The sequence below is a fragment of the Agelaius tricolor genome, unplaced genomic scaffold (assembly GCF_023055355.1).
Source record: "Agelaius tricolor isolate 1412-34295 unplaced genomic scaffold, bAgeTri1.0.p SCAF_17, whole genome shotgun sequence".
In the NCBI taxonomy this organism is placed as follows: Eukaryota; Metazoa; Chordata; class Aves; order Passeriformes; family Icteridae; genus Agelaius; species Agelaius tricolor.
The window spans coordinates 1,626,263-1,914,620 of NW_027269277.1; the positions used below are offsets into that span (position 1 = coordinate 1,626,263).

The 288,358-nt window shown below is 42.1% G+C and overlaps 1 protein-coding gene and 4 long non-coding RNA genes across 8 annotated transcripts in view; 2 read left to right on the plus strand and 3 right to left on the minus strand.

The window, feature by feature from the left end:
* LOC139597147 (uncharacterized) overlaps nucleotides 1-1,570 on the minus strand; it is a 24,436-nt gene extending 22,866 nt beyond the window's left edge. For both annotated transcript variants that reach the window (XR_011681529.1, XR_011681528.1), the window contains exon 1: nucleotides 1-1,570. This exon is cut by the window's left edge and continues 3,512 nt beyond it. This is a non-coding gene — a long non-coding RNA (uncharacterized lncRNA).
* Nucleotides 1,571-9,830: 8,260 nt separating this feature from the next.
* Nucleotides 9,831-14,223, minus strand: LOC139597508 (uncharacterized). The gene is made up of 4 exons (XR_011681619.1): nucleotides 13,341-14,223; nucleotides 13,064-13,142; nucleotides 11,564-11,606; nucleotides 9,831-10,058 (listed from the first exon to the last, which is right to left on the minus strand). It is a non-coding gene; the product is annotated as an uncharacterized lncRNA (long non-coding RNA).
* Nucleotides 14,224-36,836: 22,613 nt separating this feature from the next.
* On the minus strand, nucleotides 36,837-208,964 carry DIAPH2 (diaphanous related formin 2). 3 transcript variants are annotated; one of them, XM_071442163.1, is made up of 28 exons: nucleotides 208,644-208,894; nucleotides 193,177-193,209; nucleotides 190,773-190,949; nucleotides 189,824-189,928; nucleotides 186,274-186,294; nucleotides 182,047-182,186; nucleotides 181,592-181,666; nucleotides 181,441-181,510; nucleotides 180,328-180,464; nucleotides 179,444-179,555; nucleotides 177,047-177,157; nucleotides 175,764-175,882; nucleotides 174,715-174,831; nucleotides 174,053-174,171; nucleotides 173,700-173,764; nucleotides 172,977-173,081; nucleotides 170,692-171,336; nucleotides 167,905-168,019; nucleotides 148,423-148,524; nucleotides 146,908-147,002; nucleotides 145,019-145,120; nucleotides 138,480-138,719; nucleotides 133,914-134,043; nucleotides 122,459-122,584; nucleotides 106,493-106,656; nucleotides 97,841-97,976; nucleotides 87,483-87,578; nucleotides 36,837-41,413 (listed from the first exon to the last, which is right to left on the minus strand). In XM_071442163.1, the coding sequence occupies exons 1-28, from the start codon at nucleotides 208,758-208,760 to the stop codon at nucleotides 41,349-41,351; spliced, it is 3,639 nt and encodes a 1,212-aa protein (XP_071298264.1). In that variant the 5' UTR covers nucleotides 208,761-208,894; the 3' UTR covers nucleotides 36,837-41,348. The 3 variants fall into 3 exon arrangements, with proteins under 3 accessions (XP_071298264.1, XP_071298266.1, XP_071298265.1); XM_071442165.1 differs by lacking the exon at nucleotides 193,177-193,209 and having other exon boundaries at nucleotides 208,644-208,964; XM_071442164.1 differs by lacking the exon at nucleotides 186,274-186,294.
* On the plus strand, nucleotides 43,883-60,168 carry LOC139597148 (uncharacterized). Its single transcript, XR_011681530.1, has 3 exons — nucleotides 43,883-44,091; nucleotides 56,080-56,215; nucleotides 59,696-60,168. It is a non-coding gene; the product is annotated as an uncharacterized lncRNA (long non-coding RNA).
* On the plus strand, nucleotides 208,964-210,280 carry LOC139597150 (uncharacterized). The gene is made up of 2 exons (XR_011681531.1): nucleotides 208,964-209,284; nucleotides 209,395-210,280. It is a non-coding gene; the product is annotated as an uncharacterized lncRNA (long non-coding RNA).
* The last annotated feature ends 78,078 nt before the right edge of the window (nucleotides 210,281-288,358 follow it).

Sequence of the window (288,358 nt, forward strand, 5' to 3'; positions counted from 1 at the left end):
GTCGGCAGCAAAAGCAAGACTGAAGTGCAAGGGCAGGGCAGCCTTGTCTCTGAGGGCTCTGGGAGCGGGGACTCTGCTCCTCTTCCATTCCAGGCTCCTCCGAGCCCAGCCCGGGGAGGATCCTGTGAGATGGGAGCTGTGGGGGTGACCTTGGCTGCTGCTTGAGGAGAATGTTCGAGAATGGCTGTGCCAGAATAGTGCTGGAAGAGCTCTCAGATGTGACATCTTATTTTTCATACCCGTGCTGCTGCTTCTGTGTGTTTCTAAACCTGACCTCCAGATTTATCCCCTTAAGAATTTCTGAAATAATGGCATTCCATTAAGAATAATAATTGCTAAAAGTTTCCATGGTTTGTTTTGCCTCCTTAAAAACTACTTACAAAAGTGAAATTTTATCCTTTATCTCACCTCTACCTTTGGTTTTTTCTGCTCTTTAGAAATCAACAATCTGCTAATAATAGATACTTCACACAAGATGTGTTAAGTGGTGTTTTATAAATGATGTTTCATAGCAATGGATTACTCACAACACTCCAGCCATCTAAATTACAATATGTGTTACAAAGAAATGGAAAATCACATTTTTGCAATTATTATAAAGTTTGCATTTAACTTTTTGTCTATTTATCATTCTATTTCCATTTTCAGTTAGTAGAACCTTCACTATCTGTACAATCAGAATAAACCTTTACCTGCTTCAGAAAAAAAAAAAAAAATTGTCGGCTTTAGGTCTATCATAAGATTTTCATGGCTTCAAGCAACCACCCTCATGCAGAGAAAAGTGAAAGGATAATTACCACATTTTTTAAAGGTTTCTGCCTATGATAAGTTAGTTTTATTTGTCATTTGGGAAAAAACAAATATGGGAAAAACCAAATTTGGGAAAAAAACCCCAAATTTTTGAAACAAAATTTGGTTTATTTTTTTTTTCCTCTCCTAGCTAACTGTTCTTACCTGTTTTCAGCACTTCTCTTTGTGCTGGTCAGCCTCTGACCAGGAGATGTGAGAAGCACTCAAGGACAGATGTGTTTGTGCTCTTGCTGTGGGGAGATTCTGCCCCCAGCCTGCCTGGCCTGGCTGAGCCTTTCTGTGCCAGCCCAGAGCAGAGCTGTGGGCTCAGCATTGTCACATCCTGCCAACATCTGCATTGTCACTGTGTGCCCAACATCTGCATTGTCACTGTGTGCCCAACATCTGCATTGTCACTGCCTCCCAACATCTGCATTGCCACTATGTGCCCAACATCTGCACTGTCACTGCCAGCCAACATCTGCACTGTCACTGTGTGCCCAACATCTGCACTGTCACTGTGTGCCCAACATCTGCACTGTCACTGCCTGCCAACATCTGCACTGTCACTGTGTGCCCAACATCTGCACTGTCACTGTGTGCCCAACATCTGCACTGTCACTGCCTGTCCAACATCTGCATTGTCACTGTGTGCCCAACATCTGCACTGTCACTGTGTGCCCAACATCTGCACTGTCACTGCCTGTCCAACATCTGCACTGTCACTGTGTGCCCATCTGCATTGTCACTGTGTGCCCAACATCTGCACTGTCACTGTGTGCCCAACATCTGCATTGTCACTGCCTGCCAACATCTGCATTGTCACTGCCTGTCCACATCTGCATTGTCACTGCCTCCCAACATCTGCACTGTCACTGTGTGCCCAACATCTGCACTGTCACTATGTGCCCAACATCTGCATTGTCACTGCCTGCCAACATCTGCATTGTCACTGCCAGCCAACATCTGCACTGTCACTGTGTGCCCAACATCTGCATTGTCACTGCCTCCCCAACATCTGCACTGTCACTGCCTCCCAACATCTGCATTGTCACTGCCTCCCCAACATCTGTGCCATGGCAAGAGGCTTCCTGGAAATGAATTAGTCGTGAGGCAGTTTTTATATCCCCATATAAAGCAAATATGGAATAAATCAAATTATTGTTTAATATGCCTGATTATCCTGTAACGCCTCTCCAGTCCCATGGCACACGTCCTGTAGGGGCCCTGCTTTGCTCCTGTGAACATGTCATGGATCTCTTCATGAAGAGAGATGGCACAACAAGTTCCTGCCAGAGCCAGAATCCAGGGGAAAAAAATGAGTTATAATATAGATTCCTGCTCTAAAGACTGTGTTAGCAGAGACATAACTCATTTTGAAAAGGGTGCAGTAATTAGAACTTCCTTTCCCTGAAAACAGGGAATAATTCCTTTTTCTGATTAATATTTATCTGAGAATCCCTGAGGTGGAGCCTCCTGAGCTCAGCTGCTCCCACCCCTGCTCAGAGCAGGCTCCACTCAAGGGCCTTGGGCCAGTCTGGTTTTTACTTTCTCCAAGAATTCCCTTTCTCAGCCTGTCCCAAACCTATTGCACCACCTTAAGTACCAGAAAGGTGATTTGCCCATATTTAAATCAGATTTTCTGCATCATGGTTTGTGCCCACTGCTGCTCATCCTGTCACTGGGCACCACTGACATCTGACTGTGGGTTTTTAAAGGAACTTAATTCTAATTATTGTTTATATAAAACAAAACCTGTGAAAAAAATATTTTCAGTTCTGAAAAAATACAGAAGGTACTGCTTAATCCAAAGTGTCTTTTTACCACGGAATCCCTGCTCTTGGTGGGACAGTGCACTTTCCCAATGTGACAAAGCACCTTTCAGCCATAAATTTAGCAGTAGAAAGGACTTTCGAAAACCAAAAGAAATTACAAAGATTATTAAGTAATTATATAATTACTTATTTCTATAATTAATTATATATATTATATAATTATATAATTATATAATATTATCTAATTAATTATATATAAAATATATATTATATAATTATTGTTATATAATTATATATATTATATAATTATGTTATTATATAATGTAATTATATTATATATTATATACTTATAATTATATAAGTATATAACTATATATTATATTATATAGTAATTATATAATTACAAAAATTATCTTTAAGCAATTTAACAGTGATTTTTGGGTGCAGGAAAAAAATGGGATGTAATCCAAAAGGTTTTGTGGGCTAAGATGCCTGAGATGAGCAATTTTCTGTCCAAGGGCACAGCCTCAGCCATGAGCCCTGGATGAAGGGTGTCACTGCTGGCCCACTCAGCCTGCATGCTCTGCTGCACCCACACAGGCACTCTGTCACAGACATCTTTCATGAAAAATCCTTTCTTAGGATTTTTCCTTGTGAGAAGCTGCAGTTTGAGCAACCAGAAGTAACCAATGGTGTTATCTGCTGCTGTGGAATGCAACAGGCAGACCCATGATTGTAAATGTTCAGATTTCCTGGCCACTCATGGCAGAGCTGGCTCTTGCTCTGTCTGAGACACAGATCTTTGTTATTCATTTTTGTCTATTCTTAGCTTAGCTAGCTTCTGAAGAAACCTTTTCCTTTCTATTGCCTTTTAGTATAGTCTTAATGTAACATATATCATAAAATAATAAATCAAGCCTTCTGATCATAAAGTCAACATTCTCGTCTCTTCTTCATCCTGAAACCCCTCGTGACCACGGTCACAGCACTCAGCACAAGGCTCAGTTTCTCTGCTTTTCCCAAGTCTGAGAGGAGGAACCTGCTAAGTGCCCACACCACATTCACCTCCCGTGCAGGACAAAGTCAGGCAGGCTCTCAGAGCCCCTGCCCTGCAAACCCCCTGGCAGGAAATGAAACCCTTGGTGCAGCCAGCTCTGCTGCAGCCTGAGAGCATCCTCGCAGCTCAGGGGAGGAGATTTCACCCCTGCACACCCTGCCAGGCTCCAAGGGCTCCAGAGCTCACCAGGGGGAACTCGGTGCCATGGGCTCTGCTGTAAAATCGGGTTCCTGCACGGCACTCCTGGGCTCTTGCATTCCAAAGATGATTTTCACTTGCTTCTTGCTACTCTCCAGGAAACAAGCAGCTCCATATGACTCATCATTTTGTGGGAGTTCAATGCCAAGGCTGCTTGCACACAAAAGAAAATCACATAATTATACTAAATTTTGTAAATCAAAAACTTCTTTGTAATTGCCTTAAGATTATTTCGTATTCCGTTCTCAGAAGATGCTTCCCTGTGTAGCCATTTAGAAGGAACATTTATTACAAAAGTTAATTACAGTTTCTTAAAGAATTAAATAGGCTTTTTTGATCTTTTGGGGGTTTTTGGTTCCAAAGAATATCTCGGTTACACACATGTCTGAGTTTTGGGGTTATGTGTCAGTTTTGCCCAGATTTTTGACAATCTGATTAAGGAAATGTCATTTAGTTTTCCTGTACACATCTCTAATCAGTAAAACATATTTTATTGAAGTATGTTGGGCAAAAAATGCCAAACACTGCATCACTGCTGTTCTTAACAGTCCCTGAACTAATTTTAACTTCAGGAAAATACTTTAAAATTAAAAAGGAAGGGGAAAAATACAGGAACATTTTAAATAACATACTATTTCAACATACAGATGAAAACAGCCAGGAATTTCAAAACATCACTTAACTGGAAGAAAGAAGGGCTGGGAAGAAAATTGATTAAAAAAATTCAAGTTTTTCCAGATTCTGCCATGTTTTTGTGGGGCTTCTTGGAGTCCAACACTGCCAATCCAGCAACCAGCAGCTATTTCTGATGTGTTGTTTCCTAACTTAAACACAGTCTGTCACTTGAGTCTCTAGAGAAAGTTATTGTCTAGAAAAACTGAACTGGTAAAGGGGGGAAAAGAGCAGAGAAATCCCTTCTAATTACTGCTATATCCATCTGGGGACTGAGCAGAAGCATCAAAAATCTCTCCTTATTTCTTCCAATAGAGTAGAACCAAAGGAAAGTCTCAGTTTGAACCCAGCTCTGCCTGGGTCCTGTTTACCAAAAGGAATTTCTGGGCTCCAGGCAAGTGGGGAGAGGCAATAAAGGACTTATAATTTAATAACCAGTCACAGAGTTCTGTTTAGGCAATTCTAATGCTTCAGAAAATTGGATTTGGATGAGGTCTCTGCACCTTAATTTGCTCTCCCTTTGCATTTCCTGCAAAGGGCTGCTCCATAACCCACAGCTCCCAGGTGTTTTATTGCCTTTGTGACAGCAGAGCCCTGCTGCTGTTCACCTGGACAGGCACAAATTCTGTGCTCTGACACTGCCCGGGGTTTTCTCCCACCTTTGGCCCTCCCTGCCTTCCTCTGAGTGCTCTGCAAAGCAGCTCCTCCTCTTCCTCAGCTTCGCCCTTGCCTCTGCATCCGGGAGCAGAGCACAGGGAATTCCCAATGTACCTGGGAGAGAACTCAGGGAATTCCCAATGTACCTGGGAGCAGAGCTCAGGGAATTCCCAATGTACCTGGGAGAGAACTCAGGGAATTCCCAATGTACCCACCTGGGAACAGAGCACAGGGAATTCCCAATGTACCTGGGAGCAGAGCTCAGGGAATTCCCAATGTACCCACCTGGGAACAGAGCTCAGGGAATTCCCAATGTACCTGAGAGAGAGCTCAGGGAATTCCCAATGTACCCACCTGGGAGCAGAGCTCAGGGAATTCCCAGCCCAGTGCTCCTTGAATTCCCAGCCCAATGCCCCTGGAAGCAGAACACAGGGAATTCTCAGCCCAATATCCCTGCAAGCAGAGCTCAGGGAATTCCCAGCCCAATGCCCCTGGAATTCTCATCCCAATGCCCTTGGGAGCAGAGCACAGGGAATTCTCATCCCAATGCTCCTGGAATTCTCAGCCCAATGCCCCTGGAATTCTCAGCCCAATGCCCCTGAATTCTCATCCCAATGCCCCTGGAAGCAGAGCACAGGGAATTCTCAGCCCAATGTACCTGGAATTCTCAGCCCAGTGCCCCTGGAATTCTCAGCCCAATGCCCCTGGAATTCTCAGCCCAATGCCCCTGGGAGCAGAGCACAGGGAATTCTCAGCCCACTGCTCTTTTCCCTCTGCTTTGGGGACAGCTTTGAGCCCTTCCAAAGCCACCTGGCAGGGTCACAGCTCCTGCCTGCAGCCTGGCTGAATTCCAGCCTCACAATTGCATTCCACCTACCCCAAACTCTCCCTTTAGCTCAGAAATGGGACCGTGTGCCATTTTCTGAGCTCTGATGCTTTGCTGATGAACTCCCAGTGAAACTGAAGAGAAAGGCAGGCAGGATTTGGCTCACTGGTCTAAAACCATTACCTACAATGCAGCAATTGTTCAGGAAAGCCAGTGAAACCACCAGCAAAGAGCTGGGCTGGAATTCTGAATCAAAAGCTGCTGCAGGCCCCTTTCCAGACTGCTCTGTGACAGCACTAAAGCTCCTGTTCTGCTTTATTCAGAGTGGAGTGGAATGAAAATGTTTTGATATGGAATCTGGGACCCACAAGCAAACGCCCAACATAAACTTTAGGATAACATTCCCCCTTTCTGGAAACTATTAAGTGGCTCCATTTTTATTTCAGTGGGGAACTAAAGGTTTCCAAAACTTTGTTTTCCAGGAAAAAGAAATGTCAGTCAGTAGCGGAATTTTCTTTCCAGGCCCCAGTGTAAATCTTACTCTTGGCTTAGAGGAGTGACCTGAATCTTCCAGAAGTTCTGGCTTTTCTCTTTATTAACACCTTCCAGCCATGTGAATTTTCATTTGTACTTGAAATACATTTCTAAACATTTGCAGTTCTCTACTTCACGATTAACAAACTGATCATGAAGTCTAAAGGGACATAAACCAGTCAGAAGAACTGACATTTGCAAGATAAAAGCAGTTTAACATGAGTTAAATATGAACTATTAAGCAGTAAGATTTTTGAGACTTTCAAAATCTTTTGGTGTTTAAAATTTAAAGCCAGAACAGAGAAGAATCATTAATAAGAGGAATAAAAGTTGCATCTTGGTGCATTTGGGAAGAGGGGTATAACTATGCATACAAAAACTGGTCTTGAAGAAAGATCATCAGAACACAAATAAAATGAGAAAAAATATGTGAGATAGAGTTAAGAGAGACAGACAAAAGGAAGTTAAAAGGAGGACAGTGAAAGAGGAGGTAAACTGACATAATTTCCTGCTCAGCATTTCAATTATTTTCCTTTAGCTCACAACAGCATCATGAAATCAGCATTTTCTGTTCTCCATGAGCCCCATCCCAGTGAAGTTCCTGGTGTTTGGATTTGCTGCTAAGTTGACAGAGGGATTTTGTCAGTGATCTGCTCTGGTTGCTCGCTGCTTCCCAGTCTGCTGTGCTGTGCATCCTCACTGAACAGATTTGTTTGTGTGCTGTGTGGGAGGAGCAGGGGAGGACACACAGGGGCTGTGGGCACCCTGACCTGCCCTGGGAGCTCTGTGTGAGCCCCATGGCCACACACAGCACCCCAAAAATGCCACCTGTGAGCCCCATGGCCACACACAGCACCCCAAAAATGCCACCTCAGTGTGAGCCCCATGGCCACACACAGCACCCCAAAAATGCCACCTCAGTGTGAGCCCCATGGCCACACACAGCACCCCAAAAATGCCACCTCAGTGTGAGCCCCATGGCCACACACAGCACCCCAAAAATGCCATCTCTGTGTGAGCCCCATGGTCACACACAGCACCCCAAAAATGCCACCTGTGTGTGAGCCCCATGGCCACACACAGCACCCCAAAAATGCCACCTGTGTGTGAGCCCCATGGCCACACACAGCACCCCAAAAACGCCACCTCAGTGTGAGCCCCATGGCCACACACAGCACCCCAAAAATGGCACCTGTGCCCCTGGTGTCAGCCAGGAAAGCCTTGTGGAACACAGGAATGCTGAAATGCTGAGAGCAGGGCTGGTGGGTGGCAGCACAAACTGGGAGCCACAAAATCCTGCCTCGGTTCTTTATTTTGTCTCCCTACCAACTCTCACACCTCGGGGAAAGTCACTTAACTCCACTAAAAGCCCACTAAAAACTTAAAAACTCCACTTAACTCCACTAAAAGCCCACTGTACCTCCAAGGAAGAAAGTCCAAACCAAAATAAACAGGCCTTCCCAAGCAGATCCAGTCTCTGCTGCCCTGAAAACGCAAAAGCAAACAAAAGCTGGATATCTGGGGTGTGATGTGTTTGAACAAATGAACAAAATGCACATTGCAGTCATCTCTGTGTGTGTGTGAATAGTTCTGCTTCTACAGCCAGAGCACAAGGGTGCCAAATTCTGATTTTTTAGGGGCAGGTGATCAGCACGAGGACAATTACAGTGTTCATCAATGTTCACTGAGTGGATACCATGGAAAATTGCACCCACACTCAGCAGTGGGTAAATCATTAGATTGGAATTTAGTAAATCCATTCGATTAGAAGTGAGTGAAACCAAACATTTCCCACCAGGCTGGAACTGAGCACTGTCATTTGAATTTCTCCTGTAGGTTTGGGCAGTCCTCTGGCTGCTGTTCTGTGTGGCAGGACAGACAACAAACCCTGCTTTTGGACACTTTGGGCCTCCTAGAGCAGCCTGGCTCCCTTGCTGCTCATTGATAACATTTGCATCTGCTGCACCTGATTGTCTCTGGTCACTCTCCCCTGTGCTGATGCTTTACCTCTTCCCTTTGAATTACTGCAGATGTTTGCTGATTATGTGCACACTGCCTTTCAAACAAGCTGCAGATTTGCTCCAGAATGCACTGGACATCAGGAGAGGATCTCACTGGCAGCAGGTTTCCCAGCTGATGGAGAGACAGAATGCTCAGAAAGAGGAATTTGCTCTTTGCAGAGGGAGGAGGGCTCTGCTCCTCTGTTTCTCCCTGTGAAACTCACCACATGGGCTGCATGAGGAAAAGCACCATGAATACCAAGCCAGCCCTGAGCTGCAAAGGAATAAAAAATGCATTGGTTCTAGTTAAAATCGATTTTTGCCTTGGAAGTAAGTATTGGATTCACTTTCTGTCTCTCTCCCCAAAACACTTTGGGCAGATGGAAAATATCACTGTAACTGCTGCAGAGTGGAGTGGTAAATAAACAACCAGGCAGCCCAGAAATGCTGTGGGGAGTGTCAGGGAAACTCATTCTCATTGTTTCCCTGCAAAAGGGGGAAAGCCTCTGGAATGAACTCAGAGTTCTTCTGTGGTGATCCAGAAAATGAGGGAGGCTCTCCTCCCTCCCCCAGTTCCAACGAGCTACAATGGAGCAGAGTGGTTTCCAGAACTTTAGAGTCCCCAGGACTGTGGAATTATCAAAATAAAAGAGAAACAATGGAACATGAGCCAATCCATTTATGTTCTGAGCAGAATTTTGAAAAAGTTTTTCATTTTCCTTTTTTAAAAAAACAAGGTCACAAAGGTTTGCATCAAATTACAGAAACAAGGTTTTGTATGCTGAGTAATAACCACAGCAGCTGCTGGATTCTTCATGCCTCTCTTTAAATTAAGATAAAATAAATGCCTGATCTGAGTTTTTTGAGTAATTACAGACTTTAAGTAAAGATACTGATGAGTGTGAATGATTATTGTGCAGCCACAGGGGGCTCAGTGCACAGTCAGAGGTGGGAAAGGAATCCTGCAATGGTTGAAGGTGGAAAAGCCCTGCAAGGTCTTGGTCAGCACAGCCAGTGCCTGTCCCTGAGCCTCTCCAGGGATGGGGACCCTGGGCCAGTGCCTGGGCACCACTTCCAGCACAGAAACCTCTCCTGAGACCCAACCACAAAATCTGCCCTGAGACTTCTGGCCCAGGTGAGGAAAACGTCCCCAGAGCTCGGAGAGGTCCTGGGAGGCCCCAGGGGGTTTTGAGGAGGGCAGGTCTGCTCTGGTGCTGCCAGTTTAGAGCACAGACACCGCATGGAAACACCTGGTGAACATTTCCTGCCAAGCCCCTGAGCTGTGGAACAGCAGCAAAGAACCAAAAGACTCTCAAGGCATTGGAAGTGAGGGGGAAAAGAACCTAAAAGAACCAAAGTGGTGGAGAGTTGTGCACTCACCTCGGACCCAGAGCTTGGAAAGAACCTGGGACTGCCACAGCACAGGGTGACACTGCTGTCACCCCCAGCAGGAATTGCAGCTGTGAGAGCCTTCCCTCTGCAGAATCTGCTGCTTCTCCACCTCCCAGCTGTTTTCTCTGTCACTGTGGGTGTTGCAGGAACTGCACAATCTGGTTTAAAGCATGGTAAAAGTCATTATCTCCCTATTGTAATTCCTATTTTCTTTGGTATTCTCTGTGAGGCTTCTGCAAACCCATGCCCTGCTTGGCTGCAGCACTGTGGAAATCACTGGTATATGCCTTGAAAGATTAACTTGTATTTCCTTGCATTTGCATGCAAATACTGATGAAGTGAGGAGCTCTGCTCAGTTTTGTACATCTGCACTACTACAGGCATTTTTGCATTATGTCACACCACACTTCCACTGTAATCTTTGTTCCCCTTGTTATCTAATCAAGCTGCAGTTAATAACCACAACCAACCCCTCATGTCCTGCTCCCAGTGCTCTCCTGACCCCTCATGTGAAATGCCACATTTTGCATATCTGCACCAAGCTCTCTCATAGCTGAATTCTGAACCTCAGAGCTTCATGCTGTATAAAATGTCATTCTTCAGGCTGGAATACATTCTGATAAAATACAGAGATTTCTCTTCCCCAAAATACATCCTTTTCTCCCAAAACCCACCAAAGTTTGCTGTAAATTATTCCCTTTGTGGTCACACAGCCTCTTTCAACACTCAGAAAAACCCTTGTTCAAACTAAGAATTAACTGTCTGCTCTTCTCTTCTCTCCCTGCATCTCACACCTGTGCACACAAACCCCACAGTCCTCCACACTTCTTTAAAATGAAACTGATTTTTCTCTATTTTGATGTGAGATATTTCAGGAGAATAGTGCCTCCAAGAAAGCTGGCTGAAACTTCTTTCAAAAGATTTGCTTTCTCAAGACTGGATTTTCAGTTGGTGGATTTATATTTTTTTTTTTTTTCAGAATTGCTGGCACAGAAATGATCAGCTTGCCTTGCCTAGTTGAGCATGGTGAATATTGTCTCTTGGATAATTCTCCTGGGAAAAGATACAGGCATAATGAGACTTATTCATGTACATAAAGTATATGCAGTTAATATGGAGCCACAATTACCAGAAATTAAATTCTAAACGCTCCTGTAATAAAAGCACATCTATGAAAGCCTCAGAAAAGGCAGAAAGAGACCTCATAAAGGAAAAGACAGGGATCTAATAATGGGAATAAAGGAGAGCTATTGGGGTATGGGAATTGGGATGCTCAGAAACCAAGGCTTGCACGGTTCTGCCTCAGCCCATTCCGCACCCAGATTTTGTGTCTGCAGCCCCTGAGTGCCCCAAACACCTTCTGGGGCACCTGCAGAGCCCACTAAAGTCCATGTAGAATAAATTCCTAAACTACAGATACATTGAGAGTCTAAAGAAAGTTTTCTCTGGAAAACTTTCCACTTCTAAGAGCAGCACAAGGGGTTAAATATCAGACTGATCATGGTGCTTTCAGAAGCAGCCTGGAGAAGCCAGGGAACTGAAAATCTTCATTTTCCACCCATCTTTTCCCACTTTGTTGCTTTTTAATATTTCTTACCATTACGGAAAGTCTGAGATCTCTGCACCATTTTCATAAGAGAAAGCATTAAAATGAATGTTTTACCTTGAAAGTTCAGTGTGTCTCCACTGGGACTTCTGTTCCTCTGCTAAAGGATGTATTTTAATGTGTTAATAAAATCCAAACAATACAAATGTTTCCTTAATCTAGAACATTTGAAAAGATTATTAGAGAATGTTTTAACAGAGGTTTCCAGTTCTACCTTTCCCTGGCTGAACTAAAATCTAGACTCTAAAAATCTAATTATGAATATCATAATCATAAATTGACATTTCCATCATTTATCATTGAAGAACAAAGAATAAAGGTGGAGGGAAAACCCACACATTTTTCATGTGTCCATGTGTGTTAATGTCTTAATATGTAATATTAGAATATTCCAAGGTTGTGTATTGAGTACAGCTGTTAGAACTTGACTTCAATCAGGCCATAATTGGGGCAAAACATCCTTTTCCAAGTCACTTCCTGTGTCCTAAAAGTGATAAATTATAGAAGAATGGGAAAGCAGAACAAAGACAGGAAAGCTTCAGCAGGAGCTGCCAGCCACCCATTCCTCCACATTTCCATCAGAGCAGCTCATGGAGTGCTGATATGGAATTCAGAGCTGAAGCTCAGATTTAAAAGAGGTCACACACCCCATGACAGATTTCTTGTAGAACAATTTTGATAATTTATTCATCAAGATGGTATCAGCTAGGATATGGCAGTGGGGAAGGGAAGGAGAAACAGGGCAGGATGAGGAGGGATGTGGGAGAGTCAGAATATGGAATATGCTGTGCAGTTGTCAGAACAGGAGGAAAACACTACTAATAAAACAAAATTAGAAATGAGAATTAAAAGTAGATAAAACAGTGTAGTAAAGGAACCTAATACATAATGTCAGGTCTGTATAGTAATTATAGTGTCAAAACCAGGAGTGGAAGCAGAAAGCTCTGCAGTTGGAAAAGTAATACAGAAAATAAAGAATAAAGTGAACTATAACGCTGTGATTGAAGGGTACACAATAATAAGCACAAAATGAAGGAGACCATAACATACATTTAGGACAAAAGCACTTGAGAAAATCTTCAGTGATTCAGAGGCAGGAAAAGGAAAAATGTCATGTCCTTTACATGAAAGTGTTGAATGAAATATCAAATGAGAGGATTATGCAGTAAAAAGATATTTGCAGGAGCTAAAGAAAGATGAGGAATGAAGATAAGTAGTGAGTTGTGTATAAATAAGTGACAAATTAATCGGATTCTATTACAAACCAGGAAACTGAACAATGCTCAGAAGTAAACAGAAATACAGGGTGTAATAATAAACAATAAACAATACAGGGTATTGTTAGCAGAGAGAAAATTCTTAGGGTCACAAAGAATTAAAGAGCTACTAAAAATTAAATATGGTGCCATTGTCTGCGGAAACAACAAGTTAATTACAGACTGACAGAAATGGTGGCATTGTAGTTTTGCTGTACTTCATCTCCCCAGTTAGTAAATTGGGTAAAATAAATTAGTAAAATAAATTCTTGTGGCTTTCAAGAACAACTCCCTGGCTTACCTTCAGTTGGTCATGATGAGTTCAGCTCCCAGGCAGGCTCAAGGTGAGTATGGGGAGCCAGGATTGTGCAGCTTAATTCCTAGAGAAATTGCATCAAAAGTAGTTAAATGTGACTGTTACCCACTCGAGTTCTATGTAAAATTAATCTGTTAAATATCTGTTGAATACAGATTGAAAACTCCTGAGTGGTGTTTAGTTTTCAAGTGGAAAATAAAAGAAGGATGTAAGTTTGAGAAAAAACTTTTTTTTTTTTTCTTTTCAGAAATTGGCCACTTACAACAAAAACCCAATCACTTCTAAGTCCCAGGATGGAAATTGATTCTGCTTCTGTCTGGGTGGGTTTCAACAGCCATCAAGGGAAGACAGAAATGATTCAGCTCCAGTTCCTCGTGCCTCTCTCCCAGCTCTGCTGAGTTCATCACCCCTGACTGGAAGGTCTGGGAAGCAGCAAATGGGGAACTCCAGTTCTGGCACAAATGCTGGAAACGCTTGTGCTGTCACCAATCAAGCCCTGCAGAAACTCCCTGCACCGGGGCACCCAATTAGGAAGGTGCTTAATTGAGTTAGCAGGTAAAGCAAGGGCTGAGGGCAGGAGCAGAGGTCAGAGCTCTGCCAGCCCTGCTGGTGGGCCAGGCTGTCCCCTGAAGTGGCAGCTCACGCCTTTCCTCCTGGCAGGGAATAGAAATCCTCCAGTTCTACTTAAAGGAAATGTTACAATTACCTAGAAAAAGAGAATAGATTCAAATGAAACTTTCTGACAGAAGACCAGTTGGTGCAGCTTTCCTTGGCACAGGCGAGTAAACTCTTCATTAGCAAGGATGTGGTCTCTTTTTCCCCAAAATTAGCCTGCTCCTTATCACCACATCCAGGGAAAACTTTGTGCCTCTGGAGATGCACGGCAGGGAAACCAGGTCCTGACTCCCCAGCAGAGGCTCCAGCAGGGAATCCCTGCTCGATGCAGAGGTGCAGTAAATCTCAGGCAGGATTTTAAGACCAGAAAGGAATTCCTTCATCCTGTGTTTTGCCTTGCCCAGCTGTCCATGCCTGCCTTTGGCAGATCCTTTCATCCCTTGCCCAGCCCCAAAGGGCCTGGTGAGCGGGGTTGTGCTGCAGGTCACACAGGCTAAAGGGAGAGCACCAGACACCACAGCCAGCAGAACTTCTCATTTGATCAGGGGAAAAATTCCCTTCAGGAGGAGGCAGAGGCTAAAGCAGTGTGTCTGCACACTGCCTGCTTGTATTGTGCAGCGGTATTAGCAGAAAACATGAAAGAAACAAAGGCACTTCTGAGCTGCAGGGATTGGGGCGGTGTAATTGCTCAAGGGACTGCTGGAGTCAGTGATCTAAATCACTCAGCACACTGGAGATTCCTGGGGAATTCCAGCCCAGGTGCTTCCACGCTTTTTCTTATTTGAAGTTTTGTACTGATAATGGGAAGGCGCTGTAAAGTTGGAGATGAGAGATGAAATCAGAACTCCTGTAAGAAATCAAAATGTGTAAGCTCTACTCTTTCTCAAAGACATACCTGAGTATCCTCAAATGAAATGAGCACACAACCAAACACAGCCCAGCTCTCTGGACAGTGATGTGAGGGACGGGATGGGCAGCTCTGTTTAGAGAGCAGGGTTTGGAGCACAGGGATCTGATGTCAGTGCGAGTTTGGGGATGATGACAGCTGTGATGGTTCACTCTGCTGGCACCCAGAGCGTCCCTGTGCTGGCAGAAAGAATCAGGGACACTCTGCAGGCAGCAGGTGCCAGGGACAGTGTGGGTAGGGAAAGGAGAAATGTCTCACTTTGCACCGTTATTGAATTTGCCAATCCAGGCTCTGCCTCTCCCGTGGCACGGAGCTTTGCTGCAATCAGAGCCCCGGCCAAAAAGCAGCAGGAACAGAACCAGGGGGAGGCCAGGCTGCTGGGGCTGCACTTCCCTGCACTGAACCTCGGGGGTTTCTGCTGGGGTGGAATGGCCTGCAGGAATGGGGCTGCTCAGCTAAATGGACAATCCTCTGCTCCTCTGGCACCTCAGGGCTCGCCTGCCTTCCCAGCCTCCCAGAGTTTCGTGTCTGGGTGCACAGAAAATGAGAGCACATCAGGGAATGAGCTCCTGGAGTTCCCCTGCAAATATCAGCAATCGTGCATTCTCCACAAAACCAAAGATCCTCCTTGTTTCTGTGCAATCTGCTTTTTCAGTTAAAAAATTCCTCCTCTGGAAACAACCCCAGAAATCCATAACTGATCCTGTGAAATCTGTGCTTGCTGTTAGGAAATTGTTCTCCTATGAACGAGTTCAGTGTTCTCTCACCACTGTATTCACCCAGATATTTTATCTGCATAAAGGACCTAAAATATACTTGGATTGGTTTTTTTCTGAAATTGAAAAATATTTCATTTGCACTGAAACCAATCATCCTAAATAGCAGTGCAAATCAGTCATCCTGAATAACAGTGCAAAATAAGCTTATTTACTATTATATTAAGCAACAATTTTGCACCTTGTTGAGTAGGACTCCAGTTTTCATTTTTCCCTGACAGGTTGAAATTATTTTCTGGGTTGATAGACAAGAACTCACAAGAAGCCCTGTAATTTAAGTCATCTTTTTGGTTCTCCATTAAATATCCAGAATATGCATGTTGCTCTAACCTTTCAATAACTCACAACTCCAGCTGTAACAGGTCTCCAACATTCCCCTAAAATAATAATGACCAATAAGAAGAAAACACACATTGGCATCAAAATCAAAAAGATTGAAGATTCTTCAAAAGAATCCAAGATTCCCCAGACTTCTCAACTTCTAGGCCACCTGAAATCTTTTTCTAGGCTTTCAGAATAATCAAACTGCAAGCAAAGTGACTTTCTCTGTACTTTTTATCCATTTTTATCTATAGTTTTATAATACCTTCTCTGCTTCTTTATAGTAACTGTCAATAGATCTGTGCTCATACAGACATTTTATTGAATTAATGAGATTGTGGGGCTTTGGTGTGGAATGCTTGCAGTAATTAGACTTAATATAAGAACTCTCCCAGCTGATCAGGGGTGTGAAGGGCATCTTGTGATGAGGACCTACCCAAGAGCACCCTGGCAGGGCCTTTAGCTGCACACTCAGGCACCCACAGACATCCAGGAGATCACTCTGGCTCCTCTGCAGCCTGCTTGTGAGCCCCTTGTTGCAAGAAGAGACAGAAATAACTTGCATTTCTTATAAAAATATAAAAAATTATAAAAAATATAAAAATATATAAAAAGTATTAAAAATTCCAAACTTTTCTTTTTCTTTCTAATTTTTTTTTTTTTTTTTTTGCTTACGGTGGCCTTCTCACCCAATTTAGCAAAGAGAATCGATCCAGATGAGACTTTTGGGATCACCACCAAAGAGTCTCCTCATCAGTAAATCCAGAGGACAGCTGGCACTTCATTGCTGCCAAAACCTTGCTGATTTTTACCTGGAACCTGCAGGGTTCAGTTGTGGCTATTGATGAGCTGCTGGATCCTGAGGGGTTGAACGCTCAGGGCAGCACGAGCTGGGCAGCCTTGAGCTGTCCCTTGCCAGTGACACCAAGTGTCATTTATGGTATTAATGTCATTGCAGGGGCCTCTCCCTCTGCAGATCAGTGCTGGAGTTTGGGGAATTGGGCTGCCCAATCAGGTGAAAAGAGGAACATGATTATGGATGCCTGAAATGCTTTGATTGCTTCACTGCCATCAGTCACTCCTGTGCTGGAGTTTGAGATTGCATGGACTAGCTTGAGCAGTGTGAAACCAAATATTTAAACTCTTCCACTAATATTTATAGAAAAAAATGTCATTTTCTTCATAATATTGATTCATTTTCACCTATTTTTACATGTAGCATACGTATCCCCAAAGCATGAAATTCCCAGATCTGTGTTCAGCTGTGGAGGTATCAAAATAGAAATGCTTTTCTTAGATCTCCAGTTGCTACTGACAGTGAGTCCTTTCAGCTACAGGGGAGGACACAGACAGGACTTCCAAAATAAGCTCTGAGTTTCCTCCTCACTGAGATCTGTGATTTTAAAGCACAGGTGAGAGTTCTGCTCAGTAGACTCTAATTTTGGCTTGTGAGATACAGAGATGCAAGCTGTGCTATGAGGCACCTAGTGAACAAAAAACCATCTCTAATGACAATGACAGTTACCCAGAAAAGGCAAATCACTCTCATTTATGCTGGAATGGGTGGATTAAAATGCCCCCAAATTCTGTTTATTTTAATGATGAAACAAGATTTGGAATTTTAAAAAACTAAACAAAACAAAGCAAACAAAAAAAAAAAAAAAAAAACCAAAAACAAAAACACCCAGCCAATCAACTTAAAAAAAAAAAAGGCCAAGCAAAAAAAGCAAATCCAATAAATCTGTCTCCTTGGCTTCCTTTGGAACACAATAATAGCTATTTTTTCACAGAGGTATAGTGTTTACTAAGAAATCTGCTCCTAGGGTAAGCTGTTATTACTTCAGCAGTCTCCAGGCTCCAAAAGGAATGAAAATAGTTTCAAAAATGCAAGGCATCCCTGGAATGGAGGAAAGGCTGATGAATTTGTGCCGCTCACCACCTTGGTGGCTGTTTGCTTCTCATCAGCAGCTGAGGAGGCTCAGCAGCCCCATGGAAGCAGGGCCAGGTGAGGCAGGAGAGGCAAGGCCGGGATGGGAACATCAATTATTCATCTGCAGTAATCTGTGGCCTGGCAAGAGCTGATGGATCCAATCTTGGGAGTGTTTTGTGGTGAGTTAAGGAATCTACAAGGGAAAATTGGCAAAAATATTCGTTCCTGTTGTAGAAATAAGCCAAAGCCCTGCCTGGAAATCCACCCTCTCTGATAAGCTGAGGTCAACAAGCGGTGGTCAGCATCTCCCTAAAGCTGGAAAATGGAATGTTGAAGTCATGGCAAAGGTCAGATTGTGCAGGGGAAGCAGCTGAAGGAATGAAAGGCAGAGGCTCTGATTCACTGCAGGGTCTGGAGCATCCTGCAAGGTCCCAAAAAACGGGAGGGGACAGCACAGGTAAGGTGTGGGGCAAGAAAACAAAGAATGCTCAGTAACAGGAGAACAGAGAGTGTGGGGCAAGAAACCACAGAATGCTCAGTAACAGGAGAACAGAGAGTGTGGGGCAAGAAACCACAGAATGCTCAGTAACAGGAGAACAGAGAGTGTGGGGCAAGAAACCAAAGAATGCCCAGGCAGAAGAGAACAAAGAGCACTTGGTCAAGAAGAACGAGGAGCAAGGACAATTCAGGCAAGGCAGGAGGGGTCTGACACAAGCCCCAGCCCCCCCAGCACAGCAAGGGCAGATTTCTTGGGGCACACTGAGAACAACACCCAGAGCTGCTGCTGTGACTTGAATTGGCCTCAACTGGTTTGAGCTGCAGCAGATCCCTGGAATCAGTTCTGGACATTCCCTGCGTTTCAGCTGAGCAGCAGCTCCAGCTCAGAGCTGAACCTCATCCCATCAGCAGCACAAACACAGCAAAGGCAGCCACTGCAGCTGTATTCTGGCTCTGTGCCTGCAGCCTCACAACTTGGCTACCACAGGAAGATTTTCCTAACAAATGGAATTTGTGCGTTGGTCAATGCACTTGGGAGCAAACAGAATTTCTGCTTCACCCACTGGAGCAGAAAGGAGCAAACCAATCTCAATTTTCTCTTTCTTTTCTGTGTCATAAGGCTAAAAATAGCACAAATACTGTTCATAATAAAAATCTGCATCTATTGATTTTGAGAGTGGTGTGATGGTAACTAAATTTAAAAGTTTCGCTCATAAACACCGACTTGTCAAGTAAAGGAACAAATCTTTTTAAAGAAGAAATTAATCACTCTCATAATTGTAAAGTCTAATAAAATAAAACCTCATTTCACTGTTACTCCAACCCCTTATTACGAGCTACAATTTATACTATATTACAAATCCTCCTAAAGGTAATAAATTTGACACTGAAAAAATTAATATAAAATCTAATTACATTTAATTTGATTGAGTTAGAATGGATTTTTTTTTCCTGTAATCTTGTTTAATTCAAAACATTTGTAAAACACCAAAATTATTAATAAGGCCTAAAACCCCCACATCTAATGTTATAGACTTGAGTAAATGCCCACCTTCCTCTCCACCACAGGAGATGAGAATGGAAATCTCGTGTTCTGGGCCAAATTCTGCCACAGGCAGCCTCTGTCTCTGCTCTGCTGACCTCAGTCTGTGCTCTTGGGATCCACGGTTTTAAAGGCAGACAAGAAATAGGGCAGAGGGAGTGCAGAGTATTTCTACAAGTTGCTATTTCTCTGAAAATGCACAGGAATCTCACTGCTCTCTCTCTGCAAATGAACAAGAATCTCAGTGCTTGTCTCATCACATTTACCCTGAAAGAATTCCTGATTGGAAGGAGTGAAACCTTTTCCTTTTCAGCAGAGGAGTTTATTCTGGCATGAGCCTGGGCCAGGGTTCCACCCATTGCTGGTACCCCTGATCCTGATTTATATGGAACGGGCCAGTCATGCCCATGACAGTCTCACTGCCCAGCTAAGGAGTTAAATCTTCCACCTGATGGAGGAAATCTGCTTTAAACCAGCTCCTCTTGTGTGTTTTTCACGGGGTGTAATTTAAACGAGCTGAAAACCCCGGGTACTCAAAGCTCAACGCTTTCAACGGGAGGAACTTTTTCAATGCTGTTGTTTCTCTCCTTTTCCATGCTGTTTTTCCTCTCCTTTTCCATGCTGTTTTTCCTCCCTTTTCCCCACGAAGCAGGCCCTGGGAGCTCTCTGCTGGTGTCTCTCCCAGCAGGCTCTGCAGAGATGTGCTGCTCCCTTCTTGCCGCGCTTTGCCAATTGCGCCTTCCAGCTCCGCCAGGGGAAGGAACTTTCCCCGTGCCAGAACCTCCTGCACAGGTGCCAGCAGTGGATGAGAGGGCAAAAAATCCCCAGCCCTTGCTGCTGAGCTCCAGGCAGCTTTTCCAGCTGCCAATTCCTCCACCCTGTGTAGGTCTGGGGGTTTGTTTGCTGTGGATGAACGATTGGGTGACGCATCTTGGACGTCTCCAAGATTGGGTGACGCATCTTGGACAGAACTTCCTGAGCAAAGCTCTCCTTCCCTTGCCTTTCTTCCCATCTTTGTGCGCTGCAGAACTGGCTGAAAAACATCCCCACAAGCCAGGAATTAAAAGAAAAGAAAATTTCAAAGAAAATTTCACTCCGAGAGGAGCAGCCGCCACTTACACACCGTGTATAAAAACGACTTCTACGCAGAAAATATTTAGGCAGATTTTTAAAATTAGCACCTTAGGCTTTCTCAAAGATTGATTCACTTCAGTGACTCAGTATATCATGGTTTTCACTGGATTTTTTTTTTCTGTGCTGTGAAATAAGCTTGGTTTATGTAGCAAAAACATTATGATTTCACATTTAGCAGCATAGAAATTGCCTTCTGTTCAAATTCATGCTTCTCTGTAAGGCTCCAATACCTTCCAGTGAGCAGGAGTTTATTATCAGGACACAAAAATCCATTCTGTGAGCAAACTGAGCCTTGCCACCACAAGCTGGGACGAGTTTGTATTGACAAGATGTCAGAACCTAAAGAAATTTTAGGTTTGCATTTGTTGTTTACTGAATCAAATTGTGACAATCAGCAGAGATCATGTCTAAATGATCTGACACAGCTTTGTTCAGTGATTATTAGAATTTTGCAATTTGGATTTATATGTGAGCAACCTCCAGGAAACCCAAGTCTTAAAGTACTTGCAGAAAAAAACCTCAATACATTGCTCAAGGTATTGTTTGTTCTGCATATAAAATTAAATTCTGAATGTGTTAGCAAGGTTATATCACATACTGATTGAATTTATTGGCAAAATGAAAAATTCCAGTTAATATTTACTTTGGGTTAGAATGCAATTCAGTATCAGTTTTGCATTTTGAATAAAATTGATGGAAATCTGAGAGAAATCTCAAAATCTTGACAATGTGGAGCTATTAAAATGTTTCCATATTAATATTCAAGAGATAATTCAATAATATTCAAATAAATCACAAAACCATAAAAAAGCACACAGAAAGCTGGATGAACCAAAATACCTTCTGAAAAGCAAATATTTAAACACTATCAACATTCAAATAAAAATATAAATATCTACAGCATTTGCCTTAGCTTGATTTGGTTAGTTAAAAAAATGAGCATTCCTGTTTTCAGGGAATTGCTTTTTCTGTAAAGGACTTGGCTTTTTAGAAAAAGTTTTGAACAGTTCTGTGCACAAGATTGAAGTTGTGTCCATATATTTGTGGTTACAACTGTGATACATGTATGTAAAATTGTGAATTCTATCATATTCCAGTCAGATATGGAATCTTAACCTATATTATTAAAAATAACTCTGTCCTGAGGTTCCCCTCTTTGGATGACATTTGTATAGTTATTATTTAACATGATTTCAGTTTTAAGAATGGCCTCCAAACATTCTGCTTCACTGTCATGAATGAAAAGAGCCCTAAACCATGTCAGCTGATGCATGCTCAAAAGAAAGTTTGTTCTTTGTAATCTTTCAGACAAAAGGTAAAATTCAAATGGCGTTTTCCAGCAACACAACCCCATTTCAGACTCTGGGAATCCTTCCAGAAAACATGGACCATATCTTCCTGCCCATTAAAAATAACATCCTATTTCCACAGACTTCAGAGGCAGCAGAGTCATTTATTACAAGGGAAGCTAAATATAAAGCTTGTGCTGAACTCCCTTCATTAAATCTGCATCGTGGAGGTAAAGCTGGAGCTTGGGAGCCCAGACCCTGCAGCAGGGTCCCTGTCCCTGTCTGGGGGTCCCTGTCCCTGTCTGGGGGTGCAGAGGGAGCTCCCCCTGCCATTTGTTCCTCTGTGTCACCACTCAGTGATGAGCAGCTCCCTCAGCACCTTCCCACAGGGAGATTTGAGCATCCAGACATTCAAAAACAGATGGGAAGGGGGAGAGGCAAAAGCCTCAGTGTGACCAAAATAGTGATTTTTTTTTTTTTCCTTAGGAGTTTGAAGAGCTCTGAACAATCCCTCTCCAGGTCTGACCTAATGGGCTTGAAATGATCCCCAGCACCAGGCAGGGAAATAAACACATTTTGGGCTGCATGTTGGAATGCACAGCGAGGGGCTGGGACGCTCTGAGGAGAAATATCACAGCCTGAATGAGTTTGCATTTGAGGTTTTATTTATTTGCAATGTAACCTTTACGTATTGCAAACTCTTCTGGAGGTGGCAAGCAGCTCGCTTAAGATGTTTCTTTTAATTGAAAGAAAAAAGCCTTAAACCAAATACCAGCAAAGTGAATTCTCTGATTTATTTGCAATAATGCTCTCACAGCATAGAAGGGCTGTAAAGAATGTGCTGCTCTTCCCAACTCATAATCTTTCACAATATTTAAATGTTGTTTAACAACAAGCAAATAAAAGGAACATTTAATATGAAAGCAGCTACTGAACTGATAAACATGGTTCTGTAATTGAAGAATAATTTAACTGTTCTTTTTATTTGTCCATTTTCTCATCTACAGCACGATGGCATTATGACCATCTTCAGTAGGGTGGGAAATGGGAAAATGCAGCACAAGTGCATGAAAATTAAAATAATTATCATGCACATGCTCTCTCTGCCATTCCTGTACAAACCACATCCATTTTTGCTGTGTGCTGGCATTTATTTAGTGCTGAATTTGCACAAGTGGCCATTGCTAAAGTTCATCCTTTGCAGCATCCAAGCTTACTGATTGCCAGAGAGGTAAATGCAATAGTTTGACAAATCCCCCCAAACTGCTTAAAGAGTCCACTCAGCAGTGCCTGACCATTGCTTCAATGCCAGTTTTGGATGTTTGCAAAAAAAGCACCACGACCAGGGAGTGTCTCACTGCTTCCTCCCAACTGCAATGGCATTCTATTTAAAAAAATTACATCAGCATCCATCTTTAAAGCATCAGTCCCCGGCTTGATCTTTAATTTGATTAGTTTGAAATCCCCAAGGTTTAAACTGAATCCTGTACTTTTGCAAAAACAAAGCACTGCCTGATTGCTGTATTAAACACAGATGCTGCTGACTTGCACAAAGATCCTGAAGTCACATTTTGTTTCCCTTGTTCAAAAAATTAGTGTGATCTTTAAACAGCTGCTTTGTTGAGTCCACAGGTAGCTGCACTTTATTTGGAGAGAAAAAAATTCTATATATAGCATCCATATGTTTCCTTCCTTTCAAAGGCTTGGTGGGAATTAGGTAAGCAAAGAAAAAAATCCTACCTCAAACTGCAATGTATAGGGCAGGCTGTGCTTCTGTAGAGATGCCAGAAGGAATTCTGTGAAGACAAGAATATAAGAATATTGTCAAGTCCAATTGCAGCACGAAGGTGGTAACTGGGGTCAGAAGTCTTTCCATTTACTTGGCATTAAAGCCAACAGCATTTGGCCGAGATTAAATCCTGACACCTGGGGAAGAACCTGCAATATTGGGGCCTTCAGGGGGGAGTTCAGCTTCCCAGGGTGCTCCCAGGTGAGCAGAGAAAATGTAGTAATGAATTGAAGTTAGACTTTTACCTGGTTCACATCTGAATTACAAAAATAACAATAGCTCCTGGACTGTGAACAACAAGCATTTGAAGAAATGGGGTCAGGAATCTCATCATCCTGAGTTAGAGCTCACCTTCTGTGTTTTGCTCAGCACATGCTGCCAGATAGTATTTATTTCATTCTTGCATGAGTACAAAAGGGGCTCCTATCAAATCCCTGCACTTCAACTTTCAGCTCCTACAGCATTTGATTTCATTGCTTGCATTGCTCCTTTGCAATTTTTGCTTGATTTGATTCTTGTATTTGTGCCTTGTCAGAATACTATAAAAATCTCTCCAGTTTGTGATGCGGGCAAGAAACACTTTGATGCCTCTGATGTTCAATCCCAGCTTAATTTGTAAGTGATAAGCTGGAAGGTTTAATCTCAGGGCCCACATGGCACATCTCAGAACCAGATCACGCTTTGGCAGGAGAGGCAGGCTGGGCTTAGCAAAGCCCTGGATTGACAGACTGCAGTGGGTCTGGGGTGCTCCTGGGGAAAGCTGATTCATCTTTTATCATGGTGCAAATATTCATGCTTCACTTATCTCACATGGAAAAACAGCATTTTCAAATCAAAGGATTCTTATGGACAGCTATGAAATCAGATTTTTCCTGGAGTCACTGCTCTGTGTGTAAGGTTTGTTTTTACCTGAGCCAGTGCTCTAAAGAACAGGGACTGTGTCTAGCCAGCTTTTCTGGGTCCCAGAGGTGTGAAAACAGAATAGGGAGAGGTGGGTGCACACTTCCATGTTATATTAATACAACATAACAATATTAATAATTATTAATATATTAAAATATACACAGCGTTAGTAACCTAACACATCCTCACCATCAGCAGGTTCCACTGCAGACAAACTCCTCAGTGCTCTTTGTTGCCTTCACCAGGAGGTCAAGAGAACAGAAATTCTTTAATTGCAGCTCTTCAGACAGATGGGTTCAAAGGCAGGACAGCTGGAAAGGGAGACAGTGCAAGATCTGGTCTGATCAATATAAACCAGAAAGTGCCAGTGTGAAATAACTTTAAAGTTAAGAGAAATGTATTTTAATAGATCTTTTTTCCTGTGTCTTTTGTACAAGGAATGAGGGGTTGTATCAAAAGGGTGTGAGAACTCAGCAGAGTCACAGAGCCTGACTCTCATCTCCGGGCAGGGCTCCCTGGTGCTGCTGGGCAGCCCTGCCACACCAGCCAGGAGCAGGAGAGCTCCCACTCCCCTCTGGGGGCTGCCACCATCCCAGTGCCAGCAGCCTCCACCTGCTCTGATACGGGATTGAAACTGGGGCTGACGCTTGTACAGCATTTTACACCCCAGTTCTAACCTTTGCTCCGGTCCTGTGGCACGTTCAGCACCTCACTCTGCTCTGCAGAGACTGAATTTTATCCTCTTCTTTTTCCTCCCAGCCTTGCCTTCCACTTCCTGCTGGATGAAATGTGATGTTGCCTTGGTGCTGCCTTGAAGCTGTGTCCAGCCACTGCAGAGCTTGCAGGGATTCTGCTCCAGCAGCTGCTCAGCCTGGCACAAAGGCACTCGCTGATGGGATTTTTCACTGCTTCTCACACCACAACAGCTCTGGGGAAGGAGATGGAAAAAAGTTATTCCCATGGAAGGTGAAGCAGTGACTGGCTGGCAGAAGCTGCCTCTGTGGATAATGATCATCTCTGGTATTTCTTCATCATTCCTGGAGAGCACAGCTATCAATCCATGCCTAATCTAGACAATGTATTTCTCCCATAAAGTCCCCATATAGCAGGAAATGACAACTGCAAAAGCTGATTTATCCAAGCTGCTCTGCTAGCTCCTATTCCATGGCAGAACAGATAATATGCTGACAGACAGACAGCTTAAGGCTGAGCTCTCACTTGATCTCATTATGTGCCAACTGATGCAAGTTAGGAACTGAAGTAGTAAATTGCCGTGTAGCAAACAAAACTTTTGTAACAGCTCATAGAAATAGTTTCCAGACAAAGCCAATAAACTTTAATTCTTTTGTTTTCTTGAAAAAGTAGCCTAGACACTGACCTGTGCCACTAGAGCTTCTTGTGGAATAATTCCAATAAAAGCTGCTCTATCACAGAAATATTTGAAAGAACAGCACTTCACTAGTTCTCATGTATGCCTAAATTGAAAGTAATTAGTGATTGATTAGAGCCAATTGCATCTAGGTCAAAATGTTAACTACAGATGTAGCCATTTACCTGAGGAGAGGCTGGAGGGACATTTATTCCTGTTTGTTGTGCTGAGAACAGGCAAGGTGTGACTCCATTGCCCGACAAACAGAGCAGGGCTGGGGTTTCCTGCAGTCACAGCCCAGCCTGGCAGACCTGGGGCTGAGTGCACAGGGGCAGGGCTGAGCCTGGGAACCTGACAGAAGCAGACAAGAAGAGCTCTCTCTTTGAATAATACAGGAGGTTGCCTGTATTTTTAAGTTTTCTCAACATGATACGCACAAAAATGTTTGAGTTTAGATGAGCCTGTTCTGCAGGACTGAATTGACAAGAGCAAATAAAAAAGTAAGAAATCTAATTAGTGTTAATCCTCAAAAATATATAAAATATTAACCTTTTTTTTTTTTTCCTTGTCCATTTCATTGACTTTGAAAGTCTCTCCTTTCTGCTGGCTTCATTTTGACACTTCATTAGCTGCTGGGTCACCACCTTTTGCTCCTCTGAGTGGAGGTTATTTTTCATGCCAACACAGACAGAGGATTCAGACCTGATTTGTGTTGCAGGTAATAAATGGCAATTATCTGCACCTCCTTCTGATGGGAATCACTGTCTCTGTATTGGGGGAACTAAATCTTTGTAACTTTGATGGAAGTGGATTAAAGTATGAGCAGCCCTTGTCTGGTAACTTACTGGGGCAAACACCCAGAGGTCACGCGTTCAATTTGGTGTAATCACTGTCACATTAATGATGAGGATGAAGGAAGATACTGGATACTTAATCAAGCAGATAAGCATAGGGAGTTTTGCCTTAAAGATTTAGTGGAACAATAGACACAGGACTGGGGAATGGACAGGGAGCAAAGCAGGGCCCTGCTGTGGCTGCTCTCCTTTACTCAGAGCAAATGGTAAATTCTTCTTTTTCCTCTGTCCTTTTTCTAGAGATGCTATGACAAAAATCAGGGAAAGAGGAGACCAAGCTCAGCTTCAAGAAATGCAGTTCAATTTCACATTTTTCCCATGGATAACAAATGTGAAAGGTGCCAGATTGGATGCACAAGAGTTTGAAACTCCTGGAATCATGAAAGGGTGGGGTTGGCAGGGACCTTAAAGATACCCTGAATCCTACCCCCCTTCTGTAGCCACAGCCACCTTCCACTGCTCCAGTCCTCTTAAATCCCCACCCAGCCTGGCCTTGAACACTTCCAGCCTATTTCCAGAGCAGACACAGCATTGCCACAGTGCCAGCAGCCTTGTTTGCTCTGACTGTAACAACATCACCAGCAGAAACTAAATCTGTCCTAGCTCATATGCTTAAAATTCAAACTTTTATTTTATCTCCCTTCAAAACCACCGGTGATCATTGGGCTGTCTGCAGCGTGTAAAACTCCACATTTCCCCATCTTCACAAGGATCTCCCACTCAAGGCTGCCTCTGTCTGGGCTGAGAGGCTCAGCACAGGCATCACATCCAGAGCCACTCTGCTGCTGTCCCTGGGATGGATGCAGCACTTCCCAGTGGGCTTTTCCTGGCCATGCTTTACATGCATTATCATGCTCTGCAGGAAACTCAGCAAGCACAGCAGCTTGCCTGAGTAAAAGCACTTGGTTGGTTGGGGCCTCTTGTAATACAGCAGTTCAGCAGTTGAAAGGATTGTCTGTACATTTTGCAGCAAGGAAAAAAAAAAAAAAAAAAAAAAAAGGTGTTGAATAAATATATTCCATGGAGTGGGAAACACAAGCATGAGGCTGGAGTACTCTGAGGAATGCTAACACAGAGCCAGGATAATGCTGCCTCCTGCTTCTGGGAAGATTATTTTCCCAGCCTGAGAAAATGATAGGGCCACAAGTTACATGAAAGGAGCTAGCAGGAAGCAGAAATACATCTTTTTCAGATGTGTATTAAGAGAAAATAGTAATGATTATTTGGACATCTGACAGAGCAATTCAGCTTCAAGATTCTGATTTGAGATATAAAACATCAAACCAGGATTAGGCTCCTAAACTCACAAGGAATTTAGGTTTTAATCTACACCCTCCTCTTCATAACTTTCTACTGACTGATGTGGTTGATATCCCAGTTGGATGAAGTCTGTATTAGACCAAAAGGTCAGGACTTCATTGTCACCAAAATTCCACTCAGACTGATGAACAGAAGGGCCTGAGACACAGTTCTGCCCAGTGCAGTATTTAGAGCAACATTATTTATTTGGTGCATCTGCTTAGAGCCTCTGAAGGCAGTGGGACTGAAACCCCAGGGACAACTGAAGGCACACCATGGAAAGGGACACTGGAGATTTTCTAAACCTCAGGTAATTGTGGGATGAGCCTCAGTGAAACATCCCACTGTGCCACTTCTGTTTGGGCATGCAATTGCTCACCTCCTGCCACGCTGGCTCTGTTTACCTGTGCAGCTTAAACATCTCCTGCCTGCAACATCTGTTAACAGCTGGAGGGGTTTCAACTGCGACCTGAAAAACTCTGATAACAAGACAGAAAGCCTGGCCCAGTGACCCAAAACAAAGGGAGCAATGGATGTAAAAGGGTAATGCTGGGAGAAAGAAGGGAAGTTCTGAATTAACCTGGGATGATTATGTGTTCTGACAGGATGAAGTAGCTCCTGCTCGCCCTGCTAAAGCTACATGGCAGCAGAATGGAACAAAAACAGATGTAGGCTTTGCAAGCAGTGGATAATAGAGTCTCTTCTCTCATACATGAGTAAATAGAGCTGCTGGGATAAATTCTGTCAGCAGCCACTAAAAATACAAGTAATTAGACATATATTTAACATGCTAGATTTAATACATATTCATTTGAGAAGTCCATAAAGCTATAGCATAAAATCCCAGAGGACCATGCATGCTTTCTGTAGGGTGTTTTGTTGGGTTTATCTGCAGGATATATTACCCCTATTACAGCAGCTCCTGGTGCAGCTCTGCTCCATCCACATATCACTGCCATTAGAAGCTGTGGAACAGCTGCAGGAGGAAGGGTTTTGTTTGCTTTAATCTCCCTGTGCTCCTGCTGGTTCCTCCAGCCCATGCCCCTCGTGGCTGGGGGGAACAGCAAACCATAACGCTCCTATTCCTGGGTTCCACTGGGCAGGGAACTCTTGCTTCTCCCACAGGGATCATTCCTGGTCTGCCTTGGATTTCTCACTTTCACTGGAGTCTCCTGGCACCATTAAACAATTTTATATTTCCCTTGTAGCAGCAGCTTCAGTGCACTGTGCAAATACCTCCCAGTGCTGCCCAGCTCCTGCCCTGGCCTCTGACCATCCTCACCCTGGTGGAATGGGATGCAAATGAGGAGCTCTGAAGCACCAGGAGCACAGCCCCAGCCCCTCTCAGAGCGTGGGTTGCTGTTCCACTGCTGCACAGACTCAGCCTGAGAGCAAGGCTCAGACATGCCAGGGCTCAGTGTCTGCATGGAAAAGCCTCTTCTGTGCATTAGAAGTGCCCAGGAGCTTTCCAGGTCTGTACTGTCCTTCCAGACTGAGAATATTCCATCCCCCTTTCAATTTTCTAGTTAATTTTAGTTGTTAGCAACACTCAGTCCCAGGTAAATATGGTAGCAGTAATTGTACCTTCTCATGGGGAGAGAGAAGCTCTGCAGCCTGTAGGATCTTTTCCTGCTCTTCAGGAATTTATTATAACTAATTTTGAACTATGAGGATCTTGTCTGGGTCCTAATTTGAGCCAAGTCTCCTAAAGGACCAGCTTGTTTTATCCAGCTTGGTTTGAACACTTGAGAGAAGGGAAATGATGCTTCACTTGGCTGAGCAGTCCTGTGCTGATATTTCAGGATGATGGTTGAAATTCTGGCCATCACTGGATCCCAGAGAAATGCTGCCTGAGAATGTCATGTTATTGATTGAAAATGTGGATAGTACCATCATGTTTTGAAAGCCACAACAAGGGAAAACAAAAATAATAATTCCCCAAATGCCAGTGTAATAAATAATACACCAGGAATCATTTAAAGAGATTGCAATGTAGCCTCTGCAAATTTCCTCTTGTGACATTCAAGAGATAGAAAGTTGCTTTTTCTGGGATTATTTTTACAAATACATCTACATAAATATTCTCAGTATGTAATACCCTCCCTCTCTCACATCCCTCAAACTGTTTGCTATCATTCTGCTCCAGGACACTTCTGTTAGCAAGGAATTCCTGAAGCTCGCTGGCTCCCTGCAATGGGAATGGCATCCAGGCTTGTGCCCAAGGAACCTGTGATGCAGATGCAAACCTGACAGTTGTCCCATTGGCAGAGCAATCACACTGCTGGCTTAACGGGGGAAGCAGAGCTGTGTTCGTTTGTGTGAGGAGCTCCTTTGGCTCTGCAATTGTTCTCTGCTGCTGCGCCCACCAAGCTCAGCCGGAGGAGCTGAGCCCTGCATTCCAACACAAGCGCATTGTAGTGGGTAAAATGTTAACTTAGGCACACATAAATGTTCCTGAAGTGAGTCTGGGGAGGATGTGTGGCTGACAGGCAGACACAGGGAGGGTTATTTATATAATAAATAAACAGGCAGTGTTGGTGGAGGGTCCCTCCCTTCTGCCGTTCCTTCCCCAGTGCCTTGCCCCACCCTTGGGGTTCCAAAGCCCTACAAGAAGCCACTCAAAAAGAGGGGGGGGCTAAGGCATTAAAACGTTAAGAACCTTTAAATTTCATCCTCTCAATTTCCTAGACAGTGAATGTACAATGACAAATGAGTGAAGTGTTAAAAATGAATGTCCTTGCCCGGCAAGGTAAATGAATATTACTGCCCAGCAAAGCAGGAGCACATGAATGTAGATGGTCCTAAAATATCTGTCAGTGCTGCTGCAACAAACAGAGCTGAAACACTGCAAAAATTAGAAAGTTGATTTCTTTGACAATTCTTAGAGGTCCTGTCTGCCACCAGCCTTAATGTCTGTTGTTATTATGTGGTGTTTCTGTGTGGTGTACAAAATGTCTGGCTTGAAGCAAAATATTGCAGTATGTCAAACAAAACAAATTTAATACCAATCAGCTGCACTAATTGGAATGACAGTGACATTCTGCACTACACTTAGGACTGGAAATACCTTACAGACAAGATCCTGACATTTGACTGAGATTCCCTGCTCAGGCTAACAGCATTGTCTAGAAATGCTGCAATCACAGCCCAGAATTCAAAATGTATTAACACAGTTACAGCATTTGCAAAATATCTCAAGCCTTTGACACAAGAAATTCAGCTTATAGAAGGAACAACTAGCTCTCTCTTCCTCTGTGAAAGAAGGATCTGCTTTTAATTTAATAATGTCAATGCAAAAAAGAAAAAAAGACCAACCACTCTCTTGACTTAAAATGACATGTTTCCTCTGATCCTATATTGAAATTCAGGGTTCGTTAAAAACACAGTTTCAAAAAATTTGGATTTTTTTCCCTTTTTTTTTTTTTTCCTGAGACCAAGCAAGAAGTTCTTTGTGTCAGCCAATCACCACCTGCATGAGGAGCCCTGGCCAGTTCCCACACCCCTGTTCCACCTCTCAGCTCAGGGAGGTGAGCTTGGCACTGGGGTAAAACCATTGTGCAGTTTGCATTGTGCAGTCAGTCTGGGAAGCCTGAATGTGCGCTGGAATTGGGGCAGTGGACACCCTTGTTCACTAAAATAAAAGCCATAAAAGCCAATCAACAAGGAGCAAGAAGGATTGCATGAGAAATAAATGATATTATACCTTATTAGTGCATGAGAATTAACAGCTGACAGTGACAATTAACTGGATTAAAAGCTGCCTTGGGATGGATGGAGGCCACTCCCTTTGCCAGGTAGAACCCAGCTCAGAGGACCAGTTTATGGGGACTCCCAAACACCAGAAAACAGAACTCAGCCTGTGTTAAATAACTGATAAAACAGTGTTTTCAAAAGTCAGGATTCTGGGAATAAAATTCAGTAATTGTTAATGAGCTTGGGGCAATGATCACAGAGTGCAATCCCAAAGCCAGCTCTAGAACAGGCACCTCAGCTGTGGCTGCCATGAAAAACTTCAATTCTGGCTTTCCAGAGGAATCTTGTGCTGAGATTCTCCCAGTGCAGCTCCCTTAAAACTGAGAACTAAAACCAACACACCTGAAATGAGGATGTTTAGAATTCAGATCCCAATCTTTCTGCACTTTTTTTTTTCTTTTCCTAGCAATTAAATAGGATAAAGTTTAATTAAAAACTGTTTTAAAAAAAAGCAACTGCACAGAGCTAGGAACATGAGAAACTTACAGTGATAAAGAAGCTCAGAGTGCTCCTGCCATGTTAGTTCACTGATGACTAAATTGGTTTAAATATTAGCTATAGTTAAAGCTGTGCAAAACAGACTTTGTTTTTCAGAAATTCCACACAGCTTTTCAATTTCATAGGATTCTGCACTGCCTCAGTTATGGGCTCCATTTGCAGTGCCGATGAAGTGGCTTTTTGCATCAAAAATGCAAATATATACACATTTTGGATGCAAAACACTCCTTGCTTGAACACTCTTACGTCTGCTGTGATACTGGCCTGTTTGAGCTCAACAAATTTTTCTGTTCCTGGAACTTCACAGCGCATTATGGGCTCAAACCAGCCCCACTTGGGGATAAAGAAAACATCCTTAAAGTTATGCAAAACATTCATAACAAAATGCAAATACTGTTTACAGTTTTCAGCATCTCAGTATAGCAACTCATATTCTAAATTGCATCCAGCTACCAGCAATGTGGAGAGTTTTTAATCAGCCCCTGTGCTGGGGGTTGCTGCTGCTGTCTTGCAGGAAGGCCGGGCCCAGCTTTAGGCTGAGCCCAGAGATGATTTAGATAAATTCCACTCTGCCAGCTGCAGAATGAGATTCATTCCCTCCTTTCTCAGGAGGTTTTCTGGCAGGGGGCTGCCTCCTCTGGGGGACAGGAAACCAACAGTCAACAGATTGGATTTTAATTCCACCACTGTTCAAATGAACTGGGGCCGGAACAATTATTGCCATCCCAGGCTGCTGGGTGGGCACAGATTGATGCATTTACATTCACCAGGACAAGCAGAACACAAACCTCTGCTCCCCTCAGCCTTGCAGGGAGGGATGCAGCGCTGGTCACTGCTCCCTGACACAGCAGCACAGGTGCCCTCTTTCCCCACACACATTTACCCTGCACTAAGGAAAAATCCTCCTTCAGGGCTCAGTATTCCATTTCCCAGCACGCTGCACCAATAAACCAATGGCACTTCTGGCAGCCCATCCCCTGGTCAATGCTGCCTCCTCAAGAGATGGAGCTGTTTGTCCCCACTGTAACCAGCCCACACTCACCAAAGGATTCTGCAGAGTGGGGAAGAGAAGAACACATTGCAGAGGAGCAGCACAGGGTGAGAATCCAGCAGTGGGAGCCTTGCTCAGGTGGGTAGCTCAGTAAAACCCATTTTTCCAAGCAGCAGAAACAAGTGCAGGATGTTCTAAGAGCACATCCTGGCCCACAGGGCCTGCTCGGGTGAATCCTGCCTGTGGGAGTGAAGTGACTGCCAGGAGAACTGGGAGGATCTGCTCTCCCTGCTTCAGTTTGCTGAATTTTGTGTTGTGGGATCCTGTGAATCCTTCCCCCTCAGGGAAATCCTCAGGGCTTTGCCTTGGAAGAATCTAACCCAGAGTTTTTCCCCACCTAGGTGCACAGAAAGGGCCTCCCCATGAAGCCTTGCACATTGTGTCTTTAGAAAATGCTCCCACCTGCTCTATTGGACATTCCTTGATTCTCCAGTTGGAAAATGCAGGTGTTCACTGGGAACTCCAATTTTCAGCCCCTGGAATGGTGTGGAGAGACACAAACCAACTGAGACAAAGCACACAGTGAAAGGAGAATTGGCTTCACAGGTGGAAAAAATCTGGGCTTCAACAGAAACGTCGTGGTTTAAATCAGCCATCAGATTGTGCCTGATCTTTCACACCTGCTCCTTTCCACACTCAGGCACCTGCAACTGATCCCCCATGAAAGAAATGTGATGAAAATCAAAATGAAAGAAAATGATGACTGTGTTGGTACTGGATTGTAACAAAAATTGCAGGCTCTGCCTTCATTAGGAGCAAACAGGATATTAATGTGGGAAAAGCAGCATACTTTGCATGGAAAACATCTTCATGATCAAAGATCTGTTTTATATAATTTGCTTCCTTGATTATACAAGGAACTCCATGCAGAAATATAGTTTTGCTTTACAGAAGAATTTACATTAAAGGCTTCCCCTGCTCATCTCCTTCAGTTCCCACCTCCCTGATCAATGCACATCTCCTCACTGCAAGTGTTCATCACTCTGGCTCCAGCTGAAAGCCAATAATGGGGAAATTAGTGAGCAACAGCAAAAACCTGAGTACTGAATAATCCCAGCAGTTTGCAGTACCTACAATTAAACCTGGCATAACTTTTCTATCTGATATCTTAATAATATGCATAAATAGGCTTTCTTGAGAGGCCAAAATTTTCCAACAGTCCAACCAGACCAAGACATCAGAGCTGGTGTCAGACAGATGCATTTCTGTTGCCCTCCAGGTTCTCTCTGCTTTGCATTTGGTGTTTTAAATTTTGTGTTTTAAATTTTGCCTCCCAGTGCTAAGCCTGACCCCCAGACTGGAGCCTGTGTGGCTCACAGATAAATGGCTGGAAGCCTGAATCCCTTGCTGAGCCACACAGGGAAACAGATCAAGAGATCTTTTATCTACTGTGTCAGTCCTTTGCCAAACCCAGGAATCTGGAATATTCAGATTTTACAGGGCAAAACACATAGTGAGCTCAAGGCAAACACAACTGAGTGGCAAAAGACAGCACTTCCCTGGTAGAGCCCACTGAAACCCAGAGAAATGAAGTTTGTCCTTTTTAAATTGTTCTTTTGTGTAAAAGGGATTATTCCACCTGTGATTTAATGCTTCTCTAAATGGCCTCTGCTGTACAAGTCAGATTACCAAAATGAAATTATTTAGGAAGAAAATACAATGATAAATGCAAAAAGCCCCCAGAAGCACCTGGAATAGTTTCTGCTGAATTATTTAGAGTTATGCTCTTGTCCCCTCTTGTGAATTGTGTCTACTCCAGTTTATGGCTATCACATTCTGGAAAAACTCCAAGTGCAAAGAGCACTGAGCCCCTCACTTCAGCAGGTATGCAAGCCTTGCAATAAATGCAGAACTATTGCAGGGGCAAAGCAGCTTCTTCTGATTCCAGACATTTAAAAATTAGGCATCTAATTCCACCTTATAGTTGAGAAACATCCTATATTGTAAAGTATTGCATTGGAGAAGCTTGTTTTCTGAGCTTATGGCACTTCCTCAGTGATCTCTGAAGAGAACATTCCACTTTAGGGATGGGGACTTTGGTCTGAATTTTGCAGGGAAAGTTTGCCCTGGATTTTGTCAGTGTTTCCAAAGTGCAGGTTGGATGTCTGGAAGGGGCTGAGGGGGGAGTGAAGCCCTTTGCCCTCCCAGCACCTCGGGGCTGTGCAGCAGCATCACCTCATGGCCCAGGATGGTGGCACTGGAACTTGGGCCTGAGCAGCACCTGGTGCTGGTGCTCAAAGCCAGCAGGGAAATGCCCTGGGCCTGCTCCCTCCCCTCCCTGGGCCACCTCTGCTTTTCTCTCGGAGGCCTTCCTGTGTTTTTGTTTCTTGGTCAAACACCACCTTGCACAAATCACTTTCTGACATGGTTTTGGGTGTGTTTTGTTCTCCCTCGTTGTTTCTTCCTGTCCTTTCTGGCATTATGTGCTATTCCAAGTGCTGCTTTCCAACATTTCCCAATGTGTAAATCAGGAAGCTCCTCGGGTTATTTTTGCCAGCATGACTGAGAGCCCAGACTGACAGGGGATTATCACCACCCCTCTTCCTGCCTTTGTTGATCCCTCCCCATTCAGAAGTCAGATGCTTGTCTCCCACTCTGCCCAACTGGAGAGAGCTCTTTTCTACCAGCGTGGGCTTTAAATACCCCATTGAGCAGGACTGCCATAATAAAGTAATAATCAAGTTTTGCTGTTGTGGATGACTGCAGATTTCTCACTGCCTGTTGTGCAAATATAATGGGGGTGGTTCAAAAGACGCTTCCATTGGGCCTGGGGAAATTCACAGGGACTTGGAGATACCTGGAAATGTTTTCTCCCAAGCAGAACCCGTGCCCGGTTTTGTGAAAAAGTATTTATGAAATAATTTTTAACCACAATGAATTGAACTTTTAAGTTTCACATTATGGGTATTTAAAGGCAGGGAATTAGCTGCTTGCAGGTAATTATGAGAAAACATCAATGTCATAAAGCAACAAATTCTCTATCAGCATGCACAGGCTGCTAAAGAAAGCAAAGACAATTTTACTAAACCCATACATTGATGTTAGCATTATCAAAAAAACCCCACAATTAATAATGCTTCAAGAATCAAAGCTTATATAAAATTTAATATTTGTGTGGGCATTTGCAGAAGGTTTGGGGGAATGTTTTATATATATATATACACACACATCTATATTTATGGTGCCTTTGACCATCCCTGGGCACATCTTTTCCACATATAAAAAGTTACTTAAGGAGAGTTGTATCAACATGGCTGCTCATATTCATTAGGGTTATATCCAATTAGAATTTTGAGTAAAATTCAAATCTCTCCATACTGTAGTGCAGTTCAGTCTGTTCTGGTAACATCATTAACAGTTTTGAAGGGAAGAGTCTGTCAGGTTTCTGTTCTGATAAGACCATTCTGGGAATGAATTAAATAATTTGGAAAACATCAGCAATAGCTGTCTGACTATTTGTCTGCTTAGAAATTCGATACTGAAATCCAGCCTCTTCAAATAAATATGGACCCATGGGATTTGTTAATTGATTCCCTTTTATTGTTATTTTTGTAAAAATTAAATGGTATCACCATGATTTAATTTGGGTTTTTTTAAAATTATATACTTTTTTGGGTTATTTGGTTTCTAAAGACCTCCTTCACTGGAAAAGGCACCTGGTTCCCCAAATTCAAGTCAAATGGAATTAACACCTCAGAGAAAAAAAAAGACAGAAATCCACAAAACGACAGTAGGCTAAAATGGAATGTAATTTCAGCATGACAATTTTATACAGCAAACCCAGGCTTTGAGGTGATGGTACTCAACAGGAAATAATCATGATAATCAAGTAAAACATTGGTGCATCTACCAGAATCATGGTATGTATATCTTTATTACAGTTTTCAGAATACATGGATTAACAATGGCCAGGCTGTGATTTCATCAAATTCCTATTTTAAACATTACATACAAACACAGAGCTGTTTAAAAAATAGAAATGCATGAGTTTTGTCACCTTTTTATTTCTTTTTTTTTTGATCTTTTTTTTTTTTTTTTTTGGCATCAGGAGTCCTATGACTTCCAAAAGGGAAATCAAATGGTGCATGGTAGCAGATTGACTGAAGTGTGATAGGTTATTGTTCACATTCTGTGGCATATGTATCACCTCAAACAGTGCTAAAAGCACTCCAAGGACAAATCCCTCTCCTTGCCCACGCTCCCCGTGGCACCAGAGGGTGCTTGCAGGACTGCAGGATGCACAGGCTCACACAACTCCCTCCCTGGGGCACAAAAAGCAGCACTGGGAGACCTGGAGACACCTGAAGCTGAGGCATTTGGCTGCGTCTGCTTGGATTAATCTCTTTTTTTAAGAATTATTTTTTATTTACATTTCGTGTGCATGCGCGGGCGTGTGCGGGGACACCGCAGGGGGAGAGGTTTCTCACAAGACTTATTTCAAAATGAGTTTAAACTTGCAAATACAGTATGGCACATCAGAGGTGGGCTGGACACTGCTCAGCACTTGTCCTGCCCGACCTTGCAGCACTTGGAAGGCAAACAGCAAAGTAGAACTCAGCCAAGCCTTTGCTGAATGGAAAAAAAAAGCAATTTACACACACAGGGAAGTTTGCTCCCACAGAACTATTACCTGTTTGAAATATTCACCAGCTCGATCATTCTCAGGGCAGGAAGGGCTGAAGTCACCCATCAAAGCAGGGTTTGCCTGAGGGATGTGAAAGCTGAAGGCTGCAAAGTTTCCTTAACAAAAGCTATAGGAGGATTTCCAGAGCCAAACCTAAAACTCAGCCAGATTCTCAGAGTTTGGTGTGTTGTGGGATGAATTTAAAGTAGGTTACTAATGAATTGTGGCTTGGATAGAAACCATGGAAATATTACGGTTTTTTTACAGCATTTGTCTGAGGTAGTACATATACCACACACAAAAATGCAAAAATATACAGATATTCATGATTATTTGCATATTACAGAAGGGAACTGTGGGAACGCTCTTGTATCTCGCTTCTCAAGAAGAACAGATCATTTCAGATCACACTGCTCATATTCAGCTGAAACCAGAACAAGGGACAACGCTCCTGTTTGCCAGTGCCCTCTGAGGCACTGCTCCCCTTTTGGTTTTAGCCAAATAATCAGATTTACACGAACATCAGGGGTGTGCCGGGATGGATCCCCGGGTGCCACACAAACGCACAGGACAGAGCAGGTTGCACTTGTGCTCTCAGCAAACTGCATCAAACTGGAGCAGGAGGAGCCCAGTGCCTCCCACCTCTGAGCTGCACAGCCAGGAGCTCAGCACAGACCTGGAACATTTGTACACGACCGAAACTTTGCATTCCCATGACATTCGGAGGTTGGGTTCGATTCACCGCAAAGGTAAAATTATCTTCCTCTTAAATAAACTAAGAAATGTAAACAGTGTAAGTAACATCATTAAAAAAAAAAAACCAAAAAACCAAAAAACTCTCTCAGAACTTGTAACTGGTAAAATGTGAATGCAAACAGATGTGCTGGTATATTGTTAACGTCATGTCTCAGAGGACAGAGAGTGAAACATAATTAGCAAGAAATTTATGTATGAACCCTCCAGTGATTTTCATTCTGGGATTACTTTGAATACAAATATAATTTAACTGATATATTTCATTTTTTTTTTAAATTAGAAAATAAGGCAAGTGCATTTCTGAAAAAGGTGCTACTCTTCTACACTTCTAGATAAACATGTGACACCTCTGAAAATTAGATCAATAATAAAAACATTAAAAATATCTGCAATTTAATATAGACTGAAAAACTATCAAAAGACAAAGTGACCAGCATCAATTTCAGAAAATATTTTAGACTTCATAAATACGAGCACCCTATATTTACATAAATTATCTTCTAAACTAGTTTTCCTTTGAAAGACACTTTCGTTCTAACAGATATGTCCATTAAATTATATAAATGTTTCAAATATGAAAAAAATAGTAGTAAAATAGAAGCATCAGATGATGTTGTTATTTTGGATTTGCCTTTTTTTCCTAAGATTTGGTTCTTGAAAATCTGTAGCCAGCTTTCACAGAGCTTTCAAAAAAAAAAAAAAACATAACCCATGGAAATGAAAAACTTGTGCACTAATAAGTACTGCTATCGTATAAAGATTCTGTGGAGAGCTTTTGAGTTTTTACATAGAAAGATTATACCAATACTTGTAAATCCCAGCAAAATGCTAATTTCAAAATCTGAATTCTAAGACACTATTGATTTTTATAGACATTATGAACCTAATCCTTTAAACTGGCTTTGTACATTAAGCACATTTTTATAAGTGTAAATTTAATAGTTCCATTTCAAGAAGCAGGGCTTCAGTACAAGGCTGATGTTGACCTTGCACAAAACAGGATAGAAATCTTTAATTCTTTTTAGCTCTTACTGATAAACAAGGAGACAAAATCCTGTTGCATGCTTTTTTTTTTCCTTTTTTTTTTTGTTTTTCCTGAAGAACCAATCAGCTCTTCAGTTTGTTCCTAAAGCCCCCCAACAGTTTAGGGAGAGTATTTAGTTGACAGCAAGCATTTCACTAGGCTTTAGTGGTATTCCTATGTTTAGACCTATGGGCAAACCCCCTGTAGTCTTTGAAAAAAAAAAAAATTACAATTCAATACTAGATTGAAAAGGAGCTGTATCTTTTCTTACAGTGATGCAGTTCATCATTGTGGGAATTTATCCCAAACTAGTCCAATAGTTTCAAGAGGATCTCAGCAGAGAAGCAAAAAGAATCTACTGTACAAAGATGCTTGGCTCAAGCAGTAGTGCAAAGATCCACTGCCCCAGGAGCAAAGGCCCTCCAGAGCAAGGAGTTTGTGCACAGCAACCACTGACACCTCACCTTCCAAACAGCCTTTACAGACACTAAAAAACCCCAATTTCCCCACAATCCCAGGCAATAAAAGCATCCACAATAAAATTTCATCAATCAGTGATAAGCATTAATAATCTGAGAACAAGTGCCAGCTGCTGCAGAGCATCCTGATTCTTTACAAACATCATAGCTCAGCAACTTATGCAGTAGTTCCACTGGAATTCCACCTCAAATCCTCCATCCCCTCCAGGTGGGCAGCGCTCCCTCGGGAGGGGGCAGCTGCCCTGGGGACACAGGGGCCAGGGAGGGAGGATTGGATTTCCCCAGGAGTGCCAGGACAAACAGTGGCAGCTGCTGGCCTGAGGAACTGCAGTGCAAGGGCCTGGCCACAAAGGGCAACGGGAGGAGCTTCCCAAAAATCAGCCTTGGCCACTGCTAGGCAGTGCTCCAGGCAGGAAATGTGTTGGTAGCTGCTGAACTCAGCACTAAAATCCACCAGTGGAGACCCCCCTAGGTATTTTACCTGAGAAACAGAGGAAAAACTCAGAGGCAGTTCTGAAAAACTTCATTGTGTAGCTCGTCTCTAAAAACCTACACACAGGCATTTTAGCATCATCAAAATAGGACAATCACACTTTCCCCCAAATAGCTTTATAAAGAATATATAAGTGCACAATTAGAAAAATCCCTCCTTAGATACAGTTAAAAACATATTCTGCCCTTGATATAATTTTGGAAAAATCCTATGCTCTGTTTGATTTAATTTTTTTTTTCCTTTTTAGCAGTGATAAGTAACTACACCTCATCATATCAGCAGAGGTGTAGATATGTGGTGTATCCCACTGGCAGCTGAATCCACCAGGCTTTACACTGAGATAAGGTTTTCAGCAACCTGACTGGGGCTATGTGTTGCTTTTTTATGGTTACAAAAAAGATTCTGATAATGTAGACCAGCTCATCTCTGAATTTATTAACATACAATTTTATTATTTTTCCTTTCATGTTCAAATCAGAACTGCAAATGGAATCCACAGCTGTACTTTTTCAACAGAAGTGTATTTTCTTACCCATATAAAACATAACCTAGAAATCCCCAACTCCTTTCATGTGAGTTGCCAGCTTAAACAAAAAGGGGTGAAAAAAAAAAAGAAAGAACATAAGAAAATAAGATATATACCCTACTGTTTAACACTGTTTACAGATCTTGGTAGTTGGGGCAATAAGATACAGTATGTGGATTTTTTAGCAACTGCTTTAAAATTACATATTCTTACACCACCTCATTTAATCAATACCAGTATTCCTTTATGATCATTGCCAATTTGGATGATAAACTCTTCCCAAAGCACATCCATTTCATTGTAAATAAAACAATTCATTAATTCTTTGGCATCAGAAGAATCATACAGCTGCAATTGCTCCGTTGTGTCGAGAACGAGACCTTTCCAAAGTCACTCGTTTGTTATCTGCAACAAAAAGAGAGAAAAAAACAAATCACCACAAGATTTGAAACACGGATAATGCAATGTCAAGAGGTTTTCAAACAGCCCTGGAAATCATTCTGAATGATATGTAAATAAGTAACTAGGAGACTGGATCAGAGAAGTTTCACACTGCAGCTGCCAGACTGAGTTCAAGAGTTCTGCAATCAGCAATAAATTACTTTCTTGATCAGAGAAGCTGGGTGATAAAAGCATTGGTAGAATCCTGAAACACGGTCCCCTTGGAAACAGCGCATAATAAATACAATTCTGGGTAAAAATCTTTCAAATTTTAGAAATAATTTATGCAGAGAATCTCTGGAAAAAGACATTTCCAGTTTCATGAGAACACACTGACCAGTGAAAACCTGCTAGATGCTCCAAGCCCAAAAGCCCAAACACCTCTCACTGTAATTTGGCACAGAGTTAAAAATAGACCAGTTAAATCAGCCACTTCCTAAGCATTTCCTGATTGTGCAACGTGAACAACTTTCAGTATAAAATATTACCCAGCAATTATTGCAATGAATAATAAATATGTCTCTATCACAGGAAAACAATCACCAAGTACCAGCCACGCTCCTAAATGCCTTTACAATAAAATTTTAAAGCCATGAATACACACACACACAAAAAGGGGCAGGAGATTAACCCCCACTCAGTGTTCTGCAGGTTTGCATCTTTCTTTTTGACAATGAGTTCCTGCCATAAACATTTTTTCTTTTTTTTTCCTTTTTTTTTGGTGGCTGCTTCCCTTTGACCTTTTCTCCCCTGTCTCACTCAGGTGCTGCTCTGCACCATTTCTGTCCCAAAAGAGGGGCTGGGACTTTTACACAGGTCTGGAATATCATAAAGAGGTTGATGCCTTTTGGGGCTACCTAAAAACAGAATCAAGGGAATAAAAAGCAGTTACATTTATTGAGGGGCCTTCAGGTACATTTGGGGCAGATGAAGCCCTCCAGGGGCTACCCCCAAAAATGGATGGTGGGTCACAGGTTTGCACACTTTGATAAGTTTGGTCCATTTGCATATTGGGGGTTAATGTTCCAATTCCAGCTTCAGCTGATGAAGTCATTGACCCCAAGTTTGCTCCCCCAAACCCATTTTTGTTTCCATCTCAGGCCCTGAGGCACTGAGGTCCTTGGTTCCCAGCCTGGAGAGGAATTGCTGTGTCTGCCCAACGTGGGAGAGCAGCAGCTCCCACTGGACATGGAGTTTAGAGTTACACACTGAAGAGCTGCAGGGTCACAAATACATGAAAAATATAAAAAACTCAAATCCTAAGACATCAAAGTCCCTTCAGAAGCAAAACTCCTGGCAGGCACACTGCAGGCACTCAGCCCTTCCCACAGGCTCAGCTCCCTCTGCCTGCCCGGCCTGTGCCCCTGGCAGTGCCACGCTAGGGCTGGGCACAGAGCCAGGTCCCCAACACCCCTGGGGACACACACACGGTCTGTGAGCTGGGGCTGGGTGAACCTGAGGGACAGGGGACAGGCAGGAGCAGGGAGAGCACCCTGGGATCCAGCAGGGGCTGTGAGCACCTGAGGGGATGGTGCCAAGGGGCTGCAGCCAGGCTCGGCCCAGGGTGTCCAGCTGGCCACAGGCACAGTACAGGGCACAGGTGACCAGCAGGGAACTCCTCCTGACAGGGCACAGGTGACATCAGGAACCTCCTCCTGACAGGGCACAGTGACCAGCAGGAACCTCCTCCTGACAGGGCACAGGTGACCAGCAGGGACCTCCTCCTGACAGGGCACAGGTGACCAGCAGGACAGGGCACAGTGACCAGCAGGAACCTCCTCCTGACAGGGCACAAATGGCCAGCAGGAATCTCCTCCTGACAGGGCACTGACCAGCAGGAACCTCCTCCTGACAGGGCACAGTGACCAGCAGGACAGGGCACAGGTGACCAGCAGGAATCTCCTCCTGGCTCTGAAGGGCACTGCTCCCTGCCCCAGGACAGGCTGGGGGCTCCATGCTCAGACATCTTCCATCCATTCCCCTGCACAAACTCCAGGCTGGGCACAGGTGGCCAAGGTGACCTCCAGAGCCCTCTCCAGGCCAGGCCCTGCTCTAACCCAGCAGAGCCAGACAGGGACAGGCAATTAAAGGAGACAAAGAAGTCATCTCTGTGATCTGTTCCTGGACAGAGAACAGAGGCTGCAAAATCAGCCTCCCCTTCCCTGCTCAGTGCAAGTGTCTGCAGCGCTATGGGGAATTAACGGCTCCTTTAGCAAGATTATTGGTTCTTTTTATAGTTCTGCCTTGCCTCCTTTTCCTAATGAACCTAGCCATGCATAAAGTATTCAAATTACCCTAAGTCAATCTGTTTTGCATGGGAATAAATCTCTGTGCTGGTTGCAGTGTCACTAAGAGCTGGCAATTAAAGCACAGAGGAAGGGAAGTCATCAACTCCCATGTGCTGCTGCTCCTCCAAGAGCAAAGGCTGCACTGATACTGCTCTCCGTGGCCACAGCACACCAGCTTCAACTCCACAGGTTAAAAACAGATTAAGAGAGTATTACAACTGTGGATTTTGATTTATTTTTTTTTTTTTAGATTTTCTCCCTCCATCATGCAATTGCAAAGCTGGGCTGGGACTTCAGGCAAACACAAAACCACCACAAAAGAAAATTGTAAAGGAATATAATTTCCTTCTTCAGGTAATAAGAAAGTATTTTCTTAATACTTTATGTGTTAAGTTAAAACAAAGGGTTTCATATGGTTTCATATCCTGATGCCTTGTGAAACTGGGTTGGGCTGGTATTTCAGTTACTTGAGCAAGAATTTTGAAAAATCATTAAATTTCTATCACTTTCAACATGCACATTCAGTTATCTCCAACATCTGTATTTACCTTTTCAATGTAACAGACTGCATTGAATGCAACACAAAGCAAGTCTGGCCCATAAACATGACTGACTATTCTGGCATAAAATCAACTATAACATCAATAAATGGTAAAACTTTCCTTTTGTAAGGGGGGGGTAGAGAGGGAAAATAAGAGTAAGTTAAAAGTAGATGAAATGAAATAAGAACTCATTGCCCAAAGGCTCAGGTGTACTTTGAAAACATGCAAACATGACTAGAAACCATGATCAGGGGTTCTGTGGGGACCAGCCAGGCCTTCTGGGTAACCCCACAGGGAGAGAATTGGATTTCTCACTTTAATCTTAGAAGCCCATTTCTTTTAAAAGCAGGGTGTACCCACTCTGCTCCCATTACAGACATTATAATCTGTCTCAGAAGTGAACACACAACCTTCAAAGCGGCCTCTCAACCTGCTGGAAGGATCTTAGAGCAGTGAAAGGTAGAACAGTGAAGGATTAAAATGGGAAACAAAGCAGATTTTTATATCACAAAATAATCCCCCTCTTTTAGCTAGCTGGATCAAATGAAAATGAAGTCAATATAAAATTAAATGCTGAGGAATCAAATCAGCAGTTCCTGTTTAGTACCCATAGCCCTGGAATGCAACGGTGACCCTGCAAAAAACAAATGGACTTTGTTATAAAAACAATTCCTTGCTCAAGTCTTCTTGCACTCAGCAGAGCACCAAGATGGGAATAAACCCTGCAAAATCTATTTTTCCTTTCCTTAATGCTCCTTCATTAGCTCTGTTATTAAAAGAGAAGTCTCAATAGCTGCCACAGATTTATTAACTCAGCAGCTTGTTATCAACACAGAACTCGGCTATATGAGGAGAAAAATAAATGGTACTTTGCACAACTGCAGTGCTAAGATTAAGTGACTTTTTCATTTCATTTTCTCCTTATCCACTCTTCCAGGTAGTAACTTTATGCACTCCTAATTACAAACCCTATTTTTTATGAGCAATCAATGCTAGTATTAATAGAGATGTTGTGCAGTCCAATGGACTGGTCATGACACTGAGATATCTGATAATGGAAAGACAGAGTCTATAAAACCATCCCTCAAAGGTACCTGATTGGAATTTGCATCATTCTGCAACAAGGAAAAAAAGTTCTCTTCTATCATTATCTCTCAGCCCTGATATTAAAATTGTAAATGTGTTACAAACTGCTACCTTGGGCTTGGCACCTTGTTTGACTCCTATTTCCCCTCCTAAATCACCTCCCCAAGGTGGGAGAATTGACCTTTCCACAGCTGACAATAATAATAATAATAATAAAAACTGTTCCATGCTCAGAGGAAGGAGGTCCTGGCTTGACTTGCCTTGAAAATGATCACAGCAAGAAGGTAGAACTCTCAGCAGTTAATAAAATATTTAAAATTTCATCTTTTTGAAATAGTTTTGACTATGCAAAAGAGACAGAACTGCGTGCTGTAAGGGAATTTGTATGGCCTGTGCCTTTGGGAATTAATGAAAGCCTTTACATCAAACATTTATTTCTTCATTCATGTAAAATCTTGTTCACTAGGAAATCCTACTGAAACACATCTTGTTTTCATGAGCAACCAAAGGGAAAATACTCCTGCAGTCCCAAGCACTGCAGCAGTGAAACAGGGAAAACAGCAAGACAATTTCCTACAGGTGGGGAATGATGGAAAAATGAGGAAAGGACTCATTTTAGTCGGTTTTAAATGGATAAAGTGTCACAACAGATGGATTCCAAGGATCAAACACCTTATCTGTAATAAGGATGACATTGGCATTTATTCTATAGAAAAAGTTGAAAACCTGAATTTTGTTTTACAAGTATCACTTTTTTTTCTGATCAGGATATCCAAATATTTTCCAGTGTCACTGATTAAAACTGTGACAAGTTAGGTTAAATTCAGTTCACTTGAGCCTGGGCAGCCTCCAGTTTTCTCCTGGAGCTACCCAAGCACAGGGAAAACTGAAGCCAAGCCATCATTTGCTGTAACAGCACATTACCAACTGCTTGAAGGAACAACCCAAGAAAAAAATAATTAATATTAATGTAATTAATAATATTTTCGTTTTAGTTTTAACTTTATTACTGTTGTCTTTATTCTATTATTATTTATTATTATTTTCCTTTATGGACTGCGGGCACCTCCATCGCCTTTAGCATCCCACAATGAGAGGCACATTTTTTTGGCAAATGGAATTTTCCAACATTTTTGGAATTTTTTTGGCAAATGGAATGGGTAGAACCTCAGGCAGGAGCAGAACTGACCCAGAATAAACCAGCAGGGAGATCCATCCCCACCCAGCAGCTCTTTAGCAGCTGAACATTGCCTGGCCTGTCCCTCTGACATTACTGCAGATCCCAGCTGAGAAAAAGGCCAGCAAAGGAAATTAAGAGCATCAAAACTGCTGTTGCTGTCTGGAGCAAAACCCTTTTTGAGAGAAAATGGCTCTCCTAACCTCAATTCTGTCAAGATTCAGTCCATCTCTGTGAGATTTGATTTCAAATTGATCTCTCAGAATGTATGGCCTATAGAGGAAAAAAAAATAGCAATAAGGTAAAAATCAGTTATGGGAGAAATACAGCCCAAATAACACTGCAGAAAAGGGGCTGAAATAGCTCTTTTCAAAAGATCCTTATTGCCAGCAGGTGAAACAAGCAAATAAAACACTTTTCTAGCTGGGTTAAGGGACACTGTACAGTTAATGTGTTTTCTGTTCATCATTAAGTATTTAAACCATTCTTATTTCAACCTAAACATGCCTGGCAAAACCTGACCTTGGCCCATTAAACCATCACAGCAGGGCATCTGACATTCACTTGGATTTGATATTTCTGTAACCAAAAATGAGAACAGACTGAGTGATCCAACATCTCTGTTCCCAGCTTTTTGGGTTTTTTTTTTTGCTAAACAGAATCTCAAATTCTTGACAATCAAAGTTAAATGCCAGCTAAAAAGGTTATTTTAGCATCAGTTTCAAAGAAACCATCGAGATTTCAAACAAACCCTGGAGCTGTAAGGTCAAATTCTATAAATCCTGGTTTATTTTGGTGTAGGTCAAGACTTTCATGTGAAAGCTGAGTGATAACCTGGGTTTATAAATGTTATGATCGAGAAACAGAAACTTACCCTTCGGCCAAAAAGAAAGCAAAATGTTTTTGGTGTTTGCTTTTTTGTTGGTTTGTTTTTTTAAGCCTCCAAATCAAGATAGCACAGCTGAACACATTAATTATAAAGACATCATTTGTTAAAAATGTGTTCCTGGTTACTGGGATATTTACAAATCCATTGATCTGTGAGGCATTGAGGGGGAAGAAAAGGTTTAAGAAGAACTAAGGAGGAAGAAAAAGCACCAAGGAGAGCTGCAGCACTTAAAAGGATGTGTCTGAAGGCTGAATGGTTCCTCCTCAGGAAAAAAGCAGAAACACATCTCCTGAGTTATCTGCAGGAGTCAGGAGTGTCGTGTTCTGCTCAGAAATGCTGCCTTCAAAGCTGTGAAGTCACTGAGGTAACACAGAGCACCTGCATTTGAAGGTTTCCAGATGATTCCGTGCGAGCCATTTCCCATGGAGAAGATACGTGCCTGTTTGGATCCTCTTTAACTTGCTAAATAAATTTGTTAATACCCAGCAGCGCTGTAGCACAGGAGCAGGTCTAAAATACAGAGAGTTAAAGAATTTAAGCCCTGCCACAAAAGAGTTTTACTCCGATTAAAAGGGAACAAAGCCACGTCTAATCTCTGCGCTGCCACTCAGACCCAGCTTGCTGGGCACTGTTAATTGGAGCCTTTGAGTCCAAGGAAAATGCAGAACATCACTAGAAAACCCATTTATTTGTGTCCAGTGTGTTAGACACAAAAATGCTTTAAAAGGGAATAATGTGGGAAGTTCTAATGCTAAATGGCATGTGTGATGACATTTACCAGCTCAGCTCAATCCAGCTGTGACCACGGCCAATCCAGCGTGGCAACCAATGAAAGTCACACTGCTGGAGCCCAGAGTGAGGATATTGGCCATCTGTATCATAATTCCAATGAAGAAATAAATACTTACCCTATTTAGAGCTGAAGCTCAGTGTTTGTAGGATGACAAATGGATTTGTAAACCCTATTTTCAAGTAATCAGTTTAAAGGAAATTTCACTATTGCTTACTCCCGGCCTTAAGATTTCCAAACCACCCGAAAAACAAAGAAAGAACTGGCCCAGTAAGATAAGATTCCTTAAACCTTTAAGTGATCTGTTTAATATTTTAATTTGCCTTTGCTTTCTTTGTTAATAGCACCATTTGGGACGTGCAGTGAAAGCTCTTCCACGAGAGTTGCACTGGAAAGGCCTTAGCAGGAGACAACACATGCCTGCCTCAGGGGTTACAAGACAAATCAATCTATTTTTCTCCTTTCCTCCAAGGGTAATTGGCCTTTAAAATTACAGAGAAAAATAGGCCTTCCTGTCAGCACAATGCAGGCACACATACAGCCATTTTCCATTTCTTTTGCAGCTGGAATTCTCAGCTGAGAGGTAAACTTATAAAGGTGGGAAAATAAAAAGAAGATGAAGAGGAACGATTGCATCAGTTCAAATCCCCTCCAATAACAAGCAGCACTGTGACCAGCATTTGAGGCTGGAATTTACTGAAACCTGCTATGAATAGCTGTCATTTTCCTAGGCAGTATTTTTTTATTCTTGATTATGATAAAATTTTCTTGAATTTTTGTGACAGCCCGTACTGCTGGCATTCATGGAGATTTATCACAGAATTTAGTCAGACTGAGGAGTTATAATTATTGCTTCATCTCCCATAAAATCTCACAAAGTAATACTGATTTTTACCTCATTCTTCTGAAATTGCCTTTTTCAAGGAGCAATCATGGCTGTGAATATCCCTAGAATCCTTCTGCTGTTCTGTACACATAATCACCTGCAGACTCAGTTTCAGCCTTTGAATACTGGTAAATTGTATACAGTGCATTTAAATTGGCTAATAAATTGTTTGATAGCAGTGAAACTCAGATGATAGTCTTCTGACTGTTCTGATTGCTATTAAATCTGCTTTGCAATACATTAATCACATTCCACTTTTAATAAGAGATTGTCACGTGAAAATATTTCCCTGTGCATAAAGATGAGTAATCAGCTAAGCTCCAACTGATACATAAAAACAAGAACAAAGTTGAAAAAAGTCAAAACAACTTAGTGTTTTAAAAACAGAACTGAAATTCCCTGGAAACAGTCCTGAGAGCACTAAACCACTGATGTGACCTCGCTCACTGGGAGTGTGTGTGCAGGTGTAAAGCAATTATTTGATATCTGAATGAACTCAGGTTCCCATTAGAGCCTGAATGCTTCAGTGACCCTATTATTTTCCTTCCAGTGCTCCCAGACCTGATCAACTTAATTACTCTGACTAGTGAAACATTTAGGACATGAACGTGGGATTTGTTTGAAACCAAATGAGACAAATGAAAGTACTTCAGAAAACAATTCCAAGAAAAGAATAAGACAGGTGAGAATCGAGGGTGTCACATCCAGCAAGGTCAAGACTAAGTAGCAGTAACAAAGAGAAAGAGAGAGAGATCCTTGGCAATAAAAATACATTTATTCAGATATTTTTTTCCCTTGAACTCCTCATTTGTAACCTCTCCTGCATAGTGGAAGCATTTAGCTGATGAATCAGAGGGGTAAAACAAGTTGCAGAGAGTAAATTAACTGTCTGCTTCAAGTACTGAAAGAATCCAAATCTCAAACCACAGAGACTGTGATTCTTCCTTCATGGCTACACACACACTTTTAGGAGTTGTCCAAAAGTAAAAGCAGAGCCTTTACTCAAAAATCCCTTCATGTCAGAGAGGACAGATTTGCTCGTGTGAAAGCTGTGTTCCCCTGGTTTAATTGTCCCTACCATTTCTCTGCTAAGGAAAGGCCTGTGACACATGGAAAACCATGTATTCACATTTCAAACAGATCTGTCTGCTGCTAAATCTGCTGTACTCTTCACAATAATGAAATTTGAAATGTCCTATTGCCAGCTCCCCTGTGAACACCTCCATCCTAGAATCTGTACTTGCTCTGGCAGGGAGGTGCAGGACAAGGATACAGACAGGGAGAGGTCCTGGATGTGGAGTGCACAGGGGATCCCAGAGCTCCCATCCCTCATCCCACTGCCCCGTCCCTAAAGAAAGAAATTTCTTTGAAAGAAATAATTACTTAAAATTACTTTCTTTAAAAGAAATAATTAATTAAGTAATTAAAAATAATTACTTTATTCTCCTATTACTTTATTCTCTGTTCTGATTTTTCTGATTCTCTCCATACCCAGACAATGGCAATATTCCCTGTAGCTTGCAAAAGTCAGTCTTTTGTATTTTTTATGCATCAGAAAAATATTCTCTCACTATATAAATATATATATATATAACCCACTCTGCAAGAACTTGTAGGCTACAAGTAAAACGAAATATTTTAAATAATACAATAAAGGCAGAATATCCATAATTATTTTTTTTTGATTAAATAAAATATCAGCATTTTTTATTCATGGCTAGGTTAACATTTACAATTCAGCATTTTGCAATATTTAAATGGAATTGAATATGCTATGAGAAAACTTAGAACTCCATCCCTCCTGTCTGGCTGGCTGGCACAGGCCATGGCTTTCTGTGCCCATCTGCATTTTAGCACAGGACATGGAAGAAAAGCTCCTGTTCCAGCCTGGCAGGATGATCTCACCACCACCTGACACCTCTCTGCACCCCCCAATGAGAACAACTCCAGCCTGAAAGTCACTTTTAATCTCTATTATTTGCATGTGCAGGTTATGTGAATGTGAGACTGTTGCTTATTAAAATAATTCATACAAGAAAGTAATTTGGACTATACATGGCAGGCTCTGAGGTAAAATATAATAACTTTTAAGAACTTAGGAGTCTAATTTCTTTCTTGGCTGAGCATGGACAACTCCATTATGATTCAGCGTGAGAACCCCATGCTCACATAAAGCAGAATTTGACCCTTTCTGTTCATATAAAGAATAAAAATATAGAAGCAGTTAATGCTGGGACAGGGCAGCAAGGTGTCCCTAAATAGCTCAAAAAGTGTTTCTATTGACCAACACTTGTACCTGAGGAGGGTTATTTTATGTGCTGCTCCAAATTCACTCAGGTTTTTTCTCTCCAGATGCAGAAGGACTAAACCAGGCCCCTCCTTCAGCTCCCACACCACGTGGGGATGTAAAGAGTGAATAAATATATTCACATTTTCTGGGGCTGCAGGGGAGGCAGCACCAGCACCTCCAACAGAGGCACCCAGGAGGAGTTTGGGATTCAAATTGTTCTTCAGGCTGGGCTGAAGGATGAGGCAAGGGGAGCTTGGCTGTGTCTGGGCAGCAGAACAGGCTCAGAGCAGGCTCAGGACAGGCTCAGGACAGGCTCAGAACAGGCTCAGAACAGGCTCAGAGCAGGCTCAGGACAGGCTCAGAACAGGCTCAGGACAGGCTCAGAGCAGGCTCAGAACAGGCTCAGGCTCAGAACAGGCTCAGGACAGGCTCAGGACAGGATCAGGCTCAGGACAGGCTCAGGCTCAGGACAGGCTCAGAGCAGGTCACTGCTGAGAGGACACAAAAATGAGCAATTTGGGGACAAGCCCTCCCTCCAGCCTGCCCTGTGCACAGAGCCTGCCTGGCTAACCAGGGTGAGCATTGCTGGCTCAGCTTCCCCACTCTCACATGGAAGAGACTTCAGGATCCCCCATCGCCTCTTCCATGCCCTTAGACTGGAAAAGGATGATTTGTGCCACAAAATAAACATTATTTCTCTTTCCAGTTCTGCTCCCATTTAGAGATCTCATCCAGGGCACAATTCCAAAACTGGTTTTACCATACAGACAAGGAAAGTCTGAATTTGGGTGAAAGGAAAGAGTCAGGACTTTCTCTCTGGGGTGGGAGAGAGTAGGAACTTACACAAATTTTGCTGCTGGATAAAATGATTAGGAAAGTACATCCTCAGTGCCACTAAAATCACATTAATCCATCAGCTGTTTTTGCCCAAAGCTGGTAATGTCCTTTAGAAGGATGTTTTGCTGTACATAAACACTTTTCACTACAAGCTCCTTCTATTTCATCCCAGGGCAGGTTTTTTCACGCTTGGACTGGTTTCATCTTCAGGACTAACAAAGGCAGAGTGTTAACAGTTCACACCTATTGTGACTCACTGCCCACCCTGGCCTTTCTCTTATCCACCTCCCACCCCTTCCTTCCCTGAGCTTTCGCAGAGCCCCCAGTCCATTCTGATTCTGATTGCTTTTAACCCAAACCAGTGCAAACCACGAGCAGCTTGGCCACTGTGCACCAGCAAAGCCCATTTTGCTGAATTAAACGTCTGATCAAAGGGCTTGTTACCTTTTTTGTTTGCATCCTCTTTAAAGAGGTGTTTCAGACAGGGTTTTCTGTAAAACAGGGCTGAGACTTGGCTGCGCTTTGATGATAACTCCTGCTGCTGCCCAAGTGTTTCTTTTGCACTGGATACTCAAGGAAACAATTATAAAAACTTACAGGGAAAAGGAAAAAAAAAAAAGACATTTTTGGTGCTCTTACAAGTGCTTCATCAGCTGTTTATCATGACTGGAAAAAAAAACTAAAAAGAGATCAGCAAACTCCTCCAATTTTCCAGCCTAATATTCCAATAGAAAATAGCAAAAAGCTGAAATAGTAAATAAAAGAGAGCTTGTATTTCAGCTTAACAACTTGACTTGCAATTTTTCAGGCTTTGGATACAGAAAGCCATCTCTAGGGACTTTTCTGTGAGGATGGGGACTTTTTAAAATATGGGGTGGTTTTAATTCTATGAAATTCACAGCTGTGATTTTGGAATTTCCTACTCAGCAGCAGCAGCAAAGCAAACTGTAGATGAAATATTTTCAAAAGGTTTACTACAAAGTTTGTTACAGAGATTTTTTTTTTCCCATAAACTATGCAAATCTGGCTACTTATATTCCAAGAGTTCTACTGACTCAGTTTAAGGCAAATAACTATTTCATAAAACAGCATGCTTGCAGAGGGCTGGAAATGATATCTCACTCCAGAAGGGAAAAATCCAAGGAAGATAAATGCTCTTAAGTATGCAGAGTATTTTCAGATGCCTTTTAATTTTTTTTTTATAAGAATACAGTGAAATACTCTTGGAATGCCAGTAAAAAAGAGTCAAAGAGCTAACTGCAATTTGATTTATTTGGTTTGTTTTGAGTTCTCATTCAAACCCAAGCCTCGTGCACTTCAAGTCCAGCCCAGCATGAGAGAGCCTCAATATCTGCAAAGTCCAGCAGGAAGGATTAGAAAATGTCACAACACCTTCAGGGCATGGCAGATCCTTAAAATAGGGAATGATTCAAGAGTTTGAACAGGAAGGGTCCAGCAGGGTGCCTTCAAAAACTCTGCACCAGGCTGGAAGGTCTGGGAGCCTCCCCTCTTGAAAATATCATCCCTTTTCTGCTGCATTCTCACCACAGCAGCAAACCTGGGCACAGAAGGGACCCTCCACAAGGCACATAAAAACGCCCTGGGTAATTTAAAATAAGTTTATATATATATATGTACATAAATGTATATTTTAGAGGAACGCCAACTTCTTTGACAGGCAAAGTTTCTCTGGAAAAATGATAACCAGCTGATATCCAGCATTTCTGATTTGCCTTTGACATAGGTAATGGCTGCTTGTATGATGCCTGGAAATTCAGCAGCTTTGCAGTAACTCAGTCCAAATGGTCCTGACTCTTATTTCTGGTCACATGTGGGTCTTTGGACTTGGATTAGCAGCTGAAAACAATTATGACTTTGCAGTTTAAAGACAACACTTAAGACACTACTAAATCCAGTAAATTTTAGCATTTTAAACTCATTTTCAGGGCATTTCAAAAATCCCTTCCCTCTGAAATCTGAGTAGAAAGACAAAGGTCTAAAAATGCTCTCAAAACTCAATAAAATTAGTATTAATTGAAGTTCTGATAGACTGACTAAATGAAGAACCAAAACTTTTTTCCTTGAAGAAGCAATGAAATGTGATATTGAACCATTTTCAACACCTTCCCCAAAGCATTTTTCAGGTTTAGGGTAATTATACAGAGCAATACGGCTCCAGCACATTCTACATTTTCTGCAAATACATGATTACACAAGATATTAATTCTTCCTCAGGAAGATTTTTGAGCAGTGCCACAATTTCCCCTTTTCCTTGGGTGTTCCTCGTCCAGGGCCATCCCCTGCAGCCGAGGCAGGGGGATCAGGGGAGGATTTTGTGCTGCTGACAACATTAATTCCATTCTCCCCACCAGACCTCTCAACTTTAATAAGGCATTAACAGCACACTGCAGTAGTTTATGCTCAAATCTCTATGTACATTTACAGCTTATTTTGACTTTGTACACCTCTGAGTTACTTTTTTTGTCAGTTTCTGCTGAGTTTGCTCGTAATAAAATGATTTTTTTTCAAATAATTTCACTTCCAGTGATTTATTTCTGCTTCACAAGATGAAGTACAAAAGGTTCAATCTGCTGCTCAGTGTCCCCTCTTTAGGGAATAATAAGGAAATGTGATATTAAGTTTCAGAATCCTTGCAAAAAACAAAGCAAGGCAGTGGTAACCATGAGGAGGTCACGATCTTTGTGTGAGTGAGGATATTTTGCAGGTTTATCCTAGCTGCACTTTGCCAAGAGCTATCTGCTGAGATCCATGACAGAGAGAGAACTGTCTTGCATATTAAATTGTGTCACCAACGACCCATCAGCTTTCTAAAAAAGAAAAAAATAAAAAAGGGAGGGTCTTCACACCAATTTGGCACTGAGAAAAATAATTTACACCCACCAAGTCCCAATAATACATTTGGAAGCCTGCAAGAAATGCAGAGCATTCTTATTTTTGTAAATAAAACATCAGTTAGCTTAGAGAGCAGTTAAATCCACAGGTACAATCTGATTTTCCCCAAGCTGTTTTACAACAATCCAGCCACTGCAGGAAAGAAAGGGGAATTTATGGAGGAATAAATGGAGAGACAGACAGAGTGTGGTGCTGGATGGAGGGGAGGTGCCAGTGCTGAGAGGGGCAGAGAAGCTGTTCTGAACAAGCAGGAATCCTTCCAAAAGCCCAAATCTTGTCTAAACTATTGCAGCAAAGCAGGATGATCTCTGCATCACCCCAAAATTCCCAAAGCCAGCCCCTGACAAGCAGCAGCAATGTCATTTCCAGCCCTGTTTCCAGTGCAGCACATGAGGATGGGTAAGAGCAGGAGGGTTTCCTCCCCTCCCTGTCTCCCAGTGAAAGATGTCTGGCAGAATTATTTCCTGTTCATCTCAGTGGTGCTGAAAATCTCACTAAGTGTCTTTAAAAAATCCCAGGTCAAATACAGAGTCAGCATTTAAGCAGAGCACTTAGCCCTGGATATGCTGGGTCTAATCCTTGTAGTTTAGCCCCAAATTAGGCTGTCTTTCCTTCTTCCTCCCTGAAATGGCTTTAGCACCCCGCCTGCCTTTATGCAATTAAAAAGCTCCTTGCCTGTAATTGACAGCTGATGGAAGCAGACATTAATTCTTATCCTACAGAACTGATATTTAATCTATGATATTAATGTTGCCCATATTCAGAGAATTCACTAAAATCACGGATTCTTCTGTCTCCAATCCCCTGCCTTTGCAAAATCTACTTTTGATCCAAAACCCCCAAATGAATTCAGGTCATACAGGCTCTGGAAGAAAGGAAGGAAGGAAGAAAACTCAGTCTGTGAAGATGTTTTGTCCTGCTTTTTCTTTCAGGTGAGCTGCAGGCAGATGACTGCTCCTGTGGGCTGCACAGAGGCTCAAGGACTTGGTCCTGCTGGGAAAGGACTCAACAACAAAAAACACAAAAATCACAAAACCCGACTCAAACATTCTTGGGCACAGCCAGGAGGTAAAACAAGAGCCAGCAGCCCAAACCTGCAGCTTTAATTTATTAAAAAACCCCTATTTTGCCCAAGGAATGGGGTGCCCAGGAGCTGGGCAGCTCTGCAGGAAATGAATCCCCAAGTCCTTTCAAGCATTCCTCACACCCCATCAGCTCACCAGCACTTGGCAAGCACATGGAGGCACTCAGAAATAATAACTATTAACATTAGTTATTTTGGGCTTGTCATTAGTATTTACATCCACACTCCTAGCAGCTCGAAATGCCAAGGCTCCTGTTCCAGTGATATTTTTCAAAAAGGAAAGGGCTTTTTTTTTTTTTTTGCCAATTTATCATTTCTAATCTGTTCAAAGCTTAAGCCAGAACTCTTCAGTGAGACTTCTTCATAAATAACTGTACAAAATTAAAATAAATTAACATCTATTATTTGGCTTCATTCTTAAAATAGTTAACATATGCCCACGGGCTACAGCATACACTGAAAAAATAAACCAAAGTTTTAGAGAGGGGATCTTCACCCCTTTCTGAGGACTCAGAAGACACAGAAGAACTAGGATTCCCAAAACTACCAGCAATGGTCTGGAATTTAATAGATGTGAACTATGATTAATAATATTTTCACAACTACAGCAGCCATAATCAGGGAATGATTCAGGGTTTCCAGAAGCCTAAATCAGCTCTCAAGATCATCTTCAGCAGATGATGATCTTCAGCTCTCAAGATTATCATCAAAATCTGCTTCAGCATTCACCCAGAGAGGGAGCTGGGCAAAGGTGGTGAAGAGGGGGGAAAGCAAGAGTAAGACTGGGAAAACTTCGTTCTCCTTGCTTCATTTATTAATTAGATTGCTGATGGGCTCCACCACAAGGCTGACAGGATCTGTAAGCAAGGACATTCCAAGAAAAGCAGCGAGTTTTGACAAATTCTTGAGATGTCACTGATTTGTGAATGTGTGTAAGAGAGGAAACGACGTGTAACTGAGAAAAGTCAGCATGGAAAACAGAAGGAAATTCAGAAGTTAAAAGAAACCAAAGGGGAAAAAAAGCCCATCAGACTGCTTCGTGATGTGGAGGCTTTTTTGGTGTTGTTTTGTTACTTTTTGTGGCCTTATTATAGCAGGGATGGGATCTGCAGGGACTGGAGATTGACAGGTGTCTCTCAAGTGTGCGTGGTCTGAAACATGAAGCACAAGCAACTTTAGCTTTGCTTTTTATGGCATGTGCTAAAATTGGAAACAAAATAAATTACAGGGAAACTTCAAGGCAAGAATAAACTGGTTGGTATCAATTGGCCTGATCATATTCTTGCTTGAGTTGTGGAATAACTTCCAGCCACCACTGAAAACTGCACCTGCCAAGGAAGCCTTTGTTCAGGTAGGATCTTTGCCTTAGGGGTAAAATGGGAAAAAAGCCTTTAAATCAGCAAAGCATTACTAAAACCAGCTCTTATTCTAGAAAGTATAAACAATAATTTTTATAGAAAAACTTGGTATAATCAACAGGAAAACAGAATAAGATGAACTAACTTTCATGATAGCAAACCAGAGTGATTTTGACCTTCTGACTAAATATTTTCCTGTAGCTCCTAAGTAAACTTGTTTGTTATCCACAAAAGGTTTCATTGCCACTTAATGAATGAATGAATTAATGTTATTAGATATAGAATTTAAAACACTTATTCAGACTGAATTCACAACACATCTTTGCTTTCAGCTTTGAAGCTGGACTACAGAAGCTAAAACATGATTTAGATTCAGGAATTCACAGAGAGCTGAATATTGTGTCCTCAAGCTCAGGATAAACACAGAAGGAAGAACAAAATACAGGCAAGAAATGTGATTTATTTTCAAAGGACAGACGGGATGACATATGGGTTCAAAATACTGTAAAGACTCCAAGCCTAAAGCCATAAACACATCCATAATATGTGGAATATATGTCCACTGCTGATGGGTGCATGGATGTACACAAATATATCTGGGAGAAATCCATGGCATTTCGAGGAGCTGATCAGAAATCTGTCACAGCAGGAAAAACCAGGCAGAGAAATTAATTAATAGGGAATAGCAGAACTGAGGAAAACGTTTTCCTGGAGTCTCAGAGAAGCCATGAAATGCTGTGCAGCAGCACATGCCAGGTAAATCCAAACCAGACTGAAGGCACAGAGGATGAGGAGCCTCCTGTGCTGTCCATGCAGAGCAGGCCACGTGTGGGGAATGTTCTGGAACAAGAAAAGCTGTGGGACACTGTGGCTCAGCCCAGACATCCACAAAGCAAGAACACACCACAGACACCTCTGAAACGTTGGCAGCCTCACTGGTTTTTCTTTCAGGGCTGCCTGGGATTGAAGCAATAAGCAATTAATGAAAGCACAGCCGTTTAAAGTCATCACAACAGAGAAAAAGCAGCTCTCAAGGGGCAGTTCCTGCTGAGGCAGTGCCTCAATATCCAAGCCTTACCTTCAACCTGAGCTTTCCTTATCTTAAATTGACCAATTCACCCAGAAACCAACTCTTATTTTCTTCTACACAGCTGGTTTTTGATAGAGCATCATACATGATGCATGCACATGGCTACATGAATTCTGTGCTGGAATCTATGTGAAAATGTGTTCTAAACACTGGAGCAGCAATCCTCACCCAGCTGTGGGGGTAAAAAAATAAAATATTCAAATGCAAAGGAGGATTTATGAATTGAATTTATTTTTTATCTACCAGTAAGCTTAAGTTGAAATATGAATAACTGATTTAACACTGAAATGGTATTCAAATATTTGACTCCAATCCCCTATTGCTTCTAAATTCATTCAGAAGTCAAGATTATTAATTCTTCCTGACAGAAAATCAAGATTTAATGATCATCTGATAACCCTTAGGAATTACAAAGTAAACTGAGATAATAATTCAGACAAAATAAAATGATTTTACATATATAAGGAAAACATCGTGCAGAATATCCATTTAGGCATTTCCTATGGAGCAGTAACTAATTTTTAAGAAAACACAGAGCAAAAAAACTGACTTGGTATGTACAGTAAAGGGTTCAGAAGGTAAAAAGGGCCTTCATTAAAATCTGCAGAGCTTTAACCCTGTGCTTTGATCAAACAGACAAACTGAGCCCCTCCAGCACTCCTCCAAAAAAGCCTGGAATGGGAAAACACATGGAAGGATTTTAACCCGGTGACCTTGTGGAAGCACTGCTGCTCACTCCAAGGCAGCCTCGCTCTCCAGATCAAGGCATCTACTCACCCAGGGCCACCAGGCCAAAACCATGCCCTCAAATAATGTGCTTTGTGCAATCTCACAGAGCAACTGCTTTCAGCCTGGTAAAAATGATATGCAGGAAATGATTTTTAGGTAAATTTTTAGCTTTCAGGTCATGTCTGCAGGGAAGCAACATTAGAACTAACAGTGGTGTGAAAAATGGGGATGCAGAAGCTCTACAGCCTGTGCATTGATTTTTTTTTCTTTTTTTTTTTTTGCCCCAGAGCTCTTTCTGGCAGCAGGAACAGTGTAAAACCAATAACAAGCCAATGACAATCTATTTATACACAGAATCATACAATATTTCAAGTTGGAAGGAACCATCAAGGATCCCCAGGTGTGACTCCTGCTCCTTGCAGAGCACTGAAACCTGCACTGAGCACGGCCCAGGTGCCCTGGGGGCTCAGATTTGGGGCTGTGCCATCCCCTGGAGCCTCCTCCTGTGCCTGACCCCTCTGGGGGAAGCACCTTCCAACCTCACTGCTCATCCTTTATCCCCTGTGCTCTTTACTGACATTTGTACCTCAAACCAGCTGAAACTGGACCTCTGCAATGGGTGGAACGTTGCCTCTCCTGCCTGCAATCACCATCAAACCACAAACCATTCCTTTCCAGCCTTCTGATGTCTCCTTTCTCTTTCTTTAGTATAGAATTTTCATATAATATAATTAATATAATATAGTATAGTATGATATAATATAGTACAGTATAGTATGATATAATATAGTACAATATAGTATGATATAGTATAACATAGTGTATTATGATAATATATTATAATATGATATGATACAGTATGATAATATAATATAATATAATATAATATAATATAATACAATATAATATAATACAATATAATATAATACAATATAATATAATACAATATAATATAATATAATATAATATAATATAATATAATATAATATAATATAATATAATATAATATAATCTATCAGGCTTCTGAAACCTGGAGTCAAGATTCTCATTTCTTCCCTCATCCTGGGGACCCTCAAACACCACCACACATCCATTCTCTGCCATTCTCCCCACATTTACAGAAAATGTTTAATCCCTGGCATTTTCTGCTCTGTATCAGAACAGTTCTGAACTTGCACACAGAGCTCCCATTAAGTGGGCTGCAGAATGCACACTGAGCTAAAGGTGAATGAGTTGTCCTTCATGCTAACTTTATACCACTTCTGGGCTCCTCAAAGATGCCATTTTACCCATAAAATCCATTTCTTTGCTATTTTCAACATAAAACTTAAAAGGTGCCGTGAAAAGTGCTGAATCTCTTCAGTGGCAAAGGAGGAACCTGGGATTTGCAGGAAGTAATTAACTTTCCTTTGCCTTCCAAGCCCTCCCCATCTCGATCCTCCCATTCTGCTTTGTCAGATTGGAAAAGTCTTTGGAGGAGCCACCTCCCCATTAAAGAGAGGCTTGGGGCTCAGAGTGCGGCCAGCTCACGGCACGAGGACGGAAAATGGGCAGGAAACCAGTTCTGGTGCTCAGCCCACCCAGGGGCACAGGCACAGCCTCCTCTGGACACAGCACTGGTGGCACTGCCACCTCGGGGCGGTCACATTGTCACCTTGGAGGGGTCACAGACCTCTCATTGTCACCTCTGAGGGAACACAGCCACCTCAGGGCCACCTCTGGGCGGTCACATTGTCACCTTGGAGGGGTCACAGACCTCTCATTGTCACCTCTGAGAGGGCACAGCCACCTCAGAGCCACCTCTGAGAGAACACAGGCCCATCATTGTCACCTCTGAGGGGTCACAGGCCCATCATTGTCACCTCTGAGGGAACACAGCCACCTCAGGGCCACCTCTGGGCGGTCACATTGTCACCTTGGAGGGGTCACAGCCACCTCTGAGGGGTCATAGACCTCTCACTGTCACCTCTGAGGGAACACAGCCACCTCAGGGCCACCTCTGAGAGAACACAGGCCCATCATTGTCACCTCTGAGGGAACACAGGCCCATCATTATCACCTCTGAGTGGACACAGCCACCTCAGTGCCACCTCTGAGCGGTCACATTGTCACCTTGGAGGGGTCACAGCCACCTCTGAGGGGTCATAGACCTCTCATTGTCACCTTGGAGGGGTCACAGCCACCTCTGAGGGGTCATAGACCTCTCAGTCACCTCTGAGGGGACACAGCCACCTCAGAGCCACCTCTGAGAGATCACAGGCCCATCATTGTCACCTCTGAGGGGACACAGCCACCTCACTGCCACCTCTGAGGGGTCACAGGCCCATCATTGTCACCTCTGAGGGAACACACACCTCTCATTTTCACCTCTGAGAGGGCACAGCCACCTCAAGGCCACCTCTGGGTGGTCACATTGTCACCTCTGAGGGGTCACAGCCACCTCTGAGGGGTCATAGACCTCTCATTGTCACCTCTGAGGGGGCACAGCCACCTCAGAGCCACCTCTGAGGGGTCACAGACCTCTCACTGTCACCTCTGAGGGGTCACAGCCCCATGGGGCTGCCACCCTCCCCAGCCCAGTTTGAAATGCAGAGCTGGCACAGGAGGAGTGACAGATGCTGGCACTTGTGCCATCGATGTCACTGATGTCCCCATGCAGTGAGAGTGACAAATGGTGCCAGCAACGATGCTGTTGTGGTTTTAGATGAACCACACCCCCGAATTTCCCTTTAGATTAATGTTCTCTACAACTTTTATGTTCGACTGGTCCAAAAATCTTCACATCTTGAATATTTTAATTAAAATGACTGCTCTCCTATTTTAACTTTCTACAAAATACACCTGCTCCAAGAGCAAAGGCTGAGCTCAATGTTCACAGAACAGTTCTGCAGATGATGAGGAAAAAATCAAACTTCTTTTCACTGGAAGCCTTTTCCCATCTCAGCAGAGCAGATAAAGTTCTCTGTTTTGGAGATTTAATGAAAACTTTGGATAACTCCAACTCACACCAAGTAATACCTAAAATATAATCCTCAAAAACGTTCCCTGCAAGTTCTTCAATAAATGTAAATTCCTGTTTCAATTCCTTCCCCTCTGCTCCTCCTTCCCTTCCCCTCAGAACATTTAAATCCATCCCCTCACACACAACATCAGCCTGAGGTGCCCATGACCCAAGGCCAACCTCACCTTTCTAAAGCCATTCATAGTTCATGGAAAGTTCTAAATGATGGAATCTTTTCTTGCCAGGAGCTCTGTGACCAAACTGCAGAGTCCTCTATTTCCAGCACTGCGTGCACAGACACATTCTAGATCCATCCATGCAAAAGTGGGTACCTAAAAACTTCCTTTGGGCATAAAAACTTCCTTTGTTCTGCCAGACCTGATCCAGCTGGTAAAAAGCTGATTTTAAATACACATCACTATTAAATGATGCTGAAGTGACTTTTTTCTCCTTCAGAATACAGGCATACCCTTTATGTTTCTAACAGTAAATTATATTTGACATTTAAAAATCAAGTTACCCTAATCTAGAGCTCTACCACAACAACATCGAGAAAGCAATGAATCTTTCCAGAGGAAAAACCCATTTTTCAAAAAATTCAAGATAATTTTAGTCACGAGTAATTGAAAATGTAATTTAGAATTCATTACTTTGCGTGGTTAATTACAGCAGAAGAGTTTCAAAAGATGATGATGATCCAATAAAGTCATAATTTTTTTCTGAAACACGATATCAGAGTAAATAAAATAATAAAATGCAAATTAATATGGCTATTTGGATTATGTTGAAAACATTAAATGCATACCAATGTGCAAGCCAGTCCTGAGGCTGAGGCATCGCACCTGCAATCATCTCCTGGAATTGAGAGACTTGAACAACGTCTCCAAAAGGGTACAGAGCTCTTCTGCCAGGCAGCTCTATATCCTCAATTCAGCATTAGGATAAAATGGTTTTTCTCATGACTGTGCCATTAGTCCCCAGCTCTTCTGACGCCCAGAATGGATTTCCCAGCCTCAACACCTACAGGACACAGCAAAGCCAAGGCTTTGTCTCCATTCCCCATGAATCCTGCACTGTTCTTCCACAGGAAAGCCGAGGCCGTGTGTTTAACCACAACACCTCGTTCAGAAAGAGAATAAAGTTCTTTTGCAGCGACACTCTGCAACCCACCTGCAGCTCCAGAGCAGCAGCACAACCTGTGGCCTCATTCCTTTCTCATCAAGGGCACTTAAGCTAAATCAACTCCTTGCCCGTGTTCTCAGAAAACAAAAGTCTGGGTTTGACCTCAGGGTTCCTGCAGCAGCCCCAGAGCTGGGCTCTTTTCCCTCTGCAGCTCCAGCAGATGGGGAGGTCAGCAGTGGGTGCACGGTTGATGCAATTACAGCTTTCTGAACATTTCTGTCTGGAGATCTTTAGAATAATTCAAGTGCTTTGAGTATAACTGAGTGAAAAAGGAGCTGTCACGCAGGAACCACATCAGAAATTCCCCATGCTGAGGCACGTGGCTGATTTCAAATTGCTACCATTGCACCTGGAGTTAAATTGTCTGTTTTGGTAATAGGGGATGTCTTACTCTGGCCTAAAATATGGATTTTCCTAATAATCCTAATTCTCTAAGGCACAGATCATTTTAAACTCCCAACATCAGTCTCCCAAAGCTGTGGAAAGAGTGAGGGGTGTGTGTGTGTATCCAAAGGGCTTTTTGCTGATAGATTGTCCCTGACAGTGCTCATGAGGACATCACAGACCCCAAATATTGGCCAAATACACACAAATCCCAAATATTGGCCAAATACACACAAATCCCAAATATTGGCCAAACACACAGACCCCAAATATTGGCCAAATACACAGACCCCAAATATTGGCCAAACACACAGACCCCAAATATTGGCCAAACACACAGACCCCAAATATAGGCCAGACACACAAACCCCAAATATTGTCCAAACAAACAAACCCCAAATATTGGCCAAACACACAAACCCCAAATATTGGCCAGACACACAAACCCCAAATATTGGCCAAACACACAAACCCCAAATATTGGCCAGACAAAGAGACCCCAAATATTGGCCAATAAGGTGCAGAGCAAAGGCTGCAAAAGCCAGGATAACACAGAGGTGTCCCAACCCAAAGCAGAGGATCAGAAACTTGTGCTGCCACCAGAGCAGCAGCAGCAGAGCTCTCAGGAGGAGTTTATTAGGATGCCTTCAAGTGCTCAGCTTTATAAAACATAAATATCACGGGCCTGTCCATTTTCATTTGTGCATTTCCCAGCGAGGGATGGCAAAGCCAGGCTGCCCCTGGGTTTTTTTCTCTCTGAGTCACCTTGACTAGAGCAGCAGAGTTCTGCTGGAAGCAGGGGCCATGGAGCAGCCCCAGCACTGCCTCTCAGCACAGCCAAAATGCTCCTGTCCACCTCTCTCCAGCCCCCAAAAGCCTCAAGCCCTTTATTTCAGAAATGCAATTTTCCTTTCATTGTGGTCCCAATCATACCTGCCTTTAAAAGAGCTCTTTCAAGAAGCAGACCGGATTTGAAGCTGCATGGAAAAAACCCCAACTCATGTGTTTCAATTAATTAATTAATTTTGAGGTTAGAAAATAACCTCAACGCTGAAAAATCAAGGCTGCCTTAAAGACAACTCAGTGCCCTTTAGAAAATCTGTTGGAATAAAATGACACACACATCACGAGACCACTGTGGCTTTATCTGCATGGAAATCACTTCCAAACTGAACTTCCTCCAACAGAGTCAGAAATCTGCACTCATTTGCTCTATATTTGGACCATGAATTATGCAACCATAAAAGCTGGACAGGGCCTGCAGAGCCAGGACAAACCCAGCTCCAGATCCTTTGGAAGCACAAAAGATCTCAAGCACAAGTAAAGTGCTTTGGTTGCTGTCATGAACTCTGCTTTACCACTGAAAATGTTATGTGGGGTGTATTCCCTTCACAGATTTACAGACCAATGGAACTACAGCTCTAAAACTCAATTATCGACACCTCTGCACTACCTATGGCAGAGCAAAACCCAGCAAAGCACTGAAATGTTATTTTGGCTATTTCTAAACTTTGGAGAAAGATGTAGAGTGACAAATGAAGGGGAGAATTCACTTAAAATTAACCTTTGTTATTTAGAAAATCTGTTTCGATGATGTTTGTGGGAGATATTGAGAATTTGAGAATTTTGAGAACATGGAGAATTTATGGTCAGAGATGCCAGCAACTATCATTAAATATTCTCAACAAAGCAGCTTCAGCCTTTAGTGGACAAAAATATCTTCTTCAGATACAAATATGTGACTGTACACAGCAGAAAATTAACAGTAAATAAAAATATCTGTGAAGACCAACAGCTCAAATGGCCAACAGTGCTCCCCTGCCAGCCCTGGGATTTGTACAGGGCAATTAAAGGTAGCAGAAGTTAAAGCTGCAGAATTAGAATTAGCAGAGCTATAGTGAGCATGAAAAGGTGTCTGGAGCTGCAAAAATCCTTATTTGCACCTGAGAAAAACTTGTCCTGGGGAGAAACTGGGTTATGCCAAGGAAAGTTTCTTTGAGCCATGTTAGCACCAGAAACAAACCCACAAAACAAAAGTAATTTTCCATTCATCTGCACTAGAAATTATCATGAGTTTTGAGTTGTCTAATTTGATTGTTTTTAATTAATTTACTGTTTCCTAGTTTTTAATATGCATACGATTCAGCAAGAAAAATTGACAACAAAGTATCAAGAGGACATTTAAAAAGTGAAAATATTTTAGATATTTGCATCTTCTGTGAAGGAGAAACTCCATTGCACAGACAAATACTGGCTGCATTTTGTCAACTCTCACATCCTTTGCCTTGTCAATAAAAGAGGTGAAGATAAATTGAAATTTGAAATTGAACAACTATGAGTAAGCCATTATTCAAGAAAGGTCGCTAATTAAAGCTGTGTGAAATTGAACAAAACAGTTTCATGATGATAAAACCATTTTCTTACTTCAGGAGTATCTGTTTTTCCCCTGTGCTGTAAAAATGAATATCTCATTACTTTTATATTCAACTTTTGAAGGGGTTAATTATAGGATAATGATGATTCTTGCCACTTTTAAAGGCAGAAGAAGGTGAAGAAAACCAACTTGGATTAACTGGAAATAAAAAGCTGTTTACCTGCTGACACCCCTCAGCACAATCTCACCCATTTTACAGCAACCTGTCACCTGGAAGCTCACCACGGGAAAAAGAAACATTGAAAAGGTTGCTGTCACCTGCAAAAGCCTTTTGTTAAAATCTGATTTCAGAGGTGGGGTTTGATCCAGGAGCCCAGCAAAGCTCTGACAAGGAGGTATTTAAAATGAAATGTATTTTAAATGAACGCCAATTGACAACTCTTTGAGCCAACAATCACATTCCCATTGCTACAGAAATATTTCCTCTCAATGAGCATTGAGGATTTACCAGTGACATGTCAGAAAAAAGAGAATTTCCATCTCTGCACTGCAAATGGGGCTGGCCCGTTCAGCACACCTGTAATGCACAAATCAGGATTTATCTTGTACCTGTCCCAGGATAGAAACACCTGATTTCATGAAAGAAATTAAAACAGTCAAAAAGAGAAATATTACAACTAGAAGATGCTGCCATTACCTTGCCCACTGTGTAGCCAAATTAGAAATAAACCCAACAGAAGAATGACATTTGGGATGATATTTTCTTGGGGTTTGGTTTATTGTTTTTTGGGGTTTTTTTTAAGGTCACTGCTGTACTCATCTAAGTCTGGCTAAAGCCCACAAATAACCTGAGATGGAGTTAGATTACCAGGGAAATAATAACTTAAATGGAAAATGTCACAAATTGAACATTTCTGCTTAGTGAATTATATGGCCAAAAAGAGAAATAGCAGCTAGAACCTTTTTGTGTAGAAAATGAGGAATAAAGACAAACCGAACTAATATTTAAAGACATAATTATTTTGTAATTTAAACATTTTCTCCAAAGCTTGATGAGAGACAGAGATAAATGGTGAGGTGACACTAAAACTACAGGCAGTATGGATTATCTCAAAAGGAAAATTTACAAGTCAGCTAAAATAAATTTATACACTACAACTACATCTCAACTTTCTCACAGAAATTATGGGACATTTTGGGTTCTTTCTGCATGCAGAGCCAGTCCTGAACTGTCTGCTTTGAGTCAGTATAAAATTTTATAGCTCCATGAAATATTGGTGCCAGCACAGAATTTTTTACACATGTATTTGTCTATACAGAATCCAACACAGATTCACCATGTATAATATCCATACATACACAGAGCTTTTGGTCTCATTTTCTGCACGGCAAAAATGACTTTTTAGGTCTGAAGATTCCCCCTCACAGAGCCCCATGAGTGACTGATAAAAAAGACACGGTGCTTTCTGAATGATGAAATGTTTTGACGTGCACGTTAAAAGTGTTTTACCTCTCACATCTTTAATTTGCACCACAGACAGGTTGTCTAAAATATGTTCTTAAATCCATCAGCCCTGCTCAGGGAGCGTTTTCCTCAGAGGTTTGTCTGCTCCCTCCCTTGCTGTGGGAGCACTGTGTGTGTGACATGCCACGAAGCATTTCCTCATCACTCCTGCTGAAAGCCAACCGCTGCAGCCGGGGCAAGGGCACCCTGACAAACACCACAAGCGTCAGAGTCACTCTCTGGCATTCTGGGCAGACATTGCCACTGAAGAGGCATCCAAAAATCCTAAATAATGAAGCTGAAGTGTAGCAGAGAGGAGATGTGACATATGCTCTCCAGCACAAGGTTCTGTTTCTTTTTGTGCTACCACAAAGCTCCCAACTCTGAGCAAATGAATCAATTATTTCATGCTTGCCACTGTTTCTGCAAGACTACAAACCATGAAGGCTTTCCCTGGATGCCAAACACCCCTTTAATGGGTAAATAATCTGCACAGATGTGGGGCCAGACTGGGCTGGGCTGCCAGGGGTAACAAATTCCCATCCTGGTGTCTGAGCACAGCTGGGCACAGCTGGAATGTGCCTCCTCCCCACACCCTTCCACGCAGGGCTGGGAGAGTGATCTGCTGCAAGGCCAACGCTGCCACTCAATTCTGCCATTTTTACATGGCTTCATGTGAACTTCAGGCTGGGGTTTTGTTGTTATTCTTGTTATTTAGGGTTTGGTTTTTTTTGTTGTCATTTGTTTCCTCTGACTAGGAACCCTAACAGCCCCCTCATCCCAGAAGCAGAGAAGTTTTGGACAGTTCTGTTTATAAATTTCTACAGTTTCTAGAACAATGCATTTTGAGGAGTAAGATAAGTACTGATTCATGAAACAATCAGTGTAACATTTCTAAATAATTCACAACTGGGCAGAGGCAAAACTTCAAATACTAATTTACACCTTCATCTTCCTTTTCAGACCTGGATTTTTTGACTTTTCACCAAGTGGTTGTTGGTTTTTTGTTTTTTTTTTTTTTAAATCTGGTCGTTTGGGAAGCTTAAATACTCAATGGATTGGATGCTGTACTAAAATAAACTTAAATAATGCCTTGTGAATGATTGAGTTCTATAGAATTCTGCAGTTCCTGTGGAGTTCCCACCCAAAGAACAGTGCACTCCTCTTGAAACCATCTCTGCAGACAGCACAAGAACTTTACTGCCATTCACTGGGTCCTGCTTTGATGTTTTTATTGTTGATAGATAATTCTGAGGCTGATTTGCTTTCCAAAGCCACAGGTGATAATCCAGGTGAATTAATTTAGTTTCATATCAAGATGCACTCTGCTGTTGTAACAGCTGTTTGAAACAGCTCACAGGTGAGAAATTCTCTAAGAGCTGAGTACATCAGAACTAATAAAAAGTGAGTGAAAGTAAAGTACATCTCCTAAATTTTGCCCACATAGCTTTGTAAAAGAAACACAGAGCTCTTTCTCCCTGTGAAAGTGAGTGCATTCACAAAACAAAGCATAAACCCAGGTAAAATATGAACAGAACAAGCCCATACTCTCCATATGTTTTAAGAGATATGGCCCCAAATTTTCAGTGTACTTAAGTTTTATTTCTTGGCAAATGCTTACAAAAACCCACCAGAGCCGTGGGGGAACAAGCAAGGCTGTATTTTCAGCTGCACTCCCTTGTAAAAAGGCAGAACTTTTGGGAAAGAAGGCTCTGGGGGGAGCTCAGAGCCCTTTGCAGCCCTAAAGGGGCTCCATGGAGCTGGAGGGGGGGCACCTGTGACAGAGCAGGGAGAGGCAGGAGCAGGGAATGGCTCCAGACTGCCTCAGGGCAGGAATCCCCTCCTGGCTGGGATGCTGGCAGGAAATTCTTCACGGAGAGGCTGCTGAGACAGTGGCTGTGGGTGCCCCAAGAGATGGAGATGCCCCCTCCCCTCCTGGGGGTGTCCAAGGCCAGGTTAAAAAGGGCTTTGAGCACACTGGGCTGATGGGAGGTGGGCCAGGGGGGTTGGGAAGGTTCAGGTGGTTTTGAAGCTCCCTCACAGCCCAAAGCACTCCATAATTCTATGGCTGTGCCTTGAAATATGCAGGCTGCTGTTCCCAATATTGGTGATATATCACAGTACCCAGCCCAGGAAGAAACTCACTTTATGACTGGAGAGCCACTGACTTCAGTATTTGTAATGGTGAATGTGCAAAAAAAAAACTCCTATAAAATATTATTTCCAGTTAAATTACTGTTAGCAAGCTAATAAATCCTTATGAAGATCAGACATTGAGGAGGATCTATGATTATATTTCTGATGGAGGGAAATGGCATGCTTAGGGAGGATGACTCTGTCTGCATCTTGAAGATGTGCAAAAAGAAAGTTTCTCTCTTAATTTATGCTGTTTGAAAGCCCTGAACTAGTTTTTTAAAACTTTATCCTTCAAAGGCATTCTCAATATTCAAAAAGACCTTGCTAATTAACTCCTAAAACTACCTCAAGTCCAACCTGCTTTTCCCGCTCCTCAGAAAAGTTCTAATTACACAGATTAAGCACTGGAATTCCAGCTGTCACCTTCCAATAGCTTTCTCCCTTTTTAAATCAGGTGCTTTTGTGCTGATCCCTGCCTTGCTTTGAGCAGAGCTTTGGACTGGCTGCTTTTACGATGTAGCAGTTGCATGTGACCATTAGAAATGATGTGGCAGCACAGAAGGCACATTTAACCATTTACAGAAGGCACATTTAACCATTTACAGAAGGCACATTTGGCCACTCACAGAAGGCACATTTGGCCACTCACAGAAGGCACATTTAACCATTTACAGAAGGCACATTTAACCATTTACAGAAGGCACATTTGGCCACTCACAGAAGGCACATTTAACCATTTACAGAAGGCACATTTAGCCACTCACAGAGCCTGGAGCTCTCTCCTGACACGTTGTGACACCTGGCAATGAGATTGGGCTCAGCCTGACCCTGAGCCAGGAGCAGCCCCCAGGGGAACGGGCCCTGCCAGCACCAGGGGGTGACACAAGGCCCCAGCCCCTTCAGGGTCAGCTCCAAACCCACTGTGGCAGCAACTGAACATCACCAGAGCAGTGCTGGGAGCTCCTGCACTGGAAATACCCAGGAGAGTTGGGTGGGTGTCCTGGTTCAGGGCAGATTTGGGAGGGGTTTATTCAGCATAAACAGAGCAAGAGGATTGCAGATAAAAACGTCATCTATTCACCCCAGGGCAGTGGGGAAGCAGCCCCTGGTGTGTGGCCCTTTGCCAGCAGAGCTTGGATGAGGTGACCTCGAGGTCCCTTCCAGACCAGACCTTTCCATGGTGTGAGAAGACACAAACCACCCCCATGGGCAGGGCGATGGCACAGGAGGGGAATTCCAAAGGTGCTACCCTCACTTATCAGTAAATCACGGAGCAGAGTGGAAAATCCCCTCAGTCTGAGAAGGTTCCCCCACTCCCTGGGGCCAGGCTCTCCCTCCCAGGGCCAGCAGCTGCTCCTGCCATTTTCCACATCTCCAGCTGGAAGCCCCAGCACCATTCCCTGAACTCCTGAGAGGCAGGAGCAGGCACCTGGTGAAGCATGGAGGTGCTGCCCAGTTTGAAAACAGAATAAAAATAATTACTCATCGTTGCCACTACAACACAATGGCTCACACAGAATTTGCAGTCAAAATCTAAATTACTCCAATTATCTTTTAATCAAGGTCTAATAATATTTACTGCAGTGTGCTCAGCTGGAAGCACTTCCCAAGCTCCAGCTCAGATGAACTGACCAGGGTCTGTGTGCTTAGGAGCTGCAGTAATTTGTCACAAATGTCTCCAAAGCACCCTGAAAGGAAGAACAGACTTCCCAACAAACACAGGGGAGAATCCACACATTTCAGAGCCACAGAAAACTGATCTGTGTGCAGACCCAGACTAACTCAGCAGGGATGCACAAGGGATGCAGAGTCAGGTTAATCCAGGCATTCCCCACCAGCTGATCCTTCCTGCTGCCACTTTCAGTGCTCTCCACCAACTCCCAAAAAAAACAGAACTCTTCAAGTGTTCCATTTATTCCCTTGCTGCCCCACCTGTGACCAAGACAAGCATCCCACCTGAACTTCAGCATCACTCCAAACCAAGGCTTCTCTGAGAAGTTTCCCTCTGCTGAGATGCACAAAGAGCATTTCCTTCAAACACCTGCCACGTGTGATGTCTCCCATCCATCAATTCAAGGGAGGGTTTTGATACTTAAAAAGGAATTTTATAGAAAAGTAGATAGAAAGCAAGAAGAATTCAAAGGAAGAATGGCACGTGGGTTATATCACTTTCAGATGTTTAATCCCTTATTAAACTCTGAGCTTCTGCCTCCAATGTATAAAAAGGAATTTGAAAAGTCCTAACATATCAGAAAATCTGATATTTTCTCCTAATAAATGAGTATGTTTTTACAGACTCTTTTCTAAGTGTGGAATATACTCTGTGCTCACACCAACTATCACCCCTGAAGGCAGGGTAGGTCCTTCAAACCCTGCAAATCAGAGTAATGCTCATGTATGGCCTGGGACAGCACAGTCCCAGCCTCCTGCTCCTCCACCAGCTCTGCTTTTCCAGCTTTACTGGTACAGTTCAGTTCCTGGACAAAAGATTCAGGACCATGAATGCAAAGAGTTCAGCAGTTGAGGGACCACACTGGTTTTGCCAGTAAATAAGCATCACTCAAAAGACAAACCAGTTGTGATTGCAGTTCTGTGTTTCCATGGCTCAATCTGATCTGGTTTTGTTTGGGTCTTTAAATCGATGAAAGGCTGCTGGCACTTGTGATTAAGAGGTCAAGCACTGAATACAAAAGTTTTTAAATCTGCTTTTCCCCCCAAGTAGCACTCAGTGTCCTGAGTTATTCATAGCAGCAGGAGGCTGTGGGTGAGCACTGCCCCGTGGCCAGAAATGCAGGGAAAGGCCTCATTATCACCTAGGCTGGAAGTAAATAAACCCAACGGGAGTTCACTTAATCCAAGCACGTCTATTGCCTCTCAAATTCAATAATTGCCTTCGTTCCCTTCTTCAGAACTATCAATTCCTCTTTGGAAAGACTAAAAAAAAAATTAAACATTGTTTTTTTGGGTGGTTTTTATTTTGTGTCTGTGTTTTGAGGAAAGGGAGCCTCTTTTGTTGTTACACAAAAAAAAAGAAGCAAGAAAGGTACTCCCTTGGACAGAGCCCGTTAAAAATCAGATTATTTCCACAGCATTCTCCTATTATTCACCTGCCAGTAAAATATGTACACTCATTGTCTCTCTCTGAATGCCTATTTTTATCTGACTGAGGCTATATGGTCATTTTTGTACTTATTACTGAGTTACTAAGTTTTTTTTTGCTTCTTTCTTCTTCTAAAGCATGTTTTTCTGTTCTCAAAAACTGGGCCACATGCCTCTGAGGAGAAAGTAGTGCATTATTTCATTCCCACCTTTTCTTCTTTTTTGGCATCTCTGAGGCCTGCTATGCCCAGAAGTGCTTCCACTCAAGCTGGACCATCAAATCAATTATCACAGCAGTCTGCTTCCTAAATATGAATGGCAATGAATGACAACAGGCAAGGCCAACTTTCAGCTTGGATTTGTCATTGGCAATGGAAATTTTTTTGTTTTCTTTCTATAGATGTTTGGTAGAGTGGCAATTTGGCCAAACTCTTCCCCCTGCTGTCTGCAGCTGCATTCTGTGGGTCCCCACGTGGAAAGCTTCCCCTTTGCTGCACCAAAGACAGAGAAAATAAGACACAAGGAACCATTCTCACCATAAAAGTTCTCTTTTCTGCTTATCTTTTACTACAATCATTGCTGGCAATGAAAGAAAGGGAAATCCCAATGACAAACTGTTTCCATTCCTTGATGTTCCCCATTTCAAGGTGCAATTATTTTTAGTGCTGTTGCATCATTCCACAAGAGATCCCCGTGTCCAGCAAAGTGTCAGGGATCCAGCTGGAGTGAGCACAGCCCTGTGACAGCACTGAAAGATTAATTACTGTAGGAAAGGATTGTGGACAATATAGCACAATGCAAACAAACCCAAAAAATTAGAATAAACCAGGAAATCTTACCCTTATTCACAGTCATAGTTTGGAATTCATGTTTTCCCTAATGAAAAAACATTTATTTTGCTAAGAAGAGAAATAAATAAATAAATAAATATTTATATAAATGCTAAATATTATATATTTAAAATAAATTCTTAACGTGATTCTAAAAAAATGTATTTCTAGAGCTCTCCTTCACTGACACTACTCATTCAAAAACCTGCAAAGAATGAAATTTATATTAAAGCCTGGCTTAATTTTTGGAGAAGCGATTATATACTCTGAAAGGGGATTTTAGCCAGGAACTGGGACACAAACCCAGAAACTTTGGGGTGAGAACACTGCAAAGGTTGCATTACTGCCAGTGCACATAATCCCAGTGGTCGTAGAGGAAAGATTGTATTGCCTATTTTAGTAAAAACAATTTCGGCCAAGCAGGCAGCAATTTATTCCTTCCCTCACAGATACACACACAAAAAAAAATAAAAAATGACACAAAACCTCTTGGCTTACATGGCTTTGAGAGGCTCTTGGAGCCGAGTGAGCTCTGCAGGCAGGAAGGGAGGGGTGATGGTTCCACCTAGTGGTACCCACAGGGCCCAGGGCAGCACTGGGACAAACTGGGAACGGCTCCCGGGCCCACGGCTTCTGCTGACATCCCTTGCACACATCACAGCCCTCACTGCTTACAGCTCCATCAAATATTTAAGGGATAAGCTTTCAGTTTGTACAAGTCAGTTATTCGCTAGCTGAACGTTAATTTTCATTATTTTTTCATTCATTTTCAGGGCAAACCAGAATCCAGACAGTGCCATTTTCTCCTTAAACCGTAAGGGCTCTTCCAGGAGCCCCTTCCAACTGATTCATTGGCTAAAACGACAGGATTTCTACAAGGAATTGCCAGAAAATTCTCTGTACGGGATGACATTTGTGGGCCCTTTTGTTGTTTGTGTCTTTTTTAAACAACTGCTCTCATCTGTGGCCCAGAGCAAGCCCTTCCTGGGTCCGACTGCTCGAGCAGCTGAGAGCAGAAAGGGTTTTGCTGCTGGGGGCTTTGATGCTGCCTCAAAAAAGCTCCTTTTATCCAGTGGCCCTGCTCAGCCCCAGCACAGCAACCTGGGCACCAGCACCCTGCTCCTGACTTTTATCTCCCCACCAACAGGGACGGGCTCCAGTAAAGGATGGATTTAAATGCACTTTCCTGTGCGCCTGGAACTGCAGCAGAAAGAGCTCAGCACTTTCCTTCCAATAGAACAACACCCAGAGGTGCCACAGGGCAGATAAATAAGGTTTGGGGGTTTGGGTTTGTCTGGTGAAGTGTGAGCAACTCACTTGTGGACATGTTTCTGAAATTATCTTTTGGAAGTGTATAATATTCTGAAGATGCAAAATGTTAAAAATGCTTGCAGAGTCTTATTTATAACAGAGTGTTCCTAAATATAAAAATATTTCAGATAAATGTGAAGTTATTTCAGAATATACAGGGCAAAGAAAGGGTTTACAGCAACCAAAACCCCAAAACACAGCAATGTGAGCTACAGGCACCATCTCCAAACCATTTCCTGCTGCATGGAAGAAGGAAAGGAAGGCTGGGGAGGTTTCCTTGGGTGCTCCCCACTTCCCATCTGGCAGTTGTGAGTTCTGCTCCACGAGATAAATAACTAGTCAAGAGTGAAGGGCTGAGCTGAGCTGCTCTGCAGCACATCCCCAGGCCTCACTACCTGTCACATAATGTTGGGAGCAGGGTTATGTCTGCAAAGGTTGACAGAGCACAGATTTATCTCTCCAAATCAAACACTGTGTGTTTAGCTAAACTCAGTGAACTTTAACTAATTAGCCCATCATTACAGTAAATTCATATTGAGTAATTTTCAAAAGGCTAAACCCAGAGCCCAGAGTATTTACAGGACTGATAGTAACAGTGAGCTATTGGGAGAGATTTCTTCTTAAAAAAATACCAAATGCAACCTTCTCATGCCAACTGTTTGAGGGAAGCCCTTTCTAAAATAGACATTTAAAAAAATAATGAAAAATATTCATATATCTAAATAGAGATGAGCTCAGCTGGTCAAAGCCAGGTGCTAAAAGCACCAAAGTTAAGGGGTCAATCCCTGCATGGCCATTCACTTAACACCTGGTTTGATGATCCCTGCAGGTCCCTTCCAACTCAGAATATTCTGTGATTTCTATGAGTTACCCATGTACAGAAAAAAGGAGTTGCAAGTGGAAATCAAAAGGCTACATAGTCCCATAAACATCATATTTTTTATTCCTTCTGTATTTTACATCATGTTTTAAATAATGGAAAAAATCCTGGGGAATGGGACAATGAAGTGCAAGATGCAAATGGAGCAGAACTGATCCCAGGGACAGAGCCCGTGCCCGGCCGTGCATTTTGGGGCCATTTTGGTTCATCTTGGGTGCAGCCCTGGCTGGGCCCTGGTGCTGCCCAAGGTGCACCCATGGAGGCCTTTTAGTGCATTTAAATGTCATCACTCAGGGGACAGGGCCAGCCTGACCACAGGCACTCAGGGAGGACCAACGGCTTTTATTCCTCTCTCTCCCACGACAGAATTTCATCCTCCAGCTCAGTCTGAATGGAATTACAGAGCTTTGCAGACCTTGGACAGCACCTCCTGTCCAAGGATCCTGTCCTGGATTAAGCCTTTTTTTACCCAGAGATGGGTTTTAAAAGCTTTTATTCTATTTCCAGTTTTATGTGAAGGGTGAGATAATACAGATGTTATAATGTAGATGTTATGAAGTAGATGTTACAATTCACTCTCCCAAAAGAAAAACAACAACCATCTGTCCCTTCATAGTACAGGAACCCATCACAGTATGAAAGAAAGACGTGTTGTCCCAATGAAATGAAGATAAAAACTTTTTGATAGAAACCACATCAACACCTGCTGCTCCAAAGTTATCATAAAAACCCAATCAGCCCATTTAAATAGATCAATAACCTCTTAAACAGAAAAAAAAATACTCTCAAAAAATTAGTAAGTGGACAACTACAAAAAACCACATCAAAGCTACAAATAGTCCCTAAAATTCCGCACAGATTCACCTCCCACACCTGCCTGCACTGAGCAGCAATTCCTCCAGAGCAGCCTTTGTGCTGCACTGCCCTGCCTGGTCTGTGGATGCTCCATCCCTTCACTCCTGTCCCACCAGAGAGGCTTTGGCACAAATCTAATCCCAGCAAACTGCTAAACCTGCTTTGTAAATGTTCCTCCACTCCTGAAACCCTCCTCCCTCAGTGCCACAGAACTTTCTGATTCTTTTACAACACATTTCAAGAGATTTTCCTGAGAAGTTTAAGGACAGCTCAGAATTGATTGATTCATATCTGTTCACTCAGAATTGATTCGTATCTGTTCCCTTAGATGATGAGCTGCTACTCCTTTCAACCAAATCATGATTGCCTTCAGTGAAGAGAGATCTTTTGGAAATGTATATTCCTTAGCGTCTCTATTATTTCAACAGGAAGTAAATATTCAGAAAACTCCATAAACATAATTCCAGCTTCCTTCTGAGTGGTTATCCATTAGGGGAAAAAAAAAATGAAACTTCTAGTAAATCTCCCTTTAAGGTTTACACTCTGGTAAAGTAGATTTAAAAATAAAATAAGCTTTTGTCAGAAGCATCTTGTAATGAACAGATTTTACAAGGAAAGAAATTGCCAGTCATCTTTGCAATGTCTGACAGGGATGATAATGTATTTTTTCAGGAGTGAATCACCAGATCTAGGAGGTTTTTCTTCTTCTGGTTGGGTGTATTTTTGGTAGGTTTTTCGGTGGTTCGTCTTGTTTTGTTTCTTTTGTAAGGAAATAATTCATTTCCAAATTGTTGATTGCACACCTTGCTGGATTTTAATCAACCCCCAGTGATGATGGAATTTGCTGCCGTTCTCAGACTCAAATTCTGCTCCATGAAGTCATCAGGACCTTTTGGGTCCTCCCTCCATCCCATTCTGCTTTGGACATAGTTTACAGAGCCTAAAGCCAGCTGAACTGACAATGTAACCTGATCACAGCACAGAAAATGCTCTGGCCCTCCAAGCTGAATGATTTCTCCCTCTCCTGAGGGAATACTGGCAATAATGGCTTTTCTTCCTATTATGTTATTTTAGAAACTTGTTCCCTTTAAAATGAAAAAAAATCATCCTCACAATGACTGAACATTTTCCCTATTTCAGTGTGGTATGTCTATTTTAATTTGTAATTTAAATTTGTAGGAAAAATGCAGGAAGGCTGACATTCCACTCCAGTAATATATTCATGGAATTACAGACACATAGACAGCATTGTAAAATTTTATATACTCTCCTTATAATTATTTAAATAGAATCTTCTTCACCAACAGAAGAAATACCCAATGCAACAAGAAATGGAAGAAAAAAAAATACAGAAATCACAGGGAAAATGAGGAGTGAATATAATGGAGATCTAAGGAAGAACTCTAGTATCTCTGTTATTTTTAGACCTCCATCTGGAAGGCACTATACAGTGTGTATATAGTTTTTAAATAACAATATTATGACATTATATACTTCCATGAGAGGGTAAAGGAGATGAGCTAATGCACACACTAATAGATATATTAGTGATAATGTTCTTACAAAATCTTATATCAAAGCCTATTATGTCACTTTCCCCTCCAAAAGAGAAATCAGCTGTGCAACGTGCAGAGATCTTCTACTGAGAAGATCAACAAACCATAGCAAAGGTTCACTTCTGCAGGGTGCTTTGAGCAGGGCTAAATAAAACCAACTCTTTTAAGGCTGGTGTCTGGTTTTTACAGAATTAAAGGCAGTTCTGTGATTTGAAACTAGTTACTCTAAAATACAGGACTATCAGAATTATTATTAATGCCCATCATCAATATCTCACATCTGGTTTTACTCGTCATTAAAAATAACTTCACCCTAATTGCAGCACCCTTTAAAACATAACAGCATTGAGAACTGAAACAACCCAGCAGTGCAAATGTCCTACAATTAACCAGCACGGATGGTGCTCAGGATGTGAGAGCAATTTTGGAGCTCCATACATTACAAATGTACCAGCTCAGCTTTATTATGTTGAGGCAATAATGTGCAATAATGAGATGAACCACCTGTGCTGCAGTTTCAGCTATGCAATGGAGATACTGACAGGAAATTGGGTTTGAAATGATGATTGACCAGGTCTCAATGATGCCTCAGGTTTTGCTTTTACATCTTCAGATTCTGCACTGCTTTAGTGTTTAGGTTTGGGCTTCACATTAGGGGATGGTGAGCAGAGAGCAGGGAGACAAAACAATTCCTGCTCCAGCTGGGCACCAAGGACAAATGATCCAAATCTCAGCCCCAGAGCACAAACCCCGTGGGCTGGAGAGAGAAAAACAAGGATGGGACTGCAGGGGCTAAAGCTGGAATGGGACAATGAACTGCAAGATGCAAATGGAGCAGAACTGATCCCAGGGAGAGACCCCATGCCTGGCCGTGCATTTTGGGGCCATTTTGGTTCATCTTGGGTGCAGCCCTGGCTGGGCTCTGGTGCTGCCCAGGGTGGATCCATGGAGGAGAGGCTTTGAATGAATCCCTGCTTTACTCTGGAGCTGTGCCCAGCCTCTGCTCCAGCTCAGCCTCCCCAAGGCAGCACCAATCCTGCCCTGCAATCCCACCCTGCCTGCACCTGACAAAGTCAGGCAGAGTCAGCCCTGCAGCCTTCTAAACCCACCAGAGTGTGAATAAATGGCCAGAGATGCTTTGTACAAAGATGCAAAAAGAATCTCAGACAAAGCCAGCCAACAACCTGCCAATACACAAATCAGCCCCCTGAAATTGCCTTCTCCCAAATTCCTAGAAGCACAAAAGCAATCCAGTCGAGGATGAGGTGATATCACAAAATCTATACCACAAACTTGGTAACAATTTGCACTTGTAATAAGCCATAAAGACCAAACTCTGTTTTTGGGTAGCACACCTCTCTGAGCACCATAACAGCAGCAGAATTAAGCCCAGGATTCAGGCTGCACTGCCATCCCACACGTGGTGCCCTCCTCTGCAGAGCTGCTCCAAAAGCTCTGCTGGCCTCAAGCTGTCCCTCTGCCACTGCACACCTGGGCTGCATCTTCAACTTATCCTCTTAGAAGGATATGAAACTAAAAACACCAGGAAAATAAAGTTATTTCTTATAAAATGAAAAATGGTGAACCTAAAACATCAGGAAAATAAATTCTTATGATTATGAAACTAAAAAATCAGGAAAATAAAATTACTTGAGGCGACTGCAATGCCGGCCTCTCACAGAATGACACAACTGCCTAAGATGATATCAGTACTCTGTAACTGAGCATTGTTATTTTGGATTTTTTTCTTATTTTCTCCTGCTAATGCCACAAGAAAATGAGAAGTTTCACAGTTGGCTCTGTTACATCATAACCCATAGGGTAAATATTGCCTTTGCAGCAAGGAAACAAATGAAGTTCTCCCAATTCAGATGACAGCCACAGTGAAGGACTCTGGGCCAGGGGCTCCGTGCTGAGGCTGGGGACTCAATCCCACCCCCTGTGCCCTGAACAGGATGGAACAGAAATCCTCCCTGCCTACAAAATAACCATTTGGACCTAATGTCACTCCAATTAATCCCCTCCCAAGTCATAGACTGCAACAGTGATTTTCATCTCTTCCCTTTCCATTCATTATGTATATATATTAAAATATTAAAGCCAATGTGCTTTACCTCAGTAAACAGTACTGTGGGAGAAAATTTTTCAAATAGAAGTGTCTCACAATAATTGCATGATAACACTGTCAGCACTGACAAAGAAAATTCAAATGGCCAAATGCAAATTAAGTTAGCCTTGCATATCGTTCATTACTACTCATGTAGTTGGTAAATGAATGCATGAATATCCTTTCTCTGCATGTAAAAAAGTTCCTCTAACTTCAGCTACTGCATAAAGATGCAGCCAAAACTCAGCTATCAATCTCTGGAAATGGAGGCCTTCCCATCTAGCAGGACATAGCTCATTAAAATAGAACAGCTTTCAGATTCAGTGTGAATTAAAAAATAAATAAATTCAGAATGGTGAGTGACTTCCAACTCGTACAAAATCCTGCTCTGTGACCTTGGCGGTCTCCTCCTGGATCACTCCTTTGATAGGCTGCTTGCTGGGAAGAATTCCTGCTTCTCAGAAAAGCTTTGTTTGTCTAAAAATCTATTTCACAACACAGGATGTTCAAAAAGGCTTTTAGGAGGTTCAGAGGCAGCTGAACCAGAGCAACTCTAAGAGAAAGGAGCTCCACAATAAACACTGAGAGTGACTCCAGGGCTGCTCTGGGTGCCTGCAGGGTCCTGTCACCAGAGAGACACAAACAACTTCAAATGAATAAATATAAATAAATACAAATATGTATGGAAATTAAAATGAAATCCAACACTCAGTTTCAAGGTCTGGAACTTGAAATTGCAACTGGCCCAGTTCTGCAGGTGTCAGAGGTTCTGTGGTAAAGCTGCAGATGAAGAATCCTCAGTGCTCCCATGGAACTCCCTCCCATCATCCCTCATGGACTGTGGGTTTTTACTTCAAAAGGCACAAAAATTTAGAATTTCCTATGTTTGGATCTTAGGGCAATCCAGTGAGTAAAGCAGCACCAGTGCTGGGTTTTAAAAATTCTGAAACTTGAAAAATATTCTGAAACTTCACAGGGAGAACTTTTCCCACTGCACTGAATGCACTCTGAAGCACACTAATAAAGGCAAGGGGTACAGAGCTCTCCTCAGCCTGGGTAAGTAATTAAATGCTTTAGATGAACAGCAAACTGAGGTAATTAGTTACAATTACATAGCACAATAACTTTCTGAAGGACATTTAGCAGAATGCGTACGTGGCTTTGCCACTTGATGGCACATTTTCATTTGTTCAGGAAAAACTCTTGTTTTGGGAAAGAAGAATACATTAAATGGCAAAGAACAACTTAGGGAAAGCAGCACAATGGATCCAAAGCCCAGAGCTCACAGTCCCATTTCTCTGTGTCTGTGGAGCTCCCCAAACATTTACAAACACTTGACGTGCTCTAGGTCAACACGTGAACAGTCCCTGCATGCCAAGAACAGAAAATCAATTTAAGGACAACAAATCAATCTCGAGCCCTTGCTTCAGAGAAGGGAACACACCCACAGAGGTGAGAGCAATTATGCAAATGTGCAGAACTCCTGAATTTCTGTCTTTCTGTCCAGCCAGCCAGTGGTCCTGAGGTGTTTCTGGAGCCCCTTCACCCCTTGCCTGCTCCAGGGAATGTGGTGTGCACCTAAAAGCCTGGAGCATCCAATCTGAGCAGGCTGAATCCTCTTTAGTCCCTTTTTGTCCACTTCTCCTCCATCCTGCTTGCCTGACAACTCACAGAATTCAGGTTTGGCCTGCAAGGGACCTTAAAAATCATTTATTTCCAGCCCCCTGTCATAGGCAGAGACACCTCCCCCTGTCAAGTAAAATCTGCCCGTATCAAAGCTGCTCCTTTCATGCCAGGCCAGAGGAAAAATGTATTATCTAAGTACTCCTTTAATTACAAAAGCCATAAGACAAAATGCAGACACAGTAAAAATAGATTATACCACAAATACCTATTTTTAAACAGCTTTGGGACTGTTTATGGAGCTCTCAGGACTCAGGTAACTTGCTGAGATTCAATTTGAATGGTGCCCATATTTATATTTAGAAGGAAAAGCAAACTTAAATCTACAATAGTGCCATGATAGCAAAATAAGTAAATTTATTTTTGGTGATCTTGTTTAGCTCTTGCTATTACAGATGTGGGAATTTTGAAGCACTTGGATCTTGTGTGAGTCCCATCAGTCCACAGCACCTGACTGTAAGCAAAAATCCTCCCCGACACAACTGCATGGCAAACATGCCTTTAAATACTCAGCTCCTAAAAGCTAAAATGTTTGAGAAGATGGAGAAGTTTAAAATACAAACTGATTTTTAAACTCAGAGCTAAATTTTTATAGCTCATAATGGATATTGCCAACTTGATAACAGGTATTTAATGCTGAGGATCTGTTCCTCTGAAAGACATTTTGTTGAGCACAAATTCAGTGCACCTCCCACCTCCTTGCATCTGAACATTTATGACATTCTCACCAATTCACAGATGCAAGCAGATCAAAACCCAGCTTATTTAGACAACTGTCACATCCAGAATGACTGACAGTGCTTTAGGAAAGCAAATTTGCTTTGACTGAAGGTTTTTATTTGAATGTGGTTCAGGTGAATGAGGACTGTGCACCCACAAACCCAACTAACCCTCCAGATTTTGTTTAATACAATCAGTGCAAAGGTAAAATTAGTTTAGCAAGGTAGACAAGCAGAAGTGAGTCTTTAAGCACAGTTTTATCTCCAAGCAGAAGACACAGGATTCCTAAAACAATAACCTTCTATTAGAATTCTGATGCAATGAAAATTATCCACCTACTTAAACAAACCCATATTTTAAATTAAAATGTCTGAATGCCGTATGAAAATTACCAAAAATCATTAAAAAAATAGGAACAATATTACCACAGCTCCTGTTTGTCTTGCCAAGGTTAAACCAGGAGTGGAAGCCCTTCAGATGGCTCCCATCAGAACCACAAACCAATGCTGAGACTGAACCAGGGAGGTCCAGGGTCTCCTTTCCATGCTCAGGGTGTGCTCTTAGCATGGAAGTAATGACAGGGCAGCAACTGATCCGACTGTGATGCAGGAATTAAAAACAAATCCAAGATGTGTGCTGAGAGAGCAGAGGAAATCCTCAAGAAACACAGAGAGACCTAAGGCAGAACCTTCATGCAGGTCCCTGCATCACTGCATGCCCAGCAGTGAGAGCCACAGAAAGAATGGCCCAGGGCATCAGGGAGGCTGCCAGAGCTTGCATACATGGGAGAGGGCACTGGTTATTAACATTCCTAAAAGAAATTAAATTCCGTGCCAAAAAACTTAGAAACTTAATAAAAAGAGCCTTAGCAGAACAGTTAGCTCTGTGCAGAAATTTGTTTAAGCTAATTTAGAGAAAAAAAATTATTCCTGAATTGGTCTTCTTTTAATAATTTCATAGCCCAGGGCCAGGAGAAAGGGCAGGGATTATTGTGCAGCAGCAGTGCTGGATGCAGATTTTAATGGCTCCCTGTGATAAATGCCACCTAAAACTGCTCTTTATTATCCCAATATTGGCAAACTTGCAAAATGCAAGGGGTATTTTTGGAAGAGGGAGCAACATTTCTAGAAGCTGAAGTCTAGTTATTATTATTCTGTAGGCTCTCTAAGCAAAGCCAGCCCCTGTAAGAGCAATCTCCCTCCCTAAAATCCAGAGGCCAGAAACAATAAAGTGGAGCACTGAGCTCAGGAGAGAGGAACCCCTCAATGGTTTTGTACACTGAGAAATCTACAGCAGAAAGAGCACAAAAGAGCAGAGTGAAATGCAAAACCAGAGGAGGGGGGCAGGAATTTATTATTATTACTTCCATGACCTGCTAACAAAACCATTTTTACCGGAAAAGTCTGGGGTTGTAATGCAACCCATTAAAGTGTAGCTTTTCATTTCCAGGCTTAGCAAACAAACATAATGCAGTGAAACATATTTGAAATGGGTTTTATTTTTCTGAACCTGTCTGTACATTTCACATTTTGATTTTTCCCCTGCAGAAGCACTGCAATGTTGAGCAGTGCCTCTCTTCCCTTCTGCGCCTCTTACCCAGTCTGAATCTGACTGGAAATTAATTTAAAAGGAATTATTTTAAAGGCATGACCATGTGAGCACAAATATTCTACAAAGCACAGCAGCAACCCCTGTAGAAAAGGCAAACTGAAGGGGTGGAATGACACTCCTTGTTGTAAGCCTGTAGTAATTGGAGCTCCATTACCCAAATTAATTAATCCCTCCCAGGTCCAGCCCACTGACCCAAAGCCACAGGGAACACACACAGGGGGGTTTTTTTTTGGCTTTTTTTTTGTTTATTTTGCAAAGCTGTGGGGTTTCAGCTAAACTGATCAAAAATCTAGAAGTGAAACTACAGTTTGTTCCTTCAGAGTTAAATTTCCTTCATGAACCCACTGGAAGAAAACACAACACAAGCTAAATTTCCATGATCTTCAGATTGCAGCCACTGTGAGGGTGTGAAACCTCTCTAGTTTTAATTTTCACCATGAGAAGATGCAAACAGAACGAGCAAGTTTGGAAGAAGACAGATCTAGAGCACACACATGAGAAGGGTACAAAAGTGAACGTGCTGTACTGTTGAGTGGTTTTGGGGGGCATTTCCTTTGTGGGTTTTTTAGGGGTTTGGAAAGGGGTTTTTGCCTTTCTGTAGGGGCCACCTGTTACCAAGGAATTAGCAAAACTACAAAAAGTAAACAAGCAGAAGTTGTTTTTTCTCCTTGCTAAACTCCAACCACAACTGACACAGAAAAATGAGATCTGTGTCCAAACAGGCAGAAAACTTTTAATGGATTTTCCTCTCAGACCATAATGTGTAACCAAGACAAGTCCAACCCCAAAACTTGGCTGGACAAGTCTAACTTTGGAAATAGCAACACCTTTATGAATTTTATGTCCCAAACCCAAACTCCAGAGCAGTTCAGCTCTAACAATGCCCAGAAAACCCCTGCACTGTTCCCTGCCCACAGACAGAATTATTCCATTTGCCAATCACAACCACACAACCCAGCAAGCCCAGAAATCCCCTAATCTTGTCCTTCCAGGCCTTTTATTTCCTTTTTTTCCTCCTTTCACTGAACCAGAGGAGGCATGGAATCAATTGTTTATTCCAATCTCACTGGCTGGAACTCTGCAGGACAGGGTGGCACCAAGGAGGGAACTGTCACTGCTCCTTTTTTGAAGGAGAGATGGGGAAGGTTGTAAATGGTTCCAGGATTTTCATGCTGTAGTTCACTGCTCACATTTTAGCCACATTTTTACTTTGGTGTGTAGACAAGTTATTCACAAAATGTCACGTACGTTTCTAAACCACAGGAGAAAATTTACATGAAAGTTTCAATGGTATATTTAACTGGTAACTAACATTTATTGCATCCTATTCTCCCGAAAATTTTCCTTTATGGCCTTCTTCTCTTACAGAGCACTTACATTTGGCCAGAGTTTGGAGCTGAAGGACCCAGTCCTTTTCTCACAGTGAGTGTTCCAAAGTCCATCAGCTCCTTACATTTAAAAGCCAGGCCCCACTGGAATATCACTTGACTCAATGAAATTCCAAACACAGAAGTCAAAGTAACTACATAAAGCAGAAGATCAGCCAAAGGGATTTTTAATTAGCTCCGTCCCCTGTTTTTACTGAGGAATCCCTGGTTTTGCCCCAGGTTCAATCATCTCCTGTTTCCTCAGCTGCAGCAGATTTTGTGCAATCTCCTCTGGTCCCTGGGAAGCTTTGTTTTGTCACCACTTGGTGACAAATGTCTCCTCAAGCCACAATACAGAGAAACCATCTCTCAAAATGATAATTCTCAAGATAGGGGAAAAACCAAACTTTGATCGAGGATTTCTTTCACGTCTGATCTGAGAGCAGAAACAAGCCCTGAATTAAGAATGATCCTGGAACTGGAGGGGAATTGACTTCAGAGTATGAACAAATCAAGTCACTTATTTGGTTTTTTCATAAGATCATGCATATGGCAAATTAAAAATAATTATGCACTACATTTGCTATTAAAAAGAGCAAAAGAATTTGCCTTTGCTCTTCTGTTCCTCTAAAAAGAATCATCAGCCAACACGAACCTAACCCCAGCTCACTGAGGATCAGGTGGATTAACATGGCTTATTTATGACCCTCTTTTGCCAAACATATCCAACCCAAGCTTTTGATTTTATACCAAATAACTCCAACTGTAGCTTTTTAAAACTGCATTTTTTACTATAAGACATGTTTGAAATGAAAAATTGCAAAGCGCGGTTACCATGAGCTTTGATGAAAAGTGAAAGCAGAGTAAATGCATTTCACAAAGTGTGTGCCACCGGAATATCATAAACAGAAAAGTGAACAAAGGAAACGCTGCCACTGAGTCTCAAATTGTCTCAAAATCAGCTTTGCAGCAAGAAGCAATTGCTCACTAAAGTGGACAGAGTTGAGTCCAACACCATTGTCTTCCTCAGGAAAACGAAGCTCTCTTAATGCATTTTTACTTTTAAGACTCCAAAAACTGGAAGCTCCTACCAGAGCAGAACACACCAAGAGCAGTGCTTGGAAATGATGACCAGCTTGAACACTCAAATCTCATTTGTTAAGGAGCTAACACTCCTCATGGCACCACCTACAAGGCATTAATTATACTTACAGCTGTAAGAACGAAGCACACTCAGCACAGAGATGCTCAAATGCCATCTCAAAGACAATAGGAGCCCTCAGAGCACACACCAACCTGGAGCCTGAGCTGCAGGTTGACAATCTGTGATTGTGCTGGGCTTTCACAGGAGCTCACTGCCCAACAGCAGCCCTGTGAAGAGTGCTGGCAAGTCTTTGCAGCTTTAGATTGCTGTGTTTGTAGCCCTGCTGAAGCTGTCCCGGATTTAGCCCAGAGTTAGCAGAATTTCCCTTACCTTGCGCTCGCGGCGTTCGTTTCCTGCGGTCCCTGAAAGCTGCTCCCGACTGCAGGGCCTCCAGCAGGCTGTCCATCACCCCTGTCTCATCACCCTCTGCAAGCAGGAAAACACAACTCCATCAGTACAGCTGCAAGCAGATTTACAAGGAAAACAGAAGTCCAAGAGTGTCGCTATAGGACACAAAAGAACACAAGCTCACACCGCTGTTCTCAAGGTGAAGAAAAAGGGAAGTTTATTTTCTGACTCCAACATTTATAGATTTCCAAGAGTGACAGTGGATTGGAGGGTGTCAGTGCCACCTCTCCAATGACACTGGACAGACCAACAGTCCATCAACGTTCTCCTTCTCTATAAAAGAATGCAAAACAATGAGTTATTTACAGAAACCGTGTGAGAAAGTTCACTACAAGAACATCAACATCAGAAGGCTTAGGAAATCTTAAAAAATCAGGGTGACACAAGAGTTGTCCTGTTCCCACAATGCTGCCAAAGAAGAGGCAGGCACATCCCAGAGCAAGGCTGCTGGCACATCCCAGGGCAGGGGGCACTGTCTGCTGTGGGTGATGCCCACCAGGCAAAGGTGATGCCAACCCTACTGTTCCTTCAGGAAGAAAATTCCATCAGTGCAAGTGCAAGCAGATGTAGAAGGAAATAGAAGCCCAAATGCTGTCCTGCTTCCATAATGCTGCCAAAGAAGAGAAAGGCACATCTGAGGGGGGCACCTGTGTAAGGCTGCTGGCACATCTCAGGGGCACTGTTTCTGCTGTGGGTGATGCCCACCAGGCAAAGGTGATGCCAACCCTTCTTTCAGCTTGGAGATGTTCCCCTGTGCATTATTGATGCCATGCTCAGCGTGCAGAGGGGCAGCAGCTGCTGCTGGGATAGCTGGAGGCTTTTCTGAAGTGCAACCAGGTCCATTTAATCAATGCATCTGATGGCACTGAACAGCAGAAAGTTCAATATTGCAGCACACAGAAAATATTTTATATGATGCCTCCTGACTTCATGACTCACTAGATCTGTGGAAAAATCATCTATACAATCAATAGCATGGATGGTCTTCAGGTGACATAAGGAGAATGAAGAGGGGATAATCATGCAGTGGAAGTCAGTGGTGTAACATTTCTTAACAGCTGAATTTTATTTCTGCTCAATTTTTTATTTTGCTTTTTCCATATCCAGGCTAACTCGCAGCCTTTAAATTGCTGGACTTTATGGTGCATTATGGAAATCTGGGTGGAAAAATTACTTCTTTTTATATATTTGAGTCTTTACATTCCTTTGCATTTCAGTCTGTTAATAACAGTTGACAGCAGCATTCAGCAGCTTGAGAAATAGAGGTCAAAGAACTGAAAGGTTACAAAACTACTGATGAATGCCTCTTTCTGTTCCCATATCTGTGTTATAACCCGAAACTAAAATATAGGTTAGGCTCAGCAGGTAGGTGGACATTTCATCCACATCTCTCAGACTCCAAACTCATACAAATTTCCCCACCTGGGAAAGGGAAGATCATTACTTTATGCAAAAAAATTACATTATGGTAAAAAACCTCTGACTCACACGAGGTGTGGGAGGTTAGATGCACATTCAGGCTCCCAGATGCTCAAGTTTAAAAGCAGCCTATTAATGAATAAGCTGTTCTGTCCTGTTCTCTGTTACATTCAGATTTATTAGACTCAATCCACACCTGATGTAAGAGCACACCTAAAACAGAACCTGGTTCAAATTTCTACAAGATGATCATTAGAACAACTGCTGGATACCTTTAAATTATACATCCACCTATGTGACACCATTCTCCACACACTACACAACACCCCCAGAGCAAGAGCAAAGGGAGCAGAGCAAGTGCAGGAACCAGCACAGGACTCTGAAATACCAGTTTTAATTACATTCCATCTAAAAGCCTTAAACAACTGAGCTCCTGCAAAACAAACAAGCAAATTAGCTTTTCTCAATTCCCACTCACACCCAAAGCCAGAATTTTCTCTAAACTGTACAACATAATTGTTCTTCTTTGTGCTTTTTATCCTACCCATGCTTATTCATTGATTGTTGGCTCTGTATTAAATTTACCTTCAAAATCAAAGGTCTGTGAATACACTTTGTCCAAATTAATACGCATAAAGTTGGTCTGAAACACTTCATGGCAGTGACTGCACACCCAGAACTAGTTAATATCTAGAATATTTAATGTGTAGAAAAATTACAATATTCTTCGATCTTCATTAAAAGTAAGAGTTGGCAGAGTTTATTAAAAAAGACAAAAATCCTTCAATACTTCATGAATGTTTATGCAGCCTTCCAATTTTTTGCTGAGCGAGCTGCTCTACCTGCTAATTACTGCAACTGCCAAAAGCCAGCCTGGCTTTGGGATGCCAGCATACACAACATAAAACACGTGACTGAGGAAGCTGCAGGACAGAGTGATGAGATTTTTAACTCCTCAAAGTAAAATTCATGCAAGGTCTGATCTCAGCAGTGCATCTTAATCTCAGTCTTCAGGTGGTTAAGTGAGAACTGGACAAAGAATTGCATTTTCAGGGAGTCCTGATTAAAACTGATAAATAAAATTCAACAGAAATTTCAGTCTTTCCCTGCAGTTCTTCACACAGGACCAGCAACCTCCTCCATGTGTCATTTCTATACCACCCACAGCAATTTATAGACACAAATAAAAAACAAAGACAGAAATTGCCAGAAGTTTGAAAACTAAAAACTTATTTCCAACATTCCTGTCAGCAGAAATAAAACACATAATCATTATTTGTCTTTTAGATGTCTTTCATTGTACACAAGGACAGGAGTTTCATCTGGAACAAGTAATTTTCTTCCTCATTGTTTCTGCTCCAAGTTGGCCCCAAGCATTTTAAAAAGAGAAAATGTGTGGAGACATGCAAAAAAAATAATTGGTGATTTCTTTGATTTGCCTTAGCAAAGAGCCAGATTCACTCCAGGTGCTAAAGAGGACTGCAAAAGGATTCCCAGGGATGAATTGATGTGTTCAGCACGAGCCCCATTTGCTTGGATTTGGGTTTGACACCAATTCTGCTCCCTCTGCTCTGGAGCCCCAGTCTCAGGTGTGGTTTTGGGAGTCTCAGAAATGCTTGTGCTCCTGCAGGGCCCAGGGCTTACACCAGAGCTGCTCAGCAGATTTGGGCCACTTTTAATGTATTACAAAGACAAAATAACTTCATTCTTCCATAGAACAATTTATTGCTACTTGCACTGCTGAAGAGACGCGATGTGCAGATTTGGAAGAATTGAATGAATGTGTGAAACTTCCCAGGCCAGCCAGGAGCTCCTCAACAGGGAATGCCCAAGAGCTCCAGTCTGCAGAGGTGACCAAAGAAACAGCACCAAAACCCCAGATCCTGTGGTTCCAGGAGCAGTGGGGCACCAGCTTGATGACAGCAGTGACAGGAGAGAAATCACCACTGGAACAGCCTTTGATGTGACCAGGGGTGGATTCCCAGTGCCTGAGGCAGCACAGTTCCTTCAGCCACTGCAGGGATGCAGGACAAGCTCCTCCCGTGCTCTGGGACCTGGGCAGCCCCAGCAGAGCAACAACAAAAACCCTGCAGGGGCTGGGAGCTCTGAGTGCAGCACAGCCCCCTGAACCCAGCCTGGCCCCTGCTGGGCTCTGCCAGGCACAAATATTGACAGAGAGGACTCTGATGGAAGCTGGGGGGATATTGCAGCAGGTGCCAGCTGCTGGGGTGGCTGGGGGCTGCAGAATCTGCCCCAGAGCCCAGCCCATGGCCCAGCTCCAGGGGATCTGCTTCCCTCAGCCCAGAGCCACAGCTGGGAAGGAGCTGCTGCTCCTGGGGGTTCTGCTGCCCTCCCTTCTTGCTGTCTGCTCTGGTTGCTACAGGACCACCTGTACATATTTACAAACATATTTTGCTGGCACATTTTTATTTTCTAGTATTTTCCAAACGCACTTGCAAAACATCTTGTACCCATTGTTATAAATATCCAGACTGCAAACTGATCTAAGTTAACAAGAAGTGTAGATATTGCACAGCCATTTGGGCAAAGGTTTACAGGAATTTTACAGGAATTTTTTCATAAATTTAGGTCCTCACTGAAAGAGTCCAGTCAAATATCTCATTAGGTAACACATGCTGCCTCCTGCTGCTCCAAAGGGTTTTCAAATTGTGCTTCTATTCACATCTTGCACTACCCTGTTTGGCTCTGAACTTTTATGCACTTTTCAAAGTCTAATGGGTGTCCTGTAGAAACTTTTAAACAAGACTTTTTATTCATAACCAGTACCAGAATTTTTAATTGCAATATATTCACTTAAAAAGGTCAGCTCTCAATGTCTTTGGGAAAGCGTGTTTTTGTGTTCTCCTCATATATTTGCATTTTATTCATTTGCTAAATTCATTTTGCATGCATAATAAATATCTCCAGGAAGCAGTCCTGCTCTGCAGCTTGCAGCAGAGTGCTGTCTCGTGCCTCTTATTTACTTTTTAATTAGAGGAGAACAAGTTAGGACAGTGTGACTGAGAAGTGAACCCCCAGCTCATGTCAGTTTAGAAAACAAGGCAGAGCCTTGCTTACACACCAATTAAGAATACTGTTGATGGTAACCTGACCTCAGGCTCAAATAAATTAATAGAAGAAGAAAAAGAAAGTGCTTTGTTGTAGAGGCAGGCGATTGAAAACAATGTTTGAAATGCACATTTTTAATTTTTTTGGGAGAAAATGTCCCAGTGGTCAAGGTCTGCTGTGGCCACACTGAGATGCCCCCACAGAGCCCCTGGAGCCTCTTCCTGCAAGGACCATGCCTCAAACAGGCTGCAATGTGAATTATCTGGAACAAATAGGAAGAGATTGCCTCTGTGTGGGAAGGAAAAGATCGTGCAGCTCACCAAAAAAAACCCACCCCAAAAATTCCCATGTGATACCTCAGTAATTACACCTGTAAATAAAGTTCTGTGCAGTTCCAAAGCTGCATTTAAGTTACAGTACTGAGGTACTTTTAGTTTCTCTGATGAGCAGATATGCAAGGCAGAACAAATCATCAATGCTCTTACCATTGTTAATTATTTCCTTTTAAAAGCAGTTCTTTATTATTGACCAACTCTAACATATTAGGGGAAAAAGAAGTTTCGGGAACACATTCTGAGGAAAGGGGAGTTCTTAACACATTCTTGATGACTTGTTACTTTCTTTTTTAATTTGATACTGGTGATGGTTTTGACTGGGATAGAGTTGATTTTGCTCCCAGCAGCTGGTGGGGGCTGTGTTTTGGAACTGGAATCTGTTGATAATTCAGGGGGAGTTTTCTTATCACAGAGCAGCCCTTACACAGAGCCAAGGGTGGTTCTGCTCCCCATCCACCCTGATTCCTGAACCAGCCTTACAGTAAGGCTGATCAAGAATTATTTCTGAAATGCTTTTTAACATTGTAAGTTCTACAAAACACCAACTGTTTTACAGCAGTTACATTGAGATAAACAAAATTAAGGCTACTCTCAACATTAAAAACAGTACCTACTTTTTGAAACACAAATAATTTCTCTAAGGAAAAGTTGAATTTGCATAGAAAACTCCCTGAAGTTACCACTTGTTACTGTTCAGTAAACAGTCCCCAAGAAACATACTTTTAAGAGCAAAGAATCCAATTTTCCTTTCTTCCCTGCAATTATCCCAGTCACAGATTTGTCAGTCTAATAATTTTTCCCCCCAATAAACTCAGTCAGAAAGTACCATATGGGCCATCTTCATTATCAAAACCAAATTTTTCCAGAGCAAACCATTTAAAGGTGAGATTAAATTTCAATCTGTAATTTCTTTCTGACTTGCTGTCCATGCTCACATCCATTTGAATTTCTCCTGAGCTGTTTCTGACCCATTTAGCAGCAGTTCAGTAACTCTGACACTCACCCCATTCTCAAGAGCCCTTTAAACTCTGCACAAACAGCTCTTACAAAGTTTTTTAGCAATTCCTGCAGAACTGCTTTGAAGAGGAAAACTCAAACCTGTAGATGCTCACCTTGAAGCATAATGCAAAGCTCAATCTGGTTTTTGTTCTGTGAATATCAGGTTTCAGGAGGTGTGCAGCATATTCAAACAGGCCATCCATGTCAATGTGAAAAATAATGACTTCCCAAAGGAATTTCAACGTTTGGCTCATTGACATCCAGCACCACAAACTAATAATCTTTAAAATGTAAATAAGAGCCAAGATTTACCACTCCAGGTACCCCATGCAATCACCAGCAAATAGAGAAATCCAAAAAGACATTTACAAAATAACATGTAACTCGTAATAAGCTTAGTATGGATTTCTGTTTATGCTAAAGGACGTGGAAGGAAGACAAACCAACCACAAAAGCACAGAATCATCAGAAAACTGCAGCAAAACAACCCCTGGAATGATAACCTGCCCCAGAGTGAAAGCAAACAGCAGCCCAAGGAAACAGAACACACCAGTGTGAATGGAAAACCCATGAAATCTTCTATGGGGGCATTTGGAAAGGGAAAGCAGGAATATCCATCAAGCTCCAGCACAGAACTGCACTGGCATTACCTTCATCTGCATTAGGGGAGAATGGTAATATGTCTTCAAAACAATTAATTCAGCCCTAATTGGGACTGAGAAAGCTCATTCTATCTTTTATCCCAATGCTGGTAGTTAAAAGGTGATTTTAATTGCCATGGTAATCAGATATAATGAAGAGCAAAACTGTTTCTGATTAAATAAGATTTGCATCAGAATTGCAGTCAGACACTTTGCAGCTCCCAGGAAGCTGAATTCTCCCATTCTCCTCTCTCTCTTCAGGCATGCACACAGAGGCAGTGCTGCAGGAATTCTGCAGATGTTGAATCAGATGGGAGTCATGAAAGGCTTCTCCTCCCAGTTCATCTCCCATAAGGAGAAAGAATTGTTCATGATTTGAGCTGTGAAACTCCAGATCTGCAGGTGTGTGCATAAGGCACAGACATTTCTGTGCCTCCCAACCTCACCAGGAAACCTGGACTTTTCAGGTGCTAACCATCTTGATAACTTCTTGAAATATTCATTTTTATAGAGTGGGTTTTTAAAATTTTTTTTACATTCATCTTTAAATATTTTGGAATGTTCAGCAGGTTTTGTATCAGTTTACATGTAGTGTTTATGTGGCAGCTCAGTTACACAAAGAACAAAACCACCAAACTGAGTAAAGTGGTCTTCAAAATACTGCCAAAGTCTGAGTTACTCCATCACCAGGAAATATTCAGAACAACTCTTGATTCTGGCCACACTGTGCTTTTCCACAGTTACACCAAGAAACAGATATTAATTTTCAGTTAATTAATTATAACTGACCTCATCTGTGACCATACAAAAAGTGGTCACTGAATAGTCAGAAAACAGGAAAAATCCTTTTTTATAGAACTGCACAAGAAGCTGTCAAAAAAGGAAGCCAATTGCTGTGACCTCAAAGGCTGCAGCTCTGAGTCAAATTTGACTCTGGGAGATGCAGAGCAAGAGCTGAGAGAGGGTGAGGTTAAAATGAGCCTTTGGGTGAAAATCACCTTGTCCAAGTGACAGCTTGAGAGGACATCTGCCTCCTTCCTCTAAGCCTGCTGTGTCACATTCACTTAGACAAATTTACAAACTGTTTATATAAGCAGCAATGAGCACACAGAAGTAGATGCATCAAGAAAAAATTAGTTATTTGGCAAAAATAGTCAATTGAATATCAATGTCATGGAATCCACTGGGGATGGGGGTTTAGCCCTCCTCCAACCACAGCAGCAGAGCTGTAAGATGTGAAATGGGTGTTTTAAAATACTTACAAATTGGAAAAAAATATTTTAGAAGTATTAAACTAACTTTGTGCCACAGGTTTTCAAACATTAGTTATTTAAACTGCAGGTTCGGTGCATTGGGCCATGTAAAGACATTCATACATTTGCATTTTCATTGAGAGAGGACTACAATGCAAAATGGAACTTTACTTGTATCATTTAATAGGAAAAGACTTCCGTGATGGAAAGCAGAATGCTGTCAGTGTGATTTGTGCCACTGCTGAGAGTGGCACAAACTGCTTGGAAAGGGAAGGGGAAAATGCAGAAAAATGAAGGTGAGTGTAGGATTGATGGGATGGACGGAGACCAGAGATCTCTGGAGCCAGGTCTGGAACTTGGGGTTTATTGCAAAGGGCCTGGGGACAGGGGCCTTTTGGGATTTGGGGTTTATTGCAAAGGGCCTGGGGACAGGGGCCTTTTGGGATTTGGAGTTTATTGCAAAGGGCCTGGGTGCAGGGGCCTTTTGGGATTTGGGGTTTATTGCAAAGGGCCTGGGGACAGGGGCCTTTTGGGATTTGGGGTTTATTGCAAAGGGCCTGGGTGCAGGGGCCTTTTGGGATTTGGGGTTTATTGCAAAGGGCCTGGGGACAGGGGCCTTTTGGGATTTGGGGTTTATTGCAAAGGGCCTGGGGACAGGGCCCTGCTGGGAGCTGCCAGGCACAGCTCAGAGCAGGCCCGAGAGAAGAGGGGGAGAGAGGATGAGAGGGTGAGAGAGTAAAAAGGTAAGAGCAGAAAAGGCAAGAGCTAAGAGACAAGAGAGTGAGGTTCCCGTTACAATACCATAAATCATCTTCTGTGTTGAATATTCTGATTCTCACTAACCAGTCTAGTCCAAGATACAAATCCTATAGCATTTCCATACAGCCTATAAGAATCATTACATTACCACACTGTGTTACATTTTAAACCCTACAAACTCCTCTTTGGGCCCCTTCTGCCAAGCTGGCAGGGTCTGCTCTGCCCCTTGGGCCTGTCTGCAAGCAGAGGGTGTTGTTCCATCAAAAGGGGATCACCTTCAGTGACCACACCATTGTTTTCCAGTTGTTCAGTAACTGAGGGATCTCAAAGCTTGCTTTCATTTCAATCTCACTGACAGTTTCCATATTCTCACAATCTTTTGCCAGGCAATCATATTGACAAGGCTTTCCTGTTCCATCTTCCCCAACAGGTGTGCTCTCAGGGCTGAGCTGGGAAACTGCAGATGTTGGAGCTCCAAAGTGAGAGCTCCAGCCCCTCAGCACAGCCCAGGTCACTGACAAAGCCTCCCATGGGCTCCCCACACTTTTCACCAGCTCACCAAACTCTGCCTGCAGTGTCCTCAGTGGCAGCTCAAATGAAACTCTTGAGCACTCTGGCAGAGGGAGGGTGCTGCAGGGATATTGAGCTGCTTCTCATCCCACTCTCAGAAAAGTGCCTGTCCATGTTACCATGGGCATTTTTGTGGCAGGTGGCAGATATTAAAGAAATATTAATCATATGCTGAATTAATAGATTAGAAAAGTCTCATTAGAAACCTTCCCAAAGAAAAGAAAATGTATTTATACATCCCCCTGTGTTGAAATTTTACATTTTGTTTATAGCTATACTGAAATGAGACTAATCTTTACATGATCTAATAATAAAGTTTGTCATCTATAGACAGGAATTCCTGCTACACAACATTCCAGGCAGCACCAGTGCCAGCTCCAGCAAGGCCAAAGATTACAGGATTTGTGGTGCCACTGCAGCATTTTTCCCTGAGCAGGGCCTGTTAAATGGATAACAAGGACAGGTGTTTTTATTGCTGGGTCAGATTAGCAGATTAACACAAACTCATAGAAACTGAACAAAAAACTGCAAGTGATCTCTTGCCTAAATCCAATTTTACCTCTACTTGCCTTCTGGAGTCAGTTAAGAATAAAGCCTCTATTTCACAACCTTCTGGAAACCTGCACAGCATCAGTATCAAGCCCACCCCATTCCTTCTGCTTTCTTACCTCCCTCTCTGTCACAGAGGTCTCATGTGAAATACAATGTTCTCCCAGCTGACAAGCTCAACACATTGCTTTTTATCGTGCTGAAATGTCACTCTGTACTCAGGCTCCAAGCTCAAGTAGATTTTCCAGCTCCTAATAGGACTACTGGGAGAACATCCATCCTAACACAGACCCCCAAGCCCAAAAAGAAAGACATTAATTGCCACAGTGCCTTGATTATAGAGATGTTTACAGAATGAAATTAACAACAAAGCAAGGAAGACACTTCTTCTTGGAAGTCAATCCATAAGGAAAAAAAAAATCAATTAAGTGCTACAAATGCAAAATAGCCAATAATTCACAGCAACACGCCTGGAAAGGAACATGACACACATTAAGTGGCAGAAATGGGATGACATGACCAGGTAGGCTGAAACAAAACAGAATTTTCCACTTTGAAAAGTGAACCTTTGCCAGCTTTCAGAGCAGCCAGCAGGTATTTCTCATATTGATCAGAAATAGCCTTCAGTTTATTACTCCTGACTTGGTTTTTCAATGCTAATCTCTCAGCTAAAAATGCTGCCTTACCTTTGTTCATATCAATCAGCTGCTGCTTCTTCTTCTGTCTCTCCAGCCTCTCCCGCTCTGCCTTCTCCTTGGCCAGCTTGGCCCTCTTGGTCTTCTCCTCCAATTCTCTTCTTTTGTTGTTTTCTTTTAATGCCTCCTGCATTAGAGGAAAGCAATGTGAGTGTCTGTACACTGAGGAGAACCAAAATAACCTGGTTTGAAATGAAGTAAGAGGAGAAGAAACGAGAGACTTGACCCAACACTTGGAGCACGCTCAGAAATCTTGGAGAGAACATAATGCACCACAGCATTTATACATGTGAGAATTATTGATCAGAGCAATGAGGAACTGAAATAGCTTTGTATTTATGGTAAAGGAAAAAAGGAATTTATTTCCAGCAGCAACATGTTTGTATTTTTCCCTATTAAGACTGCAAGTCTACCTTAAGCCTGTGCCATGCTCTTAGGAGGGATGAGTAGGGAGGAAGCCAAGTGTCCATTGTGATGGAAATTCAACTACAAGTGGCTGAAACTCAGGTGCTAGAATTTAAATGTAACTGATTAAATTTTTTTGTTGATATAGCCAGTCTGGATGTCTAAAACTCAGAAAACAGAGAAGAAGAAATGGAAAATAGCTGAATTTTTAGGTTATGACTAAAAGGTCTCTGAGGTAACAGGTTATCCCTGAGGTCTCTGAGGTAACAGATTATATTTGCTATATAGAGCAAATTAAAAATCCAAGACTCCCAAATGCTTCCAAATACAGAATAATCATTCAAGCAAGGGGCAGCATCCACATTTCAGCCCTGAGTTGCAGAGACTCTGCTGGTACCAGAGCCTCACTCCAAATGGCACCAAGAAACCTGCACCAAGAAACCTGCACCAAGAAAACTGCACCAAGAAAACTGCACCAAGAAAACTGCACCAAGAAAACTGCACCAAGAAAACCTGCACCAAGAAAACTGCACCAAGAAAACTGCACCAGGAACTGCACCAGGAACTGCACCAAGAAAACTGCACCAAGAAACCTGCACCAAGAAACCTGCACCAAGAAAACTGCACCAAGAAAACTGCACCAAGAAAACTGCACCAAGAAAACCTGCACCAAGAAAACCTGCACCAAGAAAACCTGCACCAAGAAAACTGCACCAAGAAAACTGCACCAGGAACTGCACCAGGAACTGCACCAAGAAAACTGCACCAAGAAACCTGCACCAAGAAACCTGCACCAAGAAAACTGCACCAAGAAAACTGCACCAAGAAAACTGCACCAAGAAAACCTGCACCAAGAAAACTGCACCAAGAAAACGGCACCAAGAAAACCTGCACCAAGAAAACCTGCACCAAGAAAACTGCACCAAGACACCTGCACCAAGAAAACCTGCACCAAGAAAACCTGCACCAAGAAAACCTGCACCAAGAAAACCTGCACCAAGAAAACCTGCACCAAGAAAACCTGCACCAAGAAAACCTGCACCAAGAAAACTTGCACCAAGAAAACTGCACCAGGACCTGCACCAGGACCTGCACCAGGACCTGCACTCGCTGCCCCAGCACTGAGCCAGCCACAGCACAAACACCATAAACACCTTTTCTTCCAGAAAAAAAAAGACAACTAAAGGGCAAAGCCAATGTCTTGTCCTTTTTGGTTTTGGACAGTTCTGTCACTGCACATTCAATCCCACCTGACAGAAATTTCATTTTACTGCAGCTTCCCAGGCCGGAATGGGAGGAGATGCCCCCAGTCTTACAGAGAAAGCAAATATGAAATGTCATGGTTGCACTGGTAGCTCAGCAGCCACTGACATTCTGTGATCACATCACAGATTCCATCACATTTTCTACCAGCAGACTGAACTAAACAAGCTCTAAAGTTAAATTTTATCTGGAAAATCTCCTTGAGCCAAACTCTATGAGTTGTATCTGAAGGAAAATTCAGACTGCACTTCATAAAACAGAATGGATACAAAAAACAAAATGCCATTCAAAATAAAGGTTTAATCTTCTTGAAGAACAGCAAGATAAGAAAATATTGATAACTCTGTGTGAGAGCAGCCCTTTTTATCCATCCACCTCCTGGAATGGACTTGCTTGTTACTCCCCTCCATCAGGCAGCTGGACTCTTACCCATTCCATATTTGTTATGTCATTTACTGCTATACTTTTAGTCAGACTTAGATGAAAGCTGGAAATAAATCCTTGGCAAGAACATTCTCCCACCTGCTATCAGAGTCAGCGCAGAAAGCAAAAGAAATCTATTTTCATCTATATTTATAAGCATACTTTATATTTAAATTAATATTGCTAACAAATTTGATCATAGTTTCTCAAAACTGACGGATGATGAATGTAAATAAAGAGAATTCTGATTCAGGTGTACAGTGGTTTCTACAGCATCTGCTGTGCCTGAATTGTATCAATCTTGCAGTTTCATTTCCTACAGTTCTACTGACAAAGGGTTATTTTTCTCTCTCATGGCATGCTTTTATATTCCCCCAGACCTTTTCTCTTCCAAACATTTGAGCTGCAGTGGATTTCTTCTAACATAGAACACTGCTATTCCAGATTAGCAGGGGTTTTTGTCAACTATCAAACACCAGTGATGATCCCCTTTCTGTGTAGTTTTGCAAGCTAAATTACTTCAAAAGGTAAAGATCAGTTTGAAAACAAAAAAAAACAAAAAAAACCCAAAAAAAAAAACAAACAACAAAAAAAAAGTTCTGTAATTGCTTTTAAAAAAGGGAATAAAACCCAGCAGTTTTGATACTGCAATACAGTGACAAAGAACTTACTACTGCTCATAGAGATCTACTGGACAACTAAATTTATTCTCCAATCTCCAATTAAAAGTAAACTAATCTAACAGCTAGAAATCAGAGAAAGAAGCAATCCTCTGGAAAGAATAAAAGCCTTCTCAACAGCTTTAGAGCAGATTTTGAAAAGTACTCATCTAGATGCTGTCTTCTGGAAACATGTAAGTGCATGCAAAAAGGGAAATAATTTTCGAGTGAATCTCAGCAGACAGAAATATTTAAATGCATAAAACCCTTTTATTGATGGGCTTTTCATGACCCTCTGTTATTTTGGTTGGTGCATAAGGGCACGCAGTTTTGCTAATTCAACAGCAAATTAAAAGTTAGAGAAAGTTTGAGTGTGGGTTTGCTTTGTTATAATAAAACCAAAACTGAATTATTGTCTCTGCTAGCAGAGCAAAGAGATTCAGCAAGGAATATTATCCCTTTTTAAGTGAGTTAGTTGAAGGAGCACACAGTTTGATGTTCCCCCTTGTGTTTATTAGGATTCACTGAAGTGCAGCTCTGGTACTCAGCACTGCCAGTTTACAGCTTGGCTTCCTTAAGAAGCAAATAAAAAATTAATGCATCCCTTGCATTCTGCACATATCTTAAGTTTTGACAGACAAACATATTCACACATCGACACGGTTGTAAATAGACTCTCGAAGGTAAATTATTAAAAACAAGAAGAAAGAAAACAAACTGTAATGCACAAATCTCCCTGGATATTAAAGATGCAGCTGGCTACAAAGCGGTCATGCACCAATAATGAGGCTGCCTGTGATCCCTCAGGCCTTCCCAAATTTGCCTTGCAACTGCAAAATATGTCAGCTGAACTTGCAGCAAAATAATCTTCTCCAGCCATAAATCGTTGGGAACGACCAACTCAGATTATCTGGAAATTAATCTACAGAAATTCAGTTAAAATACAGCAGATTGAGCAATAATCAGCGTGTACATGTAAAAGGGAGATCTTTCCTGGGAGTTCCTTGGAGGATAACACATTTAAATACATTGTTATCCCCATGGAAATAATGGAAAAGAGATGGCATTAAAGAAGGACAGGCAAATTGAATTCCTGCTGGGTGGCAGTGAAGCTCTGAGCAGAGGATGGGGTTGGGACAGTGACCCCAGGGACAGAGGGCTTGGCAAGGGGAGCTGGAGCTGCCTGGCCAGGGAGGGACAGGGGATTCTGCTCCAAAAACTGCCCAGGCACAGCAGCTCTGCAGTGGTTACTAAATTTGCAGTGTTTACTCACCAAATTTAACAGTACCAAGGAAAAGCTGCTTGGTATCCCTTAATGACTGCACTGGGTAATAAGGTGGAATCATTATTGAATGGCCCTTGAGTGGACAGGTTTGGGACTGGTTTCCTGCTCCTGTCCATCACTATGTGGAGAGCAGAATAAACACTCACACCTCGTTCAGGTTATTCTTGATAGAGACCCAGAGCTGAAGAACACACACAAAAACCAAGCTGTATCACTGTTTTTACAAAAAACACACCCAGGAAAACAAATGTTGTCTGTTTGGGTACAACCCTAAAAGAGAAACCACAGCCCGGGGCAGACCAATTATTGTTTTGTTCCAAAAGCAATCTTTCTGGATCAAGGAAGAGAAAAATCAGTGTTCTGGCACATCATCATGTGAGCACAAGCCTTCAGACTTTTTAACAAAAATTCTTTCTAAGGTAAGTCTGTAAGAACTGTTCACACAAGAGCCTGAATCCAGTAAAAAAAACCTGAATTACTCTTTTTAACAGCAGAACCTTGAATGTGACATGCTGAAAGGTTTCAAAGTTTCTGGGTAGAAATTTCTGACAGATTTTAAAAGAGGCTCTGAGAATTACACCCAGTGTAGTATATAAGGACAAAATGTAATTAAATAACAAAAGAAAAATGCCTGGCTTGGAAAGACTTTGCAGACTTCCTGCAAGCCATGGTTGGTGGGCTGTGGAAGGAAGCCCTGCAGAGGGTGTAGGCATTATTACCCTGCAAAGAAATAACAAATGTGGGACAAACAACTGCAGGGACCCTCTCCCACAGCTGCAATTCCTTCCCTGAGCTCTCTTACACCTCACACTCCGTGCTCTGACAGGATCAGCAGCTCCTGGGCCTTCCCACACGTGCCAAGCAAGCAAACCTGAACCTGAGGAAGGGAATGAGCTCTAATTGATCCAGCAGCATCACACTAAATGAAGCTGCAATAATGCAGTGATCAATCTGGAATCACAATTAAGACAAATACGGATCCCAATTATCAAATGATCTTAATGGGATATAGGAGCAGACAGAATGATGAGGCTGAGGTGATACCTGTGAAAGGGAGCTCTGGGGGTTTTGCAGAAGCCAGGTCCATTCTAACACAAGAGTTTCCAGAAGGGTCTGAGGGCAGCCTGCACACATCATCTGGGCAGGGGCTCTGCTGGGCACAGCCCCAGGGGCTCACCCAGGGCAGGTAACGAAGGCAGAGCTTCACAAGAGATCCTCAAGCTCTGCCCCAGCCCAAATCCCAAACCAGGCTTTGCTTTCAGAGTGGAATGAGGATTCAAAATCCTCATTTAAATATTACAAACTTCCAAAGATAATGCCTGGAAATAATGACATTTCTCAGTTGGACTCACTGCTACCAGCACTGAATATAAAACAGAAAAAAAAACAACTAAAGAAACCTTTTAAATCCTGTTCCTTTCAAGATTAGGAAATTTAACTTCATGATTTCCTCTGGACCATGTTCTCCAGTATAATTTTTGAAAATATTCCCTAATCAATGGCATCTCTACCCTGAAATATGGCATCCAGTGCTTCTCCCCATCCACAAAGAGCCACCTCAAGAGAGAAACAACAAGGTCAGAACAAAATCCCAACTCCACCTGGGCAGTTATTTCTACCCTTGCCAACACAGTGTACTTGAACTCACTTTAATTTCTTTTATTATTATTATTCATTTTTGCACCTTTTGGGGAGCTTCCAAGAGAAATGCCATCCTTGTGTTTTACACCATGAATAAAGCACTTATCTAGCAGCACTAATCCCTGGTAAATAAACTGAGTTGCTGCTGCTGTGTGAACTCCACCACCTGCATCCTTTCCTAGCCCACCCCTAATGCCTGATTTGTTCAGGATAATGATTAAAACCCATTCTGCTCAGCACTAGCTGGATGTGTACGCTCAGATGAGAGCTCACAAAAGGTTTGTATTTTGGGTTTGGGCAGGGGGGAGGAAGGGTTTGCTGTATATTGCCTGTTAATAAGGACAGTGTTTCACTTTTGGTACCACCTCTTGGGAAATTTCGCTGAAGAAAATACTTCTTGCTCATTATTCTTTATTTTTTCCCAGCTTCCTGCTAGCTGGAAACTGTTATCTTTCAGGCTGCATTAAAGAACTGTTACTTTTTAGGCAGAAGGGATGAAGTGTATTCCCAGACAAATAACCACAGAGAACAATGAATAAATAGAGCCTTTCTTTTAAACCACTCCTGAATTACAAACACAATTTATGAGTTTGAAAGCTGGGAATTTAGCCTGACTATGCACTGTATTTCATGGCAAATCAGATGTTTATTATGTATTTATTTATGTATTGTAGATTCATTGAGTTGTATTACTGCAGCAAATGGCCTGCTGCATTCCAGGGACACTTCAAAAAAGCCACCACAAAAACCACTCCTGAGTCACAGAGCTTGAAACTCCCTTTGTAGCAAGTAATAAACAAACAAATATTAGGGAGAAAGAAGGGTCTTACAGGTCCATTTGTGCTCAGGATGCCGAATGCACTGGGGAAAAGCTCTTTGCCATGAAGGCAACATGACAGATGTTCCTGTCCTGGCTGGGCCAGGGCATCAATCTCACAAAATCCTGGAGCCCAGAGAAGTGGGCACCAATAAAAAGGGTTCAGTTTGCTGATCATTTCATGTGCCTCCTCATTTTGGGGAGATTTTCACTTTGTGGACGCTGCACTGAGGGCACACAGCAGCCATCAATCAACAGCAGCGCTGATACAAAAGGACAATTTCAATTTATTCCACTGCTGTTTTACCAAACCCATCTCTCATTCTGCCACCTGATGAGTTGCTCACATCTGCCTAAACACTGCCTGGAACCGGAATAAACCCTTGTCCTCCAAGTACATTTATAATGGACTTTAAGATTTAATTCCTTATTCAAAAAGCTGCGTTTACACAAATGTGAGGGAAGCAGTCCCCACTGATAAAAGCGTTTACCAGATAAAAAATACCACTCCAAACAAAACAGCCTCTGCATTTCATGCAACTAGACCCCAAAAATCCCTTTTCCAGCTTCAAAAACAAGTTTGTTTTTTAGACTCAAAATTCACCTTTAAGACCATCTGCATTAAAAGAAGCCCACAGAGCAAACAAAATCTAAAACATTTAAAAACTGGGTTTTGAAATGAAAAAGAAAAAAAGGAAATTTTAAGGAAAAAGGAAAAATTTTTAAGAAAAAAGGAAATTTTCCAATCTAGTGCTGAGGTGCATATTTCACCCAACTTCCACGGCACAATCAGCCTGAAAGGAAGTTTATGCTCATTTACAAATGCAGGCGTGACACATTTGGGGGAGGTTTTTAAATCCTCTGCCACCAACACAAACAAACACTGAGAAAGCGACAGCCTGAGAACATTACAGGTCACTTGATACAGAGTGTGAGACAGCCAGTTAAAAAATGGAAAAGAACAAACTGGCATCTTGCTGCAGGCAGCTGATTAATCATTATTTGATAAGAGCCTGATCCTTTTGGGCCTGATGTTGTATCAGGCTGCAGTTGTTCTCAAGGACAATGGAAATTTGTGTTCACTTTCAATGTAATAAAGGACTAAAAATCTAAAAATAATATATCTTCTTCAGAAGAGATCTAAATATTAAAGAAATATCATTATCCAGTGGATCTTTAACTGCAAAGAGGAAAAAAAAAAGAAAACCCACAACAAACCACCCCTTTTTGCTGCTTTCAAATAAATTTGCAGTTGGCTCCAGGAGAATTCACCTTTCTATTTATTCTCCAGCCTTGAACTTGACTCATGTTCCAGTGGCAAAGGGGAATCCTTTGAATTTAATTCCTGTGGTACTGCAGCCACCTGGAGGATTTCACAGCCTCCAAACTGAACTGGCTCATGGCACAGGAAAGGGGAATTATTCAACAGACAGTTCCTGCTCTAGCAAGAACATGAAAGAATGGCAAACAGGGTAAAAATGAGCCATCAATAGTTATAAAATATCTGGAATTCCCCTTCACCCCATCACCAAAACCCCAGAGGAAGCTGATGGGAGCCCTTGGAGGGAGCAGGGAGGGGTGAGGAATGGGAACAGGACAAATTTAACACAGTGCTTGCTCCAGGGAATGGCTGGAGATGTTCTCTACACCAGCCTTGTCTGATTGCTCCTCAGTTCTTATCAGTGCTTATTACTTTTTCAAAGTAAATCCCACAGATTAAAGGAATTTCAACACATTTTTCCTCTGGGAAAACTCCTTGCAAGCATCAAAATGTTGCAGAAAATCTTAATTCTTTTTTGTAAGTTTCTTTGCCCCTAATAAAAAAAAAAAAAAAAAATCCTTCACTGTGAACTTTTAATGTTTGCCCTGATCCATTAAACCTGATTCATCACATTGCTAAAATATTAAAGTTGAAGTAAAATTGGGCTCAACCTTATCCACAGTTGAGTTGTTACCTTACACACTGGAGGCCAATATGTCATGACCAAACCTAAATGATTCTGGAAACCTGCACCCAATTTCCTGCCATGGAACAAAACATTAAATTAAGCATAACAGAAAAAAAAATAGAGATACAAGGAAAGAGTTAAAACTGGGAGGAAAAAACCTGTAAGAAAAATGTCACATAACATTTTGCAGGTATTACTCACCAAGAACAGAGTTCTGAAGTTGCTCAGATCACCAAAGAATTCCTCTATGCTTATTGCTTTGGGATCAAAGGTGAAGTATTCTCCCAAATTTTCATACAATTTTGTCATGTTGTTGTGCATGTTGGACAGTTTTTCATATTGTTCCCGGGCACTCTCAGCAAAGCTGTGAGGTTTTGTTAAGGAAAATGCCTCAAATGCAGCACAAATAAAAGGAATAAAAATAAAAACCCAGCAAATAAAGGAAACAGTACACAAGGAAAGAGCTCTCAGCACAAAGACTACAACTGCAAAATGTGCCTCCAAAAATGACATTTTAAGGAATTAATATTATTAGTAATATTATTCATATTAGCATTTTATGAATTAATATTATTAATGTCTGCAAGTTCATGGCAACACTTCCATCAAATAATCCCTTTCCAAGTGAAGATTTGCCACTGACAGAGAATACAACTTCCTCTATAAAATGTTTAAATGCTGTAGGCCTTTTTATTTGAGGAGATGAACAATTTTATAAAAGGAACTCTATGGAAACGCCCAGTGAAATTCAGTTTGCTGTGAGAATCTGTGGTCTCAGTGCTCCAGTGAAGCCAAGTCCCCCACCTCACACACATATTTTATATATAAAATGTGCATAACCACCAATGACAAACTCACACAGCATGACATCTCATTTTCTTTGCCTTTTATCACAAAATTCTTCTCTGTGGGTTCTCTCCTGCCCAGGCACACAGTGCATGCCTCGGGCTGCCTGTATCAGCTTCACTTTTTGAGGCACAATCACAACTCAGTAATTTCAGCCAACTCACAAAAATGAAATATCCACCCACCCATCCCAGCACACTGACAAACAGCTTTGAGAAATTATTAGTGAGAAAAACACCAAGGAACAACACAAACCTTGTTGGGTTTTTTTTTTCCTTAGGAAGTGTGGAAGCCTGGAAATGAGACTGAGATTGACTTTCATCCCAGCAGCCATCATTAAAAGTTTGACATAATGCTTTTAAACAGAAAAATGTGGTGCTTTTTCTTCCCTATGTGAAAAAACCAGATATAAATATATATATATATATATATATATATATATATATATAATATCTCTAGAATAGAGATATAAATTATAATTATATCAACTATATTATATATATAACTATATATTATATATATAACTGTATTTTATTTTTATATAAAACGATATTCTTATTTTATTTTAAACTATATTTTTATTTATCTATTTTATATATATCTTTATATATTTATATATATTTTAACATATATTTTTATATATTTATATATCTATATATATTTATATATTTACATATATTATATATCATTATATATCTTTATATATTTATATATATTTTATATATATTTTATGTATTTATATATTTTTATATATTATATATATTTTTATATATTTATATATATTATATATATATATTTATATATATTTTATATATATATATAATATATATATAAATATATATTTAAATATATATATACAATTATTTTGGAAATAGGGGAAGGGTGCAAGCTATTAAAGGAAATCTTTCTTTGCCTCAAAGCAAGTGCATTTTAGTCTGCTCTTTTCTTCTGTGGGGTTGTTTGGAGCCCCAAAGTCACAAATCCCTGGGCAAAGCACACGAGCTGCAGGATGAAAGCAGCTCTGCTGATGAGAGAATAAAGGACAGGAGAGGCTCCCAGAGCTACAGAGCCCTGCAGAGTCCATGGCTGCTCCTGCCATGGGAATCCTGCTGGTGGCCAGGGCAGAGCTCTGACCCAGCCTCTCCCCAGAGCCTCCCCTCATTTCTGCTCACACCCCACTGCTGGCGTCCCGGCCTCTGCAGAGCACACAGGGGACACACCCACAGAGAAACCCTAAAAAAAAAACCCATTTCTTTTTGAGATCAGACCAAACCCAAAGGGGTCCTGCAGACACAGCCAGCCAAGTGCAGGGTAAAGCCTGGAAATGCAGGTGGAGGTGCTGCTCTCAGTGGTGCTGCTGAGCACCTAAAGGCTGTCCCTGCACAAGGGAAACAGAGCTGAAAACTCCTTCCATTGGAAAGGGGCCAAATATCCCCCCTGGATGTGCCCCTTTGAATGGAGGGAGAGTACATAAATTAATAAATAAACAAAAATAAACAGTTAAAACTTGGTTCTTAAAAGTATGATTGAAAACTTTATCAATATCAATTTTTCCAAGCAATCCTCTCAACCAAAGCCTCAGTGGCCCAAGAGCAGAGCTGGTAGCTTCTAAAGTTCATTTAGAAACAGAAACTCACTCAGTGATGGATATTAATCTATAAAATTAAGGTTTTGAAACAATATCTGCCCAAACAGTGCCACAGCAGTGGCAACACCTAATTCTCAGTTTATTGAAAACAAGTTTAAGCTGCTTGATTAGAATTTCAAGCTTGGACTGTTGAGCTGTTCATCTCCAGATAAACCTGGTGCAGTTCAGCCTTCAGTGACATTTAACTGCACAAAAGGAAATGAAAGTTTAATGGCAAGAATACATTAAATAGGTAATAATGGCACATTACTGAATTATTGAGCACAGACTAAAAATTTTAGAAAAACAGGAATTGCCTCACAGTCAGCAGATTGCTGTAGTGAGCAGCTCACCAAAAAAAAGAAATACATATAAATGTACAGATTAATTCAGTGGATTCTTTAAAAACAATCTTACATTACGTAATACAAACCCAAAAATGACCGAAAAGTCTGAAAAATAGAAAAATACTTGGACAATTCCAGATTTGCAGCCTATCCTTGGAGACAGAGCTCCCAGCTCTCCACTGATGTTGCACTCACGTAACAAATAACAACAGTAAGCACTAAAAAACCCCAGCAGTGCTGCTGAAAGGGGAGATTTTAAAGCACCACTCTAGAGATAGACACTGTAATTTCAACATTATTATTTTTTATCTATTAAGTACCAAACTGCAAGTGAGAAATATCTTTAACAGATGGCCTGCAAGACAAAGGGGTGGCAGCAAGACAGATGAACAGGGTGAGCCAAGGGAGAATTGAGGATTTCAGCCGTGCTTCATTCTGAAGAAGGCAGAGCTGTAAGGACAATAGTTCCCAGCCATGGAGCATGCAGTATCAACAAAGTTATGCCACACTCTGTGTGCTTCATCTCACCTTCCTACTTCTAACAAATTAGAGGTGGAAAACATCCCCTGGAAATGTGGTGATTGAGGCAATGGAGTGATTGCAGGGGAGCACAGCCAGCTGTGCCAACACTGTGTCATTAAAAGATCCCTGAGGAACACGAGGTGTGTCAGCTTTGTGTAACACCTTCATTCCAACAGATTTCCTGAAGAGAGACTGAAGCTTTGCCAAGCGCTCGTTTAAAAACTCTAAACTTGGTTTCACTCTGCCCACTCCAAACCAAACCAAAAATCCCATATTTTTTTTCCTAGCAAGTTTAAAGGTGCTTGTTCAAGTAGCAGAAAGTACTTTATTCAGAAGCTTGGTTTTTCCCACATTTTCTTGCATGCCATTGCAGAGCAGGATTCTGGCCTGAGGAACCACCAGGCCAAATATCTCTTTTAATTTGTTAGAAGAGAAAGTTTGAGCCAATGGTGCCATCTTTAATGAGGGATGCACAAGAGCTCTCAGTTTCTAATCTCCCAGCTCATTCATAATAGAGCATTCTTTGAATTGAACTGTGGCAATGCAAACACAACTTGTTAGCTGAAGACAGAAATTCAGCTTTAATAGCACTAAGTCATTGCCACTGATAGCTCTATTTTCACCTGCTATCAGGATGTAAACACATGCTAACAATTTCATCACTCACCCCATCCATAATGCATCTCTGTGCCTGCACGGCAGCCAAGGCTTCTGGAGCATACACAGATAATTAGGAATCACAATTATATCCCTAATCTTTTCCTCCTCTTGGAAGCCTTTGCTAAAACAAAACAAAACAAAAAAAAAAACCTGCAGAAATCTTCATTGCAATGCACTTTACCCAAATCAGAACCCAAAGAAGCCAAGAGCCATAGCAGGAGCCCAGCTTGGTCTGTGTACACAAAATCATGTGCTTCTGAAAAGCTGAAAGATTCCCCAATAAAATACCATAAAAAGCTCAGTGTGAGAATTTCGTTCTCATTACAAAGCAAATTACCTCATCATTCAGTGTCTGATAGAACAGCTCAGGGAAAACCCAAACAAAGCAAAGCACAGTGGAGCAGGGATTCTCAGCAAGGAGGGCTCTGCCTCCCCCTTTGTGCCATTAGTACCCGAAATTATCATTAACTATCAGAATTGTGCAACACACTTGCATTCATTGGAAAAAGCCAGGATTTCAGTGGATTTTGTGTTTGTGGGAATGAAGCACAGAAAGGCCACAACCATCCAAGAACAACCCTGGCTCAACCTGCTCCTTCTCCCAAAATCTCAGAATAACAATTAATTCACAGTGATTAAGATGAAATTTCTGACTTGTGTCTAAATGGCCACAAAACTTTCACCTTGGTAAACACTAAAGAATCTGTCAGTGTTTGCTTTCTCCCAGCTCTAAGCAATCAATTCCCAACTTTGCTGCATTCAAACTTCTCTGTGATGAAAAGACAATTTCCATTGATTCCACCACATTGCTATGCACAGGAGAAAGCTTTTGTCAACATCATTTCAATATTACTTTTTTATTTATAATTCTTTTAATGAGGACAGAAAGATCACTGCTCAATTCTCTAAAAGTCCCAGAGGAGGTCTCTGGGCACAAACTGATAAACAAGGGCCTACTTTTAAAATATTCAGTCCAAGGAGCAAAACCCCATAAAACTTAAAACTTGAACTGTTTTATGGTGGGAAAGTTGGCTCCAAGATTTAGGTGGCAAATTGGGAATTTCCCGTGGTAGCAAAAAGAAAACTTTAAAAATAAATAAGAGCACGTGGCTCTCCAAAGGGAACACAAAAGACAAAATTTCTAAAGGCACAGGCTAGAGAGAAGGCAAGATCTTATCTGCATTAAAAAAAAAAAAAAAAAACAAAAAACACTCCAAAGTTAGAGCTAGGCATGAACCTAAATTAACCTGAATCACTTGTGAAAAAGAAAAAGAAAGTTGCTGAACTCAGAAATGTTTTTTCCCATTATTGTAACAGAGAAATAATTCCTGAATTCCATAGTCCCATTTTAAAGAGAGTTTTTAAAAGCTCTACAACCACTGGAACAAACCAAACCTTTCATCCTGGCAAAAGCAACACTTGATCTCCACTGATGCATCACCAGAACTGTGGATTTGCCCTCATATTGCCTGACAACAAAAATCATCTAGTTCTAAATTCTCAGTTGAGATATTCTGATTTAAAACTAATTTCAAACAGTATGAAGAGTGGCATTTGCAGCTTTTTCCAAACTCAAATATCTTTTTTATTTTGTGATGGCAGAACAATTAATCACTATCCCTGCATTAATTAGAAGGAACACAGAACATGATAGTCAAGCGTGTATCAGGCAGAAAATGTTGCCAGAGTAATGGATTTGCAGCATCCCTTCCCTGGAGAACAATTAGATTAAAATCTCTTTAGATGAATAAAAACAAGAAGGAAACAACAAAAATGCAGCTTGTACAAACGAAATGCTGTTGTAAAATTTGTTTTGCATCTTATACTCAAATTAGTTGTGGCTGTTTCAAATAACACAAGTGTTGACAGGCTCCAACAATGTTAAAAATCACTTTTGAGGTATTTCAGCAAAAGCCTGGTGGCCGCTCCTAGAAATATTCTATAGCTCTGGATGCCCCAATCAGGTGCCTTAAACAAAATAATTACAGCTTGGTGTGCCCTGGATCTTTCAGGGAAGCTGCAGCCACATTCCCTCTCTTTGATCAGGCAGCTTTCCCCCCTTCAGCTGCTTCCATTAATGCCTGAGCTGCCACTGCAGCTGCTCTTCACAAGCTTCAATCACATCCCATGGTTACTTCAGCAAGAGAAAGTTTTTGGTAAAGGTTGGGGAAAGAAAAGAGAAATTCCCCCCTGTATTTTTAGGTTTTCTTTAAGGCTGCCATGGCAAGAAAGCCTCAATTTCTTGTTTTGAGAAAGCTGAAAAACTGCTGATTGTATAATGTTTCAAGAGCCCAGATGTTCCAAATCAAGTAGGAAAAGGAATTTTATGTCACCTGAGGAAAAAAAAAGGCAAATTGAGAATTGTTTAGCACAAACAACTGTTGCAATGAAATGTTCACAAACTCAAGCACAGGAGGAAATGAAAGGGAAAGACTACACTAAAATGAATTTATTTTGCAGGTGCTTATGTAAAACCACACATCAGATATGATTTGAGTAAGGTGGTTTATATCCCTTCAATCATCTTTCCTCTCTAGACATGGCCCCACATTTTTGGGCAATTATTAAAATCAACTTACTGGGCAATGATTTGCTAGAAGCTCACCACAAACAGCCTTGGCCCCAGTGACTGGGATTAACCCCAGGAAAAGTCAGGACAGCGAAGGGATCCCTCCAAATTCTCCCTCAGACAACAGGAACTTGAAGAATCCCTTAAAGAACTCTTCTGGCCAGAGAAAAAGCCAAGAGCAGACTCCCAGGCAATGGGGATCTGAAATCAGATTTCCTTTACTCACAGGCAGCTCTGGCTGCTCAGTGAGATCCTTCCCCTCCAGGACACTGCAGCTTTTAAAAGAAAATGTTTCTGTTTGGAAAACAGAGCTGCAGAGGGCACAAAGCAGCCCCATCAACACCAAGAGTTTTGCTAAAGCAGATTCTCAGGACACTTGGATTTTGGTATCTAAAAGCTGCAGCCCCAGACATTTATAGAGTGCACTTCCCCTTCAATTTCTGATTTTAAAATAAGCATACAATAATTAGAGAATGGATTTCTAATGGGTTATCACTCTAATAAAGCACGATCCTTTACAAAAAATATCTTTCAGTGATCTGGACAACTTGGTTTAATGTAAATTTAAGGATGAAAGCCCAGTTTCCCCCAGGCAATGATTCACAGTTGAGGAGCCATTAAATCTCTGGTACATGTACAGAAGTGGAGTTCTGTTTGTGGAGTTTCATTCTATGGAACCTTTGCAGGATTTTCCCCCTGTATGGTTTTCCATGTGCTGCAGATGGCTGTCACAGCCCTGTCCCCAGCCACCCAGCACAGGCTCTCCTTCTCCTCCCCTGTCCCCAGGGCTCTCTGGATCCTCCTCAGCTCAATTCAGGGGCTGTCCCAGGGTGCAGGACAGAACAGAGCTCCCTCCTGGGGCACAGCTCCATTGTATTGGGGATTCGCCCAAAAACCCAACAGGGATCTCTGACCTGAAGTCAGCAATTAAATGCACAAAAGTCCATTCCACGCAATTCACAGAATATATGTTTTGCACTAAATAAAGATTAGAAAAAAATGAGCGACTGCCAGTTCTTGACTGTCCCACAGCTGCACCTCTTGCACATCATTCTGCCTCCCCTTTGTGCCATTTACCAATTTCCCCCTCATTCCCACCACCATGGAATGCAAGACACCTGTGCACTTCTGTTCACAGAATTCTTGCTGCACCCACCATGAAAGAGTCAATATAATCCTGTGTCTGCTCATATCAGGGCTTTCCTTTGTAAAAAGGAATGAAAACCTGAAGGTAGAAATAAACTGTCAAAGAAAATTGATATCGTGCTTTGCATAACACAATTTTCATTTATAATGCTCCCAAGTTCTTGTATTTTCAACTATTAACTTTATGAAAACTCTGCCTTAGTCCAGACCAGTAAAAATAGAAAGGATCATTTTCCAAAGGGATTTGTCTTTTTTTTTTTCTGACATCAAATAGTTGTAAGAGAAATGAACATTGTGCAGTAAAACATGACACATTATTAGGTGCTTTTCAAATTCAATCCAAGCAAAGATTATACCTAAATAATCCTAGAGTTATCACCTGGAACACGGTGAGCATTTTCACTTTGCTTTAAGATGGATCAAAGAGGAAAAAAAAATAAAGAAAAGAAATATTATGTGATAGGAAAGGGAGTGGAAAGCTCTTTAAAAAGCTCTGTTGAGTCTGGCAAGACAAGAGATTTAATTCTTTCTGTACAAGGGGGAAACAAGGAGAGGAAACCCCTCTAAAGAGCAACAGGAAGGTAACAAAAATGAGTCCCCACAGACCCTGAAATGCAGCTGAACTGGTGAAATTCTCCATCTGGGGAAGTTTACAAAAGCTGTTCTCAGACACGACTGAGGGCACACAAACACAAGGTTTCAGATTCAATATTCCTATAAAACCATAGGGTTTTCAGGAAGATGAATCACTAACACCCCTCTGCCATATTTTTTGTCTCTGGGTACTTTTCCTGCCCCAGGCCTGCCCTCAGGTATTTCTGAGAGGTTCCATCACCCTCCCAGCCCAGCAATTTCAGAGTGCCCCGAGTTCCTTCCTATCTGCACCCACACAAGCATCAAACCATGGAATCAAGGCTCTCAAACAACGCCATCCTGCACCACAAAATAAAACCAAATTCAAATTAATTAATTTTACTTTATGATGAACATATTGTTAATACTGCAATTCCTGCTGTGTTGACTTTCTGGATTTTTACCTCATGAAACAGAGCAGACAGTGCACAATTTATCCTGCCTTAAACCACATCCTCCTAGATGCACCAACCCATTACTGTTTTTCTTCATTATAGTGGAGAAAAACCTCTCCAAAGTTTTTCCTCACACTATTAGGTCATGATTCCTAATCCACAACCCTTCCATATTTTGCTTTTTTTGCACGGGAATTATTTCCTGATTTTTTTTATCTGGTAATTTAGCAGATACACTAAATTTTGTTACAGCCTTTCTCTGAAGCAGGCAGATAAAAATGGATTTCCCACCAGCCCCTGAAGACCCTGAATGCTCCCTTATCTTGCTGAACATTTTGTTACCTCTCCTCTTGCTGTGCTCACACCCCTAAGGCAGCCTGGAGTCTGAGGCTGAGCTTGTCTCAAAGCAAATCAACAATTTTCACATTACTGGTCAAGCACTGAAACACTGACTCGCTAATAGCTCCCTCTTGGCTTACACCATGTTTTGTTCATAAAAGAATGGAATATCTCACGATCAATTATGCAGGCCTGGGTAGAATTCTTTTCCCAACAATGAACATAAAGATATTAAAATACATAGATATAATAAAGGGAACAAAGCCAGGTACCGAGCAGAGCACTGTAAAAAACCTCACATTATGATAAAAATAAACATGTGGAATCTTGCCAGATGAGACCTGACCAATTTAAAGTTTTTCAAATTCCATCTTACAGAGCAACATGCAGACTACATCAAATTAAACAATTCACATGAAACACCTCAACAGCACGTCTGCTGCTTGATGGTTTGCAATAAAAACAGACTAACAATTCTGTGGATGCTTAGTGCACCACAGAGGCAGATACGGAATTTCAGTACACCTCATGGAAAATTTCCTATTTGGAGTGATTAAACCCTCACACACACACACACAGAATCACCCACATCCATCCCAGGGTCCTCACCATGGCTCATTAGAGCTGAGAAAAAGGGGCTGTAAAACAAAGCTTTGAGATGCTGCTGTGGTGCTGTGGTTCAAGATAAACCCGGCGCTCCTCACAGCCCACAAGGAGCCCCTGTGATTCCAGCCTGGCTTTTAAGAGTTCCAGATTGAACAGGAGACAGCCTGCCAGCCCTTTCCACCAGGACTTCTCACATCCCTCTTAGAATTTACTCAGGATAAACAAAGCAGAGGGCAGAAAAATGCTAAAAGACCTGAATTCCTCAGCCACCTCCCAGCACAGAAATGTTCATGCTCTCCTGCCTCTCTCCTGCCTCTCAGCAGGGAAACTGGGCTTGACCAAGCAGAAGGAGATTAAAGTTGTTTTTCCACAAGGTTAAACTCATCTTTAATTGGGAAATATCTAATTCTACCAGGGTTACAGCTTAGTAACCATGCATTCTCAAAGCACAAGAGGGAATGAAGGAAAAGCATTTCCCTTTAAATGGCCAGCGTAAAAACCTGCACAGCAGTTCTGAAATTAGGTTTGTAATGGGATCATGACAAATGGATTGATTTTTTTCCCCCCACTAATTTAGAAGGATGATCATTTGAGACAATAATTAGCAACATTGCCATTTAGTGTATTAAATAACAAACCAAACAGCTGGTTTCAGCCCTGACCAGAAAAGGAGAGCCATCCTATTAGAACAGCAAAATAATTTGCCTTTTTGCAGCACTATATTTTTCTAAGTTAACTTTGCCCAAAGACTCGCAGCATTCACCTGCTGCACATCCCAGCAAACACAAGGGGCAATGAGCTGCAGGTCTGGAATATTTATCTGCAGCAGAATCAGAACATTGAACCTCCCCTTAACTCAATTATATCCATTGATTTTCATGACAAACATCCAGTCACACCAAACGTGACACCAGACATGCAAATATTTTAAAGCGCTTTTAGTGGGGGCATTATATTTTCTTTTTATTCCAGGGTGAAAAATCAGGTAAAGGAAAGGATTAATAAATGCCACAGAGGACATTTCTCAGTGGAAATCAAATTGAATGACAACAGTTCTATCAGAACTGTCAGTGAACAACAGGCTCTCCAAATAAATAAACCAATAAACAAATTCCAGCTTCTGGGATTGTTTGTGTGAGTGTAGCTGGGCTGCTCAGGGCTGACATTTCACAATGTGTTGCTGATGTTGTTCCCTCCAACTGCAAGAGGCCCTGGCCATATTTCTGACACACTAATTATCTTATTTTTAAACTTTTACCTATAAAAAGGCAGCTCTGCACACACAGATCATTTTGTGTGCTGGGGAGACACACTCCCCAAAGACTGAGTAAAGAACTAAAGTACATTTGAGCTCAACAACATCAAATACTGGTGGCTTTTTCCCCTAAAGCTTAATAATGCCAATTGAATATAAGTAACTAAATATAGCCCAAATTGCTTGTAATCTGATTTTTAACTTGGCTGGGTCAGCTCTCCAATAGGATTCAAACTGCTGAGATGCCACGAGCTTAAACAATTAGCAATGCAAAAAAAAAAAAAAAAACAACAGAGGAGGAAAACTCTGCTTATTCACCAATGTCCTGAATTCCCCAAAAAAGCCTCTAGTTTGGGAAAGAAAAGCAGATTATTTGTACAAACGAATGCTTCCTATCTGCTATCAGCGTGCTTTCAGCAGGGGGATTTTCTGGCAGGGCTGATGAAGGCCCTGGATGCATTTCTCAGACTCACAAGCACCAGCAGCTCCATCAGGGGTGCCTTGGCTGCTCTGGCAGCCCCATCTGAATAGCAGGAGAGTGCTCAGAGATGAAAGGTTTTTAAATGTAACCTCTCAGAAGACGAGGCACTCTCAGTTTCCTTCTCCAAAGTGCATTTTAGGGATTCTTCACTTGCATTTGGGGCAATACAAAATAATGCAAATCTGGGCCACGCAGACTGGGGCTGTCAAACAGCCCAGCAAATCACTGGGATCTCAAATCTAATACTCAAATCACACATTTTGCTGCCTTAAAGCTCCAAGAACACAGAACAGAGCATCCTAGATGCAAAATTTAACATACACCACCCATGGAATACTTTCTACCTTGCTCATATTAACCAACTTGCATAAAACCATACAGAACAGGTGATGCAAGGTGGATATTCTGAAGAACATTTGATTAACTTATTACCAATAAATTCAAATTGACACAAGCAAAAAACCTGGTATTCCTGGCACTTAAATAAATTCAGGCTCTGCTTCAAAAACTTCCTTGAAACTTGAACAATTTATGTACTCAAATTAATTGCAAAGCAGATGTACAGCATTATAAGCTTGCAATTATTGCTTAAAACGTTTTCCATTTAAACATAAAACTCATAAAACTGAAGATTCAACAGTAAATAAATCATTACTTTCCGGTGCTGTGCCTTCAACAGGCACTGCCAAGTCTTTTTCTTCCACTTAGTATTGTAATTTAGAAGAAAATAGTTGTTTTCTGTATGAAGCTAACAGAAAGTTAAATTATTCCCAAGTTTATTTTTTAAGAAATAATTTTTCGTACTTAAATGCAAACAACAACAGCTCCCACAAGAGAATTATCAGCTGATTTTAATCTGAACGTTCCCAGTGCACCAAAGTCCCCAGCCTTGTCCCCAGATCATTTCTGTACAGCTGAAGTGCATCCAGAAGGGAAATGAACCCCTCGTGTTTCACTGTGAGGCTGCAGTGGTTGTTAGACAGCACTGGGAGCATAAATGCACATCAAGAGAGGATCCATGCCTGTCAGGAAGGCAGCTCTTTTATTCCAGAAAAAGGATTCTCTTCTAATGAATGGTGTTCCTTACTAGAAATTAAAATTAGTTCACAAATTGCTGCTGTTCCATTTAATGATAAGATGAATGCACAGTGCTTTGAATTTTTTTTATCTGCAGTAATTTTTGCTCTTTCATTCATCATTCCCTTAATTTTGCAAACTCTTTAAAAAAAAAAAGCTTTGAATTCCTCACATGTGTGCAATCAGTCAGAAAAGCCACGTGGCAGCACTGACTGCTCTGGGAGGCAAAAGATGTCAATGACTTGAGGCACATGAATGTCTCTGACTGGGGTAAATGATCAGCTGCAAAGCACAAAAGCCACACAAGGTCTCCAGTTAAGGCTCATGCAGGACACACTGGAGGAATGAATTCATGTCAGGTGTTTCATAAAACACACACAGCCAAAGTTATTCCTGTGCAGGGAGCAGGATAGCAAAAAGCAGGAACAAATATGTGCCCTTGGAAGAGCATTCCAAGCTCCTGTATACAGCAGGAGCCAGATATATTATATATTTTTTCTAGAGGAATTAATTATTTTCTAGAGGAACAAACTTTAGTTTGAGTGTTGCAAGGGAGAAAGAAGTGATATTTATTATTCATGTATTTATAGCTCTAAATCAATATTAATGTTAACTCAGTACAACTTTCCATTTGTTCCCTCTGAAATTGCTTTTCAATTCACTTGTTTTTAATCTTTGTTAATAACATTTCCATTTGAACTCCATGAATGTAAACACTTTTCTCAATCCCCAACTAGACACCCATGTTTTAGCATCACTGAAATCTCTGTATACACTTACAGCACACAAATATAAAATTCAGACTTCTGCACTTTGGAAAAATCTTCAATTAGAGGCACAAACACTGAAATAAAACCAGGAGTGAAAGCCAGATTTGGCATAGTCTGTAATTACTTTTCTAAACTGTTGAATCAGGCTCCCCAGTGCTGCATGCAGCAGGGCTAATTATAAAAGGAACCTCTCCCATTTAAAGCTGAATTATTTACAAATTGACCTTCAGGTAAAATGCAATTCCAGTCACGGATCAGATCATGGAAAAGTTGTTTCAGAAATCACACCTAAGTTATTTAATATAGCAAGAAATTCACAGAAGGACTATTTGAATCCCTTTATTTTCTTCAGCCACACTGCACTGAGATGAATAACTGTATGTGCTAAATAAAAACCTGATTAAACAAAGAGAAAAATTATCTTGCTTAGAAACTGAGCAAGAAAAAACCCCAAAATGAAAATGCAGGTAGAATTTCTATTCATCTTCTTGTCAGTCACAGCACCAAAAGCTTATTTGTTAAAAAAGTTAGAAAAAACTAAAATGACTTAAATTGTTTGACAGAATTTGCTTCTCTATTTTGACTATTAATTTAATTATTACAAATTCATATTATGAATGGTATTTTTCTTGTCACTGGCCTCCTACATGAATCTCCAGGCAGTATCTATCACTCTCACATCCTCTGAAGCAAGTCTCATGCACAACTCCTGGTAAATAGCTTTGTTTATGACAGGAATGAGAAACTGTGCCTTGAATATTGTAATTGCTGCATCCCAAAACTCTACTGAGACATCTCAGATTTTCTCAAACACTCAGGGAGATGCTCAGCCTGAGATTCTGTAACTTTTCAATCTCGGGATGTGCCATCACCAACAAATCTCCAGGCAGCTGGGGAATCAAAGAAATACAGGCTGCAGACCAGGGTGTCACTTTTACACCCTCCAGAATGATTCTCCAATCTAATAAAAAGATGGGAGTGTAGAAAGCTTTAAGGCATTCAGTGATAAGCAGAAACAAAGTGGATCCCTCGATCCAAGGGGAGATGACTTTTGCAATAAAAGCACGGCACTTATCAGGTCATCTGTTCATTATGCAAAATACAAATCCCCACGGGGAGGCAGCCCCTGGCTCCAGCCTTATCTCTGCTCCAAGCCCCCAGTGCTGAGAAAAGCAGGGAGGAACCAACCTGGAGAAATCTACCTGTAATCAACAAAACCCTGGAAAAATTCACTTTCAAACGTTCCAGAGGCTCCTCCCAACACAAAGAAGCATTTGTACTTTTTCTTTTTTTTTTTTACATTTTTGCATTGTCAGACAATGCGGAAATGTAAAGACAAGACAAACTTTTTCTTCTCTAAGAAATGCAGGAGATAAGCTGCAGAGAGAAAAATGTGAACCATTATCTACTTGGCTCTTTTTCCTCACCAAACCATCAGAGTGATGCTAATCGTGGCTGTAAGTAAACACACAGGCAGAAAAACAAAAATAAAACTGAACAATCGTTTCTGCAACCTGAAAAGCAGAGCTGTCCAACTTACCAAGAAAAAACAGTGGTAAAGGTGCATTTCATAAATTGGTTTGATTTATGAACAAAAGTGGGGCCAAGGTGACAGAATTCAGCCTCTGCTGGGGTGACAAGGCACAGAACAATTACAGGGCAATATTGGAAGATTTTCTGATGTGAATGAAGCTCGGGGAAATAATAATGAGCTTTGTTTAATAGCAGAACTGATAGAAGTGATTACCAGCAGCAAGTTCCTGAACCTGGCACACGGGACAAGGTGCAAGGGAAGATGGAAGGAATCAGAAACAATTTCCACTTAGCCAGGAGTTGTCTCCCTTGAGCTGCTCTGCAGCAGCCTTGTCAGAACCTTGAAACAAATCCATCCAGAGGAGATGTTAAATACCTGCTTGTGAAATTCTGTCACTGACTCCACTCAGATGGCAAATCCTGCAAAAAACTGACTTGGCCCAGGCACAGCAGAGGGGACAAAGCTTCATGGCAGCCACCAACCAAAGGTGCTGAGCAGCTGTGGATGGATCCCAACACCAATCCCCTCCTTTTCCTTCCTCTGAAAACCCCAAACCCCCCAGTTCTGCTGCAGCAAGAAAGGAGAGAGCTCACAGGAACACCTGAGCTTCTGGCAATGCACAAAATGCCCTGGGCTTGGCCCCACACTCCAAATGCTCCCAATATTTCCACACTGAGCTGGGATTTGAGCACAATAAAAACCTGGGAATTTTTTTTTTTTAAGAGCTTTTTCTCAGTCTTTGTTGCATTTTTGTGAGCTTCTTGTATCTTCAGCAGACCTGTTCCTTTAAAGTTTTGAACAAACTGAAAGCTGGATATACAAAAACAAGCTAGACAGACATCATATTAAAGTCCCCCCTAGATTTTACTTAAAGAATCCACAGTCTCTATTCTCTACAGAAATTAAAGGAAATAACACTTCAAAGTGAAAACAAACAAATATTCCTCTAAAATGTTAAAAATGTAACTTAAAAGCATTAACAAAATTAATACTCTGCCCTTCAAAAAACACCACATCTGGAGCTAAAATAATAAATATATCAACTTTACTGCTGGTATTTTTCTAAAATTGAATAAATAATTCTTTTCAGACAAAAAACATCCCCATACTGAGCCTATGGCTGCTCAGTGTAACTCCTTCTTTCAGGAAAGCTGTCTGGGCACCCCTGGAAAATCTGATTATTGATGCTTCCAGCTCTCCTCAGCTCTCTGCTTGCTTACATTCACCACACCCACTGATGCTTTTTCTCTGCTCTGGAAGAACTGCATGAAAAGAGAATTTAAACCTATTTTGGAGCGCTGCAAGTGCCCAAGCAGAGGATGAGAATGCTCAGATCACCAGGGGCACGTGCCAAAGGATATGCTCATCTTCTCCACAAACTTGTCGTGCTCGTCCTGGCTTTTGGGGAAGTTCTCAATGTCCTTCTCCAGGCGCTGGATCTGCTGGTTCATGGAATCCAGGTTGCTCTTCAGAGTCTGGGCTGAAACTGAAGGCAAGAGAAGAGTTTATAAAGCCATTCCAGGAAGGGGATCAGAAGAGGAAAAAAACAATGGCAGTATAAATAATCTGAAAGAGAAGGGTTCCATTAAGTAGATTCATATTTTTCTGAATTACAGCTCATAAAAAAATCCTTCCCTTCATAAAAATAAATTGAAAATATCTACTGTAATATACCAGATCATCATATTTAACATTGAAATGTCACCACTTAATTCTACCATTAGTTCAAATTATTCCATTTCTATTTAAATTTATGGTAAAATTTCCAATATTTCTAATATTATTATTTCTAATATTCTTTTAAATCTAATTCAAAGATTAAAAACTAACTAGAGTTCAAAGAGATTTCATCTTCTTAATGCATGTACTTGGTTAAATGAATGATCTTATTAAGGCACATTTCTGTTACAGGAATGATTTAAAGAATAGGCATGGGGGAAAAAAATTAAATATTTTTTCTTATATTGAAGTTGCTCTGATTTCTGGAGCCCAGAGCTGTGTTAACAGCAAAGGTAGGTCTGAATAATAAAAGCTGCTGATAATCAAAAGGAAGTGAAGGACTCAGAGTACAGCACACTAATTAAAAAAAAAGAGGGGACTGTAAAGAACTCCTGCTTGCTGTGTGACAAGCTATTCTAATGAAAAGCACTGTGCTGCCAGTTTGGATTAAACAGCCCCTAATTGATGCATCCTGGGAGCAAAAAATGACAGCAGCATGGTGGAGGTGAAGCAACCCACGCCACACAGGAACCCCAGAGCTGATGAAAAGGGACAGAGCCTCAGCAGGGAAACCCCTGGTGCAGCAGGAGAATTAAAACAACCTGAACTGGAAATATTGACTTTTCTGGCATCAGCCATGAGCCCATTTGTCAGGCAGGTTTGATCCCAAAGGACAAATGGCCAAGTTCCTGCTCTTCAGTCAGAGCAGCCCAAGGCTCTCTGCCATCCTTTGGCTCCTCTTGCACAGCTCAAAACTCAGCGCCCTTAGGAAAAAGCAGAGAATCCCAAGACCCCTTTGCCCCAGTGCAGCCAAGAAAATCAAATTACTCCTTTTATTTTTTTAAGGAGTTTTTATTATCTTTTGCTGGAAAGCAGTTTGCCCAAAAGTTCCACTAAGTATTTTCTAAAGAGCCATTTATTTTTCTATTTTCTTGTCATTAAAAAAAAAAAGAAGATGCTGTGGATTCATGAGATTAAAGAGCAGAAGGAAACTGAGTCACGATGGCCTGAAAAACAGCACATAGGAAATAAAAATCTGGTAAATAAGGGAACTGTTCCCAGAGGAAAATCAATTTTCTATTCTTTCCAAGTGAGGACTCACATCAGCTGTAACACTGATTCCACCAGCATGTTCAAATGCATATGGCACCAACAGAGCTCTCTTTATAGCAGCCATTATCTTGATTTTATTTTCAATTTTATCCATTTTATACTGGGTACCAAAGGAACTACTAATCATGTAATCCTGGAATTATAGTGGAAGTTTTTAAAGCTGAATTCAGCTGGGGTGGGAATCTATATTGACCACAGAATCCTTGTAGTTTTTTAATTCACATTTGAGAGTTAACCCTGAAATCAACCACTAAAACACTCAGAATAACACAAATTATCAAAGCTTTTAGGTTCTGCTTGCATTAGTTTAATCATTGGATATTATGATCAAAGCACCCATTTTTGCTCGAACTGAAGAACTTGAATTACTGTAATATTTTTATGGGCTGTCGTGGAGCTGCAGAGGGGGACAAACAGCACTGAAGGAAAATGCTGGAAGTGAAAAATAAATGAGGAGGATGCAAATGGTCATTCTGTTCATAGAATAGCAGCTGGTAAGGAAATAGGCAACATAACACAGAGTTTAACTGCTAGCAGCAATTTAGAAATATTTAAATGCACGACCACGTAGCAAGAGTAAAAGTTTATTTTTGTCTGGAATTCAGAAGTGCCAAGAAATTCAGCAAGCAATGACAAATAAGTGTTGAACTTTGTGATTGAGATGGATGGAAAGTGTTTTCACTTCTGTAAAACGAAGTTCAGAAAGGCCCAGATCAGGAACATACTGGCTTTGAAAGCAGGGAGGGACTCTATCCAAACAAGAAGGCTGCATCCTAAAGCTGTGCTTCCCATAATTAACTTCTATACTCACACTCAATTAACTAAAAAATGTTATAGAATATGCAATTATGCTCACTTTTTCCTCCCCCCCCATGCCCAGGCAAATGTACAAGTTTCTGTTCAAGTAATTTATGCAGTTGTTGTTCTGCAAGACAAATTTCAAGAGATGACAGAACAGGGAACATACATATATATAGACTATAATAAAATATCTGCATTTCCTCCCATAAACCCTTTTATTAGAGATTTACTACTTCAGTAATGTGCAAAGGAATCAACATGAATACCTTCTACTTTCAGGGAAATTCATGTAAATTTCTTCAAACTCTCGCAAGGTTTTAATTTATGAAAGCATAAATTCTCCTTGCAGCACAAAGCCATTTCCTTGAAACCATTTCAAGCTGCACACCCTGAACAGCCTGTCCCTGCCCTCCCCAAAGACAGAGCCTTCTTCACCTTCCCTTTGCCCATCATGGAAAATCTGGCATTTCATGGAACTGGCCTCAAAATGGACACGAAAGGCAGCATTTGGCCTTCAGCAGCAAGGGCTCTTGCTGACAAAGCCTCTCTGGAGCAGCCATTCCAACGTTATTCCACTTAATGTTGCAGCAAGAGAGAACAACCAACTACATCCAATACATAAATAACTGATGCCAAAGCAGGAACATGAGGCAAGTACAGAAAATGAGGAAAACATGAAGAAAAAATACCCCAGCAGCAAAAGTCACCAGCAAAAATACTCTGTGTGTGAGCCCCAAACACTCAATGGTGAGCAGACCCCAGAAAAAAGGGAAGCAATCTAAAGGATGCCTGGCCATTGATTTCCTTGTATTAGCAAGGATAAAAAGTTGGTTGTTTTCATTTCCAAATGAAAAGAAATCAGCAGCAGTAAGAACCACCTCACCCACCCCCACAGGACAGTCAGGACTCCCACCCAGGGAAAAGCAGCATCCAAGAAATGGGAAAACTGGAGAATTCCAAAGTCAGACTGATTTGCTGACACAGGGAACAGTGAGGACAGAGGAGAAATGAGCTCAGGAAGGAATGATGTGGATTCTTGGACAGCAGGTTCAGAAAGAAGTCAAAAGTAAGAGGCAGGGATGGAATTTTTGAAGTCTCTGAACATGTGCAGATGGAGGGGAAACAGCCTGGAGGAACTGCAGGGTTCTCCCCAGCCAGCCTGTCTAAAAACCCACACAAACCCCAAAACCTATATATGGATCAATCCTCAAGGCCAAAGAGAGGAAAAAAGCAGCAAAATTCCTCAGTTTGTGCCAAATTGTGTCAGTCTGGCTCTCAGTTCAGCCCTAAGAAAAGGTTGGCTTGCAGACAGCACCTGCAGCTCGAGGGTGGAAAGAAATGCAGGACCTTGAATGCGTGGACCTCAGACCCTGGAGATAAAAGGATTTATGAGACAAAGAAAAAAGCCAAGAGCAGAAGTTAAACCTGTGTTTCAACTCCCTACAGAGTCACTGTAACATGCAGAGCACACAGGAACAAGGCAAAGGATGTGTGACAATGCCTTGTCCAGATGATTCCTGTCAGGGGCAGAGCAATACAATACAACACAGAGCACTCACATCCATCAAACCAATATTGTCTCTGCACAAATACTGAGTGCAGCTCACTTCATCATGCATCATTAAATCTTGGACTGATTAAGAGATTATTTTGCATATTATTATTTAATTATAGTAGAAAATCACAGCCACTGCAGAGATGGCACAATATTATTCTGACATGGAAGGCAATAATTTCCTTCACCTTGTTATTTTCCTTATATTAATTGCTCCTCTGGAAAAAACCCCTCCAACCAATCCTATGCACTTATTGTGGAGAAAGCATTGCACAGTCTGCACGCTAAGGAAGGCTTAGTGAGTGTCTGCTGGAGCAGCTCAGGCCCAGCAAAGTGCTCCCAGCAGTTAATCTCATGTTGATGGGGAGCACGAGCTGGTCCCTGCAGCCAAGCTAAGCATTTTGTATTTACATTAATACAGCAACAGGAGCAAAGGTCAGACTAATCCCTTCTAAAATAAGATGGCATCAGACTGAGAGTCCTCCCCACAACAAGGGGTGAAATGATACATTTTGATTAGGTGCAGTGCCTCTTGCATGAGAAATTTAAATGGTCTCTGATCATGATGCAGAGCTGGGATGGCCATGTCCACAGCTGGGAAACACTCTGAAGTGAAAGCCAACATCAATTACTTCAGTAAGCAAAGGCAGGTCTGTACCAAGCAAATTAACTGGTGGATTTTTAAGTCTAGACAGCATTTGCACCATAACTACATTGTAAGCATACTAATGACTATTTATTTCTTATTGCCTGAGGGCAGATGGAAAGAGACTTTCACAAAGGAGTGAGAGGCAGTTTGGAGGGAAATGGGTGAGCAAGTTCATAATCTGCAGGAATTACAAGCATTGATTACTCAATTCATACCAAGCAAGTTTCTGTTTGTTAGGACAATAAATGTTTAAACACCTCAGGGTCAAAGGGGAAGAACAGCTCCCCCCTCACCCAGCCAGAGGAGCTGCCATCCTCCTCTTCCAAAATCTGGGAAAGCTTTCTGACACAGAGTCCTGGTGCTTAACAACCAACCCACCCTGCAGAACAGACTTGCTCCCTGGCACAATCTTCCCTGCACTTCTGCAGCTTTAGGAGCAGGTCTGCCCAAATGGAGATGGTTTTTTTTGTATCCTATTACTGGGATTTGATCTGAGGAAGCCCCAAAGCAGAATTTTTAACAGACAGATTTCACTCATTGGCACTTCTGATTTGCAGGCTGAGGTTTCCCCGCCCAGCAGAGGCTCTGCCTGCTCCCAGCCCTGCAGGGGAAGGGCAGAAGGCAGGGGCACAGCATTGCTCACCTGTCCAGGCTGTGCTCACCTGTCCAGGCTGTGTTCCAACCTCTCCAGGCTGTGCTCCACCTGTCCAAGCTGTGCTCCACCTTTCCAGGCTGTGCTCACCTGTCCAGGCTGTGTTCCAACCTCTCCAGGCTGTGCTCCACCTGTCCAAGCTGTGCTCACCTGTCCAGGCTGTGCTCCACCTTTCCAGCCTCTGCTCCACCTGTCCAGCCCCTGCTCCACCTTGTCACTTTTCCTGGCTCTGCTCCACCTTTCCAGCCTGTTTTCCACCTTTCCAACCTCTGTTTTCCACCTTTCCAGCCTGTTTGCCACCTTTCCAGCCTCTGCTCCACCTTGTCACCTTTCCTGGCTCTGCTCCACCTTTCCAGCCTCTGCTCTACCTTTCCAACCTGTTTTCCACCTTTCCAGTCTCCTCTGCTCCACCTTTCCAGCCCCTGCTCCACCTTTCCAGGCTGCTACAGGAGCTTCCCTGCCCTGGCCAAGCTGTGCTCTGCTGTCCCTGTCCTGCCCACCTGCAGGAGAGCTGAACACAATTTCCATGTAAAAGGCCTTTGTAACAAGCCCCATAACTCCTGGTTTGGAGTTTAATGAGAGATTCAGGCTCAGGCACTCTGCGTGTGCCACCCTCCTGCTCTGCCCTTGTCAGGAGCAGCTTTTCCCCCAAGCTTCCACGTTTACCTCACTAACCAAACAATGCCATAGAATAGAAGCTCTTTAGTTGAACTGCCTTTTCATATCACAGCTACAAATCTTTTAGGAAACAGATGCCCCAATTTTAGAAGAACAACCAGGAGCACTGGAGCTGCTGGGAGGGGAGAGCTCTGCAGTCAGCAGTGTGGGATCTCACCTCCAGAAACCCACCCCACTTCCATGTTGACTTAATTACAGATGTCTTTCAAGATCTCAGAAGTTGAGTTTATTTTTAAAAGAGAGCTCATAATTACAAAATCAGTATGTATTAAATGAGCATGCTGAAGCAGAGCTGCTGGCAGGGGTGTAAGGCAAACTGCAAATGAAGCAGAGGAGACGAGGAAACACAGAGTGAGGGAGGAGGCACAGAGAGGGAGCAGAGCTGCTGTCACACAACCTGCTCCTGACAGAACAACTCTCAGAGATCGTGGGCAAATTCATCCTGGCCTTCCTGACTGCCTGAGCCATGTCCAGAGGGGCTGGAGCCTTCCTCAGAGCCACCAAAGTGCAAATTCCACCACAGAGAAGCAGGAGAAGAAAGAACAAAGTGCCATTTTTGCAGCTTTTGCCTCTCTCTGGAGGCTTGTATTAAGGAATTCTAAATGGATTACACAACTTAAGACATTTAAAGCAATCTTCACTTCTGAATTGGTTTAACTACAGCCAGAAATTCTTAAATGCTTTAATTTCTTTAATAAGCAACAGCCCATGAGAGTCATTTGGGCCGTTCTTTCATTTTGCCCTTGATACTTACACTTCAGGGAGAGGAGCAGAGCCTTGAAATGCAAGCCATAGAGAAAGCTGCTTAATGGAGATTCCAAATTATAACTGCAAAATGTAGCTCCAGAACAACCACAGCTCTCTGCAGCATTTATTACACACAGACTGCAACTAAAACATCCTCAAAGCCTTCCCAGACTGGGAGAACTCCCTGAGCCATCCTGCAGAGTGTGAGGCAATCCAGAATCTCAGCCAGGCTCCAAAAGGATCCCTTGGAGAAATTCCTGCTCACAACTACAACACAAGGAGCACCTGTGAGGATTCTGCTCTCCACCACTCATGGGCCAGATTGGGCAAACTCTGCTTCAGCAATTTAAACTGTGCTTCAAAGGTGGAAATGCTGCAATTTAAACTGTGCTTTAAAGGTGGAAATGCTGCAACTTAAACTGTGCTTTAAAGGTGGAAATGCTGCAATTTAAACTGTGCTTCAAAGGTGGAAATGCTGCAGTTTAAACTGTGCTTCAAAGGTGGAAATGCTGCAACTTAAACTGTGCTTTAAAGGTGGAAATGCTGCAATTTAAACTGTGCTTTAAAGGTGGAAATGCTGCAGATCTCTCTGCTAAAACCCAGGTTTTTTTCTGCTGCACCAAACTATAAAACTTTTGTCTGACAGAAAAACGGCTGCTGCTTATGAGCATGTTTTAAATTGCTGTACTTCAAAGTGACAGTGGCACAGGATGTTTTAAAATATTTCCCCCATTCTAAAATGATGCCATTAAATCACAGTGAAGTATCTGTATAAAATCTCAAAATTAATACTTTATTACAGTATTTGTAATAAAGAGTACACACACATTTGCATTCCCCAGTGTTTCCATTGCTAATGGCCTTTCTTGAGAGATGCCTGCACCATCAGAACCAGATGCTTGCAAATTAATGAAATAAATTCCTATGTCCAGGTGAGTGACAAATCAGTGCTGGTGATATTGGCATTTTCCAGGCCACTGCACAGACCTCATTCACCCCCACAAGGCACCTTCCACTTCATTTTACTTTCAACACCACTTTCAAAGAACTATCAGGGGGTACACCTTGATGTCAGGCAAAGAACTCAGCGTGTTAAGTGCTCAAAAAACCCCTCATTATTACTGAAAGGGACTAAAACATACAGATATTTATATTATATATATCCCACTTTCCCCTAGTTAATCTCAATTTGCTGTGGCTCTGCACAGCCCAAGGAACCAAGCAGGAAAAGCTACACCAGAAATGTGATATCCAACAGATAAAGACAGAGCTGTGGCTTCTTTTTGTTTTATTATTTACAGGCACAATGGTTAAATCACAAACTGGGATGTAAAACTACTCCTCAATATCTAAAATTAAGTTGCTGTTATAAAACATATGGCTGACTTATTTTAATCATCTTCATTTTGTGTGTCACCTATTTCACTTTTATGATTTCTGAGAGGCTTGACACTCAGGTGAGCCTTAACTTGAAAAATATATTTATTTTCTGAGTGATTAAAAGTATACTTTTAACCACACAGCTGTCTAGAAACATCTGACTTGCAAGGTACCTCTTGGTTTTTGCTTGGAAATTTGACTGAAGCCCAAAATGGGATGGGAATGTTTCAGGTCTTTAATAAAAAGCTGAGGTTATAAAGTTATAAAAGCAAATACCATGAAAAGCAGCAAGAGGGATAACAAGTGAAGTGAAGGAGGCAGAACTGTGCCAACAGGAATGGGCCTGGTTCCAAAGGACAGGGGGAAAAGAAAGAAAGGGGGAAAAGAAAGAAAGGGGAAAAAAAGAAAGGGGGAAAAAAAAAAAAAGGGAAAAAAAAAAGAAAGGGGGAAAAAAAAGAAAGGGGAAAAAAAGAAAGGGGAAAAAAAAAAAGAAAGGGGGAAAAGGAAATCACTGCCATCCAACAATGCACTGCATCACAGCCTTGTGAGTTTTGATTGGTTTTCCTTTCACAATCTGCTTCCAGGAAGAAGAAATGCTTTCCCAGTGATCTCTGGATAGTTAATCACTTTGACCTTTGCTTGTATTTTCCAGAATAAAACTGTTTCCTAATTTATTTTTACTTTTCATAAAGCTGCAGGTTGATCTTCCATCTTTAAAAAGATCAACTATTTTATTATACCTAATATCAGATTATTGAAGATTTTAGTACATGCCTGGGGAGTTCATCTAATCCCATTGACCTTTTCATATTAAAATCCAGTTTTATGCTTTATCTGCTCTTTGTTAAAAAGTAAAAGAAGAAATCAGCTGTTGTTCAGATGCTGGTTCTTTATTCTTAGATGAAAATTAAGCTGAACAGGATATTTTTTTTTTCCTTGACATGGCAGTGGGAATTTGCAGCCAAGATTGAAAAGAAGTTGCAGGTGCCAAGTGCAGCACTTGGAAGGTTCTGCAGAGCCCAGAGCACGAGGCTGCCTCCTGATCAAAAAGGAGCAATCTCAAGCAATGACACTCACCTGCCCAGCTCGTGTTTCTTTATTTAAAATTCACGCAGAGATAAAATTTGCTGGTAGATTTCTTCCTATTTTATGAATAACTGATGCCAGCATCTTCATATCCAGCCAATTTATTCCAAAAGAGGCTTCCCCACAGGAAAAATAAACCCAAAACCACTGGTTTATAAAACACCACACAATAAATAGGGAGTGCAAATCTCCTCCATGCAAAGCACCTCAAATTCCTGCACAGGAAAAGCCCCACAGAGTGTGACAGAGCAGGTGAACATTGCCATTACCCACCCCAGCAGCACCATGGGGAGCAGCTGAAGCAACTTGCACAAATCCCATTTATTCTGCCAAAAATCTGCCTTGCTCCAGGAAGCAAAGAAGGGCTGGAAGAGAAGTTTTGGTCATCAAAAATGAACAGCAATTTATGCTCTGCTAGAAGTCAGTGCTGTTTGTAGGAAATGCAACTTTTATCTTACAGAATGAAACACATTTAACTGCAATAAAATCTTTTTTACATGTATTCTAAGCATCAGAATTACTAGAGGCTTTGCTCCCATTAATATGCTTTCTGTGTTTAGGATGCTACAGCTTAACTAAACTTTTCTGACTCTTCCAGTTTAATTCCTCAAGTCAACTTACAGAACATCAGAGGCTTGGAATCAAACTGTAAAAATCTCAAAGCTGCAAGGTCAAGTGTCACCCACAGAAGAAAATTCATAAAAGATCATCAAAAGTGCCTGGTAAACCAGAAGACTTTACAAAGAAAGGAAGAAAAAGATGAAAAGTCACCTCGAGAAAAGAATTATCAAGTGGGAGAAAACATTTTTGGAATTTAGATAAGATGCCAAACTGTTACTTGCATAAATAACTTAATTAATATGTTAGTCCACAGAATCACAGAATGTCCTGAGCTGGAAAGGACTCACAAGGACCTCTGAGCCCTGCACAGACACCCCAAAAATCCCAGAGCAGGGACTCAGGCCAATGAGACATCCTGCAGCAAAGTGAGGCAGGGACACATTTAACCCACACAAATAAAACACAGGTTTTATACAGGGAAAAAAAAAAAAAAAAAAAAAAAAAAAACCATGGAAAAGTGGATGCAAAGTTTGAGAAACAGGAAAAAAAAAAGATGAAGACAGAGACACAGAAGTGTGAAGAAGTGTGAAGCGAAGCCATGGCAAAGCTGATGGATGAACTGCACCCAGGTCCTGGGGGACACAGGAGCACAGACTGAGAGCAACTGAGGCCTAATGAATAAAGCAGGATAAATTAATTAACATCCAGCAGCAAATGACTGCACTGAGCAGAGACCTTGACTGATGGCCTGGAGGAAAGGAGACACAAATGTCCAGGAGAAAACCTGGACAGGGCTGGTGCAAATGTGCGTCCAACTCCTCCTCACCTCTGTTTTTCTTCATATTCTTGTGCTCACCCAGGTACCTGTATTTGTATTTATGGATCTCCTGATGAAATGGAGCAATTAAAAGTTTGTGTTATCTTCATCTGCTTTCTGTTTTTCAGCAGAAAACTCAGCAATGAGGGTGCCAAGCAGCACAGCCTGTGCCACGTGAGAACTCAGGTACCACATCCCAGCCTGCAGTGCTGACTGACCAAAAATAATCATTAATTGTGGCCTGTGCAGCACAACTCAACTGGATCTCTTCATGTGCAGCCTGGGGTTTTTCCAGAGCATGCCATTTATTTGTATAGATAACAAATATGCATATTTATTATATATATTTTATAGTATGTCTACTTTACATATATAATTTTTTGTATTTATGTATTTAATGTATAAATATATATATTTATTTACATAAATAGCATAGCTGCTTATGTGTTATTCTCTCTCAGGTGTGGAAATGAGGAACTCTGTGTGTGAAGGCTCCTTGCACACCCAGAGCTCACTCTCCAGAGGTTTGGATGGGACACTCAGCACCATCCCTGCACTGCTGGCACAGCTCCTGAGCTGTGCTTTTTCAACCACCTCACTACAATTCATTAATACAATTTATAATGCATTTAATAAATTTAATAATAAATGCATCATACAATTTATAATACAATTGGTAATACATTTAATAAATTTAATAATAAATGCATCATACAATTTATAATACAATATATAACACAATTTATTAATTGTATTATTTTAATACAATTTTTAAAAGTTAATACTTTTTTTTTAAATACAATTTTATTTTTTTAAATTTTAATCGTATTATAAATTGTATTATTTTCACAGCCTACTACAGAAGGAGAGGAGTTGCTTTATTACTGTTTTTCCTTTTTTTTTTTTTCCTCAGCTCAATAAATACCAGAAAAGCACAATCCACGTGGATTATCAATGCTTACAGGTTACATAATCCCACAACCCCAAATGAAATGCTGGAGGTATTTCATGTCAAAGCAAACAACTGCTATCTTCAGGTGCTTGGGCTGCTGCTTACCTTTGCTTGCACTCTCAACGTGCTGCAGCTCATCTGGGAATTTCAGGATGTCCCTGTAATTCTCCTCACAGATTTCTGCCAGGAAATGCAACAGGGTGGTTTTCTGATCTGATGATTTTGTATCTCGAATCTAAAATGTGAACAAAGGAGAAAGCAAAAAATTAAAAAAAAAAAAATTCTTAAAACATTTCAATAAAGTGAATAATGCAGATTTCAACTCATTAGCAAAAAGTCACCTACGTGGTTGCCTGCAAATAAACACATTATTTTAAAAGTGGAATTTCTTCAATTTGTCATAATTTAGGACTGGAAGGAATCTGTCCTATGATGTATTTTAAGAAAAAATGATTAATTTTGATGAGAAGAAGATCTGAGATAAAGTTCTGAGATTTCAGCATTGCCAGTTCAGAATCCCCCAGATAAAAAATAGCTGTGTACAGAGATTAAAGAGAACTGAAATTAGAGCATTCCTTCAATGCCAAATCTCTGCAGGAATCCCTGAGATGCTGCATGGCTGGACACCATGCTAACAGTCAGAATTTGCATTTGGACCAGTCAAACTAAAGTAACTCCTTGTTGTAAATCCACAATTTTTCCTTGGAGCAAAATCGAAGCCATGCTGCGTTGGGCTAAAGACTCGGAGACCAATTCTATAGAGATACACAAAATAAATGCACCCTGCCTTCCCAGAACACACAATAACAAAACAGCAAAGGTAATCCTGACTGCACTGAAGGAAATGCAATGCAGCCAGCTGTATTCATGAAAAGCTGCAGGAAAACTGTGCACAATGGGAAGTAACAGGTAAATGCATATTTTTGCTGTTCTTTTGGCTGCAGAGGCATTTGTAGTGGCCTGAAGCAAATCAGTAATCTTAGAAGTGATAAATCTCTGTTCTCTGCAACATCACAATAAGAGTCATCATTAGCACCTTGAAGTAAAGGTAAACATCTAAATAAATACCTAAATATTCATTTAGAACTTGAACAAATCTATCAAATTCATTAGCCTGAGGGCATGAACTGCTGAAATGAGGTTTTTAGTTAACAAAATAAAAATCTGAACTAATTGTTAGAACACAGGACCGGTGGCACATTCCAAACACCCTCATGGTCAAACCCCAGGCACAGTGCACGTGTCTGCACTAAGGAACATCACCAACTTCGGAGAATGAGAGAACAAACTGGAGACCAAATTCCTGAGTTTGCCCCTTTTTGTGCTGTGAAGGAGGAATGTGTGAGCTGATGGAAGACCCAGCAGGAGCAGAGATTTATCCACAAAGGCAAGACAGAGTAGGTGCATGTAAGAGTTTGAGAGGAGCACACTTCACTTGACAGAGAATTAGTAACACATCTGGAAAGAATTGTTTTAACAGCATTTTACTCATCTAGTACAGTTCTTACACAGAAGTAAGCTACAACATAGACAAGAAATGAAATAAAGGATTTATTTAAGAAGAATACATAAATGCTTGTGTAAAATCTCCTATTTGTTTTCTCATTCTCTAAATCACTTGAAGTTCTAATTCTATAATCCTCATGACAGGCTTGCCATCGATGTTCAATTTAATAGAGGCCTTTCAGCTTTAAGGATTACCCTGTTAGGAATAAATGAGTGCAGTGGAAAAACAGGCTTTTAAAAATATAAGGTATTTAGGCAATTAAGAAAGCAATTTAATTCATACCAATTCAGCGATTAAAGACTAAACAATGCTCAGTAATGGTATGCAGTTAAAGGGCTTTCATGTGTTACACACACAGAAGTTCTCCTGACTTGAAAAAAAATAGTAGATTTACTGGCTAAACATCTGCATGGAAAAAAGAAATTGCATTTCAATTTGTCTGTGAACAACAGTAGTGGGATTTGCAGTCTTTGATCTCTCTGACATCATCAAGTGGATAAAGCACTTTTTTTTCTAAATGGACAAAATTATTTTGCTTTCAAATTACAACAAGAACATGTTTTGCCACCAAGAGCAACATCACAATAAGAGTCATCATTAGCACCTTGAAGTAAAGGTAAACATCTAAATAAATACCTAAATAAACATTTATTTAGAATGTTTGGGCAAATTAATTTCTTTGGCCCAATCATAAACAAGTCTCTCCTATATTCATCTTGGCTTTTAACACAATGGATGCAGATAGGTCTGCTTGATATTTAGAATCAATAGCTGTACTTTAAAAATCAAGTCCTAAGCCCATTGATATAATGAAACACAAGATAGGTGCTGTTTGAGTGTAGTTTAGCACATAATATTTAAATATAAAAATAGAAATGAAAGGTAGGAGCTGGACAGGTGGCAGCTTGGTTGTGTCTGTATCCCACCCTGTACTCATATTCAATATACACTCATACTCAATAACACACCCAATATTTTAATTCTTTTGCAATAAATGCAATACTTTTTACATTCAGCCTTTTACTTGCAGTGATTCTGCCCAATAGATGTAACATTCCTTGGCTTGTAAAGAACCTAATGGCTTAGCCTGATTTCTGCTGCTCTACACACTCCAGCCAAGTGGATGAAAAGCAAAAAGAGCCTATTAAGTTGTGCTTACAAGACCAGGAGCTGGACTTTGATGAACCTCGTGGGTCCTCTCCAACTCAGGATATTCTATCATTCTATGATTCAGGATAAATTTTTAACACTGTGGTGTTCAAATTTTAAAATACAGGTTTTGAGTCTAGGGCCTTGCCTTGCCCGAGAGATGGAATTTGGAAATAACACATTCAGTTTAAAAATAAATGAAATAAATTGCTAAAACAGTGTGGGCTACAGAAAGCAGCTCCAGCTGAATGCTGAAGCACCAATTTGAGGGTCAACACCATGAGAGCCATGGCTTGGGGAAGGATTAAAGGCCAAGGGACAGAGAGCACAACACAGCACAACCACTCAAACACGAGTTGCACAGAGTGAGATGTTTAATTCTGTGAGCCAGGAAAACACCACCAGAACAAAACTCTCCCCCTAGACAGAGTAAATATTTAACCCATGCCAATCACACAAAACCCACAGCCAGGATGGGGTTGGGCTCTCCCAGGTACTTCTGGATGCAGCTCTCAGGTGTGAGGGTTAAATGTGGCAGCCAATGCAAGGAAAAATTTATGTAGGAACCATCAGTGGAGTGACACTTTATTATAGCTATAAAAAGGCTCTCTATTGATTTTTATGAGATTATAGACCTTCTACTACCCTAGAAATCTTTCCCCCCTTGCCAGAACAAGGGCTGCTGGACAATAAATGTCCCCTCATCAGTAATGCTCAGCCTGGGTAAACAGCTTGTCTTGTTCTATTTGCACTTTGAACAAAAAGCATCATAGCAGCACTTAACAGATGAGCACACATTGATCCAGCCAGAGCACTGCAAAAGCTTTACTGACACTGAGCTCCTGCTCCTCACTTGAATTCAGCCCCACAGGCCCAGCAGCTGCACCTGCACATCCCTAAAGCAAACCTCCTTCCTTTTAGTTCCACTCCCACAGAGCAGAATTTTGCAGCTCCTGAGGGGGCTCAAAAAGCAGCTGGATGCTCTGGACATATTAAACAAACACAGCAAACTCCAGTGGATTACAGCAGCAGCCTGAGCTCCTTCCCTGCTGCATTTCTGCTTTCCCTGCTGCATTCCATGCTCAGGCATAGCTGCTCTCCCTGGCCAGTCCTGTTCCATCCCAGGAATTCTGATGCTGATGTCTCTCATTGGAATAAAATTAAGTTCTCTGCTTTCTGCCAAGGGTTGTTTACAGATCATTTCTATCTTCAATAACATCATACACTGCAATATAACATCCAGAGAGATAATCTGTTTTTAAGGATTTGCAATTATTCCTCATTCATTAGCCTTCCAGCTCAGGCTAGACAGGTTGGAATGGTGCTTTCTTTTATTTTCTTTATCATGTTTTAATAAAAGTTTTAACAAAACCAGATCTCCGTGTATGAAATGACCAGCTCTGTTGTAAAATCATTTATTTTCCAAAACCAAACATTTATCCCAGATCAATACTTGCCTTTTTTCTCCTCTTTTTTTAAGACTGCATAATGTAAGCACTGCATCCAGTAAACAGACAATTAATTTTAAGATTGTTCAAGAAACAAGCAAAAAGAAAAAAATCAATACAAAACTCTGGTTGTATTGAAAAGTGAATTCATCACATTAGGACTCCTCATCATGAAGAGTGTGTATTCTGCTCATAGAAATGTGTACACAGACACCTTGCTGACAGCTGGCTCAAAAAATAATAAAAATCTCTTATCATGGACAGAAAGTTCACTAAATGATAGTCACTGGTCTGAAAAAGGAGTTATTATAACTATAGTTATAACTATTTAAGTATAAAAGGAGTTATGACAACAAAATGCAAAATAAAGGCTCCCAAATTCTGCTAGACAAGCTTGAAGGCTGAAATACATTCCTTAGGAGCAAAAACTAGAGAGACCAGCATGGGAATGCTGGGACTGCTGGCTGTGTTTCCTGTCACACAGGGTGCAGGCAGCACATTCCCCTGAGTGCTGCTGCCCCAGCTCTGGGCCCTGTGCTGAGCTTCAGGAGCGGTGCCCGCACTGACCTTGCAGAGGAAGCTGATGTTGAAGCCCAGGGACTGAGCGTTCCTGGAGCCAGAGTTCATGTAGTTGCCCAGGAACAGCACCAGCTCCAGGAGCTTGCTGAAGCTCTCGCTCTTCTTGAGCTCCTCGCAGGCCAGGGTGACGGCCATGATGTCGGGTTTGATGTTGTTGACGTGCTCCTCGAACATCAGCCGGAACAGGATCCCGTTGAGCCGCGCGCGCAGCATCTTCACCGAGCTCATCTGCAAACACCAAACTCTGACTTAGCAGGGCAGCTCAAGTCATCAACAGCTCAAAGAGTTCAGACTCCAATTGTTAGAATGCAGCACTGTCACAGACATCTTTTATGGAAAATCCTTTCCTTAGGATTGCTCCTCCTGAGGAGCTGAGAGGCCTCAGGAACAAAATGTAAGCAATGGTTATCTGCTGCTGTGGAATGCAACAGGTGCATCTGGGATTGGGCTCATGGGGTTGTTTCTAATTAATGGCCAATCACAGCCCAGCTGGCTCAGACTGTCTGAGACACAAGCCTTTGTTATCATTCCTTCTTTTTCTATTCTTAGCCAGCCTTCTGATGAAATCCTTTCTTCTATTCTTCTAGCATAGTTTTAATATAATATATATCATAAAATAATAAATCAGCCTTCTGAACCATGGAGTCAGATCCTCCTCTCTTCCCTCACCCTCAGACCCCTGTGCACAGGGTCACACAGCACCAGCATCCCAGCAGCTTCTCTGTGTGCCTGCACTGCCTGCCTTGTGCCTCCAGGCACCCCAGGACCCCAGCAGCTCCCTCTGTGTTTCAGACACTTGGCAAAAGACAGCACAGCTCTCATCCCTTCCTGCTCTGATAAAAAGATGGGAGGTTATAAATCCTGACAAGGAGGCTACAATCCCGATGTTGTAACACAGCAGATACTGAAAATAATCTACAATGCTGATTTCATTAATTTAAATCCCCAAGACCAAATTCACCAGCCCAGGTCACAAAATATCTTTCATATTTTGCACGAGTGATCAGAGTTATTTCCTCCCACTTAGCACACCATAATTCACAAGAGAAATTTAAATTAGGGAAAAAAGATGTACTGAGCATTGTTAAACCACTTGAAATTTTTTAATTTAATTGCAAGAATGGTTATGTTCCAAATCATGTTCCAAATCTAGCCCATCTTAGCAGAACACAGAAAGGTTTCTTCCCCAATGTATTCACCATCAGGGGTGTTCCTGAAGCCCTTGGCAAGAAAAGCTTTGCTGTGTGACAAATCACAGATTTTGACTGGTAAAACAGGAAGATTTTGATGTGCTCCTGTTTCTGTTGGCCAAAATTTGGCCATGGTCCTTTGAGGAACCATGATTTTTCCACCAGTGCTATCTCCCAACAGCTAGCAGAAGCAGCAGCAATAACTTTCACAGGAAGGACTTGAGTGGCCTGAATAATAATGAACTCATTCTAAAATGAACATAAACATGAAGGCTCCAGATGGTCTCAAACAATTCCTATGATCAGGCTGGAACAAGGAAAAGGAAAGGATCAGAAAAGAAGCATCTCAGCAGAACTAGTGATCTTTTTTTATAAATCTCCATTGTCACAAATTTCTCTCTGAGCCTCTATAAGCCAAAATCATTGAAAGTCTTGAAACATTATTCTTCTAATCATCCTGTATTTCAGAAATATCATACTGAAAACATCTGCCTTGAAAGGATCTACTTACACTAATCTGCAGTAGATGGAAATTAAAATTAATCACATAATTTGCTTTAACTTTTGTAGAACAATCTCCAATTGCTGTTTTTACTCAAAATGGCACAGAAAAAAATCGTTGAAAGCTTTAGATCCCAAAACCAGAGTGCAACAAAGTACAAGCCCAGAGGAGAGTGTGACATAAACATTAGTGAAGAATAATCCTTAAACCTGAGAGAAGTGTCCTTTCCTCTGTAATCCTGTGTAGTGCCATGGAACCCTGATCATTTCTTAGCTCCTGACCACCAACCCAGCAGTAAGTTTGAATTCCATTCCCTGACCTACATAATATTTTAGAACTATCTTGGTAATTTCCTAAGAGCTGTTTTTATGTGGGTTGTTTCCTTATTTTTACACACACCATGTCCTTTAGGTACCAGCAGAAGATGGCCACAAATGCTATTTTAGTTCCTCCTGCCCCACCCTGCCCTAGTTTCCCCCTTTTTGGGCCTGTTTCTAAATCCATGTGTTCAGTGGCAGAGGAAGGAGTGATCACACACTGAATCTGGAGCAATCTCCCAGAATTAGGCAAGGAGCAAAGCCTACATTCACTTGGAAAGCTCCAATTCCTTATGGCTCTAAATAAAATTAGTGCCAAATGCATATATATATATATTTAATATATATATTTATATATATATAAAAGAAATGAAACATTCCAACAGGTGCATGGAGCAGCAAGCACTGGCTTCCCCTGCAAGCAGTTAAAGAGGCCAGAAAATGGATATTTCTTTCCCAGCTGACTGTCAGAGATGGGCTGCACGTCATTATTTCCCCTTCTGGGCTCTCATAAAGGTCTTGTCTGAACTCTCTACCTAATCAAGTTCTTTATTCAGTTCTTTATGCTTTATTATCATCATTCAATTCTCAAGCCCTGTATTAAAATGAGGATCAAAGGCTACTGGAGAAAGGCAAAAAGCACAATTAAATTTGCCTCACTTCCTAAGAAAAAGCTGACATTCCTCTAATAAAAATTTGTCAACTTACTAAGACAACTTAGCCTCTTACCTATGTTATATTAAAGTTGCCTTTTTTTCCCTGGAAACATTCTAGGAAGATGAATTCTGCAGCAGCTCACAAAATTACAATGAGGCCAAACAAGCAGCCAATAAATCCAATTTAAAAGACTGAATGACTCTAAATCAATGAGGTGCAGTAAACTTGTACAATTCTCAACTCACTTTGTCTGCCCCCAGCCAGGACTGCTCATGGCAGCTGCACTGCTTACACAGGACAGAAAGGGGCACAGGATGTGCAAGTTTACACAACTCCTCAGTCAAATTTATGCTTGTGTAACACTAAAAATGCTCAACTGGCACTGAAGTGAAAATGCAGCTCCTCACTGAAGCTGCAGCTGTTCCCATACCGTAGACAAATGAACTCTTGAACACAAGGTTTAGGTGTAGAACTCAGGTAACATCCTGCCCAGCTCAGTCAATGTTACACAGCTGATCCAGCAATTTTTCTATTTTTTTTTAATTTTTTTTTTTTCTATTTTTTAAAAATTCTAATTTTTTTTTCTCTTTTTCTTGCTCTACTGCAACATCAATGCAAACTTTCCTTTAGAGGAAGTTGTGGTGCCTTTTTTGATCCCAGGATATAACTTCAAAAAGTTCCAATAACTAATTAGAATATATAATTGGTTTTAACATTCATCTAAATGAAAATGCAGCTCTAATTTTCATTTACATATCAGCTGAATATTAAGTTAATCGGTTCCTTCAAGTAAGTTAATCTTTTACTAAGTATGGTTTTTCTACACAAATTTTAAGCAACTTATTCCAACCTTTATTAAATTTGATGGGCAAAGTGATTATCCAATTAACATATCTTAATTATTAACACACCTAAATCTACACAAAAATAAGGGGACACACTTGAAATATTATTTTAGGTACTCTGTCTTCTATTCCTAAAGCCAAGGTTAAGATTATTATTAACGAAAAACTCCAAAATTAATTTGACACATCGGAAAAAAGAACTTCAGTCAAGACTTTAGGTTCAGCTGCATTTCTCCCACTTTAAGGGACAGTTCCAGGATATCACAATCAGAAACAAACCCAGCATTTTAGCACCAGTGATGCAGTTAGAGGCCTCCAGGAATCAGACAGAAGCAGGACCCATAAGGCAAAGTACTGGTTTTTATTAAAGCAGATGGCAAAGCTGAATAAGCAAACAAGCTTCAGGAAACTTGGTTCCTTCATAAGGCAAACAGCACCATTTGGAGATGTTTGATTAAGCAGTTTTTGCTAATTAACGTTGCATTAAATACTTGGAAACTCTCTCAACTTGCTCTAGTCAGTGTTTCCTCAGAAAGCAGTGGAACAGGGACTGCGGCCACACTGGGACTGCTGGGAAATAAATGGGATTTTTCTGCCTTTTTCAATCGAGGAAAAGGCCAGGCCAGCTCCAGCCCAGCAGGAATCCTGACCTGGAGGAGCCCAGACATGGAAAGCAGCGTCCTGCCCCAGAAATATCAGCTGAGCCAGGGCAGGAGATGCTTGTGAAGGGGATTTGTGCCAGAGGAGGGAGCAGGGCAGGAGGGGATCCAAGTTAAAGGATGAGGGTGAAGCACTGAGCAATTTACAGCAGTAAAACAGAGGAGTGCCTACACAGCCCTTTCAGCCAAGGTCCAAATTGCACCATTTTGCCAATTTCTTGGCTGAGTTGAAGCAGGAAACTGAACAGAATTCCCAAACATCAGAGGCTTCCTTTGTCCTGACACCTCCTGCTTGCCTGCTCCCATTGAGCATCTGCCTTCAACACACCCCAGATATGGAGTGCACAAAACCTGCACAAAACCTGCACAAAACCCAAGGAATTTCTCACTTTGTCTGACAATATCCAGATAGGGGGGGATATACCCATAAATAGATGCATATATAAAATAATATAAAATATATGCATATATCACAATACGCATATTCATAGATAAGTTTTGGTCTAAAGACATAATACACATGTTTCTATTTTAAATATACATGCACGCTATTATTGCTTCTAAGAAAGCAGGAAATATGTATTTATAGAGATTTTTAGATTGTTACTGATCAATAAATGGCAATGTTTTACTGCTTGTAGTAAGGCTAATTAATCTATCTCACTTCTACCAAAATTACTCATCTTTGTTTGGAAATAAAAGATTTTTGGAACTTTATGCCATTTATTAAAAGAAAGGGAAATCAATATGCTAAAGTTTTTCAGAAGAAGCCATTGATCTCTTTCACTTTCTAAATCCTCTCCAAAAATCTCATTAGGACAAATCATATTCTGTTACTTCCCCAACTGAAAAATAATTTAAAAAAAAAAAGCACTCAAAAGCCACTTCTACAGCCAAATTATGCTCAAATCAGAGCTTTTTAGTAAAAAAGTCACTCTAAGAGGCCTCTATTTCTGTTTTAATGCATTTTAATGTACATAATGCCTTAAAAATCCAGCAAGAGCAAGCGTAGCTCCTGTGGAGCTGGGGATAAATCCTGAGCACGTTCCAGAGGCTCTCATCATCATTTTAATCTCCTAGGCTGAGAGGGGAAGGGAAAACAGGAGCTCATTTGCCTAAAGACTCCTGAGGTCTTTGGAAGGCCAGGAGCAGACAGGGATCCCCAAGGGCTGGCACGGAACTCGGGTCCCAGACATGGAACCAAGAATTCCTGAAAATGCTGGGATTCCTGAAAATGCTGGGATTCCTGAAAATGCTGGGATTCCCTTCCAGAGGGGCCCCAGCCATTCTGGTAGCCCCGCTCCTGAACAGATCCAGGGAGTAAAGGACTGAGAGGAGCAGAACACAAGCCACGATTTCAGTTCTAGAATAAATTCAAGCCTCTCCTTGAGCCCTCCTGCAAGGCTGTGTGGTGTAAATGCAGATGTGTCTGCACACATACAAACACAATATGGATATATTAACCCTTCCTGCTGCTGACAGGTTTGATACAAAGCACATTTATCAGAGTTCTCAGTGCCAAGGGGTATCTGGGTCTTCTGTGGGCTCCTGGGAATTGATCTGCTTGAAGGCAGAGGGTTCTTCAGAGCTGTTCAATAAACATCCATGGCAAGGCAGGCAGACAAAAGGTTTGGTCTGGCACCTGAGTGCCTTTTGTTTTTAATGCTACACTGTAATTCCTCCCAGAAAAACACCCAGAATCAGAGGGGTTCACATTGGACATGACCCTAAGTGAGAGTGGAGCCCTGGAAAATGTTAAAAATAGTCTTTGAAAATATTAGGCCTTGTATTTTCTCAGATCACTGCACCTGCGTAAGCAGTATGATAAATGATATAATTGTTAGATGTGATGATTGTTTAGTAGTTAAATGTAATTATTATATAACCATAAGAAGAATTGTGAGAAACTATGTTGGAAATTTAAAGGGGGCTATGTTTAGCTGAAATCTGTGTATACAATAGAACAATATAAGTTTGATAACTATCATGAAAGTTATATAACGATAGAGTATAAAACACGTTCACCTTGAACGTATGGTTGGAATCAGATTTGGGTGGAAATCACCCCAATTCCCAGAGCTCTTCAATAAAAAGCCCCCCATATAATCACTTCTGTGATTGTGTGTTTGTGAACGCTAACATAAGGATGATCTGCTCCCAGTCTGGCTGGTCACAGCCCTGCCCAGGCTGGCCTAACACACACTAAAGGCATTTCTTGATTACTACTCATCAGGAAATATTAACTTTTCCTACTGCAGCTCTTGCAAAAATGCTAAAAGAGGATCTTTATCCTTAAACTTGTTTTGTTTTACGTGCCAAAATGGAGCTCTGCAGTTCATCCTTGCACTGGTACATACCACAACTCCAAATTGCTCTGGCTCAGCGAGATCATTGTATTCATCCTTTAATTCAGCTAAGGCATTGAGTTCTTTCTGCTCAGGAAGATTCTTCACCAGGTTCTAAAACAAACAAGGCATTATATCAAATTTGTTACATTAAACTACCTAAGATATTAAAAATAACACGCTTAAAATACCACAACATGGAAATGCACGAGGAAATTACGGGACGTTTATTTTATTTACGCAGCTCTAACTTTATATAAACATCAAATCAAAGCAGCAATTATTTAATACAGACATCAACTGCTCTGCTGCAGTCTCTGATTTGAGGAATGTATTAAAAGGTTAGAGTATCATTTTTCAAGGCCTGACAGCATCAATGAGTTTTGTCTCTCTACAATCTCCTTTTGCCCTAATGGTTGCATCTTGCTCATTAAATATCAATCAAGAAATAACTGGCCTGTGTAAAACATGACAGAAGTAGCAAAAAAAAAAAAAAAATTAAAATCATTAGACATTCAAAGTATCTGTGCACAAAGTACACTTAAAAATACCTTGTAAAAAAGGTCAACAACCCAAAATGGTACAGATCTTATAGATGGCAAATATACAAGAACTCAGGGAAAAGTTCAATTTGCTTGCAGTCTTATTCATGTCCCAATAGAAAATTGTGAGTTATTGTATGATCTCAAGGTGTCAAAATACAGATGTGGTAAGTATTTAAAATACTTACAGTATGATTGAATAATAGTTTATTTTAAGAAATACTCAGTAAAAGTGTAGATTTGCATTTAATACAGAATACGATTTTAAAATAATGCATTAAAATATTGCATTTTTTAAAGTGCAAATTGCATTTAATACATAGAATTTTCACATATATACAAGTTGAAATCCAAACAATAATGCATTTGTAGTAGAGGTGATCAATAACTGCTCTGCACTTCAGCTATCCAAGGTGGGGTTGTTCCTCCCCTTTGATTTTTGATTTTACTAAACCTGAAGGTTTCCTAATCATCTGATCTGCCATCTCTGATCAATAAACCAAGTCCTCAATAAAATTAGGGCTATTTTATATTTTCAAATACTGAGGAAACTCAGTTTAGACCAGAGTTCCCAGCATAACCATTCTGCAGGTCCAAGAGAGGAAGAAGAAATTAATTTAGAAAACCTTGGGGGAATGTGGCAAAGGTGCAAACAGGAGACAGGGAAGGATAAAAGGATAAAAAGATAAATCCAGGCCCAGTGAGGGAGCAGGAATCTGTGAATGATGTTAAATAAAACCACAGCAGCATTGCTGGGGTGCTAAATCTTGGTGATGTTTAGGGTTTCATGGTTTCCTGCTGCTCTGTCGCTCCTCAGAGGGACCATGTGCACTCCTGCTCTTCCCCTGGAGGGAGGGAATCAGAGAGGGATGCACAGAAATTGAATTCCATCCTTTCTACTCTCCAGCTGAGAGATCTGGGGCTCAAAATGAGGCTAAAGCAGCCTGAGAGCAGATTTACAGATGGGCTTGGAGCTGCAGCAGGATCCTGAAAGGCTCAGGGAGTTTCATCTCTCACCAGAGACAGGCAGAGCAGTTCCCACAAGAAACCTCCCAAAGCTTCATCATGCACCAGCCTGAAACACCTTCAGCTTCTCCTGCAAGCTGGAACACTGGAATTCTCACAGATTTCCTCTGGGGAGGGGGAATCCCAAGGAATTCTTCTGTTAAGAGGGTCTTTGAAAGGCAGTTTGAGTGCCACACGTGGCCATGCTGAGCAGCAGAAGTGAAATCAATGGAACAGGAACCACAACTGATACCCTGCAGCTGATGCCCTGTCTTACTCCTGAATTCTTACTCCTTCCTGCCACTTTCATGTGGAAAATGAGCTATAACCAAAAGCAGAGGCATTTTCACATACCTGGATCAGGGATTCACTCAGCTTCTCCTCATCCACCTCTAAAATGATATTTTTTATTTCCTCATAAGGCAAACGGAAGGAACCCAAAAATATTGCTGAAATTCAGTAACACATCATCAGAATCAAAAAGGTCAAAAAAGATTGATAGACAAAGGCAAACCATTGCTAGCAACTCAAAAACTCACATCTCCACCTAAATTGTTTTACAGTGAAGAAGCCTCCCATACAAACAAATGCCAGGTAGGCACACTGCTGCAGTTTGACTTATAATGAATTCCCTTTCTAAGAAATGGAACTGTGACAACAATTTTAACTTTTAAATCAGCCTCAGCTTCTCCCTAGCAATGCTACTTTCCATTAAAGTTTTATCTTTATGAATGACATCTGCAACATTCCTACTTAGGCAGAACTACTCAGCCAATAATAGATAACTTTAGCTATTATTATTATTATTGGTTCCATAACCATGTACGATTGGGTCAATGATATTTAGGTGAGATTCTAGAAAAGATTTCACATGAAAGTGGTCATGAAGAGCTGGGCAAAGTAAGAAAAATGCCCTAACTCCACCACTTTGAGGGTAGCTGAACTTGTACAAGAAACACACATAATGCAAACCCTTCAAAGATGGAGCTCTCAAAGCAATTTGATCTCAGAATGTTATAAAGTCTCAAGAGAGCCCCATTCAGTAAACTACAAAGAATTCTTAACAGATGGATCAGCATAGCATTGTGAAAAAACACTTTATATTCAGCCTAACCTGCATCCATGCTTTCAAAATTTGAAGTTTCCTATCAATTGTAAACTATTCTATCATAGTTCATTTTCTGCTCATGGATGTGGTACTAAACAATGCCCACATTTGGGTTCATACACTGTATTTGCCATGGGCACAGTTGGACCAGTGACATTTATGGTGTTTCTGAACACCACAAACATTCAAATCCAAGACTCTGCTACTCTTAATGATTGATTTCCCTGCAAATTAAGGGAGAAAGAAGCAAGCTGGAAGGCCCAAGTGGGCTGGTTCTGTTCCCAGCTGTAGCAGTAGTACCTGCACCCCTGTAGCCCACCTGGGAATTGGTAATTTGGGAATTTGGGAATTGGTAATTTGGGAATTTACCTTCCCTTCAACCTCCGTCTCTGCATTGCTCTGACCAGGAGGAACAATCTGGAATGGCCCCTAAACCCCACCCCGTGCTCTGCCCAAATTAGTGATCATTGAATTGCACTTCCAGTCCTGAGCAGTTAATTTTGTCAGTTAATTGAGAGAATTAACTGACAAAAACCCCAGGAACTCATTAAATCATTTTTCCATGTGACTTTTTTTCATTTTTCCCAAGTTATACAGAGAATTCAGAATGTGTATTTAAATACCACTGATTTTAAGACTCATGTTCAAATTAGCAGATTTTAGAGAAAGCAATTGCACTTGGAAACAAAAAAATACAATTTATAAACACTGAGGTATAGATGCTGCTTAGACATTGACCTAATGCCCTTCACATCACTTACATAAATTTTGTGCAGATTTTCCATCCAAAACTCTTAATTCTTTGATCTTCTTCTTGGACTGAGCTGCTTTCTTTTCTTCTGATTCTTCTACAGGCTTTTTGGCTGGAAAGAAGGCATTTATTAAATTCTATTCATTATTACAACAGTTCCATCTTAGCTAACAGCAAGTCCATTAGCAAGCCATAATAATACATCTTTTACAATCAGTTCAAGGCAAAGTGACTGCACTGCCTCCACCTGCTGTAAAATATCCAAACAAACAAAGCAAATGTCCAAAATTGAAAGGAGCAAGAAATAAAAATATATGACAATGAACAATTTGCCCAAGCGCTATCAAATAATATTTGTGTATTTTAACCCCATGGAATTTCAGTTCAGCTACATTTCATTGCAAGCATTTTTAAAAATGCAGGGATTTGGTGTTACCTCGAAGCACATGAGTGCCCTCTATTGAAACATTAATAATATTTGTGAGTTCTTCATCCAAAACCAACAACATAAATCATTTGATATTTATCACACTGAACAAAGCTATGTTTTCATACCTCTGTTGTCAGCGGTAAAGAGCAAAACTTAGAGAACAGTGTGTATTTTAGAGTGATTCCTCTTAAATTAGCAAGGTTCACTAGTCTTACATTCAGCACTTTAAATTACAAGGGAAAATGTGGCATTGGAGTACCTCAAATATAAGCTGATTTTTTGCATAATTTAAAACAGTCAATTTTTGCAGACTTTTCTTAAGCATTAAGTAAACCCATTAACAAGGATTTATTTCCTTTTAAATATCACATAACATATTTGGCACTGAAGGAATAGAATCTTAATGTGCTTAACATTAATTGAACTTAATGAATATTTTAAGTCATTCAAAAGTAACTGAAAAACTGGAAAGTCAAATTAAGATGAAGTTTCAAGCAGACTGAATACAGTTTTGCTCTCTGAGCACTATTTTTTGTTGCACTGTAATGAGCCATCCTGGGTTTAATTACAGGTATTTCCTAAGGAAAAATGCTAATTTTTAGTGTGAAGAATAACATAAAACCTCAGTTTCAATCTCTTTAATAAAAAAGAATGTAGAGACCAGGAATTTGTCTCCTCACACCCATTACCACCAGGAAAGCATCTGGCACAAAGGAATTCTGCTGGGTTTTAATAATTTAATAATTTATCAGTTTATCTTGGCCATGTTGGTGCCAGCGCTACCTGAGCCAGTCCCAGGCCGTGCCCTCAGCCCCAGCCACCTCCAAAGAGCCCAAATCAGAGAAAGGTGGACAAAAAAAACGATTCAAAACAAAGCCACCCTTGCTGCTCTCCCCTTGCCTCCCACTGCCCTGCAAGCGCCCATGAGCTTGTACCAGTGCTGAGCCCCAGACCAGCCCAGCACCCCCAGCTGCAATGAGCTCCTTCCAGAACCCTAAAGTGACACTTGGGTGAGGAATCAGGCCCTTGGCGCTAATTGTTCTCAATTAAACAAGGCAATAAGACCAGGTGCTCAACAACACAAACAAAAAACCACCCAAGAGTTAACAATGAGCTGTCCCATGGGCAGGCAACAAACTTCATTCCAAGTTTTGTTCTGTCTCAGCAGAGAGAAAGCCTGGGCTTGTGTGATACAAGAATGTCACTCTGGTTTTTTAAGATTTTCTAAGTTTTCTGATGTTGACATTCTTGTAGTGAACTTTCTCACACACTTTTTGTAAATAAATCATTGTTTTGCATTCTTTTATGGAAGAGGAGAGAGTTGATAAACTGTTGGTTTGACCAGTGGCATTGGAGAGGTGCCACTGTCATCCTCCAACCCACTGTCACTTTTGGAAAATTATAAATGTTAGAATCAGAAAATAAACTGCCCTTTTTTCCTTCACCTTGAGAACGGTGGTGAGCTTGTGTCCTTTTGTGTCCTATAGCAACACAAGAGGAGTGACCTCCTGCAAACCTGATCTGCCCAGGAGTTCAACTCTCCAGACCCCCAGGGATTGGAGTCTTTAAAGCTCTGAACACCACAAGCAGGTCCCAGACTTGTCTCAGGAGCTGGGAGCCCCAAAGATAAACCTGCATAAAACACACACCCAGCTCTCCTTGGCTTGCAGACTGCAGAACAAGAGTAATAAATGGTTTTGTTACCAAATATCAACTCACAGAAAGGAAACTTTCTTCCTACACTGGTAATTCACACAAGAAAATAAATTCTCAACTCTCACACAATTCTCAAAAAGAGCCAAACACCCTTGTGAGCAAGAGTCCAAGGGCAAAGGTGCTACACCAGCCCAATGCAGAACAGGCATGAAGTTTTTCAGCTGCTCCAGTATCAAAAAAGGAAAAGTGGGTTGAGGTTTAAACAGATAATATTTGATAAACAGACACACAGAGGGTGAGCTGAGGCAGAGCTCACAAAAGGAACTCTACAGGGCACAGGAGGAGCTTCCCTTACCACCCCTCCTCACCTGTGTGCAGGTGCACCCTGCTGGCTCTAAAGTCAGGAGCTGCATTTAAACCACAGCACATCACACAACAAACCACAGCTACTCTGGCCTGCTCAGGCCTGAAGGGCTGCAACACCACTACTTACAGATCACCCATTTAACACACATCAGACGTCTAAGGTGAAAGTAAAGTTTTCTACTTGAAAAAGGAAATGCTCTTTCCTTGAAAAAGGAAATGGTCTTTCCAAACAGTTCTATCTTTCAAAGTTCACTTCATGGCAATTCACAAAAACCAGAGAAACACTAGAACCAGATGCTTTTGTGACTGCACACAAGCCACACTACAGCATCAACACCAATCTTACCATGCCCAAATTCCCAGGCAGAAAGAGACACAGTAAAATTTCTAGATGAGACAGCTGCTAGAATCTCTCCACCACCATTTCAGCCAAGGCTGAGGTGACATGGAGCATCAGAGAGATCTCCAAAGCTCATCCCCCTTCTGCCAGAGGCTCTGCTCACACAATCCATCTCAGCAGTGATTCAACTGTCACACAGCCACGGATTGTGGAACGTGGAAAAATAATTAACTCAATTAAAAAGAGACTTGATACTTTCCAGAACTCAATGCACCAGTGCTGACCAACCTCCCAGCCCTCGTCAGGCTCTCCTTTCACAAATGCCTGTTCAAAGATAAGACACTTCTTGGTTTGATGCCACAGAGCCAAAGGGAGAGATGAAAGAAGGATTTTATAGCAGACAGCACAGGGCAGCTCAGAAAAGCAAGATGAAAAATCAATGTGGAAGCTGAAGCAGCTGTGTTACTTCATAGAGACCTTGGAGTTCAGGGCTGTGATTGTTCATTACAGCACTTTGATAATGGTGCTGCCTTACATCCTCATGCAGAACCAGCTCCTTTCCAAAGCAAGTCCTACAGCCAGCACCAGAGCTGGTGCTGCCACAGCCAGGTTTCCACGGCAGAAATGGTCAGGGTTTAAAACCAAAGGTGCAGCAGAGGGGAAAATGTTCCTTGCTGCTCTCCGACCACCACTGATGAAGCAATAGAGCCCAGAAAGAACAGGTCTGGAGCAGTGAGTGTGCTCTGGGAGTGCTGAGCTGCTCTTGCACCATTACCTCACACCATTTGAGCTGTACAAGGCTGTGGGAGAGCTTTTCTTTGTACCTGACCTCAGACAGACAGAAGAGGGGCAGGGATGTTGTCATCTGATTGCAGAAGTCCCATACCTGCTCGGTGATTTCTCATGGGCAGCTCCTCACAGCACAAACCAACAAACTCCAACACTCCTCACAGCACAAACCAACAAACCCCATCTCCTTTACAGCACAAACCAACAAACTCCATCTCCCCTTCACAGCACAAACCAACAAACTCCATCTCCCCTTCACAGCACAAACCAACAAACTCCATCTCCTCACAGCACAAACCAACAAACTCCAACACTCCTCACCCAGCTACCCCACTCTTTTGTAGCATTCTTTTTTTTGGACACAGCTGTGGCCTGTTAAGGGCAGGCCTGTTCCTCATCTTTGATCATTGGTACAGCTGCAGCTCCTCAGGTGTGGGACTGCCTTCTGCACCATCTTTATTTCCTTACACTCTCTCCCTCCACACAGGGAAGGACAGCCACCATGCCAAAGCCAGAGCAGAGCCCAGGCCCTTCAGCACACACAGATTCCTTCTGGAGAGCAGCAAGCACAGATGTAAACACCAGCACTACAGAAGTTACTTTTTCCTAATTTAGAGCTCCATTAGGATAGCAATAATACATTTGTTTATCAGTGTTGGAGGGAAAAAGCTGATGCAAGAAGCTGCAAGGCATTGTTTGCTGTTGATCTGACATCTCCCAGTGCATGGGCAGCTCCAGCTGTGCCTTCAGCTGGGAACTCCTCTAATCCCACTGCAAGTGCCCTGCTTGAAACCCTGCAAGCCCAGCCAGGGCAGACAAACCTTAACAAAACCTTATGTAAGCTTAAAATACATTAAGCAGGGCTAATGATAATCATGGCAAAGAACATACATAAACAGCTGAAATACTTTTGAGACTTAATTAGGAAAAAATCCTACCATCAGTACTTTTGTACTTCTGTAGTAAAAAAAAAAGGAAGCATATATTATTCTTGAAAATTATCATTTTACACCTGTTCATTAACTTAGCTACTGAATAGCATTTGAAGTGGCCATGACTACTTTTTTGAAATATATATGATTTTTTTTAATGATATTGAAGCTGTTAAAGCATTTTATTATGAGCTGAAATGTCCAGTTCATATGAAATTCCCTTCTTTCTTTAAATTATCAATGAATAATTTTAATAAAGAATTAATAGCGAAAACTGTCAGTCATGAACACAATGAGGATGAAAATTAAAAGGAGCTAAAAAGGAATACACTGAATGACAGCATGGAGAAAGCAGATATTCAGGTGAACTTTAGCCTACCTTAACTTGAGCCTAAGTCTCCAATTTCTGTCAAGTCTGTTCACACAGTGAACGAAAACATCCTTATACTGTCATGGGAAATGAATGAGTAATTTCATCTTATTTCCATCTGGCAAGTGGCTTCCCCATTGCATTTACCAGTATTTGGCAGCAGGAGTAAACATACAGAAGAAATTAACTGCTTTGTTATTGCCTCTACCTGAGACAAGAGCTATGGCCACTACAGGAGTGTAGGAGAAAAAAATTAAGTGTCCATAGAGTTGCAAGGGATGTGAATTAAACACACAAGAGAAGACTTGAGCAGCTGAAAGTAATAATTACATTGAATTTATCCTCCTCCCAAAAAAAAAATTAAAAAAACTCCTGATGTGATATGACTTGATAGAAAAATGAAATAAAGAGCTAGGAATGCCACCAAAAGATTAGAAAGTAATTTGTAGTACAAAAGTGCAGCAAATTCTGTTGCAACACAATAAAACTTCTTGGAGTCTGGCTGAATGGATCATCTTGGAATGCTACTGACAGTGCTCCATTTCTGTGCTATCCTAGAGGCACTCAGAAATGGAAATAAAAGTCGAATAAAGGGGGAGAAGGAGGGAAGTCAAACACAAAGAAGTCTCAAAATTGCTGCTGTTCTTTTCCCTCAGCAATACAGCCACCCTGAGGGTGTCCCTTGGTGTGCCCACAGCATTCCCAGCTGGAATGACCCAGGGACGGGGAGCTCAGCTGGGGCACAGCCTCACCTTCCTCCAGCTGCCTGCAAGAGCAGAGGAACATCTGGGAGGCAGAGGAACATCTGGGAGAGCAGAGGAACATCTGGGAGGGCAGAGGAACACCTGGGAGGGCAGAGGAACCTCTGGGAGGGCAGAGGAACCATGCCCAAGCCCTGGCTGCAGGAACACAACGAACTCTGACAACATTTGTGTGCTCAAGCCAAACTGCACAAACATCTTGCTGATCCTCAGATGTGCCCATGGACTCATGGAATGGCTCAGGCTGGAAAAGCCCTCTAAGATCCTCAAGTCCAAGCAGCACCTCCACCACCTTCAGCACTACGTGCTCGAGTGTCACATCCAGGTGGCTTTGGACACCTCCAGGATGCCACGTCCAGGTGGCTTTGAACACCCCCAGGATGCCACATTCAGGTGGCTTTGGACACCTCCAGGATGCCATTTCCTGGTGGCTTTGGACACCTCCAGGATGCCACGTCCAGGTGGCTTTGGACACCTCTAGGATGCCATCGCCTGCTGGCTTTGGACACCTCCAGGATGCCACGTCCAGGTGGCTTTGAACACCTCCAGGATGCCACATTCAGGTGGCTTTGGACACCTCCAGGATGCCATGTCCTGGTGGCTTTGGACACCTCCAGGATGCCATGTCCTGGTGGCTTTGAACACCTCCAGGATGCCACGTCCTGGTGGCTTTGGACACCTCCAGGATGCCATGTCCTGGTGGCTTTGAACACCTCCAGGATGCCACGTCCTGGTGGCTTTGGACACCTCCAGGATGCCACGTCCTGGTGGCTTTGGACACCTCCAGGATGCCATTTCCCCGGGCAGCTTGAGGTGATGCTTGAGAACCCTTTCTGTGAAGAGATTTTTCCTGAGATGCAATCCAAACCTCCCTGGTGCAACCCAAAGCCGTTTCCCCTGTCCCTTGTCGCCTGCAGGAGCAGAGCCCTGGTGCTGGCACAGGGAGGAAGGCGCAGGACAAGCCCAGCAGGGCAGTGCCCAGGGAGCAGTGCCCTCCCCAGCCCTGTATGCAGGGACACAGAAACGCAGAGGGTGCAGAGGAGAGGCTCTGGCAGAGCCACAGCTCTCTCAGCTGAAGGCACACACTGTCCTGGACCCTGCAGGACACAACCCATGAACTGCAGGGACTGGGATTGAGGTGCTTTGGCATCCAAATTCATTTACAGCTTCACTCTGTCCTTTGGGCTCTAACTTTGACAAGCAGAAAACAGTTTCCCCAAATATCCAGAGAGAAATGCAAGAGCATCAGCAGATGTCAGCCACGCCTCCTGTCAATTCAGGCAGCAGCTGTGGGATCTCATGTTTATTCCCAGTGCCACCTGGCATTTTTCAGTTCACCTAAAATCACTCAGTTACCAATTCCTGAAGCAAAATTAATTAAGCACTCCTGCTGTCACTCTGTCCTTTCTGCAATCAGAAGAGCTCAATACCTGGTACAGCAATAAAAAAAGAATTATTACAAAGCAAGCAATTGATCTAAAAGCAAATCTTACACTGAGCTCTCAAGATAAAAAAATAAAACTAACAGGGAGGAAAAAAACATGGAACCTCTTGCAATCTTGTATGTTTTTTGCCTAATTAATGTAATCAAGCTGAAGGAAGTGGCATCAACCCAACAAATTATGCTCTGTGGAAGAATAAAAAAGATCATAACTTAGTTTTACAAATTAGTTTTCCAAAAAAAAATGTAACAGGGGATCTGTACTCTTATTAATTGTTTGCATAATTGATTGCTACTTTATTCGACCACCACACTTAATGACTACTATTAATTTCACATGAAATATTCCTTGCTCTGTTAAAATTGCCCTAAAATGATTGTAAATAGTCTAATTGTCAATCTCTAGCAAGAACTTGTGCAGCAAAGTTGTACAGCTAAAGTGAACTTAATTACCCACTCTGCATTGGGATGGCTTTCAGCTTTCAATCAACAGCATCAAGGGGGTGCCTGGGCCACAAAAAATCCAAAAAATGAACAACACAACAACCAAAACAACTCCTTTGCCCATGCACACACAGAAAATCCCAAACACACTCACAGCTGATCCCAATCCCAAACACACCCACAGCTGATCCTAAATACACCCACAGCTGATCCCAAACACACCCACAGCTGATCCCAAACACACCCACAGCTGATCCCAAACACACCCACAGCTGATCCCAAACACACCCACAGCTGATCCCAATCCCAAACCCACCCACAGCTGATCCCAATCCCAAACCCACCCACAGCTGATCCCAATCCCAAACCCACCCACAGCTGATCCCAGTCCCAAACCCACCCACGGCTGATTCCAATCCCAAACACACCCACAGTTGATCCCAAACACACCCATGGCTGATTCCAATCCCAAACCCACCCATGGCTGCTTCCAATCCCAAACACACCCACAGCTGACTCCACAACTGGCTTTGCCTGTGGAAGATGCTGCTTTTGCTGTGAGACAGTAGAAGCAAATATTGACAATTCATGACATACAAGTGGCCACAGCAACACAGATGAACATTAGAAATCAAACAACAGCAGGCAAACAAGGATCAAACTGAAAATATCCTCCGTGGGCCCCATTTACAGTGTGGGAGATGTGCTGTAAGAAGCTGGAATAAAACCCAGAGGCCATTTCCATGTCCTCTGCTCTCCCATTTTCCCATGAATATTGAAGTGAGGAAGCCTCAGGACTGTGCCCCCCATCTGTCCCCCTGCCACCGTGCCCAGGCTGGACATGCAGAGGGACAGAGGGACAGATCCTGAGCTCTGCACAGCCCCAGTGTCGGGGTCTGAGCCAGCAGAGCCATGCTGCACTTCAGAACTCTCACAGAACTCTCACAGAACTCTCACAGAAGTTTTCTCCTGGGGGAGAGGAGATGTTTGCTATGCCAATAAAATGCTGCCCATAACAGCATTTCTAATTTCAACAACCACATGGCCCAGTTGTATTTTTTTCTCTGACATCAGGGCACCATCACCACCAAACAGAGACAGGACAGCTGTAATTATTTCCCAGATTCTGATGAGTTTCTTATCCATACAATTTTCAAAAGTAAAAAAAAAAAAAACATAGGTATCAAGACTCAGGAAAAAAAAGTCATTAAACTGCTGTCATACTTTACCAAGATTCTAGCAAACTAATTTTCTTTTATTACCATGAGAAGTCTAATAACTAGATATCTCTTAAATTATTAGTTCACCCACTGTGCCCTTTGATGATGCCCATAAAAACTCACCTTCACAAACAAACACACTTATGGGAATCACAATTTGGAACTCTCCAAATTATGAAGCTAAAATCCCAATATCCAAAAATCCTTTTATACAGTCAAGTTAATTAGATATTGGTGTTTAATGGAAAACACTAAAATGTTAATAAAAATGAAGTGATAAATTGATTTCTTCTATCACTGTGATATCTGACATTTAACAATCCTGATTAAATATTGAAACACTAAGTAAAATACACATGGCCCAAACAGACATTTTAGTATTCTCTTCCTTTTTAAAGCATTGCTCTATCAACAAGTTTTAAACAAACATGCATGCAAAATACATAAACATATTGAATTCCAAATTACTTGACTTTTTAGTGTAATGTAGCCCACCCTGGTTATACACTCTGCCCTACAATCAAATATACAATGTTAAATTTCCACTGATTTACTACACAAGAAATTTGATTTTATGTTTATGTTTATTCTCTCATTTAGAGTAAAAAAAATAAATAAGATTAGCTGCTATTTATTGTTATATTGAACCTGCAGAACTCAAAAAGAAGCTTTCATAGGCCTCAGGGCCAAAGCAGAACTTCACAGTGTAAAAGGATCATATTAAAAATAATTGGCAAATGATCTGCCTTAATAGATTCCATTAATTTCAGCAGTAAAAGTCAGCACCCCATGAGGTTGACTGGTAAGCAGAGCTTTGATAGCTGATCAATAGAAATAAGGATAAAATGCTGGGAAATGAGTCCTCCACAAACAAATATTGGAAACTGAGGCATTGAGGGCGGCAGTACCAAAGAAACCCCGGGAGCTGAGTGGAGGCTGTGCCAGCAGCCCCAGCCCCAGCCGGGCTCTGAGCACACAGCACAGGGCAGGGCTGGCTGGGAAGGATCAAGGTTGGACAAGAGTCTCACAGATCTGTGTGTGCTTGGCAGAAAGATCTCTGAGTGCAGAATCTGAACAAGGAATAGAAATGAAAGCAAGTTTTGATATAGAAGAAAAGAATTGCTGAGCCAGTCTCACTGCATAACCAAGGAGGCAAAGGGTGTGTGAGTTAGAAGGGGTTTTATGGCTTAAAGCAAAGGATAAGCTGACCACAAACAAGAAGTTTTTACCAAGTAAAAAGATTTCACAGGCAAATGAGTCTGCCCATGTTGCAAGTAGAAAAAAGGTCTCAGAATTTTCCACTGCAAGAAAACTGAAAAACAACTTCTAGCTTAAACTGTGATGTACTGACTGTTAGTGACTGGAGAACAGTAACATGAATATGGTAATTACAGTAGTTATGATGGGCTATAGGTAAAAGTTAAGGTACAGATTGGTTCTGCTGTATGAAGATGCTCAGCAAAGAAAAGTCTCTAATGCATTGGAACCAAAAGAAAAGTCTATAATGCAATGTAACCAAAAGAAAAGTCTAGAATGCATTGTATCCAAAACCAAAGGGTGTCCAGGCCTGCCTGCAGCTGGAGCTGGCAGCTGTGGGCACAGCTCTGTCACCCACACCCTGGGCTGCTGTGACACCTTGGACACACTAAACTGCATTTTGAGGAGCCCCTGGAGTCCCACATCCCTCATTCAGACCCTTTCCCTCACTCAGGCCCCACAGTGCCCAGGGAAGGCTCTGCCACTGTCCCCATCACTGACCAATGGCCACCTCAACAAGGGCACCCCAACAGTTCAGCACCCTGGGACTCTGCAGTGTTCCTGGCATTCTAGTGTCACTCTGAAACACAGCCAGGCCGGGTGTTTGGTGACAAGCACATCTGAGAGCCCCCCAGTAAAGGGGGGGGACCCACTGATCATTTCTGGGTGGTGGCCAGAGGGGTGTTTTACTGGGCCTTCTGTGGGTCATGCACTATTTGGGTCTGCCCCTTTGGCAGGCTCTGAAAGCACGGGGAAATAAATATAAATTAGCTATTAATGAGATGTTCAGGGAGAGAAAGAGGAGGCAGCAAACCAGGATGACCAGAAGCAGCAGGGTTAAAACTCTGCAAAACACCACAACTTTCTGAAATACAGAGCAGTACAATGGCACAGGTTATAAATGTTGAAAGATCCTGAGTTCACTGAAGACAAAACACAAGGAAGACTTTACTACATGTAAAGATTTGACCTCTGGCTTGGAAAAAAAACCATCAACTGCTGGCAGCTGAGAAGGATCTCTGTTTAATCCCTTCTGTGTACATCCAGCAGCAGCCATCTAATACATATTAACATGTGTAACTCATATCAACATTAAATAACTCTTTGGACTGAGCAGCTGCTCTCAGTCACCTGCTGAAGATGAAATGCAGGGCTCCAGCAGCCTGAAGTCAGCCCTGGATGTTGTGTGCTGCCACCACCTTAGATTTACCTTGGAAAAGCTTTCTTGGGGTCCAGGTACCCAAAGTGCTTGAACACACCCAGGTGCCCAGAGAACACACAGGCAGTGATGATCTGCCTCCAGGACACACAAGATAAATTACTGCCACATCACAGCATTAGGCCCAGGGGACACTCAGGGTACTGAATTAAGCTGCTTGCATTGTAGCAGACTAAAAATAGTGCAGAAGACACAGCTCCCAGTCTCTCACCTTCAGCACAACGCCAGGCTCCACTGCCCAGCCCAGCACAGGCAGGATCCCCTGGACAGCCTGGATTGGGCACCTGTGCTCACCTTTCACACCACCAACACAAGCCAGACCTGGCTGGAGTGACTCATTAAGAAGGCAGTCTCTGTGCTAATGATGCAAATCTTCAATTAAACAACAAAAAAAAAAGCCAAAGAAAACCCTGACATTCACTCACAGGTACTCCCACCAGAAAATGCAGCTTGATGATAATTCCACACTGACTTTTACCATGTGGACTTCTGCTTTTAGAAAGCCTTTAAGCCATGGCCTTTTCACAGTGGGAAATGACTCAGTAGCAGTATTCTACAATAATGACATTCCCACCTCACAGAACAGAATAAAGCACTTTATTCTGAGGAAGAACTTTCAGAGACATTTTAGTTTCTCACGTTGCAGAAGACACACAATATAGAGAGTTGTAATTATAGCTTTACATCCATTTGAGATGATTAATAAGTAATTCAAAAAGCTGATACTTTTGTTATTATCTGTACTAATGCCCATGTACCTAGTATTTTCAATTTCTCAATGAATTCAGAAACTTAATAGCATGATTGTTAACTCTTAATCCTTTAGATAGCTTTTGAATGTCTCCTTCTCCAAAGAACCTTTATTCATGTAGGTAACAGAACTATCCTTGCTCTGCTATAAATGGCAGAAATTCTTGCAATAGCAGTTATTCTGTCCAAAGCAGCCTGGAACAGCATTACAGGTGAAGCAACTATCACTCAGAGAAATGTTCCATGTCAAGAGCAGATGACATTTTTTTTGAGCTTTTTGGTCAGCAATAAGAAAGGAAAAAACAGTTTTGCACATAAAACATAACATCCATGGAGAGGGCATCATTTTTCTACAAACACAGAATCACTGCAGGTCAGCACAGTGAGCAAGTGGAACCAGGCCATGAATCAGAGACATTTTGTCAGTTTATGCTTCTGCAGGAAAAAAAAAACCCCACATTCTATTTCTTTTGATAGAAAGTAGATTTAGGAGGAAGTGCAGGATGTGCTAACCGTGGTTCTGCTGAAAGATGCAGGGGGCAGCTCTTTAATGCAGCCTTGAAAGAACTATTTTACAAGTAAGACCATCAATTTTGCTTATAACCATGGCTTTGTTTACAGTGGGGCTTTATTTATTTAAGCAAATACATTGTTATTCCTAGAACTCTGCTGGAAGTGTTCAACAGAGTGAAATATTGGTGGAGGAGCTATTTAATAGTCAGCACCAACTATCCTGGTGAGGAGCTGGTCTGCTCTCCCCTTTCCTCCAGACTTTTTATTCTTCCCTGCTTCACTTGGGTCACAAATTGCCAGCCAATGTTCAGCTGAAGAACCTGGACTGGAACACTCAGCTGGAGTTCTCTTGACCAGCACGGAGGGAGCTGCCAGAAAATGGATCTACAGCTCCAAGCTCCTCAGAAGGCAAAAGGAATGGTCATAGAACCATTCTGCACAGAGGCAGAACTGACCTCCAGCTCACCAGCAGCGCATTGCGTGTGCATTTCCAGAGAGCAACTCCTGCAGGTGAAAGAGGAGCCACACCTGAGGAAAACTGAAACATCCCAACAGATCACTGAACACAGGATTGCTGTCAAACCCACAGGATGGTTTAATCAGATAATCACTGAATGGTTTGGGCTGGAAGGGACCTTAAAGATCATCTTGTTCCAAGCCCTGCCATGGGCAGGGACACCTTCCCCCACTAGGGCTGCTCAGAGCTCCATCCAACCTGGCCTTGAACACTTCCTGTTGAGAGTTACTAGATCCACATTAAATAGATTTTTAGGATATCTAACCTAACTTCCCATGAAAAATGTAGTTGCATACTTGAAGAGGAGCATCTTTTGCAGGTTATTCTTTCTGTTTTGACATTAGAAAAAGCATTCTTCTCAGTCTAATCTCTTTATTTATTCATACAGAAGGGGTTTTATTCCAGGAATATAGATTTCTATTTGTTTAAAAACAAACAAACCCCATTTCTTTTTGCAGTTCAACACAGATTCTTTTTTCAATTCAACTTCTGAATTTCTTTTTCATCGAATTCACAGGAAAAAAAATACTTTCTGTAAGAGCATTATAGATCAAGAGTGCTTCATGAATGTATTCATATTTCATGCTAATTAGTCTTTGTACACAATCCCTGTCTCTGCAGTGCCAGTACATGTGTCTCTGTCCTCAGCTCCTCATTAAAAGTGCTGGGCTTTATTTGAGCACTGCATCAGCACCGAGCCTCAGTCAGACACTGGGAATGCAGAGCTGGAGTGCAGCAAGCTCCTGCACACAAAGCTCCAGCTCCTGAGAAAAACGAGCAGGGAGGAGGTGCAGAAGGTACCAACCTGCACCAGAGTGATGGCTGCAATTCCAGACTGCTGGAACATGTGGGCAATGAACATTTGTGTGTGTGTCACCAGCAGTGATCCACACACATCCCTAATGGGAACCTCCAACCCCTTAAAGGTTGGGAAAAACCCCCTGGACCCATTTCCTTTGTAGGAAAACCCAATGCCCTTGAGAGTTCACCTTCCCTTGGCTTTTTTTTATAGTCACAACTGCTGTTCCATCTTTCCTCTTCAAGATTTTCATTTTCATATTCTGAGAGTTGAGGTATAACAAATTAATACAAGAGCTCTGTAAGCAACCACCTAAAATCTAACACATTACTAAGACAACTCAGTCACAACATTGTTATAAATACATAGAAAGAGGTTTTTTTAGACAATACATGTCTGTCCCCACTCCAATTCTATTTAAATTCTCCTTAAATTCTTCCAGTGAAGCTTTCTGACAAAATTACTAATTGAAACTTGCAGAAAACCTGAGCAGCAGGGGCTTTGTTACCAATGTTTTTCAGAGCCAGAGATTGTTTAACCAAAGGATGGCCTTGCAGCAGGCACACACAGACAGGAGAACTGTCCAATGCCCAAATCTCCAATGCCAGTTTGCCACGTGGCACTGAGCAGGCAGTGGATAATCTGGATAATCAATCAGTTTGTAGCTGCAGAACCACTCCTGGCACTCAGGAGCCAGCAGGATTCCTCATTTCAGATCCCTGCTCCTCACATCTCCAGTGGGGAGCCCTCACCTGTCCCAGGGATGCTCCAAAAGGGTTAAGCACTGCCAATTAGAGGAAAACTGAAGGGATGGCCTCCACTTAGAGCAGCTGACCTGGATTCAGAGCAGCCAGGATGCTGATTGTGGAATGAACTCCATTTCTGCAGGAATGCTGGGGAATGCATTATGCTGTACCTCCAAGCAATCCATGAATAATGATAGCAGCCTTCAAATAGCCCAGACCTCAAACTATTTCCCACCTGTCTCCTCATCTGAATACAATTTAATTCACACACAGCCTGCTTGGATTTGATTTTCTCAAGGTGCAATTATTGCAGTTCTTGCTGTAATGCTGATTGAGACAATGTCCAAGCTTCTCTCTCAGAACCCTCTTATGGAACAACAATTCTCTGCAAAAACTCTAACTCTGCTGCAGATGTAAAGCAAGCAGGCTCCAGGAACAACAAACTGGAGAGAGGAAAATTGCATCCACCTGACCCATCCCTCTTGATTTTTCCCCCTTAGGAATCTACCACAAAGTTTTGAGAGCAGAGTGCTAAGAGACACAACCAAAGTGTGCCACCCTGAGACCTGCAGTGAAACTCCTGCCCTGTCCAGCCCTACAACATGAACATTCTGAAGGTGTTCTATAAATAAAATTGTACAGGAAAAGAAAACAAACAAAAATAGTACAACTGACACTGAGCCTAACTCCTGAAAAAGTCTAAATAGATTTTATTTTTTAATCTGGGATATTCTTCATTCACTGTTACATGATGAGAACAATACAGTCAGTAGGTCACACCAACAGGACATGTATTTTACATAGGATGCTTTTTCAAAATAAATTATGTTTTCTTAGACTCCATATTACAAACTACCTTTGACATAGAAATTAAGTTATTGAAAAGTGAGTGTATTAAAATGCTATTTGAAATAAAATATTAAGAAGTAATATTTACAATCTTTACCTCCTAATTGGAACTTGTGCTTTCTTTATATACTATATTCATATCAGTCCTTTTGTCCTGTGATAAATGACATGGGTTCTGATGCTCTTGAAATAAGACTTGGACACTAAAATAACTCTCAGATCATCTAAGAATTAGAAACAAATGTACATAAAATATATCAAAATACAGAGATACACAGAAATCTATGCTAGATGGTAATAATTTCAGGCAGCAGTTTGTTTAAACCATGCAAGGCTTTTTCACCCTTGAGTTTGAGAGTTTATCTGCTGGATAAATCCAGTGGAGAAGAAAAGGAAAGTGAAAAACAGTAAACTAATAACTCACTCCTCCTTTATGGTACTTGAATTTATTCTGTTGCTGAAAAACAACAATTTCAGATACATCCAGAGATGAAAACAAACCAATCTGCTGTACTTCTGTGTGAAACAGATATGAAGAATGATGACCTAGGTGTGCATGCCAAGGAAATGAAATTGCTCTGCCACAGAGCCCTGGGTGACCCCACACTGCAAAGCTGATCCTGCTCTGTTTGGATCCCACCCTTCTGCAAGGAGAGGCTGGGGAGGGAAGGGAACCAAACAAACTCAGCCTGAACCATCAGCAGACCAAGGGAGCCACCTGCAGTTTGCAATCCTCCTGAAGCCAGTTCCTGGTGAGTTCAGAGGCTTTTCTTCCTTTTTCTGTTGACAAAGCAGTGGAGGAAGCTGAGCTAGTGCAGCACAGCCACGCTCAGCAGCAGAGATTCTGCATCGAGCGAGTCCTGCTGCCTCACACCTACAAACGCAGCTGCCTCACAGGAAATCTGGCCACAGCTGCATGCACTGAAAGCTTGCAAATGTTGAAGCTCTCTGATGAATTAGATCTGGGCTTCTCAGCATAGCAAATTCAAAGCCATTTTCTAAAAGTACTAATTGCTGCTCTTGGTATTTACAAGTCCCAAATGCAAATGAATGCAAAGAATTTTCCTTCAAGTTGAATGGTGCACTGACCTACCATATATTCTTTATATACATTATACACATTATTTATATACATATTCTAGACATTATATACATTATACATATAAAATCAACACCTGAACATTTTGTTCATGTTTTGTTCAATCACAGCTTAAATGGAAGTTGGTCTTTTCTCTTGTCCCTTCCCACTCAAATTCCCATAACGTGGAAAATACCACTCAGCTATTAAGGCCTTGCTTCAGTTTTGAAAACATATGAAAATGACTGTTGAATTGTATTTTAAATGTCTAATTGTAAAGCAACAGAACCCTGATGGAGAAGTTTTCCCTTGAGGCAAGCTGGATGGATAATGAATTCTGTATTGGAACAATCCCAGTAGTTACAGACTATTATGTACTAATTACTACCTTTACAGACCTACTGTACACATAATTAATTTCTTCAGAGCACTACTATCATTCTTGACTGGCAAAATATACAACCTAAATTACAAGAGGCAGAAATTAACATGATCCTTTAGGGAGAAGGCATTAACTTGCTTTGCAGTGTTTTGCAATTAGACCATCAATCAAACAGTGAGAAATGATTTGGAGAGCAGCAGGCCCAGCCCTGACTCTTGTCCCAGTCCTGAGGATGGGATGTGTCACAACCTGGCTGCAGAGTCACAGCACTGCAGCCTTTACCTGCACTGGTAGGAGATACTTCACATGCAATTCTATGGGATTTAACATCCCATAAATTAAACAGGAGCTTTTTAACATCATATTCCAGCAAGCACTGAAGATGGCAGTGCTGCTGCTGCTCTCCCTGCTGCTGGTGGCCAGAGAGAACATTTCATATCAGCTAAGGGACAAAACCATTCTTTGGTAAAAGAGTGCTTACCATAAACTGACCTGTTGAAATGATTTCAAAGATTTAAGTAAGTTCTTGACAAGAACACCAGCATTTTAAACTCTTAATTTCAGTTGTTGGGGGTTTTAAGACGTTCTACAGAATTAAATCATACACAGCCCCAACTCCATCCAAAAGCAGTAGCCCAGGTTTCCTGAGATGTACAACTACACTGGATTAATAATATAACATGCAAAAATTATTGTTCAACTTGATAATAATATTCCTCCCCAGAAGTACCACACCCCTCGAGCTCTGGCTGCATTTCTGTAAAACAGAGAGCACTCAAACAGCAAGGCAGCTGGCAGCTTAGTGACAGCCAACACTGAGACGTGTTTGGAGTATCCTAAACCAAAACTGTGTTACATGAGAAAAATTCACCAAGTGTTTTTCTCATTGTACCAAAGAATGATGAACAGCATTCAGAGGTTTAATCCAATTTCAATGCTGTAACTTACAGGGAATCACAGATTTTTAATAAATGTGCACCCTACCATTGCTTTTACTTCAGTTACCATTCCCACTGGCATTCCAAAATTCCACAAAATACAAACCAGTAAACACTAAGTCACCCAAACTGCTTTTGGCAATTGTCAGGTTGCTTCCACTCATCCCCTTGTTTGTTTTACATGCTGCCTGTGCTCCTGAGAGAATATCACATGCATTTCTATTTGTATTTCTCCTGTAATGTACTCAGAAAATGGGATAAAGCAAGAGGGAAATGTGATCCCAGGTGATGCCTGAATTAAGTATTTGGTACATCATGGAGCTGTTGAAGGACAAAGGGGAGGAAGAACAGTGAACATCATTCCATGTTTCCCTTTGCAGATGGCAGCTGCAGGAAAAGTTGCTTCTGGTATGCAATTCTTGGGGTCTGTGCTGCAACCAAATGCTCCAAGAGTCTTTTTGACTTCCAGTAGGTTCTCAAGTTTAAAAAATCCCCTTGAACTCAGACAGACAACTCTGCCTTTCTGCAGGAGCCAGCCAAGTCGGATTTTCACATCCTGACTACTGTGCAGCAGCATTTGTAATGTGCATCCTTTATATGGCATCTTGTTTTCTACAGCCATTAACTGAGAACAAAACAAGGGAAAATATCTGCAAGGCTATCAGTACACCAAGCTATTGGAGGAGTTGCTGTTGTTCCTAGTTTTACAACTGTGCAACTATGTCAACAAGAATTTCTTCTCACTGCAAACTGTCAGCTATGTCAACATTCCAAGGGGGTTTTTGCAGCATTTTTAACGAAGAAGCTTTTCAGGAATTCTGAAACATTTCTTCAGATTTCTGGTGCAAGAATTCATCTCAAGGCAGAAGCTTGTCCTTTTCATTTAGAAGGGGCTCATTCTGTCATCTGCTGCTGGGCATTCCTTCCCTTAAAGCTCTTCCTGCCACACCAAAGGAAGTGACCAGCTCCACAGCATTTTACCCTCCCTGCAGTGCTAGGAACCAAGAGTTAATCCAACTTGGGCATGGAAAAAAATAATAAATTACTGCAAATGATGCTTCTGAATTACTGCATGGAATAGCTGAACATTTAGACCAAAAAGCCCTTCCAAGGTGTGCTGCAAAAAGAGAATTCTAATGGTTTAAATTCACTGACTATGGAAAGGAATATGAATCTATCTTATGAAAAACACAGCCATGACCAACTCTTTGAAGAAGTTTATAAAGGACACAGACAAAAAACACATTGAGAAATAATTCAAGGAATCTACTCAAGAAATAGTTCATTACAATCCTCTGAGAGCCCTTCCTGAATTCATCTTTTTTAACACTGTGTTAGTAAGAACTGCTGTTCTTATTCCAGAAATTCTCAGCTAGGAATAATAATGCAAATAAACATGATCTCAGGATCAAAAATTTAAATTTAATTATAATTCCATTAAAAGAAAACTCACATCTGTCTGCAACATACAGTGCACTTTTAAAAGGTATTATTGCAAAAAAGGTTCCTCCCCTCATGCTGTAAAGTGAAGGGGGAGCAATTCCTGTAATAGTGTTATGCTTAATATATGTTTTAAATCATCTCCCTGCTATAAAACCATCAAATGAATTCCATGGTATTGCACAAAGCATAAAAGAAACTGCCATTACACAGTTTTAAACTTAATAAAAGCACAATAAAGAGCAAAGAATGTACCTTTCATTTGGGTTCCAAAGGTAAGTGCCAATTTTGCAAACAGCTCCGGGTCTTCAAATTTATCTTCTTCAGCTTTTACCCAAAAGCTGTTTTCTCCTATTTCTTGAGGCTCGATCTGCAAGAAAAACAGCATCTCCAGAGTCAGGAGTGTTTTCACCAGCCAAGGTAAAACAAATGCTGCAGCACCTCTGTGAGAATTGGGCTGAGGAAGTTCAGCCCCGTTCTGGAATGTTCTCCCCCTGCTGTTCCTGCACAGGGATGGTGAGCTGAGCCACAAATGGGCTTTTTGGTACTTCCCCCTCTCAGCAAGTTTTCCAAACAGAACTAACAACAGCAGCTGTCTCTGACAGTGTTCTAGCTCTCTCTTGATGCCTTTCTAGAGACTTCCCAAACTCTTTTCCCTGCTACCTGAGAACTGTGTGGAACAAGGTGCCAGGCAATGACCTGGCCATGGGGACCTTGCAGAGACTGAGGCTGAACTCTCTGCTGGCTGTACTAAAACAAGGAAAAGCTCTGAAATACAGAAGCTGAAAGACAACTTGACTCTTCATGTATGACTCAGAATTGGTGCTCTGTTTTCAAAATACATTCCTCCAACAGCTTTGAGCATGTTATTAATTATTGTTTATAAATTTGTTTAGATGAAAATCATTTCCAAGGGCTATTTAACTTCAAGATGATATGCAGGGAATTTAGCAATACTGCATTTCCCTGCAACAACCTGGGCCTCCATCTTTCAGCCCTGCTTTACCAGCAGCTCCAGGGAAGACATTTTAAAAAAACTACCTTAATCCAACACTAATGGGGAAGACAGTTACAGCAAAAGGGACTAAATTAAACAGTAAGAATTTTATTCCTCAAATGATGGCTCCTTAAAAGTGATGATCAAACAGACTTTGCACTTTCTCAGCAGGCAGGGATCTCTGGCACCGTTCCCAGAGCACTTTAGCAAAGCGTCCATCTGCAGTTCCTTCCCATTGTCACAGCCAGTGTTCACACAGACACTTCAGAAATTATTCCTGCAAACTCCCCAATGGAACTGATCACAATGAAATTGGCTGCAATTACCAATATGTGTTATAAAATAAAAGCTTGCTTTTCTCTGTGCTTACAGGACAGCAGTCTATGTCCCACAGTTACACAACTCCTGCAGTGCATCCTGATCCAGTCCTTTCTCCCCAAGACATTTCATTCCTCCTCCCACAATGAAGAAGGGAAGGATCACTTATCCTTTTATGCAATTATTTTATCAGAATTACAGAAAAAGTAAAGATTTTCCAACTGATTCTAAAATTTATTTAAACTAATACTCTAAAAACATGGCAGGCTGTTCAATATCAGTCTAGTTAAATATTGAAAGCCTGTTTTTAAACTGTGGCCACCAGATACACTTTCAGATTGTTTGAGCACATCTCCAAATATTTTGAAATCATTTGAAATCACTGAAGCATTAATCCTTCTGCCAAAAGAAACTATAAATTTGCATGCCACACATTTCCACACAGGCTCTCTCTCAACCTTCTGGATTCCTCCTCCAAGGCTGGTGGGATTATTCTGCTGTTTTGTTACCTCAAAGCCTTTTGACTACTCAGAATTTACAGGAACCACACAGCATGGAATATATAAAAGTCCTTTCATTTGCCTTGATGATGATTGAGTGATTTTGGTACTTTTTCCTACACCAAACATCAACATATCTATCATATTTTAAACCACTAAAAAACTGCCAACCACAACTTTAGGATGCAATGATTTAGTCTTGATAACAGATCAGATTATCGAACACTCTACATTAATTTCCTTTATATGGAAGGAGCAGTGGCTACACTGATCAAAAAGGGGTTTTAAAACAACACACCCCAGCACACACCTGGATGTTTGTACAACTTCTCCTGTTAGGGGGACTGGATATACTGAGAGCCAAGGAATAACTGGGAACTGCTTTAAGGGTTTGCCTCCAAATCAGATTGTGCTTGCACTTTACTGCCCAAGTAATGCTTAGATTCTAAGATGGTTTTAAAAATGAAATGTGATTAAACACAATCAAGCTAAGACACTAGAAGCTCATGATGCCCAAACCCTTCCCTTGAGCAGTCCCATGGCTCCTCCCAGTGGCCACAGCCCTGCTCCAGCACATCACTGATTGAGAACAATAAATATCTGGGATAAATAATCAACAAGTAACGCTAAGACCTGGTATCAGCAATCTCTGAACTCACAGCAACATCAAACATCACGAATTTAAAAAGCTTCATTTGGTTTGCTTTGCTAGGTATGTGTGAAAGCTACTTTAAAACAGTGTGGAGATAGCTGTGTATTTATATTCAACTTGATGCAAAGCTGCTCTGGATGTTCACTGCAGCTGAGACAAGGCCCTGGAATTAGGCTGCCTTCCTGGGACACTCTGGGCACAAGGACTGGAATTAGGCTGCCTTCCTGGGACACTGGCACAACAAGGACTGGAATTAGGCTGCCTTCCTGGGACACTTCCTGGGACACAACAAGGACTGGAATTAGGCTGCCTTCCTGGGACACTGGGCACAACAGGGACTGGAATTAGGCTGCCTTCCTGGGACACTGGGCACAACAGGGACTGGAATTAGGCTGCCTTCCTGGGACACTCTGGGCACAACAAGGACTGGAATTAGGCTGTCTTCCTGGGACACTGGGCACAACAATGAGCTCTGCCAAGATGAATGAGATTTAAAAACCCATCAGTACCTGGTACCAAGGCTATCAGTGCAGTACAGGAGGGGAAGGAACATCACCCCCACACCTCTGGCGTACCTTGGACCAGTTGATTCTCTTCATGGAGACTTCCAGCTTATACTTCTTCTTCTCCTTCATCCCATGGGGCAGTGCTGGCACCATCGGGAAGGGAGCAAAGGGAGCCCCTCCCAGGGGGGGAGGCATTGGGGGCCCCCCAAAAGGCGGCGGGGGAGGGATTGCTCCCCCGGGCAGAGGAGGAGGAGGAGGAGGAGGCCCTGCTCCCCCAGGTAGAGGAGGAGGAGGAGGAGGCCCTACTCCTCCAGGTAGAGGAGGGGGAGGTGGGATGACTGCACCGGGCAGAGGAGGAGGAGGTGGAGGAAGGGATGTACCAGGTAATGGAGGAGGGGGAGGAATTGGTGCTCCACCTGGCAAAGGAGGTGGTGGGGGAATTACTGCTCCACCTGGCAAGGGAGGTGGTGGGGGAATTGTTACTCCACCAGGCAGGGGAGGTGGTGGAGGAATTGTTACTCCACCAGGCAGGGGAGGTGGTGGAGGAATTGTTACTCCACCGGGTAATGGAGGAGGAGGAGGAATTGCTTCTGCACCAGGGAGGGGAGGAGGAGGAGGGATGGCTCCAGCAGGGACTGAAGGTGCTGGAGATGGTGGGACGTTCTCACTGGGGTGGGCTGGAGGCATTGCTGGGGCTTCTGTCAGGCCTGGACCCTGGAACAGAGCAGAGGAATTCCCTTCATCAGTGACAGGAGGCACTTGGATGGAAAGCTGAACCAACCAGGATGGGTTTTAGGCAGCTGCATCTCAAGAAAGTGAGAAATGCAAATGTTCTCCTATTTAAATGAGAAACAATAACAATAGATTATCCCACGTACCATAAAGCTGCCAAGTAAACTGAATAACCTAGCATTTTTATAAAAACAAATTGTTTCAATTTTAAAGAAAATTTAATAGTAGCAGTAACATTTAAGTGAACAGAACAGCATTTTATTTCTTACCAATGCACAAAACATTTATCCCACTTAGGACAGCCCGGCAAGCCGGGGCATCAGAGATGAGAATAACCACGGTGAATTTTAACAGCACTCATCTGCTGCTGGGAGATTCTCCCCAGCAATCAGTGCAGCAGCTGGTGCAGTGGAAGAGGTCACAGGACCACAGCTGCTCAGAGCTATTCTGACATCTGGAGGGGTGAAGGGTGTGCAACAACCTGTTCTGCTGTCTTTTGGATCTGTCTGAGAGCGCTTCTTTGGTGAGAGGAGGACAGAGCAATCACAATACCCATTCTAGTAAGTTCTTACTAATTAATAAGGAAGAGAAAGAGCAGCATGTCCAACCATCAGAGGGGTGAGTGCAGCTAAAAATAAGTGTCATCATATTCTGTGGGGAGCTTAACACCAGAAAAGGGAACAGATACCAGAATTACATGGTTAATTAACCAGTGGTCAGCAATACTGTGAATGCCCTGTCACGTCTGGATAATCTGAACTGTGGTAGAATCAATAAAACAGGATTAACAATTAATTAGACGAAAAGTACATTCTTTACTTTGCACAAGGCACAATGTTTTTCTTTGCTCACAAGTTATAATGCAACAATTGCTGGAGAACTCATTAAAGCATTTGTCACATTTCAGTGGAACACTGGCTTGTAGGAATTTGTAACAAACATGAAAATTGGCAAGAAGGAAGTAAGAACAGGAGTGTTTGGGTCTCCACCTTAGTGCCCAAATAGGAAATGAGATCACAAGCTTTAAGGCAGAAAAAAAATAAAGACAAAAAGACAACAGGCAGACCTTGCCTAGCATTGAAGGAGTACAAAATAAGCCAGACTGAGGCAAAAGCACTAAATCATCATATCTGTTAGTTCCTAAAAGGTATAAATGATCTGTCTAAAACATAAAGCTCCTGTCTAAAACATAAAGCTGGTGTAAAAAATAAAAAAGGCTTATATAAAAGTGTAAGAGTAAAAAATATCTATAAAACCAAAAGGCTTTAAAAATAAACACTTCCAAAACCAAAACTTTCTGCAAAACATACTGAAGCAGTAATGTGAAAGCATAAACACCTGCAGGGAAAAGTAATCAGGCTGGATGCTAGATTTTTGTAGTGTAAGGAACATTTTTTCTCAATGAAGCAGGTACCTGTGACAGGTTGCACATACTACTATTTGTAAAATCTTACCTCCATTAACTACCCTTAGTAAGTTATGCTGGCTGCCAAACAAATCAACACACCTTTACCAGGATTCCAAACTCCAGACAGACAAGGTACTCTGGGGCAATTTCTTTTCAACTTCTCCTCAAAAAAACCCACCCAGCTGTGGAACTTGATGTGATATTTGTTTATTACCTGGGTCCGGAGCTGTTTGACTTCTGATTCAAGTTCTTTGATTTTCTCCTCTCGTTTCTGCAGCTCTGCTTGTGCCTCTTGTCGAGCTGTGAACTCCTCATCAAACTGTAAAGATTGAACCAGCACAGCAGAGTTGGTCCAGTTATGGCCACACCAGAGCCTACACTGGCAGGAATTCTTTGAACAACATCAGAGCTGGAGCAATTATGCAATTTTAATCCTTTTAGCAGAATTTTTCTATCTAACATGTTCACTTTTAGCACCACAGTTTCTTCCATCACTAAGTCAATGACAGAACCACCCAGGTCCAGCTACTCAGGTCAGGTTCTTCCCTCTGAGAGAACACTGCAGACTTCTCAAACCAAACTGGAGTACACATCTATTGCAGCAAGCTTAAATTCATTAAAATTAAACCTGCAATCATCATGTTCAAGAACACGTTCTGCCATTGGCCTGAAAATGCCTACTTAGACCAGATCAGCAAAAAATACCAAAATTTGGAATTGTTTCAATACACACCTCCATAACACCTGAACCTCAGTAGTACTGCTGCTAATATAGCACATTCATTCCTTTTTTTTAAACATATATCTGCACTTAATTTGTTTAATTATGACTATTTCAGGACAGGAGAGCAACAAGTGTAATTTTGAGAGCCACTATTTCCCAGTTTCAGCTGAGAAACAAGCTGACTGTGCTCCTGTCACCGTGAGCAGGACTTACCTTCCTGGAAAATTCTGCTGCTTTCTTTTCACTCTCTTCTACTTTAGCTTTGTCTACACAGGCATCTAGAATTGAATAAAAGACAACACACAAGTCAAGTCAAACATGCCACAGCTCTGAGGTGCTTCCAACCATCATTACCCTGTGAGCCCATGACACAAAAGCAACAGGCACTTGATTTTTTTGACCCTGTCTCATTTCATTAAAGGCCACAGCATTTGGGCTGGTACTCCACAAGCACACCTGTAGCTTACATGCATATTTCCAGAACACTGACAAAATTCCCAGCCAGTGTAAGAACAGAGAGAAGAACACAAAGAAAAATAAGGTAAAACTGCTTAAAGAGTACAAACCAACAAGGTGTGTAAAATTGATGTCCATCCTTCCTCTGTATTTAAAATCTGGGTCTGTGCCACTGCAGTGCAGCACTATCTGTGACACACATTCTTCTATGATCTTGTAATACTGAGGTCTGAAACAGGAAACATTTACAAGACAATAAGAACATGAACAAGACTTAAAGCAGTTGGGAAAAGGGGGCAACTAACACCTAATATCTGAATTCTACAAGTGCCAGAAGAAGCATCAAGTTCCAACTGTTATTGGTAAATATTTGGGATGTGATGCCTTGACCTTGCTATGACACCGTGCTGCACATGGGAGAAGCTCCCACTGAAACGTGTGATCCAAGGCACGTGGGAGTATTTTCAATTCTCATTTGTACAGCTTCCATGTTCTTTGAAGCAATGAATATATCAAACTTGAGTAAAGAAACAGTGCCCAACAAATAAGAGGTTTTTGGGATGAGGGTGTTGAACTAAGCTTCAAGTCTTTGAAATAAACACAATTATATTTACCAAGACCTTTTTAATACCAACACGGAGCAAAAAGATAAATAACACATCAGCCTCAAAGGGTGGCTTTTTAGGCATGAGTTCCTCAGTTTACCAGGGTCTTTATTTCTATTCTTGCCCCTACTCCCCCCAAGAGCCCCAGGCTGGCAGCTGGCACTCACCGGACGTAGTAATCATTCCTGATCAGGAGGAAATGTTGGAGAATTGACAAGAAGTAATTTTCAGAAGAAGTGTCTTTCACCATATTGTACAGCAGGTGAAATACTTCGCTCACATCAGTGCAAACATTGTTAAGAAAACAGCAGCACTTAAAAAAACCAAAATTTTAAAAACAAACAAAAGCCAGAAAGACCCCACTGCAGTCAGAAGAGCCACCCCAGCCTAACACAGCTCCCCAGCCATTTCCCATAGGGTTCAAGTAAAACCCCTCCACACTTTGAGCTCCTATCCTCAGCAGTAAATATTATTTCTCCACTAAGATTGTGCACAAAATTTCTGTCCCTGTTTATCAATTAGGACATGTTTCATTATCAATCAGAACAATCATGTATACACCTTGTGTTTTGGAAGCCTGTAAGAACATTTCACACAAAGCTTGGTCTCCACTCTGAGCTCAGCCAGGCTGTTGGCAAACACACACTGGTCAATCTTTTTCATTTCCTAGAGATGACCCTCACTTGGAATTCCCTGTTCTGCACAGCAACAACATTCCAGGGGATTTTACAGTCCTCCCACTGATGGCCTCTACCTCCCTCTGCTTCCTCCTGAAACCTGCAAGCAGCCATTCTGAACTTAGGTAACTTGAAATTCCCTGCTCCTTCACAGCTAGAAAAGGCACACATCTGTAGTGCTTCAGAACCTACAGGAAATTTTGTTCTTTTTATTATCAAAACTCATTTTTCTTCTAACTTATGATCTTCCACGGGTATAATTTTATCTCTTCATGTATTATGAGACAGAGTTTAGCTTAATAAATGTTATTTATGAAAAATTAATTCAGTTCCCAATGACTTACATTTGACATGCAAATTTAAGCACTAATTATCCAAATATTTTCCAACAAAAAAAGCGACTGGAGAGAAATCTGCTTGACAAAGCCCCTGGTAAGACATACAACTGAGACAAATAACCTGCACATAGAGTACTGTAATTTCCATTTAATAAAGTTCTGAAACAACACAAGTTAGAACAGCATTTCCTTAAAGGATATTCCATTTCAGCTTTGATGTCATTGAGACGATGTGACAGTTCAAAGTGGTCTTCATCTTTGTTCTCATCAAACACCCTCAGCTGAATATCAAGCTCGTCATTTTCCTTATCTTTCAAGGCCTGTTTTTCAAGGTAGAGTATATCTTATTTTTTCCTTTTTTAAAGCAAGAATTCCCCCCCTTGAAGGACTGCATCATGATGAAATAAAAGACATTAACCTTTAGAACAGCAGCAAGTTTCAACTCAGTGCCTGGGCTTATTTGCTATAATGATTCAACTGAGAAAAACTCAAGGCAAAACATCAGCTCACAGAGCAGGTATGGGCTACAGAATAGACAACAAGACTTCCAGTTGAATCCATTCCTCTCAATGGGACATAGCAGTTCCTGCTTGTTAATGTCAGAATTCCATTCAAAAACCACAATAGGTATATTTCAAAACATTAATTGACATGAGCTTAAGAAGTTTAAACAAGTGTAAAAAGATTTGTTCAGATGTTCCATAGCAAATAAAGTCACTAGATCTTATTAATCTATCTATATGATATAAACCTAAAAATAAACCTAAGAAAAAATAACATCACACATCAGAAAGTGTCTCAAGGCTGAATGAGCCAAAAATGGAAGTTTTTGTTCCTGACAAATTGACAATTTGAAATTTCATATCTTAAAAGTCATAGCAGAATAAACTCTGTTTCAGACAAATATAAGCAGGTACTATAATTTCTCTCATCTTTTGCAAGAAAATGATGAGTACCTTAAATACACCTATTTTTGATGTAAGCATCAGAATGGTTCCTTGGCTCAGAGTTACAAATCTCTCCCCAAGTCAGAAATATTCCTGTCTGTGCAGCTGCATGAACACAGACATGCAGTCTCAGAATGAATTTCTGATTTGATTTTTCCTTAAAATGTCCCAATGCATTCTCAGCAGGCAGATTAAAAAAAAACAGATTTCACAGAAAACAACAGGAACAGCATATACAAAAAGTTAATCCAAGATTGGTGCCACAGCCAGATTCACATTCACTGCGTGTGCTTTGAGCTCATTATGCAGCATTTGGCTACCCTCATTTAATTTCTAATATATTGACTTGTTTCAGCTACTATTCTTCAGCTCATGAGAATCTGAATTTGTAACTCTGCAGGCTGAGAGCAGATTTGGGTTGATAATCTGACCCTCTGCAGCCCCAAATCCTTCCCATCTGCTGTCCTGGTTAAACACTCAGGTTATCTTCAGCATCCACAGTAGACAGTGACCAGCTCCTGGATACAAAGGACTTACAGGCAATATTTTCTTCAGGCCACAACGTAAAAACTCATTTCTCAAGTGTATCCTGAAGTCGAGGTCGTCAGGAGATGTGACAAGGGCATTGATGAGCTGCATACATGCCACCTGCAACCAGGAACACAGAATGCAAATCAATACCTTCAGTCACTCCTTCAGTTGAACTATAAAACCAGAGATGGAAATTATTTATTATGCAGCACACATGCAACACTTGGGTTTATTTTAGCAGCATCAAATACTGCTCTGTTTCTATATCAGGATGTTTCCACTGTATCAAAAGAGCACCACAAGAATGATCATTACAGAATCAGAATCGTGTCATGGACTGGATTGAGCTGGAAGGGACCTCAAAACCCACTCAGTGCCACCCCTGCTATGGCAGAGACACCTTCCACTGTGCCAGGGTGCCCCAAGCCCTGTCCAGCCTGGCCTGGGACACTGCCAGGGGCCTCCCCACCCTAAAATCATGCCCTAGTTACTCCCAAACTGAAGGTGCCCATTGTACCTCCTTCTGTTTCTCCTCAGCATCCACCAGTTGGAAAGCAAACTGTTTCTACAACAACTAACAACTTAAAAACCACCCAATAAATACCCATACCCAAATTAGCCACATCACCAGGTGTTTTTGCCATTCCTGCAGAGCACTTGTGCAAAATGCCTGGTCTCAGGGTAGTGGCTAATGCTTTAATTGAACAGCTGTGCACTTGAATTGATTTATTTGAAAACAGGTAGACAACAACACAACACCAAAAGTGCTGATCCACATTAAAAGACTAAAATGGGACTCAAGGGAAATAGCAAGTTTGGTAAAAGATGTTAACTGCAAATAGAAGTAGCTTTAGAGTAGGACAAAAAAAATCAATAGCTGCAGAGGAAAAAAAATCAGATAAAAAGCACCTTCCTGTTTTAATTACATTCACTATTTAGCTCTAATAGAACACCTTATGGAGTCTCAAATTTCTATTAAAACACCCTTTCAAAGGCACTCTCTTGATAGAGCTGCATCTTCAGATAATGCAGTATCATCATGCTTGCTTGAATGATTCTTGTTATTTTACTACTATGACATGACTTAACAAGCCAAAGCACATGTCCAATCTGAAATTAATAGAGAGAAGAGGTGCCATCTGCTCTGATTGCTTCTGCCAGAGAGACTCTGCCTTAATGGCTTGTGCTAATACATTCCCAGCAAAGAAGGATTTTGTCAGAAGCACGGTAATGAGTCTTGCAGTTGTGCCTTCACTGAGGTATCAGTGAGCTTTGGGAGGGAGGCTGGCAGGAATGGGGGTGGTGGCTGCTGTTTGCCTTAAATCAACAAGGTCATGGAGTGGGAGACAACTCCAGAATGAATTCTCCAGTGATAGCACTATTAAGATTAGAATGTCATTTATAGACACTTATTGGCCATCATTAACTCATCAGCTCTGAAACAAGAGGTGCTGATGGTAAACACAGCATTAAGGCAGCTACAGCTGATGTGGATTTGAGCCAAGACTGGAAAAAGGCATCCCAAGGATACCTGCTCTGCCTGTATTTTTCCATATCTTTCAGCCAAGGTAGCTGAAAAATAAATTTTAGTACAAAATGTGCATAATTACTGTATAATGAGAAGGCCATAAGTCAAAGTCATCCCTTATTAGGATATTCAGCCACTTGGCCTCTATGCAAAAATGGCAGTACCAAGAAAACCCAACCAATCCCAACTAAAAAATGCTCACATCTTAATGCCAACCAAAACTCTGGTGCCCACAGAGCACAAAAATCCTCTATTCATGGACACATATGCAGCAATGAACATGATCTAAGTCATGACAGTAAAAACCACTGGCGCAGATGATTTTATTATTTTATAAAAATAATTTTGAAAGTAGTTTGGAAAGGTTACCCTCAGAGAGGCACTGGTGGCTGGTGAATGGCACATATTGAACACACACAGCAAGGAATGCAGAGTCCTTGTTGCCAAAAGTACCAATAATATCCTGCTGCACTCCACTCATCCCAAAAGGAACCCTGCCAAAAATGGGCACACCCCACGCCACAGCTGCCATAATTAGCATATATCTGAATATTTGAGAGGCCACAGGTACTGCTGCCTAAAGTACCAGCACTGGGACCAGATACATTACCTGAACATTACACCTGGCATCCAAGAAAGAAATATCACTAATCACTCTCTTTAGGCAGGTCAAGATTTCTTAATCCTATTTTTGGGACAAGAAGCGAGTTCCTTGGGCTCCCCCCACTAACAAGTAGAAAATCTAGTACCAGCAGGCCAGTGGTGTGTATTTCTCCTCTTTTACTGATGAAAGCACTAAAAGGTGTGTGTGAATCAGGGATCACCAAGCCATAGGCAGTGTTCAGCCTTTCACTGAAGGACACACACAAACTCACCTGCAGCTGGATGAACTCGTGGTTCTCCAAGCCCTCCACGATCTGGGAGAATCGTTCCTCCCTGTTGTGCCTCTCAGCAGCAGTGGTTATAGCACCTAAAAGCTTGTCCAGGCTAAGAGAGACACAAACTGTCAGGAGAGCACAGCACAGCCACCTCACTCCTTGTAAACATTCTCAGCTCAATACTCACACAACTCAAGGCTTGGTGCACTGACAGAGTTTAAATGCATTTATCTACAGAAGATGAAAACAATCCAAGAAGCAAGTGTTATAAATGTCTACAAGATTAATGCAGAAATGAGAAAAAAGGGGTGACTAAATCTCCATATTATTTTTTCAGTAATCAAACAACCAATGAGGGGAAAAAATCCCTCCCTTTGCAAACTGTGCACTTGATAACAGTGGACATGTTTAACATCTGGAAATCCTACTAAAATGTCCTTTCAGGAATCAGAATGTTTTAACAGAAGACATGAAGTTGCCCATTTTAACCTTTAGTAAATAAACACAGTGGTGAAATTACAGGAAACATATGCCAAGTGATCATCTTTGTTTTAAAAATCTCATGGGCATGTGCTAAATAACTCCAAGTTGAACTGTTCCAAAGCCCAGCTGTAAAGGTAAATTCCTGGTTCCTGTGGTAAAGAGGTGATTTGTCCTTTCACATCTTCCACTTCAGCCACAGTCTGTAGGTCTCTGCTCATTTGCTTTTCTCTGATTTAATACTGAATTAGGGCAACACTACAGGTGAAGTCTCTTTAATTTCAAACCACATTATTAAAACTTAACAGGTTACATTTGCTTCATTGACAACTTTTCTCACCTGTGTCCAAACTAACAACTCATGAGCACCAAAAAAAAAACAGCTTCAATATCTCACTTACATGTTTTCCTCCCCAATAATGCAGATAGCAGAAAGGATTTTCACTGTCTCAGTCATCATGTGGGGTTGCTTTGGATCAATTGCTCTTGACAGCAGCAAGAGGCTCCTTTCATCTCCTAGGATCCTTTGCAAACCGTACTGGCAGAAACAAAAAGCTCGTGGTGAAAAGGTTGTGCCTGCCTTGGAAATTCATCCCCAACTTGAGATCCTGAGGGATTCCCCCAACCCCTCATCCCAGAGCACCCCCCAAAACCCCACCAGCCCCTGGCCATCACTGCTTGGGGACACAAGTCAGGGTCCCCAGTCTTGCACTGGAGGCTTTCCCCTAACAGAGAGAACCAAATTCAGCTCCTCGGGACACCAGGACCTTGTAAAATCAGCACCCACCAAAAGACAAGTCAGGTTTTATTTTCTGTCTATATCTGAAACACCTCAGAAGTAGGAAAAATCTGCTTTTCTCCTAATTCATTGGACAAGTTCTTCTGTGAGATTTTTCTAAACTGAGCAAAAGTAATTAAAAGTAACTTTTATGCAGTTTTATTTGCTGGGGAGGACATATAAATGCAAGACTTCAGATTTTGCTATGAATAAAGCAAAACTACAAATTTTACACATCAGCTTCCAGAAGGTACTCATAATCTGTAAACCTGAGTAAGCTGTGTTAGAAACAAATCAGATACAACTTAACCTAACCCTTTACCCATGACCAACCAACTTTAAAACTGCAGCTAAAAAGAGATCAAATGCTACTCAATTTAAATCAAGTGAAAAGTACATTATATTAAGAATCATGTATTGAAATCTGAATTTGGAAAGCTTTTTTTTTAAGCTTCCAAGTAATTAATTTCCATATTTACTTACCTTAAATTTATACTATCATCCTCTCTTTATCAAAGATGTTACTTCCAAAAATCAGTAATATTTAACAAAGATAAGAAAAAATGCAGAAATATTCACGAAGAACACTCTGAAGAGAAGTTACACTAAGTTCAAGACTGGCATTCCCAAATACTGCATATAAAAGCTTTCCTTCCCTCTCCCATTTACCATGTTATATACATGTTGAACTCAAACCCAAAAGTGAGAAAATATGTGAATTTAAAATAATACTTACTTTATTGTTCATAAATGCTTTGAGGCACTGGATAAGTTTATGTTGATTCTTCTTATCAATACTTTCTTGCCTTGAAAGCAAAGAGGAAAATCACATAAGGAAAATCCTCACAACCTCCCCATCCCTCCCTTCAAATGATCCAGGTCCTTACTGTTTCTTGTCCAGAAGCTTTTCCAATGCATCCAACAGGAGCCCAAGACCTTCATGTCCAAAATTGTTAACCCAGCTGGAAAAAAAAAACAGAGAAAAATGCTTTTAATTATTTCTTAATCAAATGCAGAACTTGCAAAGCCATTTCTCCGTTACTGCTTGTGCATCCCTTCACAGGCTTCAGTCTCGGTCTCACTTCCCAAAAGATCTGATCAGCCACGAAGGCAAACAGTTCCAGCAAGTACAAATTGCTGAAAGCCACAGAGAAAGGTGAGGAGATCCTGCAGACAGCTGCAACCATTTCACTGCTCCTGATCCAGGGTGCTGACAGCACTGCTCTCCTGTCCGCAAGCATTAGCACAATGGCTCTGCTTTCCAAAAAACCCCAAAGCCCACAACTCTCCTGCTTAGCAAAAACAGCATGATGAAAACTGCTGCAGAAATTGCTCTGCTTACCTGACTGGGTTGCTGGTTAGAGACACTCTCAAAGACTCCAGGCAATTGAGAAGTTTTTCATCTGAAATTCCAGACCGCAGCTCGTGGATGTACTCTTGTGAGGACAGGGTACACTCGTGCTTGCTGTTTTTTAGTCCCCCCTAGCATAGAAGGCAGAATGCTGCTGAGTGTTCTAGTGATCAAACAGTGCTGAGATGATAAAATAGAGGACTAATATTTCCATAGCAATTTCCAAATCATAGTACAAGTATTCAAGACAGCTGATTTGACTTGGATTTGTCATCAGTGTTTAATACTTTTGGTTTTACATCACAAGGATAATGATTTTTGCTGGATTCTTTTTCACTTGGAATAAAAGTGCATGTACTGCAAATGGAATAGAAAAGTTTAATTCCATCATTCAGCTGTATTACCATATGTAATGAGAGTGTATTGGAAACAATCATAAAGAGAGACATACAAAGAACCCAGTTCATGCAACTTCCTGAGCCCATTTTTTGCTGTACCATAGGTCATGTTTGACCCCTAATAGAGATCTCTAGAGGCTCTTGCTTGCTGCAAAAAAATCATACAGGTGATCTGACAAAGGGCTCCCTCCTACTGAAGTGCCACTACAGAAGAATAACTACTCACACAGTATTTCACTACTAAATACCTGAATATCAGTTTTCAGAGCTATAGTATTCAAACTCTTGAAAAAGACAAAACACTTTTCCAAAAGGTGCAACTAATCTTTTGTACAGCTCTGACAAGTTGCAGCAGGCTTATCTCAGAAGAGTGGTTTTGATTCATTTGCAGCTCCTAAAGCTCCTTAGCTCTGAAGGGTCTGTTGAAGAGAGCCTGATAAAGATGTCATGGGTGCAAATGCACTAGCAAGTGCCTGTCCTAGAAGAGGATTTAGATGTATTTGGTTTTAATTGTATCACTTCCACCACAAATATTCCATTTTTTGTCTCTCTTTCACAAAGCTCCACTTCTTATGAAGCTGCTGCTTTGCTCTCTTCAAATTCTTACCATTCATTTTCCAAAAATACACAAAGTATGGCTGATGACAAAAAGACTCAGATAAATTTAATTTAATGACTTAGACCTAGGCAGATTCCAGGCACAAACCAGAGCTGTGTTCACAATATACTTTCAGATTCAGAACAAAACCAGCCCAGACTGACTGCAGGGAGACATCAGGGTCCTCTGCACTGGGTCAGCTCTGAGGCTGCTCCTTGCTGACCTGCAAAGCACCTTCAGCTGGGCATCACATCAAAGGACCAGGGAAAGATGAGTAAGAAGGATACAGGGGGACTAGAATCAGTCTCCATCAACATCCTAAACAAAGATGCTCTTCCACCAAAAGAAAAAGGAATAAATGGGTGGGGTTACATTTATAGGAGTAGGAGCTGATTGTAAATGAGATTAACACATCAAATATCATCAAAATTCAGAAAAATCATCACTCTGAAGGACCAAAAGGTAAAGAACTAGGAAAAAGGAACAGCTTTATCCCACCCATTGGATGGATGGGAATCAGAAAAGATTTTGTGTGCAAATAATGCACATCACCTACACAGTACAGATCCAGCTGTTATTTCAGCCATTCCTCAAATGGTAAAAGAAGAGAACAGAAATGCTGCTCAGAGCCACAAAATGTACAGAGATGAGGCAATGGCAACTTCAGTCAATGCCACTGCCTGTGGAGCCAGACTCTGAACAGCTCTCCAGAATGCAAGGCAGTGGCTGCTCCCAGCATGAGTTTGTCCTTCACTGCAGCCTGCTGCGAGCTCCACAGGAGACTCCAGTTCAGAATGGGGCAACCTCAAGTCTTTGCTGCTCTTTGTTTCATATTTAACCCAAGCTGGGATCCTGCTGCCTCCTCCTTCTGTGCCATCCAGGCCATTGGTGAAGCACCTCTGCTCTGCCCAGTCCCTCATTTGCAGAAGACCCATGACATCCTCAAAAACAGATCAGCAGCTCAAGGAACTGGCAGTGTGCTCTGCTAAGGCTCCTTCCACAGCTTGCAGGACAGGCAGATTTCTTCACTGGCTCTTTAAAAAGCACCTTGAACTGCACAGCAATAAGGAACCAACTCCTCTTCCTTATTTTCCTCCTTCTTCAAAATGGATGGTGACTCAAGACAGCTCATAAAAATCCATTCTTGAAATCTTTCAGAGAATTTTCAGCTCACCAGGATTACTTTGTTATTCCCTGCAATCAGGGAATGTCTCAGTCTCAATCCACTCTCACCTCTAGCCATGCTAACTCGAATGCTGAACCAGGTGCTACTGCTTTTATTTCCCTATTCAAAGAGTTTGACTGGAATACTATTTTTAAGAATTGCTATGCCTTTACATGGATCAGATTTGGATACAAACATTTCTCATTTACTTTGAGGTGTAAGGTCTCAGTGAAAAATGTTTACAGGAGAACACCTAATAAAGATGGAAGCAAAAGGGAAGTAGAAAGAAACTGAAGGGGGTTGGGTCCCACATCAGAATGTTCAGAGATTAAACCAATGCTCAAGAATGGAAATCTGAGAAATTCCTTTATGACTGGTCACCTTCAGTGTTACAATTAAGGCAGAGGATGATTCCCTGATGCCAGCTCAAATGAGAGCCTGCACCACACAGCAGTCCCTCCAGTGCTGAGGATCCCATGTAAAATTCAAATCAGTTCAAGCTCCCAAGTTCCCATGAACAGGGAACCTCTTCTCTGCCATCTCTACAACCCAACAGCACTACCAGGAACATCCCAAAACTCCTCTCCTCCCTGATCAGGGTGGATCTGTAGATCTTGAAGGAAACAGCTCCACGTGCTGGCAGAAGCAAGCAGCTCCTAAAGGATGAACCCTGGAGGAAGCACACAGAGGTGCAAGAGCTCTTCAAGCAATGATGTGCAAAGCCATACACCAGGCACAGCATCTCTGGTTTTAGTATTTAGCAAGTTATTTGCACAAAAACATGCTTTTAATGCAGAGCTGTTCTTGCTCTCCATTCAGACCCTGAACTCAAAGGCATGGGGAGGAAAGCATCTCAGAATTTCCCCCCTACCCATTCTGGGAATATCAGCTTGCTTTATAAAATAACCTCTTCACAAAGCAGCTGTTCAGGCTAATTCATACCAAAAGGAAATTACACAGCAGCAGGGATTTTTTGAAACTGGTTTTAACACACTGAACTGGAAAATTAGTAATTTGTCCCCTCAAAAATCAAATACTTATAAATACATAAGCACAATGAAGATATTTTCCTCAGTTAGGGGAACAGCCAATAGTGTGCACAAAACTAAAAAGTACTGGTGAACACAAGTCTCTTTAAGGGCCACTCTGAATAAAACAAAGCCAAGAAAAAAATATATAAGAATATAGTGTGTAGGAGAAAAACCTAACTACATCTGAGGTGACGATTAGACAGTTTCAAGTCATAGATTGTTCCCTATTATTTCTACTACAGAATTTAATTACTGAATATGATAATTTAATTACTGAATAAGTGGAAAGGCTTGCTGTACCTGAAAAGCCTATTTTAGCTGTAATCAAAAATAAAGTCCATCCATAATTTAAAAGAACATTTTTGCTTTCAACCACTACTTTAAAACCATATGTAATTATTAAAAAAAAATCCTATATACAAGGAAACAAAAACTTGCTGAACTCACTCCAACCAATTAAATCCCAAATATTTGTTTATAATATTTGAATTCAATCAAAACAACATAAAATGTAGATGAGTCCTTAATAAGAGAAAAGTTATGCTCTCAGTGATCTTAAACATATTGACCTCCTGAATCCTCTAAATTAATCTTATTGTCACATTGATTGCTGAAGTTGGCATTTCCAAGGCAAGCTATGAATAACAACAATTGGAACATAAAAAATTCCCCATCTAAACAGAACGAAATAAGCCAAATATTGTCAATTTTAAATTTCAAGTGCCTGCCTTCAATAAAAGGCAAGACAAGTTTAAATTGTATTTGTTGCTCATAATGAAGAGATGAGCTCAGTGAGTTTGAAGGATTTAGAAATAGACTCCTGAAAACTTGAAGAAATCCCTCAAAAGTGAAAGCAATGATCTCATTCTGCTAAGATCAACATGATTGACAATTATTTTGATAAAACAAGGATTCAGTTGTGCCCGCTGAACTTTTAAAATCCAGATAAAAATCCAAACTATTCCAGCCTAGTCTCTAAAAAGGGAAGTTCATAAGGGAAAACAAAACTCTGGTGTTCGTACTCACCGGAACTTTACTTCCGACTATCTGCATGCAGTGGTCAGCCAAGAGAGGTTATTGTGTAAAAAAGATAATAATAAACATAAATAAACACAGCACAGTACTTAGTAGGATGTAGTTGCACACACATTTTTCAGTGTTCAATCATTAGTAGTAGTTACATTCTTTTATTACTTTATCAACCTGTTTAGGGGTCAGAGCTTCTCTACAGGAAAACAGCAGCTCTACAGCAGGAGCAACAATTTCAAATTCTTATGTTTTGCTGCTGAATCTTCAGTATTTGACACATTTACCTACAAATAACTGAATACCTGTCTTGACAGCTACATCTTGAAAGATTAAATATGCCATTTGTTAAAATTATCAGGTCAGATCCTTTACATATGACACTGAGAACACTAATGGCATACTGACTTCCTTGTATGTATAACAACTGCTTTTATTGTGGAGCTTTTGATCTGTTTAGATGATGTCACCACTGAATTTAATTAAGTTTTTGTAATCAAAAACATAGCCTACAGTTAGAACTCCAACTTGCATTTCAGAAAATCTCACATGACATTTTTATTCAACTGCTCAGTATGGATGCTTTTAATTACATGGATAATTAAACAGTGATTTTCAGAATGCCATCTCCTCTTCACCATGGAACAGCATCTCTCTGTATTCATGAACAAAAAGGTGACTTTCCCCAGAGGAAAGTGCAGGCAGGCAGCACATCTGTGCCCGTTCTGTCACCCTGCACAAATGCCCAGGTTGCTGGGAGCACCGTGGCCATCGGCTCCAGCAGTGCAGCCTGCCCTGCTCTGCTCACCTGAGCTCACCTGCTGCAGGCTGCCAGCAGCCAGTTCACTGCACAGCCACCTTCCTCTGATCACCACTGCTCTGCTCAGCCTCTATCTGCTTCATTTTCTACTCTTTTCCATTTTTCCTTTAGGAACTCTGTCAGAAACAAAAGTGCCTGCAAGTCTCTCACAACCAACACTTCTCTTCCTGAAGAAGTTGCCCCTAGAAGCACAAGAAGGGATTGCCAGCACCAGACAATCTCCTCTCCTGCTCTATTATCTTCTCCTCTCACCAATGTTCAACTAGTCAGTACAGCACAAAATGTCACCAGGGTCAGTTCTGGAACAGAATTTCAGTCCTTCACCAGTTCTCAGGTATAATTTCCATGGTTAACAATCTTTCTCTTCAAGTGAGAGAAGGAATGAGAAGCACAGAAAATCACTTCCCATGAAAGCATCCAGCTCATCAGCTTCTATATGTCCTCCAAGGCCAAGGAAAACTTTCTTCACCCAGTGAAACCCAAAGTTCCTTTCTCAGAACTCTGAAGACAAGTGTTTCAGAAAAGCATGGTCAACATGCTGCAGACAGCACACAGGCAGAGAAAATGAAGCACCAAATCGAAAATAATTTGGTTAAGACAACATCAGCAAATGAGAGTGATATTTTCACATGAAGGGAGGGAGCTCAAAAGCCTAATTAAAACAAACATGAAATGAACTGCAAGAAAAGTCACATCAACTGTTAAATGTGTTTTGTGAGCTCTAAGCAGAAGGTCCAAGTATTTGCAGGGTAAAAAGGGAAGATAATTATCTGTGACAAAAGAAAAAGGTAGCAAATTTAAAGACAGATCATTTTGAATGCAACCAGCATTTTCATGGAAGACAATCCTGAAGAAAGGAAAGTTTGACAATTCATGATGCAGTCAAGATTGAGTAGGGCTTGATTTCATTGAGCAGAATAGTAGTTGCACTAAACAGAAGATGAAATCACAAGGGAAAATGAGGTTTGGCGCCATCATAAGATCCCAATCAACATTTTAAAATTAACCTCTGTATTTTAATTTCTTTTTTTTAACAATCAAGATGCAAGCTATTTAAAAGTTAAATTAGGATAACACTACAGAAAGGTAATGTGTATTTCTGGAGGATTCCATTCAAATGCTGTGATTCAATTGCAAGGAGGACATACTGAAGCACACAAACTTTAATATGAGTTGTTTTTCCTCTAGGAAAAACACTTTGCAATGTGTAAAACAGCCACACTGTTGGTGCTGACTTAAGCCCAAAGTGGACATTCATGTATGAGGACCTTTTAGGATGACTTCTTTTTAAATTATTAGTACATTTAGGCAAATGTCTTGCCAGTTCTGTTTCCCATGCTGCAGCACACATGGGGAGCAATGCAATGCATGAACATTTCAGCAGTGAGCCATGCAATGGTAGACATGCTTTCCTTACTCAGCTGCACAGTTCTGGGGCTGGAGGCAGCTACATTTCAATTGCACTGTACATGAGAGACATCACCATTGTTCAACTGCATTTTGGGGGAAAATGCAAATACTTCCATTTCTACTGCCTTAATCTACTGCTTCACTAAAGTATTTCTGCATACTAAGAAAAAATTCCAGATTTAATATTGATCATGAAGTGAAGATAAAAACCTTACAAAGCATAATTAACAGTTCCCAAAGACAGTCTAGTTCATAGTTCATAACATTCACTGCCTAAGCGTGAATAATTCTCCAGTAATTTGTACATTCAGTTGGACCATGCTTAAAGCACTGGATTCCTTCCAGCACACGCTAAAGGACTTTGGATTTTCTTTAAGATGAACTCATGCAGGAACATCACTCCTCTCAGAACTTAAATCACCACTTTCATTACCATTTCATCACCATTATAACACAAACTTCTCCTCACTGAAGTTTATAATGTCTCAGGCAAGGCATTTGCATAATAATTGCATGTCATTGTCATCTTAATTTTTGAAATTTAACTCTGCAGAGGTGATTTTCAAGGTTAACAAGTCAATTGTACTGCTTGCAGTCTATGCTTAAAGATTCCTTAGCCAGACACCAACATAATCTCTACTTATTTCTATATTTGCCACAGTCAACTTTTAACACACACAAAGCATTGCTGGTGTATTTTATAACTAATTAGTACAAAAGTTCAACTGCAGAAAATAAACTGCAGCTCTTCACTACTTGAAATTTTATTTCTCTACCCCAAAAATGTCTGTGTACCCAGTCTTCAATTTCCTTGCACTTCTTGCACCCCAAAGAAGACAGACTTCAAAAATTCTGCATGAAGGGTTAATCAATCAATTAAATTACAGAGAATAATCGACATCAATGAAAAGTCAAAACATTTTTTCTATTCAAAATGTAATTTGGAACTGGTTTTATGACCATCCTTTCACTACAGGAGTCTAGCACATACATCGCTACTGAAACCACAAAGAAACTTTGGGTACCAAAAAATTCTGAAGATGAATTGCACAGAAATATGCTCAGGTTCCATCCATGACTCTACATCATTGGATTTGCAATTTCTTATGGCTTCCAAGAAAGGACCAAGTTTTGACATTGCCCAGCAAGGCAAATGCAAAGCAACTGCTCAGATGCAGCTGCAAGCATTCACAAGCGTGTTAGCAAGTACACATTTATTTCTTCCTACCACTCTGAGATAAATCCAGACAAAAAAATTCAAGTTTCAAGCTTGAAAAGCCCAAGACTGCAAGCCAAGCTCCTTCCTCAGGGAGTACTTACGGATTTGGCAGTAGCAGAAATGTACTGGACAACCATCTCACGTTTGGTGCTCAGGTCCTTGTCCCGTAAAGGAGCTTTTCGTTCCTCGTTCAGGTTCATGTCCTCCTGCAAAGAACCAGAGCACACAACATCAGGAACACATCTCAGGGTTTTCAGTAGTCTTTGTTCTTTTTAAGCTACTTTTGTTAATTAATTTTCAAACAAACAAGTGACTTTTCCCAGTTTATCTGTGTGTGTTTGACTTTGCCCTGATATTCTCCTATAGTTCTGTCACCTCAAGTGTTCATTGTTTTTGAGACTTACCCAAAATCTAAACTGAATCAAAGGGAGTTAACATTTGTAAAATTTGGCTCAAGAAGTAAATCTAGAGGACAAGTACAACAATTCTACATCTCAAGTTGATGCAGAAGTGCCAGCTCTTGACATGTTGCTGTGTTTTTAGTGAAATCTTATCACAGTGGACACCATTCCTGCACTATCTAATCAGAGGGCTGTTATTACATGGATTAGTAGCTTGAGGAAGGGATAGAGCTGAAACTGTTCCAATTGATGTATTTAAAATAAGCCTAAAAGTCAAAATGCTCTGCTAGATTAAATCTATTAAGACATTTCTTTTAACTTGATAACTGATTAAATACAATGCAGTCATTACCAGTCATGACTCGGCTTGCCATTAAAAGTCAAAGGAATTTCAGACTGGCACCTAAGAGCAGTCAATGCTCTGTAATCACTCCTGGTGAACAGCCTTGTCACTGAACTTAGGTGTCTGTGAGACAGACCCATTGTCTGCTTCAATTACCGTTACTTGGAAAAGTTAAAAACCAATCCCTTAACGAGCCAATCAAGCAAGGGTTAATTAACACTTATCCAATCCTTCAAAAGACAGCTCCACAGAACAGAGCAGAGCTACCCAGTGGAACAGGACACTTCTCCCCATAGCACATCTTACCATCATTTTCTCAAAGAGATCCATAACTTCTTTCTCTGATAAGTTCATGCAGCGCTCATCCACAAGTGCCTGGGCATGTGGGATCTCACTGATGGAAGGCTGGGAGTCAATAGGATGCTGAATGAGAGGCTTCTCCTTCTTCACAGCTGATTTCCTGAAGCTTGTGATTCTGTCACGCTGCAAAGACATTCCAAAATAAGCAGAAATAGAAAGAGAGAAAAGCAGCCAATTGGATGGCAGCAATGCACGTGTTTTTAGTTAATTCAAGCATCAGAGTTAAACTGAACTGTAAGTAAAAGTACTCTAATATTTAGAGATTACTTTGCACAGAAAGACAATAACATACAAGGTAAACTCATGACAGGTCACATGCAAAAAGGATTTAAATAATTTGCACTGATCCAAAATGGCACCAGCTAGGTTAAACTGCTAGCACTTCAAAATCTTCAGGTCATCTTCTCCCATTACTAATTATCCTGACAGTGAATAAATATGGTACCACAAAGGCAATGTCCACTGTTCCTTCACCTGAAGGGCTATAGGGTAACTAAAAAAGGCAGCGTGGGGCAGGAGGTACTCACAAGTTCATCAGGCTTATAAAACATCCTGCTGAAGTAAAAGAAAGTCTGTAGAGGAATTAATGCTCCAAGCATAGCTCAGAACCCCTTGGAGAGTTTTTGAGGAGGAACTCGTGGAATTAGTGCTGAGCTTGAGAAAGGCAGGTGAAGGGTGGCTCCCACAGCAGCCCCCAGGGTTAAACACACGGCCAGGCACTGCCAGGGCTCCCGGGTTAGGGCTGACACCAAGCCCCACTCCTGGGCTGGAAGCATGCTCAGTTACTGGGTTAATGTTGGAAATAACCAGCACCTTCCTTATAAGGCCATTTCTGTTGTGTTTATAACATAGAACTCTATTCTGGAGAAAGTCCGAATTCTTTTATTTAATATCTGTCTTTATTTTTATAGATATACATATATATGTTCAATTTGAGAACATCATGCATACAGCAATTTTTCTCAAAGAACTGTTTGCATCCACAAATACTCCTGTATTGGTTTCAGACACTCAACAGCCTTATGAAGATGTGCTTTCATCTAACAGCAGCTTATGTAGGGTTACCAGGATCACTCAGAGCAGTCACTGTCATCTCCACCAGAACTTGTCAACCAAAATTTATATTGGCTGCAACAAAATGACCTCTCTGAGGTGTGAAGTGTCTGATGGAGACAGACTTTGTTTGCAAAAATTGATTCATTTCAGATTAATGAGTCCAGAGTGGAGACACTAGAGTGAGAGCTGTGCAGTATGGAGAAGAAAGATTATATTTCTGTTGCTTTGTTTCTTTTTATTAATTTTTGTTGTTCGTTGTTTTTGTTGTTATTGTTGAGATCCTAGGAGATTACCTTAAATCTCTGAAGGAAAGTGTCCCTAGATAAGCTGCATTCCCTTTGAACTTCTTTTGAACTTTTTTTGAGGTTTTGTTCCTTAGATATTTTTATATTTGTGGACAGAAGCACAATACCTATAAGGATACCGTTAATGTCTTTGACAAAGTAAGAACATAACTTTAATCCATTTTCTACCTCATTAGAATAGTTTAAATTACACTTTTGGAAACTAAAATTAGGGCATAGCCTGGTGAAAAGCCAAGGATATGACAGTGCCTGAAATGCAGTTTTATATTGACCATTCAACAGTCACAAAAAGTCATTTAAGATCCAATTGCACCACATTTCATCTGTTTCAAGTGTAACTTATTAACACCAAATTTGTTCAATTAGATTGCACCGGTGAGATCACTGGAAAGACACAAAGGAATCTTCTGTGTGATTTCCAGGCACCATTTCCTCATTTCAGATGTGCAGACAATCATTAACTAAAGAACCAGTCTGCCTTTATTTTGTATATATATAATACAAGGCGGTAATTTTAATGAAATCAATTTTCTGAAAAAATGCTTTGGAACCAGTTTCAAAGTATTCAGCTTTATCAAGTTAATGCTGCTGAACACACACTTGTTCCTTGGCATTCAGTGGACATTTATTACCCAAAATGGTTCCACTTGAATCATGTGGCAACCAGCTTTGAAGAGCCACTGAAGACCATTTACTGGTAAAGAGAAGGTCAAGAGAAATAACACTTCAACTGTTGAGCAACAGTTTCAACATAGCCACAGTATTACTAAAGTATTTCAAATGTGCTTAGGGAAGTTTCTCCAAATAGAAATCATGATTAATCTTCTTCAACTGAAGCCACAAATTAAGATCTTTAGGAATAGTCACTCAACTTTCTGCCATCCAATGCTTCATATCCTTATAAGAATGTTATTTTGTCCACAACGTTGAGTAAAGTAGCATGCAGCGTGGAGTTACCATTGCAAATTAAGATGCTACAAAGACCTTACCACATCATCTGCCAAAGTTTTTATTTGAATATTCTATTAAAAAAAAAACAAAAAACAACACACACAAATCAAAGAAAAAAAGACAGCGTTACCTACTGCTTCAGAATAAAGGAGTCTATTTCATGTAATTGAACATTAAAAATCATTTGAAATTTCACTAAATGTTCTAAAAACCTGCAGGGAAATGGACACAGAAAGCCCATTTTTTCTGTGAAAAAGCAAGCCTGCATCCCATTGCACCCTATCCTCTGGGTATGGAATTGATGCCCCCGAAGCCTCAGAGCTGCAGCAGCCCCAGCGCTGCCCAAAGGAGCAGCCAGGGCTCCCGGCAGGGTTTCCAAACAAACACAGCGCAGGGCTGGCCGTGCGTCAGCAGCACCACGGGATGTGAGCTCAGGGCCCTGCACTGCCCAGCACCTCCTGCAGCCTCCTGCCAGCTGCTGCTGGCCACTGAGTCACCAGCCTGGAGAGGAACTGGCTCAGGGCACTGAAGTGATGATGCACAAACCACCCTCCCTCCCTCCTCACTTCTTCCTAAGCAGGAAAATCCTGCTGACAACCATCACCCAGCATTATGTTTTTATTCACGGCCAAAAACCTGCACGTATTGCACACCAATATCAACAGGCATTATCGAGGAAGCATTTGGTTCAGGAACTTTGCTCCTTTCATGACTGCTTTTTGACACAAGGCAGTCATGAAAGGAGCTCAGGTCTAGACCTCATGGGGGGACAGAATTTGAGAAGCATTCAGAAATCCATGGGACAGAGGAGAGGACAAACCTCAGCTCACAGGTCAGTCCTCACTCATTCCCTCCCAGCAGGATCATGTAGCCAATCAAAAGTACAAAAGCAAGAAACTCTTGATGGCTGAGATATAAAGACAATGTAATAACTGATGGGAATAAAGAAAATAAAGAAACAAATAAAAAAGCCATTGTTTGGCATCAGCAGGGCAATGCATACCCAGCTTCTGAGCACCTGATGATTTGGAAAAACTGCTCCTCCCCACCCTGCAGCCCTGCCTTGACTGCTCAGCATGATGTAAAACGTTTTGGAATGTCTTTGGTCACTGTGGATGAGCTGTCCCAGCTGTGTCCCCATCTCCAGGCCACCCCCCCTGCTCCTGGAGGGAGCTCACAAGAAGCAGAAATCCTGGAGACTGGGAAGGGCTGTTCAGCAAAAGCTGCAGCACTGGGGGGGTTCTTTCTGTCTGTGCTGTTTTGGTCCCAAACCTAGGACACAGCACCAGATGGGCTGCTCTGAACCAGCTCCACCTGAGCCTGACAGGTTCTGCACCTCCAGGTGTTGACAGCAGCCTTTCATCTTCCAAACTGCCCCATCTCAAGGCCCTTCCTTACAGCTCTCCTGTATTCCCCTCACCTGGGCTTAGGATGGAATTTATCATCTTGAAAGCAAAACTAAGATGCCCACTTAGCACTCTGGTAAATAAACCTTTTAATTGAGACTGGAGAGAAAAACGAAGTAAAGCCTGAGCCTGTTTTTAATAGAGACAGCCAGGCAAGCAAGAAGTTCTGAAACTCCATATACATTTTAGGAGCTACTTGTACGAGAACATTTTTTCCCCTTCTCATTTAAGTACTGTCAATCTCTGCCAGAAGCTGGAACAGGATCATCTACCCCATCTCTACACTTACATTGCATTTGTCACTCAAACTGCTCTGGGCAAAGTACAGAATACTAAAACAAGATAGCACACTGCATTTCTTCAGGCCCTGCAAGCACTCTTCCCAGATTCCCTTCTGGTGCACAGCTCCACTGCTGCCAGCAGCCACTCGAGATAAGCAGCACATCTAACAGGTAGCAGAGACACTGCAAGGAGCTGCAGGCAAAGTCAAGGCACTTCTGTAGCCACAGATCCTCACACCATTTTGACAATCTCTTGTGCTAACAAAGAAATGGCGCTTCCAGGCTGATTTCAGAACATAACCCAAAAGTAGTTTAGCTCTCTGGAAGGAAATTTAAGATATTGTAGATTCTGTAGTCCTCTAGCATTATTCTTTCTGCCATCTATGAGACAGCCAGAGCAACACAAGACAGAAAGATCTGTACCTTCCTGGCTTGTTAAAGACACTGAGTCCCTGTTTGCAGGAGCAGCCCAAGGGAAAAGGCTTCACAAAAACCTCTGGGGAAACATTTGCAGATAAAGGATACCAAATTAACCTTTATATCTAAAATACATATACAATTTAAGACAGCTGCAGATCATCTCCCTCCCCTAGTTATAATGTCAACACAAACCACAGGATTTCTTCAGCATCTATACCAGAGAACTATTTCCTACTGACTTAGTTCTATACTTAGAAGATTTAAGTGATAGAGTTCTCCCTTTCAAACACAGCCTTGCCAGTCCATCAACAGTTAATATCATTTTCTAGTCACTCTTCCCAGTCTTAGTTTACTCTGTGCATCTGGCTACTTTTATAAGCACAGACAGATGATGACAGTAAATCACACAAAAATAACAGCATATACTAATGCACCTGCACCAGACAATTCTTTATCTCAAAAGGTTTCTTTCAGCCAAGCTAATATTCAGAGTAATTGAAATCTTGCACATGAAAACAGTAGAAAGGTATTTGTGGATCACTACATTTCCTGATGCAAAAATCACTGCTTCCTCATGCAAACAATGCAGGCTACAACAGCAACAATGTCACATTCACTGAATTCAATTACTTGAGGTGATTGCATCAACTTTTAATACAAAACTCACAGCAAGTCTACTTGTTTATACCTTTTCCTAACTTGTGCTTTAATAAAACCTTCCAAATCACTTCAGCTGGCTGTGAGTTGTACACTGAGGTACATTTACATGGATTGATTATATTTAAGTATTACTTTCCCATGTTCTTAATTGTTATGCTCAGGAGTCTCACTCTCACCACAAAAATCCAATCAGCAGTAACTCCCAGATCACCACGTGCAAATGAACAGTGATCAGCTGGGCAACTTCTAAACCTTTCAGCGATTTTCCCTCCACTGCCCAGGCAAACTGGGGTGCTCTGGAACATCCATTCCTGCAGCTCCACTGCTCCCAGCAAAGCTCATTTTCTAGGGGTAGCAACCAGAAACTTGACCTTCTCTCAACTTTCAGGGGGTTTTTTGTTGTTTTCTTGGGTTTTTTTTTTTAACTGTGCTGATACTGCTGTTTTCTAAAATTTACCTCGACTTCAACACCTGCAAAAGCCATGGTAAAGTTCCACTCAAGGACAGGAGCTTTTTAATTTGCATACAAGCAGGAAAGGAATAACTTCCCATATGAGCACCTGAACCCAGGGAGTTGAAAGGGACAAAGCACAACCTGGTTAATATTTGAAGTACAAAAAGTTGTCTGCATCTTGAATCTTAGTCACAAAATAGAACTCACTCCTACAACCTCTGTTCTTCAGTTCAGAGGATGAATAATATTCCCATTAGACAATTTAACCATCTGTTAACATATTCAGTTTTGGAATTCAATCTGAAAAGGCACCTAGGAAATGGTGAAAAGATATCCAAGCTATAAAGGCTGATGTGCAGAAACCAGGACTACACACTCATTTAGGCCTTTCAAGATCTTTACCCATGATGAAGTATACCTGACATTTTGTGAATTATATCTTTACTAATTTTATTACTAGTGTTTGCTTTAGCATCATATTTTTCACACTTTGAGGAGCATTCACCATGCTTTCAGAAAAACCTTGAAATGACTGTTGTAATCCATCTGCTTTCTCCAAAACACTTGAATTGAGCAATACCGATGGTTTTGTTACTATTGTTGTACATTTACATTTGGGCTATATGACACCATATGGAAAAAATCTTGTTTGCCTTGCAGCTGCTTGCTTCACAAACCCTTTGAATGTGCATTATTCAACGTTTTAAATTAAGGCCCAACCTAGAGCTGAGCATGGAGGGAAGCAGGGGCTGCCAAAAGGCAGATGGACAACTGCTGGCATCCCTGAGTCAGGGCAGGATGGCACCACCTCCCCAAGGGAAGCTGCCAGCTTTGCCCAGTTTCTCCAGTTTCTCCCCAGGAAAATGACCATCCACGAATGAGCAATGCTCCAGAAATAAGTTTGATAATTCCTCGTGCTAAATAAAGCCCGAGGGTGAGCCAGGCTGGTAAATCATTAACAGCAGAGGGCAGCAATCCTTAATCACCTGCTGGGAGATGCCTCAGCACTGCTCCCACACAGAAGGGGAGGGAACAGATGCCAGAGGATGGAGATCATATCAGACACTCCCCTCACTAATGCCAAGGGCTGAGTTTTGTAAAGAAGCAAATTAATTCAGAAATTGAAAAAAAAAATAAAATCACTGTAAACAAACAGTCAATTACATCAGCTCTGTAACTGAAGATACAAAAGGAGTTGAGGAAGACACCTGACCTAACTTTTTTAAAATATATATATAATTTGAAGCTCAAACTGCCATCACTGTTTTGAAAAGTTTCAGACAATGGTTTCTTGCTGCTCATTGATAAGCAAGCTTTAAAATCCAGAAGAACATTATAAGCTTTTTTCCAAAAGCTGCAGTTCCACGTCAGTCTAAGCCAACAAAATTGCTGGGTGTGAGACACAGGGCAAGGGTGGCAGCAGGACACTCCAATCAGGTTAGGCTGATCTGAGAAACATCTGCCAGGGCACAGGCAAATGAAGGCAGTCCTGGCATTTCCCAGAGCCACAGCTGGAATCCAAACACTTCTCATGAAGCCTCCAGAGCAGCTGAATCAGACAAGGGTTCACAGCCCTGCTGCACAAGTGCAGAGCTCCCCAGGCCACAGCCAGGAGCTGGGTCCTGCTCTGCTCCCTGCATGCCAGGACTGCTTTGGGCACCCAGGAAAAGTGCAGGGGCAGCATGCTTTTCACTAGAGACAGCATCATTCTCATGGCAACAACACAGGCTCTCCTCAGAATGCTCTACAGCCTCTGCATTCCTCACTTCAAACTAGAACAGAGTTTGCTGTGAAACTCCTGCAGATTAGACTGTGGAAAGAGCCGAGTTGCTTTCCTGCAAAGGAGAACCACAGTCAGCACTGGATCTCTGCTGGCTTTTCAAAAATGTGGTTCACTTGAGCTTGGAGTTTTTAGCGAAATTGGCTTTTGCTTTTTTGGTATAATATGATGGTGAAGCGCTTTTGAAATATTCTAGAACAGTTAAACTGGAAAAACAATGTCAAAACAGTTCCTGACATAGAAAGTGCAGACTGTATCTCAGTTTTATGCAGAGATACAAGCAGTGGGACAGAGCTCTTTGCTCCCACCCCAGGGGGAGCACACAGCAGTTTTTCTGGCAGCAATACTTGATGTGCACTGAATTGCTGCTCCCCTTGGGCCCCTGCTCTGGCCCTCCTGGGGGCAGCTGCTGGGACTGAGTGGGAGCTGTGCACAGCCCTGAGTGGGTCAGTGCAGGGTAGTGACCGCAGGCCAGGCCTCCTTTTATCCTCCTCACTCTCTCAAGAGATGCCTTTTCATCATGACAAGAGTCACCTTTGCTCTGGCTGAACTGCAATCCTGGTTTTTACCCTTTTAACCACAATCACACACCTTGAACCTGAAATTATTCTTTTGTTGTAACCTAAGTATTTTCTCTCAAGAGGAACAACTTGACTTGACAGAGTTGGTTTGAAATTATCTTAAAAATTGAAGCAGAAACTGCTTTGAGAAATTTCTTCACTCTAATACCTACACACTTTTTTTCATTTCAGCTTACTTGCTTCCTCTATGACAGTGTACACAGGGCAGCCCAATGGCCCTGCAAGGGAGAGGCTCAGCTTCCCTAAACTTTTCTTACTGTTCTATGCAGAGATGGATTTGCTAAGATTTTTCACTGCATGCTGGTGGTTGTGTAGAACATTTCTTGCTTTTGTGGGCACAGTAAACACTGAAATAAGTGTCAGACTGCATTTGGATTTTCCCACGAAACCATTTGAGAAGTTAAACTGGCAGAATGCATCTGTTGGGAGAGGACTGACACTGAAAGCAGAACAGCCACAGCAAGCTGCAGGAGCTTCACTGGATACTGGGCAGTTCCTGGAGAATGGAATAGATTGCCTTTGATAGGCTTTGAGAAAGTGGGAACGTGTGTATCTGCTTTGTTTGGGTTGTTTTGTAAGTAGTAAGAAACTCCAACCAACCAAACCACAGCCCACAAACAAGCTGGCAGCAGAAGGGGTGCAGCGAGCCAAAGGAGCTGGAATTCCTTGTGAAGAACATTCATTTGGTGTGTACTCAGCAGACTTGGAGCATGGTCACAGGGATCATGTCAACAATTCTTAGAATAACATTGTCTGTCTTCCAAGACAGACCTACAAGTAAAGAGCAAGTACTAAATCAGAGCAGTATTTGATCTCTGCATTACAATAAGCTGGTGCTAAAGCCACTTTTTTCTCCCTTAATAATAAATGCTGTGATACTAAAACTTGGAAAAATGAGTAGTGCTGCTGCCATAGCAGGGAACTCTGGCTTTTCCTCACAGAACTGAGATTCAAGGTTAAATAATTTCCACAGGCATGGACCACAATACACCTCAACAGGCCAAGAATATTGGGTTGAACAATGCACAGTTGCTGTGTCACACTCCAGGTCTTCCTGTTCTCTTCCCTATTCTTTCCTGTTTGCAACAGCATCCTCAGAAGATGATTTGTCCTTTGGGGAAGTAGGAAATGAAGCACCATGTGAACAGAGAGCAATTACATTGTACTTCATAATGAGGAATCCCATGGTATCACTTGGCTTCAGTACAGGTGAGGGTCCCTATTAAGAAGAAACTGGAATTCAGGACAATTAGAGAAACTTGTCATAGATTATGGAGAATCTGTTATTTTCTGTTAAAGGATATAAACCATCTTTTTTTTTTTTTGCTTATCTTAAGTGTTCAATGTGCTTTGGCTCTTCCTGAACACTTACATGACTCTTATAAAGGTTTTTCATGAAACAATTCTTTTGAAATATCAAATATTAACTGATGGGAATACTGCTTATCTTAGAAGGCATTCAGGAATTAGTCTGAATCACAGAACACTATAAACTAACCTTAATGGATTTAGGAAACCTGTCCTGTCCACCCAAGCTTTGTCTGAAGTTCAAATATGAATGCATATTAAAAATTCCAATTGCCTTTCTGGTTTGCAGGCAGAAGCTTCCCCAAACCCTTCTGCTGCACTCCTCACCTTTCTAGTTTGGGAACATCTCCACCAAGCTACAATAAACGGGAGGATGAAAACCAAACTCAGTGCTGTGAATTTGTTACTGTGCAATTCCCTTCAGTGGGCACGAACCAGAGAAAGTCAGAGTGCAGCTCCCAGGAGGGGCAGGGCCAGCCTCAGGGTGGCAGTGGGCTCAGCTCCTGTGGCAGCTGTGGAACTGGGCCATCCTTGAGGCTGGCACAAAAATTCAAACATCCATGGCACCAGTGCATATTCTCAGCCTGGTGTGCTGTTATCTGCTTCCTTCTTTATGGAAATTCCTCCCTGTTCTAATACAACTGGGACACACAACCACTCCAACTCTTAATAACTGTCAAGTTCTCATCTACTCCTGTACTCACACAATTACAAATGCAAACATCCAGCTCAGCTCCATTATGAAACCAAAGTACTTCAGAAGTTGCTCAAATTTAATAGACAAAAATAATTCACAGCAAGAGAAAGAACATGAAGAACCAAAATGCAGACAAGGAAGCAGAAAACTTTCTACTGCACAAGAATTAACAGCTTGTATTCTGTTATTAGGGGCTAGAATCTAATGAATCTCATGTTGGCTTTGTATTTGCTCCTGACAAAGCTACACTCATTAAAAACACTGAACCACAGGCACCCTTAAAGGCCATTATAACAACCATCATTAGCTCCTACCATATTAAGAAGGAGTAATGAAGTGCAGAACCAACATTTCTCATGACCAAGTACTTATTTTGGCTTGTTCCAGCATCCCTGAGCCCAAACTGCATTTATACAGAGCCACCTGTGAACACATAACCAACTAATTGTGACAAAAAGGTCACTAAAAGGGGACATTGGAGGTCTCAGGTTATTTCCTCTCACCTTCATGCCTGCACACACAGCATGGAGCAGTTTGTTCATGTGACTCCAGGCAGGACAAAGTTATTAATGTTTGACCAGCTAATCCCTGAGCCAAGAACCAGGCTGTGTCCCTCAAAGCAACCTGCACCCACCAATCCTGCAATTCCCTCAGCCTTTGGAGCCTAAAACTTCCTGGCAGAAGAGCAACAGTCCTGCAGCACCAGGGGATGGGATTCTACAGCACTATCCCCCAAATATTTTAATTTTTTTATTTAGACACTTGCTCTAAACTGCAAGGTAGCAACACTCAAAGGTCCACAGTCCTCAAGCAAGTCCTTCTGTATTTATTCCGACTCAAAAGGACAAACTAAATGTGTTAATGGGGTCTTGTTATAAAAAGAAAAGTTCATATTTCCACTATAAGTAGGGCAGCAGCAAGTGTGTTAATATACATTTACACACACACAAAAGCCACTAAGGAACACAAGGCAGTTCCTTTTCCAATGACATTGTTTTCAATCAGTCACTTTTACACTAACATTTTCAGCCTTGGAAACAAGTTTAAACTGTTACAAATTAAAAGATTCCTAGTAACACTATGCAAAGGACAGGAGCAGGCAGCAGACACATCAGGCATTCACCATATCCATCCTTTGCCCCAATACCCTCCTGTCTCCAAGGATTTTCCCTGAGGATCACTCAGAGGAAGGGAGCCTGACAAGGAACACCACAAGCACCACCTGGACAGGGCCCTTCCCTCAGTCTGCCCAGGGTTTGCTGTTGGCACGGGAGGAGCCTGTATCCATTAGAAACTCCTCAAAACACTCCTGCCTTACACAACACACAAGGTGTGGTGGCATTACACTCTGCCCTACACCTTCAGGCCAAATATCACCACACCCAGGTGAACCAAAAACCTTCAGGAGCTGGAGCAAACCATAAAATCCCCATGTGTGGCTTGTTCCGGAATTTTCAAGGTATTTCTCCATTTCTATAAATCAGAAGAGTCCATGATTCAGATCATGATGTACATCACAATATCAGTTCACTGCCACAGCAGATCCTTCTCAGATCTGTGCTGCTATCACACCATGTACAGGTGGTCAGGAGAGGAGGGCAGAAAAGCAGCCACAATTCCATGGAACTGGTGGATGAACTTTAGACAAATTCATCCAACAGGAGGAGTTATAATGTGCCATAATTCCAGTGCCATAATTCCAAATAAACAGAGAAGAGGAAACAGTACAGGAGTGGTTCTGACAGGTTCATTTTGTGTCCTTGTCCGTCCCACTGCCACACAAAACTGATGTCAGCAGAGCACCAAGGGCAGCAGGGAGAGAGCTGGAGCCACACTGCTCCCTAAAAAAGCCAATTCTTGACCTGGCACCCCTTCCTCCCATGCAATTTATCGTTACCAGGTAGAACAGACTTGCCTTGCAGGCTGTGTTAGTGCTGTCACACAACATCCCACCCATCTACCTGGGAGGAAGGCACAGGTGCAGGTGGGAATCCTTGGGCTGCTCACTACTCCAAGGCTGCAGCAAAAAGCCACCTCACTCACAAGATCTGAAGATCAGTTTGATACAAAACCAATATGCAAGTTTAAGACAAATTACCTTTGTCTACCTGCAGCTTTATCAATTGCTACACAAATACTAAAGAAGGTTTTTCAATTGTTTCAATCTCCCAAAATGATCTGCTCTACCACCATAGCTGATTTTAAGAAAAAAACCCTTATTTCCTCCTAAACAAAGTTATAGCATTATGGGGTTTTTTGTAAGGAATAATGATATAAATGCTTCAAGCAACTGCTAAAACTATTTATTTGAGTAATCTCACTTCTTGTGCTTCAAGGTTGAACAAGCAAACTGATGAAGAACAAACCGAAATCGACAGTCACTCCAGCAGTAACTGACACTGCTTGTTGTACTCTGAATTTGGACAAGGATGAAAAGAACCAGAGGGATGTTATTAGCCATTACTGCATTTTTGTTTACTTCCAGAGAGCTTCAAATGATGCAGAAAACATGAAGTCATCTTGTGGCCCACTCCACGGGGAGAGGCAGATCTTTTCCTTCTGCTGGGTCACCAGCAATCCCGGTTCTGGGGCAGCAGCACCAAAGTTGATCCTGGAACACCTGGACATGCAGCACCGTGCTGCCTGCAGTCTCAGACAGCACCACCTCCATCTGCTGTGCACACTGCCAGCTCTCACAGCTGCCTTTCACCCAGCCCGGCTGGAATCTGCTCTGTTTGCAAAGCTTCCTGTAAGGTACAGAAGTGCTCTACAGTTTTGTCTCACAAGGAGTAGTTCAGGAAGTTTAATGACCACAGATAGGCTTATCACTGTCTCTATCACCTCACTCACACGGTGTCAACAGCAATTCCCATTAATTAACTCCAGCGTTTACCTAAACATCAGCACCAAGCCTGCCCTACCCTCCACGTCAGCAGCAGTGCCTGACCAGGACAGCTCCAAGCAACAGAAGTTCCAGAAGACATTAATTTTACTCTTCAGTAATGCTTGTACCCTTGATAACTTCTGTCCTGGCTTAGGGCAAATCTGGGAGAAAAACTGTGTGCTTCTTTCCCAATCTTTGCTCTCAGAACCGGCCTTAGAGGTGCACAATTATTTCTGGGTTAGACAGACCAACAGGGATATGAGCACCATGAAGGCACCCCAGGACAGCCTCACTTGCTGGAATATCCTGACTTTGAGCTAATAATACCAAGACTCTTTTAGAAAACAAGCATTTTGGTTTACTTCTTCCTCAAGCATACACTTGAAACAAGAACTCTCTGCAGGCATGCACAGATCTCACTCAGACACTGTGATTTCAAATGCAAGACATTTGATTTGATTGCCAAAAATCCCTGCTCAACCTGACTCATAGGTCACCTATGCAGTGCACAGATATCTAAAGGAGTCATGCAAGAAGAACACTGCCTTTTTTTCTTTCCTTGGGTCCAGCAGCACACAGTCTGTCTGACAGGCATTGATAGGCACAATTTAAATCACTCCTGCACTGATATGGGTGGTGCAGCACAGCTGGGAAACCTCTCCCAAGCACACTCAGCTTACTTCTGTTTTCAAGTGACTTCATAAAAGCTTTTATCCCACTATTTGATGCCAGGTTATGGCACATTAGTCAGAATGTTGAGTTCCTAGCTTTGCTTAAAGCTCACATGGTTTAAAAGACTTCAGTGTTAAGCACAAACAATTCCTGCTTTTAAAACAATAAATGAGATCCTCCTTGGGTGAATCACCAAATCCACTTGCTCTCCAATTAAAGGAGCTCTCTCTTCCCCCTAACAATTTGTTTTTCAAGTTACACAACATCTTTCTCCTAATCTGATTTAAAAGGCCACATCACACTCAGAAGGCAGCCCCTTTCAGAAATGTGGTCTGTAGGAAGTGGAGAATCCTGCACTGAACAGCTCCCACACAGACCTGGAGGGAACCTGGGGGTAAAGCAGTGAGTGTTAGCATGTCCTGGCCACCATGTGCTTCTGCTAATCCTGCAGAGACATGAGACATTAACTGGAATGAAACACACCACCAAAAACCACTGGTGACGTTAATCTCTAGTTAGGCAGTGCTCTACCACTCCCAGAGCACCCCAAATCCTGTTACAGCACCTCTTTTCAAGTGCTGACTCACAGAACCACAGATGTTTGAAAGGACCTCACGCTTTTCTCAGGGCAGCCCAAAAAGCAGCATCACCCACCAAACTCACATGCTAAAGACTCTAACCAGGTTCAGAACTTGAAAACCTCCAAGAGCAGTGATCTCAGTGTCTCTGACCAACAAATCCTTCATCACCCTTCAAATCAGCTTCCCCTTTTAGTCTCTGCTCCAGCTCCTTTTCATGACCTCTGTCTCCCCTTCTTCTGCCATCAACTTTTGTCAAAAGTCTGGCTTCGACTTCTCAACCAAAAAGATGCTCAGCTTGGCAGGCCCTTGGTAAGCTCTGCCAAACCAGAGCTGCCACCCTCAAGCACTTCCCATTTCCTAGGTCCCTGACAGAATTATCAATTTCCCATGTGACTGAAGCGTGGAGGAGAGCAAAGAACATCTGAGTTAAGCATTAACCAACAGAGGAATCCCAGCAATCTCCCTGACAACCTTAATTTAGTGTGTTTGCCCTAGCAGAACAGGCATGCTTTAAAACAAGCAAATTAGCATGTTGCCAAACCCATGAACTGCTCTCTGCCACCTCCTGCCAGCCTCTTCTCAGGGCTGACGGGAGATCAGATGATTGTTTGCCAAAACAATCTCGATTTTTTCTGCCCATTTCACTGTAAACAAAAATGACAACAAAAATACCAGGCACTTGTTCCAACCTCTAGCCCTTATGCCAGGAAAAAAAAAAAAAGAGGGGAAAAAACCCCCAAAACACCAAGCCAGAGCTCCCTCAGCAGCAGTTGAGTCCAGGTGCTGTTAACACTGACACCAAACTTCACTACTTTACTACTACAAAAACTGGAACTAAATTACCATTGTGCAGCTCAGTCACATTCAACAAATTGCATGAAACCTGAACACCTCTCCCAACTACCTAAAGCAGAAAATAAATGAATTAGTAGTCCTGACACAGCTCACCTTCAATTACTTGTGTGTGTATATGGTCAATTGTCTTACAGGGAAATACTTGAAGCATGGTTTTCCTTCCCAGCACAGATTCTCTCCCAACAGCCCAGTCCTGCTTCCTGCCCATCAGGAAAGGTGCCATTGATCAGGCTGCAGCCCTAAAAAAGCCCCACCAACCAAAGCACTGCACTTCTGCAGGCAGAGCAGCACTGCACACCTTCGAGTTTCAGATGAAGAGAACAGGGAAATCAAAACCTTCCACCTTTCTATTTCAGTTTCCCTTCCCTCAGGATAACGACTTCAGTTCCTAGCCCTCTGTCACCTAGAGCCATTTTTATCATAAAACTATCATTCCTCTGGACTTCTTCCCAAGGATTTGCCTAATTTCAGCTCCTGTGCCAGGAACCAGAAATAATTTCTGCTCTGTGTGTAGCTGCACAGCCTCTCCCAGCAAGCCCTTGCTCAGCACTCCCCTGGATGTGTGAAAGAAGTTTGGGAGGAGGCACACTCCTGCCAGCTCCTGGAATTACACCCAACACATGACAGGGACTGCAGGTTGATTCATCTCTGCAACTCCATCAATTGGAAGTTACAAAGATGAACCAAGCAAATCACACCCAGCTGTGAGAAACTTTGGATATGAGCTCAGTGACAACTCAGGCAGCACAAACAGCGTGGTTTCCTTGCCACAGGTCCCAAACTCATCTTTATCTTGCACAAAGAAGAGAACAGGGATGAGGTGCAGGTAAGAGTTCTCTCCCAGTGCCTGGGAACGCTGCCAGCCCAGCAGAACCAACTCCTCATTGCAATCAAAGCCAGCAAAACTCTGTAGGATCACTCTCGTGAACAATGGATGAAGCCTTTCCCTGATTGCAGAATTGTCTTTCCCTTACAAACCCACAGTAATAATTGGTAAATCTGGCTGTCCAGTCACTTCAACTCAATTTAAAGCACACCTGAATCCCAGCCCTTTTTCTCCCTCACAAGTAAATCTCTGTTTGTGTCCAGAGTGAAAAAAAATCTGCTTTCTTATTCAACCCACTCGCTCAATTCCATCCTCAAAGGCCAGTCACTCACCCCAGGGCAAAACCATCTTTCAGAAGGCTCTGATTTGAGCAATACATCCCTGCTCTGATGCAGGGTGCTGCTGGACTGCAATCATCCACCCCCTCAAGAAACAAATGCATACTGCTGAGAATGAAGCCAAATATTAACATAATGTTCTTTTTTTCCACTCAACGGAACAATGAAAGTTTATTCTAGCAATTCTAAAATAAGTGAATAGACCATGCAATGGAAATAGTCATCCTGCTCAATCCAATTTTGAGCTCATTTCACTTTGATTTTTCAAATTATGTGTTTCTATCAGAACAGAGTTCTCTTCTGCTAGAGCAAAATTCAAATTTATGTTCACAGCTACCAAGAGAAGCACTTCCCTGAGTGATTTTTGAATCAGCTCCCTGCAGGAATCTTCAGGCAGGGAAAGTATCTTGGATACTTGAGCAGGAAATAGTAGGGGTAGTATAAACACACCCAAAGGTGCTGTTTATACAAAGTTTATCCTATGCAAGGAAACACGAGTTTGTTTCCAATAACACCGTGAAACAAAACAAGACACCACATGTGCTTATCTTTTGCCAAGATACACTTGGTCAATTTTAATACAAGTGCAGTTCAAGTCATTCATGCTTCTGACGGCCATCCTCTGAAACAATTACAGCTTTCAGTAACCTTTCTATGCCTCAACATTATATATTTACCAACTTCCCCAAACGCTAACTTCATGTTCAGCATCAAAAAAAAGCAAAACCAAAAACAAAAAACAAAACAAAAAAAAAACCAAAAAACAAAACAAAAAAAAAAAACCCCAAAAACGAACAAAACAAGAAAAAGCCCCCAACAAACAACAAGAACCCAAGCTGCAGTTGTCAGGCTGATTATCTAAAAGCTCTGTACTCACTGAAAGGAGCACATGGTGGGAGAACTTCAATACTGACTTAGTTGTACCAGGGTCGGGGAAAGCCCTTGCAACAGGTGAAATGAAGTTTGTAACTTTAGTGCTCTCTCCGAGGAGAGGACTCAGGGAGTTGTGAGTGTCTGCTACATTGTTGCTTTTGGAAATACAGCAAGAACTGGGCTAAGAGGGGTAGGTTCGACACGTGCAACTGGCAATTGTAAACAGTCAAAGGTAAACACTGGCACATTGCAGCTTTTGCTACCGCAACGTGCATGAACTGCGCTACAACCCTGTGATGCTGCCTTGAACTCTACCTGGATTTTGATTTATCAGGTCTATCAGTAAAAAAATCCAAGAGCCCAGCCATTATAAGCAAACCGCAGTCCTAAACAGGATTTACGTTCCAAAAAGCCGTAAGCCACCACCCAGTTTCTGAGATTGTTTTGCTATGAAGTGAGAGGTTCCATTGGCAAGCACGTGGTTCGCATGGCGATCACCGCGATGGTTCTGGATGCTTCAGCGGGGCCGGCCGCACCCGGCTCCGGCCGCAGAGCGGGGCAGGGCTTGCGGGAGCAGCGCTGCCGCTGTCCCCGGCGCTGTCCCTGTCCCCTCCCGAGCGTGGGAACTCCGCCGCCGCCCGCGCTCAGCGCCCACCCCGGCACCGCCCGGGAGCCCCCACGGCCCCGAGCAGCGGCACCGCGGCCCGGCCCTTCTGGGCTCAGCCTCCCCCGACCCCGCACGGAACCCCGGAGCGCGGAGCCGCCGTTCCCCGGGAAGGCTCCCACGCCCCGCGTTCCCCGCAGGGAGCGGCGCGTCCGCGCCCCCTCCTCCGGCTGCAGCCGCCGCTCGAGCCGGGGCCGTTCCCCGCCCGCCTCCCGGCGCGCTCACCAGCTTGGGCTTGTTCCGGCTCTCCTCTTCCGCGGCGCGCCCGCCGCGCTTCGCGTTCATCCTGCCGGAGCTCAGCGGCTCCTCGCCGCCCGCGCCCGGAGCCGCGTGTCCGTCCATGGCTCCGCGGGGCTGCCCCCGCCGGGCCGAGCCGAGTCGAGCCGAGCGCTCACGGCCGCACCGGCCCCATGGGCCCCCCGCGCCCGCTCCGCCCGGGGCGGCTCCGCTGCTCCCCCGGCCCCGCCGCGCACGCGCACGGCCCGCCCGAGCCACCGCGCCTGAGCGGGCGGCGCGCGCCTGCGCCCTGCGGCAGCGGGCAGCAAATGGCGGAGCCGTGAGGGGAGCGCGGAACGCCCCCGGAGCGGAGAAGGACCCGGCCGCCACCACCCGGCCCGGGGTTATGGCACGGGGCGCTGGGAGAGGCCGGCACTGCCCGTCCTGCCATGGGCGGGGCACTGCCGCTGGCACAGGTGTCGGCAATGCCCGTCCCACCTGGCCATGGGCACGCCCAGCGATCCTGGGGCAGCCCCAGCTGCTCTGGGCAGCCCGTGCTAAGGCCGCCCCACGGGGAGGATTTCTATTAAGATTTCTTTCTAATATCGCGTGGAAACCTTCGCTCTTCCAGGTTGAACCCATTCCACCAGGTCCTGTCTCTACGTGCTCTTGTAAATTGCTTTGCCCAGTTTTGGGTGAAAGTTCCCGGTGGGTTCTGGAAGGCCGCTTAGAGCACCCCAAAACTGCCTCTCTTCCACAGGCTGAGCAATATCTGAGTTATCTGGCCGTGCCCATGGATTACAACAATGGAAAACTGCTTAAACCATTTCTGTGGATTCCAGAATCCCTTCCGAGCCTCGCTGTTTCAACTGAAGGACTCTCAGGATACTCTGTATCGGCATGGACAGAGGAAAATCACGGCTCACATCTGGTTATTAAAGGCGTCATGTTGACAGATGTGTCACATCAATATCGTGGCTGTTTTTAAAAGAAAAATGCACACATTGTGTTGGTATAGCTGAATCTATGCCTGCTAAATTATGTTGAGAAAGCAGTGATGAAAACCATCATGATCTGTTGTTTTGGTGGGACAAGGGCAATCCTTTGGAGTTCACATTCAGATAAAAATGTGTCCATTGATTGCCCTCTACGAGAGAGTCCCAAAAGACAAACAAGACAGAATAGTGAATTTCTGATCTGTGTCTAATACATACACAGTGATACAAACCTGAGATTCGGGGGGCTCTCCATTTCTTGTGACTCTCTGAGGCTTACCTGAGTACTGGGGGAAATATTTACCTTTTAAATCCAGCAATGAACACCTGTTGATAAAATCTGACAATACCAGCTTTCAAATACAAGGACAGCTCTAAAACTGGCAGGTGTCCTGAACTCAAAGTAGAATCTTGGCAGCAGAAGTTAGGAGGTTATAAAATAGGCCAGCTCTGTCTAGATGCTTTGTTATAAAATTTTCTTAGAGATTCATGTCTTCCCTGCTGTATAAATCTTCCTTTTTCTCATTCTGTTGATTTGAACAATAATTATTTGGACATACTTTATGATACCATCTTAACCATACCTAAGTTGTAATGATGAAATTAATCAAATAATCATGAATTTAATCATTTGTTTGCAATGTCAGGAAATGTCATGTTATTTCCAACTACATACACTTATAGTTTACAGGATATCATTCTACTGCACCATTTTAACAATGGTTTGTTAAAAACAAATGCTCAAATCTATTTTTTTCTTCTTTTCAATTAGCTCTAATGACCATTTTGGGTTTTCTCTGCTGTCTCTATTTTTCTGTATTAAGCAGCACCCATATCTGGAGTACAAAGTTCAGTCAGTCCACATTCAGAGAAAACAGAGAAGAATTTCCAACAGCCTGGGATCTCTATGCACAAATTTCAGAGTTTTCAAACCAAATTCTGTAGCACTATTTGTTCAGCATAACTTCTTAAGTGCTCAAGAACTTTTTGTCCTCAAATGTTCTAAATGCGCCACGATGCTGCTCATACTGCACTTGCCAAGTGTTCTTCAGTAAAACCTTTACATTAACCAACCTCTAAGACTCAGGAGCAGCTGGCACAACGTGCCAAAAATAATTTGTGGTGTGAGTGAAAGCAAGTGCATGTGTGAGAAATCGAGAAAACTGAGCAAATGTACAATCAGGCCTTGAGTTAATTCAGTTTTGATGGAGTAAAATTCAGATCACATTCCTGATTTTAGCAAAACATGAAAAACCCACTGAAGTCAGGTGTGGGGGCACCACACATCACTGAAAACATCACAGGGGATTTGCTGGTTTAGGGCTGGTACATTGTAATTAATGTACCCTTGTCTGAGTGATGGAGAAAAGATGTGCAACCATTGGGCTGCAGCTGCATCATGTGCTGAAAAGTCATCCCACAGCTGCTCTGAGTTCCTGGGTTTGCCTGCTCTCCTGGGACAGATGGCTGCTTGCTTGCCAGAGTTATTTCCCTTTTTAAACTCTGATTTACAAATGCTTTGCAAGTCTCCATTTGGAGATTTCGGCCGTGGCTTGAAATTGTTTGTGTTGTACAAAACGTTGCTCCAGGATTTGCTGGAGACCTGCTCTTGAAAAGCTTGCCATAGAGCAAGTGCCATTAGATCCACTTCACAGCCTCCTCAGCAGAAGTTAAAGCCTGTTGCTTTCTTTTGAAAATGTTTTTAGTCATACTGCTGCATTTTAGAGTTCTTCCCCCACCCCACTCCAGTTTCCAGGACTGAGAAGCAAAAATTCCATGTATGAACTGAGGACCTTTATGACCATATAAACTCTGCAGGTAGTTCCAAACAAAAGAAGTGAAGAGAAATAACATAGCTATCCCAATCAGGAAAAAATTACAGGGAAAAGCCCCTCGACATCAAAATGAAACAAAGAAAAAACCCAAAAACCCTCCAGAAAACCACAGCTCTGCCTAAGGCAGCAGACAAACCTCGTTTTGGCAGACACTGCAATGCAGCATTTTGGCTCAACTCCGAGAGCAACAGTGTGGCCTGAGGGTGGAAACGAGGAGTTGTACAAACTGTTCTTAACTTGGCTTCATCTCTGAAGCAAATGGATTTCAGAACTATTTATTACAGATATCATTTCACAACGCTGCAAACATCCAACTCCAAAAAGCCACTGCTCTGTAGGTGCTGACGCTTCTCCTTAGGTGTGGTCTCCGTCCCATTCAGTCACACAACCACAGCAGCTCAGAGATCACACAATGACCTGGCAGCAAAATGATCAGGCACTGGTGAGCATGAGGCATTCTGAGCATCCCCAAAACGTGCAAGATTTTATATCTGAGCTGAGATAGGCCTCTGAGGATGACTGGCTAACCCAGCAATGTGAGATCTTACAGCTCTTAACACTCTCCCTCTAAACAGACCAAAGGTTCAGTCATGCAGGGCTGCAGGAGGCACTCACTCATATATCCCAAAAGGAAAACGATGCTGCATTTGGGAGAATTCATAATTCAGTGGCAGAATTTCCATTTGCCAGACAAGGCATAGGTTTCTGCTTGAAAATGCAGCTGACAGATCACCAGAGCAGCAACTGAGTTTTCAGTGCCTGGGAAATGTTCTGGTCTCCACATTTCTAGAACTGAAGAAGAAAGTTAACAGTGTTGTAGTCTTTGTCCTAACTGCACAGGAGGGGAAAAAAAAGGAAGAAGTAATTACTCTGTATGCTACCAGAAGAGAAAACACACAGTATTTAACTCAACCACAAACAGGAAATCTGTTGCTAAGTCACCCAGCAGAACATTCCCAGCTTTTCATCCAGAAATTCTATGTCATTAGCACAACCACTGTACCAAGAGAACACACCACAACACTTCCCTGCTCCTGCCCAGCTGGAAGCTTTTCTCTCTTCTTGATCAGTGTCAGCACTGCACTCAGTGTTTACTCTCCTGTCTCTGCCTCTTTTTTGCAGTTTTAGTTGGAATCGGTTTACATTGAGGAATTTTTAAAAATTCCTGAATTTATCTTCAGATGCAATCAGTCAGCTTGTTGACAGTGCATGAGAATGTGGTAAATAACAAGGAAAGCTGGGGTTGAATAGCTTATCTTAACAGGTGGGAAAATAGGATTAGAAGTATTAACTGCTAAGCAATTAAAATAAATGAAGAGCGTTAATTGCATATGAATAGATAGTCTCTATTGACAAAACTACCTCGCTTTCTAAACAATACTCTCTTAGACTACTTTGTAAATATTATTTATTTGCAAACTCAAATCCACAGAAAATCCACTCACTGATAATTCCAAGAATTATTTGTTCGCTACAATTTTATTTAATCTAAACCACAATTTCCTGGCTTTCTAGAGGCAGTAACTGAACACTCGTAGTAGTGTTCTGTCAATGAAGCCACAAGAAGTTACTATCACACACATATAAAATCTGTTAGTGATCCGAAGGTACATTAAAACACCTCACATTAACCTTTGAACAAATGTTAATTAAAACTGATTCTGAACATTGCTTTGAATGGCTCAGGGTGACACTTGAGCAAGGCTGCAGGGTGTGTCTGACCAGCTGTGAGGTGGCTCCAGCACCGCTCATTTATTGGGCTCTAAACTTTTCAGTTCCAAGGTAACTTACACGTTTTGCCTTGTAGGAAGAGGAAGTTGAGTTTCCCACCTTTTGTTTAGGAAAGATTTCATGTTGAATGTGTTGGGTAGGTAATTGTGCTTACAGCAAACCTCCAGTTCACCCTGACTGACTAAATCCAGCCCTGATTTAAAATCTAAAGCTGGACAAGCTTTACCATTATTAAATGGTACAGTATGAATATGAAGTTTATTTGTGTCAAGGCACTTTTTTCATTAAACTGAATAATTGTTTTAATCTAGAAAAAAATCATTAGAGATTTTAATTTGCTCCAGGCCAGACTCCCAGAGCACTCATACTTAGGAAATAAAACATCAATACAGTTTGAAGGTTTATGTTTTCCAAAGTGCAACTCCTCTGTTGGAAGCATTTCCCCTCCTTGAAGCAGTGAACTGATTTAGGTGAATTGTCTGGTCACTCTTTTCTCATTTTGACCCCTCAGTCTATAATTCTAGATCCCAACAAGGTTTATCTTCTCCAAAAGATTTTCTGCTTTCAGGTTTTAGCAGAACAGTAAGAAAACATAGTTCTTGCTCCATTCATGCTTTTTAGAAGCAAGGAATGTATAAAAAATAGCCCAGGGTTATTTCAGAGGACAATGTAAAAAATACAGGAAATTATTTTGCTTGATTTTGGATTTTTCCCACAAGAAAAACTAAGCAAAATGCTAATATATGAAGTAATGATAATTAGTTAATAATTGATTCTCTTTTTTTCCCTTTACTTTTCAAATATCCTATTCCATAGAATAATCAGAACTTTTTGCATTAGTACTTCTGGTTTTTTTCCCAACATTTTATATTCTAGGACACAACTGCTCAATGTTAATAAAACGCATTTATGTCTCATAATACTTTATGAGTTTTTCTTCCAAGCCTGAAAGAACTGGAAATTATCTGTACAGAGAAAAAAAAAAAAAAAAAAGTTAACATTGCCACTAAACACTGGATTCCAGTTTTTAAACATACAATTATTATTACTCATATGTGCTACCCTACTTACAATTTTTAACACCATAAATCTTTTTGATTTAGCATCAAATCCCACCAGTACCTGTGGATTTAAATGGAGTATTCAAGGTCTCAGTAAAAGCCACTCATTTTCCACCCTTTTTCTGTCATCCCTGGTGGCTTAGGCACCCAGCACCTCTGCTTTTTCTGACTCTGACAGTGCAATTCTGGCACTGCCTGCAGTTCTGCAGAAGAAACTGAACCCTGTTTCTTCCCACTGGCACTTTGATTTTCCCCTGGAAGGCTCCTGGAGGCTTTTCCTCTCTCTGTTGTGCACATCTCCCCACAGCCCATGGCTGAGTTCTCAGCTTATCCTGCTGGGGCATCTTCCCCAAATTGTTCAGAAAATATCTTTTGATGTTCGTATCTCACAGCACAATTTTCTTCCCAAACATGACTGAACAGCTCAAAATAAACTCCTTTTATTTACTGTAAGGCTTCCCTTGACCACATTCAGCACTAGAGGTGTTTCTATTTATCCTGCTTTTGTACATCTTCACAGCTTTTCACAAAAACTAAATACCACAGCAATTTCCTTAATAAACTACATTTCTATAGCTGCCCAGGGCCACTCAAAGCATGACAGAACCAAACTGGGCATTTAATGGTCAGGCTGGGAACTTTCCTATTTTATTTATTTTGTCTATAAAGAAAGCTCTATCACAGTGTTTATCATTTCTGTACATGATAAAAACCCCTAACAGATAAGAATTCTACAGTGCAGGGAATGAGTAATTATAATTGAAATGTCTCTCTCCATAGCCCATCCTTCAACAAGCAGATTTCTGGGTGGAAATAAAGTTCATTTTGATGGAAATAATGCACATGGTGAAGGCATTAGTAATGCTAATGAAGAGTTCCAGCAGATGGACAAAACAGGCCTGATTAAAGCTAAAGATCATGTTAGGAAATCTTTGTTCAAATTGTTCAATGGAAGAATTAGATAAAAACTTGTGGAATGTTCATCCATGGTCACTGCCTGTTCAGCATACTAATCATAGCTGCACTTACTAGAAAGAGATGGATTTTACTCTGTATTTTACTGTTCTGCCCTGTGGGTAGCACATATCATTTATTAGGGGGGGTATGGAGGGACTTCCATCACTACATTTTTCCTTTGCTAACTTTTCCTATGCTAACTCCTCTAAAGCCCATTTCTGGAACAAGAAAGGGACACATTTTACAAGTGTGTCCTTTTACAGGAGCTAACAGTGGGATTATTTAAACAGCTTCTCTCAAGGGGGATAAACCAGTGGTATGATGCAGTTATTTAGTATGTAAACTAATTTTATTATATAATTTCATTGTGTCATTTAAATGACTGACAGAGTTAAATACCTTGAAAAGCAGGTATTGCAGCTTTGAGGAATGAGGAGAATTATGCTCAGCAGGGATGTTTTTAGTATACTCCCTGTGTTGATTTTGGTTCACTCAATATTTGGGTTTAACTTAAGAGTCTTTAGTAACTTTCACTGCAATCGACTGCATGTTTATCTTTTGTGAGGGAAAAACCTGGCTCTGAAGTCAAATATGCATCCTTGTCATCCAGCACAGTTCCAGCAGGATGGACTGTGTGTGTAAAACACTGCAGAAAACAAGGATCTGCTCTTCTTCTACATGTTTGGTTTGTTCTGAATTATTCCTCCTTTTGTGTCTGTTAGTTCCTTAAATATTGCTCACACTGAACTTACTTGTAAAAAGCAATAATCAAAATTCTTTGCTTGTCCACTTAGTCCCTTTTATAAATGAATGAAGAGGGCATTGTTAAAATAGTGAGAAGCAAGATTAACTCTGCTCTTCTCCTGCACGTGCACAATTGTCTGGTTTTAATCCCACAAGTGGCTGAAGATGAGTTGGAGGCTCAGCCCAGGAGAACGCACGTTAGACTTGGTTTAGTGTGAGAGGTCACTCTCAGGGTGGCCGTGCTTTGTTTCCCTCACTTTATGCACGTGCAAAGTGGATTTCTCTAGCAGCCTAAATGTTTTTTTGTGATACAAAATTAATAAGGGTTCAAAAAAGCCCAGTTCTCTGCCAGGTCAGATCCTCACCTGCAGTGTCCCCAGCTCTGGCATAGGCAAAGGGCACAAGTGTGGCAGTGAGAGATTCCCCGTAATGTTCTCTCACCTTTAACTCTCCACTATGAGTGCTCTGGTTGATGAGATGTGACAATTTATATTGTGAAAATTGGCAGTTTATATTGTGAAAATTGGCAGGGTTTTTATCCTTTCCTGCTGCCACATTGACTTAGGGACCAGCGCTGAGCACCAGTTCTCAGCCATGTGCTTGAAGATCAACAGAAATTGTGCAAAGAGGGCAAAGTCCATAGGCTGAGGGCAAGTTAAGCTCATCAGCCATATCAGTGGATATTATTGCCTATTTCTGGCTCAGAACTCTTTGTAATCATGTTCTTTATTGAGTCTTCAGTATGAATCCAAAGGTGCCAATGCCAAACCTTCTCCTGCACAGGAGGAACATGAGCCCAGGCATGTGGCAGATGCTTGTTCCATTACAGGAAGGTGACACAAGTCCAGTGAGAAGGATGGGACAAAAAATGCAAGTTTCATGTGTAGAAGAGTATAGGTTCCACTTGCAGGAATGGTTATTGTAGATTTTTTTTTAAGAACATGGTGGTTTTGACAGTCTTAAAATTTCAGACTAGAAATGGCAGGGAAATCTGTGGATGAAACTGTCCAAGGAGAACTCAGCAAGAAGAGAGAGTTAAAGTCCAGAGGAGAGAGCACTGTAATGTTTACAGAGAGCTGAGAGTGTCCACAGAGGCTCTGAAAGAGAACCAGGAGCAGCAAGAGGAGCTCAGGGCCAGGGGTGGCTGTGTCACCTCTGAAGGTGTCCGATGGCACAGGAAAGGCCAGGCTTGCCCAGCTCCACCAGGGAAGGTCATTCCAGACCTCACTGAGTGGTTTCCCTGCAGCCTCAAGGGGTGGAACTGCCATGGAGCTCTCTGGCCCCATCTCTGCTGGAATTTGGGGCTCTGTGATAGAAACAGCCATTGCTTCTTGGGGGGGATTTGAGCCTCCCACCCCCTAATTAAGGACATGATTTAAACAATCTGAGGACAGGGGAGCCTTTATTCCCTGGGGCCTGCTTCTGTGCAGGTAACAGCTTGCTTGGGTCTGAAATTATGGCTGTAAAGTGTCTTTTTTTTTGTTTTCCATGTGTCATTCTGCTCATGGACTGTTATTAGCTGGAAGTTGCTTCAAGTTTTATTTGGGCTTTGGTGCCACTTTAGAACATCAGAGCTAAGAGTTGGATTTTTTGGTTCCTGCCTGTTACCCTTTCCAGTCTCCTGGTGCTTTGCTTTGTGCACACCAAACGCTCACGTGACTGGTGTTAAGGGGATTGCAGAAGTGATCTGGGTTAAATTTACCTTACTTGAACAAAATGGCTGATTTTAGCTCAGTCCCTTGTGCCTGCCTGTCGTGCACTCCCAGAAGTGCCTGCAGTGGTACCAGAGGGTGAGGAGGAGCAGGGAGGAGCCCCTTCCCTGCTCAGGAGCCCCTTCCCTGCTCAGGAGCCCCTTCCCTGCTCTGAGCTGCCCCAGCCTGGCTGCAGGGACTTGGCCACTTGGGAAGAGCAGCTGTGACAAGGCTGGAAAGCACAGCCAGGACAGGGGAAAAGGCAGAATTGCAGCCTGAGCTTGGCTTTTTGCTGGCTCAAGGGTTAAAAGGAAAAGCATTAATAAGAAATGCTAAGTGGAAATAGGAAGAACTTATTGAAAGGTATCTACATAGCAATGATAATGCTTCAGCAGGAAAAGCTCATTTTTATCTCCTAGGAGTTTTGTGTGGCCAGCAAGGGTTTTCCAGGTGTTTTATTAGCCTGGTGAGTGTTCTTAATGAAATAACTTGTTAAACTACGTTCTGCTTTTAGGTCACTGCTTTATGTCTGGAAGCTGCTGCATTTCATGTTTGTGTGGTCTCTGCTGGGAGCTGAGGGTGCCTGAGCAGAGCCCCAGGCAGTGCTGGAGGCTGTTTTAGCACCACTGTTGGCCCTTTGTGTTTGTAATTATCCAAGGGATGGCTTTTGTCTCACTTGCATGGGAAATAGCAGCATCCAGTACGTTTATGGCAGCAGAAGAGCTTCCCTGGATTTAATTACTTTTAGACCAATCAGCTGAAGTAAAGAGGAATGTTTTTGTTTATTCCTGGTCCTTTTTTGCATCTTAATGTAGTATTTTAAATAAATAAACTCATGGGTTTAGGTCATGCTATGAATTCAAAAGGGCATTTGTGGTTTTGTTGGTTATTTCCTTTTTTGTTTATGAACCTACTGTAGTTGTAAACCATTTTTCTGAAACTTTTAGGTGATTAAAAAAATCCCATTTTGTTAGTATGACTCAAATTTCCCTTCATCCTTTGTCCTCTACTAATTTAATCCTGCTGTAATCTGATCAGCCATGGTCAACCTGTTGAATTAACTCCTGAAATTATTTTTCCAAAGTCAATCTGTGCTTTAACAAACCCATTTATTCTCTCACTCATAACCAAATGCCTGTCCCAGGCCAGTATCTATAGCTAAGAATCTGCCCAGAGCTTTTTCTGTAGGTGCCTTCCAGACCACCATGGCTTTTTCTCTGTAAACCATGCTGTTCCTTGAGTTTTTTCCTAGCAATACAAATCTGTATTTATTTCCTATTGGCAGCTGGTTAAACAAGCCCTGGCTGCAGTGTGCTCCAACAGGAGGAGGCAGAATAAGCCTTGTCACAGAGCAGTGCCCAAAATTCCCTTTGGCTCAGCTGGAGGGACACAGGGTGACACCTTGGTAAAAAAAAACCTTACCTAGCTTTGCTTTCTGATAGAAATTTCAGTAATTCCAGGCTGCAGGGCTCAGGTTTGGGTTTGGGGAGTGTTTGGGAGGCCTCATCTAAGTGAGGTCACCAATCCTTTAATGCCATTTCATGGGCAATTGGTCATGGGTGACTGACTGGAGGTAAAAATGGTTTGGCCTTATGAATGTTTAGATAAGGGAGATGACACAATTGTGAACAACTCCCAGTTTCTAGCAACTGAGAGGTTATTTTAAGCTTTATAATGGGTTTTTGGTTAATTGGGGGTCTTGGGCTTTGCATTCATTATGTCCCACACCCTGAAATCCTTAACAGTACATTCCAGAGATTTCAGTAAAATCTTGTTTATTGTTATAGGCGAGGTAATCAAGTAAACATTCCTCTGCTGCTAAATATAGCAGCAAGCTGCTTATGAGTCAGAACCCCAGCAGATAATTCTGCATATCAGTGAAAACTTCATTGGCTCTGTCGTGTTCCTTATGTGAACAAACAACAACTTGGATCTTCCTTGTTCTTTCCATTCCAGGAAACATTTTGTGGTGTTCACTGTGGTGGGGTTATGTTTGTAAGGGAGCCCACAGATGCATCATGTAATTGGTCTGGAACAAAACACAGCAAACTGGGAGATTTACCATGTTATAGCCATTCTTGATTAGTAATTAAGCTTTCAAGTATTCGAAAATATAATTTCCATCTACAACAGCAGTTAGGGGCAATTTACTGGATAAACACATCCAGTGTTTAAACAGTGATAAAAATATCCAAAACTAAAAGTATATAATTTTTATAGCAGTTTTAAAAGTCTTTGGATGTTGTTGCAGGTTTTTAGGTGATGTAAACTCATATTAGTAAATCAATTGGTAGATAATATTAATTAATATGCATCATTTCTTCCCAATAACAATAACTTGGGAAAAACTTCCAGTTCTTTGTATATGACCCACCCAGTAAAGTTTCTTTTTTAGTATTATCTATTATAAACAAAAGGAGCTGCTTGTTGGAGTTGCTTCACTGTGATTGCTGTATTATGTCCCATGCTTACACTTATTTCTGTACAAATATTCTTATATTAAGCTGGCATAAGAAGCTTGTTATCATCTCAGCTTAGTGGAGCAGGAGCGCCCTGTGTGTGAGCAGCTGGGCACTCCACTGACATTTGGGGGAAACCATTTTGGGCTGTTCCTGACCAAGTGCTTGAACCTTGGCCTTTCCCTGTGTGGCTGCCCTGGCACAGATGGGTTTTATCCACCCCAGAATGTCCCACAGGAGCAGCAGGACAGGCAGAAGTGACTGGCATGTCCAGAAAGCAAATGATGGAGTTGCCAGTGCCCAGCTCTGTGTGGGAGAGAGGGAAATGCTCAGCTGGGAGCAGAGCTCCAGGGCTTCCTTCTCGGATTGGACAGCTCAGTGCCTTTTGCTCCTGGTTTCTGCATGTTTATTTACTAATTAAGTGTGGGAAGCAGAATGAAATAATTATCAGAACTATTAAATAACTCAGTTATTTAATGGTAGGTCCTGGGCTAATGTACTTAGAACTGAAGCTAATGAGGCCTTGAAGTGATGCACAGCAGCCAAGATTATGTTAATCTGGGTTTAGTGACACAAGCATGAGAATTTTAGAGCTTCTTTTTCAAAATCAAGTAGCCTGTTCTGAGAACTGAACAAAGGAATAGAGGGGTTTGAGTCTCTAAAGTGAAATACATCAAGGGCATTAACATTTGCCTGTAACACGTTCCTAGGATGGCAGCTCCTTTTTTGCATAAAAAGATGGCTTAAAAAAATATGCAAAAACTGTATTGCTTGAAATGAAATATCTGCTTCTAAAGCATACACTTTAATTATTAAAAATGTCAAATCTTTTTGGTTGTAGAATCATTTTGAAGAAAGAAGTGGTCCAGGTAGTTAGCATGCATAGCATCTTTGGTTTGTTTTAGTTTGGGGCTTTTTTTGCTATAGAAATGTCTTCATAAACAGCTGTATCATGTTTGTATGGTGTCCTCTTTGGAAGTCAAAGTATGGTTCCACAGTAGTTCTTGTATTAATTAGTCCTGCACTGATGACCACAAGTGCTATTCAGATGTACAGGGTTATTATTTCTGCCTGTCTGTACCTTAAACTTGGCTGAACTTTCTATTCAGCAAGCAAATGCATGCTTTGTACCAATGAGAACAACCTGAAATGCTGAGACAAGGTTGGAATTATTCGTTCCCCTGATAAAGGGCTGGCTCATTTAGGAGCCTCTTTAGGGGTGCATTGCAGGAGTGTGCTCAGATGTGGAGCTGTGAGCAGCTTCCAGGGCAGAGGCACTGCTCAGAGAACACTCAGTGGGTCTGTTCTGGGCTCTCATTTCTGAACATTCCTGAGCATTCTCAGGAATGTTCTGGTGCTCGTTTTTCCTGTGCCTTCCCAGCCAGCAGCCCTGAACGAGCTGAAGTTCACCTGATTCATAACTGATAACAAAAATCTGTTACCCTCCTATTGCTCCTGTGTTTCAGAGGTGGTTTTATCTCTGAGTTTGCACCTGCCTGCCATCCCTGACCCGTTTCTTTGGATCTCTGTTTCTCTGTGTGAGGTACAAGCTCTGTGCACTGCAGCACTGGGCTGTGTTAGCCACGCTGGGGCAGAGCTGCTTTGCCCTTCAGATTTGTTCCACCTCCTGCCTGCCACCAGCACCTGCAGGGCTTTGGGAACTGTGCTCAAAGATGAGGCAGGGGATAACAGAGGAATGGGGAAACCTCATCTTTGGAGAGTCAGGGATCCTGGGAATATGTGGGCTTCCCACCCAGCCCTTCTTTTTACAAACTGCCTGCAGTTCACTCTTACTGCCTCAGAGCTTTTCCAGTTTGTAGCTGATGCTACCTTTCCCCACTTAATTCACTGTATTCTGTCTTTCATGAGACCAGTTCTCTTGAAAGGGCAGTGGTGATTTGGAAACTTCATACAACTGTCACACCAACTCCCTTGACAGTGATTTTATCACCATAAGGGCAGAGAAATGAGGTTTATTGAGGAAAAAGTACCTTGACTGACAGGTGTCATAAGCACAGGATAGACCTGTGTGAACAGTGCCAAGAGGTATTTATAGGAAGAGAAAGCATATGGGTTTACACAAGTTGTCCTGGGTTTCCATTTGTTTGGGGTTGGTGTTTCTGTTTTGTTTGTGTGTGGGATATGTCAGTGTGTGGAACCAAGGGCAGACAAACTGAAGTTGTTGTTAGTTACTGATGAATAACGTGGCCACAGAGCAGGAAGCAGCTTTTTGTCACACTTCCTTTGGGGGCTGCTGTGTCACCACCACGCATCAGCAGAGCTCTGGGGCACACCCAGGGCTGGCCCTGAGCAGGGGGGTGGGGGCAGCTCACTCTGGGCTGCTGCAATGACAAAGGATGGGGTTTGACCCGTCCTTCAGCTTCTCCTTGGGCATATGCAGGACTAAAAGGGAGCTTTCAGTGGTGTTCTGCAGATGGAAGGGCTGCTGCATAGCAGATCTTTGAGTAATGCTGTCACATGAGGAAGGATTAAGTGCTCTGTTTGCTGCACCACAGTGGAGATGTTTTTGTTTTAACGAAAAAGTAAATATAGACAAATTACTGCTTTAAAAAATGCAAGCTCTTAACCAGCAAAGTAAGCATAAACTTAATTTAAAGCATTGAAATGACTCAAAGTTTGCTTAAAACAGTGTTTTTTTCAATTGACAGACAAATAAAAGTTCATGGAACACTTCTTAAACTTGGGTTCCTGAGGTAGCAGATAGTTGTGGCTGAGGGCCTTGGAGTCATGCTGCAGGTCTGTGGTGAGCAGCCTGCATGATCTCAGTGGGAATTCTGAGTTCTGCTTGATCCCTTTGGGCACCTCTGAGCTGCTGCCTGTGGTTTGGAGCTGTTGGCAGCCGTGGCAGGGTTGGTACTGGGTTTGTTTCTGCTTTGGAGTCCTGCATGCAGCCCTGAATGAGTGCTGAGGGCAAGGGAAGTACTCAGCCCTTCCTGCCAGTATCCTTGCAGCATTTAATGATGACCAGTGTGTTAATTAAAACCTGAGTGAATGCAGCTGGTCGTGTCCCACTGTATTTCTGGAGCTGAAACACACACCAGACTGAGTCATTATTAGGCACTCCAAAAAAAGCTATACTGGGCCTTTTTCTGCATGGAATTCATGAAGGATTTATTTGGAGGGGGTGAGGCAGCAGGCCTAGCTCCTAGGAGAAATTTTGAAAGTCTGATGGTGTTTATAGAGACCAAATTCTAACAATACAGTATTCAGTGAGTGAGGAAAAAACATTTCTTTCATTAGTAGAAAATACTGCATATATGTATTTCATCTTTTATTTCATTTCTATTTTTCTGAACACTCTCTTTAATTCCTTTTCCCACTAAGTCTGAACAAATGCTTTGCTTTGGAGGAAGGACTGCATACATGCTTCTTCCTACACTGGCTTTCTGCAGATAAGGCTTTTACTTTGCAGACCTCATTAAGCAGTCAGTTGAGCAGCTAAATGAGTGTTCCAAGTGGTAATGGATACTTACTCCGTGTAAGTACAACAAGATGATGAGATACTGCAAAGCTGAGTGCTTAACTGCACAGGATTATTTCTATTACAAATAAGTGAATAACTCAGATGTTCATGACAGCCATGGGATCTCCCACCTGTGAACAGAGTAGATCTGGGTCACCAGATAAAGGGTTTTGTTTCCTCTTTTGAGTCATGTATCTTCTATTCCATATATCTGAGCAGATTTTAGACTCTTCCAAAAACAAGGGTCCTCTTTTCAAGTATTTAAGCCTGAATGGAATATGAGTAGGCAGGAAAAGCTTCCAGCCCAACGTGGTTGTGAAAATCAAGTTGTGTTTTAGCAATCCAATCTAAGCACACACTTTAAGTTCTTATTTGGATTTGTGGCATTGCAGGTGCTTGTTAGGATGCTTGGAAAACATTGCAAAACTTGCCTTGATTTCTCCAAGCTGGAATTGCAGATATTCAAATATAAGTAAGTGGAGATTCAAATAGTTCATGCTTTGGGAGTTGTGAAAGGTCATAAAAATAAAACCAAAAGCAAGGCTGTAAAAGGATAATTAATATGATGAACAGAGGAGTTCATGAAGCCTGAATTCTCTAAGAGTTTTGCTCAAGTTCTCATGTGTAAGGTGTAAACTCTGAAATCATTCCTGCAGATGAGTGCTTGCCTCCTTGCCACACAGGTTCTCTGGTGTATCAGGGATGATTTCTGATGTTTCCATACAGAATGTACCATGGAGCTCTCCTCTACACTGCCACCCATCTTCAGAGAGGTTTCCAAGGCTGTCTTTGGAGATCTCAGGGGCAAATTGGGTTAAAATGGGGTTGGAAAAAGAGAAACTATATATACCACAGGTAGTTCAGGAACTTGGTGAAGAAAGGCTCTGGGTTGCTGTCAGAATCAGCACAGCATTTGTAACATGAACTGGGGAAGGCTTTAACTGTCCTCTGTCATCTGCTTATATTGGTGTTCTGTAAATAATTAAAGATGACTTTGTTTTCCCTGCCAAGTGACTTGTGGAACAGTAAATAAGCAGTGGGAACATGTCACTGTGAGTGATGAAGGTGATCTGATCTTCATCATTCTCCCTGCTGCTCTCTGAAGCAGATTTTCTACATACAATGAAATTTTCCCCCCAGTAAACCGAGAGCTCTGTTTTCTCTGGTTATCTCTTATGAACATTTTTAAACAGGCTCCTGAAAAACCAAAGCTTTCCACACCTCAGCTTGCTCTGCTGTCTCTGAAGTTCTCTGTTGTTACCTGGAGATTTCACAAGAGTTAGAGGCTACAATGTTCTTATTTTAAATTTATCCAGAAGAAAACCAATTCATAGCTGAGTCTTTGCTAATTATTTCCATTCAGCTTTGTTGCATGCCAGACTTTTTAGTTGTATTTAATGTTGTTGCTTGTTGCTCTGGAAATAATCATTAAAGGGAAATGGGTCACCACCACTGTACACTGGTAATTCTGTGCAACACAATTTGAAATGAACTTGCCTTTTCATAATGATGCTGAGAAGCACCAAATGCTTTCAGTAATAGTGGCATAATGTAATTAAGTTATAAACCTTTTTTTTTTTCCTTGAAGCCATAATATAAACAAGGCACAAATTAATGGTACAGGACAGTATTGCATCTTTAGGTATTTGAAAAGTCAGCAAGGTAACTGAAAATGGAGCTGAGACTGCAATAAAAGCTTTCTGGAAATGATCTCTGACCCTTGGAGAGCACCAAGTCATTGCAGTTAAAATCTGTCATTTACCTGTGGACAGGACACAGAATTTTGGAGAGGCTGTGGCTCTCTGGAGGGGGAGGTACCTGTGGGTAACCAGAGCATCTTTGTTCTGAAGAGCAGGAGGTATCCATGGTTTACCCACATGGATTTACATGGATTTATCCTCTACACAGAGAACATTGATTGCTGCTGAAGAAATTCAGGTTTTGACCTTTACCAGTACAAAAGAGCAGCCCAGTTTCTGCACCTTCCTAAGCTGCAAGTTTTGGAAATAGGCCCATGAGTAAGAAGAATGCTTCCAGCTGATTTCAGCACTGCAGGTACACAGACCATGTGGGGACAGAGCTTTTTCAAGTGACAGAGGCAGACAGTGTCCCAGTCACCAGCTGAATTTCCTCTTGTACTGTTCCTCTTTCTTTGTGTTTGAAGTCCTTGAGAAATTCTGCTATGATGTAGTGCTGCTGTTGTAATTGAATTTATAATTTAGGCACTGAGTAGAATCAAGGCTCAGCTTAAAACCAGAAGTGGATCCTTTGAGTCTTTCTCATCTTTAGTCCCCCCAGTTGTGCTATTCCCTAATTCCCCTTCATTCTTTGTTTTGTAGCGCCAAGGGATCAAATAAAAGTCTTGATCTGTGCTTGGACAGTCTGTTCTGAAACCTGAGTGCATCAGAGTCCTGGAGAGCAGAGGTGACAGTGTGAAATCACACCAATGCTGGCTTTGGGGGGAGAGGGAATCCTGGATATGGAAATACTCTGCTCCTGGCACTGGGATGTGTCATGGCCATGGAAAAAGTTAAAGGTGAATCAGCTTGACCTCAAAACCAGACTTGTGTAAGGGAAATCAGGGTTCCTGCAGGGCAGCTGAGCCCTCTGTAGCACAGAGAAAGAGAGAGAACAATGTGAATTGGGAACTTTGCATGAAATAATGTGTTTTATCATCATCTCATGTCTGACCCTGAGCTTGCCACAGTTTTAAAATCCAGATGATGGAAGTATCTAAACTTTTCAGGAATATAAAACTCCATAACAAACGAGATTTGTGTTTATTCCCACATGTATAATTCCTATATTTCTGCACATCTCAGTGTTCTGTTATGGATATAAGGGACATCAAACCTCCCCACTGCTTCCTGAGCCTGCAGAAAGGACATTGCTGTCAGCACTGATGCAGGGATTGTGTTGAGATTTATGCCCTCTGGAGCTTTGTCATATAGGAAGTGATGATGGGGCAGGAAACCAGGCATTGTATGGAGACATCCAGGAGTGTGGAACTAGAGGAAAAAGCTGCAAAAATAATTTATAAGAGGAATTTTAAAATGCATATTCTGTATAAAAATATATTTATGATTGTGCACAGCTGGAAATTGTAATTGTTGAAAATAGTGCAAGCCAGTGAGTGATTTTTATGGGGGGAAGAGTCCAGTGCTGTGTTTGAGCTGTTCCAGAGAAAGCACTGGAAGGACTCAGTCCCCCTTCATCAGGGCTCTCTCTGCCTTACTGCCTTTCCAAGTTCTGCTAATCAAAGTTTTCTGAAGACCATTTATGAAATTACCTCAGATATACAATTTTAAGCACTAGTAATAAATTCTTGATCCTGAAGGCTAGGGCTTTATTAATTTAAACTCAGTTTTTCTTTCTGTCTGATAGAAGTTACCAAGTGACTGTGGACTGGCAGCAATAACTGTAGGAGGAGAGGTCATTGGGACAAAGCATTTCAAAATCTCCAATATTAGGGGGGCAATTAATTACCAATTAAGCTCCACATGTACCAGATGCAGTCTGAGCTTGGAGAGGCCGTGCTCAGCAGAGAATGCTGGTCCCAGTCCAGAACAGAATTACATCTGAACCTGTAATGCCACTGAAATGTGATTCAGGTCCTGTTATTGGAGGTTTGCAGCAGGCTGTGACCCACAGGGGCTGTTTGGGGACTGTCCTTTATTAGCAGAGTAATAAAGGAGCTATAAAGGAGTCACCTGGCTGGTAGGTGAAGCTGGGCACAAATCAGGTTAGAGACAATTGCAGATCACTTGGTGTCCCCTTCTGGTTGTGAGCCCTGCTCAAGGAGGGCATGGCAGTGGTTTTTCTACTCCAAGTGGCAGAATTGGCCCTGCTTTATTTGAAAGGAGAAGAACTGAAACAGGAGGGTAGGTTGATGAACAGACAGATTATTGCTAAAATTGTTCCAGCTTTTTCCAGTGTTCCCAAACAAGATGCTGCAGAGGGTACTCGTGTTAATCAGAGGAATGAATACAAACCAAAAATTAGATGGCATGATGGATTACAAGAGGCTTTTTACTGATGAAATCTATTTTGTTTGTTTTAAAATTTGTGTGAGGGCCTCCCTTCAAGGTTTGGCCTTGTGAAGGAGCCAAAAATCAATAGGCTAGGAACAGAAAGGATTTCCACAAATCTAAGAGAGCCATCATAAGGGTGCTTCTTTCACTGTTAAATATCAAGTCTTGTTTTAGAAAACAAGTTTTGTTAAGGGCATGTTCTAATAGTTCTTATCTTTATGTGGTTCCTAAGCATAATTCCCTGCTTAAATTAATTTTAAAGGAATTTGTATACCTTCAAATTGGAATAAAATTAAGATGAAAACAGAAATAGGGATTTTTTTTCCTCAAATTCTTCTAGAACATCTAAAGGAAAACCCTGAAGAAGCACCAACCAAACTGGGCCTGAATAGAATGTCCATGCCCAAGTCCAGCTGCCCCTCTCAGGTGCTGCCATGTGGATCCTGTCTCGATTCTCACCTCACCTGGTGAGCAAAGTGCACCTGGCTTTGATGTTCCCACATCTCCTGCGCTGTTTGTGGCCCCTCTGCTGTCCTGGGCGAGGCACTCGGAGCTTTAGGGCAAGTTCTTATTGGAGCTAACCAATAATTAACCAGGAGATGTTCAGGCTGTGCTGCTGCATCCCTGGGCCACATTTGGGAATCGATGCTTCCCTCTGCCGGCCACACAGAGACGAAATCTTATTGTGAAACGAGCAACGAATTTTTCTTTTTTTTCTTAAAAAGAAAAAAAAAAAAAAAAAGGCAGCCTGTGCTTAGGAGGGAGGAAAGGAGTTTGTTATTGCAGGGAATTAGACGGGGCTAATTAAATCACTTGCCTGCATCACAGACCAGATTTGTGTTCAAGTGACTGGCCTCTGCTTGGGAAAGAAGGAAATGCAAATATTTGAAGTCACTTCATGTCTACAAGTGATGTTCACGCTGAGCATTCTCTGTACAAAGAGCAAACAATTAATTATTTGAAAACAGGAATCAAAATGAGTGCATCAAGGCTGTTTTGACTTTTTAGTGGCTTTTTGGCTGAAATTAGTGGGCTAATTGTTACTTTGTTGTTCTTAGGTGAGGGTGCTGCATTGATGACACCTTAAACTTTTCACATCATGTAAGAGAACATGGCTCAGTTTCAGCAGTGAAATTCTTACCAAGAAAAAGACAAATGTTTGTAAAGGCTTGGTTGATGCTATGTGTGGATATTATCTGAAAGTACTGATTTTTTTTTTTTTTTTTGAGGTTCACATGGAAAACAGGGCTGAGTTGACTGAGGACTGTTTTTTGAGGCAGTTCTTGAGGGCTTAGAGCTATTCCATAATCCACCTTACAGCCCTGCTGGATGCACATCAGCCAGGGCCACCAGGATGGGTGGAACTGCAGAGAGCAGGATGGGCATGGATGGAAATGTGGCACAGAAATGTCCTGGTGGCCCTGGAACTGCAGAGAGCAGGGTGGGCATGGATGGAAATGTGGCACAGAAATGTCCTGGTGGCCCTGAGCTGCTGGAACTGCAGAGAGCAGGGTGGGCATGGATTGAAATGTGGCACAGAAATGTCCTGGTGGCCCTGGAACTATAGAGAGCAGGATGGACATGCATTGAAAGGTGGCACAGAAATGTCCTGGTGGCCCTGGAACTGCAGAGAGCAGGATGGACACAGAGGGAAATGTGGCACAGAAATGTCCTGGTGGCCCTGGAACTATAGAGAGCAGGATGGACATGCATTGAAATGTGGCACAGAAATGTCCTGAGCTGCTGACACCCTGTGAGCTGGACCTCCTCAACTCTGACAGGAAATCCCTGCAGCAGGAAATTTAGGGTCTGAAATTTGAAATTCTCCAAAATGTTTGAGCCCTTCAGTACATTTTTCTTCCCCTTGTGTGATGGTTTTCATCTTTTTGATGGATGTGTTTGGGCTGAATTGAGCCTTTAGTAGATGTATGTCTTCTTTTTAGATTGTCTCCCCATTCTCATTTGAGTTACTTTGTTTTCAAGATAAGAGTGGGGAGAAGAATGAGTCCACAGGATTTGTACCAAACTTCAGAGCTGTAGGAAGGGGAATAGTCTATTACTCCATAAAGATATTGGGAAATTAGTAAGGAAAAAAAAAAGAAGACAATCCCCCCGCAATAAACAAAGGGGATCACCCCACCCCACCCCTCCCTCCATTACTGAGTCTCCACACCATTGTTATTGTTTTTTATCATTACAATTGCAACAATAATTGGCCCAGTTTTCCTTCAAGTTCTGTGCTCTTTGCAGGGTAACCTTAGGTAATGAATTTGTATTTCCTCCTGGGAGCTGGCAGCTTTGGCCAGGGGGGTCCCAGCTGCATGTGAGCAGTGAGAGCAGCTGTGCTGGAGTGGAATTGGTCTGACAGAGCCTGGGGAATGCAGGGAGATGTTGCTCAGCTGCATTCCTGAGCACACCCAGAGCTGGCACCTTTGGCCAGGTGTGTGTGGGTTTGATCAGCCCCCATTAGGGGGCACTTGGTTTGGTTTCCAGTAGGAGTTTTGACCTTCAGGAAGTCATTCCTTTGTGCTGCAGGCTCCCAGCCCGTGGAACAGACCAGAATCAGAGTCTCAGGAGTGTTGGTGTATAATTTTCCTAGCACTCCACAATAGCAGGATGAAAGGGGGTGTGGAGCTGCAATTAACACTGGATGAGGCTGAATTGCACTTGCAACAAAGAGAAGTCTTTCAGTTAGTCTACAATAAAATCATAATTATATCCCCAGTATCCTTGGCAACAGATTAAGGTCCCAAAAGGTGATTTTGCAGTTCAGTGTTCATTGCTGATGCAGAGATGGAAAAGAAGGAAAAGCATCATCATTTAAACAGTTTCTGGGGTGCAAATAAGCATGATGTGAGAAACATTGAATGCATCACACTGAATACATGGAAGTGTGCTCTCCAAGGAAACAAATAATTTCTGTAGTTAGGGTGTGAAATTCAAGAATTTGTATGCTTGATGATTTAAATTCGTACAAAAGGATGGTGCTCATTGGATATGGATTCATTTCTCAACAGGGAATTCTATCCAATTTTCATTTTAAGAAAGCCAGCCCTTGAGACACAAGGATTATCAGTTGATGAAGTGAAGATAAGTTGCTTTATCAGAACTGCTTATATGGAGGAATTACCTGATTATAAATTCTTTTATGTAGATATATTTTCAACTCCCTGAAGTTTTTCACAATAAATATTCCTTCTCCTAAGCTTGGTCTTTAAGGCCATATACAGGAAACATGCTCCCTTCCCCTAATGACCCTCTTAAAAAGGTTAATGTTTAATAAATACTTGCTGTACAGGTACCTCTTTTTAAATGTCCTCCTGTCTCCATTTGCTTTTTGCTCAGTGCATTTTACTGCTACAGTTCTCACCAGTGCAATGCTGATTTTTTTTTTTTTTTGCATTCCCTTTTCTCCCTGTTTTCTTTCAAATAAGAACCAATAAAAGTAATAACCTTAGGAGGCAGAGTTATTATGTTTATTTTGGAAGAAATGATTCTGCCATCATCTGGACGACCAGCTCTATGCATGAATTCCTAGATGTGCCATCAGTAAGGAAGATGGAAATGGGGGAAAGTCAGCAAGGTGCATGAAGATATTTGTGGAAATAAGACCTTGGAAATAGGACCATAATGAATAGAAGGAAAGGGTAATGTAGGCATGTGAATTCTAAATGCCTTCCAACCTGAAAAAACCACTGGCTGCTGGGAATGTACTTTAACTGATGTTTGTGTCGCTGCTGAGGCAGAGAATAAGTCATATTATAACATTATTGGAGGTATGGCATAGTTTGAGTTTGAAAATGATGCTGGGGACTGCTTTGAAGTGACTTAGGTGATGGAAATTCCTGCCCCTCCCTTCCATTTTGAGCCTAGAGATGAGTGATGAGCTGTGTAATTTTGTACATAATGATCCATCTCCTCTCTGACAGATTTGGTTACTGAAGTTTCTCAAAGTGCACTCAGTACTAAATATTGAGACCTGGTTTTGCTTTCCTTTTAAATAAAGGCCTTCAGAGGAGAGGGAAGACATAATAGCACAAAATAATTTTGTGATGATTTGTTTACTTACAATTGCATGGTTGGGAGCAAGACTTTGTAGCTCCAAACAAGCACGAGCTGTGCCTGTGAGGAAGATGCCAATTTTACAGCTTTAGGGACTGTAGCTCTTCTGTTTGGGACCAACAGGCCCATCCCCAGTGTAAATGCAGCCTGCTGAAATTCTGCAGGATTGGGGATCCCCTGGGTTTTCACAGAAATGTTCAGAATTTAATACCAAAGAACACTGAAACAATATAAAAGAGCTAAAGACCATGGGGATTTGAGCTGGAATTGTGTTCACATTCAGTTCACAGGGAAGGGCCAGAAAATAGGAATTATATTGGCCAGATCAGTTCTAGTTAGTGAATGAGTTGCAGTATGGTCTTAGTAGTATCAAGTAATTTCAAAACTTATTTTTCTTCTATTTGGGCAAATTATGAGTGTAGTTGTTTCCTTTCACTGTGAATAGAACAAGTTTTTTCCAGTTTACTGTAACTCTTGCCTGGTTACCTGCATTAAATAGCATCTGTTAACCAGTGAATGCAGCCATTTCCATAGCACACTGCAGAACCTGTTAATCAGTGAATGCACCCATTTCCATAGCACACTGCATTTTCTGCCACAGCTTTTGTTGAGGCTGGGGCAGCATCTGCTCAGACACAAAGCACTGGCTGTGTGAAGATCCAGCTGAAATCCTTCCTGTGCTTTCCTCTGCTTTTGGAGGCCTCCAGGGACAGGGGCAGGATGGTGCAGAGAGTTTGACCCTGCACTGCCAACCTCACTGAGGTCCCTGCAAATGGCAGGCAGGGGATCAGAACTGAAAAACTGGATTTTTGCTGAAAGTCAATTACTTGCTTTGCACATTAGCATTAGAGAGCATGGGAAGAACAGTGAGAGGAAAGGAAAAAATAGCTTAGCTCTGTAGAACTGCAGAATGTTACTATAGATAGGCTGGGAGATTAAAGAGCTGTCTTGGCACATTGCAATTCAAAGACCAGCAGCCTCAACTGCCTTCCTGTCCTCAGGAATTATTCTTAAGAATTTTATTCTTCAGATATCACATTATAATGTGGGTTAAATCACTGTATTTTGTCTTGATTTTCCTCAATACTTCCCTTTTATCTTTTTGTTCTCTCATTATCCCTTTTCTATCTCTTGGCTTGGCTCTTAATTCTCCCATATGTGGTTATTGGAGTAATTGGAGAAGCAAAGCCCAGAGCTGGTTGGTTGGGGGATCTGTACAGGATAAAAAGCACAGCAGGAGATTCCAGAACTCAGATGAAGTCCCTGGGGTTGGTGGTGCCTGCTGCTGGGCTGACCAGCACTGCCCTGCAAGTCTCTAAGCTGATTGTTCAACACCTGAGAGCAGTCAATGGTGGCTCTCAGGGAGCTCTGGGAGGCTTCAGCAGAGAAGGATGTGATGGAAAAACAGGGGGCTTGCAATATTTTGCATTTGGAAGAAAACCATTGCATGAGCTATTTATCAGTTTATTGTTTAGATGTATTAGGTAAAGTAAAACCAAACAAACCCCTGTAGTATGACTTTGTCTATTGTAATACTGATGAAAACCTGTTTTAATAAAGAGGAAAAAAAGAGAAAAATTTGTTTTGTTCCACTGAAGTAGGAGGGCAGTCAGTGGCTGGTGGTGAACCAGCAACTCCATTATAGAGGGGAGCTTTTATTTCCTATTATGGAACTTCTGTGATAATTCTGCTAGACTTGGTCATGGTTAACTGTAATATTTCCAAGGATTTTTGGAGTGTAACAAAGCTGAAATCTTCTCATTTGCATTGCAGTGTGTGTGCTCAGGACTGGGCCTGCTGACAAGGAAAGGGAGGTTGTGCTTTGGCTAAAATGAACTGGACAAAGCAGGGCAGTGCTGGTTTACTGTGTAAATCTGGAAGTCTTTGTTTTGGTGCTCCATTATGAGGAGGGTGTCCCAGTGTTAGACAGCTGGGTTGTATCAAAGAGGTAGAAAGAACTCCCTGGGAGGGGAAAAAAAGTTGTGTGCTTAACCATGTAAGTGAGAATACAGTGTTAGTGATGATACAGAGCAGGGGGAAAGTGGGGCAGTCTGTATGAGGAGCATGCATAGCATGGCTGTCTAACAGCTTCTATTTTTGAGGCATTAATAACATCCCAGTTCCTCTTTACTGTGTATTTTAAGCCAAGCAGCCTCCATGTGCACAAAATGTCAGTGCTTTCTGTGGAGGTTGACGGGGAGCCTGCGAGTATTGGTTAAAATCTGCCTGCCCAGTGCCTGTTCTGGGGCTCTGTGGGTCTGGCCTGTGCTCAGCAGGGAGTGAAGGTGACTGCAGAAAGGAGTGTGGGATGGAGATTGCTGCCTTCCTTGGGCCCCTTTCCTGAACCCTCCCTGGGCTCCCTGGGCCCCTTTGCTGCCCTCCCTGGGCTCCCTGGGCCCCTTTCCTGAACCCTCCCTGGGCTCCCTGGGCCCCTTTCCTGAACCCTCCCTGGGCTCCTTGGGCCCCTTTGCTGCCCTCCCTGGGCTCCTTGGGCCCCTTTCCTGAACCCTCCCTGGGCTCCCTGGGCCCCTTTCCTGAACTCTCCCTGGGCTCCCTGGGCCCCTTTCCTGAACTCTCCCTGGGCTCCCTGGGCCCCTTTGCTGCCCTCCCTGGGCTCCCTGGGCCCCTTTCCTGAACCCTCCCTGGGCCCCTTTCCTGAACCCTCCCTGGGCTCCCTGGGCCCCTTTCCTGAACTCTCCCTGGGCTCCCTGGGCCCCTTTGCTGCCCTCCCTGGGCACCTTGGGCCCCTTTGCTGCCCTCCCTGGGCCCCTTTGCTGCCCTCCCTGGGCTCCCTGGGCCCCTTTCCTGCCCTCCCTGGCTGTCCCCTTGCAGGTGTGCCCCTCCTTGGGACACTGTTCAGTGTCACCAGCCTCCCCACCATGCTTGGCTGTTCTCGTGTCCATGGGTGAGAACTCTACCCAAAACCAGCTTCACTGGAATTGTGCTGCCCTTCAGAACAAGGAGGGTCAGTGGAAAGGTCTGGAGGTTCTAGATTATTTTATACACAGTCTGAGTGGGATTTAATAGATCCAATTCTTAAAAGATTCCCAGCTAGTTGTTGATTTTTCTCATTTGTTGCTTTTATCATAAAATCACAGAATGGTTTGGGTTGGGAGGGATCTAAGAGATTGTGTCCCACTGCCCTGCCATGGCAGGGACACTTCCACTGTCCCAGGTGCTCCAGCCCCAGTGTCCAGCCTGGCCTTGGGCACTGCCAGGGATCCAGGGGCACCCAGTGCCAGGGCCTCACTGTCCTCAGAGTGAATTTCCTTCTAATCTCTGATCTAAACCTGCCTTTTTCAGTTTGAAGGCGCTGTCCCTTGTCCTGTCACTGTGCCTGTGTAGGAAATCCCTCTTATTAAGCCCCTCAGGGCACTGCAGGAGGCTCCAAGGTTTCCCTGGGCATTCTCTCCTCCAGGCTGAGCAAGTACCACTCTCCCAGCCTGGTTTTGCAGGAGGAATTATGGGGTCTTGCCTCTTCTGGAAGCTGTATGGGGTTTTAGTCAGAATTCTTACGAGGTTCTTGTTTTTATGTCTGTGTCACTTACTTAGAGGTTTTTTTTTTTATTATTATTACCTACTGCAATGAATTTACTCCTCTATTTTCAGATTATAGAATAGTCTTTGCCCTGGTTTTAAAAGTGTATGGAAAAGAAAACTCTGCAATGCTTTTTCAAAATGTAAGAAACTGAACTTCTCTGTTTTATGAATCAGATAATTACAAGCATGACTTTTATCAGACCTTAGTGCTTGTTTTTATTTCTGTAGCCTTGAAAGCTTCAGTTAATCATTTTCAATAGACTGGAAAATACTTTCCATGAAAGCTAATAAATTTGGAAGTGTATCTTGTAAATCCTCTAACTGATCCTGCAAACAGATGTTTAGGATAAATACTGCTCATCTAAAAGCAGATATTGCTAATGAATATTAAGAACAGCATAAAATTGCTGGAAACTCTATTTTGCATCTTGAGAGAATCAGTGTTAATAAGTCAGATCAGTCACTTTTATTTAGGCAATACAAAAAAACATATGTCTTCCTGCTTTGCCAGCTGTCATAAAATTCTGGAGGAAAAGGTTGCTTCCAAGCTTTCCAAAGGGAATATTTCACAGAAGTATTTTGACCTTTATAGCTTACAAAACCAATTGACTTCCTTTTCCCATAAAGTATTTTCTGGCGGAGGTTCTTCTACAGCAAAGCTTTGGTTGTGAGGAAAAATACCAGCTCCAAAGAAAATAACTGGGCTGCCTTCTAGTGGTTTTAGATACCAGAAATTCCTCTTATTAAAGAAATTCCCTTGAAGGGAATCATTGTTCCAAATTTACTATGTCCCCCCAATATTTCTTAATATTCAGTAATTGTATGTGCACTTTTATGATAGTTCCATTTTAAGAACCACAAGGCAGATTGTACTAGCCACATGCATTTTTTGTGGACAGCGTGATAAGAAAAGCAAGATAAAAATAACCACCAACAAAAAAACAACAAAACCCCAAAACCAAAACAAAATCATCTTGGGGCCAGCTCACTTTACAGCTGTTTTTTATCATCTTACTGTGTTTTCAATGACTGTCCTTATCTCTGCAATTAAATTGGGTTCGCTGTTTTCCATGTAGGAGTTACCTGAGGAAAAAACCGCATAGATGGGAGCAGGTGTTTGTCATCTGATCTCAGTATTCACCTTGATTCTGTTTGGTTCTGCATTTCTGTGAAAGATGGAGTAGGTCCCTCGTGTGTTTTTATTTCTCACTGATGTCTCTGATTTCTTCAGAGGTGCTGCTCTGAGTGTCTACAGAGAACTAAGGTTAAAAACTTGGCTTTCCAAAAATACAATATTTATTATTGTTCAGCCAGCTGACAATAATAAATACACAAACTAGAGGTAGGATTAAGCTAACAAAAAAGTTAGTTTAAAACATGAGCTTGAAAGGGCTGAAGTCATTATTGACTAGAAATCCTCCAGGGACATTAGAATGTGTTTGATAGTTGCCAGGGAAACACAACCTCCCAGTGACAGTGTGCATAGCTCAGAATAAGTACCTGGAGTAATTCTGGCAATGGCTGATCCTTCAGCAAGCCTTGAGCCCCTGCAGGAATTGCAGGAGCATCCCCTGGCCTTGCTGACCATTCATGCTTCACATTTGATGTGGCAAATAGCAGAAAACCAAAGCAGGGTATCGGGTTTGTGTGCTTGGCTGGCCAGTCTGGACAAACCACGGGGCATTGTAGAGGTTAACACAGACTCAAAAATGGGATTATGCTTATGGCCCACGTTGGTGTAATACAGAAACAGAGGCTTCAGCCCAGAACAGCAGCAGGTTCTGCAGTGTTTTGTGTCCATCAGCATGCAGAAAACTCTGAGGTCCTCCAGCAAATGCTACACTTCATTCATTCTTCCTTAGGTGAAATGTAAGTGCTGAGAAGAAGGAATTTGCTGTTCAGATGTAGCACAAGTCTAGTGATCAACTGATCATTAGGGACTGTCCCAAATCCATTGAAATATAAAGAATTGACACATGATAAACAGCACAGGTAGTAGATGGCAATAGAAGAAAGAGTGGTCCAAGCACAATGACCAAAATAAGGTACCTGGGTCTTTGAAGTGGTTTAATAAGGTCTGAAAGAAGAGAAAACACCTGAGGGGAGAACATTGGAATTTCCAGCTACGCATCTTCCTCAGTGCTGGAAATGGTTCAAGCAAACCTAATCTGCAAATCTGTTTGTGAGCCAAGTGAATGTTTTAGACTCAAATTGATACCAGAAGCTTTCATGCTGTTACAGCACACCTGAATCATCCTTGAGGAGCCTGGGCTGGGACAAGGAGCAGCTTGGAGTTCAGGGTACAGTTGGGGAAATGTCTCTTTGAAAGGTTGCATTTCACAGTGAAACTGCTGTAACTCTAAAAGCAGCCAAGGATAGAAAATCTCCCATTGATACCATGAGAAAATCACTGTTAGAAGTGCCTGAGTGAGCATCAGCCCTGGATCCTGGGCTTTGTGGGGTGAATCCTAGGAGTCAGCTCAGTCTTACTTCTAGGGAGAAAAGACAGAGCTGAGCCAGCACCACCAACCTGTGCAGCCACTGCTGTAGGGGTCACTTATCTGCAGGCTGAGTGACACAAACTCAAATAAATATATATAAATAAATATAGAAGTTTAAACTCTCCTGGGAAATATCAAAAAGACTGAATAATACTTATTTCTTGCCAAATAGGCATTTCCACAAATTTCCACCTTGCCTACAGAATTGATTTTTCTGTATTAAGGAGATTGTTTTATAATTTAGCAGTACATAATTCTTGTTTCAGTTTGATGTTGGCGTTTGGATCATTTTTCAGTCGGTCATACCAAGAAATGAAAGGTAATGACTTCATTCAATAGTGGCTGAAATAATCCCCAGAAATGTCTTTTCACATTGTAAATGGGTGCACGTTGTTGTCATTATCTTATATAAATGATGGTGGGGTTTTGCTGCACTTTCTAGGCTCATCTGTTTTTACAATAAATTATAGGGAAAATGTAGTGAAGACCTCACTGTTCTGTGATCTGCATGAAATATGTCTGTATCCATTATCTGGGTGCAGGTTGGGAATTATCACAGCTCTTGCTCACTGCCATGTTCCTGGGATATTTGGCAGCCAAAATGTCATTTCTGAGCTGGAGAAGGAAGTGACTGAGACAGACTTGAATTAAATATGAGCCTCATCTTGAAGGAGGAGTCAGGCACAGAGTGGATTTGTATGAAGCCTTTCCTGGGGCACACAGCTGGGCTGGAACTAAGTTACTTGGACAGCCAAAACTTTGTCTGAAGTTAGAAAATTGAACTGGCTTAAGTTAGGCATCTTGTACAAGTTTTGATGTTTTATAAAGACCCCCAAGATAAAATATACCATGATTTGGGACTTCTAACTGGGCGTTGTGAGGAGGTGTTGCACAACAATTTACTTTTCTCCAGTGCTGGTGGCCTCTAAGCGAGGCCTTGGCTCCTCTGGAGCCTCCTGCTCATGCTTCCCAAGCAGGGAGATCATTCAGCCAGGCAAAGCTGCTCTGGGGAGGAGTGGGAAGTGGGAAAACAGCAACTGCAGAGCCTGCAGCATATGAGCAATCGCCTCCTTCAGCAGTGTTCTTGAGCTTGAAGGCAGCAAGCTGTGAGGAAAGGACAGCAGCAATGGGCAGCTGTCAGTTTTGCTGTTTAGCCACAGTGATTCTTATCAGAAGACAGAAAACAGTACAGCAAGAGTAAACAGAAAACAAATAGCTCCACCATCTGCTGTGGTGGGAGTAGCCATATGGAGTGGGGTTCAAAGGGTGCTGTGTTCTGGATTTAACTCTTTGCTGCATCCCTCCATCAGTCACTCTCATCTCAGCTCCTTCCTTATCAGTGGCTGGCTCTGAGTGGGGTGGAGCTGATTTCCCATTTTATCACTAGCATCAAAATTAACATTTCAGTGCAGTGCCTGATATCCAGGGTCCAGCTGCTCTCATCCAGTGAAGCCAGGTGTGGCCAGGAGGCACAGGAATTTCTGTGTTTTCTGAGGTGGATGGCAGTGCTGCAGCCGTGCTCCCAAATGCTGTGTGTGAGCAAACCCGGCCCAGGAGCAGAGGGCTGAGCAGAGAGTGACTCTGGAAACTGGCAGCTCCGGGTGTGTGGGACACACCAAAGACAAGAGGATAACTTGGGAGCAGCTTTTAGACTTACTAATCCTTTATTTTGTGCTTTGCTTACTTTTCCAGTGCAGCTGCATTTTCCAGGAAGGAGGAGTGACCTTCCAGCAGGGAGGGGTGAGGCTGGTCTGTAGTCAGGGGGTGGCTTGGGAGCCCCAGGCCCCTCATCTGCTTTGTCTCAAATCTATCCCCAAGTCATGGCAAAGAATGGTATTCCAACTTCCATTATTCCTGCTTTTTTCCACCCGTTCTCTAATGTTTTGAAATAGCAGGCACTGGCTGTTCACTTCTGTTTGTAAAAAAAAAAAAAAAAAAATCATGGTTTACTTTTTGAAATATATTTAAATCTAACATTTGGTGTAAGAAAAGCTTGAAAGAGAAAGTTGAAGGGATTAATCCCTTTAGTGTGTTGGGGTTTTCTTCAGTTGCTGAAACTGGAAAGGGTTTGGCTTCAAATTAGATCAGAAATTAAGATAAATGTGGATGAAATTTGATCTGTAAAAGCAAATCTTGCCTGTAGAGCTAAGCTGGGAGTTTTGCTGCTCTGCATTTTGGGGTTGTTGGGAGCCAAGCTAATGGAGATAAGATCTATAAATCCAAAAGATGTGGAGGCAGCATTAACCCAGTGACATCATGGGCATGCCAAGAGCTGGGCCTGGAGTGCAAAGAGCACATCCCTGTGCTTGGGGCTCTCCTGTTCCCTGGATTTGTCACTGATGGAAGCTGAAATAGGCAGAAGGTGCATTTGTAACTGCAGGTCTGATCTGCTCTGCTCACTTTTGGCATCTCTGCTGGCATGGGAGCCTTTTGTCTGCGTAGGAGAGAGAGGAAAGCTCTGAATAGAAATAAAATAAATATAAACAAATGTTTTGAATACGTGGGATGGAATTCCCTTTTGATCAGTAAGATAATTTGTGAGCAGGAGAACAGCTGGGTGCTGAAGACAGTTCTTGGCCTGTGAGAAACCCAATTTTGATTCACTGGAATGATTTAGCCATGATAGTTTAATTGGGAGGGTGTTGAATTTTAGGATTTTCAGGTCTTCTGTTGGGTTCTGGTTTTTGGGGATTTGCTTTAGTCTTTGTTTTGAACACTAATGAACAACAAGAGTTTTCTTTATTCTGTTCAATACAGAAATGGTTTGCTGACATCTTTGATTTCTGGATTGCGTTTTCTGCTGGCAGAAAAAACCCAACTGGTTTGTCCATGGAATACAGATTTATTAATTTTAGCTTTCTTTTATGAAAGTATCATGGTTTTGCATCTCCTGATTTTAGATGCTTCTGTCTCTGCCTCCTTTTCTCATGGAAAACCCAACACAATTAATTTTAAAAGCTTGTATTGAAGTGCTATAGTGAAATAGTTAATATGCAGAGAAACTCAAATACCTTTGTAATGAACTTAAAATATCGAGGGAATTTTAGAGAAAATGTAATCAAACAGTGCATCAGGACTGTTGTGCTAACTAATGGTAATTAAAACTTCCCCCTTTGCCTGCTTCCCTGTGTTCAAAACATAATTGATTGTATTAAAGTTTCTCAGAACTAAATACTTCAACCCTGGGGTTAACCATGTTTGTGGATACTTTATCATACCCAAAGAAACGAGGGAAGCAAACAGGACAGGATGTGAGTCTCTGTGTGAAACAGCAAATAACACTGTTGTGCAGAAATTCCCTTCTGTCTAGGGATGCCTCCAAAATCATCACTTAAAGGCTTCTGATAAATCGAACTAAACAAACTAATAAAAAAATAATTGCATAGCAAACAAAATGTTACCCAAAATAATTTAGATTTTTTAAAATTCCAAACTAATTTTTACAGGCTGATGAGTGGTGCATTCTATTAGAGTTAATACTGGAGGGGATGTTGTGGGGCTCCAAAGTTGAGGCCAAGAACGCCGTGGATTTAAAACTGGGGAGGAGTGACTGCATTACTGCTCAGGCTTAGGCAGTGATTGGGCTGGGCTGGGGCTGCGTTTGGGCTCTGGTTGAGCCAGGTTTAGGTGGTGACAGAGCTGTGGCTGAGGTTACTTTTAGGCTCTGGTTTAGGTGGTGATGGAGCCGTGGCTGAGGTGATTTAGGCTCTGCTTTGAGCCGGGTTTAGGCGGTGATGGAGCCGTGGCCGAGGTGATTTAAGCTCTGCTTTGAGCCGGGTTTAGGCGGTGATGGAGCCGTGGCCGAGGTGGTTTAGGCTCTGCTTTGAGCCGGGTTTAGGCGGTGATGGAGCCGTGGCCGAGGTGGTTTAGGCTCTGCTTTGAGCCGGGTTTAGGCGGTGATGGAGCCGTGGCTGAGGTGGTTTAGGCTCTGCTTTGAGCCGGGTTCAGGCGGTGATGGAGCCGTGGCTGAGGTGATTTAGGCTCTGCTTTGAGCCGGGTTCAGGCGGTGATGGAGCCGTGGCTGAGGTGGTTTAGGCTCTGCTTTGAGCCGGGTTCAGGCGGTGATGGAGCCGTGGCCGAGGTGGTTTAGGCTCTGCTTTGAGCCGGGTTCAGGCGGTGCCGGAGCTGCGGCTCGCTCGCTGCCCGTGCCTCGGGCGCCATCTGTCGGCCGCGCTCGGTCACTGCACCGCCCGTGCCGAGCCCTCCCTGCGCCGGCTCCTTCTCCTTCCTCCTCCTCCTCCTCCTCCTCCCGCCTCGCTCCAGCCGCTCCTGGGAGCTCCCAGTATCCCCAGGATGCTGCAAGCAGCGCGGTCCGACGGCTGTGAGGTCTGTGCTGCTTAGGGCTAAGCCGCCCTCTGCGATCCCAGCCAAGGCTGGGTGGTGCGAGTGCCTCGGGCAGTGATCACCCCCAGAAATTTGGAATTTCACCCTGAGCAAGTGACCAATCCTGCAGACCCAATACAACGCTTGGAAGGTGTGCTGCTGCTTTGGCAGTTCCAGACAGACAGAAATCACGGGATACGCTGGTCCCTGGCTGGTGAGCCCTGTTCAACACCGTCCAGGGCTCCAAGGGATGAGGATGTCCCTGGATCTGCCAAAATCACAGCAGGCACAGTGGCTGCTCCATCATCCCTGGCCGCAGGCACTGCAGCTGCACCGCAGCCATCCTCGGCCAGCATCCGTCCCCTGCACACAGCAAGGAGTGCTGGAAGTCAGCTTGTTCAGTAAGGGATAAAAGAAGGGTGAGCAGGAGGCAGGGAAGAGCCAGAGCTGGGACATGTGGCCAAGGGGACATTGCTTCCTGCATGGCATCCTGCTCTGTGCCTCAACTGGGGAAACCTGCCTGGGCATCACTCAGTGTGTGCTGAGCAATTCAGTGTTCACTGAATTGAAAACATTTGTTTTCTATATTCCAATTATTCTAGCATTATTAGTTTCCTTTCTGTTTCTGCCCTGTTAAATTATCTCAAGACACAAATTTTGGTTTTTGCCCCTCCTCTCTCCCCCATCTCATTGGGAAGGGGGTGAGGCAGCGAGGGGCTGGGTGGCGTTCAGCTCCCTGACACCACCACAATGATAGAGCAACTTGCTTCTTTACAGTAGGTAGATGCACAGTGCGTTCCATCAAAATTGCATCTTCTTAAAAACCCATTCTCTTTCATTTTCTAGCTTCAGTGGGTGTTAGAGGAGGTGGGAGCTGTTATTCTGCACAGTGGGAACCTCTTGGAAAGGCAGACGGAGTGGAACAGTTTGGGGCTGGCTGGGTTAGCTGCAAACCCCCATGCAGATGGAAATGTAATCTCGCCTCTTGTACCTCCTGCTGCCTCTTTTCTTCATTCTGTTTTTGTTTTCCCCCCTCTCTGCTTCCAAAGTTATGCATTGGCTGAGGTGAGACAAATATTTCCTCACAGTTGACCTGAATGGAGGGACCCAGCTCGTGTTTTGGATTCAGTCTCTGCAAGTGGCTGCTGTGAAATGCAAAGGCTCTGTAGAGCTGTCACAGATCATGTCCTGCAGCTACCAGGCAAGGTGCTCACCAGAAAAGGAATTTAAATTAAGGAAGAGCGGTGCCTTTACTGCTAAATATGTGACAGAGAGCTTAGTCTGTCTTTGGTGAGGTTTTTGGGTTTGTTTTTTTCTGTGAAAAATGGGATTTTTTGACAAGTAAGATTTTTTTTTTTTTTTTATAATCTTGCTGTCTGGCAAAAGCAAAGAGCAGGGGATTTCAACTTCTTGTGCCAGCTGTTAGAACAAAACAACTGAAACTTGTCAGCTTGGGAACATCCTGAGTCTTCGTTGGGCATTCTGGTGCTCTGAAGGTGCTTGCTCTGGTCTCCTCCTGAAATGACCTTACAGAGAGCTGCCAGGAAGGGCATTGTTTCATTTGATTTTGCATTCCATTTGCTTTGAAGATACTATGGTGCAATATGTTTGTTTTGTGGAAGAATTGCAGGTCTTGAAAGCTGAATGTTTTACAAAAAATACATTAGAAGCCAAGTGATTTTTTTTTTTAGTATTATTTTTAATTGATGCATATTATCACTGCTGCAGTTGTCCTTCTAAAGCTGATGAAGTTAAAACCAGCATAAATTACTTGGATTGCTCATCAGAGCACCTTGTAAGGCAGTCTGCAATGGTTTGATCTGGACTTTGGGTGAAAGTGCTGGAGCTTCCTTGTTGGTGATGGAACGACACAATCCCAGTGCTGAGGTGATCCAAACGTCCTCTCTGAGGGAGGTTTTGTCCTCACCTATTGCCAAGGCCCTGAGTCAGCTTTTGCTTTTGAAATCCCTCCTGTTTCCTGTAAAGCCCAAACCCCTCCTGGCTCCGTCTTTGCTCTCACAGCTCTGTCCTGGCTCTCTTAGAGCACCCAACCCATCCTTGCTCTGCAGGCACCACCACAGGTTGGAGAATTCCAAGTAAATTCTCTAATAAAAGTAAAGGAAAAATCCCCCTCAAAGTAAAACTTGTTCCCTGTGACTCTCAGTTTAGGCAAGAACTAAGAAGATAAAGCTGGTTCATCAATGTTAGATTTTTCAGATTTGTTCCTCAAATTGGAGGCTGTAAAAAATGTTCAGGACTGGTTGTAAAGGCTTCAATGTTCTCTCTCCAAATGATTGAAATGCTGTTCAGTCTCTAATACTTTTGTTCATTTGAATCTGCCAAGACAGGTGCCAATTAGTGCTGCAGATGGGGCAAGCAACCAGACAGATCCACCAAAGGGTTCCCTGTACCTCATGAAAAATCCTGATTTAAATGGCCTCCTGCACTGGGAGTGATGCTGGGGCTCCACAGTGAGTTTTGTACAAGTGCCAAGCCCTGTGGTTCTGTTATCTTCCTGAAAATTCCCTTTTGTGCTCCTTGGAGCTAATAGGCTCATAAGGATCTCTAGAAAAGGGAGTTTCTGCAAGTTTGCAGATGTCTCATTAGTACATTATTACAATGATCCCTGACAGAGTGGGAATAAAATAGTTCTACTTCCTTAGGATTATTTATATCTGGTCACTTAAAACAGTGTTTACTGTTCAGTGATGTGCCATTAGCTACGCAGGACATTTTCCACTTCTTTTCAACAAGCCTTCAAATGATTCTACATTTTGATTTTACATTTTCCTCAGCCTTTACCGCAAAGATTTAAAATGGAAAATCTTTTTCTTATTGAATACTTACTGATTTTAATGAGAGGCCATCCCTGGTAGCTGCCAGAGTCTCCTCCACCTCTGTTGGGATGGAGAGCTAGGCCAGCTTGCCAGGCTGAGCAAGAAATGTGGTTTTTCATTTGGCCAGCTCAGCCCTGGTGGCCAAGAGCAATCTGAAGGTTCTGTGCCTCCATCCTGGTGCTGCTGGAGCTGCCTCTGGCCCAGCCTTCCTGCAGCAGTGCTGGAGCAGCAGAGCTCTTGTGCCTTCTGACTGAGCAGCTGCTCCAAACCCTGCCCAAGACCAGCTCTTCATCATGACTCCTGGGCCTGACCTTTGCTGGGCACACAGCAGGGGAGGTGGTGGCCCTGGGTCAGTGACTTGGAGGTGGCCCTGGGTCACTGTGGGTGTCTGAGGTGGGTTTAGGTCAGCGTGGGTCTTTGAGATGGCCTTGGGTCAGTGTGGGTCTCCAAGGTGCTGTGGGTCTGTGTGGGTCTCTGAGGTGGCCATGGGTCAGTGTGTCTGAGGTGGCTTTGGGTCAGTATCTGTGTCTCAGAGTGGGTTTAGGCCAGTGTCAGTGTCTCTGAGGTGGCCATGGGTCAGTGTCTCTGAGGTGGCCATGGGTCAGTGTGGATCTCTGAGGTGGCCGTGGGTCAGTGTCTCTGAGGTGGCCGTGGGTCAGTGTCTCTGAGGTGGCCATGGGTCAGTGTCTCTGAGGTGACCGTGGGTCAGTGTCTCTGAGGTGGCCGTGGGTCTGTGTGGGTCTCTGAGGTGGCCATGGGTCAGTGTCTCCAAGGTGGCCATGGGTCAGTGTCTCTGAGGTGGCCGTGGGTCAGTGTGGATCTCTGAGGTGGCCATGGGTCAGTGGGGTCTCTGAGATGGCCGTGGGTCAGTGTCTCCAAGGTGGCCATGGGTCAGTGTCTCTGAGATGGCCGTGGGTCAGTGTATCTCAGGTGGGTTTAGGTCAGTGTCTCTGAGGTTGCCTCAGGTCAGTGTCTCTGAGGTGGCCATGGCTCAGTGTCTCCAGGCTGTCTCACCCACCAGGCAGAAGCCCCTCAGTCTCCCAGGATGTTTTGCATCCCTGGAGCACCCACCGTGCTCTCTGCTCTTGCTGAAGCTGGGGTGGTTCTGTTCCTCCTGGTTCATTATCGCTGCTGTGCAGTCACAGCCCAGAAGTGGATTTGTGTTTCAGTGATAGAATGAGGGCAGCAGCAGAAAGCTACAGAGACTTGTTTTTTCCTCTCTGGACTTAAAATAAACGACCACACGTTTGATAGGGAAGCTGGTTCTGTCTAGAATTTAAAATCACCTGACAAGAACCTGTAGAGCTTAATTTCCTTTAAACTGTTAAATGGAAATCAGAACATGGGGAGAGTCTGTGGAAGAGGCATTAAATGAAACACCAGCAGAGTACCTACAAATTCAGGAGCTAATAGATTGTTATCTGCCACAATTTAAAATCCTGAGACCAAATAAAATTCAAAATGTGGATTCTTATTCCTGCGTGCAGCATGAGCAGTCTTTGCTAAAATGTTCTGTGCATAATTTAATGTTCATCCTTTTAACTTTGAAGGCGTATTGCCAAAGAATTACTCATACAGTTAAAGAAAAAACTAAAAATCAGTGAATGTAGCCCATAAATTAGCTACACAGAATTACTTCCCTTTCCAGATTTTTCAACAAATGATAAAGGACATACTCTTCAAAAATGCATTTACCAAAAAGAATCTTTTCAAATAATTTCTCATACATACAGCTCTGGCTTTTAATGACTGTTGCAGTAAGCTTGGGAAATTGTTCTCACTCTATTTTAAGAGCATTTTTACCTAAGTGTTCTTGCTGTAAATTCCATTGGTGCTCTGGTGCTGATCAGTGGCGCTTTAGTGATTTGGGTGCAAATAATGCACTGGAGTTGGACAGCAAGCTCAGTCAGGTGAGAGCTGTCACCAGTGGTGTTTGCTATAATTAATGTCATTTGAGACTGCATGTGACAAGCAAGATATCATAATTAAAGCATTCTTTGCAAATGGTTGAAGCTGTTGACTCAGTGAACTGTGTTTTTCTCAGTGATAGAGGGCTCATCACTGGACAGCCAGTTGTGCTTGCACTGAAAGCTGATTTGTGAGCTTGTTTTTATCATTAAACAGAGATGAGGCATTCACAGCATTACAATTTCTTTATTTCTATTGTTTTACCGTGTCTCACATTTTGTTAATCCTCTAAAAAGACACTTCCACTACTGATTATGGTAGGTTTGGGGCTGAATTTTGTTCTGCTATTCCTAAAGCCACTTTAAACATATCCAAAAGTAAATTTCAGTGAACAATCCCCAAATGTCAGCTTTTCTTTTTAGGGTCTAAGCTGACCCCTGATGAAGATTTCAGTGTTTGTAGGTGCTGCAGGAGTGGATTATCCTTGGAATTGCAAAGTGTTTCCCAATGTGAGGAGAGAAATCATGCTTGGAATCAATCTGATATCTCAAAAAACTCAACAAATAGACATTGGAAAAGAACTGACATTACAAGTGCTATAAAAATAATGACTGAATAATGAATATTATTGACTTCATTGAATTTAATTTAGGTGTAAGGGAGATCTTAAGCACATGAATAAAACCACTTATTTTATGGAGAGAAAAGCAACAAAATAGAGGAAATGGTTTCTCTGTTTCTCCCCATTCAGAGCACTGAAAGAATTTAAGATTGGTGCAAAGAGACAGTAATTCAGAAACACAAAGCTTAAATAATTTCCAAAGCCTATACATTTCTCAAGTTTTGTTGTAATTCTTCCACAAGCACGGAATAGAAGCCTACAGAGGGAAGACATTAAACTACCTTGAAAAATACTAAGTGATGCTCCATATAGTGGAAAGTGAAATAAAACTCCAATATAGAAATTCTGTATTGGCTGGGATTGGATGTTGCTTTCAAAAGCTGCATAAAATGGAAGCCATTAGCTTCTAGTTGCATTTAAGCAGTGGAGCTATAAAACCAGAATGATATAAAATTGTAAATTATAATCAGGCAGGTAATGTCACACGTTAGAGGAAGATGGTGCAGTTTGAATACAATGTACGAGGAGATGTTTTTTAAAAAGTATTCACGGCAAAGGTAATAAAGTATTGGACTGCTGAGATATCAAGGCTTTTTTGTCAGAGTGCAGAGATTGCCCCTGGAAGCAGACGGTTTTTTTTCCCCTGAAATTTACCTTGAGGAGCTGGAAAACACATTCATTCCACTGAAATATTGCCACTTCTTCCTTCTTCACAGAAAATCATCATTTCTGTCATTTGTAGATATTCTCAGTGCTTGCTATTATTTACTTGAGAAATCAAGGGAAATCAAAATTATACATAAATGGTCATTAATACTCACTCGAATGACAAGCTTCTTTTTTTTTTCTTGTCTCCTTACCCTGTGAAAGTTTTCTTAGAAAATGGAACCTGAAGCATTTGCTTCTCCCACCGTAATGGGGCTGCTGCAGGCCTGCTCTGGGGAAGGCAGAGCCACTGCAGGGACAGCAGAGCTCCCAGCAGGCACAGGTGGGTGGCACTGGGAGGATGAAATGCTCTTGGAGCGGGATCTGCTCCCTCCAATTCTGTCTAATCCTGCCAGGTGGGCTTTAGGACAGGGACAGTCGGTGTTTAGAGAATTCTGTGCAATGCCATTGGTGCACCTTTGTCACCATCACATCCAAAATAGGTAAATACCCATGGATACGTAAAAGAAAAAGATGTACAATGGTTTATCAGCCAAAAGAGAGGGCTGGGGCTGCTCAGCCTGGAGAGGAGAGGGCTCTGGGCCCCTTCCAGGGCCTGAAGGAGCTCCAGGAGAGGTGGAGAGGAACCTTGGCCAAGGGCCTGCAGTGACAGGACAAGGGGAATGGCCTTAAACTGAAGGAGGGTGGGTTCAGATTTCGAAATCAGCACAATTCCTTTCCTGGCAGGGTGGGCAGCCCTGGCACAGGTGCCCAGAGCAGCTGGGGCTGCCCCTGCATCCCTGGCAGTGCCCAAGGCCAGGCTGGACAGGGCTGGAGCAGCCTGGGGCAGTGGAAGGTGTCCCTGCCATGGCAGGGGGGAGAAGGGGCTGATTTTTAAGGCCCTTTCTACCCCTTTTCCATGGTTCCATGAACTGCAGTGCAGGAACACTTTGCACTTGTCCCTGCTTCCCCACAGACAGCTCAGCAAGAACCATAAGGAGAGAGAAAATCAGATTGTCAGGAATAGTGGGGAAAAGGGGACACAGGAGTTCAAGCTGTTTAAATGATAATTGTGTTCATACATCACTGCACTCACAAGTCCAGTTAGACTCTAGTTTCTCACTAGTTTTGATGCCAAGCAAAGAGGATTAAATCCTTCTTTAAAAGTATCTTCACCAGGACTGGCAGTGAAATGTTCCCGTGTGACCAGAGCGAACTGGAAAATCTTTTTGCCAATGACTCAAGTAATATTACCTGAGGTAATTAATGAGGTTGGGGTAAAAGAGGTATCTGATTCCTAATAAAAAAGTGCTCTAGTCCCATTTATTTTATTTTATGTTCATGTTTTATAAGTGCATTCTGAATATGCAGTCCATGATTCAAACGCCACTCTGTTTTTAAGCCGTAAAATTGTACGCAAAGCCAATAAGTACGAAAATATGAATCTTAAAATTATATTCTGATATTTGTGTTACAAACTTGAGAACTGATAGACCTGTTAAACTGAAATATCAGCCTTTCGACAGCAAGCAGTAGTAATAAACTGAACTATTTCAGTGACTGTAAACATAATAAAAATCCTCATGATGAATCTCAGAAAAGTTCATTTGGTGAAACTCATAACAAATACACTGACTCCAAGGGAATGAATAATTCTGCATTACTGATAAAACCTAGCTAACTTTTTTTTTCAAGTGGCAAGAAGTCATGTTTTGCCAAGGAAGTAACAATAAAAAGTAAAGGTCGAGAAAAATATCAAGATTTCTGTAACTGAAGTTCACCTGAACTGATAAAAATGCTTCCAAATTGAAGGGATATTGAAGAGCCTTTTAAGACTGCGTTTATTCTTGTGGCAATATTATAGTTGCTTAATTATGGGTATAGTTTGGTGATAGGGTCAGTTGATAAATGTGAATTATCAGGATTCGCAGTTCAATTTGACCAAGCAAACCAATTGGGACTTACAGCAATTTCCTCAGTATCAGATGGGGACAGAGGACTCCTTTTAAATAGGGTCAAAATTTCAATGTTGAGTTGTTTTAGTTACAACAGAGAAGAAACTCACTTGGATTATATAGCCTAATTAAAGTCAAGAAAATAATGTAATCCCTTTCTGAGAACACTGGGAGGAGAAGTTGGTGTTTGTAATTCCAGGAATGAAGTTCTCGTGTTTGAGACAGTGCAATGTGGAGAGGTGCAGCTGTGAGGGAAATGTGTGTTAGCACAGAGGTGCAAACCAGCTCACACATCGAGGCATGGTGGTGAGAGCATGGTGGAGCTCAGATGACACCCTGAACGCTGTTCCTGTTGCTAGGGAGTGATGAATCTGCTATCTAACGTGTTGATTTTCCTCCTGAATCTATCCTGTTGACATTTTTCCTTCATTTAAGCTGTAAAAGCAAATTCTCACTTCCTAGAGCCAAAAGCCGGAGCCCATTAATACTCTGAGTGATCTTAAACCCATAGTTTTATAATTGAATTAACTTTAAAAGGTAAATATTCTTATTTTTCTGTAGTTCACAAGAGGTATTTTCCCCCCACTGTGATATGTTATCTGCAACATAATTTGGAAGATCTGATTGCTTTGCTGTTTTTCCTGAAATGACAGATGATTTTGTGCAAGCTCTCAATTTTCCTTCCCAATTCCCCAACTTGAGGATTGTCATACCAAGCTTTATTGCCTTTGCAATGAATTTTTTCCTTGGGAGGTACTATTTTGAGCACAGATTTTCTGTAACAGTGGGAATTATTATCTGTGACTAATAACAATCTCTGTGGAGCTTGTTATACAACGAAGACTGATCATGTGCTTGAATATATTCATGTGATTGCTTGCAGCTACAAGTAGCTTAAATTTCTGTAAGTTGCTGCTTTATCAAAAATGATTTTTTTTTCCCTACTGAAATAAGGTAAATTATTAAACTACTGCTATTTTAACTCAAGTTCAATAACACTTAGGTGAACTTGCATGCAACAATCTAGAACAATATATGAATTAAGAGTGATTACTCTGGTCCTCAAACTGTTCTAACAGAATTTTAATTGTCATTTAGGTAGATCCTTCTATAGATGTTTCTAAAATAACATTTCTGCAGAAGTGCCCTGTAGATGTGCCTATAATAAGATACCAGTAGAGAAGATTTTACTTGGAACCCGCTTTTATCCTTGTTTATTTATTTTTTTAAACAGCTCTTGTTTGGTGTAAATGTTCTGAGAATGAATTATCCTTCTGGGCACAGTGTGGAGCTCTCCAGAACATCCAGGGCTGTGCAGGAAGATCAGAGTCAGGATCCTCTTCCTACTGATGTGGCTGAATTTCATATTCTAATCCCCATTCAAGTATTTGTGTGGGAGAAAACTTGAAGGCAAGGCCATCTGTAATAATAAAGAGTGCAGGACTGGTGGCTGTGTAAACATGAAGTTTAGGACCTTGTTTTCTGTGGAGTTTTGTAGGTAGCAAGATGATCTTTGAGGCCCCTGCCAAGCCAGGCCGTTCTGTGATTCTATTATGCCAAATTTGTGCAGTTGATAGGCACATCTACTTTGGATTTGCTTCTGTTAAGTCAGCCCTGAGGATGTAAAATAGAAGTGAAAGAGAACAACAGGAGCTTGTTACTCGATAAAAGATTGCAAAGACTTTGCAAACCAAGCGTCAGCAGCGAGAGCCACATGGGAATTTGTGTTGGGCAAGAAATGAGGATGCTGGAGGCACCCCCAGTGCTGGGGCCATGTTGGTTCTCTGTAGAAATTTGGGGATGGATTTGATTTATTTTGGAGGGCCTGGAATAACCAAGAAGGGCTTGCTGAATGTTCAGTAACGTTTCCTCATGAGACAACTTGCCTGGGCACTGTCAGCTCTTGGGCACCTCGTGCTGTCCTGGGAGAGGGGACGTGAGGGGTTGGGGAGGGGGTGCACGATGGGGACTGCAGGCAGAGCAGGGAAAGGCATTACAAAATCAGAAATGTTTTCAAAAACTCTGAGGGTCTGATTGCCATCTGAGTTCTGTCACTTCAGAATATAAACACAGCATGTTTATTGGAATTTCTGCTGTGGAGCTTGAAGCAAGGTCAAAAAACAGAGTGATCTGAATTGTGCAAGTTAGACAATTACTTTTTAAAAACACTTTGGCACAGAGCTATCAAAAATGGCAATTGAAGAAAAGAGGCCAGGGAAGAGGTTGTAACTGTATAGTCTTGACTGTGTGAAGTTGTCAGATTGTAGAGTGACTTAATTTTAATGAATCCCTGTCCTGTCTGTCTGTCAGTCACACTGCTGGGGAGTGGAAGGCAAAGAAAGCCCTTTAAGCCTTGACATATTATTCCAATCTAGGATGATGATGATGATGATGAATTCTACCTCGTGGTTTTCCACACTTCCAAACCTTTGAGCCAGCGTGGGATGCATTTGGACACAGCAGAGCTGTGCCAGGACTGGGTTGTGAAGCATCTGCTGTGAGTCACCCTTGCTCCAGCAAAGATGAAACCTGACATCAGCTCGTGCTCCTCAAAGTGACTTGAAAGATGTTGTTAGAGGCTTCTTTTCACAGGGTCAGCCACTAAAATAACTATATCTGCAGTGCTGTGTTGATTTGGATGATTTTTTTTATTTTTTTAAATATTCCTTCAGTTGCCTTGATTGAAAAGTCACTGGGGAATGACTGACACGTACTCTTGTCAAGCAAAGATAAGTTTTAGTTGCCTTAATGCCAAACTGATGACTTCAGCCTGCTTGTCCTGGCCCCACTGGTTGAAATGAAGGAAATCTGTTCACTTTCACATGAAAACCAAGTCTCTGCTGACTTGTAGTGCCACCAGGAGATGACGGCAGCAAAAACTTATTTTGACTTTGTGGGACAGCAGATGAGGGGGAAGGCCCAGGGGAATTTGTCTCCTTTTCCCAAAGCTTTGTTTTTGCACAGATGCTTTGCAGAACTGCGCTGGTTGTGAATTGAGGAGGGAGACTGCGCTGGCCCTCTTATGACTGGAGTTTCATTTATTATGTGCTATTCTGATAAATTACTCATTGATGCCCTGAGAGCATTTTCTCTGATGTGTGTCTGTTCTTTTGTATTGTTCCAATTATTTATTTTAACTTCCTTTTGTCTTTAAATCCTCAAAAATGATAACACACGTTTCATCCACATGCATTTTTAATTCTTTGTCCCACAGACTGATAAATAATCACATTGTCAAATCCTGCTTGTGTTAGTGTTTTTGAGCTGGTGGGAGTACTTTGGATAGCTCATTAAACTTAATATATAGGAAAATTTATTATAGATAAGGGGAACAATTACCAGAAACTACATTATGAAATGTTTGTCAAAGTTGAGTAGCTTAAATATTGATGAAGTCAAACAGAAGAATCAATGGCAGCTACTGAGCTGGATGCTGGAGCAGCAGAGTACAACTTCATTTAGCATCACAGTCTCTCCCCCACATCCACATAAACCATGGGACTCATTCCAATCTATTGGTTTATGGTTAGGAAACCTCACCAAATTTTCAGAAACCTGGTGAGTTTATCAAGTCAGTATTTCCATGAGAGGCCAAAGACCAAGAGCAGCATTCCTGATTTGTTCCACACTTGTGGGATAGACTCCTCTTACCAAGCAGTGATTGCAGTTCATGTGGTTTTGTGAGGGTTTTCTTTAGTCCCTTCCTAATGTAGCCTGAAAACAGAAGTCAATTTTTGTATTTGATAGATGAGTCCTACAGCTCTGAAACCTTTGGCAAATCAATATGCTTGTATTTGATTCTCTCTGCAGTTGTGTTTTGTGTTATTTTCATCATGCTTTGCAGAGGTGAAGTGCAATTCTGAAAGGGAGGAATTCCCTTCCCACCTCCCCTGCCCTGCAAATGCCTTCACTGGGGGCTCAGATGAGGGCTTGTCCCCTCAAATGCCACCTACCACTTCTGGATTTTTAGTTTATTTTCATTTTGACTCTGTAATATTTGATAAGCTCTTAATTTGAAATGAAACCTGCATTTGGCATTGCAGGTATTCCATTCAGGAGTTAGAGCTTTGAGGCTACAGGCACTGAATGCTTGGGTAGCTCTGAGATGTGTTAGAGTCTTTAGGTATAATGACATAGCTTGAACTTTTTTAATGCTTGCATGCCTGAGGATGAAAAGACAAAAGATAATTTCATACCAATATACTTGAAAGAAGTTTCGAGTTCCCAGTATGCAGCTGGGGAGTCTAAACCCTGTGACTGGTGTGTGGAGGGATAACTGGAAAAGCAGAGAACTCTGGAAATGCATTTCTGCATCCTGTTCCCAGCACCACCCACCCCCCCAAAGGAAAAAATATAACACTGTTTCCATGGAAAAATCAACAAGATAGAGGACTGCTGGATAGCCAATACCATTTTTTAAAATCCAATTGGTTGCAGCTGTACTGAGAGGGAACAAATGTTTTGCTGCCTTTGCTGCCAAATAATAGATTATATTTGGAAGCATAAGACTAATGAAAAAATACAGTTCAGAAACAGAGTGATTGCCAAGCTTCAGGCACAAGAAAGGAAACTGTTAGCTTGCTTTGTCAAGCAAACCTCAAAAATTTAGGGTGTTTTTTTTTAGATGCAGTGTAAAGTTATATATAATGTTGTTTCCTGAGGATCCAGTTTTTCACCATGGCAGTGATGCCAAGCCTCCTGCTCTCTGCTGGCTGTAATTTATCCACAGCAGCAGCAGCAGCAGCAGCCATCTGCTGGGGGAATCAGCAAGCCAGGGCAGCAAGGTGGGAGCAGGGGCTGGCAGAGGGGACTGTGCCCTGGAGGGATGGCAGGGAGGGTGCTCCTGCTTCCCTGGGTGTGTCCCACGCTCCCCTGGCCCAGGTCACCTGTGTCCCTGCAGGGTGACTGTGCTTGCCATGGGGGACACACCTGGCTGAAGGTCCAGCAGAGGTTCAGCAGCTCTTACACCTGTGGGGACTTTACAGGTGACCAAACCATTCAGATGTGGAAGATCTGGAGTTTCATTATTCGCAAGTATTAGGTATGAGAACCAAAGAAGAAAAACAGTTCTTCTCTCAAGCTCCTCATAGTCAGACATGGAAGTGAAGTTGTGCCATTAAATCTTGTTAGGGCAAACAAACAGGTTATTTACTTTTCAGTCATTTTCTCATTGTCATGATGGAAGCATTGATTTGTATCTTTTAGAGATCCATAACTGGAGCTCGAGCGGCACAGGTGGATGGCAGCACTTCTGCAGTGCTTGGGCTAAACTGAATCAATAATGCCATGTGACACAGAGCAGAGAAGAAATATCTTTACAACAGCCAGCAATGCAATCTGATCCACGCTCGGGTATTGAGCCACTCATCAAATATCTGTGCAACAAGCAGGGATTGATTTTCCACTCCCTGCCCACCTGATGTGAATGTGTGTGCATCACTGAGCAGCATTCATGCAAACTTCTGTCTGCTGAGCTGCTGCTAAGATTTTACTAAAACATGCTGCAGTTCATGATTTTTAATTTTTTTTACAGCTTGCTGGTGATGAATGATTTAGGAATTTAAGCCCTCACCTTTAGAAATCACCATCTGTTGCTGATGTCTGCTTTAGCAGCTTAACTCAGTATGATTCAAATTGCAGTTACCTCTGACCTAAGAACTGTGTGTTCCTACACCAGCAGTATCCTTAAAAAGCATTGTGTTTTATTTCCTATTGGGAATATGGTCAGGCATTGTTAGAATGGGAAATTAAGAGGTCTGGAGTGCCTGGGAGTTGGAGGTCAAAGATTCAACTTTCTGTTGGTTCTAAACAAAGATGGGATCAGCCTCTGTGGTCAAGCTGAAGCCTGTTTGGCAGCAGGTTTTAGGGGTTTCATAAAGAAAACATGCACTTCCCTCCATCAGAATGAAACATGTTTTATACCAGATGTTGTTGCATATCATGAAACACTTGTTTATATAAATAAAATATATGTTCATGGGAAAATGTGCTGCTTTCACACTTTGAAAAACTAGTGTACACCTGGATTCTAAAGCTTATATTGCTCCTAATACATATGGAATTACTGCAAGCTGTATAAAGCAACTGTAAATTGTGTAAAATAGATACATTCCAAAGAGCAGAATGATAAACAGAATTCCAAGACTCTTTTGGTTTTGTTTTTCAGTTGGACACCCTTGGGTATGGACATTGTGCTAGATCTTTCATTTTGGACACAGTTCTTCCTAAATTAAAATTCACATGCTGTAAGTTTGCCTGTTGCAAATACTTGATTCCATTTGTCAACTATTAGTAGTAAATTTTGGAACCAATTTAGTTCTACTTAGTCTGTGAAGTCTAGTGAGTCTTCACATGAATTTGAATTAGTTTAGTGCTATTTGAATTTTTCCAAAGATATCCTTGGCCCTGCTACTACAGGGCCTTCAGGCACAAACAGTCCTAAATGTGCAGGTGTTGAGGAGATAGAATAAAACTCCTGTGCAAGTGCAGGTGTGCACAGCAGGTTTATCAAGTGAGCTTTCTGTGGAACACAACAAACTGTGGATTTTGTGGGAGTTCAGAGGGAATTGCTGCCGTGGCTCTCTGGCTGCCCTCTGTCTGTGGCTCTGTGCTGTGCCCTGCTGCTGCCAGGGATGGGCTATGTCTCTGCCCTGCTGCTGCCAGGGGTGCTGTGTCTCTGCCCTGCTGCTGCCAGGGGTGCTGTGTCTCTGCCCTGCTGCTGCCAGGGATGGGCTATGTCTCTGCCCTGCTGCTGCCAGGGGTGCTGTGTCTCTGCCCTGCTGCCAGGGAGGTGCCATCTCTACCCTGTTCATTTCTTCCCACAAATGGCAGCAGTTCGTGGCCCACTCTGCAAGTGGCACCGTGGTGCTGCCTGTGCCAGGCTGCATGAGCTGCATGAATTCACAGAATGACCAGGTTGGAGGAGACCTTCAAGATCATCAAATCCAACCCAGCCCCAACACCTGAACTAAACCCTGCCTTGTTTTAAGCCAGGCTTGCTTTAAACCCATTCAGATCATCATGTGTTCAAGCTGAAGCCCATTTGGCAGCATGTTTTAGGGGGTTTCATCCAGGCTTTGTTAAACACATCCAGGGATGGTGACTCCACCACCTCCCTGGGCAGCCATTCCAGAACTTTATCACTCTTTTAATGAAAAACTTTTTCCTGATATCCAACCTGTATTTCCCTTGGAGCAGGTTGAGGCTGTGTCCTCTGGAGAAAGAGCCCAGCCCCAGCTGAGCACGGGCACCTTTCAGGAGGTCCAGAAGTTGTGCTGCAGCCTCCTTGGGCTGTGCCTGCTGCAGCAGGGCTGAGGTGGGCACCCATTTATCAATTACTTTGTGATATCTATTTGTTCCACTGAGGTGGGACATGCAGGGCAGCTGCTGAGGCTGCAGGAGCTGCTGTGGTGCTGCTGCAGGGCCATGGCTGTGGTGCCCAGGTGTGGCTGTGGGTGCAGCAGCAGGGCCATGGCTGTGGTGCCCAGGTGCTGCTGCAGGGCCATGGCTGTGGTGCCCAGGCTGTCACTTGGTGCTGGCTGTTTCTCCATGTGCAGGGAGCTGCAGGAGCTGCTGTGGGTGCAGCAGCAGGGCCATGGCTGTGGTGCCCAGGTGCTGCTGCAGGGCCATGGCTGTGGTGCCCAGGCTGTCACTTGGTGCTGGCTGTTTCTCCACGTGCAGGGAGCTCAGGCTGTGCAGTGACTCACGGGCTGACGTTGGTGTGCTGGCACACAAACAGTTTGTAAAATGCTGCCAGCTCTGCCTTGCTGTGCTGCATTTATTTGCCCAGAGCTTTGGAGTTCTTTTCCAGCTCTGGCAGCTTTGGTGGAGCTGTAACCTGTGCATCCCACAGCACTCAGCTTGTTAAACTTGCACTTCTGTGAGATGTGCAAGTGTTTGAGGTGCTGCCTAGGCAAAAGATACTCTAAACCTCATGGAAGATTGTTCTTTTCATTTTATGCTGGTGTTATGATGGGCAGAGAGGGAAAAAATGTCTTGTGGAAGACCTTCCCAGCACCATCACCTGCCAGGCTATATTTGATTTTTGCTGTGGATTTGCTGTAGGCAGCTGCCTCAGAGCTGGGTTTTTGGGTGACAAAGCAGCTCCCTCCCATTTGTGCTTGGTGAGAGGGACAGAAATTGTGACTGGGTCTGACCTTACCTGTCCTGCACAGTTACAGGGGCTGATGGGTGGAATGGGACCCCAAAATAAAACACTAAAACACTCACTGTGGTCACTTGGGCTGCAATTTGGTCTCTGTTTTCTGCTGATGTTCCTGCAGGTGTTCCTGGCCAAAATCTGCTCTCCAGCTCTGTGTTGTGCTGCTTGTTCTACCTCTATCCCTGGCATGCCAGTCCTGAGGCCACATCCCTTGGAGGTGCATGAGAAATGTTGAAAATATTCCTACTCCAAACATCATCACAGGTTTTTTTTATACTTTCCCTTCTATAAGGATCTTAAAAAGTCAATTTTCTTGCCCACACAGAATGTTATTTTTCTGAGCTTCCTTTCAGTTGAAAGGGACATTCTGTGGCAATTTCACTTCCATTTGTATCTGCTCTCTGCAGTGACTTTATTGACCACATAAAGAATGATGATTTTTTTTTCATTTTTGTTCAGTAGTTCCTTCAAGAGGCTCTTCTGAAGCTTGGTTTGATTTGGAGAGGGAAAAGGGCTCAAGATAAAAAACTTCCAGGTAAATAAGCATATGTTCTCACTTGCAGTAACATTTCTCTAGAATTTCTCCTGATTTGATAAAGACCTGGAGTATTTTTTGTATTACCTGAATTTAATAGATACTTTTAATTAATTTATTAAGCACCTCTCATAGTTTAAACTGAGACTTTGTTCCCCTGTCAGAATGTAAGGGAATGAGGAACTCTGAATGTTTTGGGGTGAGTTGGAAATTCACCTTAGAGTTCAATGACGTGAACCCACAGATGAAATGTGGGCATTTTTTTCACTATTAGTTGATGTTCTTCTTTTTTCAAAGCTCTCCAGTTAAGCTTGTAAACAAAATTCCCTGGTACAGAAAAAAACCCCAAACTATTCAGGCATTGGAAAGGGTTATGGAAACTGGAAGCATCACCCTTTTTTTAAACAGTATTTTTTCCTCTTCCCACATTCTCCAGTACAGCTGCTCAAAGGTCTTTAACCAAATGTATAATGGAAACAAGTTGCTAAAGCGTGGAACATGCCATAAAATAGATTTTTTGGGTTTTTTTTTTTGTCTGTGAGCTGTGGGAGATGAGTGTGGAGCCTCCAGAGAACCAATGCCTGTGTGGCTGAGCAGGGCAGCCCGGGGTGCTGGGGGCCAGCAGAGAGCTCTGCTCTGAGCAGATCTGCCTCCACAAATGGCAATGGGCATCACACCCCTGATAAGAAGAAATGTCTGTTTTAATAACTGTTTCAAGAAATCTTCCTTTTTGTCCTTAAAAGGTCTGGCCTGGCAGGTGTGGTGCCAGTGGCTGGTGGAGACGGCTGCAGAGCAGCAGGGAGATCTGTTCTGCTGCCTTTTGCAGCAGACAGGAGCGGCTGCCAGCCAGCCCTGAGCCAGGCACAGGCTGGGGCAATATGGAACAGAGTTTGATTTAATGGCAGCAGGCCTTTCAGGGCTCTATTGACTCCATTTCACTGCTGGGCTGAGTTAATCCATGCAGCTTCCAGCTGATCTGCAGTGATGAGTGCTTTTGTCTGCAAAATGCTTTCCAGACAGGTTCCTAAGGCTGCCAATAAACAGAACCACAGGTGAAAAGTGGGAGTGCTGAAGGGAAAGAGTGGGTGCAAAGGGGATTATTGGAGGTTGGAACCCCGGAGAAAAGATGAAACAAAAAACTAAATCAGTTTAAAAGCAGGTATAGACAACAGTGGGAGAAGATAACCAATCCCAATTTCCACAAGGATGCCAATTGCCTTACAGATACTCAGAGAGAGGACTTGGCCAATCAGAGTTTGGAGCAGAAAAGTCCATGGTTCGCAAGATTAGTTTGTTATCCAAGTTGCATGTTGAGCATTCTCAACCCTACAGAAGGCTGAAAATTATCTTTATGCATTAATTATGAAATAAATCTTAGTTCAGTGTTACAAGTAGTGCCTCAGTACTGTCACCATCTCTGGCAGAGACCCCTACAATGGTGCAGATTAAAATGAGAATAGAATAAAAGTTACCTGTGCCCAAAGCAGGGTCCTGCATAAATCTAGCAGCAGAGATCTGTGCTGTTTGTGTTGATGATGTCACTCTGTAATTTTTTAACAGTTCCACCATTTTAGAGAAATATTCCTGTGATAAATGGGAACTCCTCCCTCCCTCCTTCCCTGGCCCCAACCAGCAGTTATTAGTGAACCAGGTAACTCCTTTACAGTATGAGATTACCAGAAATAGACACTATTTCTGACCCACAGGTTCATATTAATATTTCAGAAAACATCCAGAATTAACAGCATCATTAGTATGAGGATTTGGCAGAAAAAAATTGTTCATTGTGTAGAAAAGTTACATGTAGAAAATGTCATTTGTGGCCTTGTTTCTTAATAGACATATAAAACCTTTCTTTTTCACTGTTTTGGTTGCTTTGAGCAACATGACTAAACTAGAGTTTTGAATATCCCAGCTGTAGCTTTTACAATATTTGGAGGGATGGGGTGAAAAATGTGCAAGTCAAACCTGTCTGCCTTGGACAAGAGGGAGCAAATAGATATTAGAGAAGTAATTGATAAATTGGGCAGTTCATTTGGATTGGTGACAAATGGCAGTGGAGTAGGAGTCACTGCCATAAATCCAGAGGGACACTACAAAATACTGTCCTTATGTGTGAACACTTTATCAATTTCTCTGTATTTAGATAAAAGGCTGAATAAAGCCAATCTATATTTGTAACCTTGGATTAGAAGCATAAAGATAGTGCTGTTGTCACCATTTAATCCTGGTAATGCCCACACAGCCAGAATGAGAACTCTGAGATGTGTCTGTTCAGCTCTTTCCTGCTAGAAAGATCTTCAGAATATTTGAGATAGAGCACAGCAAATCTTCCTCTCTGTGTTCTGCTTCTTCTCCTGCATCCTCAGGACAGGTCCTTGCTCCAGGCCTGGTTTCAATCAACTTTTTCATTTTAGGAGCAGCAGCAGCAGCAGCAGGCTGCACAGAGGCTGCTGTGGTCGCAGGGCATTTCCCTGGTTCCTGCTGAGGTTTGTGTTTCACCCAAGGCTCAGTCCCCTCCTGAGCTGCAGCTTCCCAGCTCCTCCTGGGGCCTTTCTTTTCCCAGGAGGAGAAAGCAGGAATGACAGATTGCCTGGCATCTTGTTCTGAGAGCCTGAGACAAGAGATGCAGGACTCCAGGGGCTCTTCAGAATGCAGTTTATTGTGTCCAGGGCTTGGGGGACAGGGCTGTGCCCACAGCTGGCAGCTCCAGCTGCAGGCAGGCCTGGACACCCTTCAGCTTTGGTTACAGTGATTATAGACTTGGCTGAGCATCTCAATGCAGTAGAACCAATCTATACCTTAACTTTTACCTATAACCTATCATAACTACTATAATTGCCCTACTGCAGTTAATACTACCCAATCACTAACAGTCAGTACATTACAGTTGAAGCCAGAAGTTGTTTTTCAGTTTTCCTGCAGTGGAAAATTCTGAGACATTTTTTTCTACTTGCAACATCAACAGTCTTGTTTGCCTGTGGAATCTTTTTGCTTGGTAGAAACATCTTCTTGTTTGGGGTGGGTTTATCCTTTGCTCTAAGCCATAAAAACCCCCTCTAACTAACACACCCTTTGCTTTCTTAGTTATCCAGCAAGATTGGCTCAGCAATTCTTTTCTTCTGTATCAAAACTTGCTTTCATTTCTATTCCTTCTTCAGATTCTGCATTCAAAAATCTTTCTGCCAAGCACACACATCTGTGAGACTTTCTTGTCAAACTTTCATCCATCCCAAGCATTTGTTTTCCTGGAGCAGCCCTGGAGGCTGCCCCTGTGTCCTTCCCTTGCAATGGAATGCAGCCACTCAGAACAAACTGTCCTGGTTTGCTCCACTCTGACATGAGTCCATCTGCTCTTCAAGAACAAGAGGTGGATAAATATCTAATGAATGGCAGTGGTCAGATATGGGAGGTGAATTTTAAATGAAAGGGATCTGAAACTAACCAGGCATTGCACAAACAGCAATTTAAGAGGAATAATTTTCTGTTCTAAGGGAAAAGACTCTGTCTGCAGGGAGAGCCTGGCCTCGCTGCATGATGGGTTTGCACCAGAATGGAGAGAAGAGAGGAATTCCTCAGGGTGTGCTTTGGCAGAATGATGACATAAATATAAAAATGTACTGGGTGGGAACACTTTTCTCTGTTACAAATGGTTTGAAACGTTCTTAGGGTTTTTTGCCAACTTAATACATAATCCTTTAACTATAATATCCTTGGCAAAGAGTGTGCTTCAGCTTCTCTCTTGTTAGAAGATGGTGCTCTGTTCAGAACTGATTTATTTTACTTTGGTGTGGCACTTGGGTCACAGTTCAGGGGTGTTTGTGGTGGTGCTGGAATATGGCTGGAGCAGGTGATCTTCAGGAAGGAAGGAGTCTTGTTGATTCCATGGTTTGTAATACGTGAGAGTGATGCATAATGACTTTATGATGGTGTGTAGCAGTGCACTGAATGACAAAATTCTACATTAGTACAAGCTGTAGGTTTATGAGCTGCCTTATTATTCACAGATGTATCAGTTTTTTAGTACTGTCTTGCTTAACCCCTGAGTACTGTGGGTCTATAAATGAATTACACCTTGGGGCTGCCCATGGGGAGGGCTCTGTGTTACTGGGGCTGGAGCTGCACCTCTGCAGGGGTGAGCCCTCCCAGGTCACTCCAAAGAGAAAACATCTCTGCAAAAGCAAATGCACACCACATAAACAGGCAGGATTCAACCAGGATATTTCTTGAACTCCCCAAAGAATGATGAAGAATGATGTGTTCACTCTACCAAGTGGGAAAGGAGATGGTGTAGGTTTAGAGACTGGAGTGTCTGTGAGCTGATGTCAACACAGCAAAAGGTCTCCAGTCACAACAATGAAAAATTGCACTGGCACTGTTGTCTCATTCTGCATTAGCATCATCATTCAGAGATTTAGAGTAGAGAATAATAGTTTTCTCCTTCAAGTTAAGGTTAAAGAGCAAATTCTTAACACAAATGTTTCGTATAAAATTGATTTCATTCTGGTAAATCTGAGAATAAACAAATCCTATCTTTAGTGCAGTGCCTGTAAATAATTTATTTGAAAGCATTTACACAATCAGAAAAAACAGGGCTGAAGGAGGAGGTCATCTAATCCACTGAACTCTCTCTTAAATCTTTATCTCTGCTTAGAAATCTCAATGCAGTACCAGAAACCATTTCATTAGGGTGGCATGATGCAGTTCTTCACTAATTTACAGTGAAGAATTGCTACTTCCAATTCATTTCCCTGGCAGCAGGGCAAAGTCACCAACCTAGTCCTGTTCTGTGGACATTGAAGTCAGGGTCTCCTTTTTCTCCTTTCACCTTGCTGGGAGTTTTTGTTACATTTGGAAGTTTTTTAACAGTAACTTCAGTCTAAAGACCATACAGACTTTTGTCTCTGCTGGTATTTGACCATTTTGAGTGATCTGTGTTGGTGATTTTGTGTAGCTGTGCTCGACTCAAGCTGGTTTTCATTTTGAATTAATTATTTGGATGATTCTTTTCCCATCTGGGCAGTCCAGTGCCAAGCCACCCTTTTGGAAAATGAAGCAACTTGGGTGCTTACCTGTCAATTATGACCACTACTCTGGGGGTGTGCTAGGAGTGAAGATGGGAGCAATTTTAGCTGAACCAAGGGAAGATGGAAGAGGTTGTGGAAGGTGTGAGTGTGCTCAGGGTGTTTGCTGTGGGGGAAGAATGCATTGTAAATAGGTTCATGTGTGCTGCACCTACTGCATCACCCAGCAAAAGATGGAGGGTTATGGTAGAAAGATGCTCAATGTGTATAAAGCCCCAACAAATGTGTTTTTGTCTTTAAGACTGGTGCAAGTTGAAAACTTGCTGAGCAAAAATATTTAGAAATAAAGGCCATGGAGCTGGCAGGAGCATTGCTGCTGGAATCAATAATAAAAGGATAATCTGTCTTTCTTTGTGGTACACAAAGCAATAATCTGTTGTTCAGATTGATTAAACGCCTCCACTCTGCTTTGATTATTAATCAATCTCCAAACCAGCTCGTTGTGAGTACAATACCAAGCACTGAGGTTATGGAGAGTGGTGATGGTGGTAGGAGCACGAGGCTGGGGGAGGCTTTCTCCATCCTGGGAACAAAGCAGAGCTGAGGTGAGCTGCAGCCTTTGTGTGGATGGGTTCTTGTTGATTTACATGGCAGGGGTTTGACTGCAGAATTCTCAAAGGGGTCTAAAGGTTGAGTTCACACAAGCCAGGGAGATTTAGATCTCTGGTTCACAAATGGAGGAGGTGCCAGTGACCAGACAGAGAAGGAATGCAAAATATGAGAACAAAGCTTGGCTAGAAAATCCTGACCAGTTCCCTTTTGGAAACATGCAGTTGTCTGGTGTGTTCTTTGCACTAATAATTTATTTCATTTCATTCTTACACTCAAGCTTTTTTGAGTTGTGGGCTAGCCTAGGCTTTCAGCTTTTGAGCTTTTTAAGTTGTGAGAAAAAGACCCCTCCTTCCTGTGTATTTTGCACGTTATTGCCACAGTGGTTTGTTGATTTTACTGATAGGTTAGGTGTTGTTTTAAAAGGCAGTGCAGAGTCAAAATTTAACTTGTCTCAATGGCTCTTAGCTGTCTGAAAGGGTGAATTTGGGTTTGCCTTTCTTTTTCTTTTTTGGCTTCTGTTAAGAGATTCAGGTATACCTGTTTGCCTGAAATTTATGAATCAGACTTCATGAAATGCAAAATCACTTCTGGCCCTGAGCAGTAACCTTTAATTTGTCTCTCCTTTGAGTCAAGTTGCACTAAAGGACTTCCAGAGGTCCCTCTCAACTTCTCTTATTCACCTTGGTCATCCCAGCCCTGCAGGACTCAGAGGAATTAAATCAATTTATTCTCCCTAATGGGAGCAGCTCCACTGTCAGTACCCTCTCTCTGAGGATTTGCACACACGTCACAAATGTGTGTTTGTTTTGTTCCATTCTTTTAGGTTGTGGTTTGCAAACTCTCATTGGATATTCAGAAGAATCTTCACCTTTTGAACAGGACTGGCCTGCATGATTAATGATGGATTATGCTGACAGTATAAATTTAATTGCATTTTCTACCTTGAATTTTTTCCAGTTGTGTTTGAGGTTTAGATTTTGTGGTTTTTGTTTGTTTGTTGGTTTGGGTTTTTTTTTTTTTTTAATGGCAGGATGAAATAATGAAGCTGATGATAAAAATGCCTATAAAAATTCTGGCAAATTTATTACAGAACAACATCGCTTGATTTCTTATTTTTCTATCCATCTGGTCATTAGGCCTTTCCAACTGTCAGTGTCTAATATAATCTCCTTTAATAGCAGCATATAATTAGCTTTATGCTGATCAGAGGCATTTGGGCTGGTGGTGGTAACATTTAAATCCGAATATCAAAATCCCAAAGAAGATAACTCAAACAGACATATGTCCAAGCCAGCATTTATGACTTTCAGTCCTAAAGCCTATAACTGGTGATTTAGGCCTGTGAGCTTTGAACTGTGGCATGGAAATTTATCAATTAAGGATCCTCAGGAGTTCTGGCAGCCAAGTACAGATGTCTCTCCAAATGGCAGTGTGGGAATATGTCACTTTTCCCCCTCTATACAGTCCTGCTCCTGCTGCAGATATTTAAGTTCTTCTTACTTGCCTAACTTCTTATTTTAAAAAGGTAGTGAAAGTCTTGCCATTGTTCTGTTAGGAACAAACTGTTTCCATTTTTGAGTTTCCTCCAGAGCTCTGTGTGTACAGCCTACCCACATGTATTGCACAGAAATGTTCCTAAATGGCTCTTACAGGAGTGCAATTTCCTACTGGGTCTTTTGGGAGGTGATTTTGAGGTGCTTTTGTGTTGCTGCACCTATCTGATAAATGTTTTGCAAATATTATAACGTGGTTGCCATGGTTAGGCAGGCCAAAGAAGGGTGTTGATGTTACTGAAACTGGGATTTCATCCTCAGTGTTCTGTTTCTGTCAGTTCTCTCACAAGAACACCTGATTTGAACAGCTGCTTCCAGAGGTGGTTTTGCATGTGGAGCTGCACAAGTGAGATATTTGATCATAAATCCCTTTGAACAGCTGCTTCCAGAGGTGGTTTTGCATATGGAGCTGCACAAGTCAGATATTTGATCATAAATCCCTAAGTATGGGGCAGGATTTCAAGCACTACAGAAATATATTTATTGACTAGATCTGGCAAACTCTGGTTCCTTGGAACACAGTGGAACATCAAGCTCTGTGCTCTGCTCTGAATAAACCAAGCAAGGCTTCAAAAAAGGAAATACACCTTGACAAGTGAAAATTACATCTCCTGCATTATGGTTCTTTAAAGCTGGAATTGTCTTTGAGTTTAGGCTTTCAGTTCTTCAATAAAATATCACAGTTCCCTTTTTGTTCTCTGGCACTGTAACCCATTTGAGGATTCTGTCAACACCCTTTTCAAAAAATGCAGAAACCTGTTAAGATTTGTAGGATAAAAAAAATCTATACAAGTTACCTTTTGCTCACAACTTGAAGTGCACAGCCAGAGCTTCCTCCAAGAAATGTTTCAGTGCTAGAAAAGGAAAACCAGATCTGTTTCCATATGTTCCCTGTTGAAAGTAACTGTGGTAAGCTCTGGGGTTTATTTTTGGTGTGCTCAGGGATTATTTTGGTTGCCACCACTCTGCTCTGACCAGAGTGTGAGGGACATCTGAGCTCCCACAGGTACCAGAGGTGCCCTGGTGTGCCTGGATTGAAGCACGTTGACTCCTCCCCAGAGGGATCTGCCAGGATTCATTGCAGGATCTGTTCCTTCCCTCCCTCCTTTAATTTCCTGCATCATTTAACCAGTGCTTTCTGTGGCAGAACTGCTCTGCACATCAGTGCTTCCCTTGATGCTTGTTAATAAATAGTGGCTTCTGCTCCAGCAGGGGCTTTGGCAGGTGCTGGTGAGCATCATCTCTGCAGACACAAACTGAAGACATTTCTGACACAAACTGGTGCTGGTGAGCATCATCTCTGCAGACACAAACTGAAGACACCTCCCAGATGCTTCAGTAAGGAACCAGAACCTGTTCATGAAGTGTGGGAAGCAGCCAGTCACTCACAGGATGCCTCCCCTTTTCTCTCCCCCTTCCCAACAGATGTAGTTTAGGATTAAACTCTCTCTCAATTCTTCACATGAATGTTTTATGGCTTTTCTCAGGAACTTATCTCCAATCCAGCTTTCTTGTACCTCAAACTTTTCTCAGGAACTTATCTCCAATCCAGCTTTCTCGTACCTCAAACCACCTTTGGACAAAGTGTAATTTTGGTGTGTAGGATGGGGGAAAAGGGAATGGTACAGTCTGAAGTAAATTGGAAAAAATAATACACCAACATAGAAGAGCAGGTAAGAATGTTTTATGTAGAGCTGAACTCTTTAAAAATAGTATTAAAAATTTTGATACATGCACCAAGCTCTGCAGACAAAGCCATTGAAATATTATGACCCTAAAAGGACTTGCTTTCAAGCTGAATTTAACTGAGTTAGCTCCTAATTGAATTTGGTTTTCTTTTTAAAATTTTCTCAACTATGAAACAAAAATTTTAAAATATGCCTGATATTATAGCTTAGAAGCCTTGAAAATATCCCCAGAGTCCAACAGAGATTTTCAATGTGAACATAATTATTGATAACTGGGGGCATGTGCCCTACAATACCATAAAGGGAAGCTATAAATAGGATAACTCATCAAAAAAAGTCCATTCTTATTCAGCAGAACAGAAAAGTTTCAGTAGTGTAGGGATGGCAGGAAAAAATCGTGTCACAGAAGCATCTTCAGTGCTAGTTGGGAATGTGATGTATTTTAGCCTAGTTCCATTAACAGTTCTTTAAGAAACAAAAAAACCCCAAAAACCTGAATAATGTTTCAAAACCCATTCCAGCCTCTTTGCTGCTGTTCTTGGCATTATCTCTGATACATTCAAAGTAGTTTTACCCAACTATTAATTGAATCTTTGGGGGAAGATCAGCAGAATTTTCACTCCTCAGCAAAACCAAGCGGCTCTAACTTAAGGCTATCCTAGATCAGTGTAAGAACCTCAGCCATGGGAATTTCACCCTGAAGAATTGGACCTCTGTGAACCTTTTTTGAACATGGCTGTCCCATGTTCATGCATTTTGCAGTGAAAGGCACCTGGAGGAATGACAGTGTGTGATGTGGGGCAGGAACAGGGCTGAAGGAGTTGAACCTCAGTGGAAGTGAGAAGATGCATCACTTGGAGAAGGTGGTGGTTGAAATCACTCTAAATATGGCTGATAAAGGTGGAAGAAAGTGGATGTAAACATGAGCGAACTCCAGTAGATTATTGATTTCTCCTGAGTGGTTTGACAGATAAAATGGTAAAGCAAAATGTTCAACTTCAAATGCATCACTTGAAGACAATAGGACAATGTGGCAGGGAAGGGAGGAGATGATGAATGTTACTATGTTAGAGAGGAGAAAATGCAATTGTTCTGCATGAGGGGTTCATCACTTTCCTTTTTCTGTTCTACAGCATTTGATAAACGTCCATTTAGCTGTAGCAGGCAAAAATGTGTTTAAAGTCTGGGTTCATGGGTCAGCTTTCAAAGCATTACATCTTAATTGTATTAACTTGTGTCTGGTTCTGTAGAACAGTTGAATGTCCGAGGCTCCCAGCAGTTGTCAGGAGAAAGCAGTGAGGAGTTGGAATGAGGAGGGTGGGATGCACCAGCATTCCCACCAGGGCTAAATTCCCACCAGAGATCAGAGAAATTCCACTGGAGATCCTGGTCCTGGAGGAGAAACACAGCTCTCCAAACACATCTCTGCAGAATGGCAATGGACCCACCCTCAGAGGGTTCCTGGGATGTTACCCAGGCTGGGAGTGCTGGTGTTAGGTAGGAAGGGAGGACAGCACACACCCTTTGTGGCAGGCAGATGCACATTGGTTTTTCAGGTGGAAAAAGAAAGGGAGCAAGCAAAAATGCTGCAGGTAGATTTTTGGATTTTTTAAAAAATGGAATCTTGCTTATTTACAAAGAACTCACCAGTTTTGTTCCTTAAAAATATTGGTGAAAAATGAGGTGCAGGTGAGAAGTGGAGGAAGACTTTAGCAGGGAGATGCCAACCTGTGTGACAGCACCTGCACCCAGCCCTACAAACGCTCAGTCAGTCTGATCTCTTCTGTAGTCTCTCGCTTTTTGCTCTAACACACATTTCTATGCATGGCACCATCCAGCCAAGCTTTTCCTCATTTCTGAGTTAAATTTCCATAGCAGATTTCCATGTGCTTTTGGAAGGTGACAGAGACAGCAGTTCTGTTTTCAAGGCAGGTTTCCTGAGAGATCTTTACTATTTATTGCACCTATTCCCGGTGGAAGATTGCAATTACTATCCCACTTCCAGCAACTCTTTATCTGAACCCTGGCAGCTCTTAATTATGTGTGAAAGGAGTTACATGCAGAGGAATTTCTCAGAGCAAATTACCTGTGAGGAGCATTCCAGCCTAGAACAGCAGCAGGGCCATTTGTCTTGTGCTTCTCGTTGGTTATTTTTGCTCAGGAGCTGGGAGACTCTGCCTGACTTTTGATACCAGAATTTGCACTGGGAAGGAATTTCTGCTTCTGCTTTCCCCGTGTTTCTCTCTCTCTTTCTTTTTCCTCCTCCTTTTCTGTTAGCCAGGTTTGGTTCTGTGTTTCTTTCTTTAAATGAGCCTCTCGCAGTCTCCTGCTGAGTGTACTGCTCAGGGAAACGCAAAGAAATAAGTAACAGGCTTTCAAATTTCTGATCAAATTTAATGCTAAATCTTGTTATTCAGCTGCATAACTTTATTACCTTTCAGTTATAAATGTTTTATTTTCTGTTTAAGTATTCATTAGCAGAAATGTCTATACTCAGAGAAATGCACCACAATGGCAGTCGTGTTGGAGTTGATTTCCAAATTAATTTCAAGCCAGCAGAAGCTGGCATTTAAAAAAATGCCATATTCCAAATCACACTAAATCCAAGATTTTAAATGATGCCAGCTTCCAGACCATGTTAATGAGTAAAGATAACTGAGCCAGGACAGATGCACAGATTCCTGGTCCAGAGTAGGTGTAGGGTGCTGGCAGCTTTGACATTTAATTCAGGACAAATCTGTTGCCACACAAAAACGAGGAAATTCCAGTGTTCTCAAAACACCTAATTGGGCTATTGTGAAAAGACTTTAGTGCATGATCCATCTTAGGAGATTTCTGTTTCTGTGGGGAAGTTGGGCTTTATTGCATTCATTTTTCCAGAGAAACTGTTTTCCCTAAAACCTTCTAGGAAACTCTCAAGGTTTTACCACAATTAAATTGCATTTATGATGGGTTAGTATTTCCTGCCTCATCATAGAGGTTATTCAATTATGGATGGTCACTCTGTTTTAATAATTCTTTCTGAATTCATATTTCAGCATGAAACTTAAGATGGCTTGAACTAAACCTCATTTATTAAAGGTAATCTTAGCAGCACAAGGTATGTTAAATTATAAAATGCAAAGAGTTCCAGGAAAGAGCTGATCATTGGGGACTGTAGTAACTTGATTTTCTAGATTGACTGTCATTGATGTCTTCTCCACCCCTAATCAATGTGCTGCAGGAAACAGCTACACGTGTGACTGTAGTTTATTTTCCTTTTCTGCTACTAAACCATCAATAGAGTTGTCAATAAAGGAGCTGGCCACTTGTTGGAGAGCTCCCATCCACGCTACAGACAGTAGAGAATGTCCCTGAAAGCAGCCATTGGTCTCCCAGCAGCATTGGAAGGGGAGTTTGAGAAATGCACACCAGCATTTGTGCCCTGCAGTTCTTCCAGAGCAGGGCCAGGTTCACAGGGACAAGGTCACCCTGCTGCCCTCCGTGGAAGGGGAGTGCCCAGCTGCTTGGGGATGAGAATTGCAGGGCTTTTTTCCTGCCTAATTAGCAATATTACTTTCTATTTTGCACATCCCTCTGCATGTGTTGGGAAGAAGTCTGCAGGGAGCTCATTATGTTCCCAGCCTTGTAGTTGGAGGCTGGCAAAGCTGTTCCTTCAGGGGGGTGGGAGGTGCATTCCTTGAAGGAATCCCTTATCCAGGCTGAAACTCTGCTGAAAACTTGTAGGAACTCTGTAGGATGTGTCCTGTGGGGCGTGCTTTATCCTGCCCTGCGTGTTCCTGCACAGAAGCTGTCCAGATGAATCTCCCTAACACATTTTCACTCTGAGATAATGGCTGAGGGCAGAATTTTGGCTCAGATGTCATCTGTTAATGAGTCTCTAACCAGTCGATGGGTATGGGGAGAAAAAGGAGACAATGAAACCTTGCTTATCCCCTCCTTGGCACGATTTTTTCAGAGCCCAGCGTGGTTCCCTTTTCCATCAGAGCAGTTTAGTGCGAGGGTTTTTTATTTTTTCTCCCCTCTGTGGTGGAGCGTGGGTGAGCCATGAGAGAATCCCATTCCCAGCACTGCTGTGCTAACACACTCCAAGCAAGAAGCCAAGGAGTTTTCAAAGGAAGGATGTAGGGCAGGAGCTTAGGAAACCCCTTTGAGGACAGGAACACGAACATTTGTTGTGAGAATGGCTGGGACTCCAAACCCTCTTCTCTTTGAGCTTTCTTCTTCTGAAGGCTGCATCCCTCAATCAGAGAGGACGGCCCAAGGTACCTCATGGAATTATTTTGTGTAAGCAAGATAAACAGTTTAAACTGGAGGAAGCATTGTGCCATTATTGCCTGGCCACCGTGGAGCGATGCCAGAAGCTGCTCCTTGAAAATTCTGTTAATCTTTACTCAGTGGGGATGTCACTGTGGGAAGTCCCAATTGCTCAAGTTGATCAGCACTTTAAAGAGAATTATTAGTCAGAGGCTTATAAAAAGATGCAAGACTCCCCCCATGGATGAACTGCACCTTTCTTACTCTCCCTACCACCAGAGAAATGATTTTGGATTTGTGCAACATCTGTGGGCATGCACTACACCCCATAAGCCTCTGGAAAAAGCCTAATTTATGTGATCACAGACATAAAATGGTGTTATCAGCATAACTTCCACTGGAATACAAATGCACAGACCCCAGAATTAAAAGGGCAGTTTTGTTCAACAGAACCTAGTTTGCAAAAGAATAGCTTTTAACAGTTACAATTGAGAAGTTGACATTAATGTGTATTTTTTAGGAGTGTCAATGGTGTCAGCAGCCCTGATACCTGGCTGGTAGGAAGTCAGGTGGTTGATAAGGAAAATGCGAGTAGCAGGAGACAATTAGCACATGCTGTCCCTTGTACTACCTGCATGCCCCAAAACTGAAAAATTCCCTGATCTGGTAACACCCAGTATTGCTTCTGGGAGAGGCTTATTGTGTTTTAGCAGAGAAAAATGAAAATTTATTCACATAGGGAAAAATAATTGCCACAAATCTGGTTTGTTTGTTCACAAATCATTTGATTTGGGGCTGATCAGCCTTGGTGTTTGCGGTTTTATTAACATGAGAGGCTTCTGTGGGGTGTGGAATATTTTGGGAAGCTGGTGAGAAATACGCTGTCACACGATGCCTGAATTATTATGCAGATAAAATTTACCAACTTCCCTCCTCCAGTTTATCCTATTTGGGAAGATACATGAGAAATAAATGGCTGGTTTTAGTGGAAGTAAGTGCTACTTCATCTGGAATAAGCATCCTGTCATTTCAAGATTTACAGCAGTAGCCCTTCTCCACTCCTGCTCACTTTTTCACTCTGCTTCTTCTCTGCTTTAATTGCATTTTTGAGCCTTTCTCATTTGCCTCCTAGCTTGTTTTTTGTTTGGTTTTTTTTTCCCTCCCAGATAATCTGGAAGGTGAAGAATGCCCAGGCAGAACTCAAATGCCATTTTGTTATGCTTAATAGCTGATTAAAAAGGAGCTGGCCCCTCTCTGGTGCTCACGCTCAGATGCTCTCTCTGGGGTGTTTGAAATTGAGTCATAATTGCTGATGCCAAAAGCTGTCAGTACAACGGGATGGGAAGCAGTCAGCTCCTGCTAGTGTTATATAAAGTTGTCATTTTGGAAGAATGAGCAATGATAAAGAACTGTTGCAGTGCTTGTGCCCATTTTCACAGTAAACCACGCTGTTCCTGTTGCTTGTGTTGGTCTCTTCTCTAATAAATTCATTTTCTCCTGTAAGGAAGGAATTCAAAACAAAGCCACAATTTAGGGGAGATAAAGCCTTGTTTTTGGGAATATTTCTATTAAACATGCTTGTTCCTGCATGCAGTATAATATATAAAAAGATTTAAGGCTTTCATGTAAAACATGGAATTGAATGCATTTTTTTTATTGTGGCAGGCATATTAGCAGCATCTAGCTGCACATTTAAAAAGAAAATTCTGTAAAACGTTCTTAGCTCTGTATGTAATACATATGTTTACAACACAAAGTGCTGACTTCCCTAACCATGTGTGATTTAGTGAGCAATATAAGGCATGTTAATATTTATAGTGAAATCTTAGCAGAGAATGCTCTCACTGGCTCCTGCAGTATTGATGTTTTCCAGTGGACAGCAGCCTGCCTTCTCTGAGAACTCATTTCTTTGCTTTCTCATTAAGATTCAAATGACTTGCAGGATGATTATTAATGAAAATGGACAAGGCACAATCCAGCTCTGCAGCCACTCTTGCTTTTCAGCAATTTACTCTTGGCTGTCTGTAACCCACAAGGAAATGAAATTCTTCTGAAATTCTGCATTTCAGAGCTGGAGCTGCAAATCAGCCTTCAGAGCCCCAGCATCTGTGGCACCATGTGCTGCTGGTGCATTCGTTTGCTGAGTCAATGTTCCAGTTTTCTGCTTCACCTCTTCCTCCGAGGGGATAACAGCTTTTCTGGAGCTGTTCTGCACCACAACTGCTGCCTCCTCACCCAGTGACTCATTGCTTGGTGAATTATGCTTTCAGCATTTCACAGTGGACAACCTGTGCCCATTAAACAGCCATAACTTGCCTGGGCTGCTCGTATGCCTCCCAGTGCTGGTGCTTTGCTGTTGTTATCTGACTGCAGCTCTCGACTCCACAGACATTAGGGGAAGGAAATATGTTCAGCTGACACACCAGCAGAAATCCACCTGACTGCAGGCTCTGTAAATCTGCCTTATAAATGCCTCTTGCCTTTATGAAACACTGAGCAAACAAAAAATGGACAAATTCTTCTGCGAGGCAAGAAATGCTGAAGCAGAGAGGGGGAAGGCTGGGACAGAAAACATTGAATGCATTTGTTTACAGGAGCTGAGAATTTGTAAATTAAATAGGAACACAAAGGCAAGTGTGTTCTTAGAGTATGGAAATTATTCATTATCTGCACATTGTGGCAAACCAGTTTTACCAAGCAAGCTGCATCCAAAGGGCCTGGCTGTCAGCTCTGGGCTGTTCTTCCTGTGTCTGTCACATAGCAAAAATAACATTTAAGTGATGGTGTTTTGTGGATTTTTTTGGGGTTTTTTTTGTTTTTTTTTCCTAGATAAACAAAATGATGGAGAGTGGCCACCACAAATTTGCTCTTTGTTTCAGCTTTGTAAGTATCCAGGTTATGTTTGATTGAAATTCAGATTTTGTGTCTGGGCAAATCACGAGTTTGGAAGCAGAAGGGAATGGTTTCTGTGTATCATTAACCCCATTCCAAACATCCTTAGTTACGATCAGATCAGACATAAGAAATTTATTATCCTTGGCATGGGAGCTTTGACATCCTCAGTTTAGGAGATAAAGCAGTGAAAATCTGGGAAATGTAATGGCCTTGCTCTGTAGTACCTGAGAGAAGATGGATGCTGGGATAACAATAATTCCTTATCTCACTTTTACCTAGAAGTACAGTCTGTCTGGAGACTCTGTGATTTCCTAATGAGAGGACCTTGCTGTTCTCAGTACTTTGAATTCCAGAGAAACCTTTCCCAAGACTTCTCTAAGGCAAAGGTTTTCCTTTGTTTGTCCTGAGCTTCTGCTGTTCCCTTTAGCAGCCCGTGGCTCATTTAATCCAAGAAAATTCACCACAGCCCCAAACCTACCACTGTAAACTCACATTTCCATAATTCCAACTCTATTTCTTCCATTTCCTTTGCTCTGCCCCAGTGCTCCTTCCCCCCAGCAGCCTGAGGGGTAATTCTGGGGATAAATCCAGGGATAAACTCTGAGCTCCCCCTGGGGTTTTCCATCTCCAGCTCCTGTCTCCCCCAGCAGGTGCTGGCCTGCTGCCCTTGCCATGGAAATCTTCCTCTCTGCACAAATTACAGAATTCTCCATTGCCACAATGCCCTTGAGCCTCCTAGGAAAGGAAAAGGAAAAAGCATCACATCCTGTTCAAATAGGACAGGGGTGAAGGTCTTCTAAGCCAAGGCTTACCAGTTTTCTGGCCTATCAGCAGAAGAAACACACATCTGAATATTTTTCACTTGTTTCATCTGTCATATTTCAGATTTTCTTGATGTATTTGTATTTGACTTCATTTTTCATGTCTTGCTTGATTTAAAGATTTTGGAGGAAAAACATCTTTGAAGGCATATCTGGTTTTTTGGTTGTTTTTCCAAGTTGGCTTCTGTTCTTGATTAATCTTCTGAGCAACAATATTCTGTTTTTCACTGTGTACACACTGTACACATGATTTAAAATCCTGAATCTGAGATGTTAATATTCAAAGCCAGACTTGCATTACTGTGTTTATGACATAGAGATATTTTTCAATATGTTTGTACCAGTATCTGATTTTTAAATAACCCCTATTTTTGCAGGGGAAAAAAATATATATAAAATAAAGAATTGGTTTTTTGTACTTCTATATTTAGCAATAATGATTATGTGCTTATTTATATTCATAGAGACTATATAAAGTTATTATTATTGCTTTATGAAAAAGCAAGTGTGCTTTTTATTTTGTAAGAGGACACAGAGTCAACTTTATTTAATGCCCTCATCTTAAGGGGTAAGGATAACTAAGATTGGGAGAAGTTTTCAGAACAGGGACTCTGGTGCTGTGACTGGTGTAATTGTAACCTCTGAAGGTCCAACAGTGCTGGTTTTGCAGAATTAGAGCCGTGTGTTTGCTTCCCATCTCTCCCATGAACATTCTAGGGCTGAAATCTTCAGTTTTGGGGAAATGGAATGTTTTGCCTTTATCCTGTGAGGATATTTGATGATGCAGCTCCTAAAACAGACTCGCTTGAGGGTCACCTGAAGTCACTCAGTGCCTTCTTGCTCTGAGTGGTGTTTCTCAGCAGCTCATTTACCTACAAATGCATGTTTGGTGGTGCTGGGCTTTGGCAGAGCTCTGCCTGTATTCAGAGAGAGCAGCAGGAAGGACACAAAAAGGAGGGAAGAACTTTCTTTTCATGAGGAAAACAATCTCTTGAGCTGCAGGTCATTTGTGGGCCCGTGGAAATCAAGGTGTGATTTGTCTTCCACGAATCAACATTTCAGAAACAGAATTGGAGGAGGGGAAGTCATGAGGTCACTCGACGGCACAGACAATTCTCTCTTTAAAGCTGAGTGCTGCTGTCTCTGTTTGAGGGTTTGCCTGGGTTCTCTGTGCCTGACAGTGGAGGAGATAATGCAGTAGCTGGAGCTCATCTGAGCTTGGGTTTTAGATGGACTCAGCTCTTCACATGTTGAGCCACTCAATGGCATTTCTTGGTGTTTGATTGCTCTGCTCTCAAGAGGCCTCTCTGCAAACCTGGCAGCAGCAGAGCACTGTTCACAAGGAATGGAAATTCTAACTCTAGTTCTTTACATTTTTCACTTATAGTAATATGTTTTCCTCTCACTCATTTAATTCTTCTCTTTGTAAAAAGTTGGACAAAATTCTAAGCTAAGACTTTCTTTCTCTTTTGTAGCTGTTTCTTTTTGGCTTGCATGAAAATAATTTTCTTAATAATGCCACGAGGCAGAGCACTCGTACAAATTAGCCTGAGATGTGTTAAAATCACTGTGAGACTCTTGCATTATTTACATGGTGACATTCTGTCAGTGTACTAATGCTCAAAACTGTTTATATTCCTGGATTTAACAAATATGTAAATCAGGTGCACATTTCCCTAGGAATGCAAATGTCTCTAATGAGGAAAGACAAACTTCAGAACAAACAAACAAAAGCAGAGAACATGTTAAAGAGCCCGTGTGGGAGTGGGGATAGAAAGGAAGTGGACTGGAGCTGCTGGGATGTAATCCTGGCAATCCTGGGACTGTTTCATCAGCCCATCTTGAGGCTCTGACAGATCAATTGTTTCTTAGCAGGGAGAGAGCTGGGGGAGGATGGCAGCCAGGCAGAGTTTTCCCATAAGAAGGCGTGAAAATCTCTGGTTCTGCTCTTTGTGGCAGTGCAGGGAGCTGAGAGGATTGAGTTCCACTGGCTGCATTCCTTAACTCAGGCACAAAACCACTCCAAAGGGCCCCAGCCCTCTGAAAGTCTTGTTTGTGTTGCAATAATTAAAATAGCTGTTTGATTTCAGTGTAGAGGCACAGAATGGGAGCAGTGTGGTGGTGAATTGGGTTTAAGTGTTACAGAAGGATTGGAGTGTCCTTCAGGGGAGCGTTCAGTTCAGATTTCATGTCAGAACTGTGCCCTGATTTAGTAGGGATGACTGATAGCTTTGAATCACAATGCTCTGGACTGAGTTTATGCAGGGTGGGAATGGTTTTTATTGTGCTATGTTTGTGCTATGCTTGCTATTATGCACTGCTCACTGAAAACTTTATCTTCCATTACAAGCTGAATTCCTTTCTGAAGAGCAATTAAACAAAATTTGCTTACTAAAATAAGGCATCATTTATTTCAAGCTGGCTTCTATTTTGAATTTTGATGGCTTCCTGCTAAATATGCAAGCTTTCTTTTCTGTGAAATTAGCTCAGTATCTAAAAATCTGAGTTCCTTGGTATTTTGTTTTTCATCGTGTAGCTTCAGCCCCCAAAGTTCTGGTAAGAATTATATTTCCCAATTATCAGCCATCTTTAAGGAGATCATTGTGGTAAAATTAGTCTGACTTCTCCAAGATCCATGAATTATGGATAGTGCATGAGTAATAAATGGGGTAAAATGTTTTAATTAACATTCTTCAGTAATCCTTTTGCTGCATATTGTAACTATTGCCTTCTCTGTCTAATTCCAGGCTTTTAACTAAAAATGTGCTGTTTGTCTGTCACAGTCAGAATGTCAGTTTGTGCTGTGACAGCAGCACCTTCCTGATGCTCCTGCCTCCTTAGTCTCTGTCATTCCAGAGCTGGAATTGGACTTGCTTTAGCACACCCTCCTTTGTTTGTGCTGCTGTGGGGGGAGCATCAGGAGCAGAGCAAAACCATCTTGAGAAATGCTGTCCTGAAGTCCTGAAGTGCCCATGTGCAGTGAATCTGTCATGCAGATGTGGGTATTAGAGGCTGGGTAAGTTCTCTGAGCAAAATTATTGCCTGCTCAAGCCTCTGTCCCAAGGCTGTGCCAATCCCCACATCCCAATGGCTGTGAGTGTCCAGCCACGACTGCAGGGGGGACAATTCCTTGGCATGGGGACATGAGGTGACGCCTCAGGTTTGGTTTTTATGTTTTTCACATTCTGAGCTGCTTTAGTGTGCAGTTCTGAGCTTCACATTATGGGATGGTGAGCACAGAGCAGGGAGACAAAACAATTCCTGCTCCAGCTGAGGACCAAGGACAAATGACCCAAATCTCAGCCCAGGAGCACAAACCCCGTGGGCTGGAGAGAGAAAAACAAGGATGGGACTGCAGGGGCTAAAGCTGGAATGGGACAATGAACTGCAAGGTGCAAATGGAGCAGAACTGATCCCAGGGACAGAGCCCGTGCCCGGCCGTGCATTTTGGAGCCATTTTGGTTCATCTTGGGTTCATTTTGGGGCCATTTTGGTTCATCTTGGGTGCAGCCCTGGCTGGGCTCTGGTGCTGCCCAAGGTGGATCCATGGAGGAGATGCTTTGAATAAATCCCTGTTTTAGTCTTTAGCCCCATCCAGCCTCTGCTCTAGGGCAGCCTTCCCAAGGCATCCGAGGAGGCTCTGCTGGTAACACCAACCTCTGTTCACCCCCAAGGTGCAGCAAACCTCTGCAGCACCAGCAGCCAGCACAGAATTCATTTCCCATTCATTTCTCCTTTCTTTCTCAGCCCTCCCCAGCCAGCAGCTCCCTCCTCTGCTGTGCAGTGACACGTGTGGGAGGTGCTGGCTGAGCCCTGAACCTCCTCTCTGGAGCGGTGAGGAGGCTGGAATGGCTCTGAGCTGCTGGGCAGAGGAAACCTGACCCTCACAAACCCTCACCAGAAACTGGCACCTTCAATTGGTCCCTCTAATGCCTCTAATTAATGCCTTGGCTGGGTCTCCAGTCCAGCAGGAGTTCAGTGACTTCCTTGAGAATTATTCTGCACTATGTAGAAATTAAACTGATTTTTAAGCAGTGTACAGTTGCTGTCAGCTAAAATGCTGCTCTGAAATCTGAACTGGCAGGTGCCCTTAAGTCTGGTTGATTTGGATTAATGTTTTAAGTACTACCAGAAGTTATATTTACGTTGCATAAAAAGAACCTTAAAATGCAGCTGCAGCACAGAATATTGTTTAAGGACTCAGACCCTCCAGTTGAGTATTTATTCTTTACCCTAATTTTGTAGAAAAATGTGAGAAAAAAAAAAAAAAGATGTGTGACAAAGTAGCAGATAAATGATAAATGCACTAATAATTTATGGTAGTAAACTTGTCTTGGGAGCAGAGTTTATCCAGACTTTCTTTGGGATTTGCAACTTTACAAAAAAAGAGCTTTCATGTCAGGATTTTTTTTTCATTGATATATTAGGAACATCCTTCACCATTTTGTTCTCTTCTTGTATTCAAACTGCTCTTTGTGAATATAATATACATCAAAGTAACCAAAATGGAACATTTGGAATGAAGAATTCAGGAAAGAAAAAATGACAACTTTATTAAATAGCCTGCCATTGCATAATCTTGGAAAAAAGCTTTGATATGATATGTTTGTTAATCTTAATTTGAACTATTAAGTTTTTTCACTAAGATTTTTTTATCAGTTGGTTGAAATCCTTTGTCCAGAAGTGAATGTGAATTGTCAGAGTAAGAGATGGATTTTAAAATTATGGCAGTCAAGAATAGATGAGCATCTTTGTTCCTGTTTGGAATTATTTTGGTATATTTTTCAATATAGAAATATCTATTTGATTTCAAATTATTTGATCCTTTTTTTTTTTAACTTTTCCCCTTTTTTTAGGCTTTATGGGCAAAAATAGTTCTGTAGTTCTCTGTTCTTTTCAAGGACAGTGGAAATGAGGTTTTTTCCATTTCTGAGTTTATGTTGCTCTCTTTTTAGAACGAATCCTTACAACATGAGTCCGACTGGCTTTTCAGATTTAAAAGTTCTCTGAGAGAGTGGAGACAAGAAAGGCCGTGAGAGAACAAGGATTGCATGATGGTTTGATTTTCTTATGAAACAACAACGATTTCTTTTTCTAAATATTTTCTTTCAGAAAGATTTGAATGGGTGTTTAGCTGCAGTAAATATGAAATCTCTGTGCTTTTCAGTTTTGCAGGTTTAAAAGGCCTAGATGTGAAGGTGCAGCCTGAAGAGGGAATGGACAATGATTAAACCAGAGAGCTGGGGGCTGAAGGGAACTCTCCTGCTTTGAATTTGATGTTTGATAGCTTGTTTCTGCACTTGTTGGGGTTTCTGGGATGCTCTGGTGGTGTTTGTGCTGCTCCCTGTACTGAGGATGCTTTCTGTGCTCCCTCTCAGCCTCAGCTGCCTCCCTTCCTCTCACTTTTGAAACTTCAAGGATTTCTGAAAATCCTTCCCTCTCTGAGATCAAAAGCTTCTGTAAACCTGGGTAAGTCAGCTGCACTGGAGCTGTCTGAGGTGATATTGGCTGACAATCCACCTCCCAAATCTCTTTCTTGCCTCAAGTGTCTGAGCAGTGACTAAAGCGCTGCTACAAATTTGATCAGCGTTCTTATTTTTCACCCAGGTCTTAGCCCTGCTGCTTTACCCTTGATTCAGTTCTCCTCTGACCAATTCTTTTTAAGAAGTAGTGGCTGGTTTTTGATCCTGCTGATCCCAAGTGGTTTCAAATTCACTTTTCTTTTTTTTTTTTTAAAGAGTCATTTCTCCATGTTTAAATGGAAGTCAGCATGAAGAAGGAGGCAGTGCTTTAACAGGGCTTGAGCTGAATACATTTCCTTCTGAGCTCAATTAGCTCGTGCTCTTCAATTTGACTGGGAGCTATGATTACAATAACTGCAGAAAAACCAAATTCCAAAGTTTTATGTGACCCTGAAACATAGTCATTTTTCAAAGAATATGGCTTTAGGTCGGTATTTTGGTTTGAAAAATGAATTGTGGACCTTCCCAATACTGAGATCTTCCCAATCTGGAAGTCCCTGTCTTATTTTAAATGGTCTCTTGGGCTCCTCTCTGCTGTTCTGCAGGTAAATGAGGAACTCCTCCAAATGGTTTCTTTTCAGATATGGCCTTTCAAGGCTGGGTTGTGTCCACCCCAAATTCCTGTGCTGGTTTAGCTGAGGAGGAGCACTGGGCTGTGCCCACAGCCAGAGCCTGGCTGCTCTCTCTGAAGCTCGGGGAGAGACAAACTTTCATTTGGGAAGCCAACAGAGAACCCTGTGTTCATCTCACTGCTCCTGTCAGAGCAAAACCATCTGAGAATCAGAGAGGAACCAGAGCAGGCACCCTCCTGCTCGCCCCTTGGTGCTTATCAGCGCTTTGTGTGAGCAGAGGAATCTGCAGAAAGAGTGTCTGCTCTGGAAAACATTTGTGACAGGCTCATCCCAGCTCGTTTCCTTGCTTTATTTCATGTTGTTGCTGAAAGAAAAGGCTGACACATTCCTCTGTGGCTGGTGTCTTCAGGAATATTCAGGGTAGTCCCAATGATTTAAGATTTTGATATTAATACCAGAAGTGATCAGCATGAAACTGCCAAAACAGGCCCACCCTTTCTGTTTTGGCTGTAAAAATGCAGAATAAACAGCTTCTGTCTTAAGCACGTGATGGGTTAATTGCTCATGAAGTCATCATTATCTTGCAAATACGACTTAGAGCTCAGGGAAAATGAAAAATAAAATACCATGCTGTTACTTTTCTTTATTATTGGAAGACATTCCATGGTGTCAGTGCATGCAGAGAATGTTGGATAAGTGTTTAAAGAGCTTAAGCTACTGTTTGGGAAGGATTTTCAGAGAAAACTGGAGGAGCTCTTACACAGTGTGCTGCTTCATGTTTTAAAAGGTTATAAAAACTTACAGAATAGGTAACAAGATCGAATAAACAAATAGTTTTATGCCTGCTGAACCGTGGGGGTTTTTGCCTAAATAAGAGAGACGTAAGCTTTTCATTTTTAATGCAAGTAGAATTTCTTTCAAGTACCACTTTGTGTGACATAACAAGTGCAGATCATGGAAAAATATGGCTGAAAGAAATGTCTCAGCTTCTTTTTTCACTTTATTGCTCACACAGAAGATGAACTAAACTATTTGTGATCCGTATTTACTCTGTTTTGTAAATATCCTTTTTTAGCTCCGCATGTTTCTTTCCCCCTTTTTTTTTCTCTTTTAAGTGAAACTCTAAACCAGTTCACCATACCAGGTTACAAACTTGTGATGATTGGGACATAAAAAGGGAAATTCATGAGAACTTTAGGGAACTTTGCAAGGTAAGCCATGTATATATAGTGAGAGTTTGACTTTTTACACTCTGCCTTCAAGGGTAATTAGGGAGACAAAGACATGACTGCTAGAAATGTCTAATTTTTTCTGCTTAACAATCTCTTGCCACAAACAAATGAAGTTTTCTAGCTGTGTGTAGCATCTGTGTTTGAAAAGCACCAGACACTGAAGAAGTTCTATAAAATTTCTATAAATTTCCTTTGATTCTGGAAGGAAATAGGAATTGTGGCCAAGCCCATTGTGCTTTTAGTGTCTCTCCTCATTTCCACACCCCCTCCCCTGGCAAATCCATTTGGAAAAATGGTGAAGGTTTTGGAGCTGGATAATACTGAAGAATTGTCTTGAGAAAATCATATCTGAGCCCACATTTGGGGGCTGTAAGAGGAGCCATGGGATGGGTGAATCAAATTCTGACCAAGCCCCAGGACATCGGTGGAGATGGGAGCAGAAGGTGAGGGCAATTCTGTGGGAATGGGACTCAGAAATGTTGGGTTTAAAGCCAAAGTCCTGTTGGACTGAAATGGACTCTGAAAAATATCCCAAACCTGAGGAATAAAACAACAGAGCAATGCTGCTCTAAATGCTTCTGTCTGAGAGCAAAGCTCTGCCAACCTTGGCATGAAAATGGGGCATTTCCTATTTGTTGGGATTTCTGTGGTTGTTAGCAATTAGCCTGTGGTGACTTGTGCCCATTAGCACTGGGGGGGTGAAATGCAGTGCAGAGAGCCCTGGGGAGAGCCCTGCAGCCCCAGGTCCCTGCCAGTTTGGCTCAGCACTAGGGAATGCCATGGTGGGTGTGTTTCTGTGTCAGAAAGAGTCCAGAGCTGAGCAGGATAACATTACTGAGTCAGGGCAGTGGGACAATAAATGCACAACAGCTGTTATCAGGCACTGAAGTACAAAATAAATCTGTTTCCAAGAGCACCATTGTGAATGGGAAAGCAGAGAGAGAATTATCCCTTGCTGGTGGCTTTTAGCAGAGCAGGGTAAGCTGCTTTTCTCCCCCTTTCTGTTTCTCAGGAGTTCTCCAGAAAAGAGACTCTTACACAGAGATTGGTGGCTTGGCAGGGAAAGTCAGGTGTCCAATCTTTGTTAAGTTTGTTCTTACTCAAGATTCTGTACACTGCATTTATGGCCAATAAACTAGTGCTTATGGCAGATTTGCATAGGATTGGCTCTTGATGAAAATGTTGCTTTTGCCCAGTTTTGGAACTTCCAGAAAATTGGAGGGAAAGGCCCCCCAAGTTAGTCATACATTTCTGTTGGACTACTTGTAATTTTTAATTGACAGCTCCACATTTCAATATTTAGCTACTGCACTGTTGTTCTTGATCCATTGCCATCTCTCATTTCCAGAAACTGGATAAATGAACTTGAAATAACCTTTGAAGTGATCACCCTGCAAGGAACAGAGCATTCCATGTGAAAAGCACTGAAGTCAGTTCATGTGCTGCACACTTTTGGCTTCCCACTTCCCACAGGAACACATCAGAAGACAAGGTGCTTCATTAACTTAACCAAGCACGAATTTGTCTTACAATTTTCCCATTCATTCCAATGGGGCATGAATGTTTTGTTTCCTCATCAGCACAATTACCCCGGAGCTCGCGTTGCCGCGTGTCACTGCAGTGACAGCTCCCCCTGAGTGACAGCTCCTCTCCGTGCTGAGAAATGACAGCATTTGTAAACCAGGCTTGCTTAAAGAAAAGACTGAGTGACTATTTCACAGTTAATCACTGCTGCATTTTGCAGCACACCTTGAAGGTGCCTATTTTCGACTGATCTGGCTGGTCTGCTGAAAGGGACTTGAATGTGTGCAGCAGAATATTCTACTGCAGCACCCACCAAGAGAATATTGTTGATGGCAATTAGAGGATTCTCAGGCACATTGTGAAATGTCATCTGGTAAAAAAGTCAGTGGTGATGGGTGTCAGAGTTTGTAATGCTCACACTGGTGGCAAAACTCTTGCCATGCCTTTTGTTGTCACTTGGGCAGTTACTGTCACCAGCCTCTTCCTAATCTTTTTCTTATTTTTTTCTGTAGCAGAAACCACCACTTGTGTCCCTAAATGTGCATTTGCATGCACATATATACCTATATATGGTATATATATATATATTGTTATTTATATAATAATTATGTATAATTGTTATTCCTTTTATCCTCGATGGCATCTGGCTTCACAAAAAAGGAGAAATGAGTATTTTACACTCATGAGCATGGGAGCGTTGGACTGAGGGCTGATGGGGAAGCTCTCACATGATCTTCATGCTCATGAACATAGCCAGAAATCTGAATTTAAACCACTGGAAAGTTTGGTAAGTATTTTAAACATGAGTTTTGGAACTTCGGTTTATATCTGCAAGACATGGACTGTGTTTAGTTTCAGATCTTTGGACAAGGGATCAACTCCATAGTGTTTGGATGGCAGCAAGCACAGACCTCTATTTGTAGCTGCAGACCAGGGAAGTTACTGCAAAATACATCTCTAATTCTAAGAATGATGCCATCCCTCCTCCCCAAATGAGAAACAAACCTGCCAACACCATAAGAGCTTCTGAACACTTTCAGAATGTTCAGGAATTCTGCAAATTGTCAGGAAGTTTTAAGGTGTATTATGGCAGAAATCTTGACATAAGTGTGCTGCAGACATCAAAAAGACGGATGCTGGTGTCGTGCTGATTTAATTTTCCTTTTGTTGTATAAATGTACACATAGTACTTTAAAAATATGGGAGGTGATCTGAAGTGGTTCATAAAACCTCTCTGGTTTGCAAATCACTGGGATATTTTAACTGCATTGCCTGGTTCTGAGTTAGTGTCTGGAGGCATCTTGCATTCTGCTGTACCTTGGGAGTGCATCTGCACGTTGTGGATCTGCAATATTGATCCAAAACTTGGCATTTCAGCATGGAGAAAAAGAGCAGCTTCTGTGTAGGGTCTGCGCTGTGAAATTCTGCTTGTGGTAACTTCAACAGCTTCTCCTTTGTTTAAAAAAAATGCTGCTGGTTTTGTCTTTCCACTGCACTTCAGTGGAAGATGCTTTTTTTAGGCTCTTCACTTTCAGCTCTCCTGGGGAGATTTTTCTCTAGTGAATCATTCCATATCTTTCTGGTACCAAAAGCCAGAGATTTTGAAAGGAGCGCTGCTTCCTAGTGCATACATCCATACATTTTATTCACTATATATAGACATTCATGGTTGGTAAATATTGGGTGTGTTGGCAGTTGAAGGAGGTTTCTCTGGAAAGGGTGACTGAAACCAGTGATGATTCTGAATTTCAAGTGATTAAATGGCGTTCAAATAATTTCACAAACATTAAATAATCTTACTGGAGAAAAAAAAAATAATTCTAATGTTCAGCAGTTAATGACCAAGAAAATTTGTTTTCAGCAGTTGAAAGGCATTTAAAATATTTCAATATTTTACACTGTTATTGCCTAAATTATTTTACTTAGGATAATAATAGAACATTTGACTTGTATTTCTGTTACTGACGTGCCTGCAAGGTTTCCCCAGCCATTTGGCATGGGACAGCTGAGTGTACCTAATTACCATTCCCAAGATCCAGTCACTGATTTTCCCCCAGCCCCATGCTATATTTACCTTTCATGTGATGGGTTATAAAAACCCTGACTCTGAGGGCTCAGTAATCTGTGTTTTGGCAGGGTGGGTTCAGAACGTTCTGCAGTCACAGATAGTCTTGCCTGGGTGTTTTACAGAAAGCAAAGCCAAGTTTCTGTGACAGAAACAGAGCATGAAACGTGTGGCAGATCGTTTTTGTGATTATCCTGCTCCTAAACTCTGCTACCTGAACCTTGGGTTGGTTTTGTTCCTTTTTGTGCTCACTAATGAACATTTCTCCTCTGTCCCAGGATGGCTGGGAGTGCAGTGAGTCCAGCAATTATTAGAACCACTTGAAAGCTTTTCTTAGAATTGCTGCCATGATGAGACCAGGTGACAAAACATGTAATGAAATGCTTCAGTAAATCTTCAGAAAAATGGAAATTTGGTGTCATGTAACACTTCTGTGATAGATTAGCCAATGTAATTGCACAAAATAAATGTCATCACCTGTATGAAGATAAATAGCTTTTCCTGCACTAGCATGCTTTTGCACATAAAATGTGCCATTTTACCAGTTGTCCCCATTTTTTTTGCCAAATAAATTTTATAATAGCCATAAAAGGGAAGTGTGATGTGTCTACTTAAGTGTTACAGTGTTAACAGAGGGTATTTCTGTGCTTCTGTATAATTGAAATAATGACATTTTTACCTGAAAAGTTGTTTCGTAGCACTGTTACTTGACAGAAATGTTTATTTCCATTCCCTGACATATCTAAAAGTCCAAATGTGTGGAATCAGATGCACATGCATCATTAGCACGTGGGTGGCTGGAATTTTGTGCTCCTGGTGCTCCCTTTTGCTGCAGATGTCTGAAGTGGGGCTGTGATGTGCTCTCCTGGCAGGCTGGGAGGCCAGGCTGGCCCCTGCAGGGGTGGCAGTGGCAGTGGCAATGTCACTTCATTCTGTCCTGGCCCCAGCACTGCCAGGGCACGAGGGAAAAGTGTCCAGAGCATGTCCTTGGTGTGAAGGAAAGGCCAAATAGGATTATCAAAGGCAAATAAAAATATTAGAGCTGCTTCAGAGGTTTTTTTTGGTGTGGATTGGAAAGTGTTTCCTCTCGTGCACTTGTACAGGGGATAAAGTGAAGATCTGTATTGTAAATATGAAAATTGCTGAGAATTCTGGGATAAAATGAGTTAACTACCAGGCAACTGCTTGGTACCATATTGGCTAGGTTGATTTGGGGTCCAAAAACAGCTGTCTGAAATTTTACCACAGTGTAGTGAGTGCCTGCTTTCATCTGAGACACTGATATCCCAGGCTTAATGAAAGCTGTCTTTTTAACACTTCACTAAACAAACCAATATTTATTCAGATGAAGAACTAAATTACTTTCATGTTTGCTAAGTACCAACTATCCTGGACAGGTTTGTGCAGAAGTGGTTCTTATTTTGCTTTTTGTAGCTAACAATAATTCAACTGATAATAGTTGGTGGCATTTGAAAATAGATTTTTTTTTTCTGTGAGTCTCTAAGTGTAACTTTTCCCCTGTGAAACACCAGGGAAAAACATCATTTCTGTTTTAGTGTCTCAGGGAATCTGGGTGGATGCCTGGGTGTGGGACAGGCTGTGTTTGGTAATCGCGGGAGTGGGTCCAGCACAAGGGCAGCAGTTTATTTTCCATGAGATTATTCCCATTTTTTGCCATTAGCTGCAGGGATTGTTGTGCACTAATTAGAGCAGTGACAGCTGCCCAGCCTGTCCCGTGCTGCTGTGTCACTGCCACTCTCTGTGGCTGTGCTGCTAAGGCCTTGCTGCAGATGTTTGCTTCAGATTATTTCAATCCTCACAACTGGCAAATCCCCAAAGGAGCCACGGGAAACTTCTCAGCTGAGTTCAATCAGCTTCTGTG

What these genes read in the sequence shown, in the direction of transcription:
- DIAPH2 (XM_071442163.1), bottom strand. Translation starts at nt 208,760, where the DNA reads ATGGACGGACACGCGGCTCCGGGCGCGGGCGGCGAGGAGCCGCTGAGC. An exon ending in CGTTGAGAGTGCAAGCAAAG is followed by an intron (nt 122,585 to 133,913) that starts GTAAGCAGCAGC and finishes TCTTGCCTTCAG; the next exon opens with TTTCAGCCCAGACTCTGAAG. An exon ending in GTTTGTGGAGAAGATGAGCA is followed by an intron (nt 106,657 to 122,458) that starts TATCCTTTGGCA and finishes CAAAACCTCACA; the next exon opens with GCTTTGCTGAGAGTGCCCGG.